Source organism: Camelus bactrianus, chromosome 7 (genome assembly GCF_048773025.1).
Source record: "Camelus bactrianus isolate YW-2024 breed Bactrian camel chromosome 7, ASM4877302v1, whole genome shotgun sequence".
Classification (NCBI taxonomy): Eukaryota; Metazoa; Chordata; class Mammalia; order Artiodactyla; family Camelidae; genus Camelus; species Camelus bactrianus.
This window is the reverse complement of record NC_133545.1, coordinates 71,395,793-71,624,701: the sequence shown is the minus strand read 5'-3', so window position 1 is coordinate 71,624,701 and position 228,909 is coordinate 71,395,793. Positions and strand designations below refer to the sequence as shown.

The 228,909-nt window shown below is 34.9% G+C and overlaps 1 protein-coding gene and 1 long non-coding RNA gene across 4 annotated transcripts; one reads left to right on the top strand and one right to left on the bottom strand.

The window, feature by feature from the left end:
- Positions 1 to 59,344: 59,344 nt before the first annotated feature.
- SEMA3C (semaphorin 3C) lies at positions 59,345 to 214,094 on the bottom strand. 3 transcript variants are annotated; one of them, XM_045510456.2, is made up of 19 exons: positions 213,776 to 214,094; positions 211,609 to 211,749; positions 137,715 to 137,875; positions 136,322 to 136,384; positions 128,337 to 128,456; positions 122,032 to 122,122; positions 117,937 to 118,056; positions 116,372 to 116,514; positions 115,055 to 115,169; positions 113,108 to 113,177; positions 111,906 to 112,050; positions 103,986 to 104,208; positions 84,195 to 84,283; positions 81,291 to 81,332; positions 77,959 to 78,116; positions 69,628 to 69,695; positions 67,370 to 67,500; positions 60,456 to 60,541; positions 59,345 to 59,938 (listed from the first exon to the last, which is right to left on the bottom strand). In XM_045510456.2, exons 2-19 carry the CDS (start codon positions 211,709 to 211,711, stop codon positions 59,935 to 59,937), a joined length of 1,932 nt encoding a protein of 643 aa, XP_045366412.1. In that variant the 5' UTR covers positions 211,712 to 211,749; positions 213,776 to 214,094; the 3' UTR covers positions 59,345 to 59,934. The 3 variants fall into 3 exon arrangements, with proteins under 3 accessions (XP_045366412.1, XP_045366411.1, XP_010944935.1); XM_045510455.2 differs by having other exon boundaries at positions 59,345 to 60,541; XM_010946633.3 differs by lacking the exons at positions 59,345 to 59,938; positions 60,456 to 60,541 and adding an exon at positions 60,895 to 63,706 and having other exon boundaries at positions 213,776 to 214,091.
- LOC123614507 (uncharacterized) lies at positions 134,976 to 198,848 on the top strand. Its single transcript, XR_006721908.2, has 3 exons — positions 134,976 to 135,223; positions 195,519 to 195,584; positions 197,904 to 198,848. It is a non-coding gene; the product is annotated as an uncharacterized LOC123614507 (long non-coding RNA).
- Positions 214,095 to 228,909: the final 14,815 nt, after the last annotated feature.

Here is a 228,909-nt window from a genome sequence, read left to right as displayed (position 1 = left end):
AGACTTTTTAATATGAAAAATGGGTTTGGATGGGGGGGGCACCCACACAAGCACAGAGGTGGGAGTGGAACACTTTAAGGAATGCATTAAATGTGTGACTTGTTTGCCCTAGAGAAAGTGTAATTGTACACGTGGATGATTTTATATGCTTTATAAAACCTGCACCATGTTGTAAAGAGGCACATTCATTCTAGCTATGTTTAATCACCACAAAGCTACAGTTGTTCGAAACTTAAGTTTGAAAATCTATACCATCTATAAAGGGGTTAACATAAATTAGATAATCTATAGCATCTTAAAATGGGTTAAAGCATATTGTTGCTGACAAGTGCATGAAGAAAGAGAACAATCTATACAGCTCTGAGTTCTCAGAAAAAAAGAAGTAAAGGGGGGGTCATTTCAGGAAAAAAAAATGTAGCTATAGGCAAATTGGTAATCCCCCAAAATTAGCTCTTGTGAAGGTGCTGGATATCTGTGTTTGGATTCTTACAATTGTAATAATCTGTCAATTGTAAACCATTATCAATGTCTGAGCTACAAAATAACCTTTCTAGCTGGAGTTTGTTTCAGGGGTGCTCCAGTTGTCAGCTCACGTTTTCTGGATGAAGTTCAATATATTAGCTACACTGTGGCTGCTCTCTCTTCACCTGCCTCTTCTGGCATCTACCACTCTAATAATCACTCTACTCAAATCATCACTGTCCATTACATTTTGGTGCCTATATAAACAGAATTACCTATGATTTCTTTTTCTGTGTTATTTGCAGAGAGTTGAGCTAATGAACTACAAATGAGTTAATGTTTAATATTTGTATCAAATACATAAAGGCATATTCTGCTTTTTCCTTTCATGGCTTAAAGGCGGTTGCATTATCAAATTTTTGTGAAAATAAAGATCTCCTTTATTAGAAAAAGGATTTTGGTTTACATTTTTAATTTTTGAATGTGTCTGACATCAATGTTGTTTGATATTGCTACCATAACTATATATTACTGCTTGTATCCATGCATGAGTTACTGTCCCTATTCTTATTTCCTTTCCCTGGCTGTTCCCAGCTGTCAGTAAGCTTCTGCGTACACATTGCAGAAATGCTCCATTCTACACACTCATGAAGGGGAACTGTGACATACCTAGGACCAACATAAATGTTTTAAAGTCTAGTTTCTTTAATTGTCTGAAATCTGAGTCAGCAAGCTTCAGCATCACCTGCAAACTTGTTAAAAATGCAGAAACTCAGGTTCTATCCCAGAACTACTGAACAAGAATCTGTAGTTTAATAGGAATCTCAAGTGATTTACATACACAAGAAAATTGGAAAAGCCCAGATTTAAGTCATAGTTTTCAGTACCTGTGTAACAGTTTTATTTGATCTGTTGCTGGTATTAGTTTGATTTATAAACAGAACGACCTAAGAGAGTAAAGCTACATAAGCATCCTGAGATGAAAGCCCCACACTTGGAAATTTGCTAGAAATGTTCCACGAAGTTTTCTCACTTGCCCTGTTGAGCTCGCACATGTTACTATCAGATGGTAATTCAGCTAATCTAAATGCCAGGGTAAAGAGTGAAGTGGTACTAACTTGATACTCTCCAAATTTTGTGGAATGTATTATTTGATCTGCTTGAGAACATTCATGACAATCATATTTACTGCATGTAAAGTAGGAGAGGCTGAGACACAATCTTGCCATAAATCCCACCCCGAGCATAGCATCCAACATTCAGGAGGAAACACAAAACCCGGATCTTGTCCCTGAGGAGTAAAGAGTTTGAACCCCATACTTGGGACTCAAACTTTTAAGATCTGCACCTGAGAGATGAGCCCCCAAAACATCTACCTTTGAAAGTCAATGGGTCTTGCTTGCATTTATGAGACCCACAAGGGTATACAGCAAACTAACAAATCTTAAAGGGCTGACATGCTCAGACTTACCTGCCCCAGGGCTGGATATAGAAACAGCAGAACAAGAAGCACCCAGACTGTATATAAAGGAGGCTCATTTTCAATCTTAAAATGTCAGACTGAGAGGCAGGCATCTATTTAACATCATACTGGAGCCTGCTGGGATACTTTGTAGGGACAGAGGCTGGTGAGCACCATCTTCACACCTACCACCAAAATGTCAAAAAATAACAAGTGTTGGTGAGAACATGGAGAAAAGGGAAACCTTGTGCACTGTTGTTGAAATGTAAATTGATGCAACCACTATGGGAAACAGAAAATTCCTCAAAAAATTAGAAATAAAAATATCATATGATCTAGCAACTCTGCTTCTGGGTATTTATCTGATGAAACCAAAAACACTAATTTGAGAAGATATATGCACTCCCCATGGTATGCAGCATTACTGAAAACAGCCAAGATCTGGAAACATCCTAAGTGTTCATCAATGAATGAATGGATAAACACATTGCAGTATATACATATGCGTGTGTGTGCACACACAGTGGAATATTATTCAGCCATAAAAAAACTTGCCATTTGTGACATGGATGGACCTTGAGGGAATTATGCTAAGTTGAATAAGCTGGAGAAAGACAAATATCATATGATCTTACTTGTATGTGGAATCTAAAAGAAAAAAAATCTCATAAATATAGAAAACAGATTAGTGGTTGCCAGAGGCAAGGTGTAGGGGCAGGTGAAATTGGTAAGGGGAGTCAAATGATACAAACTTCCAGTTATAAATAAGTGCTGGGCCATGTATTGTACAACACGATGACTCTAGTTAATAACAGTGTATTGTATATTTGAAAGCTGATAATAGCAAATCTTAAGTCTTTATCACAAAAAAAAATTGTAACTACAGTGAGAGTTGTTAACTAAACTTATTGTGGTGATCATTTCCCAGTACATAAAAATACTAAATCATTATACTGTACTCCTGAAACTAAGGTAATGTTACACAGTCATCCCTCGATATCTGCAGGAGATTGCTTCAGGACCCCCCCCTCCCCCGCCAGATACCAAAATCCAGGGATTCTCAAGTCCCTTATGTAAAATGGCATAGTACAGTTGGTCTTCCATGCCCACAATCCACAACCACAGATTTAACCAACCACAGACTGAATTCCAAGTTTGGTTGAATCTGTGGTTGAAGAACCTGTGGATATAGGGAGATGACTCTGTGTTAATTATACTTCACTTTAAAATAAAAAAAGAATACTGAGCTCTGCTAATAAGAGAAACAACAAGAATACATGAAACTAAGTGTGGAAGGAAGTAGCTAGTATGACTCATTAGATATAAAGTAGAGCCTTGATGAAAATAGGAAGGGATGGAAATACCAAGTATACATGAGTCTACAATGTGTAAGACATTACATTTATAGAAGGCACAGAGGTATCCCATTTGTCCTGTCAGTATCACACAGAAAAAATAAATCAACCAATAAATAAAAAGCATGATGCCCATCAAGTCACAGGGTGTCTACAACTGTGGCAATACTTACTCCTGGGTTTCTCCAATAAAATAAGGGTAGATACTGACACCAAGCACCATCTGTATTTTGGACTCCCTTGCTCCTGAATCATGTACCTCAGGATTCAGGTGTAGTAAATCTTCCAGTTTGCCATCTGTCCTAAGTTTGTAAACCTATCCCATCTCTCTCTCCTAACTTCTCATTGTGTATTTTAAATTGATTAAAAATTATAGTATTCCATCATCTAAAGTTCTCTGAGATTTTGGATTCTAAGACCTCTGGGATAGTGCCTGCAAGTGTACTTGGAGGATACTATTTCATCAAGGTGGTTTCCTACACAATTATACAATTCTTATATTGGGATCAAAAACAAATTTCTGTGTCCATTGACAGATAACTGGATAGAGAAGCTATGGTATATTTGTAAGTGGAATATTATTCAACCATAAAAAAGAATAAAATAATGTCATTTAGAGCAACATGGATGGACCTGGAGATTGTCATTCTAGGTGAAGTAAGCCAGAAAGAGAAAAACACCATATGATACCACTTTTGTGTGGAATCTAAAACAAACAAAAAAAAGACAAAGGAACTCATTTACAAAACAGAAATAGACTCACAGACATAGAAGACAAACATGGTTACCAGGGGGGAAGGGAATGGGAAGGGATAAATTGGGAATTCAAGATTTGCAGATACAAACTAATATATATAAAATAAATAAACAAGTTCATGCTATACAGCACAGGGAACTATATTTAATATCTTGTAGTAACTTATGGTGAAAAAAATATGAAAATGAATATATGTATGTTCATATATGACTGAAGCATTATGCTGTACATCAGCAATTGACACAACACTGTAAACTGACTATACTTCAATAAATATATATATATACACCCCCAAAAAACTAAATTTCTGTTTATTTAGAGTAATTCAGCATGCAAAATATGAAGAAAATATTCAACAGGCTTGCTAAATCAATGACAAATTACAAGTAATACAAGCAGTATAAGCCCCAGATGGCAAATGTTTCCTTTAGCAACTTTCTGATAGTAGTTGCCTGAATTCATTTGGCTGATAAAGACATAAACTGGTTGAGAAAGATATATAGATGGTCCAAGATCTGTGTTGACCAAAGAACATGAACAGTTAGGAAGGTCTATCAATGGGAAATGTTAGGAGAGAAAATTCCTGGATCTCTAGAGGAAAGAAGAGTCCCTAAAGTTAAATATGAAATGAGCAAGTTGACATCTGAGTTTAACTGACATCATTAAGTGGAGTAAACATTTATGGTCAAGTAGTTTAATTCACTGTCACATTGTAGAAATATTTACAAACAAAAATTCTTAAAGTTCAGTGTACATGGATAGTAGGGTTCACTTTTAAACTTAAAGCTCCATGTTTGACTCAGTTTAATATACAACCTGAATAAGATACTTATCACTGATGAAAATGAGTTTTAGGTACTAAAACAGGAATTAGCAGGCTTTTCCTGTGGAGGACCAGATAGAAAGTACTTGGCTCTGTCACTGTAGTACAAACGCAGTCATAGACAATACCCAACAAACGCATGTGACTGTGTTCCAAGAAAAGTTTACTTACAAAAACAAGAGGGTGGACTAGAACTGGCCCACATGCCATAGTTTGTTGATCCCTCTACCAGAAGGTGCTTAAATTTTGCAGATTGGAGTATCATGGGTAATCATTTTGAGTGGCTTGGTAAACCTGAAAGTTTCCTTTATTTAACATTGTAATTATACTAACCTATCACAGATATGTAAAGTATATGTCACCCAGAATAGAGGCTACACAAAATAGATATTCTTCAGCTGACTGAACAGCTTTCTTACACCAACAATGGAACTCTTGACTTTAGGGATTAGAGGCCCATGTTACCATCTGAATGGAGCAGCTCTGCTTGATACTGAATAATTAAATAAGAGGTATTACCATATCTTGAACTGGTGGGGCTCTCAATTCTAGTTCAAAATTCATGTGTTCTCTTCTCAGATGTTCTTTATACTTGCTGGACAATAAAATTTTGATTTGCTTTTCTTTCTATGGGTAGACATTTGCAAACTCAGGTTTTGAATATATCAAAAAATCTTTCTTCAATTAGGTATTTTATTATTACCTTTGTAACAATTGTTTATTTCTACTGTGAATAAACCCAAAATTACTCTATCTCCTTTCTCTAAATGTGATGGATAGAAATTTGTTTCTGGTTCCTAGGTTTGAATTCCAGGTCCACCACTTACTATGTGACTTTGGGAAAAATAATTAGCTCCTCTGTGTCTTAGTTTCCTCATCTGTAAAATGAAGATACTGATACCTCCATAATGGAGTGGCTTTGAGGATTAAACAAGTTAATGCATGTAAAGTGCTTTTACATAGTAAATGAAACAGAGCAAGCACTCAAATGTTAATTAAGATTGATTTGATTGTCTAGTTACTCATAGTCCCCCTCTGTCAAGTAAAATTAGTAGCCCTGTAAAAATTACTTAAGTTTATCATTACTACATTGTATTGTTATATCCTGGATTTTAATTTACCTTACTTACAAGCTAATAAGTTAGCCTAAAATGTATGTACATGGGTATTGGCAGAAGACAGAGGATATTCTTGAGACAAAGATGACAGACTTTGTTACAGCACAGTTAAAGGCATGAGTATCACCCTATTGGATGTCAGTTCCCCTTAAAATCTCCCAGAATAGATGCAACAAGGTCAACTTCAATGCTGTACACTTAGCGAGTTGTATCACAGCTGAGGATGACTGAGTTTCAGGAATTCACCACCTTGAGAGCAAGCAGTAACCCAGGCCTCTTTTTGTTTCTTTCAGTTGTACGCCAGGCTGTGCAGTGTGTGATACGTTAATTTTTCTTTACTCTTTTTAGCTATATAATTAAAAGTTCAGTAAACTAGTATGAACAACACTAAATTGATTTCTTCTGGGAAAGCTTCTCAGAGCTGTTAGTGTGCTATAAATCTCTAACAGGAGACATTACTGTTTAGTGTTTCCTGAAGTTTTATGACCATAGATTCCCTTTACTTAAGAATAATTAAGAACGCAAAGAGCATTTTCCAAAGTACTGTTGACTATTGCTATTTTTCTTACCTCTCAAATATCTATTTCTTGGTCTTTTAAAAAAATTACCATAAGACAACCATACACTTAATCTGTGCATGTATATAAAGTGCCAGGGCAGAAACAGGTACATATAGAGTGCTCAATATTTCAAATAGTTGTCTTTCTTATTCTATGACTTTCATTGACATGCTAACCTTAATCATCTGATCACAGTAGTAACTGCATCATTTTATTAACTTTTGTACCATGGGACTCATTCCTAAGTGAATGCCAAATACTCCTTTTTTAAGTAAATGCCACATATTCCTTTAATTCTCTGTTGTGACTTTCTGAAATTTCTCTCTTACTCTTATATGTGAGATATCTCAGTATGTTTTGTTATATGGCAAAGGGACTTTGCAGAGGTAATTAAGATTATAGATCTTAAAATAGGGAAGTTATCCTGGATTATCCAAGTGAGTACAAACTAATTATATGGGCCCTTAAAGGCAGAGAATTTTCTCTGTCTGGAGGCAAAAATAATGTAGGAGGAGATATCAAAGAGAAGAAGGCAAGTGCATTAACTTCCAGGTTTGGTAAATGAGGTGAGGATTTAGACTGGTTTCTCTAAGACTGATCTCTCATTACAAAAATGTGCCATGAATTGCCAAGAACAATCTATGTTACACAGTATTTCTTGAACACATATCTGAAGGCCAACTTGCAAGACTAGTGTTATGGAGAATAGGCTCTGGAAAACTGTCATCCAGACAAATTATAATCCATATATGTGAAGGAAAAAAAGTGCACTAGTTGAAGAACAATAGACCAGCAGACAGGAGCTCCAAATTAAGTCCTAAATGCCAATAACTTTCTCAGTAGACAACATTTGCTTCATGTGTAAACTGAAGGAAATGAGCTAAACTTTGTGCTTTTTATCTTGAAAACTAGACTTTTTTTAAGGTGCCTAAGCTAGTCATTGAATCTTAAGAGAAAAAAACAAAAGAAAGGGAGAATAAATGCCTACAAAATCAAATCCAAAACAATTAACACAATGGCAGTAAGAGTATACATACCAATAATTGCCTTAAATGTAAATGGATTAAAGGCTCAAATCAAAAGATATGGAGTGCTGAATGAATACCAAAACAAGGTCCATTTATATGCTGACTAAAAGAGACATTTCACATCTAAAGACACATACAAACTGAAAGTGAGAATAAGGAAAAACGTATTCCATGCAAATGAAAATCAAAAGAAAGCCAGGGTAGCAATACAAAATAGATTTTAAAATAAGAGACAAAGAAGGACACTATCTAATGATCAAGGGATCAATCCAAGAAGAAGATTTAACAATTGCAAATACATATGCATCCAATATAGGAGAACCTAAATACTTAAAAGCTAATATTAATGGACACAAAGGAAAAAACTGACAGTGACACAATGCTAGTAGGGGACTCTAATACCCCTCTTACATCAAGGGGTAGATCATCCAGACAGAAAATAAATAAGGAAACACAAGACTTAAAAGACATATTAGACCAGATGGCCTTAACTGATATATGCAGAACATTTCATCCCAAAGTAGTAGAGTACACATTCTTTTCAAGTGCACATTGAATATTCTCCAGATCACATGCTAGGCCACAAAATAAGCCTTGGTAATTTAAGAAAGTTGAAATCATATCAAACATCTTTTCTGATCTCAGTGCTATGAGACTAGAAATCAATTACAAGAAGAAAAAAAAAAACTACAAAAAACACAAACATGTGGAGGCTAAACAATATGCTAGTAAACAATCAATGGATCACCAATCAAAAAGGGAATCAAAAAATACCTATGGACAAATGAAAAGGAAAAAACTGTGATCCAAAACCTACGGGACCCAGCAAAAGCTGTCCTAAGAAGGAAGTTTATAGCAATACAAGCTTACCACATGAAACAAGAACAATCTCAAATAAACAACCTAACCTTACACCTAAAGGAACTAGAAAAAGAAAAACAGAATTCAAACTTAGTAGAAGGAAAGAAAACATAAAAATCAGAGCAGGAAAAAAAAATGGAACATAAACTTTAAAAACAATGAAACAGATCAATGAAAGTAAAAGCTGTTTCTTTGAAAATAAATAAAATTGATGAACCTTTAGTCATACTCATCAAGAAAAAAAGGGAAATGGCCCAAATCAATAAAATCAGAAATGAAAAAGTAGTTACACAACCAACATTACAGAAATACAAAAGATCATAAGAGACTACTATAAACAAGTAAATGCCAATAGAATGGACTATCTAGAAGAAACAGACAAATTCTTAGAAAGGTACAATCTCCCAAGACTGACTCAAGAAGAAATAGAATACATGAACATATCAATTACCAATAACAAAATTTAAGCAGTAATTTAAAAATTCCCAACAAACCAGATTCCAGGACCAGATGGCTTCACAGATGAATTCTACCAAACATTTAGAGAATAATTAACACCTATCCTTCTCAAACTATGCCAAAAAATTGTAGAGGGAAGAACACTTCCAAACTCATTCTATGAGGCTAGCTTCACCCTGATACCAAAACAAGGCAAAGATATCTAAAAAAAAAAAAAAAAAGAAAGAAAGAAAATTACAGGCCAATAAAGTTGATGAACATTAATGTAAAAATCCTCAACAAAATATTAGCAAACTGAATCCAACAATACATTAAAACGTATCATACACCATGATCAAGTAGTATTTATCCCAGGTATGCAAAAATTTTCAATATCTGCAAATCAATCCATGTGATAGACCACATTAACAAACTGAAGAATAAAAACCATATGATCATCTCAATAGATGCAGAAAAAGCTTTTGATAAAAATCAACATCCATTAACAATAAAAACTCACCACAGAGTGGGCATAGGGGAAACATACCTCAACAGAATAAAGAACGTATATGACAAACACTCAACTTAACATCATATTCAATAGTGAAAAGTTGAAAGTATTTGTAGCCACATTTGGATCAGTCTCCTAAGGCAAAAGAAACAAAAGCAAAAATAAACAAATGTATCAAATTAAACTGAAATGCTTTTGCACAACAAAGGAAACCATCAGCAAAGAAAAAAGACAACTTACTAAATGGGAGAAAATATTTGTAAATGATATGACTGATAAGAGGTTAACATCCAAAATATGTAAACAGCTCATACAACTCAGTAGCAAAACAAAATAATAATAATAAAAATTAAAAATGGGCAGAAGACCTGAACAGACATTTTTCCTCTACGATTAGGAACAAGACAGGGATGCCCATTCTCGCCCACATTTATTCAACACAGTACTGGAAGTTCTAACCATAGCAATCATACAAGAAAAAGAAATCAGATTGGAAAAGAATAAATAAAATTTTCACTGTTTGCAGATGACATCATACTACAAATAAAAAATCCTAAAGATGCAATCAGAAAACTACTAGAGGTTATCAATGAATTTGGTAAAGTTGCTGGAATACAAAATTAGTACACAGAAATCTGTCACATTTCTATACACTAACTACAAACTATCAGAAAGAGAAATTAGGGAAACAAGCTCACTAACCGTTGCATCAAAAAGAATAAAATACCTAGGAATAAACCTACCTATGGAGATTAAAGACCTGTACTCAGAAAACTGTAAGACACTGATCAAAGAAACTGAAGACGACACTAACAGACAGAAAGATATACCATGTTCTTGGATTGGAAAACTTAATATGTTACAATGCCTAAACTACACAAGGCAATATATAGATTCAATGCAATCCCTGTCAAAATGCCCATTACATTTTCCACGGAACTAGAGTAAATAATTTTAAAATTTGTATGGAAACACAGAAGATCCCAAATAGCCAAAACAATCTTGAGAAAGAAGAATAGAGCTGAAAGAATCATATTCTCTTATTTTAGGCTATACTACAAAACTACAGTAATCAAAACAGCATGGTATTGGCACAAAATCAGACACACAGCGCCCGGGCTTATGGTCAATAAATTCACAGATATATAGTCAATTAATCTACGACAGAGGAGGCAAGAATATACAATGAACAAAAGTCAGTCTATTCAATAAGTGGTGCTGGGAAAATGGCACAGCTACATGTAAAAGAAAGAAATTAGAACATTCTCAATTGCCATATACAAAAATAATCTCAAAACGGATTTAAGTACTAAGTGTAAAAGTGGATACCAAAAAACTGAAACACAGAGGAAACATAGGCAGAACACTCTTTGATGTAAATCGTATAACAATATTTTTGTATCTATCTCCTAAAGCAAAGGAAATAAAAGCAAAAATAAACAAATGGGACTTTGTTAAATTGAAAAGCTTCTGTACAGCAAAGGAAACCATCATCAAAACGAAAAGACAACCAACTGAATAGGAGAAATTATTTGCAAATGATACCACTGATAAGTGGTTAGTACCCAAAATATATAAACAGCTCATACAACCCAATATCAAGAAAACAAACAACCCAACTGAGAAGTTGGCAGAAGCCCTCAATAGACATTTTTTCAAAGGGAAAATGCAGATGGTCAATGGGCACATGAAAAAATGCACATCACTAATCATCAGGGAAAGGCAAATCAAATCCACAATAAGCTCTCACCACACACCTGTCAGAATCACTATCATCAAAAAGAGCACAAATAACAAATGTTGGCAAGCATGTGAAGAAAATGGAACTCTCATACACTGTTAGTGGGAATGTAAATTGGTGAATTCACTATGATAAACCGTATAAAGGTTTCTCAAAAAACTAAAAATAGAATTATCATGGAGGACACAGCAAGTCTACTCTTGGGTATATATTCGAAAAAAAAAATCTAATTCAAAGTTACATGCACCCCAATGTTCGTAACAGTATAATTTACAACTGACAAGATATGGAAGGAATCCAAGTATCCATGTACAGATGAATAGATAAAGATGTGGAAAACAAATAAACAAACAAACAAATAAATAAAATGGAATACTACTCAGCCATAGGAAGAATGGAAATTTGCCATTTACAACAACATGAATGAACTTGGAAGGTATTATGCTGAGTGAAATAAGTCAGAGAAAGACAAATACATGTATCACTTGTATGTGGAATCTAAAAAATACAACGAACTAGTGAATACTACAAAACAAACAGACTTACAGATATAGAGAACAAAGTAGTGGTAATCAGAGGGGTTAGAGATGGCACAGGGGCAATAATGGGGTAGGGGATTTAGAGGTACAAACTATTATGTATAAAATAAGCTGTAAGGATATACTGTGCAACACAGGGAAACAGCCAGTATTTTATAATAACTATAAATGGAATATAACCTTTAAAAGTTGTAAATCACTATATCGTACATTTGTAACTTACACTATTTTGTACAACTATATTTCAATAAAAAGTTATAATTAAGAATTTAAAAAAAATTATTCAAAGCATTTTAATATTTTAAATATCTGATGAGATTTGATTATTTTGAAATTTGTCCACTAACAAGAGACAATATATTCACATATTTAAGCCTTTTTTCAGTCTACAACTGATTCAAATACTCCTCAAAGACCACATGGCTACCTTAAATGCCCTGGAAAGACATACTGGTTGGCTAAATGGTTCATGGGTTAGTTTGGTGCTTCTCAAAGTTTAAAGGACATTGAATCACCTGAGGATCCTGTAGGATGCAGATTCTGATTCTGTAAGTCTATGATGGAGCCTCTGAGTCTGCATTTCTCACAAGCTCCCAGGGAATCTTGAAGCTCCTGTAGCACAGATGTGATCTTAATTCATTTTCTATAACTGCCTGCCTTTGAGAGATTGATCAACTGAACATTTCTGTTGCCTTGTTTATTCACTGGCATAGAGCATAGATAACAATACCATCTCTAACAGCCTCACAGAGCTCCTGTGAAGATGAAATGAAATTTTATGTAATGATTCAGTAAAAGGTTAAAATATTTTATTCAGGTAAGTTAATTATATAGTTTCAATGGTTCTCTCAGTGGGTACTTTTCATCCTCTCTCCCATTATATGTGTGACATATGTTAACCACCTTTTAAAACATCATTTGTTGATTTTCTGCATAATTCTGGTCTTCTAATAGCTCACTGATCCATAGGAGTGATCTGAGTAAAGGTGGGGAAAAGTTAGCTATGGGAATAGAGGGAGAGTATCAAAATAAATTTTTTTAACCATAGCGATTTTTTTTTACCATTATTAAGTCAAGATGTATTACAGTGCCATAAAATTTTATAGCTGAAAGAGATTTTAACTTCATTTTGTAGAAGAGTAAATGGAGATTCAGATAAAGTAAAAATAAAATATAAGGAGAGAGATCTTATGTGTCTTGTGTCACATAAGCATTTAGTAGTTGAGAACTAGGTTATACAAAAATTCAAGTTGACAGAACACTTACTAATTTTTGATACATGAAATAATCTGCACATGAAAGTATTTTAGAAGTATAAGGTAAACATAAAAGACTTAGAAGAAATTTCAGACATAGATTGGATAACCTACTGCAGAGTATGACTCCTTAGTTTTCACATGTCGTTTGCGAAAATACCACTAGGTGGCAGATGAAATTCAATGTTTAATATAGTGGACTTGAAGAGGGGGAAAATGGACAGGGGAATATTTCCTTATTCAAAGAATGAGCTTCTGACTTTGACATGTTTATTTATTAATATAATTCCTAACACTAATATACAGAGATATACTTAACATGAAACACTTTCTATACATTAGTTTAACACTGAACCAATGGCATGGCTATACAGACAAAGGTATAGTAGAATGTGTATAAAAAGAGGCTTGGGTCCTAGTCATAGTTTGACACTAAATAGAGGAATTGTACAGAGAAAATTATCTTACTTCTCCAAATCTCAGTTTCTTACCCATAAATTGTAAGTAATAAAGTGCTACCTGAATTAGAATTACCTGAAATGCAGCAATAAATTTAAATGAATTTGAGGTTGTATGGAAGGAAAATTGCTTTGTAAACTATTTAAAGCCCTACCCAAGTGTTGATTATTGTTATTATTCTCAAGTCTTTCCCCCTTCTCCCAGTTAGATGGTGGGGCTGAGGACCTCAAGTCACGCAGGTTCCCCTTAATCAATCCCACTCTGGTCATTACCCTCCATGTCCTCAAGTTTCAGTGGCTGTGTCATTTGGCTCCCAGACTCCTCTGGATATTTGCAAGGTTCTCTCTTCTAAGTAAAACATCCCACTGATTCTATTACTGTGTATAACAAGGACTCTTGGTCTCTCTTTGAGTTAAAACCTTTACTTAGCTCTCATAAGAGAAAAATAAGAAACTTCTTCAAAGTCACACTGCTGGAGTCATTTGATTTTCAAATCTATGGAACAGAAGCCAGATAGTATCATACCTGTCCCCTTACACATCTTTTTCTAGAAGCCTTTCTGTAGAGGTTTTGCTTCCCTCCTGGTATTGTCTGAACTCCAGTAATTCAGACTCAGCAATACCCCCAACTCCCTACATCCCCAAGAAGAGCAGATTCACATTTGCAAACCATATTCCAGCAAGAAAGCTTAGTTTAAGATTCAAATTGATTCCCACAGTCTGAGGGTACATGGACTATGACCGAAAGCTCTAACTATAGCAGGCAATTCATGAAGACAATGGTGCCATCCCATATATGAGAGGGGGTGTTTCTTGTCAGATTTGTAGCTGGTTAGCACAGAAGGTTGCAGAATATTCTCCAACGAAGGTTGTGGTCAAGTCTTTAGGGTGACCCAGGTGCAGTAATCAGAAGGTAAAGTAAGCATTCCATGCAGGAACAGGTGAAGTCTTTGAACAGTCTGTAAAACATCTAATAAACTCTAAACTCCAAATAATGAAACATTTATCTGAAAGGCACAGGAAAAGTGTGTTTTATCATGAAAACTTCTCCTCTGTCCTTTTTGTTAATAATTTTCCACAGTAACACGAACTCCTCAGCTGTTAATATTACTACCAAGATAGGCTTGTCCTCACTTGTGAAGGAGGTGAAGCTGGTTCACTGTGGTTTCTCTCTGAGAACGTGCTTCTCCCAGTTTCCAGTAGTGTCCCTACATTCAAGTTTTTCCTTTTCCTACCCAACAGATTCTGCCTCCCAAACCTGCATTTACATGGAATGATAAATACCTGGTAAGTTCAGATTGAATTAAATACTCCTTCCAAAGCTTTTCACATCTCAAAGGAATCAGAACAGGATGAAGCAGGAAGAATATCTGAGATTTTAACTGGTTTCTAAGGCCCCTAAAAATCTACCCCCACGTAAGACTGAGGACTCCTAGCATCTTTTACTGGGCTAAACACATTACATTTCTCTCTGTTTTTGTTATCAAATGGAGACAAATGACTAGACAGAGTTGCAACAAACTGGAAAGCTATGTTTGGAATGATTTGACTTGAAACAGGCTACATGAGGACGTATGTAAAATTGACCTTAAGTTGCTCCAGGAGCACATCACAAAGATATGAGTGGGCGGTCTCCAGAACAAAAGCAACTAGTGTACAACTGAAGGCCAATGTGACTTTCAAGGGGGCCATGAATTAAGATATTCCATATAGAGAAAACCTACAGTGCTTTTAACTGAAAGCCCCTAAGTTGAAAGTGTCAAGAACAGGTCATCCAAAATACAAGTGCTGATATATTATTAAACAGCTTTTCACTTGAGCAACTCCAGAATGAATGGCAGTAGAATTATTTACATAGACTGAGCAACATGTAAGAGGGAAGGCAGTAAATATACAGGAATTTTTATGAACAACTTGGTCTATTACAATGCTAATATCAAGCTCAAGTTAGGAAAATACTCTGGCATATTTGTGAGTATCTACAGTAGAGTCTAAAGCAGTGGAGAATAACTTCTGATAAGTTGCCAATCTTGGCTTACTGTGCTCACATCCCTTAAAGGTGATGGATGGAGATGGAGGGACAGTTTTCATCCTACCATGTCTTGCTTAAAGTTAACCAATATAATGTGGCAGAAGTGATGTCGCATGGCTGCCGAGGATAAGTCCTACAAGGTGGTGCAACTCCAGCCTGGCTTTGTCTCTCTATTCAAACATATCCTTGTGGAGCACTAGGCTACCAGGTAATAAAGGCTGGCTACTCTGAAACCACAATGCTGGAGAGACCAGATGAAGAAAACATATCTGAGTCAGAGAAATGCCTATGAAGCCCTAGTGCTTCCAGTTTGGAGCTGTGCGAGCTTTCTTAGCCTATGCCAACATGAGAGTGAGGAAAGCTTTAAGAACTCCAGCCTCAAACACCACCTAACTATAACAATAGAGACCTCAATCAATCAACCTAGGCTGCTATAACAAAATACCATGAATCAGGTGGCTAAACAAAGAAATTTATTTTCTTGCCATCTGGAGGCTAGAAGTCTGAGATTAGGCTGTCAGCACTGTTGGGTTCTGAGGAGAGCTTTCTTTCCTGTTTATAGATGGCTACCTTTCCCCAGTGTCTTCACTTGGTGGTGGGGAAAGAGAGGAAGCTCCTTGGTGCCTCTTTTTATAAGGGCACTAATCTCATTATGAGACCCCCACCCTCATGACCTCTTCTGGCCCTAATTACCTCTCAAAGGCCCCATCTCCAATTACTACTACATTAGTGGTTAAGGCTCCAACATACGAATTTTGAGGGGACACAAACATTTAGTCCATGACAGAGATCCTACTCTAAAATGCCTATATGAGACTGGCTAACCCATAACCATAATAACAAATGATGGTCATTGTTTTATGCCCCTAAATTAGGGTTAATTTGACATTGGATAATAGAAAACCAGAACACTTATGACTGTTATTAACCTTTCAGGCTTCTGAAAGCTTCATAGTTATTTCTGAAAAAAACAAAAACAAAAACAAAAACAAAAACAAAAACAATTTCCTGTACTGTCCTTCCCCATTTCTCTCACCCCAGTAAAAGGTAGCTATTCCTTCTTTATGCTCTCCAGAATCCTTTACTTCAGTTTAACATGGCATTTATTACAAATGAGTATAATTGTCTGTCTCCTATTAGTCTCTGAAGGCGGGCAATAAAGTTATTTTTAAAAAGGATTGTCGAAAGGATAAACATTTAAAACCCATATGGTAACACTGAGAAGTACACTCATGGGAAAAGAGGAAATTAGGGACAGCACCGGATGTGGAAGGAGCAACATATGACTCCTAAAGAAAACAACATCAGTGTTACCCTCCATCTTGAACCCCTCAGTAACTGTGTGTGCGTGTATGTGTGTGTATATGTGTGTGTCCGTCCCTTACAAGTCTGGGTGAATTTTAAGGAGGCACACACAGACTTAAAGGAGAACATCACCAGAGGTAGCATGCTTGTTTTTGATATAATTATATACAAATGATTACATGGAGCCACAGATGGTGATTAACACTGCAAACATTAAACAGAAGAAGGATCCAAATGTACTCAGTTAATTAAAGCATATTTATTGAACATCTGCTAGTGCCTGAACTATCTTATTTGCTATGGGAAAAATGAGAGAATTATAAGGAAGCCTTCAAGGGAGTAATTATCTAATTAGTGAGATAAGATGTAAACACAAAAGAAATTTAATAATAGAGGAGATAAATGGCTTATTTGAGCAAATTTATATCTAATAAAACCCAGCAGGAAGCAGCCCAGGTAAATAAGTGACCAGTCCTTTGTTTAAAAATATTTTTCAAAGCTGGGCATTTAAGATTTAGGAACATGAGCTATACCAAGCTGAAACACAGAAGCAATGATTTATACTTACACATTTTATTAATACTACAATTATAAAAATTAAGAACTTTCTATTGAATTGTCTAATTAAGAAAAACTGAAGTGGTCACCTCTGGGATCTAATAACAAGATATCTACTGGTTGATTTTCCCCTAACTTCATATGTAAAGGATGCTTATAGATATCTCCCTAGTGTTTTAAGGCCTCAACAGTTTTAAACTTTTTCTTGTGACCCAAGGAAAAACACTGAATCAAATTTGATTCAGTTCATCATGCAATATATAAACATTTCTCGCTATTCTTCTCCCTGAAATTTGTAACTCCAATTCCAAACAATTATTACTTATTTTTAATAGGCTCTGAGGCTCCACTTGATAATTTTTCTCAACAAAAATTGCACTGTTTTTAGTTTCATACATAATGAGAAGTTAATATAAAAGCAAAATCAGAAAAAAAAATACACTGGATGCATACTGGAGAGATTAGAGAAAACAGAAATGTGTTTGACTAGTTACCCTTCTCTAACCTATCCTTTTCCTTTATTCTGTATATTAGTGAATGAGTCCATCACTTCCTCCATTGTAAAGATCAACTTAAGTAGTTTTCAATTTCATGGGAATACAAGTAAGTAAATAGGAAATTGTAGTACCAGTGTAAACTTATAATCAGGTCAGGACAGAAGGCTATGGAACAATCAGACTGAGAGAAATGGATAAAAAAAAAAAAGGGATCAGAAAACACACTGTTATGAAATCAAAACAGAGTCTAAGTAGAGTTAACATCATGTGAAAAGATTTACAAAGAAGGGAGAGTCACCTGCCAGAGCAAAACCAATTTTCACATGGTTACAAATTAGGGACTGCCAAAGTAGGGTTGAGATGAACAGGAAAGAATGTGTAAAGCAAGCTAAGGAGTAGTGGATGTACTCAGGGCAAGGTGGAGACATTGAGGGTTTTGCTAAGAGAATGACATGACCAGATAGTATTTCCAGATCATTCTGGTTACTATGTAGAGAATCGATTAAAGGGTGTTATAGCAAACTCAGTGACAGATACTAGTGATCTGAACCAAGGTAGTTCAAGTTTGAAATGAGTGAGGAAAGTACTCAAGAAGTATTAAGGTGATCGAATTAGCAGGATCTGTAGACTAATTTGTGGGATATAAGAGGACTTTATCTAGATGGATGGGCAACACAATGGGTGGATGAGACGATCTCTGACAGAGGCAGCACACAAGTAGGCATGGTTTTGGTGGGGTAAAGTGGTGTGCTCCGCCTTAGAAGTGATGAGTTTTTCAGGTGCGTATAGCATATGTAGGTAGCACTCAAGAGATGGAGCCAGACAGAGCTCTAGTTAAAGCGACAGAAGTGAGTGAATTTATCCAGAGGACGTGCATCAAGTAAAAAGACAAGCCTAAGCAAAATCCCGAGAAGCACTAACTTTAAAGGACTGGCCAGGAGAGGAAGCCTTTCCAAAGAAACCTAACAGGAATGCTGGGAATAGGAAGCGGAGAACCACCATGGAAGCCAAGAAAAGAGCATGCTTTAGGAAGCATGGGCAACTAGCAGCCCCCATCCTTAAGATGGACCTTCGAGGAGAGCAGGGGCAGAATGGTGGTGGTGGAAACCAAATTGCCCAAGAGTCTCTGAAGTATTAGGAAGTGTAAGGAAGGTATATGAACTTTTACAAGAGTTCAAGCTGAGAAAAAGAGGTCACCAACTGAATCTCCTCATATACGTTAAAATACTGAATGAAAGTAGCAAGAATATTGTGATACGTATAAAACTACCTAGTTGTTCCTCTTTTACTGCAGCCTGAGTGAGCACATCATCTTCTCTGCAAGCAGGTTGTCTTGATGAGTTTTAGAAAGCCTGTAATTCAACACAGCCCTAAGGTACAGGCGCATGCTCCTGTGTGTGTCCTTCTCATGTCCACTCAATGAAGGCTGCAGTTCCTAAACCCTTTGCCTTTCTCCTTCTAGCCACAATCAAAGATTAGATCCTACAGTGACGGGTAGGGCAGTGTGTAAGAGAGATCACTTAGCTTGAGTACTTAAATAACTCTGGAGAATTAGAATAAGCAAGTTTTCTTAACTGTATGCCAAAGAAGATGACAAAATAAATGGGAAGTGCTGCAAGAGGACTATAACTTTAATATGCACCATATGCAAATAGTGGTAATTTCTGGTCAGAGCTGTAATCTTCATGCTAATAGCAAGCATTTCCAAATGCTGAAAGTGTGATAAATACTGCTGTCATGTCTGTTACAAATTTATATTTATTATTACCAAGCAACTCCAGCCTACAATCGAATTTTCCCTGTGACCTAACTGTCCCTTTCCTGTATACGTAATTGACTCAGCTTGGCTTCTCAGAGTCTCTTGGGTACCCTTTGGCTCTCTGCTCACACACAGTCCCTCACACATAGCACAGTGCACATCGCATTGTCAGGCACACCCACCTGGACACTTTCCCCTCCTGACTTACATGTTTTACTGCCAATCTCTTCATCATCTTCTTAAGTCACTACTCCCCAGTGGTCTTGCATCTGGCCCAAGAACTTGGAGAATTGGGAGTCAGGCCCAGAATTCCTGGATATCTTTTACTGCCAATTGGGATTAACATTTGGGCTAGAACAACCATGCTTTTATTTTCTACGAACTGAGGTCAGTGGACTACACGTGTCCAGCATGACAGCTGACCAAGTCTTAAATCCCCAAGTAAAGGCTAAAACTCCTTTAGTACACAGCCAGAATTCAGAATTCATAATTTTTAGCCCTCATTCTATTGCATGAGGACACTCCCTTTTTCTTCCTTATTCTAACTACTAGACAATGGTGTTAATAATACTTAATATAACTTAAAGAACTTTATCTTGTCAGAGGATTAAAAAAATCCAAGGTAAAATAATTTTAAAGCAATGTAGAAGATTTCTAACTTGGTAAAGCTTATTTTACTTTGGAAGTTAACTTCTGAATTGTCAGGAGCATCATCAAAAATATGACCTTGGAAATACTGTTCCCAAAGAATGCTGATGGTATTTACTCAAAGAGAAAAAAAAAAGGAACAGGCTGTAAGAGTAACTGAGCAGAGCTGAATGGAGTATACAAAATTAAACACGTTGTTTTATTGTAGAATTCTTCAGCTGTTAGTAAATATTAGTGCAGCACAAATACTAAAGAAGACAGGAATGCAGTGCATAGCATTTCTTGCTGGAACTGCTTGAGGTAGGGGTGGGCAACAGTGTTCCACGGAGCACGATGAGGAAAAGATGCTCCTGTCAGGGCATCACTACTGACAGGCGCACACAGGTCATGCATATGCATGAGCTACTGATTCACCCATGGTTTTGAAACTGCTTTAGCTGCAAGATTGGGGAGGACCATCACCTGAACTGCTCTCTGGTGCTCTTGTGGACTCTTGTAGAATAGAAAAACTAAGTATAGTTGCCCCTTGAACAAGACAGGTTTGAACTGTGTGGGCCTGTTTACATACAAATTTTTTTTAAATAAACACATACTACACTACTACACAATCCAAGGTTGGTTGGTTGAATACACGGATGTGGAACTGCAGATATGGAGGGCCAACTGTAAAGTTATACACGTATTTTTGACTGTGAAGGAAATTGGTGCTTCTAACTGACACACTGTTCAAGGGTTAACTGCAGTTGACTGACTGCATTAGGTCATGGGTACCAAAGGCATCAATCAGCTAATCATGCTAGTCTCAATTTCTACTTGAAGTTTCTATCCAGATTGAAAGTAGAGCAAAGTTAATCATCTCCTTGGTCCCACCTAACACTTTACCAAGTTTTCTCTCATGAGTCCCTATAAATAGGAAATGTGAAGAAGCTATGTCTAAGTAGGTATAGTAGCCTTTAAAAAATAAAAAGCTGGTATTCCTCACCTAGTGACCAGATTTTCTGTATGTATGTCCACAAGCATCAAGGAATGTTGAAAGTACAAAATGAGGTAACGGTAAACGATCTCCTTTCAGTAACAAAGCTGAGTATGATTCGTCTCATGGAGTCACCGAAGATGAAGAGATTCTACTGTCATTCTTGTGGTAAGGGGCTGAGTGGTGGGGAAGAGCAACTGAGGGAAGAATCTGCCCTTCCTTGCTTCCAGGGCTGTACTGTATCCTGAGACAGAATATCAGGGTCTCTCATCTGTATGTAAAAGGTTTTGAATTCTTAGAAAGAAGGGTATCGCACTAGCCTAACGTTCAAAAGATAACTTTAAGAGTGATCTTCTAATCTCATATACTTGAAGAAGAGCATTATCTTGGGACCTGTGGGTACCACTACATCAGGATCTGGTGTCCTGATACTAAGGAGTTGTCCCACTCTGTGCTTTGGGGTTATTTAACAGTGTGCCTCAAAACAGCATCTACCGTGACAGACTGACAAGGGCACCAATAGTTTCTTAAAGCCCAGCAGGCAAAGGGTCCAATTTTCTCTTTCCAAATTTAGAGCACATAATATTAAAAAGATGAGAAATGAAAGCTCTCAGACTCAACAATCACCAAGGGTGGTTTTATTATCCAGACAATTCATGGAAGTAAAATGTGAGTACTAACAGTTATAGTAATATACTAAATAGTAATTTATTTTGACAGAATTTGTATATAATTCATGTAATAAGTATCTACTTATTATGTAAGTAGTAACATATTATTATTATGTAATATGTAACATATTATATACAATTTACTATATTCATTATATGAAATATTTATGATAAAACATTAGATAAAATGTAAATTAGGAGTAATACCACCAAGGTGATGACATAAGTCCTTTCTGACTTTGTTGCGATAGAAAGAACTAGCAACTATGCATGTATAAGACACCACTGAGAGAATCCTAGTACACAAGGCTGAGGCTGAAACACCATCCTGCACCACAGATACCAACACAGACCACATCAGAAGGGTAAGAGGAATGGTTACACACTGACCACATTGCCCCTTCCCTAGGCTGGTACAGCACCGTGCCAAGAGATCTCCCCTGAGCCTACACTACCTCCAGCTGGAAAAGAGAACCTAGGGTGGACATTAGCTCCCTGAGCATTGTGGGACATTTCTTGGGAGCTCCCACTCCAGTTTTGTCCCATAAGAACTGTAGGGGAATCTACCTGAAGGAACCGTGTTATAGTCCCAACTAGTAGCTTTGCTCATATGTGGAGCCAAGACAGTGGTGCAGTCTGACCAGGGAACTCAGCAGGGTGAATGCTGCCTGATTCATGTCCTCAAATAAAGAACTATGCCAAACCTGGAGCCTTAACTGTCCCTGCCCAAGCAGGGGAGCTGAGCCTTAGCCCAACCCACTGCTGAGTACAGCTCCCAGCCCCTCTTGACCAGAAAGCGTAACTGGAAACACCTGGAAGCTATATAGCCCAGCAGTGCTTGAGCACAGTCTGGCAGGCAGAGCAAAGCTAGTGCACTGTTCAGCCAGGGAATTTGAGGAGTGGGTTGGCTTGAGTCAAAACACAAAGAGCCTTGCTGAACTTGAAGCTGGTTCCTCCACTCTGTCCAGGCAAGGAAATTAATTCATAGCCCCATTCATTGCTAAATAGTGAACTAAAAGAACACACAGACAACTAAACAAAATTAGGAAAACAATGGATGACCAAAATAAGAAGTATAACAAAAAGAAACCATTAAGAAAAACCAGAAATTCTAAAGCTGAAAAATACTAAGACTGAACTGAAGATTCAATAGAGAGCTTCAAAAGGAGACTCAACCATAGAGAAGAAAAAATTAGTAATCTCAAAGACAGGACATTTGATATCACCCAGTCAGGAAAGCAAAAGGTAAAAAGAATGAAGAAAGACTACAGGACTTATGGAACACAATCAAAAGGAAAACTATCTGCACTGTGGGAATTCCAGAAGTGAAAGAAAGGAAATAAAGTGTTATTTAAAGCAATAATAACTGAAAGCTTCCCAAACTTGGGAAGAGAAGTGGTCAGCCAGATCCATCAAGTCCAAAGGACTCCAAATAGGTTGAACCTAGATAGAGCTACACTGAGACACATTTTAATTAAATTGTCAAAATTACAAAAAGAATTTTTAAAGCGGCAAAAGAGAAAAGTTACATACAAGGGAACCACCAATAAAACATTCAGCAGATTTCTCCACCAAAGCTTTTCAAGCCAGCAGAGAATAAGACAACATATTCAAAATATTGGGGAGAAAAACTGTCAACTAAGAATTCCATCCCCAGCAAAGCTGTCCTTCACAAAGGATGGTGAGATGAAGACTTTCCCTAACAAACAAAAGTTAATGGAGATCATCACTACACCTGACTTAGAAGAAATGCTAAAGATTCTCTAAGTGGAAGTAAAAGAAGGCTTAATAACACCATAAAAACATAAGAATATAGCATAAAAATTATCGGTAATAGTAAATATACAGTCAAATTTAGATTCTGCAATATGGTATTGGTGGTACATAAAGCATCAGATGTTCTGTATTTTGATTAGAAGATTTAATACATTTTTATTTTAAGTAATTGTTGATAGGTTAGGACTTACTATTGCCATTTTTTCATTGTTTTCTTTCTGTAGATAAAATGTTTTTGTTTTTTATTCTGCTGTCTTTGTGTTTTGATGTCTTTTGGTATCAATATTCTTTGACTTCTTTATCATGTTCTTTTATATAATTACTACAGGTTTTTCGTTTTTGGTTACTATGAGGCTTACACAAAGTATCTTAAAATTATAATGCCCTATTTTAAACTCATAAACACCTAACATCAATGACATTCCTAACCTTTCTAATTTCACTTCCCTCCCCGTCACAATTTGTTATTAATGTTACAGTTTACATAGTTATTATATTGTGCAACCACTAACAGATTATTGTAATTTTTTTTTACTGTGTTTTTTAACTTAAAAAAGAATAGGGGTGTAAGCATGTAAATCTAGGTTTCTTTTACTTTTCAAATGACTACTTAAACCTGCTCTGTGAAAAGTCCTATTTGGGAACAGTAGTGATAAAGAAGTCAAACTGTCTGAAATTGAATCCTGGGCCTGCCACCTCCCATTTTGCGACCCTGAGCATGTTAATTAGCCTCTTCGTGCCTCAGTAATTTCTTTCTAAAACAAGGATATAACAGTACCATCCTCCTACAGTTGTTTCAAGGATTAATTGAGTTATTACACATAATGCACAGAATGTGCCTGACATGCAGTAAGTGTGATGGAAGATTCTGTTACTATAATGATGGTGATGGTGACGATGATGATGCTGGCAAAGGGGATGATGGATACATTATGGAGAACAGAGACGAAAACTTCTCTTATCTCTGGCAGGAGGAGGAAGGAGATGGGGAGAAGAAGGACAAGTAAGTATTTAATTATAATTTTAAAACAAAACGAAATGAGTACTGCAGTGGAAATATAAGTAGGGTGACCATCTGTCCAGCACTGTTCCAATCTAGCCCTGTTCTAGCATAATCATCCCACACTGCACCTTCAGAACTGACCTATGGACACTGTGAATAAAAGCAACCTGACCTGAGAGGCCAGGGATGGACTTAAGGCCTCAAGGAGGAAAAGACTCCGGAGCTGACGCATACAAGGAATGGTTAGCAAAGGAGAGCCGTTTCTCTGTTCCTTGCCAAGCTCCCCTGAAAGGGAACTGGGCAAGAGAGAGCTAAGTTTTCCTTCAGTTTTCAGCAGAGCAGAAAGCAGAAAAACTCTAAATGTAACTGTATTTGTTTCCTCTTGCTGCTGTAGCAAATTACCACTTAATTAGTGGCTTAAAGCAATAAAAATTTACTCTCTTGCAGTTCCAGAGGTCAGAAGTCTAAAATGGGTCCACAGGACTGCGTGTCATCTGGAGGCTCTAGGGAAGACTGTTGCTTTGCCTTTTTCAGCTTCTAGAGGCCACCTACATTCCTTGCCCTGTGGCCCCTTCCTCCATCTTCAAAACCTGCAGTCTCACCTCTTCCCTGACTTTAGCTTCCATCCTTAACATTTTCTACAAATGTTATGATCCTCCTGCCTCTCTTTTAGAAGGATTCATGTAATTACACTGGACTCAGTTGGATAATCCAGGATCCTCCCCTACATTTTAAGATCCTTAACGTTATCACATCTGCAACCATGTAAAACAATGTACTCCCTGGTTTCAAGGATTAAAACGTAGACATCTCTGGGGACCCATTATTCGGCCTTCACAGCGGCTCACTGTGTTCACTGCTTTGGTGTCAAGAGCGTAGTGCCTGGAGCCAACTACACCCTATTAAACATGAAAGGTTCAGTATTTTAACAATCTCAAGCACATGGCTGCCAGCTAACTACAGCTGCCAAAACCAGAATTAGGAATTCATTTATTAAGAAAACAGGGTTCCAAAGTACAATACGACTTTTAGGTATATGTATAAATCAGGAGCCTACCAATGTAGGAAATCTTTATTATCTGAGAATAACTGACAATGGAAAAGGCATTTGAAGTGAAATCCCTTTAAAATAGGGAGAAAAGTCCATAGTAAATAATGATAAACAATGTTGACTGGATGTTTTTCTGACAAATAAAATTGAAAATTCTAAAAATATTAATGTTTAACAAAACTTAGATCACATTTCAATTGTGTTCTAATTTGTTGAGCAAAGAGTAAAGTAAGTTGACTCTTTTGGTATCATACTTTCCCCCCAAAAGTTATGACTGCCTTTATATGTGGCCTTTATGGAATGAGCTTAAAGAGGTATTTCTGTAAGTGCATTTGAGGGCAGATCAAATTTCTAAAGTACCTCACAGTGATTCACTTCTGAATTATCTGTGATCACCCTCATAAATATCCTCCTTCATTTGTAACAATTTTTATTCTATCAGATTTTCATTTCTTTACAGCATTTTATTATAGTATTTTTCCACTATTATTTTCATCAATTGCATTAGATTTTATACTCTCAATAACACTGGTAATTTTACTTCATAGTCCTATTAACAGAAGAGGGATATCTGAGCAGGGACTAACTGAATCAAAAATTCTAAATGAACTTTTCATCACATGACTTTTTCTTCCCTGTGCAGTATTTTTTACTACAGAGAACTAAAATAATGAATACCCAGGTAATTAATTCAGCCTTTTCCTTAAACACAGTTGTAATAATTTGAAGGGAAAAACTAGAACTAAAATTACATTAAGCATGCCTTAAAATTTTGTTCTTTATTTTATTATTATGTTAACTACATTCAATAGAGAGATGACTAATTTCTAATGATTTGTTTTCTTACATAAAACCTCCATGAGGGCAGTAATTATGTCTCTATTGTTCACTATTATGTCCCTAACACTAAGATATTATCTAAAACAGAAAAGACATTCATTCAGTTTGGGGAAGAAAGAACACTGTAAAAAAATTTTAAAGGTGAATACATTGAGAGAGCATTCACTAAACCACAATATTTGCCATAGAAAATTTGTTACATCCATAGCAACAGAGTTCCTTGTAGAAAGAATATTTGATTAAAATATTTTATTACCAATACTTGATGTAAAAAAGCATGATATTTCACTCCTTCTCCTTTTACTATGAGAACATTGTTGGTCATAATTCAAAATCAGTATTTCCCATAATGTTTACACTAAACATAGTATTATCCAAGACTGGCATTTAGAAAACAAGGAAATTATTTTGTCAAAAAAAACTGGAAATAAAGAGCATACTGTAATCCTCCTCTTAGAATTTTAAAGACTCTAGTAAGCCCTGCTATAAAACAAAACATTTTTTACAACATTTGCTATATTTATTTGATAAGGAAGAAGACTCTGTCTCTCTCAAATACTAACAGGAACACAATGAGTACATTTAGAACTTTTTTTGGAAGTCTTTCTTTCTTTTTCTCTTCTTTCCACCCCATCTCTCCTCTACTACTTTGAGTTTTAAGAATTTGGCAAGTATAGAATAAAATTAAAAAAAAAAAATAGGTAAGTAGGTGAAGAAAGGAGGAGAAAAGTTGAAAGAGTAGAAATATTCAACAAAGGTAGACCAGATGGGTAAAGAGGAGGCTACGTTCTGGAGCCATGGGTGCCTGGAGAGAAAAGACTTGGAGGTAAAACTGCTGGCAGAAGACACTGATAATCATCACCTACAGGAAGACTTTCAAGTTAGGAAGCTCTCCCAGTGCCTAATGACACGGTCACAAATGTTCATGGTTGTTTGCAGAGAACAATTAGGGAGGAATTGACAGTTTGGTATCTCCTTTCTCAGAGAGTCCCTGAGATTCTGATGCAAATGGTTCTTTACCTCCCTAGAGTTCTGCAATTCAGGGAGTCAAGAGAGAGAGTCATCAAGATTTTCTGACTGGACTTGCACTTGTATAACTACAGCACCCACTTAAATGAGTCTTTAAAATTTTTTTTACATTACAAAATTATATGTTTGTATGTAGACGGGTGTGCACAAAACATACAATGAATATGTTTGGTTGAAAGCAAATTAAAACAAATACTTTGTTCTGTACCATATATAAAGGGAACAATATCTTTGGAGCCCCCCATATGCCTGTCTGATCACAACTCTCTCCATCTTCTTAAAAGCTACTAGGATCTTGAAGTTTCTGTTTATTATTCACTTCTATTTATTTAACACACATGTATGCATTCTTTAACTGCACAGTTTAGTTTTTTGTATTTTTGAAATGATGAATGGCTTCAAACTGCATGTGTTCTTCTATGACTTGCCTTTGTTGTTGCTATTAAACACTGTTAGATTTACCCATGTTGACATGTATAGCTCTTATTCCTTTGTTTTCTGAATTTTAACCCACTGCATGACCACATCATAATTTATGTAGTCACTCTCCATTGATGGACATTTTGACCATTTCCCTTGTTTTGGCAATACTGCCATGAACATACACATCTTGAGCATACACTTAGGAGGTGGAGCGATTGGTACAGGCATATTCACATTTTGAACTTCGCTATATGTGAAACTGTTTTTCAAGGTGAGTGTAGCACCTTGTATTCTATCAGCATTCTATAAAACTATAGCTTATTCACATACTCCAGAACACATGGTACTGCGAAATTTGAGGCCAGTTTGCAGCAGAGCAGCAAAGTTTACTCCATGATCAGCTGCTGGATGAGGAGCTTGCAGAATTTTGAGTTCACTTTCTAAGAACATCTCTGTGTTCTTGTTTCCTGGTGAGTCATCATGAGTTCAGACCCAGTCCCTGTGGTATGATGTCCTCTTTAATGGAAATAATGCCTGAGAAAATAAGTATTTACCTAAAATCTGTATCCTTGAAGCTGAAAGATGGTTATGACTCTATCCTATGCCAGCTGGGAGACTAGCAAGGCCCCCGCTGTGGGAGGGGGAATCACGTCTGACTGTGAAATGCCCATGACCAAACCAATGGTGGACGTGGACTAATCTGACCTTACAGTCCTGTCTTTCTGGCTGGTATCTGGAAGCAGAACTAGTTTCCTACGTATTGAGTAAGATCCTTCATTCCTGGACAACTCAGTGTGGGATTGGGACGGGAATGCGGGGGGACATCTTAAGAAATAGAGGACCTTCTGCTGTAAAAGAAAACTTTAAAACTCAAAAACTAACTGGAAAATGTAAGTGTGATTTTACTTACATTCAAGCAAGTTAAAAAGGTGATGCTAAATTCACATTACTTAGTGATGTAAAACCCCTCCTCTTACGTCCTATTTCATACTAAAACCAATTTAAACTTCTCTGAAAAGCTGCACCCTAACCCAGCCTACTTATAACAAGCAAGCCTTATTTCTTACAACCCCCTCCAAAATTTCACCTTGTCTTGTCAGTCTGGTCTTCTCAGAGCCTTATGAATATGCCAGTTTCACTGTCAGTATTTTCCTTTCTCTGGAATGATCTCTCCTCACTTCTTTCTCAGTGTAAGTAGCATGAGGTTACATTTAAGACTGTACCTTGAATCACAATAGGTGTAAGTCACCAACAACCTTGCTTACAGAAACCCCAGTATTCGTAAGGACTTCCCTTTTCTAGAAATGTCCAATATCTGCTGCTTGCAGTGAATTATGAAATATGTGTCCTGGTCTTACCCTTCAGACTCCAAGGGAGAATCATCTCAAACAAAGCTCCTAGAGGTCAAACTCTATTTTTGAAAGCCCTCTCTTCCATCAGGGGACCATGGCCCATGTGGCACCACCAGGGATGGACTGCTGTTCCTTCCAGTGGTGCAATTGGACATAAAATATCACTGCTAACTTTATGGGAAATCCTAGGTACTCTGCAAGTCTGTGGCTCACCTAAACATCAATGCCTTCTTCCTGAGTCCAAGCTCCTGATGAAAACTTCTGCCAGTGGCCCTCATCCATTCCTTGCCTCTTTCTTGTAAAAAGGATGGTCTATCCATTACTAAGGGCCTCTTTCCGAAAGAAACCAAAAAAAAAACCAAAAAACAAACAAACAAAAAAAACTGGCATAAGGAAGGAAGTAAGTAAGCGAGTAAATAAAGTATTGACTAATACACGTGGGATGTCTAAGCATGGCGTAGGCTTCATAATTTTCATCATTCCATCTTCCAGATCACTTCTGTATCACCTAGTTTGCTGTTTATTCCTTCTAGTATTTTTGGTTTCAGTTACTATATTCTTCAGTTCTGATTTTTATGTTTTCTAGTTCCTTGTTAAAATTCTCACTGTGTTCATCTATTCTTTTCCCTAATTAAATTAGCATTTTTATTATTAATGCTTCAAACCCTTTATCTGGTAAATTGCTTATTTCTGTTTCATTGTTTATTCAGAGGTTTTCTGTTGCTCTTTCAATTGAAACAAATTCTTCTTTCTTCTCATATTGCTTAACTTTCTCTGTCTCTATGCAATCAGGTGGAAGTCAAACATTGAGGTCCTGAAGTAGCATCCTTGTGAAGGAGCCTCTCTACCCAGTCTGCGCATGCCCGGTGGCTTTGGTGGGAGAGCTGGACCTGACATGAACACACATCATGTCTTTCCTCAAGGTGTGCTGGTAGCTGTCACCTTGGCAGGAGATGAAGGGGCTAGAGCCAGAGCCAGGCATGAACTGGGACTTCTCTGCTTACTAGCTGTCACCACCCTATAGGGGGTAGGGATGGGTCCCAAGTTCCTAGAACAGAAACCCTAGGGACAGGTCCATGCTGCTCTGTTCGCTTTAAGTGCTTGAGCTTCCCCCTCTGAGCACCAGCATCCTTGCCCCAGAGGGGAGCAGTGCTGGCACAAAAGGGGCTAGCAGTGGGCACTCGGTGTGGGTTGGGGCGAGGGCTGTGGTAGCATGGCTGGGATCAGAGACAGGGACTGCTCCCAACGCACGGCCTTTGGAAGCACAACAATGGCTGTCCCTGCCTTGCTCAGACGCTGCTCTGGGTCTTGAACCTCCTGTATCCCTTACAGCTGGGCTCTCTCGTTGGCCTCAGCTGTCCTTGCCTTGGTGTGGAGACACGACACAGGGCAGTGGGGCCAGTGCAGATGCTCAGCGTGGGTTGGGGCATGGGCTGTGTTTGTCGGGCCCCAGACAGAGACCGGGACTATTTCTGATGTGCTGCCTGCGTAAGCACCATACAGCTGCCCTTGCCCCACTCAGACACCATTTGGGTCTAAGCCACCTGTATGTCTCAGCCCAGCCCTCACCCCAGTGTGGAGCTGTGTCATGAAGCCAGCAGAGCTAGAGCAGTCATTTGGCTCGGGCTGTGGCACGCGCTGGGGCAGTCACAGGAAACCTTTTGGTCCACTCCTTTGGAATACAGGCTTTTCTCTAGAAACCGGCTGAAAAGCCTCTGGCCCAGCTCCTCTGGGACCAACTTATCACCATAGAACTGGCTGGTATCAGCCTGTGAGCTGCTTGACTTGAGCTGTTTGAACTCTAAGCTGTTTAAACTGTGTGAAAATTATTCTTTATCAGAGAAAACCCTCTGAGAAATGGGATCCTAGTTATCTAAATATTTTGAGGACGTCTCCCCCCTACAGGAACTCCACAAAATTTTACATCTAAAAACCACAGTCCTTTCTTAGGTACATTTCTGACTAAACGAACTGATCTGACCAAAGGCAATTTAGAGTACCAATGGCCACTATGGGAAACCTGAAATCCCCACACTTCATTTCCTCAAAACCAAATTAGACTACATTAGCTAAAAAATTTCCAGAACTGAATGGTAAGCTTATTTCGATTAGGATTTTGAGGCTGTCAAACTTTATGGGGTGTCTAAAATTGTCTCTCTGCAAAACAAGATTTTAAGATTAAGTGACGCAAACACGTATTTAAAGTAAGAACATGGCTCCCACAGCCTCAGGCTCTTCCTTGTTTCTTTCCCTCTGGCTCCATTTTTTTCCCTCTCCCTTGGCTTCCTGTGGTCAGACTTCACCTCTGGTACCATTTTCCTCCTTCCCTTCTATGCTGCTTCTGCCTCCTCTATATGCTCAATTCCCCCACACTAATTCTTTTGACAAACTTCCCCTTTTATCCAAAACTCTCTCCACTCCCTTTTCCTCTGAACTTGTCAGAAGCTGTTTCTTTAACATCAAGCCTTCTGAAGAGCCAGAGACTAAACCCTTAATTTCTTATATTCTCCAAAACTGAACTGTGAGCCATCGTCAAAGATTTTCCCAAATTAACAAAAGGCATTCACTGATTTGCTGAGGAATTTAACATAATCATTCAAACTTAACCTGGTTCCTCTGACTTATATGGGCAAGTCTTATGCCTATGGGTGAAGGCCAGGCCAGCATTGTATGGAAACTGCTAATTAGGAAAACCATGGAAGGGTTCTATAGTTACAGCCAGGAGACCAGCTCACTAACTAATTTGTCTGATCAGACTCTGGTAATCGCTAGGCAACTTCATCAAGCAATTCCCAAGGAACTTTCTAAGTCTATTGACTGGAACAAAATTCAGACTTGTACACAAAAATCTGATGACCCTGTTCATGACAACTACAGCTGATTTCAGACTGTTTTTAAAGAAAACTCTTTTCCTTGAGGTATTGATTCCACTAGGTAGCTTTTAATTCTATGTTTATAATTGGGCTAAACTGGGACCTTTCACTTCTAGTAAAAAAGACCAGGATGGAATGAGAAATATGTCCCATTCCAGATTTAGTCAGTCTAGCCAAAAAGCTTTCTTACACTCTAAATGAATCACCTAGAAGGAAGACTATCAAAATTCTTAATCTTCAGTTCTAGCAAATGAAAGCTCCTAAATAAAACTAAAACCTTCCCAGTTATTATTGCAGGGTCAAGACACTGAAAAAGAGATTTTTACAAATTTAAGTGCTCTGGGTGCCTAGAGCCCTCTAACCAGCCTTTCCAATGTTCTCCCCATTCTCAAGGATGGAGCTTCAAGGAACTAGAGAGGCTCTTCCCAGTTCTCTCTCTTAACTGGCTTGGAGAAATTTCTCTCTAGACTGGTGATGAATCTCCTCTAATCCTAATAGATACCAGAGCAACACTCTCAGTTCTCAACCTTAACATTATAAAACAGCCCCTGTAGGAGTAGTACTAAAACAGTTCCAATAGTGGAGATCTCTAATGAAGCTCAGGAAGTTCCTGTCTCTGAACCTATTCTCTCTTGTTTAGGTCTTTTGAGAGACACATGTCCTTTTCTCCTTAGTTCCTCCACCTCTAACCATTTATCAGGCTGAAACCTCTTAGAGAAGTAACATGCCAGAATTTCTCCCAAAAGGAGGAAATAATTCTAGAATCTGACAGTAGTCATCAATGTAACCAACAAGGTGAATTACATGATCCTTTGACATCTTTTATTTGCTCTGTCTCTGATGGTATTAGATTTGATTCTGGAAACACGGATCATTTTTCCCTAGAGAATCAGCTACCACCCTCCTCATGGCGAAAATCTCCAACTGATATCGGCAAAATTCACAAGGCACCTCCCATCAAGATTCAAATAGGTCCCTCAAAACCACTTCCCAGAATTAATCAATACCCTATAAATAAAGAAGCCCTTCAATGCATAGAGCTCATAATAAAAGATAAGGCTCAAGGTCCTCCTTGTGCGAGTCCCTTAATTTTACCAGTGAGAAAATCTAAGTGCCAAGGATGGAGGTTTGTAAAGGACCTCTGAACAATAAACAACATTGTTATCACTCAACACCCTGTTGTTTCTAACCCTCATTTGTTACCAACATCCATTCCCACTGGAAGCAAATTCTTTCCTTTAATTGATTTATATAATTCTTTAGTATTCTAGTTGGTAAAGCTAGCCAATATCAGAAGAAAAACAATTCACTAGGACCATAATGCCTCAGGGTTATACTTAGAGTCCTTATTTCTGATAAAGGCTGATGTGGATGATATAATGTTCTCTAGAGAGCCTACTTTGCTTCAATATGTGGATGATTTGCTTCTTTGCTCTCTTCAAGCCTTCTCAAAGGAAGACAGTATCCATCTGCTTAAGGTTTTAGCCTTAAAGGGTCATAAAGTCACCAAAGAAAAACTGCAGTTTGCCCAAACCCAGTTCTATGTTTAGAGCAGCTGATATCAGAACAAGGGCTACACCTAGATCCAAATAGACTTCATGGTGTCTTAAACCTTCCAAACCCAAAACTAAGCTGAGAAGTTTACTCAGGCTACTTGTTACTGCCAAAATTGGATTCTAAACTCCTTTCTCATGGCCAGATCTTTGTATGTTTTACTAAACGTTAATACCCAGACCCAATTTTACAAAAAAGAACTGTACAACATAGCTTTCAAAGTCTTGAAGAGTTTGATAAACCCACCTGCCCTTAGGGATCTCAATTAGCAGATCCCTTTTACCTTTCTGTATATGAAAAGGAAAGGGATTCTTGGAGAACTCGCCCCAAAACATTGGACCATCATCAACCTATAGGGTATTATAACCAGCAACTGGACCCTGTGACATAAAGCTACACCTCTTGCATTATGGCCAGTGCCCTTTTGGTTAAGACCACTGAGAAAATCATTGTGGTATACCCTTTAACCAGATGTGTACCTCATACAGTAGTTGCTCTTCTGAATTCTCAGTCATGCTCAACATTTCTCTCTCAGCTGCCTCACTACCTGTGAAGTCCTTTTGTTAACTGTTTCTCATGTAACTCATATTATGATAACCTTAACCCTGCTACTCTTCTCCCCTCTGTCACCAATGAAGTCCCTTGTGATTGCTTAATGCTGACAGATCACCTCCTGACTCCTTGTGATGATCTACAGGGTAGATCACCTTTGGGTAACGCTGACTCCTCATGGTTCATTGATGGTTCTTAAAAAGTGACAATGGCAAATACTGTGCTAGGATTGGAAATTCAACAACTGTCAGTTTGATAAAAAAGAGAAAGCTCTGGTTTGGCCAAGTAACAACTCAGTCCTACCAGAGACTATTCCCACTCCTCCCCAGCATACATGCGCTAAACCATTGGTCTACCGACAAAATAATAGCCTTTAGGAATCAATATTGGTGGGGAATTATTAACAAGACTGCAAAAAGTACCTACCTCATTCGTCCCACTTGTCCAAAGCACAATCTTGGGATGCTTGTTTGAATTCCCCTCATACATTTTAAACTGCCAAATGGATCATTCAAGTTCCAGCAAACAAGTTTCATACAACTTCCACCTCATGGATAAAAATGTTTTAATCATGGTCTGTATGTTCTAACACTGGACTGAAGCCTTCCTGTGCAGACACGTTACTGTCTCTTCTGTGGCTAAAGTCCTTTTGGCAAAGACTATCTTTACCTGGGGAATTCCCCTTGAACTTCACAGTGATGGAGGAATCCATTTTACTGGCCAGATATTTTGACAAATCTGCACTATCTGGGAACACTTTCACTGTGCTTCTCATCCTCAGACTCTGATTTAGCCGAACACACTAATAACTTTACTAAGACTCCAACTGGCAAAATCTGTAGAGGCCCTCCAAAACCCCTGGTCAAAAGCATTGCCCTTGGCCTTTCTAAATCTTAGATCTATGCCTTTTGGAACTTATAAACTCCTACCCTTGAGATGGTCACACAATGCCCAATGCACTTAGTTCCTGCTGCTTCTGATCCACAACTGATAAAAGGAGAGATACTCCAATATTGCAAAGTCTTAATTACTTTCTAAAAATAGTCATGTTTTGGTAGCACAATCTTTTCACTGTGGGCTCTGGGGAGACAAAAACCTTAAGCATTGCATTTTGCAACCTGGAGATTTTGTCTATTGGAAAAGACACCTCCAGAAGAACGCTCTTCAAGCTTGCTTGAGAGGTTCCTATCAGGTACTGCTAACCAATCCTTGTGTCACCAAGGTCCAACGGATAGGCTCTTGGATTCATGTAACGCACTTAAAGAAACTGCTGAATCCCGAGTGGAACTGCATATCATCTAGTGACCTGAAATTAAAGATTTCCCAGAGTTGAAGCAGACAGCATCAGATGAGACAGCTTTCCCAAGATAGCCAGACCATGACTGTTGGAATTATGTCACCAAATCTTTGATGATGACATAATGCTTCAGATGATCTCCAATGTTTATGATCTTGATAACACATGGACTATAGATAAAAGCACCTGAGAGGTATCCCTCCTACCCCTCTTTGTTATTTGCATGTGACCTTAACAGGTTTCTAATATGTGCATTTCCCCTCACACTTGAGATGCTTACACCCAAGAAAGCTCCTTCTTGGCAATGAAGGACAAAAAGCTACTGAAACTAAAAAACCTGACTCTTGATAAGCAATGCTTTCAGAGAAAGATTTTGATCAAAAGGAGAAAATGTAAAATATTCAAAACAAAAACCTCAATTAAACAGAGTTGGAAGATCAATAATGGGGAGTCCTCACATCCTGCAATGATACTAGAGCCCAAAAGGAAAAAAACAGACTCCTTTTCCAGCAAAAACTCAGCCAATGGAACTCCATGGACTCTACTTACTAAAGCCCTCCCTACTTGCTTTTTCCTCTGTAAAAGTGTTCTCCTTCCCTTGCTGTGCAGGGAAATTGGACAGGGCTCACCGTGGTTGCAGATCCCAAACTGCAATTCTCTGCTTATACCAAATAAACCCATCTTTGCTGGAGAAACATTTGGCATTCTATTTATTTCAGATCAATAAGATACACTTCACAAAAGATGAAAGGATTAAACTGTCAGAAAGGTTTAAGAAAAAGGCCATTTACTGGGAGACAGATCAGTCATCTGAGCCCTACGTCTATCATAGCACATGCAATGTTCAACTTTTGCTCCTAACTTTATATCACCTTCTTGTTTACTTTTAATTTGCTATTTGGTTAAGTTTCCTATTTTGAGGCTGTTTTAAATTCATCCTTTCATTTACTCAATACAATTTTATTGAAAACATTATGTATAGACTCTGTGCTATATGTAGGAATGAAAAATTTACATTAAATATACAAATAATACCTTTTAATATTCTAGTCCACTGGGAATTTCAGAAAATTAAGGAGGCCATAATAAAGTGTCATAAGGGAGATTCTAAGGTACCTTAGAAAATGTTATCTCAAGCTTGAATGATCAGTTAAGTTTTCTTGGAAGGAATCATATCAGACTTGGATGAGTGAGTGATGGTGAGGTGACCATCTGTCAGAGACCAGTGTTCCAAGTATAGAGACTAACACGTGTTCTGCCGACAGGAGGAGAGAGAAAACACGCTGGGTTCAAACGAACATCCTAAACATTAGTGTGGCCACAGCACAGAGGAATGGGGGAGGGTATAGTAGGTAGATGAAGCGGGAGCTTATGCACAGTCTTGCAAGCCATTTTTAAAAGTTTGGACCTGATCAGATTTGCAGTTTAGAAAGATGACACTGACTACAATGCAGAGAATGGACTGGAAAGAGATAAGTCTAAGAGCAAGAAAATCAGTAGTGTAGTCTGTTTAATAATCCAAGGGATAGTGAGTTGATTTTTCAATTGAATGTAAAATTTCCAAAGATGGGAGGAACTCATATCTAAGCTGCTCTGGCAGCTGGCCCACACTCTTTGGCTCTGTGTACTCAGCTACTGGGATAACAGGGAAAAGCAGGGAAGCAGTGTCAGCAGAAAAGGGCAACAGGAACAACCACAGGTTAGTCTGTGCTGAACATGCGGCCAGCGGTTGACCTACAGAGCAAGTGTGTGTTACCTACAACAGTGTCTGTCCATCCTGCTGCTCATTAGAACCACCAGAGAATCTTTCAGATGCTGATGCTGAGGCAGAGATTCTGACTTAACTGATCTTTTTCGGGGTCTTGAAAACATCCTCAAGTGGGATGAGTAGGCAGGACTGAGATCCAAGGAGAACCAATGAGTCTACTCAGAAATTCAGACCCATCGATCTCAGCTTTGTTAATTTATGTCCATTGTCTAAGGTGGTTGTTCTCAAACTTTAGTAGGCATCAGAATTCCATGGGTAACTGTCAGAATTCTGATGGGCCCCTTTCTAAGTTTCTGATTCAGTAGGTCTGGGTGGTACCTGAGAATCTGCATTTATAAAGAGTGCTAAGGTGCTGTGGCCGGTGGTCCTGAAACCAGACTTCCAGAACCATCAGTCTAAGGCAATCATTGTGGAAATGAGAAGTTTAAAGAACAACTTTTTCTTTTTTCTTTTTTTTTGCTGGAGGAACTAACTTTAGATATGTGGAGTCTTTTTAGTTTTACACCTTGTGTACTGCCCAAACACCAAAATGGAAACACAGATGAGGCAACTATGGTGTGCTTTTATTTTATTACAGATAGGAGAAGTAAACATAGAGCCTCGAAGAATTTCCTCAAAATATGGGAAATCATTCATTGGTAATTCTTCTGCTTTTTAAAACTTTTATTATGATTCCAAAACAGACGAAAACCTTTGTTTTTAGAATGAGGCATACATAATGAGAGACTACAATCTGATGATGCACTATTGCTAATGATTGAGCAAAAGGTTGGTCATGATTCTTCTGTCTGAAACGAGTCTGCAACTCATGACAAAACCAGTGTTTGGGGCTGGTCACCTATCTCCTAACTCAGAGTCAGAATCAAGAGCATTTTACTCTGCTCATGCTAATTCATTATTCTTTACGTAGCATTACTGTTCTTCCGGTTCCCTGGTTAGTTTACAGAAGCCTTCAACCAGCAAAATATTACCAAGGAAAATCTGATTTTATAGTCAAGCCTTGTGTGTTTCTCAAATATATGCAAATCACTTCAAAGTTCTGGTTAAAAGTAAAATCTACTTTTTCTTTAACTGCATAGTTTAATCACATCAAATTTAACTTAGGTTAAGGAACTTATAATTTTTTTATATAGAATAATTTTCCTCATTTAAAAAATGACTTCTACAACATCAAAATTCATAATAATAATCTTTCTGTTTAGCAGTTAACATTTCTTATGCCAACTGGTGAAGAGTCTATGGAGAGCAAGGAATTTTCATACTGAATAATTTACAAAAATTACATGCTTTAAAATAAGTTTGGCAGGTTTTATACAAACTATACATTTTATTTCACCAGCATTATTTTAACAGTAACAAAGTGAAATCTACTCAAAGGCCAAAAACATACTAACCACCACAGAGTTATTTCTAAAAGTGTTACCAGTATCAAACCATCAGAACTACAAATATAAAAATAAAATGAACAAAATAAAACAAAACAACACAATTTTGAAATTAAGGAATTAGCTAACTTCCCCAAAATTAGGGGAAAAAATCTGGCTAAACAAATGGATCCTGAACTGAGCCCTGAAGGGGAACAGACTTGGCTTTATTGGACCTTGACCCTTAGCCATGGCTCCGCCCATTCCTTGTCATTAACTCAGAACACCTGACCAGACTGGAATACTCCAGAAGTTGTTAAATTAGCTTTGGGAGCATCTTAAAAATTGACAGGAAAAAACAACAAATCAACATTTTTAATTTACTTATCATTCCAGATTAAGTCACCAAACAACACAAGAACTTTCAATCAATTTTGGGTGGCTGCTGGATTTTTATCTTTACCCAAATTTTTCCCTGATATATCCTTCTCAATAAGATGATCCCTGCCCACACCAAAATTTCATTACAAAAGAAATTATGTGGTTTCTGCCATCTTACAGTTGCCACTTCTGTGTCCTTAAGAATTATTAATTTATCCAGAGAAATTTCAGAATTTCAGGGCACATTAAAATTATACACAAAGCAAATTGAAGCCTCTGTAAGCCCACAGAAAGACTTACTGTTTATTATTCAAATCATGTAAAGACTATAAAAAAAAATCGTAATTTGTGTCAGAAATAATTTGTGAAGTAACTTATCACCATTCAAGAAACATTTACTAAATACCAAGGCAAGACAATGGTGCTAATGCTTCTCAACACAGGTTTAGTTTCTCTTCAAGTGTCTAGATTGTTTATCATCACTTATAAGCTAAGAAGACACATTTCAACTCAAAACAATAAAAAACAAGTAATTGCGCCAGCCATTAGTAGATTAATATAGATTTTATTTTTACAACAAAGGATATTTGACTAAAATTAGACATTGAGATAAAATGGAATGTTTGGGAATGCTGACTTTTGGATGTTTTAAGTGTCTTTTTCATTTGGAAGTAAAATCTAATTCAATTATCTTTTAAGACTGTCCAAGAATATGATTATCATAAATATCATTTGAATATTGAGTAAAAAAACCCCCAAATTTGTGAGAAATGGATCAAAGTGTGAGCAAAATATTTATAGAGCACGCCTCTCTTTCCCCTTTGTTTTGCACCAACAAGGGTGATAAAGTTGAAATATTTGCCAATAGCCAATGCAGTAAATAACATAGTCAAGCAGGAGGCCCAAGGAAAACCATATAACATTATTTATGGTTCTTGCAAGTGGCTGTGTCTATAGGTTGATAAATATACAATTTAATTAAAGTACTTCAGAACAGGAAAAGAAATTGAAGAGAATCTATTTCCACAATCTCAACTATCCATGAAGAAACTGAAGCCCAGATCTTATATTAGGACTCTTTCTAGGTTTCCTTTTATCATATTTGACTGGAGTATAGACAGCATATCTGGTGATACGTTCTAGTGTAGTCTAGTATAAACTAGGGAAAAACTGCTTGGTGGTTCTCAACATTCTGGGCTGCTGGTGTGTTTGCTGAACATGCCCCCAAGCTCAGAGCCAATTCAATTAAGTCTAAATGGAACCCAGGTGTCTGCAATTTCAACAGTGATTATGATGAAACCATCCTTAGCTGGTCAGTCCTTCTGAGAAATACAGAACCTAGGATGCAAGTTTTAAAAGGGGGATACTATGCTGAGTGCACACTTTACCAAGTAAGTCACATCTTTTTCATTAAAATATAACTGTTTACCCCTTCCTTTGCAACTATAACAAAAAGGAAATGTTAAACAAGAAACTGGGGAGACCAATTCCCCACAAAATCACAATCCCCTGGGATACTTGTAAGACTACAGATTCACGGGGCCTTTTCCAGGACAATCTTATTTGTGGGGAGACGTGTGGTGGGACCCAGGAACCTGTAGTTTTCAGACTCACTACTGGTGACTATGTTAACCAAACCCAATTTGAAAACTCCCGTCATACCTGTTCCATCAAAATCCGCTTCAGAGGCTCTCAATTTTGGTTTGTAGAAACAACTGAAGGAGCCAGTAAAAAACGCTTACCTCCGAGCTTCCGAACCGGTAGGTCTAGGGAAGGTCCAGGAATGTGGCGACGCTGATGGCGCTTTGAAAACCGCCGGGCTGGATTACGCCGTGCAAACTGAGGCAGAGGACTCCCGGGAAAACGCCCAGAGGCTGCAGCCGTCTCCGCTGAAACCCGCGCGCGCGCTTCTGCTGCCGGAAGTGCAACAAAATGGCCTCCGCGCCGCTTCCGGCCTCCAGACCTCTGGCAGGTGCTTCTGATCAGCGGAACCTAAACTGGAACCTCCTGGTAGCGATTTTGGCAGAGGTCATGCCTAGGCCTCTGGCTGTTACACGAGGTGGGTGCAGCGCTGGGCGAGGGGTGGAGGGAACTAGAAGCCAGACGCTGGGAGAGGGAAGTCGTGCTCGACTGCCCACACAAAAGGTAGCACAAATGAGCACACTTGTTAAGTTTTCATAGTAGCTGTCCCAAACTATAGAAGTCGGTTAACCCCTGATAATATTCAAAACATAACACAAATTGTCCTCATGTTTCACATAAGGAATGTAGTGAATGCTGTAACATGCTACCCAGACCCCACTCCAGGACTGGCGCACTTAGTTCCTCGCTGCTATTGGGGGTTCCTGGGATCATTGCCGGCTCAGGGGTCCTCACTCTCATGTCTCTTCTTGAGTTGCAGCGTTTGATGGGAGTCACCTGGTCTCAGGCCCCGCCCCCTTCCGAAGCAGCCGGCATCCGGTGACTGGACGTCTGGGGTCCCCTGCCCAACTCTGAAAGAACTTGTAAGCTTTAGAGCTCCGTGCAGGTTGCTAAAGACTTTATGGTGGGGGGGGGACCATCTTCTCTATCTGCCCAATGTTGTTTCCTTCTCTTCCCTAGTCCCTCAAGAGCATGACCCCCAAATCTTCCAGCACTCAAATCTCCATCTCAGAGGATCATATAGCAGGTTCTAATAACAAAAACAAAAAGAAATTAGATATAAATTATTAAAAAGAGAAATGCTGCTATCGGGGAAAAAAAAACCTACAGAAAATGAATAAATCAAAAACTCATTAAAATCCCGTAAAGGAATCAATAAAAGAGCAATACACACAAATCTATTAAATGATAGTAATTTTATTAATTTAATATTGGATGAAGAATAGATAATGAAGTTATGAAATAGAAGAGCCTAAAACATGTTCATGCATATACGAGGATTTAATTTGTGATAAAAGTATCAATGTTTATATATGGGGAAAGAATGAACTAATCTACAACAGTGTTGAAATGAGTGACTAACCATTTGCAAAACAGGAAGTTGGATTTATAAATCACACCGTACACTGAAATAAGGTTAACTCTTAACTTGTTATTTAAGCCTTCGATCCTCGTCCTTCCTTTCACCTCCGTGACTTCATTCCGTTCATTTTCCTCATCATTTTGTGTATGTTCTGTTTCTCCCACTCTGTTCCATCAACAGTGAAACATACATAAGTCTTTCATATCTTAAACAAACAACCAATAACAACAAAAGAAAAACTCTCTCCATCCAACCTGCTTCTTGGAATGACCACCACATTCCTTCCTTCTAGACTGAAAGCACTGTGGCTGTTACTGTCTGTGCCCCCCACCCCTACTTTTACAGCCGCCTTCACATCCCAGGTCTCACGCCGCTGGGTCTCTAGAAAGAGTCTGTGACCAGAGAATTTTGGACAAAAGGGGGTGAGGGGACATTCTCCTAGGAGATGCCCTAGTCAGGAGGTGAAGAAGACGAATGAAGCAGAGGGAGAAGGGGACCTACACTGTCTTCCTACGCAGGCCTCAGCTGAGTCTGTGGCGAGCACCGAATCCTTCCAGTTGAAACAAAGGGCCCGGGCCCTCACATCCCACAGCGGACAGACACCGGCCTGCGCCGCTTGTGCCCGGCGGTGCCCTGAACTGAGGACAAGTGACCGAGGGGAGGGCGGCCCTTAGCTGAGGACTGGAGTCACTGGCCCCACAGAGGGCATCCGGGTGGAGCCCACAATTTCGGCCACATCTCTGCCTGAGGGGCTCAACCCACTTGCTTCCTGGTAATTTCTCCCCGTCAGGGAAAAGCGTAGCCAGGGTTCTGTTTGGCCTGGTTTCCTGTGAGAGAAGGGTCGGCGGGAGGAACCACAGCCCCTGCTGCTGCACCTGATCCTAAAGCTACCACCGATACTCACCATCCCCTCCGCGACCACTCATCCGAGATTCCTCTCCCTCAGCCGACACCCCTGCTGGTGCGGGCAGTCGGCCTGGTCGGGTGGCCCGCGCGCTCCTTCCTGAAGCGGCGGAGCCCCTGGTCACTGGGCCATTTCCGGCCGCGGCTGCTTTTCTGTAACCATTAGAAGCGGGCGCCGGGTGCCGACGGACTCCCCGCGGGCCAAACTCGGGCCAAACACTATTGTCCCTCCCCGCGCTGGGCCGCGGCTGTCCCGCCTCCTCCTGAGGATGGGCTCAGTCCTCGCGGCTGGGCTGGTGGCTGCTTTCCGGCCCTGCTGGGCTCTTGGCGCGAGGATCCTGGAACACCGGGCGGCAGCGGGAAGGAGGCTGAATCTCTGTGGTGCTGTTACCGGGAACCAGAGTCTCCAGAATTGTATGTGTGAAACAAAGTTTACAGATAAAATTGATGGCATAGAAATGTCAGAGAGAACGTGATTAACTGTGCCTGAGAAGTTTATAAGTCCCTCAGAGAATCTGGGATCTGAATTGTGTTTCACGGGAGACTCAACAGCCTCCCTCGAGATGTGTCCTTGTATGAGTTGGTGGTGGAGTCGGGAGGACTGGGGCAAGAGGGATGTCCCTTTTCGTTGAGCATTTCTCATAATGAAGCTTACACGTAAGTGATGGGCTTTCATTTATACTCGGATCTCTTAATTTTAAAAAAAATTTATACAACAATTCAGAACTTCAAATCCAAATATTAGAATCAATCATATAATAGAATTTGTTGTTCTGTCAGCACCACTGAGGAGCTCTCATGTGTAAAGTGCCAGCTTTCTTTGCTGGTGGAAGATACACAGAGGAACAGCAAGTTCTTTAGAGCACAGGCAATCTGGTAAAAAGGCAACCAGAGATAGGAGGTGCAAAAACAATAAGGTAACACTGACACTAACACAACAAATAATAACAGAAGAAATAATAATAATAAAATAACAATAAATTACATGACAAAATAGGAATGGTCTAATTTATATTTTTGTAGTGTTTAATCACTTATACAGCATGTTTTCCCACATTAATTTCATATAATGCCCACAAATACTCTCTTGATTTTGATAACAGTATTTCTATTTTTTCAACAAAGCAAAATAGGCACAGAGAGGTAAGAAATGTACAGGGAATAAATGAAAGAAACAATTGAGAGTCAGGGCTGAAAAGGAAAATAGTCTGTAAAAGATGGGTTGGGCTTACAGCCACTGAGAAGAGCCTGGGAAATGCATGTGGGTTAATGGAATGGAAAAGATTAGAAAAAGGAAAATGCAGAGCATGCCAGTGAGCAGAGCAGCCTGGCTAGAACATGCATGTGGAAGAAAAATAGTCATATATAAGCATGTGAAACCTACAATATCAACAATTAGAAAAAAAATAGTTCAACCACAGAAAAATGATTAAATAAATGTTTATATTTATGATGAAATTCTAAGAAGTATTAAAAAAAAATGATTTAAGTGAATATGTAAAGTCATAATAATGATGAAAATAATTGGCTTTTAGATAACAACTTCTTAATAATTAATAAATGCATATGATGCAAAATCCAGAAATTGCAAAATGGTTTAAAGTGAAAAGTAATCCTCTGTCCTGTCTCCATTGCACTTCCCACTTAGAGATAAACGTGATTATAGACCATGTGTTCACGTCTCTAGATAATCTATGTATATACAAGCATATACACATGTACCAAACACATGTGTCCATCCTATCTACAGATTTGAATAATTAGTTCTTAACCTTGTTTTCAAAAATTTAGCATAATATGTTGGAAATGGTTTCATTGTTTACACAGAGCTACTGTTATATAGATCACTAAAATTTATTAATGGACAATTTGGTTGTTTTCAATCTTTTGTTATAAAAACAATGCTGTAATGGGTTAGATACAATTTAAAATTTGGTAGATAAATTAGAATTTATATATTGTATTTCTGTTTTTGAGTGAGGGTAAACATCTTTTCATATTTAAAAGCCATTTGTATTTCCTTTTTTGGTGAATGACTTGTTAATATCCTTTGCTTAATTAGGTCATTGATTTTTTCCCTATTAATTTTAGAAGCTCTTTTAATTATTTTTATAATCATCTGTTACAATTTTTGTTTTACAATTTTATCTTAAATGTTTTTATTTATGAAGTTTGTGCCCTGTAGTTACGTTTTATTTTTGTGTAATTAAGTTGATCAATCTTTCTTCTAATCTCATGTTGTAAGTTACTTCGTATATTCCTCTAGTACTTTTTTCATATCCTACATTTCCATCTTTTTAGCATTTTAAAAATAATAAAGGCAGTAGGGAGGGATCCTCTTTAGTTATCTTAATATCATTTATTGAAAAATCTATACCTTCCCCAATTATACAAATGCCTTCATCATATAGTAAATGGACATAATTTTAAATATTTCAGTGATCTCTCTTGTGTTCACTAATCTCCATGAATACTCCTTGTTTGTCACTACCTCACTCACTTTAACAACACTTAACCATTTAATAATTCTCACTCTCACTCCTTATCACTCCCACTCACTATAACACTGTAACTCTATGTATGAATCATCTCATTGGCTGACTACTCCATATTATGTTTATTTTTCAAAAATTTTTTAGGATACATAGAATGACTTAATAGCAAAAGTTAATGGAACAATTTACTGTCTCCACTGCTGCAACTAGTTCAAAAGGTACAAGTGATATTTATTTTCTTGTTCCTCTATGACCAGTTTTATACTTTCCTCACCATCAGCCAAAATTTCACTCTAAATGGCTTCCTTAAGTGTTGGAAGCTCTCATTTGCTTCAGTATTGCCAGTGGGTTTACTTCAACTGCATTAGACTCCTCACTTGTCATGAAAACACCAAGAGATGCTCCAGGGAACCACTGTTCTAGACATACTCCTATCTTCCCACATTGTGTTGCAGCAGCTGCTCCTTACGGTATTCAGGATCGTATCTAGTGATGATAGCTCCTTTCTGTGCCTACTTTCTACCCAAAAAGAAAAAAAAAAGATAATAGAAAAATTCATAGAGAAAAATATAAAAAGATGAAAACAAATATATGTATGTATATGCATGACTGGGACATTGTGCTATACAGCAGAAATTGACACATTGTAATTGACTGTACTCCAATTTAAAAAAACGACGTGAAAGATGAGCTCTGTGGTTATTAGAGGGAGGTGTGGAGGAGGAGAATTGAATGAGGATGGTCAAAGTTACAGACTTGTAGTTATAAGATAAATAAGTTATGGAGATGTAATGTACAACATGATTACTATTATACACTGCTGTATTATATATGTAAAAGTTGTAGTGAATTCTAAGCGTTCTCATCACAAGAAAAAAAAACAGCGTTTTTTCTTTTTTTGTGTGTCTATATGAGATGATGAATGTTAAGTAAACTTATTCTGGCAATCATTCACAATACCTGTAGGTCAAATCATTATGCTGTACACAAACATATACAGTGATATACATCAATTAAATCTTAATAAAACTAGAAAAAAGTGAATTAATAAAAATATAAACCTTAAACATGCTTTTAAATGAAATTATTTAAGAAACAAAGTTAATGTATATCGAGTTAATTAACATAATAATAACATGTAATGAATCATAAAGAGCCAATTTTTCCAGGTCAATTTTGATTTTCAGTCAAGCTACACAGATCTCCCTAGGGACAAGGATGTTCCACGCACGGCTACGTGCTTTGGAGCATGAGGGCCAGATAAGAGAACAAGCACGGTGAGAGAAAGTCTGTCCGTAATTTACCCGGCTGTACTTGCGCACGCACGCGCGCACACATGCTCTCTCAACAGTTTCCTCCTGATCTTAACACTAGTGCAGTTGTAGAGTACAAACTGCGTCATCCAATTTGCCACTCTGATACTTCACTATCCTGTGACTCACATTAGTCAGCAGTGAGGACTGTTTAACAAAACTAGTCAACTCACTCCCTCCTCGAGTCTTCCCAGCCATTCCAACAGCCAGCTTGGTGCTCTGTGCCCCGCCCCCGCCTCTACTCTCTTCCCTCAGCCTCAGCTCGGTCCTTGCCACCGGACCTTCTGTTAGTCAAACTTGCACTCCACCTGCCACGTTTCCCGATCTATGTCTTACTGTAAATGTTTTCTGTTGCTCTTTCACAGGTCTTTGCCTTGTCCTGGGTTACTTTCACTTCCTTATAGACTCCATTATGGTTAATGACTTATGACTTATTTCTGTAATTCTAGCATGGCATTTCCCACATTCACTTTGTGTGGCTATCACACAAAATTCGGAACATATAGGACTGAAGATTAGGTGAATAAACGTCTATGATTAAGATGAACTTACTTCTTTTGTACATTTGCACTCCAGCTGTTGCTGGAGTGTGTGTGTATGCGTAGTGGAAATGAAGATTAAGTGAAAGTTTTGAAACAACTTCTCAATTGCGTAGGGAAGTTACATCTCTAAAATCTTAAAATGCCTAAATTAACTACCAGGATTTGCTCATCTTACTAGGAAATGGGGCATTCAAATTCCAGTCCTATTCAAGGTACATAGATAAATCTGAATTTTAGACGTCTTAGAAGTGTTTCCTCTCCTCTAAATGAATAGTAAGCAACCATTTGATCAACTAGACCCATTTTCTAGATCAAAGCCGCTGATCTAAAAGATCCAGAGAAAAAAAATCAGTCTTTAAATGATCAGATAGCTTAGCTCTGTACTAGGTACTGGGAGGAATTCAGAATAGTTTAAGGTCTTTGTTTCTGTGTATAAACATAAAAGGTAAAATTAAATATATAACAATCAAGCCCCAAATGTCATAGGTAGGACATTTTTCAGACAAATATTATAAACAATAAACACTCCCAGATGACATTTGAGAGAAATCAGAATCCATTTGAGCAATTATTCAGTAGACCTTTTTTTGTTTTGTTTCAGAAAGCTATTCTTATTGGTACTACAATTATTTTTGTCTTTTTTTTTAATGCAGGTCCCAGGGATTGAACCCAGGACCTCGTGCATGCTAAGCCTGCCCTCTACCACTGAGCTATACCCTCCCCCTTATTGGTAAAACTTAGGGCTAGAACTGGGAAATATTTTTTAAAAGAGAGATTTGGCAAACAAAAGCAGTGCGAGAGCAGGAGTATGTGTAGGGGAAAGCAAGAAAAAGAAGCAGAAGCAAAAGGCAGAAAAGTGGATATAAACCTGAGAGAGAGAATGTCACCAGTAGGTGCCATTCTGCTGAGGTGCACCCACGCCGCAGAAGCCCGGAAGCCCTCTGGGTGGGAGAGGACATGGGGTCTTGAAGGGAAAACATGGTCATGTGAATGAATTACTTACCTTAGTTCCATTTTTCTTGTCTATAAAGGAACAGATTGACCCTGATGATCACCAAGATTCCTTTTTCCTTTAAAATACAGAAATTCTATGAAAGGTCACACTCTAAGCCAGGTGGCAGCTGGGCAATTCGAGTATGTGTTTACATTCCAAACATATTCTGAAAGCACCCTGTAGAGTTTGAACAGACCCCTGCATTTGTCCACCAAAAATTCTTAAATATGAGCTGCTCTTTGGACTTTGTAAAAGTGTTCCTTTCTTCTTTTGTAAGAGACATATGTCTGAAAAAGCCATCTGGGAAATATTCACCTCAAATTTCTTGCAGGGTGGAAGCACTGTTGCTTGCTGACTGCCTAGAATGAATACAAATCTGCCCAGTGGTCACTAACTGCCATCAGAACCCTAAATCACTTTCGGCTTGGAGGAGATGTGGTTGGGATGGGTCCCATTCAATTACTCTGTTTCAGTTGAACTCCAGAGTGAATCAGGGCTTAAGCCAATTCTTAATAAATGCACCAGATTTTCACATCTGGAAGGAAGCTGATCCAAAACAAATTATATGAACTATATAGTATATAGCTCTGGTGTGGTCATCTGATTCCTGAGCAGTGACCATGCTCTGGGTGAGAAGGACGAACTTTTAACCCAACAAATGACAATTTAGCAAACAACAGCTGTGCAGACCTTTCAATAGTAGACCTATAAAAATTCACATAAAATAAATACTGTGATTACAGTAGTATTAGCACTTCAAAAATGATTTTTTTTTTTTAGTCTACAGAAAATAAGAAAGTTTGCAGCAATCACACAATTCAGCTCTTCTCTAGGAGATAAACCATGCCTTAGAAAAGCAGACAAGATTAATGTCTTTCCTTCTGCTCAACTGGCTATTTGATTTTATCTTGAGTTCTGTTTTGAATCTTTTCTAAGGCAAGGAAGAACCTTTCTTGGATGGTTTTGTTAAAAACGTAGCTTAGACTGTTTTATGACTAATTAAAATGGGACTGAAAACTGCATTATGGTGTCTCAAATTAATGCACCCCTATTTGGACTCCCAGGGCTTGTCTTGGCAGGTTTTCCCCTAATGCTGTAGCCCTAGGCATTTTCAGGTGGTTATTGATTGAATCCACAGATTCAGTTACAGCAGATGACAATATGTGGTCTGTCTCTTAATTACTTAACACAGCCTCTGTGGGTCATTGTCATGCACATTAAAACGGGATGCAAATTTAGCTGGAATGAGCTTGGTTGAGGCAGTTTTTATAAAAGCTGCTCTACCCAAATGGGAAGTATCTCAAATTCAGTTAGGCAAATTGTTTCCATGAAAATGATGCATTATCCTACAAGCCATTTGGATGCTGTTATCTGTTATGTATAAAATGACCAAATGAAAAAATTAAATTGATGACTAAACTGTAAATGTCTGTATATTGGGGTCTGGATGCGCAGGGTAGTATTTTGCCTCACAGCGAGCTCCTTTTTAAACTAGGATAAATTGGGGGAACTGATGATGTCCAATCATTAAGCAAAGCTCAGTGAGTTTTTATTAAGGAGTCTCTTATTGTCCTAAGCATCTGAGGTACATCTGCATGCTAGATATGGACATGAAGTTATCTACAAGGCAAGAAATCAACTTAACTGCATCACCTGTCAGCTTTCTCTAGTTTGAGTACTTTATTGTTCTATGAAATAAATTCACTGGTTATTTTTATTCATTCTTGGTTGGAGCAGATTTGGCTGTTTGGTCCAAAAACATTGCAGGGAAGAAGCCAATAGGTGTATTTTTTTGCTGTCATCACTTCATGCTAGTTGGATGTACATGCGTTTCCATTAGGTCCTTAGCCTATCAATGTGTCTTGTGTTTTTGAATGACAGAGATCCCGAGCCCAGAATCAGAATGTCACTCTGTCACTCAATATCTATCACTATCATTTCACTAAATGTCACTCAATATCCTATCCTTTTCTAATATTTTTACATGAAAAAAGTGCTACTGAAACTACAAAAACAGATCCAGATTATCAAAGGTTAATTACTTTCAGAATGTGTTATAATTGCTTGTATAGTCTTATTAATCTAGCACTTAGAAAGTATAATACACTCCATTATCAAAGTTACATTTCATATTGATTCTGTGTTACTTGAGAGAAGTAAAAAAGGAGGGGTATGTCTCCTAGGAGAACAAGGTAATTACTCTCACTAACCCAGTTTGTTAGTAAGAATGAAGGAAAATACCGTAGGCTCTCGTTTTTGGCCAGGAAGTTATCCACAATAAAGATACAGCCAGCATGACTTTTCAGGCCTTGGCTATTGAGTCAAAGACAAGTTTTGAAATGTCTAGTCTATTGCTAAATTCCATCAGCTATGCTTTCTTTTCCACTTCTTCATCAATTTCATGCATTCTGAGATCACAAGACTATAGCATTTCTTTAAAAATAAAGGAACTTGAACGATTCTCTTGTGGCATATGCAAACCACAGCTCCTGTGTCAGTTGAACTACACCGTTGAGTGGCTTCATCTTCAATGGCAGTGACGGACAAGTTCCTCTCCACTGACCCCACTGCCATCTGTCATCCTGGATTCCACCTATAGAGCATTATATGAGCTACACTGAACAGGTTTCACCCTGGTCAAGGTCACCGCCCAGCCAATCAGAACTGATGGGGTCACTGCAAATACCCAAATTACTTCCAAATGGAGGTGCTGACAGACACTGTTAATGAGGACTGTTTTTTCAGACTTGTTGATGACCTTTGACAACATCGCTCTTCCAGACTGCAAAGATTAGTCTAGTCTTTCTCCCTCTGACATTTAAGTGGTATCCGATACTTAAATGCACATTTCAAGGTAATCTGAACACAGCGTCCAAAGATAAATATGCACAAGTGACAAAACTGAGAGCATCATTAGCCATTCGTTAGCTAAGAAAATATTTTAGTCACTTATCTCAAGAGAGATCTAAGCCTGCACCCCAGGATAACTGCTATTGAAGAAGTGGATGTTAGAGACACAAATCTAGATACTTTTAAGTATTGTGCAATGATGATAGGAGAGCAAATAATCCTACCCCTAAATAATGTCAGGCAACTACTTTTCCACTTGTCTCCTGTGCTGATCAGTAATTGCAGACTATGAGAGAGAACAGATCATTCTAAGTGACACTTCATCATTCTGCAATAATGATGTCTGCCTGTGCCAGTGCTTGGATGTTGTGACAAAACAACCAGGCATCTTATCAAGTAGACTCTTTAGTCATAGCCTTGCCCTCGACATTAGATGACATTAGATAACATTCCCAGTTATCCTCTGTGATAAATCAGCCAAATCTCAACATTCTCAAGAAGCCACTTAAAATGATGAGGTATTAAATTATGTGTGTATGTGTGAGTGTGTGGGTAGGGAACCCATATACAGGTAGATCATTGACAAGTATGCAGTTCAATCACACATCCAGCTTAGAAAAGTTTAATATATAATTTTGTTTCATTCTTTAATTTTAAAATTATTCTACCCAGAAGCTTTCTATTTATATATCATATTTTCAGGTGTGAATGTCTGTAAGTTATACTTAAACACCACTTTGTTTAATACTTCTTCACAGTCACTTGATTCTTTGTTTTGCCTCTGGACTTGAATTATGTGAAGAAAAATCCCTGTCTGACTCAATTCCTTAGCTCCTAGTGCAGGCTCCACTGGCTCTCTGTGGCCTCAACTAGGTTTAACCTCTGTTCATAAGCAAACACTACCTACCTGTTGCCTTCCCCAGGATTCTGTCCTTCATCTTTCTTCCAACTCTGGAAATGGGCAAATGCTACACATCAGGGGTTTTTGTTTTTCTGTTTTCTCTTCTGGAAACCTAGTTAAAACTCTGACCAGTGCATCACTGATTTTAATCCTATCCTAATACAGGTTAAGTCTTGGTGAGAATAACTGTACTTTTTTCTCCTTTGTTTTACAAATAAGCATACAGAAAATCATATTAATGTAATGAGTTATTGCTATGAAAAGTAAACAAAGTTAAGTTTCTTGGAGAAGTGTCCTCTATATATTGCTACAAAAGAGACAGGCAACTGTATGCAAAGATCAATTTTATATTTTTGGAGTTAGCCTCAGCCTTCCCAATTGAAGATTGTTTCTGTTTGCAAAGAAAAGAAACAAGTTTCTTTGTGAAGGATGGGAGAAAAGGAGAAAGAAATTGTCTCTTCTCTTCCTCTAAAATCTACCTTCCTCTTCTCAACTATGACTTACAGTAAAACAGAGCCTTACCTCTCAAAGTGTGATCTGCAGGCCAGCAGCTCGGGCACCTCCTAGGAGCTCAATGGAAATGCAGACCTTCCAGATCAATCCCAGACCTGCTGAATGCACAAGCTACCTCTTAACGAGGTTCAGGTAATTCACATACACATTAAAGTTTGAGAAGCACTGAAATTGAGGAGATAGAGGCATGGGAGTGGTCGGGGAAAGAAGGGGCTTGGAGGAGGGTAAGATGAAGTTGGGTGAGGCAACCAGCAAATCCACTCAGTCGTCAGGCCATAGTACACCAGCTCCTCTATAAAGAATAGGCATGACAGAGGACAGACTTGGGCTTTTTAATGACATTTTGTTTGGATGACTTTTCTATCCCCCACACCTGTGGTCCGTTGTTCCCCTCCTAGCACCTGTTAAAAAAAGACAGTGATGCTGACAAGATAATTCTCAACTGCTGCTGAGAAAATTGGAGAAGTTGTCACTGTGACCCTGAGGGTTAAGCTCTTCATTTTTTCCCCAAGTAGAAAACATGGATGAAGGAAAGCATATTATTTCATTCTGGCCTAATGTTTTATACTCTGGCCATGTGTAACAGAGCAAAGCCAAATGAGACTGACTGAAAAAAGCTGGTCTAGTTCGAAAGTACAGTTGAACAGCAGCCAGGCAATACACTGGAATCCCAGAAACTCAAACTCTTACTTATTTGATGCTGACAGCCAGAAAGAATCATTTTCTGGTCTCGCGTGCACTCTTTGGCACTATATAACCATGTCTCTAGGTCACTTCTGTATATGGAAAAAGCAATGCATTGAGAAATAGAAGACCTGGCTTAGTAACACAATGTGTGACCTCTTTATGAGTCTCAGTTTTATCATCTGTAAAATGGTTGTGTGTGACAGATCTTGGGACCACCCTGGTCTTCCCATCTGTCCTTACACTTCCCACCCCAGGGCATTCTGATCTGGAAGAGCCATTTCCTTAAGAACATTTGTTCTCTGGCTCCAGCTGTTTCAGTGTGCCCCAAGGGTTCCTCTTGCCTCAGAGTTTTTGGATTCTTAAGTTCTATGTTGGTTAAATTTGTCAGAAAGATTTTCTCAACTAAATTGTGCATAAATATTGTGCGTATTTCTACACATGGGCGTTATTTTAACCTAGTCTTAATCATTGATGTTTCTTCTGATAAAAATGATGTCCTCAAACATCATTAATTTCTAATAATAGTGAATTTCTTAATATTTTATGCTTTAGTTTCATCATCTGTATGAAGGTAAATAACAGTAGTACGCAGTTTCTGGGTTTGAAGATAAGAATTAAACAAAATAATGCATGTAAGTGAAACTAGCTGGCAATAGCGAGCATCCCATTGATGTTAGCTACGTTGTCATTAGTAGCAGTAGTAGCAGCAGTAGTATTTCTCTTTTACAAAATTCTAAATAAAGCACAAGGGAGGCAATATTCTAATCCATTCAACAATTATTCAATTAAGTCAGATCTAAACATCATGGACCTTCTTAGTCTTGACACATGTATGCGATAAAAACCTAGTCTCAGTGTGGCCACTGAGTTATTGAGAAAAGATTAGTGCTTACTATTCTTCCACTATTTTGACCTTACTGACCCCCTAATGGTATCTTCTCACTTCAGATTCCTTTGAGAAGCAGCCAGGGCATCCATCCAGCAAGGTAAATGTTTGCCTCTCATTTCTCCCTTCTTAAATATATTCTTCTAAAAAACAAAGAGAAAACCATGTTTATTATTTTTATTTTATTCATTATTATTATTTATTTTAACTATTATTTACTCCATTTTCTTGCACACACATCTAACTTTATTTTTGCTCTTGCATAACTTCAACTCTCAAGAATCAATCACTGGGTTCCTTTTTGCATATCCGTTATGTTTCTCACCTCTAAACCTCCAGGAGTATTATTCTTCCTCCATGTTAATCTATGTGAATTCTATTTTCTATAGTCCATTCAGATATCCTTCTGCAGCACAGGACCTTCTCTGATGACTATACTTAAGTCTCCACTCTTACTCCATGGGTGGCACAGGCCAAAAAGTAAATGTGGTTTTCAATCCTAGGCCAGCAACTTGCTGACTGTGGAAGCTCTGAGCTTATTTTTCCCTCTGTAAAATTCACATAAACGATGCCTACTGAATCAGTACTGCTGTGGGGATTAGATGAACTACTGAATAAAAAGGACTTCTGTAGCTAATAGAACACTAATAAACAAAGTAGACATTTTAGTCATGGTCTCTTGTTGTCTTTGTAATAGAAATGATTTGATTGTTGTTGAAGTGTCACCTTTTATTAACAAGCATTTTACACTTTTCTTGGATTTCCCTTTTAGAATTGGGATGGGGTTATTCATTTCTCACATGGTATATTTTTAACGGTCTGATGATACATTTTAGTGGGTGTTCTAGTTACTGTAATGAAAAGTCTATGGATTTTCAAAACAGTAACTGTTCATGTTCTGAAATCTGTATTACACTATATCATATTGATTCCCTATTCATTAGATATTAGAGTTTAAAAGGATTTACTATATAAGATCAAAAAGTGAAGGCTCTATGTTTGTTAACCACCTATTAAATGATCAGCAATGTCCTAGATTCTAGGAATAAAAAAGGATTGAAATAAAAAGCTCATACTATAGCTAGCAAGAGATAAAAATAAGAGATTAAATATTAATAAAGAAAGTGAATGCTACAACATGGATGGACAAGCCACGTGGAACAGCAAAGAGGGATAAACCAACCTGGGAAAATAGAAGAAAGCCTCACAGAGCTGTGATTTTTTTTTTTTTCCTAAATAAAGTGTTTCAAGGAAGCCTGCAAAAAGGTTTTCATGATTTCTTCTGACGAATTAAAAAGAAGAAAAACAAGTTCTAACAATCTCAGAACATGTTAAGAAGTTCCTTTACTGTTCTCTGGCTGCAAATATTTTTTTTCTTGATCCAACCTAGTGGTTTTGGTGGTGAGAGTGGTAGGGTTGGTGCAGGGTAATGCTCTTTAAGGAGAGGTAAAGAAATGAATCAGTCTCTTATTCCTTCTTTCCCTTCCTCAAATTCATCTTCCATAAATATTTTATCCACAAATATCCAAAGTTTCTGTTCCTGAGAAGGCATCTGGATTTACCTTCATTTTCAAAGCCTCAATGCCAGCTTCTGACGAAGCCATCTCAAAGGAGCTAGTCCAGAGACCATCTTTCTAGCAACACTTCGTTTCCCTTTGTACATGGCAGAGGATAGCAGTCATCTAGGGTGGAGAGGTGTCTACTGTGAAAAGCTGTAATAGTTGCAGAATCATTGCTTCAATGCTGACCCCAGTGTCTCAATAAAAGATTTGAGTTCCTATAGAAACTGCACTGTATTTTCACCCTTCTGAAGAAGTAGCTTTTACCACACACTCCATTCTCTAACTGTCCTGATTCAGTTAGGCAGCTTGTTTCTAAATACAGGATGCAACTGCATCACTTGTCCAGTAAATAAAACCAGGATTAAGTAACAGGGTTATTAAGGCAGCTGGTCTTTACAAATAGGTGGTCTCTTAATCATGTCGCATTGTATCTTCAGTAAAGTTATTCATTATGGACTCTCATCCCTAAAACCTGTTTGCATTCTCAGTTATTTACAGCCACTGGCCATGTGACATCAACCTTTCTCAAAGTATCCACAGAACATTGTCAATAATGGCTCTTGGATTTTCATCCTTGACTGTTTTAGTTCTCCGTATTGAAACCTAAGCCACTTCCTTTTCTGGACACTACTGGATGAATCAGTCCCTTGTTCTGACAGTTTCTGCCTATTCTAGCTCCGGGACCACCACTGGGGCGCTCTACATCCTCCTCTTGACCTCTTCTGATGTCCCTTTTTCCCTCCTGGGGCACATCACCCCAACAGTTCTTCCCTAGCCTTAGAGGGTGAGTACTCTCTTATATCACCCGTTCCTTCTATTTCAAAAGAATACTCCAGGAGGGACTATTACCAGTTGTTTAAGCCTCTGCTGAGTGGAAGGCAATCCTTGAATCTACCAGAGTTAAGTGCTTTTTAAAAAAAGTGTCTCTGACTCCTAGTTGGTCTCTTTGTTGGCATTCTTGCCCTCCAAAGTCCTCTGAAATACAACCAGAAATATTTTGTACTGTGTGTCAGTCACTCATGTGACATCATTGCCTCCATGACCTGATATTTGTATCTCTTAGATGCACACCTAAATGTCTCACCATGGTCATCAGGACGCCTGTTATCTGGTTTCCCCACCTTCTGGATACAGTCTCGTACTTGTCTCCTCTTCTTTCTTTTAGATCCAGCCACTCGGCTTTAACTTTCTTTTCCTCAAATCTGCCAGGAATGTTTCACCCAACAGCTTTTACTGGCTTACCCCTCTGCCTGAAGGGCTCTTTTCCCCTGATCTTGGCATGAGTATTTTTACCTTTCTTTAATTTCCTTCATAACACTTAGCCTAAATTTTACATAATTTGTCTGTTTGATTTTTCTTTTCTCTCCAAAAAGCAAACTTCATGGCAGCAGGGATGTTGCTTTGTTACCTGCTGTACCCCCAGTGCCTATAACACTGCCAGGCACATAGTAAGTGCTCAATCAGTATTTGGTGAAAGAATTAATACACGGCTTTTTCGTAGCAAAGGTACTATGTGCCTAGCACACAGTTTACCTTCTGTACCAATATGAACTCAGACATGATTTACCATGCCTGGGGGGGTTGCCAGGGGAGAGCTGACAGGAGGCTATAGAATGGGAATATACCAAGGAGACTTATGATAAAGGTCAAGTACATGACACTGGAGGTGAGAGCTAACATCCAGGATGAGTAAGTCTAAGCTCCAGGGGAGCCAGCTTCTCCCAGTAACTCAAGGTTACCAGGCGAATGGAGAAGGAATTCAATTTGAGGAGCAAATGAGTCAAGAGCCTGCTCTTGATTTGGGAAAATAAAAGTTTAGGGTCAAAACATAAAGATCCACAAGATGCATAACATGAAATGACCATCAGACTGTCTGCTGGCCAGTGGCAGGAGGAGATACAATTTAAAATTTCTGACTGTTAAAAATAGAGCTTGCTCTTTATTGTTGAAAAATATGATGGTGGGTACCAAATTCCATGTTTTTATTCGATTGCTATTATTTTAGAAAGTAATATAACTTTTATCTAAAAATGTCAAAATTCGTATCATATTCGAAATTATATCCTTTCAACTACTTAAACTTAGAATAAAAAATTTAGATGTTAATGTAGGAATGTGTTTGGGGCTACAGAGCTTTTCAAAATTCTCTTAGTCGGAGTGCTTGAGTGCCAAAGGGTGAAATCTACTAGTCAAGACCATTGGAAATATTTACTGAGTAATCCTCGCTTGTCAGTGGCCACAGCAGCGAAGGGCAAATCGAGGGGGAAAGATGCTGAGTACATAGAGCTGTGAGTCCTGTATCTCCACCTCACTTGGTTTGTGTCTTGAGACACAAAATCTTGGAAGCTTGTACTACAAGCTCCTGGAAGGACACAGAACAAACACACACTTCCCAGTGGTTTTAGGTGTGAATGGCCCTCAGCTTATCTCCCAGAATGGTGCAAAAATAGCAGAAAAATTCCAATTTCTCTTAGTGTGTCTGGATGTAGTGGGAGGCTCACCTGCTCTGAAAGGACTTTGCATCAGCAGTAAGGGACAACTCAGAGGACACCTATGAACTGATGGCAAAAATTAAACAGAAAAATGTTGCTACCATGGATACCAGTATAGATGAGTGACATCAAATATCAGTTGAAATATTTACATACAATCTGAGGTAAAAGAAGGACAAATGGTCAAATACTTGAAACGGGTTTGCTTTCCTCATGGAAAAACAATAGCATATACTTATTGAGCATTTACTATGTGTTAGACACTGTAAGAATTCTGTATGCATTAACTCATTTAATTCTCACAACTACTACATATGAAGATATTATTATAATTCCAATTTTAGAGAAAGCAACAATTTATCTAGAGACATACTACCCCCAGGCTTTATCATTTTTAAGTGAAGTTGAAATTGAGATTCATTTTGAACTGATAGAAAAATTGAATATAGCTGGTTTGTGGATCTCTGTGAGCATAACCCATGGATACAACACACATACATCTGTGTATGTAAAAACATCACTGGGGATCCACTGAGTGCCCCAGGCAGATGTGGCTTGGAGAATACCTCCTCAGTTTTTTTTTTGTTTCCCATGGTTGCTTTTCCTCTTCATAAGTCAAGCTGACTCTCAACATCAAACCACAGCTTACAAGTGTGAGTTCACATCAACTCAAAAGATATTTTGAAGGTCCAAGTTCTCTGTTTAATGAGCCATGATGCAGCAGGGGAGGGAAGATGATTTTCAACCATCCCTTCTCTACCCCGACCCACACAAGCGAGTAAAAGGAAAAAAGATAAAACAAGAGGTTATAACTTCTTTTTCCAACATAGAATTATAGAATAACATTTTGAAAAGACCTAAGAGCAGGGATTTCCTTTCGTCTCAATCCTATGTGTATTGAAAAATATCCAGAGAAACAGTAAGAATGACTTTGATTTTTATAATAATTCCATCATATACCCATTTGGCCATGCAGAAATCATTACGTTTTTCATCTCATAAAATGTTTGGATGACATTTTTAATATAACTAAATCAGAGGAACAAAACACTTAAGGAATAGAATTCACCCTGCTTTTGTACTTGGGGGTTGAGAGGTAACCTTACATAGAATAAACAGTTTTAATGTGTTTGTTATAATGTCATTCTTTACTAGCACTTTATATAAGTAACACTCAAGCATAGCAACATAATAGCCCTGAGAAATACACAATCCAAACTGTGTGGAAAGTATTATTTTATGAGGTGAACAGACAAATACATTAGTCAGTAGAGTGAAAGTGGTGTTTTCTTATCTTGGAGCTAGTTCTAGGAATTCTCAATACCTGTGCACAATGAAAGTAACATTGTTATAAAACCATAACAATTGAAATATATACCAGAGTCCCCTTAGGAAAAACAATTCATTGACAATGAAGTTCACAGAATGGCACACACACAGAATTTGCTGCAACTGGTTTTGATTTTGCAGAGGGGCTTGAATTCCTGTACAAAGCTGGTTGGATAAGAGGATGGTGGGATAAACTCTGAAGAAAAAAATAAAATCATTTTCCACAATAGTCTTCCACAGCTCTGTCACAATGCCTAAAATCCAAAGAAATTCTCAATGCTGCTGGTTAAGTAATCATTTTACCTAGTCTGCTTACTTCCTTTCTAGACTGAAGTTTTCAGTGGGCTTCACTGTGCTGCGAAACAAAGCTGCGATGTTTCTCTTGACTTTAGCTAGAAAAAGATATAGGAAACCGTTATTCTTTTCTCAAATTTTGTTTCACTTAAGTGGGGGCATAAAGCATCAGAAATGCATTCAAATTATAAGAAGTACATTTAAATTATTTTAAACTAAGGTTAAGTTGAAATACAAGCAATGGAGATACCAAGAAATAATGAAGCAAATAGGGAGTGATGCAGAATCATCAGGTTGGAAGATTTGTTGAGATTACTTTTAATTTTTGTTGTTTCTTTCCCTGTGACTTCCTTCCCCTCACTATTATAACCACTCGTTTCCCTCGGTAAGGTGTTAACCGATCCACTGACTGCAGGCTCCCCAGCCCAGACCATTGGCATTAAACCTGACAAAGCACACAACTAAAAGACTCCTTCCTGTTCTAGCAATCTGTCATTTCCTAAATAAAGAAAATATTAAGACGTTTATTAAATACTTATTATATGCTATGTTCTGTCCTAACACTCTACCGGGATGCACTAGGGCAGAGAACTAAGGCAGAGAGAGATGTGATACCTTTCCCATGATAAGACAGTAAGCTTGGATTCAAATCCTGGCAGTCTGGCTCCAAAGCCCAAGCATTTAGACTCTTTTTTTTCTCCCTGTAGAAACACGGCAAATACAGACAGGAAAGGATGTGTGATGCCTCTTAAAGAGAAAACAAATATGAATATGCTTGTTGTGTATAAAATGTCATGTAAATACACACAGAAACTGACAACATTGAATGCTTCTGGGGTAGGACTTGGGGAAAGGAGAGAGAGAGTGCTGCAATGACAGTTTTCCATGTATATCCTACTGGAAGTTTTGAATTTGGAAATATCCACATAGATTCCTTTCACACAAAAGACTAAATAAATAAAACTTAGGGGAAAAAACATTTTGAGTCCACAGAGTCTATCATGTTAGTAAGCAACTATAGACTCGACATTAAAAAGGAAAGTTAAAGACATCCTTGGGGAATTCAACATGTTTTATTTTGCCAGGCACATGGTTTCTTCACTGTCCAGTTAAATATTACTGTGCTAACTACATTTTCTTACACAGGGTGAACATTCACTGTAATGACAGTTTCATCATGCTAAAATCTATACACAAACCTACACTCTGAAAAAAAAGTGCATTTCTAGGAAATTTTATGTACAATACAAATGAAAAACATATCAAGTCACTGAATTGTCAAACTACACAAAATAAAACCAACCAATCAACCACCAACATTCAGTGTATGTTAACAATATTTTTGAGAAAGTTTTCTTTACATTTGGCAGTTTTGTTCAAGAAGGATTTCTATAATTTTAAAAGGAAAATAATAAAAGTATATACAGTCTAATAATGTTCAAAGTAGAAGTTATTAAATAGCACAAATAATGTTACAAAACTAAACACCCTTATTGTCTATCAGTTTGGGTTTACATGAAGCAAGGGGACCTGTATAGTTTACCCTATCCTCTGAGTCTAAAACAATTTTACTTGCAACTCTGTTCATAGAATAGATTGGCCATAAACACAGAAGATGGTTTTGGCTTTATACACATTTCTGTTGGTGCATGTGGAGGAGAAATATTTGTATAACAAACTGCTTTAGAGACTGCTTTAGATTCTTACACATTTAGAACAATAGCTTTTACTTAATAGCGTTTTGTGAAAAAACATTATTTGTCGTGTGTGGTAACTGCTATTTTTGCCCCATTGAGGCCTCCTCTTTTAATATCGTAATTTACCTCCACTTAAATAATAAATCATATTCTTAGATTCTGATCAATGATTACATTCATTTTGATAATGATTTTAGTCCCTGAAGCTTTATACTTAGTGCTTAAAAAGGTAATATATCTACCTTGATGACCTTCTTTATGAGCTGTTAACTACAAATAAAACTTTTGTACTGGGTTTTAATTAGGTATATGATATAATTTCTGTTTGCCCCTGGAAATACGAAAATGTATTTAAAAGTAAATAAGATGAAAAAGCAAAAGTTGTGTTTTTAAAAGAAATATTTCATATTTCTCCCATCTAATTGTTATTTGGAGTAAAAAATTCTATATTAAGTTATTCTAATAAAATGATCCAAACATACAATTAGAAGATAGTTATTTTATTTGTCAAAAACTTACCACATTTGTATTTATATACCAGTGAACATAACGCACCAACATTCTTTTAAAAGAAAGTATGTCTATTTTTGTTCAGATCAGAATCATTTTCATTTCTCCACAAAATGAGATCTCTCCAGCACACACAAAAGAGCATAAAATGTGAATTGGTGACTTAAAATCAGTGTGATATCTGAGGCTGGTAAACAAGCAAGTAAACAAAAGTTAGTTAATCACTGAAATTAATTACTGAAGTTAAAAACTAGTCACTTTTCAATAAACCTCTGTTAAGAAAACTGCATTTTGTACTTTGTTTTTTCTTTTTTTTCATTTTGATAGTTTTTAGCCCTCATATACAAGTTTGATATTTAAACTTTTTTCTTATATTGTTTAACTTGCCATACAGACTAGAAAATTAAAATAAACACATTAATTAATTAAACTGTGTAAGATTATATTCTCTGAGTCTAGAATAACTTACATAACTTCCAAAAAAAAAAAAAGTGCTTTTGTTTGGAAGATGATAACATAAGAATATAAACTTAAATGCTTCACTGTTGTAACTCCAATCAAAGATATTAATGCTGAGGGTTCCTTTTATCTTCCTAAAACAAGGGAACAGAGATCAATGACAGATACCAGGAACTGACAATTTTTACAATCTTAAAAGTAACCAATTATATATTTCACTGGAAGCATATAAACGCCATGTTATCTTTTTATGAATCACTCATGTCTTATACAATTTTTAGATTCCCTCTTTTTTTTTTCTTTTTTCTATTCTACATTTCTTTTGACAGCTACTCTGTCACATGCATTTATACAACTTTTACTACGTAAAAATTGTGAAGTTGTCATTCGTTTTTATATACAAATAACTGATAATTAGAAATCTAAATCCTTAAAGCAAGGAAGGAAGATTACGGGTTATGGCCCTCGTTCAATTAAGGGATGTAAGAATTCTACTTTTAAAGCTGTCATATTGATTTTGAAGAAAAGGTAAATAAAGATATAAATAAAATCTAGGTTAAGTTAAATATTTATATGCACCATGAGGACCATGACATGTCTAGTGCTAGTCAGTATCATACACAAAAATCCATGCTCATTTCAGTTCATGTAACATTCACTTTAGGAGTTAGCAACCACCTTTCTCAGGAACTTCCCGTGAGTAAAGCACAAGATTCTCTGCTCAAAATTTGATCACTGAAGATGGACCATTTACCGTTGGAAGCATAAGCCCCATGTAAGAAAAGATTATGACTCTGGCAGCTGATTCCTCCTATTTCTACTTTTCCGGCTATTGATAAGAGCCTTTAGCTTGCCGTAGTCCCCTCTCATCTTTTGGGATTCTTCTCCCTGTTGATGTTGCTGCCGAGTGTCTTTGCAGTACTGATTAATCATCTGCATTTCTGAGTGGCTGAATGCTCCCATGATGTCCTTCGGGTGGAAGGGTAAAGCCCTCACAGAGCTTGCCCAGGTCCATGGAGACCATTTGTCTGTCACAACAGCCACCATTTCGGAATCTAAAACTTTAAAGTTGATCTTGGCTATGGTCTGCTTGAAGCTGTTTTCTGTTGCAATACAGTGATACAGTCCTTGGTCAGAATCCTGGACAGAGCGGATAAGGAGTCCTTGCGAAGTGGCTATGATTCGTTCGTTCAACTTGACCTAAAAGAGAGACATCAAAGTTCCGAAAATCCAACTCTGTATCTTCTAAAAAGAAATGATCAACAATACAGATATTGTTGACTTTCACAAATTTTGCAAAAGCACTGAGTACTAATTAGCTTCCTTCTTGGTGGACACAAATTTTGGTAAGTTCCGTTGCCTTTTTTAGCACAGGAGATCTAGTCTCAAGGGCAGTGAATCTACTAAAGAGAAGATGAAGTTGCACACTGCCCAAAATGGCTTAAAGTGCATTCCCCTTTGGACAGAAGTAGTTTCTCCACAAGTAAGTCCAGAGTTTGGTTGCTTTTGGAATGTAAATCACAGTCAACATATATAAATGAAATTCACAGATAGTTTAAAATATCTATTTCATCTTGTAGTTCTTGCCTTTTATTGTAACAAAATGATTTACTTTTAAGTAAAAAACATGAAGCCACAATTAAAGGGTTGAATTTTACCTTTTTTTAAATGAATGAATGAATGAATATTCTCCTAAGTAAAAATCATATAAGCAGACGCAGAGTTTTGAACATTATCACGGGCTTTTTCCAATTATTTCATACAAAGAATGATTAAAAATAAGCTGCAACTACTGTATTGTAAGCACTCTAAGTGGTTTTACTTTCCAAGGAAAAGTAGTAAGAAGCTATCAGCTTAGTATTTAATTACTTTACAGGCTTACACTGGAAAAGAGATCATTTGCTGGATATAAGCTAAATGCTTGAAATCCATTTCTTTATAATTCCAGCTATAGTATTGTCAATGAACACATAAAAACCTAAGTGGTAAGGAGTTCCTTCACATGTATACACTCAGGAATGCTCATTCATTGAAGAAGAAAGAAATTTGACCCAAAGCAAAATAAAGGAATGCATGTGAACCTTTTTTCTAAATAATAAATTTCTATGCAAATACATATTTTATTAGCGAAATCCAAATCAAAGGTAGGTTGTTTTAGATAAAAAATAACCCACATGCAGAAGCACAAAAAGGTGAAATATAGTATTGAAATACAAACAATAGAACAGAACTAGAAAAAAGAGATTAGGAGGAAGGACTAAACTACATTAAAAATTTTTTTAATGTTAATTTAATTTTTAATGTTTAAATGTGCCTCTGAAATAGTTTAAATAATGTAGAAATGCATTCATAAATAAAAGAAAAGAAAGCCTTTTCTATTTGTGCAAAATTGGAAAACATTTGGAGGCCAATTTGACATATCTATTAACATGGATATAATATTCGGTGCAGAAATTTTATTTCTAGGAATTTGTATAGAAGATATACTCTTACAAGTATGCAGATATTCATTTCCATGATGTTTTTGAAAAGAAAAAAAAAAAAACAAAACAAGATATGACCTAACCAGTATATAGCTTTAAAAGGTATAGTCACATAGTGGGATACTATGCAGCCAAGAAAAATAAGGTAGCTCCACAGGTACTGATACTGAAATGTATGTGGGGTGTGTGTGTATGAGAGAGAGAGAGAGAGAAGGAGACAGGGAAAGAGAGAGACAGAAAGAAACAAAGAAAGAGGAATATAGGAAAATTCTGGAAGCGATTTGGAGAAATATATTTCTTAGCTGCCTTTGTATTCTGAGAATTGAGAATAAGAATCATAGAGGCAAGGAGGGCTTTTAGTTTTCACTTCATGCTATTCAGTATAAACTATTTGTATTTTTCTCTGTAAGTTTTTAACATCTGTCTTGCTTTTATTAAGAAAGTTCAATATTTACAAATCATTAATAGGAAAAATAAGTGTATGTTTGCCTGAACTACTAAGGAAGAATTAAGACAAATTTAATTAAACATTAATAGTTCATTCAACTAACATGAGAATGAATAGAATTGTGCTCTGTTTAAATTCTGGATAGGATAGATTTTCATGATTATATTAGAGTTAATTTTTTCATAATATTCAATTCTGGGATTATTCTATTTTGAGGTTGAAGGAAAAATCAAGATATTAATATTTGAGTCCCCACATTTCTGAACCTTCTGAAATAGAACATTAGAAATATAAAAGGGATGAAATTCATGATACATTTCTTTTAAAATTTCACTTGTTAATTTCTGTGACGTATTCAATCCTGTATATATTAATTTTAATTTTAAGTAATAGAAATTATATTCACTTATTATACATTATTCTATGAAACTTTCCATTGAATAAAATAAAAACATTTTATCTGTGTTAAGTAATCCCCTATTTAAGTTTTGGATTTCCAATTTATATACATATATACATACATACATACAGTTTCTCAGGTAGGATGGTTCATGTCCATATGTCATGATCTAACCTAAGAACTCCATTTCTGTATGATAATCATCATCAGACATTATGACATCTATACCAGATTACTTTGCAAGGCAATTATTATCATACTCCATATTCATTCAAAATTGTTAAAAATTAATTACACTGCTTACATTTCAAGACTTACCTGACAACAGCTTTGTTAGCAAAAAAATAGGTCTCAGTATTTCTTTATTAATGAACAAATTAAAAAAAAATTTAGTACCATAGAATTCTGGGGCAAGAAGGGGCCCGAAGTCCATCTAACTCATCTTTCTTCCAGATAGTTAAGTCTTATTTTATGCAAGTGCTCATCCGCCTATGGTTTAATATTCTAGTGGCAGGGGACACAAAATTTCCTAAACAGCTATAACACCTTTGGATAGGCAGGTCTGAGAGTTGGAAAGTATTTTCTCATAAAGAGTCAACATCTATTTCAGTAACTCTGATATAATGTCTGTGTTCTATAGTTAGGGACTGTATCCATTCTACATAGACCTTACTAACATAATATGTGTATGGAAACTGCCCACGACAGAATACACACAAATGCAGAAGCCCCACTTTTCCCTTCACTTCATCAAACTTTATGATGTACTGTTAATATCACTGCATTTTAGGCTACTTTCAGGCTTTATATATACATATATATTTTTCTTCTCATCCTCTTATTTGTCAGGACGTGACATCAATTTTATGGAACTTATTATTTATAGTATCTCACTCTATGCTGTTTTACAATGTTTCCCTTTTAAAGGAGCTCTGTACAATCAGTGAAAGGTTAATATAAGTGTCCTTTTATTTGAAAATCTAGGTATTTTTTCACTAATCACTAAATAAAGGCAATTGTTCCATAAATAATGATTCTACATGTTACCTGACAAAACCTCACGAGTTACGAATAACAAAGCAATGGGAACAGATTACCACATAGCAGAAAAATGCTCTTTACCATAAAGGTTATAGTTAGTGTAATTTCTTGCTGAGGAAAACTGAATTTTTTTTTAAAGCCCCTTTTATCAACAGCACAAAGGTGCTGTTGTGTGAGAACTTGGCTTCTGGATTTGCCCACATCTTGTTTCTTTTACAAATGCTGTTTCACATCAATACCCCCATTTGAGTGCCTAAGCACCAGTTTTAATCACTGTGTTATAGAGGTGAGCAGGCAGAGAGAATTTCTAATTAATCCATCAACTCTATGGACAAAGGATTTTAAAGAAGGTGGCACTTGTCATCCCAAAGACACTAAAGGATGTTCATGTCTGTCCTTTTTTGTTTGATCTGAACCTCACGGAGGGACGGTGATTTAATGCTCTTTCCAAAGCTCCGATTGATTGATTGCTGCTGTGCTGTGTTACTCACCTCTTTCCTCCTGTCTTTGTCTTTCTGTAACAACCACTTGATAGATGCCTGTGGAGACTTGGGGGCACACTCAAGGAAAGTGGTGTTATTTTTTACTCCATACTGAACAATTTCAGCTGCATTTCTATATGCTGAAGAGCAAAAATGAAAGGAGAGAGAACGAGAGCAAAACAATGGGATTTGGAGCATATTCTCCTATATAAATGGGGCAACCCCAAAGGCAGTCTTAATCATTTAATAAGCAGATTATTACATTGTTTACCTGGTTTCTTTAATCTAAAGAGAAGGAGAGAAAGATACAGGGGAATCAATGTCTGTTCAAGAATTAACACTATACCAAAGAATGCACTTAATATTACCTTAAACATTTAATTATTACAACACCCTTGTGAATTAGATTTTCTCAGCTTTTCATAGCTGAGCAAATTAAGGATGTGAATTATGAAGAAATATATCTTAAAGAGTTAGTAAGTGCCAAGAAATACTGAAGCCAGGTTCATCTCACTCCCAAACTTCATACTCAATATGGTATAGATGAAATTCGGAAACACTGGGAAAAGGCAGAAAGCAAGGTTTGGTTGCAGTGAGATGTAATGGCTGAGAAACAGTTTGAAATCAGAGATACCCAATGTAAAATCCTGACTTGACCACTACTGGCTGCATAAATTGAGACAAGTTATTTAATCTCTCTGTGTCTCAGTTTTACATGGTTCTAGAACTATATTTTCAGACATTCTTTACCAAAATTCTTAAATTAGAAAGAGTATTTAGTATAATAATGTGGTAGCTCAGACATGGACAGAATCCTCATTCATAAAGTGGGAATAGTTAACAGACCCTACTTTGGTACAATTTCTTGAGCATTAAGTGAGATAATCCATAAAAAACCCTTAGCTCAAGTTCTGACACAAAATCAACATCAGTGTTTGTTCGTCATTGCCTCTGCTGCCAATTCTCTTACCACTATGACTACTACTATTATTAATAGAAACTGATACACAGATTTATAAAATACTCAGTAAACAGAGAAATAGTAATGTGGATTTATTCCCTCAATTAGATGTATGGAAACATTAAGCAAAATGTGTCTTAATTTTCTTATTGTCATTAGCGTAGTTAATAACAAGACTGTCATTCTTTAAAAAAAATTGCCTCGATTCACAAAGATTAGCAATAAGAGTCTCTGTGTTAACTGTTAACAACAGCTCCTGTGTAGCACCTTGGTGAGCCAGGAGGGAGGTCTGTCAAGAGGTACCTCTGTTGGTAGGGTGGAGATGGGGGGAGAGTATCTGTGGGAAAAGTGTAATAACCTAGTATCTCCATGTAAGGATGGGAAGAAAGGAATTAGATTAATTGTAAAACACAAGGCAGGACTGCCAAAAGTATATAGAATGGTTGTAAATTGTGAAACCAAGGCACTATAGTACACCCATGTACAGAGCAGGATTATTTACAATAGCCAAAAGCTGGAAAGAGTGCAAGTGTTCATCCATGGATGAATGGATAAGCAAAATGCAATACATACATACAATGAATGGACTATGTTTCAGAGCCAAACAGGAAAAAAAATCCTGACACATTACAACATGAACGAACCCTGAAGAAGACATTAGTCTAAGTGAAAGAAGTCAGTTACAAAAGGACAAATACTGTATGATTCCACTTACATACGGTATCTAGAGTAGTGAGACTCATAGAGACAGAAAGTAAAACAGTGGTTACCAGAAGCTGGGGAAGGGAGGATAGGAAGTTAGCGTTTAATGGGTATGGAGTTTAACTTGGGATGATGAAAAAGTTCTGGCGATGGATGGTGGGGCTGGCTGCACAACACTGTGAATGTACTTAATACTACAGAACTGTACATCTTAAAATGTCAAAATAGTAAATTCTGTTATGTAATTTATCACAGTAAAAAACAAACAAGATGTTACTTTTTCTTCAGTGGGAAACAACAAGTACATTTTTTGTCTTCAGAAAGAAAATAACAGCTAAGAAAATCTATAATTACTATCTGTGTCAAAGACTTACCTACTAACATTCCCAAGATATCTGTTACCCGACTTTTGTTTCTCAAAACTCTTGGTACACATACAAATAACATTTAAGTTTTATTTATAATATATGAATACCACTAATTTTTATAGTGAATTTTCCTTTAAAATTACATACTTTAATCTTCTATGAGGTTTCCCTTACTGAAATATGCTATAGAGCGCTGCTACTCTTTACCAAGTTTGACCATTGCTCACTTTCCATACCTTTTAGATTAAATCCTCTGCATTGAGTCAGTGGATTTCCATGTCTCACATCTTGTCTTCGGCTCCTCCTATAAATGGGCAGAAATATATAAAAGTGACTTAGAATCACTGCCAATTATACCGCATTTAAAAGACCACATTTTAAATTTTGCAGTCTTTTGACTGCCTAAGCTTTCATAAAGAAAAGAGATCTGATTATCTGACATTTCTTGTTCAATGCTTCAAAGATAGTGTGGGTACTTAACTTTGTTTTCAATCCAAATTCATTCAGACTTTCCCCATCTACCACTTGTGATAGATAAACCTCCTATTAAGGATTGCACTTCCTGGGTAAATGTTAAATTCCAAATTAATAGTGCAAATTTTTAGTTTAGATGATAACCCCCAAAGTATAAACTCACTAGCACCTCCCTCCTTATAATTTTTTTCTTAAATAAATACACTTTTCTTACAAAAGTCAACACTTTTTTATTCCTTTCCAGCTATATTAAAAAGTTTCCAGGACAAGTGATAGAGACAATGTGGATATTTAATATAAAGGTAAGCAAAATTGTTCATTTACTAGAATAAGCATTTTCCTTCAAGTTTTTATTTTGAAAATTTTCAAGACTAAAAAAGTGGATATATGAGTACAATGATCTTATATCTAGAATAATAAATTGTTGTATTTTGCCATATTTATTTTTATCTTATATGCAAGTATATGTCATGTATATGTTTTGTATGCATACACGTGAAAATCTTTAGAAAAGCTGCAGACATAATGTTTTACCCTTAAGTGTATGTATCTTCTAAGAATAAGTAATTTCTCTATAAAACAACGTCATTATCTTACTAAAGATATACATTTATTTAATAATATTATATAATACGTATTTTCTATTAAAATTTCACGACTTGTTCCCAGAATATTCCTTGTGAATTTTTCTAGTTTATTCAGAATCTAATCAAGGTTCACTCAGTGCATTTAGTTGTTACATATTACCAACTTAAACATTTCAAAATTTTAGTTACATTCTTTGTAAGTTGGTCATCACTAAATAAAAGTTTAAAATTATTTGCAAACCATTAAATTTCTTGGATCTTAGATTTACTTACATATTAGCTTTAATTGTACTGCATAGTGCAACAAATCAAAATAGAGAAACTGAAAATCTATTAGCAGTGAATTGTAGATATGAACATTGTTTTGAGAGAGAAGGAAGGGAACATTCTTTACAAATGAGAGTACAGGAATAAACTGTTTATTATCAATGCTAAAAGTATATATAGATGAGCATACCACTTAACTGGGTTAGTTAAGTCTCAATATTTTTACCTTTAATGATAAAATACTCAGTAGGAACAAGAGAAATATTAAAATCACACTGGGATTATAAAATTTACAAAATTTTTTTTTCCTTTTATTAATACAGAGGAAGGACTTAAGCTCACTACTTCTTAGTTACAGCTGCTACTTCACAGTTTCCAAGGTGGGTTCTTAGTGACTGCAGTTAAGTAGGAAATGGAAAACTAAGCTCACAGTCACTGACAGTGAAAAAAATCATTGTAAGGTTACAGTAAATAGTTAATAGTTTATATAATCAATGGATTATACACATCTATTTATGAAAATATAGGTACAAATTTTGTGCTGTTTAAGTATTATTTTTCCCCCAAAGTCACATGATCTTTATTCAATTGTATATTTCTTTCCAACCACACACACAAACTAGTGGAAGTCACTCTTGTCTCAGAAATTATGATTAATACTGTACTTTAGAATAGCTCCTATGTCAGGTTTTCACTGCATTGTGTTTTGTATATTTTGAAGTCACAGCATTATTTACTATCAGCCAACTTGTGAGTATATATTATATGAAAAGTGTGTGACAGTTCTTAAGGCTGAACTTGTCATTTTCAGCCATCTAGACAAGCAATATTAATCACAATGTTTAAATTTACTGTCCTGTGATCAGCACTATGTTATTGTTTACTCAAGTACAGGAATCCTCAAACTGGGCAATCTGAATTTGTAGTATCACATAGCTTCCAGACATTCAAATACAGGAAAATATTGTTATAGCTTAAATGATAAAGAACAACAAGGCAGCCACCTGAGCTTTCTGTATGTGTAGATTCCCTTTGAGGCATTCATACAGCATCCTGAAAGCACGCTGGTAGGCAGGGTCATGTTATAGTGCATGTAGGACTCACGATTTGGCTCAAGCTGCTCATGTTTCCTCCGTTATAGTCTATTCTTTGCATAAACAATAAAATCACTTTCTTCTTGTGTAAAAAGCAGGTATTTACTTGAAGGCCGTACTGATTATCTTGTCTTAAAGAAAGTTTTCAACTACATGTCTGAATCCAGAATAAATAACATTTGAGATTAAACTGCAATATTTGATACAAATGCACAAATATTTGATACTTGAGGATGAAGAGAAAAAATGCTTTTCTTGTTCACTATGAACAAACGTCTTTCTGTTTTCCTTTTTACAAATGTCTTCTAAAACAGAGAAACTGCTGAGCCAATGATACTTTGCAACCTTGTTATGTCAAAGTATAGCCTTCACTGATTTCCAAGTGTAACTGTACTTCTCTGTTTCCATACAAAGGACATATTTCTGGTTTTCATTCCTATGTATTCCTCTATATGATCTTTGTGTTCCAGTTAGATAGTACAACTGAAATATAACCAGGTAAGTTAACAGTATTAAAGAAAATGAAAAATAATTCAAATGATCATTTTCACTATTACTATTTAATCTCTAAAGAAAATAAATACTACCTCATACCTGTTAGAATGGATATATATTTATGGTGTTTTCTGGCTCTCTGTGATAGAATTAAGACATTGTCAGAGATTTCAAGATAGCTCTTTAAATCATTATTATTTTCTTTTTCAGCCTATGATACATATTTTTTCTTGTTTGCACTTTTAAAAAAAATTGTGGTATTATTGACATATAACACATTAGTTTCAGGTGTACAATTTGATATTTGTATATATTGCAATATGATCACCATTATAAGTCTAGGTAACATTTGTTACATAGTTACAAAAGTTTTTCTTTCCTTGTGGTAAGGAGTTTAAAGATTTACTCTCCTAGCAACTTTCAAATATGCAATACAGTATTATTAAGCAGTAACTATGCTGTACCTTACACATCCATGACCTAATTATTTTATACCTGAAGGTTTGCACATTTTGACCTACTTTTGCCCATTTCTCCCACTACCACGCCCCTACCTGTGGCAACCACAAATTTGTTTTCTGTATCTCTGAGCTTGTTTTTTTAAATTTAAATTCCACATATAAGTCAGATTACACAGTATCTGTCTTTCTCTGTCTGATTTATTTTAGTTAGCATAATGCCCTCCAACCATGTTGTCACAAATGGCAAGGTTCCATCTTTTTACGGCTGAAGAGTATTCCATCGTATTTAGGTGGTACATATATCTATATATACACCAAATGTTTATCCAATCATCCACTGATGGACGCTTGACTTGTTTCTACATACTTGTTATTGAAAATAATGCTGCAATGAGCATGGGGGATTACATATGTTTTTGAATTAGGATTTTTATTTTCTCTGGATAAATACCCAGAAGTAGAATTGCTGGATTGTAATGGTAGTTCTATTTTTAATTTTTTAAGGAACGTTCATACTGTTTTCCATAGTGGCTGCACCAATTTACATTGACATCAACAGTGCACAATGGTTCCTTTTTCTTCACATCCTTGATTAACACTTGTTATTTTTTGACTTTTTGATAACAGCCATTCTAATAGGTGTGAGATGAGACCTCATTGTGGATTCGATTTGCATTTCCCTAATGATTAGTGATGTTGAGTATCTTTTCATTAGCCTCTTGGTCATCTGCGTGACTCTTTGGAAAATTTCTATTCAGATCTTCTTATTATTTTTCAATCAAATTATTTACATTTTTGTTATTGAGTTGTATAAGTTCTGTATACATTTTGGATAATAACCCCTTGTTGGATATATGTCTTACAAATATTTTCTCCCATTCAGAAGGTTGCCTTTTCATCTTGTTGACAGATTCCTTTGCTGTGCAGAAGCTTTTTAGTTTGATGTAGTCCCACTTGTTTATTTTTGCTATTGTTTGTTTTTGCTCTTGAAGTCAGACCTGAAAACTCGTCATCAAATCTCATCAAGGAGATTACTGCCTATGTTTTCTTTCAGGAGTTTTATGGTTTTAGGTCTTACATTCATGTCTTCAAACCATGTTGACTAAATTTTTGTGTATGGTGTAAGACAGTAGTCTAGTTATACTTCTTTTGCATGTGGCTGTCCAGTTTTTCCAATATCATTTATTGAAGAGACTATCCTTTTCACATTGTATAGTCTTGGCTCCTTTGTCATAAGTTAATTGACTATATATATATTTGTGTGTGTGTGTATGTGTGTGTAAATATGGGTTTATTTCTGGGTTCTCTGTTTTGTTTCATTGATCTATGTGCCTGTTTTTATGCCAATACCATACTGTTTTGATTACTATAGCTTCATAGTACAGCTGAAAATCAGGGCCCATAGTACAGCTGAAAATCAGATGCCACCAGCTTTTTTCTTCTTTCTCAAGATTTCTTTGGATATTCAGGGTCTTTGTGGTTCCACACAAATTTTAGGATTGTTTGTTCTATTTCTACGAAAAATTCTATCGGAATTTTGATAGGGATTACTTTGAATCTGTAGATTGCTTTGGGTAGTATGAACATTTTAACAATATTAATTGTTATAATCCATGAGCATCAAATATCTTTGCATTTCTTTGTGTCTTCTTTAATTTATTTAATCCATGTTCTGTAGTTTTCAGAGTACTGTTTTTTTACCTCTTTGGTTAAATTTATTCCTAGGTATTTTATTCTTTTTGATGCAAATTGAATTGTTTTCTTAATTTCTCTTTCTGCTAGTTTGTTATTAGTGTACAGAAATACAACAGATTTTTGTATATTGATTTTGTACCATGCAACTTGACTCAATTCATTTATTAGTTCTAGCAGAAAACCCATGACACAAGGCACAATATGTACCATTAAATAATTTCAAGAAAGTGTCAGTTGTTTGTTTATTACAAGCATATGAGTAAAATCATGATCTATGGTATTAGGATGACAACATGGAATCTATGTTTAAGTATATATTTTAGAAAGGATAAGTGGGGCTGTAATAGGTGGGAGAATATGAGAGTAAAGGAGTTAACTCATATTTCAGCAGAAACTTCTATAATGTAAAATATATCTTAGGTATGCAATGATAGCCTATATATAGCATGGACTGTTACTTGAGAATTAGTTCTTGTTTGTTAAATAAAAATGCTTGTTCACCAAAGTCAATGTCTGAAACTTTTTCAGGGAAGGAGTACTAATCTCCAATTTCTTCATGTCATAGAGGAGGCTGGTATGCTTATAAGACTATGGTAAGATTCACTCTGTGGTCCCTACATCACTTTCTTTCTTAGCAAATGTAGTATTTCAGCTACTTTCAGCACTAAGTCTGTTTAATAGATTGAAGATTGTAGTCCAGGTGTTAGAGATGCCAATTTTTAGAACTGCTTACCAAGAAAAAATTATTGCCTTACCAACATTTATGTTAGTAATTGAAAAAAATTATTAAAGAATAGTCAGTTTACAATGCTGTATCAATTTCTGGTGTACAACATAATGTTTTAGTCATACATATACATACATATATTCCTTCTCATAGTATTTTTCATTATAGATTACTGCAAGATATTGAATATAGGTCCCTGTGCTATACAGTAGAAACTTGTTGTTTATCGGTTTTATATATAGTAGTTAGTATCTGCAAATCTCAAACTCCCAATTTATCCTTTCCCACTCCTTTCCCCACTGGTAACCATAAGTTTGTTTTCTATGTCTGTGAGTCTGTCTCTGTTTTATAAATAAGTTCATTTGTGTCCCTTTTTTTATATTCTACATATAAGTGATATCATATGGTATTTTTATTTCTCTTTCTGGCTTACTTAACTTAGAATGATAATCTGTAGGTCCATGTTGCTGCAAATGACATTATTTCATTCTTTTTTATGGCTGGGTAGTATTCCATTGTACAAATACAGAGTTACAGTAATAATTTTAAAAAATCACTGCTATCATAACTGTGAGTGCAAAACAAATATGGTCAAAAATACCACAAGTGGCCACAAAAATCATTTTTTATTTGTGGTTATTTGCAATTAGCTTTCCTCATACTTTGTGTCCAAGTTCAGAACTCTAGCCCAGGGCAGACGGAAGATCTCAGGAAAATGAGGTCCAGAAATTCCATGTAGAAATAAAAACAGGCCACAGACCTCCTGACTAAACCTTAAAATAACATGGTGGAACATGAGTCTTTGACACAGGTATTAGAGACTCCTGGTTTAAAGAGTGGGATTGTCTTCGTGCCTCAGGCATTTAAATACAAAAGACTTTGAAACTATCCAGCTCAAGTCACTTCTCCCTACTCCAGATTCATATTTCTAACTGCCTACTCAACACCTCCTCTTGAATATTCTACAGGCACTATAAATGTCATCTTTCTCCCAACAAATCTGCCCCTTCCACAGTCTTCTCTTTCTCAGGAAATGATATGTACGTATTTCTAAAGCTCTGTTGTGAAAACTTGGCTTATTTATGAGTCCTCTATTTCTCTAACATCCCTACATGTAATCTGTCAGCAGGTTCTGTGAGCCCTATCCAGAATCACACCACTTTTTGCTACCTCCACCTCTATCATCCCTTTGTAAGCCACCATTTTATCACACCTGGGTCATTAGTTAGTAGCCTGTCTTGAGGCTTCAATCTCCTCTCCCCCATCCTCTTCCTATTCCAGGGCTGTGATCCTAGCCAAACCCAACCAGATGATATTTTTAAATCAAAAGTCAAATGATATCCCTCGTGTGCTCAAAAATCTTGAGCGGTTTTTTCATTTTACTCTAAATAAAAGCCTGTCAGTGATTTACTAAGTTGTCTGTCATCTGACACTGATCTCATTTCTTCCCACTCTTTCTTTTTCTCATTCCAGTATAGCTCCATTAGTGATGGTATTGTTTCTTGAACAATCCTGATACACTCCAGCTTAGGGATTCCTGGTCCCTCACTCTGGAATTCTATTCTCCCAAATAATGCCATGGTGCCATTCCTCATCACATTCAAGCCCTTGTTCAAATATCACACCTTCAGTAAGGCTTCCCATGACCACACATTTAACATTGCAATATCCAGCTTCCACATCCCCTTTCTCTCCTCTCTGCCCATTTGAAAGTCCTAGGTCTTATCATTATTTGATATACTAGAGGGTTTCTTTAATTGTTTATTGTCTAAATTCTCCCTATAGAACTTATTATTCCTCAAGGCAGGGATTTTTGCCTTTTTGTTGTTATTTTTCACGTTATATGCCTGGTTCTACAACACTGCCTGGCAAATAATTGTCTCATGATACAAATTTGTATTAAAGGCCTGTATCTATAATGAGGAGTAAAGGAGCTATAAAACACCATCACCCGAGGGATTTTATTTGAAAGATCATTGGTGCTCAAAGCTGGTTCTATTTTCTCTCTCCTGATGACCCTATTTTATAGGTTTTGGCCTTGTCATCCACCATGACCCATATTGAACTTTGACTGAAAATGGCTGTGACCTTGGCTGACCCTAAATTCTGTGTATTCTTTGCTCTACAATTTCACTAGTGTTGGTTCCTTCCAACTTGGTGCAAGTTGGTTCAGAGTTTCCTGCCTAAGTCTTTACTTGGATAAAAGGCATTGTGCCTGAGGCTGCCTTACTCTCTTAATCTAACCAGCAATCGTGCACTCACCATTCTAAGGGGTAAAGTATGGCCATCAAGGTTTTGAAAGCATTCAGGGCAGCCATTCTGGAGCAATGCTCTTTTTGTCTGAACTAGGACAAGCATTTGATTACAGAGGAATCAGGTTGCATAGGAAAACCCTAGGAAAGTAAGATTTAAGGATATACTGAAGCATATAAAACAAAAAAAGATTTTAAAAAAAGGTAATATAAAAATGTTAAATGCTGCTTGAAATATGTGAGGACTTGCAGGAGGAGGATTGTGCTTCAGAGGAAATTTAAAAGGAGAAAGGAATTTTTCCAAAATACTGCATTCTAATACATCCGTGAGAATGCCAAGTTATATAGTACGAGCATTTTCTTTATTCAAAGACTATACATAGTGCTAAACTTGGCCATTACTTTTACTATCATTTTAAAAGAATACCGCAATAGAACTGATTCTAATGCTGTGGAACACTGTTCAATTCTCTAGTGATATCAACTGTGATTTTCAGCAAATATTTAGTACTCACCGCTTTCCGGTTGGGTAGAACCTAGAGCAAGAATGGCCATCCCAGGCACAGTAAGGGTCCCTTGCCAGGCAGCAGTCAGCACAGGCTGTACCGTAGATGTGGCAGCGATGCAGAGACACTTGGGAAAGTCCTTCATTAGAGCTCACATACAACTGTTGCTATTAGAAGAATGATGATTTATTTCAGATGTGGAAGTTAAAAGAGGACTGTCAGAAGGAAAACATTATAATATATGCCCACAAACCCATGGATTCATTTTGAAATAGACTAAAAAAGAGAAGCAAAGAGAAGAGTATAAAGCCAAAATAAATAGAATTTTCCTAAGTTAATATGGCTATAACATTACCACTTTCCTGTTTAAAAAAAAAAAATCTCAGAGCACCATGTAGAATGGTAATGTGTTTTAGACAGTGGGTTTCATTGTTCTCTCAGATCTGAGCTAATATATTACAGATTTAAATTATGATGTTTGCTTGTTTTCTTTGAATGCTGTCTCTTGGCAAAGTATAGGTAGCTTTTTCATTCTTCAAATCTGGCCACTCATCACCTTGTAAATTTGAAAAAGTCAAGTCTGAAATATAGGGCATTTTTAAGTTTAGAAAAAATAGGTAGTAAATATTAGACAAAATTTAAAATTTTTTCATATGCCTTTGACAGTGACACATTACTCATTAGAGCAATTTTTAAATTATTTAGAGGAATATAAGTATATATTTAGACATGTTTTAAACTTTCTGTATTATCCAGAGATCTTCAGCAGCCTAAGTCATAACAAAGAATTCATCCTCCCTCATTTGTATGGGGTCAAGAGCTCATTATGATACTGCTCCAATTCCTTTATCTGTGCATGAAACAGTTCTCAGGAGTTGAAAGGGTAAGTTTCTAATCCACACTCTTTATTTTGCAAAGGACTGATATTATACAATTCAAGTTAGCATAGAATTTTAAGCTGGAACTAGAATACGTGCATACATACACACATGTGTGTGTGTGGATGTATATGTGTGTGTGTGTATATTTATATTTAATAGATTTAAAATGAAATCAATGGAGGTACCATTGGTTTAGTCAGGTTCTGAAGACAGGTTTCTGAGATTCAAATCCTAGCCACCACAAATTTGCTGGTAACTTTTCTGAAACTCAGCTTCCTCTTTGGTAAGATTGAGATAACATAGCACTTACTCTATAAAGTTTTTGTAAGAACTAATTATAAGGGCTAACTCCAAGTAAAATGCTTAGAATAGTTTCTGGCACCTAACCCCGCAATGAATATTATGTAATAGTAATAGTAGTAAACTAACAATTAATAAACTATGAATTTATGTATTTTCAATTCTAATTAATCATTTGACTCATACCTCACTCTATTATGTCTAATGTAAAATTTTTCATTCAGATCAATAAATCTTTTAGAAAACAGGCTGAAAATGAATAGTCCTCATTTGAGACATTCAGACAACTGCAGGTTTGACATTTCTCTAGAAATACTTGAAATAAATGTTTGAGTATATTAATACAAAATATGGTAAATGCATCAGCTTCATTAAAATATTTCAAGGAAATGTGTTTATTTTAGGAAAGGATATAGGTAATTCCATTCTAGAAATTATCTTTTTCACTAATCTATTTTCTGCTATATGGAATGCAAAAATAAATCAGAGAATAAAAGAGCATAAAATGGACAATACAATTTTTAGTTTGAGCATTAGGGAGGTATTAAATTCATGATATTTAAATCCATATAAAATATCTTTGGCAATTTTTAGTTCTTTCATATTGAAAAAGTATTCAATATGCAGTTGTGCAAGTGAATTCTCCCCAAACTAATTACCCAGCCCTGAATCTAACTGATTTAATGAAACATTTTATATGATCTATAATATAAGATGTTCAAACAAATTTAATACTCAGTTTTCCTGTGTATGTATATGTTGCACATGGCAATTTAATGGAATGGGTTGTGAATTATAAGTTCTCAAGTTGAATTACAAGGTGAAACCTATAAATGTATACTGGACTACTATGTAACACAAATGGCTTTGTGTCCATTTTGAATTTTGCTCTGATACTTTCTCTTGCCATTAAACTACTGTAAACAAAGGGATTCCCTACTGACTTCAAAGACAATTCTAACTTGGGATTAGCTCCCTAGGACATTGGGGAAAATGACAAATGGCTTCTTGTTACTTTGGAAAATGTTTGTTATGCACCATACAAACATTTTTACAGATGAATTTCTTAGCTCCCTTGTATTCTATTTATTTTTCTTCATAAAATTTAGTCAAGTGAAAAGAGTACAACCCTGACTGTGGAATACTTCTTCATCTGCGACAGACCAAATATGGTGAAGAACACTAAAGTTACATCATCAGTTGTGCTAACACATAAAATCTTTATTCCATATTCCAAGAAAAATAACTCTTAGGTTCTTACAAACAGCACTTTCCAAAGACCTACTTTATTTTAGGCAATTTATATAAATTAACTCATTTGTGAAGAAAGTATTACCTTGCAGAGACAGAAACTTAAGTCAGTGAAGTTAAATTATTTATAATTTACGGTCAAGTTGGGGTTTAAGTGCATGTCAGTCCCATTCTGAAGCTTACTCCAGTTTTGACTACACTGCTCTGTCCCATAGAACTTTTGTTTTAGAGATACACTTTTAGGGTCTGGAAAGGTGCATGTTTTGCACATGCAGAGACTGGAACTGGGCTTTTCCTTTCCGTGATCATTGTGTATTTGCATGTACAGGCACACATCAGAAGATCAGATATTGCTGATAATCATAGTAAAACATTTCTTCCTCAAATCCTGAACCCTGATATGGCTTAGATTTGAGACATTCAGATTTTTAAAATGACGTGTAAACCCTAAAAAAAAAAAAGTAGTACTTTCTTAGAAATAACTGTAAAAGAATGCATTGCACATTTCAGACAGCAGCAGGAAATCAAAAGAGGATTGATTACTCATTCCAAGTCCCTGAGAATGTTTGTGATGTTACAGTAGCCCAAACATTATGCTAAATTTTTCCTTCAGAAAGATTATTTTTATTTTGGTTGGCTTCACACACTGTAATATTTGAGAATAGAGGATATACAAAATGTTGGAATATCTTACTGCATTTATAGGTATGTATATATTCTGCCTGGATGAACTTCTGTACAAAATAAAATCTATTCTGTACTCCACTAATGCTAGTAAATTCTGTATCAAAATTAAATGTGTGGTACACTATGAATAGTATTAATTATTTTGCTAATACTCAAATTAGTTTTTCAGAAAATACAAAATACATTTTTAACTGCAAGGAAAATTAAAATGGGGTTGTTTACCTTTTTCGATGAAATTTTCATTGTTGTTATAGGAGCACGATTCTAAAAAAAATTAGAAAAACATTGTTAGTTGCTCAAATTATCCTTAAAAAGGAGTGTACATTCAAAGACTCATTTCTGTTAAAATTCAAGAAATCATCATTTCTCTCATATGCATATATATTTTCAAAGTTTAACAATAATTGTCTATAAAGTAATTTCCTTTGTTTGGAATAAAGATGGATTTGTTACACAAATATATGCCTGAACTAAAAAACATGGCAATTATAACACAGCTATCAATACAGTCATTAGAAAAAAAATGAAAATTTGAGAAAATTGAAAAAAGTATGTCTTGGAATATTGAATACAATGAATAACTCAGGATTGTTTCTGGGTACTGGGTGGGGGGCTGTGGAATGGTACCCTATCTTATTCCTTCACAACATAAGCACTCTGAAAAGAAGTATTAGCCTGAACCATATTTATTAATTCTCATTGTCGCAAACAAAGAAATATTGTTAGCTAAGGTCCTCTTTTAATAAATGTGAATTAGTGAAAGAACCTAAGAGTTTTCCAAAATAGTCATCCTTTTTGAAAACACTCTGTTCTTAACTTTACTTCTTAAACATTATTAGTTCCTTTCAAAGTATAAAAATTAAGACTCGTGATACCCTGATGAAGATCTGTGAAGTTTAATTTAAATAACTCAAGTGGGAACACACTCTCAAAATCAATTGTGCCCATAATTATTTTGCTTTCTGGAGTTGTGCTCCTACAAACATTTAAAAGAGAAAATGGTGATACCTCTAAACACTGAATTGCAACAAATTATGACATTCGTTTAGAAATACACACATAATACAAAACAAGTAGTGCATCTTATATCTAATAGTTGTACCTCCAATTCAAGTTAAGTTTAGGGAAGCTGGATGTATTTTCAGAAGATATTCTGAACAGAGGATTAAAAAGGACATTATAGTTTTGCACTCTGTAAAAACAAAGTGCCTGGTTTTTAAAAGTTACACTCAGTTTTCTGCAGTGTATCAGTGTGACACTTAACTAAGGAATTTTTTTTAATTTAAATGTATTATTTCTTCAAGTGCTCATCACAGTATATTATACACACCCAATTATTTTTACCTCACCTCAAAAAATGTGACACAAACACCATGCTGAAGACAGTAACTGTGTTTGGTAACTGTGTCTCTCAATTTAGCCACATCAATCACATGCATACGCTTCCGGAAGAAAGCTCAAACGTTTTTAGTCTGGCTCTTGGGTTGATGTCCCCCACGTGCATTTTGACTGACTCTATTTTTCCACTGAGAGTTTATTCTTCCTGATGATAGCGCCAGCATAACTCATAAAACAGACCATAAGTAGTTAGCACATGATCAGAATGACTCACATTTTTTAAGATCTTTCTATAGAATATATGTTTGGGTTTGTGTCAGACTCACTCAATTAACATTTCCTGATTATCAAAAAAAGATATTTCAGAATTAAAAATGAAGTGCTGCAATACGGTCTTTTAGCTATCTTTAAGAGAACTAATGAATAAGGTACTTTATTCTGGCCATCCAAGTTGTCCCTATTGAATTGAATAAGAAAAAAAAATATATAGGAATTTTGGTTAATCTAGTGAAACAATCAATTTCCTTACAAAGCAAGGCATAGAAAAGGCACTTGAATGCACATGGTTAATATTTTATAAGCACAATTTTAATGCACTAATCACAAAGAACTTTATGCCTTAGATTGGCATCAGAAATTGTAAATTTAATAACATATTGGTAAATTTGCCAGAGATCCTCAGATTTTGGATTTGATTTGATTTAAAATATTTCTTCACATTTAAAGTGTATTAGCATAATCTAACAGCATTGCATCTTGATCACTTATCTGCTTGTAAATTCAACATTTTTGGTGACTGAGGGAATGCATATTAATAAGTCAATACATTCTGAACCCACTCAACAAAGCAGCCTTCTGGACTAGCAATAGTCTGGACTAGCAATAGTCTGCTCCCAGAGGCTCTGAAGTGCTCCTTTTAGTATAGATCTTTTGGTGTCCGTGGCCATTGTTTCTTAACTGGTTTAGTTGGAAAGAGAAGTTTGCAGTAGGATTGATTCCATGCCATAGTTTCTTTGCAATCCTCTGGCTGTGCTTTATGCATCTTGCCAAACGCAGGTAAGAGGGACCACTTGAACTACAATGACCTGCACCTTAAGGAGAGAAGGGTTTGCACAGCCTCTCCAGCCTCTCTCTTCACACATGAAGAATAGGCATTCTGCCCTGAGCAGGTAAGATCTTACAGTACTGAATTTCCCTTTGTGTGCCTTTTTTTGTCATTGTATTTTGTTTTTCTTTTTATCCCAAATTCAAGGACAAAGAGAATAATACAATGCAATCTCAAGTTCAGAGAGAACATGAAGTTTTAAGTTTTAAGAGACAATATTTGTTTTATCTAACTAGAGTGACATTTGAATTGAAAGCAATAAAACAAGAGAAAACAAAGCCGTTTTTCTTGAAATTCCTGGCTAAAAAAATATGAGAAAGTTTATCTAACAATCAATTATGTGGAAGCATTTGGGTTTCAGTGGCTTGTGAAGCAAATGATAAAAGCCCTTTCATGGCAAATCTTCTAGACCTTGACCACAAGAACTCATTTTTTAAAAATAATGATGACCAAAATTCTTCAAGTTGTGGTGATAGCTAAAAGATAACTTAAAATGTAAAAAAATACTTCAGAAAAATATTTTTTTCTATATTTCTCATTTTATCTGGTGTTTCCTACCCTCAAAAATTTATAACATTCATTTATTTGATCTCTTATCAAATATTTTTTCCTCCCAAGTGGCTGTAAGATTAAAGCATTCCATTCATCATACATGTTGAGACTAATAGAAGAGATGTTCAAACCTTAAAAACTTCCAACTCCTCCAGAATGAGTTCACCACTGGCAGAGCTGTTAGTAGGAAGAACAACCACCTTCTGCACAGTACCCCGATCTGAATCAGACAAAGAAACAATGAGATGTACTAAAGAAACACGTTTAGACATATGACTACCGGCTTAGAATTTAGAATACTGTTTATGTAATTACTTAGTCATCAAAAAAGAAGTTCTACATATTGAGCTATTACCATTTGCAATATGTCGAATTCAATCCAAATCTCATATGTTTAAATTGAGGTTATGCATAATTCAAAAAGTATTAATAGGAACATCTATTTTGCACATATTTTGTATCATCATAATTATGAGAGAAAAAAAATATGTCCAAAAGACTTATGAAGTCAAAAGTTCTGTTTCTGAACCAAATGTGTATTCTTGAAACATAACTTTAAGTTTGGTCCTTAAGAATATTACTTACTCCTCCAAACCAACATTATAAAGTGACACTTCCATATTTTTGTTAACATTGACAAATAATGATTTAATTATCTGAGAAAAAATTACCATGAGTGAATTTTTATAACAGTACTATAAATCACTAGTACTAGAAATTGACATTTAATCTGCAGTTGTGAGGGTGTTTAGACATAAGATGCTTCACTCACAATTCAAAATAATTTCCAAAGCAGAAACATCACTGTGGTTTTATCTCAGATGTGGACACCTAGTCACAGAATAACTGTATGGTTTTCATAATTATCTTTACCAGCTGGGAATGTTTCTTTGGATAGTTTTAAAATATAGGAAAAATTTTGAATTTTGAATAAACTTTAGCGAATAAAGATTGTACTCATATTTCTCAATTAGAGATTGCCAAAAAAACCCCCAGATGTCCAAAAAGATGTAACACATATGCAAAATGTATATGTCAATGTTTTTAATTACTAAAGTGTCATATGTCATTTAAGAAGCATTTTCTAAACATAATTATGGCAGTCTACCAATCACTTAAATTTTAGATTTAAAAGAAACTAGCTGAGATTTAGCCATGTGGGGTTAAGGCAAATTTGTGGGTGATGTGAGAAAGTAAAAATATATTTCCTCACAAAAATATGTTTCTATGAAAATAACTGATGAGCTGCTTCATGACTCTCAAGTCACTACTCTTTTAAAGTATGACTTTAAAGCATGTAACTGTGAATTTATAATCTGGACAGGTGCCTATCATCAACAGATACTGAAACAGCTTTTAATTCTGTTGAGAAATGTCACTAAGAAGAGATAACCTGAACTGAGTTGTACAGGGCTTCACATCTAGGAATCATTTAGTGATGATTACAATACCAGAAATCTCAAATCACATCTCAAAGTGGCCACAGGCAAGCATTACTCTGACATAAAGGATCCCACTTCTTGTTTACAATTTCTATTTATGAACTTAACTGGAAGACTCAAATAATCCTTAATAAAAAAATAATCTCTACTTTAAAATTTTACCAACTAAAAAACTAAAACTTACTAAATAATAATGATTATTCAGAAGAACAAGAGTTAGAGATTTTGCCAGAACAATCCTTAACTCTTGTAAGGATACAAAGTTTAAGCACCCTATCTTAGAAGTTTCAAACTATACTCTGTAATTTAAAATTCATTCTTTAAGCTATATTCAAAAATAAATAAAAATCCTAAAGCTTTTCTGGCTCTAGGTGTAATAAAAAGCTTGGAAATTTCTCTGTTTCACTTATCAGCTTCCTTAGAATCAGCCCTATACCAATCTGTACTATTTTTTTGGAAGACAATACAGGTACAAATTGGAAGTGAAATAAACATCCAGCAATATGGTGCTGAGAGAGGTCACAAATGAAAATGGATAAATGCAATTGAAGGTGTTCCCCAGTTTCTATTAACAATTCATCACAAAGAGCAGTGTAAACTTCTATGGGAATAGAATATACCAAAAAACCTAAAATTAAAGTCTTGAAATTATAATAGCTAGGGCAGGATTTGTGTGGGACTGTGTGGCAGAGGGGTGTTTGGGGGTGTGTGTATGTGTGTCTGGGTGGGTGGGTGACTGACAGATGAGGGTGTAGAACTGTCCTTGTTTTAGGTTATGTTATCATAAAGATCTTATTCTTTTTTTTTTTTTTAAGTTACAACAGAGTTTTATGGTTCCCTGCTGAAGCTTGCAAAGATCACCGGCATTCTATAAGACAGCGGTGACCTCTTTCTTGAGTAGAGACTGAGCAGAAACTATGTCTAACCATAGTCCCAAGTAGAACTGCATGAAAGGGAATCTTGATTACAGGAGTTCCCAAAGAGAAAACCATCAGCCCTGAAAATAATTAATTAAATATTCTCAAATAAGAGAACTGACTACTCTTTTACCCAGTGTTTAACTATGAGAACAATATTTTACATAAATTATCATTTCTTCTGAAAGAACTTACAACAAACATACTTTATTCATGCCATTTATAAAACATTATACAAACAACAGTGATAAAAATGGGCTAATAAAAAGATAATGCAAAACTTGCTTTTGACTCATTTGCAATAAAAGGTAGAACACCACTTTTATTTACTGCTTGTCTTCCTATTTTAATTATTTTTGTTTTTGCTGGTAATGAGTAGATACCCCTTTTAAGACCATTAAAAAGTAAAAATAAAATTTTCTACCAAGTAAATGTCAATGTATTTGAAATTATTACAAAAATATAAGTAAATTTAAGTAGTGGTAATGTTTCTACCTCAAAATCAAGCTTAAATAAAATTGGAATGCAAGATTTCCATAGAGAAATAAATATTTATAGGATGCCTGCTCTGTGTCTATGATAATATATTATTTCAAGAAAATATCCATTTAAATTCCTTTACTTTTTTACACTGAAGACTTGAATTGGTACTTTATGAGGTGGTAGTTCTACAGAGTTCATTTATTACACTGGTTCAATTTTCATCAGTGCGTCATAAATGAACATATTTGTTCTCAATAGAATTCTACATATTGGAGCCTGTATATACAAAAATCAGAATACTCATTCAAATTTTTGGATTCAAATATGAATGGAATAGTTTTAAATCCTTGTAAGAACATTACTATTAACAATTATTAATTTAGATTTTATGAGACCTTGAACTCATATAATTTGGAGTGGCCTTTAAGTAAAATAGAACAAAAATGCGAAACAGAGTTGTTTGGGTCTTTCCAAAACAACTACAAATGAGGAACTCTAAAGTTTATGCTAAGTCCATCTCTGATAACTACCCTAGTTTTCTAAAAAAAAAAAATAAAGTTTCTATAAAACTGGACAATGATACATTCTTTAAAGAATCTCTAATTATCCAATAAATCTCAACTACAATATCTTATCACTACAATTCTATCATCCAAGATCAGTCTTTCACAGTCAGTAAAAGGTTGGAAATTTCCTTCTTTAGTTGAATGTAAATAGCTCTACTTCCCTGTTTCTTTTATTCGTTTGCCTTTCTACTATAGCTACCAAGAACAATAGTCAATCTCTTTTTCACAACTCTCCAAGTACATCTGTATACCCTCAATACTCTCAAGTCTACACATGAGCACTTCTTTCAGGTATTGTCTCATTCTAACTCAAAACCAGATCTTTTTACCTGCCTTTCTCTGGACACCCTGCAGTTTGGCATTACCCTATTTAAAATGCGTTCATCATCATACATGCCTATGCAGTTGTTTTACCAGTATGTGGACCTCGTTGAGACAGGACTATTTAAAAGACACAACAGTAGTTCTAGTAGCCAATCAACAACTTCAGTGATTGGTCAGAATCTCTAGTACTTGGAGCCTCAGAAATAAATATCCCAATTGCAGTGTACACCCTTTACGTGGCTCCACTCTAGATGTCTTTGTATTTCTGCTCCTGTTAAAAACTGTGTGACTCCCACAATCTCCAGTTCAGATTCTAAAGAGACAGATTTAATTTGGTCCAACTTAGTCATGATACAGGCACACTGTAAATCAATAGTTGGTGGTCAGATCAGTTGTCAAGTGCTTATGTGTCATTTCAATAAGTTCTGGTACCAGGAAAGAGCCAATATATATGAAACCATCTAAGGCTGCTCCCTAAACAGGCCCACATTAATGGGATGATTTCTCCCAAAATGCAGTAATGGCAGACACCTTCGGTTTCTTTTCAAAACCTAGTTACCAGACCTCAGTTCCATATATAGAAAATACTGCTGAGGTATCCTTGGGCTATCTCATTCACTACTAATAAGTAAGTAGACTTGGACTGTCTTCCAGCCATTTCCAGTCATTGATTCAACAAGAAATTATTGAGTTCCTTCTGTATATCAGGTACTATAACCAGTATGAATGCAAAGATAAATGGGCATGGCACCTAAGAGTTCACAGTCTAGAATTTATGGTTCTCTGAACAGTGTGTTCCCATTAAAATGTTAGTCACTGAAAGATACGCATTCTAGAATGTCCATAAAATTCCCACTTACTTATGTCTACATAAAGCCATCTCTGAACCCTTTAGTTTGAAGATAATAATATAGCTATCAAATGTCTTCCTTCTGGGGGTAGTGAGAATGGCATCCCTTGAATGCACTCAACATAAATTATTTTTATTGTTCTGCAGAACTGGGATATAGCTTTTATTTCCTCAAGAAAAGCACCGTACCTACAAAACAGTTACAGTGAAGCAGAGTATCTTCCTTTTTTTCCCTTAAGCCTCAGTTCACTTATGTGTAAACGTGAATAATAATTATAGCTTTTGTAATGGATATTTGTTACTGTGGTCTACCCAGAATCACTTCCCCTTTTTCGGTAATAACACCCTAAGACATCTTTTGGAGACAACACCTCTCTCATTCTCAGTCTACATGGTTAAGGAATGGAGCATCTCTCCTTCAGCCCCAGGGAGATGCCATGACTTAGGCCCATGCAATTAAAACATCCTTTTACCCCTGTGATTCACGCAGGAGAGGGCACAGAAACGAGCCAGGGCCTAGCCCTCTCTGGGAATTATATAGGTGGGAGCTTCTTTCTCTCTGAGATCAGGACTATTAAAGACTTGTAAATCTGGAAGTGCTGAGGCCATCCACACGCAGAGACTCCATTTAAGACTAAACACGAAAGAGGAAAGCAGAGCTGAAAGATGGTGAGATAAATTCCTGACATTACTTTAGCACAAATTCAGCTACATCTGAGGCTGCCTCTTACATTTCTCAGTTGAACACACAGACAAAATTATTTTTTAACTTGTTTGCATAAGGTCTTTGATCACTTCCTGTTGAAAGAGTTCAGACTAATAAAAACTAAATGAATAATAGATGGAAATTGCTTAGTATAATGTCTGGTACATAATATACTCTCAGTAAGTGGAAATTATTTTTTATTTGTAGCTTCACTACTTGCTAAACTTTTGACATTATTAGAGTCACCATTCTTTTCTTGAACCTTAGTTTTCTTATCTATGAAATATACATAATAGGCATGCTTTGAATACATTAAAGCATTGTGACGTGAATCAAAATTATAACAAAATGTTTCAAATATTGTGAAAAATAAGTATATATATATGATTTGTACATAAGTATATGCATATGAAAAAGTATATTTATATTTTAAGAGCATATATATATATATATATATATATGTATATGTATAGACACACATGAAATTATAAAAATACCCAATCTCCAAACATTAAAATAATATTAAACCAACAACTAGAATGAGTATAAAGATATAGGTGTTTTCATGTGCTTTTGGTAGAAGTGCATTCTGGAAAATCTTTCTTGAGAGCAATATGGCAGTTGGCCATCTGTAGTAACTGATACCAGAATATCCTTCTTGCATAAACAAATATAAAGCAGGATGAACTACAAGAGATAATTCTTTCTAGGTAATGGATAACAGACAGCACAATACTAAAATAAGGAAAATTTCACAAGGTAATCTTCATGATTCCCCCTTTTCTGCCTGGGAACAATTTCTGAGCAGAGGTGCAGAGAGCAGGTGCAGAGTGGTCCCACTGAGATGAGAAGGCAGGTATGAGAATTTGGGGCAGCAGAAGCAAATTAATTCTGTGGCATGCAGTGTCAGAGAGAGAGAACTGTCCAGAAAAGGAGTTCCAAAAGTCCATGTGGAAATCCCTTGTGGGTCTGTGGCTGATTCTTGGGCTATATATTTGCAGGATGAGACTACCCAAGGTTTAATACAGTATAGCTGCTATCTGAGAGTATGGAAGAGACAAATTATGGATGCAGCGGCTCTGGAGAAGAGCAATGTTGGGTTAAATTGGAGTTCTGGCCCTACCAGAGTAGACAGATAGCATTAACACCTTGTTAAAACTCCTGACATCCAGTAGACACAAAAAGGCTGAACCTGTAAGAGTAAGTGCTACTTTCTAGAGTTAAGACCTAGAAGACCTAGACTTTAGGCCTGCCCTAACACAACTTGTAGCCCAGATCGAACACAACATACAAGGGAGAGAGTTTGGAGTTTGAATCCTGCTAAATTAGAGTGACTTACCTTGAGCACAAAAATTATAACAGAGAGTAAAGCAAGTCTAAACAAATTCAAGGTGATCAGCTAATAACTGACCACTTGAACCTAAAGCTAACACATTATCTACAATGTCCAGTATCAACAACAAAAATTATTATACATGGAGAGGAGAGAGAGAGAGAGAATGAATGAATGAATGAGTAATCACTTTTTCAAAAGAAAAAGAAGTTAAAATTATCCAGATGTTGAATTTAGCAAGCAACAGCCTTAAAACTGCTACTCTTATAAACATGTTAAAAATATTAAGAAGAAATTCAGAAAAAAAAAGAAGATAGGGTCCCAATGAATGAATAGATAAGGCAAAACTCAACAAAAATAAAAACTATAAAAGGCCAAACAGATATTTTAGAACTAAACTACAATAACTGAAATAAAATATCAATTCTACAGACTTAACAGCAGGCTGGGGGTGAAAGAAGAAAGTCAAAAAATTTAAAAGCCAGAACAACAGAAATTGCAAGTTGTAAGAACATTGAGAAAAAGTAATTGAAGAAAATGAAGAGAGTCTTTTGGGCATGTGTAACATTATCAAATGATCTAATATATGCATAATTAGAGTTCTGAAAGGAGAATAATGACAGATTGGGGAATAAAAAATGTGTGAAGAAACAATGGCTGAAAATTTTCTAAATTTAACAAAAAAAATTGTAAATAGAAACATAGATCTAAAAATTCAGTGAGGCCCTAGGTAATAGACATAAAAAGAGCTACACATAGGCACATTATATTTAAATTGCTGAAAACAAAAATTATAGAAAGAAAACTTTGAAAGTAGATAGAGAAAAAAGATATTATGTCATGAGAACAAGGAATATAATTATTGCTGACTTTTTATTTGAAACAATGGAGCCACAAGATAGTGGAATGACTCTTTTTCAATTACTGAAAGAAAAAAAAAGTTAACCTAGAATTTTATATCCAGTGAAAATATTATTTAAAAATTAAGATGAAATCAATCATTTTTAGATAAATAAAAGCTGGGGAATTTTGTTGCTTGCAGATCCCCTACATTTGAAGAAATGCTAAAGGATGTCTTTTAGTCTGAAGGGAAATAATACAAAATAGAAACACAGACTTACACGAAGAATAAAGATAATCAGATATGACCTCTTTCCAGCTGGGCTGACTGGTTTGAAGATATGTTTTGAAACTTCTGCAGTCATTTGTAAACATGAGAAAAGTTGACATAAGGACACTGCTGATCCCTGCTCCTGGCTAAGGAGGACAGAGCCAAAAACTCCAAAGAAAGAAGCTGAGGCCCTAGTCAAACCACATATAAAACCATTCTACAATTGTGTTTTCTAGTTTTGTGAACCAATAAATCTGTAATAAAATATGAACAATAATATTTCTGAGAATCTTAAATGACAGTAAAATAAAATATTTCTCTTTCCCCTAAAAAAAGCCAAGCAGAGCTATTTGTGATATCCTGCAGAGTGAAAAAACTAATTAGTATTTATAATATAATCCCTCTATATGAGTAGAGGATTATAATCTATTTATCACACAGGCTCATTATCTTTTTTCTGCAACTCTAAATTTCGAAGGTTTTTTTTTTTTAATTGCTGGGTGGTAAAATCTGTCCTGACTTGAACTAATTTGGTCACAAAAGCTGACCTGCACTTAATTTTATGCTGTTCATGGTCTTTATTTATTACACTTGGTTTGAGGACTTCTATGTTTTACTGTGGAAATAGTACTGTGTATTTCATAGGGTGTGATCCACGGTTCTGTGAGCCATTTTACGTAATATATATGCACATGTTACCTTTTCCTACTCAAATACTTCTGAATGCTGAAATACATTTGGTTTCAAATTAGTTACTATAAAATAGGATTGCTTTTTTTTCTATCTATTTTCTTGATTAAAAATAAATATTTAACTCAAGCAATAAAAAAATAATAATTTAAGAGATATAATTAAGTAAAGCTACAGATTGAAATCATGTTCTGGGTATTACTTAAATGATACAGTAGAATGTAAATATTCAAAAGTAGACCTATTAAAGCTACTCTCCTAATTCAGGACGCTGTTAATGAGTCTGCCTAACAACAGTGACACTGGAAGGAATACAACCAGTTAGTACTATTTCACCATATGCTGAACGCTGAGTACCTGTGTAACTGTGCCCTATGATGGTTCTCTTTTTGCAGTTAGCTCTCAGGACTAGATAAGCACTGTTCATTAACAGCCCAGTTAACGGCAGTTCCTATACCGCTACTGAAAAAAAAATCAGCTACTTCCCCAAACCTGCAACAGTGTCCTCTATTTCTATTTTATCCATCCTGGTTTTGTACTTGAAAATGGTGTAAGCTTGAGCAAACCTGCCTCCTGGAAACCTTTTTATTTCTCTATAAAATGTGCATATAGTACTTACATATGTGATGAGGCTGTTCAAGACCAAAGGCAAAAGCCAAAGTGAACCTTCCTTGTAAATTCTACAGAGGGTATAATTTTACTCTCAGTGGTCTGGAATTGTCCTTCCTTATTCTCACGCTTTTCCTGTTACATAAATTACTTACTATTCTTCTATACCAGTGCTTTACTTTTATTTACAATTTCCAAACAAAAGAAATGTCTCATATATTACAGGTAGAGTCATCTATTTTCTGTCATCAAAATTTTTTTTCCTCTATGCTTTTCCCAGTACAGTGTACTCATCTACCAAAATTTAAGTAATACTGTAAAATAATTATGCACATATTATTCACTGCCTGTTTCCTCTCACAAGAATATGAACTTTATGAAAGAAGAGACATTTAGTTTGCTGCTTATTTCTAGAGTTGAATAGATTCAGGATTTGTAACAGAAATTCAAAAATATTTGTGAACAAACATACTTATATATTATTTATGCATAGAGAAGTATGATTGATTTCAATAAATATATATCTACTATATAAGTACATGCATATTTTTACTTGTTGAATGCTTACTAATTTCTAGGGAGTACACTCAGAGTTTTACATACATCATCTCATTTAATCTTTAAAATACATCCATAAAGTAGGTACAATTAAGAAAACTAGGCTTAGAGATGTTACATAATTTGCTCCAGGTCATAAAACTGGTAGACGATAGGGAGGAGAATTTAAACGTAGTTCTTTTGAAGTTAAAGCATGTTCCCTAATTCTTAGCCTAGAATTCATCAAGAATAACTTATTATAACTATTCTGACAAGTTATTCTGTATTTAACAAGGTTTTGGAGAAATTCCAACCAAAATTAGAATTGGTCATTATGAGGAAAATCTCTGGGAATTTAATTTCCCATTTCACATTGCCCTATGTAGATCTAGGACTTTACAGGTAAACACACACATGCTTGTATCTATTACTGCTACGGAAGTTTTAGAGTTACATATCTAGATAAGTTAATTGAGAGGCAGACTTTGGAACAAAATTTTAAGGCCAACAATTTAACTAAACTGGCAATTATATAAAGAGTGACTATATTATAAGCTTTGCTTTAGTAAAGGTTTACCCAAAAAATTAGAAAACAGCAAAATGTGCATTTAAAAATATAACAATTATTTATTCAACTAAAATGTCTGTCCTCATGAAAAATATCTAATATAGCTAATGTATCAAAATGTGTTTAATAAGTTTACAATATACATTTGTTATGGTTCTAGAACTACTTTTCTCTGCAAGGATTTTTTACAAAATTTTATTTTAGTATTAGACCAAGTGATAATCCATCAATATATGGATAATTATAGTTATTTCCTGGTGATATAGCTAAAGAATACTCAAATAGGGTCTCAGGAATTACTAAATTTAACATTTAAGAATTTTGTAAATTACTATAGTGTACATATCACATTTCAGTATATTTTATCAAATTCTATCATGAATATTTTATTTACATTTGAATTTAAAACAAATGGACTTACTTCATATAATGTCGGCATACATTCTATGTAAGGTTTTACTGGTCCTGCACAGGATGCAACAACTGAATTTCCAAAGGTGCAAAACTGGGGATAACTCTTTCTATTTAATCCTTTATTGTTTGGGGAAAGAATTACTCATCTAAGATAAATGAATATTATGGTCATTAATTAACTTATTTTCCTGCACCATTTTTAGCATAAGAAAGGCTGTTGTGCCCTGATTCTCAAAGTTTAAACCCCATACAGAAGAAGGCCTGGAACATCTACCTGTTCTGGGGTGCTCAGGTAAAGAAAGGAGCTTTTCCCTCTTCATTTAGTCATCTCTCAATCCACCATGGACTTGCCCATGTTAACCCCTTGTTGCTTCCTCCTGTTCATATCCAGGTCTTTCCACTGGAATGGTTATTCTCTTCTCAGCCTTTATGAGTCTTTAAGGAGAAAGGCTAATGAGGAAAGCAGCTTTATTATTACAGCAAGGGAGCTCAGACGTAACTGTGCCACATCTGATGATCTTGACCACTGCTTCTTTCCCGCCTGTTATTCTCTTTTCTCGAGGTCCCCATTATTTCCTCTTAATCTCCTGTCACTTTGACGATCCCTTTTTTCCCACTTTCTTGGTAAATACTCTTTATTTTCCTACCCTTAAATGAGCTCCTCAGAGTTAAATCCTTATCTGCAGAGTTCTAGACTGAGCTCAAGGATTGTCATGGATTCAGCCAACACCCACACTGCTGACGAGTCCTGTATCTACATCTCTGGCACAGCCCTCTCTGCTGAAGTGAGCTACAGTAACACCCTCTTTGACTTATCCATCTGGATGGTCCACAAAATCTTTAACTCTGTGTGAGACAGACCTGGGGATGGAATTTGACTACTGTTCCTAGCTTCACAACCATAAACAAGCCATTTAATATTGAAAAGCCTCAGTTTGCACAACTGTAAAATAGGGATAACGATTCTATCTCATTGGGTTGCTGTGAAGTTTTAATGGGATAATGTATTGCAGGTGATAAATTCAGTTTTTAATGCAAAACAGGCCACAGGAAAGGACCTTTGTGTCATTCAAAAGTAATTAATTACTCTCCAAATCTGCTTGTTCATTCTATATTCCCCTGATCAGTGAATGGTACTCCTTTTCACCCTTTTGCCAAGCTATAAACCTACAAAACATTGTAGACACTTTTTTCATCTGCCTACCTTTCCTAAATCAATTTGTTATCTTCAGGTCCTTTCCTCCTAAATGTCTCTTGAACCTCATAATCCCTCTCAACTTCTGACTTTTTTTTTTTAACATTTTTTATTGATTTATAATCATTTTACAATGTTGCGTCAAATTCCAGGGTTCAGCACAATTTTTCAGTCATACATGGACATATACACACTCATTGTCACATTTTTTTCTCTGTGAGCTACCATAACATTTTGTGTATATTTTCCTGTGCTATACAGTATAATCTTGTTTATCTATTCTACAATTTTGAAATCCCAGTGATGGAGGTGTTAGCTATCTTGATCGTGGTGGTGGTTTCATAGATGTATACGTCTATCAAAATTCATCAAGCTGTACACCTGAAATATGTGCAGTTTACTGTACATGAACTATACCACAAGAAAGGTGTTTTCAAAAAAAGTCAGAGGGATTTCAAAACTTCTGACCACCACAATCAAGATAGCTAACACTTCCATCACTCCCTAAGATCAACCTCTGGCTTTTAATATCTGTTTTAATTTAGGCTTATCACTTCTTGCCTATAAAAAAGACAAAAAGTCTCCTTCTTTTCTCTGTCTGTAATATATCCTCCACATCAGTAGTGATCTATTTAAATGTATATGGGCAGTGACCAACCGACTCTAACGTGAACCTAATAAGTCACACCCTTGCATAACTTCTCTCCCTGAGTGCAGCTGGAATGGGTGATAGGCTACTAGCCCATAGAATAATGCTAATTGATGGTATGTCAATCCCATGATTATGCTCCATTATATAAGACCCTGTATTAGTAGATGGAATGAGGAATGTTTTGAATGGCCAGTGAAGACATCCACGTGGTAGGGAACTGCAGTGGCCTCATTCCTGCATCAGTAAGGAACTTAATTTTTCCAAAAATCACGTGAGTTGGAAGAGACTTTGAACTCCAGAAAGGAATGCAGCCTGGCTTACCCTTTGACTGCAGCTTTCTAAGACCCTCAGCAGAGAGACCAGGTTCTGGGGATCAGGATGTAATCTCTGGGGGACTATTATTCTCCTTACCACATTAGTGGAAGAGAAAAATAAGCATCCAGCTAAGTAAAACATGTATGACTCTAATACCACAGATTCACTCCAGAAAACCCAGTTTCAAATCTTCTTGGTCCAATTTACACTACACTTCATATTCTAAAATGAAACATTTCTTTCCATTTTTAACAACTTGTACTCTTCTCAATTCAACACAATTTCTTAAAAAAAAAAAAACAAAACTGGCTTTCCACAATGACCAACCCCACAATGACACCTAGCTATAGACCTCCTTTGGGTAGTAGCATAGAGAAGGTCAGGCCTGGCTAAATAGTAGGCTGTGAAATTTTCTCCTAGGGGCAAAGGCTGCCAAGTCTGCTTCAGGAAAACTTGGCAGCACATGCAGAACAAGAGCATAGTGTGGTTATTTCCTCTTAAGACACAGACAAAAGACTTCATAAGTTAATGTCTTTAGGCTAGAAAATTTTCTTATATTCATGTAACAGTAAGGGGTTAAATGAAGGCAAAATACAGGGATGATGTTGGACTGCAGTTGTTTTATATCAGTGATTAAACAGTAAAAGAGCCAGTGACACAGAGGAAATCATTGCCATTTCTCCTGCTGAGAGGCACTATCTTCTTGCATGATATTCTGAAGTCTTCCATATATATATATATATCTGTTGAATATGCAAAATCTATTTTAAGTAAATAGAAGCATGCAAACTAGATTTATATGTTTTGCTGAATGCGTAAGACAGATTTAAGCTCCATTTTAAAACAAGTTTTAAAATGCACAAAGATTTAGTGATACATCACAAAGTAAGATGAAATACTATTAATTTCTGCATCTTCTCCTCTCCCCTCAAAATATTACTGCCTTCACCACTAAATATATGGCAACTGACATAAAAATATGTCAGATTCACAGGTCATTCACACGTAAATCCAGTCATTTCCAGGTCTTCTCTGTCACCTTGTAAGATGTATCTTGTTCACATGTAAGACTTGGTGACATGTGTGGATGGCAGAAGTGAGTGGTGTCACTCTAACAAAGCAACACTGATGCTCGTGTTGGATGTCAACACGTAAGCGTATCTTCTTGACAAATGTGGCTGAAACATTTAATGCAGAGTAAAATGAGAAAATATAAATGAAATTACCTTAATTTCATAAAAGGAAAATAATATAAAGTGGTGATGGTAGATGAGGTAATAACATGAAGAGGATAAATGCTCAGGATGTGAAATCAGACAGCAAGAAGTTATATTCTGGTTGTATCATATACTCAATATCTATGTGATCTTTACTTATCTGAGCTTCTGTCCCAACACAGTGGAGGATAAGTGTAACTCATTCACTCATTCATTCCAATAATATCTACTGCCTGACAACTTTGAGTGATGTACTATTCTAGGTACCGAGGATATACCAATGAATAAATAAGACAAATATCCTTGCTTCCTATGGAGTCTACATTCTCACAATTCTTCATAGGGTTGGATGAGAGTCAGTAACTCATCTGGCAAAAGATAAACACCATAAATAACTAACTATAATTAGCATCATTATAATAGTAATTAAATATTTCAGAAACTTGAGAAAGTATTCTTATTTGTATAATAAGTAGCATTCTAAATAAATAAATGGGTAACTCAGGCAAACTAACAACACTGAAATTTATTTAATGATTATGTGAGATTTTATGCTATCTTTAAAAGAATGTATCTCTGAAGAGTAGCTTAAAGGAAAATTATTCTGCTTTTTGAAATAATTTTCCAGCAATTATCCATATATTTATTTTTAATAAACTATATTTTTAAGGTAAAATTTAAATGAGAACATTTGTTTTTGGATTTGCAACTACTGTATGGGTGCTCACATTTTCTTCTTTTCACGTATCTCTGTTGCTTTTCTTCTACGTGATCAAGCAGTCATCACACTGTGATTTATCATCTTTCTCCTGTCAATTCAGCCATCATTCTACTCTGTTCTATTAGTATTTCCTGCTGTGAAAATCCCTGTAGAATCCTTGGTAAACTCTCAGAAGTTTCCAGATTCTGCTTTGGAAAGCAGTGAACCACAATGTTATTAAAAACCAGTGACTTATAAAGAATTTTTGTTCCTTACTCCTAAGGAAAGGGAAAATCTAGACATTATCCTCAGAGTGACGTTCACACACAGCTTCCAGCTGACAGCAGTCTTTTCTGAAGTCAAATGCACTGCTCCAGCTATCAAATTACACATCAAGTATTTTAGGGAGTTCTTTAAGACTCAAAACGCCTAGCTCTGCAGTTCATTAAGTGTGCTATTCCAAGAGCTGTGACTGCTAGAACTGGTTAGTTACTATGAAGGCAGTTATCCTGTAACACTGAAGGCAAACACATTAAGGCTTTAGTCACATATGTGGCACATACTTCAAAACTCCTCACTTTCAAAGAACTTACTGGATCCAGCATTCCAACTTAGTACTCATCCACTTAAACGGAAGCTAATAAGAAGCATGAAACAGTACATACTACATAAGAATTTTGGCACAGCACTGCATGTATCGACCTTACTTTAAAAAATCATATTGGCATACTGCCCTCTGCAAGCCTGGTCTATAAGCTAACAGTGTTGTTTTACATTTTTTAACGATTGAAAAAAAAATAACAAGAAGAATATTGCATAAGCAGTGAAAATTTGGGACACCCCAAACATCTAACATCTATTCACAGGAATACTCTCACTCTTTCATTAGAAAGCATATGCCATTCTGATTCATATTTAGTGCTAAAAATATAAATTTGATAAAATGTGTCTGAACTTGACCCAGACACTTAAATGCTTTCATAACTCCAGAGGCAAAAGGAAAACAGGCAAAAATTTCTTCATTGTGCATTACAGTCCGCTTTGGACTAATAGCCTGGATGTAAGCAGTAGGTGGCAAAGTTAAAATAGAAATGTTAATCCTATGAGAACCCTTGCCTGCTGTTTTATAGACCTTCTTAAAGATTAAAAAAAAAAAAAGAAAAGAAAAGAATAAGGAGCATAAAAAAACCCCACCGACCTAATACTAAAAACTAAAACTAAAAAAACCCCAAATGCTACAAAATATCAACAAATACTACCAAATTTTAAAAAGCACTGATTTTAAAATACATTTTTTTCCAACCTGTGTTTCCTTTTTAAGGGGTGTAGTAGCAAGAATGAGTGGTAAAAATCAATTAAGTAAACTGGGTTTCTAGTCTAAGTTTTAATACAATAGCAAGACTTTTTTTTACTCAAGATTCAAGAAGGTGTATTTACATGAAGCAACATTATAAATTCCTGTATTATAGCTCCATGTTAGAAAACAGCTTCTTTAAGAAATCTTAACTTTTCCAAAATTGTATATTAAACAAAAGAGGAGTCAGCAAACTTTTTCTGTAAAAGGCTGAACAGTAAATATTTTGGGTGCTGTAGGCTAAGCAGTCTCTGTGCCAATCACCTCACTCTACCACTGCAGCACAGAAGCAGCCACAGACAAAATGTAAATGAGTGGATGTGGCTTTGTTCTAATAAAACTTTATTTGTGGACACTGAAATCTAAAAATCTTATATAATTTTCACTGCTTATGCAATATTCTTCTTGTTATTTTTTTTTTCAATCGTTAAAAAATGTAAAACAACACTCTTAGCTTATAGACCAGGCTTGCAGAGGGCAGTCAGCTAGATTTGGTTCATGTTGTGGTCTGCTGATCTCTAGACTAGATATTGAGGGAATGCAAACTAAGAAATAAAAGATGAGAGGACAAAGCTTACTTCTCTTCCTTATATTTATTTACTTAAATATGTACGTATGCATGTACATATGTATGTATGTATTGATTGATTGATTTTGGCAGCTAGTAGCTAGTAATGAGGCAGTCCCGGAAGGTGGAAGGCTAGATTACCAGGCTCTCAAACTCAGCCAGAGTAGTACACTGTAATGGACTAACTGTAACAGTTACCAGACATTGAGCCCCACACAACTACTGTGGAGATTCTGTGAACTAGAAATCATTAATAATGTTCAAAGTAGATACAGTTACAAGATATCCTATTTGCATTTCAATGACCTGTCACTTAAGTTGTTCTTACCCAACTTTTTGACAACTACTGTCTTCATCGAATTCCCTTGAATTTTCTAGGAAGGTCCAGAGAAAAGGGAAACCATGAAAGAAGCTTGCCTTATTGTGGTAATAACTGGAGAATCACTATTTACTTGTAACAACTAAGGGGCTGTTTGGTACTTGGGGATTTGGCAACACCCAAGATATATCCTTCCTAAGATATTTAGATACAAAAATCTAAGAAATCTTGGGAATAGTGACCTGTGATTCTCCCAAGTTCTATTTCAGAAAAGGCTGTTTTATTCACTTTTAGCAGCAAACAAGCACATAGAACTCTCTTTTGAAGAAATTTCACCAGAAATCTAAGAACTACTTGGGCAGAAAAAAACTTATACCAATATACTGTTTGTTAGAGTTTCTGGTAAACTGAAATCACTTTAAAAAAAATTACAGTGTGGTTTGATATAACTACGAGGATAAGGTTTAATGGTTAAGTGAGTTACCATCTCTTCACAAAGATGCTGTTGGTAGAGGCATTGTCATACAATGCTCTTTCCTATTTAGAATACAGTCTTCAAGAGATGTATGTAGCTTTGTAAGCAATCATTAGTGAAGCTTCCCACTCCAATTAAAAACATATGCCTAAATATTGTTTTTGAAAATGATACAAGTGTTTAAATACCAACATTAAAAGTCTATGTAAAGGTGACAGATACTTACGTCTTAAGAAAAGCCAAATAATTTATGCAAAAGCATATTTCCTACTATCTTCTATCTAAATAAACACCGCTGAACAGCTTATAGAGACTTGAAAATTCCAGCCATGAAACCCACATATTGCATGTAGGCATTCATGAAAAAACAACCTGAATGTGACATCAGAGTGCAACTTTAAGAAACAAAAACACTAACTGGAAAAGATATCTGCACCTCCATGTTCACTGCAGCATTATTCACAATCACCAAGATTGGAAACAACCTAAGTGTCCACTGAAAGATGAATTATAAAGAAGCTGTGGTTTTAAAATACAATAGAATATTACTCTGCCATAAAAAGAATGAAATCTTACCATTTGTGACAACATGGATGGACTGTGATGGCATTAAGTGAAATACGTCACACACATAAAGACAAATATTGTATGATCTCACTCATATGTGGAAAAAAAAGCAAAATGAAAAATCACATTCATTACTAGAGGGAGGAGGTGAGGAGAGGGAGAATGAAATAAAGGCATTCAAAAGGTACAAACTTCCACTTATAAGATAATTATTAGGGATGTAATATACACCCCTATAGTTATGGGATGTACTATAGTTATGAAAGTACTATATATATGAAAGTTGTTAAGAGAGTAAATCCTAGCAGTTCTCATTATAAGAATTTTTTTCTTTCTTTTTATTGTATCTGTATGAGACGATGGATGCTAATTTAACTTATTGCAATAATCATTTCACAATATATGTAAGTCAAACCATTATGTTGTAGACTTCAAACTTATGCAGTGATATATGTCAATGGTATCTCAATAAAACTGGAAAAAAAGAGTCTCCAATTAAGACAGGTTTCAAAAGGAAAAAAGAAAAAACAGCCATTTTTTTTCCTGAGTAACATGAGTCATAAAGGAGAGGTATGACTCTAAATGACCTCTTTACTTCAGGAAAATTTTTTTTTTCAAATGCAAACTCCATGTTGGATGACCTCACTCAGGCTAAAAGCAACTCTGTCATTTATATGGAGGCATCATCTTTAGAGAACACAGCTTATATGTAAATGAAGATTAGCTCTTGCCATCAGTTATGAATTCATTTCATTATATACTCAGCAATGGATATGGTTATGATTTTCAATTCATCTTGACAAATATTTATTGAGCTCACCAGGAACTGGTATGTCTAGAGAAAAATTACATATTAAGGAGAAATAGAACCTTGAGAAGAATGTGTGGTAATGAATACAAATATGGAAGGCTGGATTATGCAATGGTTAAAGAGACAGAAGTGAATAAACTGAGTTTGAAACATGATATTTGAAATGTTAACAGGTCATACAACTTGTGTTATCTATCAATAAGTACAAATGCAAATATTGAGCTCAGGAAATGGCAAAGACTAGAGATACACATTTGGGATTTGTTTGCACAGAATAATTAAAACCAAATGAATAGTGGGGAGGGTATAGCTCAGCGGCAGAGCATGTGCTTAGCACGCACAAGGTCCTGGGTTCAATCCATTAAGTAAACCTAATTACTTCCCCACAAGCGGATTAAAAAAAAAAAAAAAAGAATGAATCAATGAGATGGCCAAAGAATATGTAAAAGTGAGAGGACCAGGGACAGAACCTCAGGGAATACTCACACTCACGGGCAGGAGGAAGACAGGCTAATGAAGGAAACTGAGAAGGAACTGCTAGGAATAGAGGAAAACTGTGACTTGTGGCTGAAGCAACAGGTAAGGAGTGATTCTACAATGTCAAATGATGCAAACAGGATATGGAGGCATAGCAATGGTTAAAGGTTATTGGATTTTCTTAATATGAGAACACTAAAGATGTTGGAAAAATCAGCAGTATAGTAGAGGTGGCAGTAGATGAAGGTGTAGGTACAGTAGGTCAAGCTAGCATAAGGTTTCTAAACCAGGATTCAGTGGAGGATGACATGGAAGAATAAAGTGAATAAGAATATAATGCATAAAGAAAGGTCCTGGAGATGGCAGGAAAGCATAGATGTCTCCATGTACTTAAAGAAAGGTCACAGATTTGTTTCAGTTGAGAGAACACTCATGCTTAAAATTTCCAATCTCTTCTTTCATTTCATTATTATCTTATTTCACTATAATGTGTGCCAGGAACTGCTCAAGGTGCTTTACATATATTCACCCATTTGTTCCTCACAACCACCCTGTAAAGCAATTTATTTTAACTCCATTTTACAGATGTAGAAACTGAGGCACAGAGACATTAAATACCTCAGGGTCAGACATAAGTAAGTAAACACTGGAATTCTTCCGATTCCCTTACCTACTATGCTCTTTGACTACACTTTAAGTGTAGTTTGAATTCAAATACTTACCCGTTCCAAGAAACAGGACATGGTATCTACCGTCAGCAGCATTCACTCGATCCACAGCTATTTTTGTGTACTTATAGTCAGTGCCTATACGAACAATCAAAGGCCTTCTGTGGACTGGGTAGATGGAATTGTACATGAGAGGGTGGTTCCGAATAAAAGTGACAACGTCATCCGGGAACTCCTTGGTGGTTCGCATATTGGGTGTAAATGCTCCTCCTGGGCACTAAAAAATATTTTAAAAAGAACTAAGTTAATGAAATAGTTACTTTGTTTTAATAATAATCAAAAGGCCTCTATTTTTCAAAAAAATTAGAAGCTCAAGTTATTAGTGTATTTGTTACACATTGAGAAGAAAACAGCATGACTACATACAGTGCTATCCGTAGAAAATGAATATGCAAGGTGTATAATTTGATCATCTGAATAGGCTAAGTCCACTTATCCTTATTTGTTTTCAGAGAGGAGCTGGCACAATTTTGGATATGATATAACTTTTCACCTTTCTCATTCATCACTTTTCTATTACTTATCATGTGCCAGGTACAGTGTTGCTAGGAAAAAAAAAAATCTTGTGGATATAATCTAAGGCTGCTACTTACTAAAATAAATTAGATTATCATTATCAACTTCGATCAGAGTTTTATTCTATCTGATCCCCCCTCCCAAAAGAGTGATCTCTGAAGTTGGGGAGTTTGGATTGGATGTGGCAAACTAGACCTGATACTTTGTCTCTGGAAAACATTCCAGTGATTTCCACTGCTCTTAGAATAAAATCCCAACCGCTTAGCATGCCCATAAGCCCCTACATGTCTGGCCTGCGTCAGCATCCACCACTCCCAGAGCGGTTCTTGCTCTTCCTGAGCCTCAAGCGTGCTCCTTCTCCAGGACCTTGGCACTTGCTGTTCTCTGTCTGGATCACTCTTCTCCAGACAACTCCATGGTTTTCTCTGTTACCTCATTCAGTTCTCAGTTCAAAAGTTACTTCCTTAGGTGATGACACATATAAAAATAGCTCCCTATCGTCATCTCCACTCTATCTCCTTTTAGCCTGCTTTATTTTTCTTCACAGCTCTATTTACCTGTGTATTTGTTTATGAGTTGCTTTTATCTTTACTGTCTGTTTTTCCTTCTAGAATGTAAGGTGTGTATTAATCTTAACTGGGTATATTTTGTTCATTGTCTCACCCTCAGACCTATAACAAAGCTGACAATTTAATAATAAATATTCAACAAAGAGTAGATGAATGAGTGAATTACTCTATTATACCTAGAATCCAATTTTGGTGCAGGGTCTTTATGAAACAGGTGCCTCAATTCTGGTGAGCAGAGGAAACATTCAGAGCATCAAGTTTAAAAGGGCAGAAAGAAAGCAATAATGAGATCTGAAAAATGACTGCTAGACAGTTTCAGCGGTTCTGGAAGGGAGCATGACAAGGGCTTCTGAGGAGAAGAGTCTATTTACAGGTCGCTTGAGGCCAAACTCAAGGGTAAGCTGGGAAGTGCTGAAGCTTGGAACTTAAACTCACCCACTAATAGGATCTGAGTATTAAGTTATACGTGCAACGTATAATCTTTCAACACATACAAACATGATCTGTCTAACCCCATTAAACACTGTCAGTATCTCTACTTTCAGAAACAAAAATACTTGGTCATTTTTTAAAATCAAAAGCACTGCTGTTCTAGTTTTCATTTATCCTCTTTAGAGAGGTACAAAGTGAAAAGAAAGCAGCACAACAAGCATCCCGATCAATAGCAATGGGCTCAATAGCAATGGGTACAGCAGCTGGGGTAAACAGTAAGACGTGATGGGGACAGTAACAAATGGGAAATCATGTCTTATTCAAAAGCAGCAATGAATACTTATTTCTACCTGATCCCTCCTATGCAGTAATACAAGCCTAGTGTGGCCAGACTTAAACAGAAGATAGAAATGTGGAATTTTGTATGAAATCTACCAACATTTTAATGTTGAGCCAATGAAAAAAAGAAAAGCAACTTTGGAGACCAAACAAAACATGGCAAACTCTTGGTGAAATCCATACAACAGCTGTCCTACAAAGTTAGTGCCTCTGGGTTAGTATTGCCTGGCAGTTCCACATTTGCAAATAAGTCTCAGCAAATTGCTAATGTGCTCTCACTCATTTCAACTATATCATCCTGAAGGCACTTTTTAGGCTAACTTTGACCAGTTAACATTACTAAGACTTTTTATAGGACCAGTAAATATAGTTCTCTTTTTGTAGAAACGCTTAAGGAGCAATTAAATGACTTCACTAAAGAGAGATAATGGAACAAGTAATAAAACTAAGCTTCTCATTCGTTAACCCATTAACTAGACTTTCATCTGGGGCTCATATATGCTTTTCTTTTAGGAAAAAGTATTATAGTTAAATATACGTGTTTATAAATTGCCTACAATAAAAGACCAGATGAGGACAAAGAATTCCATTTGAGGGTATTCTAAATTGATGGATGTAGTCCATACTTCTGAAAAGTGTAGTATTATAGCTGTTTTCTACCCTCATTTCTCACACAAAGTGGAAAAAGGAAAATACATTGCTCATTGAATGAAAACATGGAAAGAACAAACGCATGGGCAATTTAAATAGTTCCAGCCCATCATAAAACACCACTAATTATGGTTTGCTAAACTGAGATGTCTCCTTAAATATTTGCAAGCATTCTCATTTGTAAGTTTCAGAAAGATCCAAAGTTAGCATATATTTCTAGTGAACTTATATAATTTGTAGTTAGCAATTATTTGCATGTGTGATAAGCTTATTAAATTACAAGTGTCTAGTTTCTGGATTTTACTTAATGGTAATTGAAATTTATATATTATGTTTCAGTTGCTCAAAACTTTCATTATTAAGTAGGTAACCCAAACAAATCAACTCAAATCAATTATTTTATATTCATTCAAATGTTCCCCATTTGAGACTTTTGTTATATTCACAATGAACTTCTTACTTAGAAACAACTGCCTCTTAGTGTAAGTTCATTTTCAAAATTATAGAATTCTTTCTGACAATGATTAATTTTTCCATTGATTCACAGCATAAACCTTGTAGATAAAGCATAGAATGAGTGACAACAATGGTGACAAGAACAAAATTTTATTACCCTTTGCAGACTCTCTATCTAGACCTGTGAGTTTGCTCAGTGTTAACACTGCCAAGTATAAATAAGATGTGATCAACGTATCCCTCACTTTGTGATATATGAAAGCATGTGTATTGAAACTTCAAGATAATATACCACTCACATGCTACCATAAAATAAAGCCTTTGCCCTTTAATCGGGTTGTTGTCTCATTCTTTAGAAGGATAATTCTGCTCTACAACAGTCATTAAGTAATTTTGGTTAAACTTCTCCTTTAAATGTTTGTTTTTCTCCAGTTCTAGCTGTTTATCAAGTAGCGATAAACACTTCTTTTTTGAGTAAAGACATTTTTAGTGCTTTGATTACTAAAGTGTTAAGTGAAATGCTAGGAACAATAAGAATGTCCTCTTAAGTAAGTATCAGTGATTATTGCCCTTCCCTGATTTCTTTCCTATCCTCATGTATTCTTGAGTATCTGCTCCTAATCCACCCATCCACTTATACTAGGATGTTTTCAGTATTAGTATATTCACATATTAATGCACATGTCCATTCTTTGGGCAGTTTTTACTCAAAATGCATTTAATGTGCCCAGTAGAGCCATGAGAATAAGAAGATACCACTGTCTGCTAGGTACAAGTGTTCTAGCAAGGGACATGGACATACTCCAAGCAAAAAACTATTGAGACATATAATGACAATTTAAGATAAATATAAAATAAATAACAGAGTTTGGTTCACGATCAATTGCCATATACATTTAAGAGCCAATCTTTTAAAATGAATCTAGAATAGTAGAGAACTTAAGGCTGCCAGAATTAGTGAAGAGGTTTAGAGACTAAAAAATAGAGTTTGGAGTGCTTAGGGAACTGCAATTCCAGGGGCAATCCTGAATCACAGAGCACAAAGTGAAGGAAAGAGGTAGAAAGTGAGGCTAAAGACAGGTAACAGAAAGTTAACGCGAAACTAGTCACCGAAGGAGTGACTGGACTGTTCAAAAGGAGCTTGACCTAACAATTGAAAGATGAGTGGTATATGGATAAATAAATGGACATAAATGATATTCCAGAATCAGGGCTGGTTTCTAGCACTGGTCTTTGAAATTTGTGTTCTGAGAGAAACTGATTTTATGTTTCAACGCTTGGTAACCTAAGCCAAAGAATTTATTTAAAGCCCAAAGAATTACACAGTTGAAGACTTGTACTTACGCACCAGCTGGCCCTCATCTTCCTTGCATTTATCCTCCGCTACTTAAAAGAGCCCTTTGTTCCAGTACTACTAGCTCACGCAGAGCTTCTAGGACTCACTTATTAATTTCTATCTTTGCCTTACAATGTATGTTACAATCTTAGCCTGAAACATGCCTCCTCACTTATCCAAATTATCCACATCAGTTACCCTTCTGGGCCAGCTAATAATCTCATATTTTTATATGCCTTTCCAAACAAGGCTCTTCTACAACAATCTCTTTTTTCTCTAGACTTCAATAATATTTATGGTCTGCTTTATTCACATGTGTTGAATTATGTGAAACAGTATGTAATTAATTTTTCATGTATATATGCCTCATGTGTTCAATTTTATTATAAACGTTGCTAACTGAATGCTTCTAAATATCTAAGAGGAATAGAAATGCTTCTAATGTCAGGGCAACCAAAAGATGCATGCAATCAACATAAGTGCCAGCAAAGATTTTTTCTTTTTCTACTAACTATGTGGATCATGAATTTTCTGTGTTCTTTTGTTGTACCCAGTCCCAGACATGTTCAAAGCATGGTGATTGAAACAGATGGTTCTGGTCCACCTATAAACAGATGTTGAAACTAAACACTTTTGTGAGGTTCTGCTTTAACAGGATAGTATAAGCAAACACAATCTTCTACAGAAGCTTTATACAACTTGCAATAGAATAATGTAATATGTTAGCTCAGCCACAGAGAGAATCTGCAGTTTTTGGCTGCCCTTTGCAACATACCAAAGGGGTCTTGTTTCTTCTACAAACTTGTATTACTGATGGAAAAACATTGTGACACAATTGGCAGGCTTCTTCCTACTGACATGGGCTTGCTAGGTGGGGCAGTTTGCTAATACAGCTATCAACTCTGCTTTAAAAGAAGCACCTATAGAAAACATTAGAATGAGGGTATAGGATTTCTGCCAATGTCATTTCTTTAAGAATCCAGTCACATATTTATGAGGTTAACCTGGCAACTGGACTACTGTGCAGGGAAATAAAGTATGGCAATTACTGTTGATCCTACATTGGGAAGACTTCAGAGGCAAAATTCTTAACCCTAGAGCAAAAGGAATGCTTTGGGTCACTTGGTTGTAGGTCTTCTGGCTACATTAGTAGGATATTAAACCCTAGAAGCCCAGAGAAGAGACAGATAGATACTGGCTACTCTGAGTCAGAGAGCTGACTTCATAGTGCTTTGCTCAGTGAAGGGTGGAGGGACCAAATCTTCAGGGAGGTGTGCTTTTCCAGGAGTAGTTCCAGAGGTTATTCCTCCACCCAGCCACTTTTATTCCCTCATCTGACAATTCTTTTTTTTTTTAATTTAAAGAAGTTGTTCTGGTCTCAGCACCAGATGTAAGAAACCACATTATAGAAACATGTCTCAATTACTGACTGCTCACTCCCTTTTTTCACAGAGTCTTCTCCAGATGTGTGTCACTAAGCCCTGGCTTATTGCACACTGCTTTGGAACAGTAAAAAATTCTTATTTTTAGGAACTCAGAAATAGTGAAAAAATGGGACTGTTAGCAGAATTTTCTAATATAGTATTAGTTTATTTTGTTCTACTAAAACGGGTTTATCTATTTCCACATTTTACGTAGGATAATTGTTATTCGACATGAGTGGGTTTCTCATTGATTCTCACAGCCCTTTTGGGTTGCCATTTGGTTAAAGAGCCTTAGGAGGCACGGTGGGACCAGGGAGGGCACTTTTCTCTAGGTGGAAAAAAAGAAAACAAAACAAAACCCTGATCTGTAATATCTGCCAATTTCCATGATGTAAGTACTCCCACCCTGGCTGATTTCAAATTGCTACTGTGATGTCCTTAATTGAGAGGAGGTGCACAGAATCTGTTCTTGCCAGATAGGTACAAGCTGGCTCCAGCACACACAGAGCACACACTCAGGGCTCCGAGGCCTTGAACCCAGATTGGTGTGGCTCTCTTCTATCTATATCTGAGGGGGGTTTTCTTACAGTTTTGTTTAGGGGGAGATGAAATTTTACTGAGTTTACAAGCCAATTGCTCCTTTACTAAACCCATGTATATTTTGTTCAAAAGAATAACTGCTGAAAGTACATGCAATCACAATCACCTCTTAATTTTCTGATCTAAGATGAAGAAATGACTTGGTCAAATTCAAAGACCAAGTAGTCCTCAAAAATACGACTTATCTTTGGGAGACATCATAAGTGAATCATCTGGAAATACATGAACTACACTGAATGAAATAATGAGAGTCTCGACTTACAAGGGAATTTGAAAGTTGCTCAGCTTCCTCTGTGTTTTGCTTTCTCTTATGTAATCCCTGCTTTGTATCCAACACACCCCAACTTGAGGTGCCCTAAGAAGGATGTATCTGTTGATTTCTTTTCCTTGTGTGATACCAAATAATCAAATGTTTCTGCTCCCTTCTGTTGAGCTATAAGCATCAAAGAAGGATCATTTGAAAGGAGATTGTGAATTCTATGGTAAGACTTTGTTGCCAGCCATGATTAACTATGGCTTTTTAAAACAATTCTTTCATGGGTAAGTAGCAATTCTGATCATCTTTCCAAAGTTAATTAAAAGTTAATTATTCTAATAAAAATACACATCAATGATTAATCTTTGAGCTTCCTAGCCAGGGAACCAAATCTGAGCCCTTTTAATTTTGGATAAACATATTCTTTATAGGCTTATCACACTATTTTTCTGATTTTTTAAAAAAACTGGCAGCAGTATAATTTAAGATGATGATAAAACAAAGAAGTAAATAATACATTGCAAATAAACTCTAATAACACAAAAATAAAGTGAGTCAACAATCAGTAAAACTTATGTGGGATGAATGTTTGAAAACGTATTTGCAAAGGGAATTTTATATTCAAATAAAAAGGAAAAGCATTTTATTTAAGTAAGTATCATTTTAATAGCTATCCTTCGATTTTTTTTCTATAAAATCATTCTTCTTTACTTACATCCACCCCATTTTATAAATATAATCTTATTTTATGAAATGCATGGATATAAGAAAATCAATTGTGTAACATCTCTCAAAGGTGTGCTGTACGACATTTTACAGAGACATAAAATAATCAGTGTTCTAGAATGCAATGCATCTTTATTATGGGCCAAATGAAAGACAAATACTAGGACTGTGATCACTGTAGTCCTAGAAAAACTTAGTTCCAATTTGCCAGTGCACTGTATGTAACTTCAGCTATAAAAGTTAGTGTTCAGTGTACTCCTATATAGCACAATGTTGCATGACATAGTCATATTTGTATGCCTCAAAACTTTAAAATATTTTATTTGATTTAAAACATCACTTTCATTGTAATTATTTGCTCACACATGCCATTTTATCTCTTTGAGAAATCAGTAGTACTTAGGAAAAAACTGCAGAGAGTGTTATATAACATATATAACATACCTATAAAATCCAAAATCTAAGAATCTGTGAGCTGAAAAACTGTAACGAGTATACCAGTAGGTGTATGGTTGTTTGTATACAATAAACATCAACATGATACTCATTTCTTAGTAAATTATATTTTTTAAAAAAGTAAAATAACAAAAAAGTTTCCTGGATACTTACAGTTCCAGGGCGAGGATACGGAATTCTACCCTGGTAAGAAATCAGCTGATGATTGGGCCCTTCTTTGTGGGCAAAAGGTCCATTAAACACAGTCTGTATATCAGACAAATGATACACACACACTGCTGATCCTTTAAAAACTGAGCTATAAAAGAAAACAAAAATGTTAATTTTCTTATTTTTTAATTTAAATATAATTTTTAAAAAATGTCAAAATTTGTGATTAAAAGATGTAATTCATCATGGAAAATTTGAATGTTACGGTACACTGTGTAAAACTGAAAATTTCTATTGTTTTGAAATATACCATTGACATAAAAAGCAGTAAAATATTTAGTTCAGCCATGGAGGTAGTAGACAATAAGTCATAGAAAAGTTCTCAATGTTTCCAAAATAAAGGAAAAACCAAAGAAATTTCTAACTAGTTTATCTAAGCAACAAAAAAAGAATTGATGATTTACTAAAACATATGAATTTATATTTTAAATCACTGTCAATACAACTTATCATCATTTAACTCACTGAAATAAATCTCACTAATAAGAGAACACTGTATCTCTTTATCTTAAGATAATTTTAATGTGACGATGTTCTTACAATGTTGTCCTAAACAGCAGTTAGAGAAGTTGTTGTAAACTTTCCCTGTTAGTCACAGAAAAGACAATAGGGTCCAAAAGAGATTCATTAAAATATCTTTAGTTAATAAAATTTGTTCGAATCCTTACTGAAAAACATTTCCATTGTCACTAGGCAGGACTGATTATTAAAGCTATTTTCAGATATATGAAATACTGTCATATGGAACATGAAAACTGGTTCAGTGTGTTGCTAACTTCTAAACAGTCATTACTCAGGTTGCGCCTGAGGTAAAAATTATTTTAATAGAAATGCCAAGTGTTATTTGCATCATGAGTCTTCAAATTATTTCCTTAAAACAATATAACTTATAGACATTATTCCTGCATTGTAATTTATGTTTTCTTTTCTTTGAGAAAAATAGCATATAATCATTTTAAAACTATTTTGAAAGTGTTAGTTCAGCTTAAATATATTTTGGTAATAAGGCAAAAGTAATAAAATGAGAAGGTTACATCCTAAGTATTACGTAAAATTAAAGAGTTAAAAGAATGTTTTTATAATAATTACTATTACTCAATAAAATTTATTGTTTAACTCATATAGTGCAATTGTTTAATAATTACCTTGATGTTGTAAAAATGCCATACACTAGTGTTGTCCTTGGGTTATCAGTTTCCAGCAGAAACACATCCTCTATAAAAGGGAAATATTCTTTTAAAGTTCCAAATATTTAAAAAATTTACCCTAAGAAAATAATTTCAATTATGAAAAGTATTATTCGGACAGATATTCCTGCAGCATCACTACAATTTGAAAACAACTAAATGATAGGCACATGGTACAGTAAATTAAATAAAATGTTATAAAAACACTAAAAGGAATTATGAAGATTATAACCTCATGGAAACCATGCTAATGAAACAATGCTAAGTAGAAAAGACACAATGGTATATAACATGAATAGAATCATGTAAACCTTAAAACTATACATCACAATACAATATTACCAGTGAGTGCTTCGGGTTAACAGAGCTACAGGAACTTTCCTGTTTCTTCTTTTTTCCTGAATTTTCTAAATATTCTTTAGTGATAATATACTACTTTTTTAACTTAAGAAGTATTACAAATCTTAATTTGTTTTTAAGCTAGGGCTAGAATTTGGAACATGGAAGACAACTTTTTCACAATGACTTTTCTTCTTTATATAAAATAAGAATTTTTTGGCTTACAGTCAAAATTACTAGTGATATTTTTATTTAATCAATAATTTCCTTAAAAACAAGAATTTTAAAATACATTAAGGCAAAGGCAAAAGTAAAGATTGTAAAGTACAGTAGTACATAACAACCTGGAATTAGTAGATTTCTGATAGGAAATCCCAATTAATAACTAATTGTTATGATTACAAGAAAGGTCTGGATTTAGCAATCTTTTTGCAAATAAGATTCCTGCTGACCAACACAAAGAAAGATGTATTTTTTTTATTCACAATAAACTTAGGATCTCTTAAGCAATAAATTAACAACCATTAGTCTTTCCATATGTGAATAAAGGCTGGTACTGTCTAGCTCTCCCTAAAAACAGGAAAGACAAACATTCTAAGTTACTGAAACATAAACATACTTGCAAAGAATTTGGGGGGAAATAATGATTGACTAGGATATAACATGAAATCATACTTAGAACTTCTTTTCTAGAAAAGCTGAAACAGAAGCTTCTGTTTCTATGATCAACATAACTGCTTTTGAGGAGACCAACAGTTTATTTCAGTTTTTATAATGGCTAGAAGCAGTGAATTTTTCCATATTATAATACCTTCTTATTGCTTACCTCATAACCTGCCTCAATATCTGAGAATAACCAGCATTTTATATTTTAATGGACTGAATCAAAATAAAAGTCATTTCTAATGGCACTTAGTACACAAGATACTATGATGTGTACCAAGTTATTCTGATTAAAAAGAGACCTGCTTCTTGGTAGAAAGGAATCAGATTGTCAGTTCTTATTTGACCTGGAAAGTATAACCTCCCTCCTCATGTCACACATGCTGAGAATATTTAGTCTCAGGGTCACCAAGATCTAAAATTGGAGCACAAGTTTAATTTATACTCTGACACTTTTCCATCTAACCTCTATTTCATCCATTAACTGCAGTAAAAATGCAAAAACAAACTGACTTTAAATTAGAATATCAGAATTTAAATATATATGAAATACACATCCATTTTAGGAAAGCACAAACATATCATTACTTATATATAAATTATTTAAGTACTTCTGTCTTTCGCTCTCTGTCACACACACACGTATATACACAAAACACACTGATTCATGCATCATGGTGAATTCAAAGAACTAAATGTTTCAGTGGTGCACTCAGGGGCAAAACAGATTTAAAAAATACTTCAGGAAATTTATGAACAGTATCCAAATCATCAATTCAAATTAGCACATTATTTATGCTGAAAGCACTCATGGAAAATACGTCCTTTTTTGAGAGTTTATTAAAATACATAAACTTTACAAACTCTATTTCAAAAACATTTTTCCATCTCACATTTATGTACCTAATTCATCAAAGTGTGTTTCTGGGCCATCTTCATCAGTCACTGAGCACACCAGCCTTGCTTTTAAGAAGGTAGTCCACTTGTTGACAAGGCTACGTAGTCCACCAGTGTCATTCTGAAACCATTTTGTAAACACATTTCAGATTGCTTAAATAAATGTTGAAGTGTATAAAAATTCTAACTTAGATTCTTATTACTTGGAGATTCGTTATAATCTGAAGGATGGAAATGTTAACCACATTTGCAAATCAATAAGGAGGAACAGCTAAGATCTACAGTATTTTAAAAAATAGCTTTAGTATACTGCTATTCTCCTATTGCATGGCATCAATTGAAAATGTATCGAAAATGAATATAATAAAAACAAGCCCAAAGCTTTCCAAATTTATGAAAATATGAGTAAGTTATTATGGAGAAAATACGTAATTTAATTTGCCGTTTCTTCATAACTCATTGCCACAATAGTTCCATTTGCTCTCCTTCATATTCTCTGCATTGTCATTTAATCCTTAGTATTTCTAATCAGATGCTGTATATACATCTGGTCAGGGCAGGGAAAATGGTATTTGAATCATTCACAAGTTATCTCTACTGATGATATCTTTTTCTGCACACCCTGAAGCCGTTCACCTCATCCTCTGGCTTTACTGCCTTGTTCCAGATGACTGAAAAGCAGATGATCTCCATAATCAATGGAATATTTTGATATTTAAAAATAGACTATTTTAAAAACTAAATGTTCTGAGAAATACTTTAGCATAAAAGATGGTAATCATAAATTAGTCAAGACAAGCCTGTGAAACTCTTATTTCAGAAGATATCATGAGTTTTATTGAGTTGCTATGTATACTTACTGTTGATGCACAATAACATTTTGACTGCTATTTGTAATTAGAACTGTACTTTACTAAAAACCATTTACCTTTCACTGTAGACAGTTTCTCAGTAATTGTCTTTTACTGATGTTTTGCTGTATTTTATTCACAAGAATCGTTCTGTTTCTTTCTATAATATACAATTTAGCTATTTGTTTTTAATACTAATGCACTGAATGGAAAAGCAAAAATTAATCAAAACTATTTACTTGTATAAATCCATAACCAAAATACTTCCTTGAATTAAATTTTTTTGCTGAAATAGTGTTTATCTCATATGACTGATATGAATAAATATTACATTAAAATGCTTCCTTTCAATATTTTATTAATTTGTAACAGTAGATGATAAAAGTAGGAAGATAAACTATGGGAAAAAGAAAACATGTTAATATAATTTGAATTTCTTAGTCTTTCTTCAGATTAGAAGATTAATACTTACAGGACATATTCTAGCAATCATGGAATGAATATGTTTTGTGCTTCTGCTATTGTCAGTCAGTTTTTCTTTGAAGAAGAAGTACACCTTAGCATCATTTGGATCAGTGCCATCTGGGATGACATGTGCATCCACAAACATGGGTTCTGGAATAAAACACAAAGACTATATATATGTGTGTGTACCTACACTCATGATGAAAATCCATCTACTCTCCATCCAGGTAGACCACAGGCACATGCCTTCTCCATCTTTGGTACAGAGGAACAATTCAATATTCATAGGCAAGAAGTCTAAAAGCAGTAATTGTTCTCACTCAATATACCACATCTGGAATGTCAAATGCCACAAAGTATAGCTATAATATAATAGCTTAAACCATTTTTCCCGTCTGCAGAACATTCTGGAAATACAGTAAATGCAAAGCTTCTTTGTACACTGATGAGTTTTAAACAATTGAAAAGCTTTTCTACCAGTTATTTCCCATGGGATCTGATGGTCGTTTTATAGAAAAAAAGTCTGTTTCTAAAAGAGTGGTTTTCAATCTACTGCATATAAACTCAAAATCACTGAAGCAGATTAAGGAGTCAGGAGTCCAAGATTCGAAAAACACATTTTTCTTAAAATACAGCATATGAAATGAAGGGGAAACTTCTCAGGGGAAAAAAAATGCAGTCATCTGAAGACATAGAAAGATTCCTTATTTCAAGAACAAAACAACTTTCAAATGCTCTATTTCTAGATGTACTGGAGGAATAATTTGAAGAAATAAATGGACAATCAATGCTTTCTTACTCTGGTCTATCAGTGAAATAAGATGCTTAAGTGTGGTGATTCATGCTTAACTGCACAATGTTAAGTGAATTGCCAAATTTAAGGTCGGCTAGAAATTTTCCCCAGGGTGAAATGACAAAGATCTTAGTGGTTTCTTTCTCCTCTAAACAACAGCAACTGATTGGAACTGCACATTGAAGTCAAATGAGCACTTTTCATAATGTGAATTCCATGTGACTTTCAAAATTGGAAACAGTTGAACACTGATCACCATAAAATTGTCACACCTATGATTTCTATTAAGTATTAGTCAAGTTATGAAAAATTAATATATGCCAGTTTTACAATGTCATAATTTAAGTATAAAACAAATAGAAGTTCCTAAATATACTCTATTCATTATATCTAACTGTCATAAATTTAGGAAAATATTAGACTTGGCATTAGCAAAATATACAAGTAGACCAAATGAATGAATAACATTTAATTGTAATGTGTTACAACTAAACAACTGTACATCCTGTGTACAGGGATGTATGTTGCATATTACTGTAATTTTTATTTATTCGTATATCTATGAATATAATGATTGTTATAATGATTGTTAATAAAGAGTTAGAATATGAACTTTGGATCATTTCAATTATTTATCATAAACATTGTAAATCACAGAGTACAGAATTATTATACCATAGCATGCTATTTTAACTTTTAAACCATTTTAATGTAATTTTAATTATGGAATTAAACAAATTAGTTTAAAGTGTCATTATCAAAAAATGCGTAAACCATACCACTTAGCCATTTGGAATTGTGTTGATCAGTTCTGACCGCATTCCTCTTAGTTAAACTTCGAAAAATAGCTGCATCTGTCCCCATAAAATCTATATACATTCCAGAGAAAAGCTCCTCATCTATGAAAAACAAAATATCACCAAATAAAAGAAAATTCTAAAAGTTTTAAAGGTTATTTTTAAAATTAAGTATTTTTAGAGATTAGCATACTAAGTGAAGTAAATCAGAGAAGGACAAATGTTTTATATTACTTACATGTGGAATCTAAAAAATAATACAAATAAGCTTATTTACAAAACAGAAACAGACTCACAGACACAGAATACAAACTTATGGTTACCAAAGGGGAAAAGGAGGAAGAATAGATTAGGAGTATAGGATTAACAAATACACACCACTATACATAAAATAAAGAAAGATTTACTGTATACCACAGGGAACTATATTCAGTATCTTATAATGCCTACCCCATAGAAAAGAATCTAAAAAAGAATATATATATTTGTATAACTGAATCACTTTGCTGTATACCTGAAACTAATACAATATTGTAGATCAACTGTAGTTCAATTAGAAAAAATGGAGGAGAATCTGATTATTAGATCACTACATATATTACAGAATGTTTATAGTTGTTAACTGATTTCCATTGTCCACTGAATAAGAAAACTGGGTAAAGTTTAATCTGGTCTCATTATTGCCTGTATGATGACAAAAGAAACTTTTTTCTATATAGAAATAAAAATTCCTCTGCCTGTACTTAATTATACTAAATATCCATGTTTATAGAGTGTATATCGGAAATGGCACGAATGATATAGGTAAAAAAATAACAAAATAGCTTAATTAATTGCTACTTTTTAAATAAATAAAAGATAAAGTTAGAATCAGAGAACCTGATTTCTAATTTTGGTAGGAATTAACAAGCTGGGAATTAGGGCTAAGTCACTTAGCACCCTGAATCTCAATTGTCTAAGGGAACTAGATTGTGATCAAAGGTTCTCAACACATATCAAAAACTCTATGATTTTACTAACTGGATTGAAAATAATAGTTGTTGTTGTTGTTATTATTATTATTTCATGAAATGGAGGCCACATCCAATTGTCAAAATATTATTAATGATAAAATGACTTCATCTATTAAAGGTATACGTTTTGATCTTTAGCACCCAATGGTTTCTGTAAGGTAAACAAAGTAATACTTTTTAACTGCAACACAGAACATGTTACCATTATGTTAATAATATAAGATGATGAGAATAAACCATATATGGCTTAACATATTAACCCATAAAAATAAAACTGAAAGACAAGAAAGAAATTTTAAAATTAATTTAAATGATCATTATTAATGACAAAAATCAGATATTTCAATCTACATATGCAAAACATTAGACATTTTGCTTATCTGTTAAGATCGACAATACTTTTTATTCCAATAAGGAGAGTAATCATTGAATTGGTACATATGATCCTTGAATATAAAATAGTAGTTAAATATCTATTTAAAAAGTAATAAAATGTATCAGGTTTGGCTCATTGAACCACCATGCAACTGTGTTCTCTGACTGATGTTCTAGAATTCCTCCCTTGGCTACCTTCAGGTTGTGGCCATTTTGGTAGGACTGGAATATTCTGAAGCACGCTAAGCTCCCTGTATAGTAATAAACAAAACCAGCTGGCCTAGGATAGAATGGAGAATGGAATGTTTTTAATATATGCTCACCCGGTCACAAACTGCACCCCTAACAGTTAGCAAGCAAGTAGGTATTTCAGGCATTGTGTCGCCCAGTTCTGCTTCCTACTAGGTTCTGAAGTCCATGGGAATAGATTATAAGGATGTAACAAAAACAAAAATGAAAGCATTTTGAGCAAATTAGCTTTTTTACACTTTTGTGAAGTATCTACACAAGTATCTTGTAGATAAATACAAAAGTATTCTGTAGGTTGTTAGATTGAGATCTCTGTAATGAATTATTTCAGCTTTGTTATACCAAATTATGCCCAAAAGAGTGGGTTATAAATTCCTGCTATTCAATAGATTGATTTGCACAGCTGTCAATTATCATATCTGTTTCTAGGAAAGAAACAACCACCAAAAAACAAACAAACAAACAAACCACTCAGAGCATGTTTTACAGTGAAGAGGGATGATTCTAATCCTACTGCCTACCTCCTTATTAGTTATGTCTTAAACATTACTAAAGGGTTAGGTGGCCAATTGGTTTCATTTCCTGTCTTAAATTCTCAGCAATTTTAACAGTAAGTTAAGAATAATAAAGTTTCTACTTTATTTTGTGTAAGAAATATTTAATTAATGTCACTTTGGGAATAATTTTGTTTGAGAGTAGAATTATTTTTTTCCAGAATTTCATTGTAGGGTTTATGCAACGATAAACTTGCACCTTTTAAATTTTAATCAAAAACTATTTTGCTTTTCAATTGTACTTCCACTAACCAAAAAATAAACAAACAAACAAATAAAAAAAACAAACAAAAACCTTTAGGTTCTTTAAGAGATATCATTTGACTTTGTTGTGCTACAGCAATGACTAAAAATAGTAAAATAATACTAAACTTGTGGGTTGGGTTAGATGGCACAACTATATTATGAAATTTGAAATTCTTCTAATGCTCAGTGTTTCTTGGCACTTTAACAGAGAGAAATATTTTAACCAGTCTGTGTTATGCAGTGCATTGCACAACTGAACAGAAATGATAAAGCACCAAATGGCAAAGTGAGATGACTACACACAGGTACTGTGCATTATGGGAGGCAATATTGGAGATAACTTTAGAGGGATAATCAACACAACAAAATAAAATAAGCGCAAGCTTATAATGTTTCCTGCTTTTTTTTAGTTTCAGGTTTTAAGCAATCTGTTTAATGATTTTCTTTGATAGTAAAAATTATAATGTTAATCAAAATATTAAAAGGTAGTATAAGAACATGAGTCTAGGAATTGAAGTCTCAGGTCCTTGAAAAATGAAGGCCAATAACCACTTTCATTTTGTAAATGAATCCAGTTCTCTAAGGGCAGAATAATTACATGAGTTATCATTTAACAGGAAAACTTATGATGCTTTGTTCTAACCCTTTTTTGTTCTAAACAGTATTTGATGAGATAAAACTCAGTATTAGTGTCAACACTAATTTTGAATATTTAAGTTTATTTTTATAGCATTTAACTTGAAATAAGTAAGAACTTTATATATTTAAGTAGTAGTATATATATCATACAGTTTCTAAAGGTGAATAAAATTTCCTTCCTAGTGAATAAAAGATTTTCTGAAACACTGCTTCTATTAAATAATATTTAGAAACTTATCTGAAAATACCCTAAATCAGATTTAATTGGATATCTTGAAATTTCAAACCTTTCTAATTTTATGCCCTAATGATATACTTTCATCTCCTCTCTGAACAATTTGAATGACTGCAGGGAAATAATTTACTGGGTAATTTCCAAGCTCACATTTTCGGTCAATGCTGAATGTACTTGTCTTAATTTACTTTCCAGATATGAGAAAGAAAGATGGGTTCCCTCTTTAAATGAATCAAAGCAAAGTGCTTTGAACACAACAATTATTTTTCCACCTGTTCTATTGTCAAATGATGTAATTTTATCCCTGGAAATACAAAGAGAAACAGAGGGGAAAGCATCTACTGCATAATCAACATACTAAAATCCAAGATCTGTCCCACAGTCAACTAATGTTAAGTCTGACATATTCTAGAAGGGTCTTAATTAGCTAGAAGAAACACCGAAATTTACTTTAATATACATTGACGTATGTATGCATATACAATGCTGATTAATATGTGTATACATATTTACTCTTTGAATGGTTGACTTGCTCTAGGGTTGACAAGAATGACATTAGATGAAAAAACACAGGCTATCATTTAATCATGAATATTCTTGGAAATTAAAATTTCCATTCTCAGCTCACAACTTTCTTCTTACCATTTTACTCGTCTACTATCATCCATGCAACTATCCAAAATGGGCATACGATGTCATGAAATTTATTTTCTTTAATTTCCTTTTTACTTTATATTTCCCCCTCCCTCTTTTATTTTCCACTTACTGATCATAACAGACACTGTGTTCACATTGGGGTTGAAAGAGCAGCGTCCTTTTCCAGATTCGCACTTGGAGTCAATCATGAAAACTTGGTCCTTTATGATAGATAAAATTGAAAATGTAGTAACAATAAATTACTTTATCTTAGATAACCAACTATTCTTTAGTATAACAAAGCATCATCATAAATAATATGCTTTCTACTCAGTTCTGATGCCTTTCAAATTTACTATATTAAGACTTTATTGGCCTATATGAAGAACCATCTGTAAATTTCAACCTAACCTTAGCAAGTCAAGTTCTTATCCTACTACACTCTCCGTAGAGCTGATCGAACAAGTTCTCCTCAAATCAACATCAATAAAAAAACACTTGGAAATCAAAGATCATTTTAAACGGGAACTAGATATGTTGGACACTGGCTAAAAGACTGAAATTATCCACAGGGAAACAATGTGTGTAAAGATTGTAATACTTCCAAAATAATCAAGCCATTTTTAAATATAAAATTTTGTTACCACTTATTTTGCTTTATAAAGCACTATACTAGATTCAACACAATAATTTATAATTCAGATTAAAATGCTTCATTTACTCATTCATTTATTTAACAAAAATTTATTGGGTATCTACTATGAACCAGACACTGACAAAACATTGGGGATACAGCAAACAAAATAGACAATAATCCTTACCTTTAATTTATAATCTAATAATAGAGAATATAAATATAGAATATAAAGAGATTAAATATATAAAATATTGAGTATGTTAGATGATACTCAGCACTTAGAGAAAAATAAAGCATGAATGGGACTAGGGAAGCCAGGGATTGGGGGGCAGTGAGATCAAACTGAAATATAATGGTCAGCAGACTCACTGAGAGGGAGCATTTGGCATATTTATCTTTTTTGGATATAAAATTTGTAACAGCTACTATCAAAATTCAAAGAAATAATTATCACATATGTATACTGCATTAGATGATGGAGGACCTTAAATACCAAACTAAGGCTTTTCAAAATTAACCTAAGCGAAATGCAGGCTCAATATTCTTCAGTATGGAATAAAACGATCAAAACATTGTTTTAAGAAGATTGAGCCTTATCTTGTGCTTTAAAAAAATTGAGAATGGTGGTTATAAAGGCAGGCGCTGGATTCAAGAAAACAGATTTGTTTTCTACTGTATTAGTCCAGGAGTCAGGTATAATCTGACATGCCAGGATCTCAGTGGTTAGGGGAAGAGCAGTGAAGATGCAAGAGAACTTGCAAAGTGAAAATCAGCAGATCTTGGCAATTACAAATTGGATATAGTTCAGGAAGATTAAGAAAACAAGGTTGATTCTGAAGTTTTGATTCTTTAAAGAAAACAAAACTAGTTCATTTTTGTTATACTGAGTTTGATGTATCAACAAGAAATCCCATAGGTAATAAGAAATCATAGAGCTTAAAAAGAATCACAGTCTTCTAGCCTAGAAAGGGCCTACAAAATGATGCTCTTCAATGAATTAATTCTAAAGATGAGGGAAATATGACTTGCCCAAGATCATATGTAGCTAAATAATAACAAAAGCAAAATTAAAATTTGGTCTCCTGACTCCTAACTACATCTGCTTTCCAAAAGGTCATCATTTATATAATGCCTAATAATGGTAAGCTTGCAGGAAAACAATATAATTTAGTAAGCCTGGTTGTGTAGCCAGAGATGTACACAGATTTGATTAAAAACACAACAGCTGGCACTGCAGGGATCGAGGAGACTGCTTAGGCAACACCTGCTCTCTACTGACCTGCCTCTCGGTTGCCCAGCATTCTTGTGCTCACTCAGTTGCAGTCTGCATCTTGTCATCACCAGGAAGGGATGTGGTCCAGAAGAATAATCACTAACTGAAACACCCTGCAAGAATTCCTCAAACTCACCTCTTAAGAACTCTCTTTAAATTTTACAATTCATCAGCCTTCTCTCATCTTGAGTTTCTTTAATAACCAATTTAGATTTCATGCTTTTTAATTTTAATTTTTGCAAAATTATTAATTTCCTTGAATCTGTAATTTTTCATTGCACTCACAGCCTGTAAAGACATGTCTATCTATATTCTCTGCACTTGCCTCTAAACTTCTAAGCGTTCTGCCAAAGCTGATCCAAGAAGGCATATACAACATAGTATAGATTTGTGTTCACTAACTTAAAATAAACCCGCTATACTGCTCAGCAACCTTTCAAAGATATTCTGTAAACTGATCCTTCCATTAATCATTTCAAACCATTGCTACTATTGTCAAATTTCTTAACTTATTCTCGGCTCATATGATTGACAACCATGTTACTGAGAAAGTGAAGCCCTTAAATGAGACATCTTCAATTTCTCATTACCAAACATATAAACAAATATATACACACACATATATATCCACTAATACATGAAAGGAAGTATTTCTCTTCCTCTGAGGCCAATCCTTCCACCAATGTTTTAGATCTTATCCAGTCTTCTTAGGCAACATATACTTTCCATTATCCCTTGTCTTTCTTTGATCTTATTAACTGACTTCTTCACAACATCATTTAAATAACCCCTTTAGCTCTTATACAATACTCTCCTTGAGAATCACTTTTCTTATAGAACTACATACACTCATCACCATTTCCTGACTTCTCACTTTCTGCTCAATCCATTTCAATTGGGCATCCAAACTCAATTGTTCTATTGAAACCCTTTTTGACAAAGACCCCTAATGACAATAGTGTACTTCATTTTTATCTTTTTTTTTTATTTTTAAACATTTTTATTTGTCTAGAAAACATATCCACACTATAATTTTTTTTTCATTTTTATCTTTTTTAGATCTTGCCTTACTTGGATTCTCAATGGTATTTGAGGTTGTTGTCCACTTATATCTTTCTAAAATGACTTATTTTTATTCCCAGAATCAATACACTCTTATTTTTTTCCCTCCTTCTTTTGTTGTTTCTTTTAGTCTTGTTCGAAGGTCCCTTTTTCTCCAACTAGCCATTAAAGTTACAAGTCTCAGTCATAGTCACTCTTCCCTCTATAGAATTTATAGAACACTATATTCTCTCTGCATGATTAAACCTACACTTTGCTTGAGCTTTAGTCACTCTTATGAAGCAATTACTCAAACATTTATATAGGCAACTTTATATTTAATTGCCTACTTGATATTTCTCCTTGCATCTTTCAACAGTATTTCAGAGTCAACAGAACCAAATTCAGGCTCACAATTTTAACCTCAAACATGATTCTCTTCACTGTTTCTCATCTCAGTTTACGGCAACTTTATAATCAAAGAAGCCAGCAAACAAACAAAAAATGAATAACAAGAGCTATATCAATGTAACATAAAACACAAGTGACAACACAATTCTGTTCATGACATCTTCTGCTTAAGATTGTTCCAGCAGTTCTCTTTGACACAGGAGAAAGACCAGTATCTTAAAGATACCTTGCAATTTCTGACATGATTTTGTTTCTGCCATTATTCTTATTAAATAAATAAATACATATTTATATATGAATCAATAAAAGAAAAAATAGTACCAGAAAGAGAGTACGAGTATGTGGTGAAAAATCAAGAAAGAAGGCATAGCAAAATGTCTCATGGTTATAGATGTCAATAAAAGCAATGAAAACTAGAAGGCATGACCAACATGTTACAGATTGGTCTAGGAGAAAGAATGCTGATTAGGGGAGACAATTTGATCACTGCAAATCTTTGTCATTAGGAAAGAGTTTTACATAATGGGTAAAAATTAAATTCAGAGTAGAAAGATTTAATAAAAGACACGCAAAACATGATTACAAAGCTGAAAATCCTAGTCTGAGAAGTTCTGTGATAAAGTGAAAGAGAGAGAAAAGACAAAAGTTGAAAAAAGTCACAGATCTAAGATAATTATTTTTAAGAAAAGGAAGCATAATATTATTTTTAAAGAAAAAAATGGAAAGGGAATGAAGATGTAAAACAGAGTGATGAAGGTTAAAGATCAACGAACTTTATTGATAAGGAAAATGCACAGCTATTCTTCTGGCAAGAGAAAAGCTACTAAAAGATGTATAAACAAAAGTTTGGTGACTAATTTGCTTCAAAAAGCACAGGGAATAATTTGGATGCCTGTGAGATTCGTGGTCATTAGCGGATAGAAGAGAATAATCGTGGTTTGGAATCTATGTAGCAAGGACTGTAGGTTTTTTGGATGTGCCCCACTGAAATGCTCTAGGAAAGCTCTGAATCAGTCTCACAAAGTAATGGAAGAGCCATTAGGTCTAATGAAACTGCAGTGTTCCAAATGTGAAGTAGGTTTATAAAACATTCCCTAAGAACCAATGAATCACTATTAGATAGACAGATAAAAGATGGTTGATAGTGTTTCAGAAATAAAACTGGAAAATTAATTATGAGTGTGCCACTTTAACCTGGTTCACTTTCAAATCAGTTTCAAATACACGAAAAATGCCGTATGTTAGTACTAACACAGGGTGTTAGCAGTAAGTAGTTCCTCTGATCATTACAAAACACAATGTCACTGGTGAATAAGGAGACTTCCCTCAAAATGCAACTTTCTCCATCATGTGGGTCATTTATGCTAGGTGATCTTCTAAACTAAAGAAAATAAATACATTAGATGTTTGATAAAAGTGTGCATTCTATATTTATACTATTATTTAGATACTATAGATATATAAAAATTATGTGGTGAAACACTTTGATTTGACTATCAAGGAAAGCATATAAAGCTTAAAATTTCATAACCTTTTTCATACTTAAATAGGCTCTTAAGATATTATTTAAAGACATTAGTTAATAGAAATGTTTTCCCTTTGAAACATATCTTTTGAAGTGAGACTAAAGTAGTTCATATTTAGTAAAGTGATTAAAACTAATTCCATGCTGGTTTTTCAAAGATTAATTTTTTGGACCAACTTTCCAGTTAAGCCTTGAAGTGCATAGTGGGTAATTTGTACACGGAAAAATTCTTTTATTTAAAATCTGTGCTCTGAAAACTGCTATGCTATTGTTGGCTGTACAGTGACAGCACAGCTTTCATTGAGTGCCTGACAGACTGCGGACGTCTGGGGCAGTAGTTTATTTAATCAATTGATCACAGGCATGTGGTTCTAATGACAAGCTCTATGCAGCCAACTGTCCTCTTCCAAGAAGCATAGCTCTACTTTAAAAATTTTTAATACTTCGTATCATCTTGAAACATTTGTGAATGCCTCAATTGGGGGTTAAATTATAATTAGTCATTCATTTTTAAATGGCTTTTCATTCACTGAAATATATACATGTATAAATTACATGGCTGAAAAAATTATTAATAAAGGAATATAGAGAGAATCATTGTTCAATTATATTAGTACTAAAGTAGATTAACCCTTGTTAAAGAAAAAATAAACTTAATAAGGTGTATCAGTGGCAATATTTAACCCTTTTTACAATTCTAATCTCTAAAATTAAATTAAAATATTATTTAAGAACTGGACTTTGTAGATTTAAGTTGCATAATGAAACCAAAGCAAGTTAATTGGAAAGAATTCAGTTTTAAAATACTTACATTAAGTAAAGCAACATGTTTGATTAAAAGAATAACGAAACTCTTTTGGTCTAAATGCATAGTTTCTTTAGTCCATAACTGTGAACCGAGTTAAACACCAGGCTTAAATATCACAGGTGATGTTCACCCAGCCTTCTATTTGTTCATTAGCTATATATTTTGTCTTTAGCAAATGCTTTTGTTCACAGAACCCCAAATCATTTTAATCAAAGTAAGAATAAGAATACGGCCTAGTGTAGACCAATGTTGGTCTAAAACGAAGTCTGATTTATTAATTATATACAGTTCTTTCCAGCAAAGGCACTTGCCGTCCTGCTTTACACAACTCTTACAGCTGTGTAGCTCATACAATTTAGCCAAATTTGAAAGATAAATAAGAAAGATAAATAAGAATTAGGAAAATAGATTTGAGAAAGTGAGTTTATACTACAATCTTTCTATAATTTGGAGCAAATGTTATCAATTGCGTTCTAAGTAATTATGAAATTACACCATTTTTTTTCCTTTATCTTCTGCAGCTTTTCCATTCAGACATATATTTTATATATACATATATGCAAAAGGCTACACTTAAGTAACTTGGCAGACAGGAGACATATGTAATATATTTTGTGGTGAAAGGACTTGAAACTTTTTTATGGCTATTAATGATATTTCCAAGTTTTTAGTCTAAAATACAGTTTGCAGAAACCTTTGACACTAACATCAAACAAAGAATGAAAAATTGTTACACTTACCTCTGATCTCCTCCCTCTGTTCAAATAAGTACAGACTGGGCTGAAAGCACCACTCCCACAAACATACAAATGAGTGCGGTTGAAAGCCTGAATTACACGGACGAAGTTCCCACAGCCATGCTAAAAGAATAGATAAATAAACAGTTAGTAACCCAATGACTTTTATTGCTGTTTCTAAGTATTACTGTAATACTTTGTTATACATTTTTCTTTCTGCTCTAACTTTTTAATTATTGTTAGGAGATAATAAGAGAACAACATAGTTTATTCCATTGGTTTATTTCAGGAGGAAGGTAGTCTAACTTAAATCAATGAGAAAAGTGATATGTCCCTTTCATATTTCAGTATTTTATGTATTATGTAAGTTCCTATGTTCTGAAACTTTATGAACTTTACCTGAGAAAGTTCAGAAATTGAAAAGTACACCAAATTGTTCCCTCAAATTTTCCTTAAAACATTACATACACACATGTTCTATAAACATGTTTTGAATGAAACTGTGATTATACAGGTTCTACATTATCATTACTACACAGTGGCAAACACTACTGGCTTTCATAATTGGTAAATAAAGCAAACTTTAAACAAAATGTTAGTATTGATGCTTTCTGTGAAAAATAACAGAATCATGATCTCTCTGCCCTTGATCCCCTAAAATATCTTCTTTTCTTCTAAAACTACTTTCTCACCTGCTCCTAGTCCAACCACTGGAAAGGTTGTCATTTATTAATTCAAGGAAATAAAAAATAATTACGGTAATTACTAGTTGATTATGACGACCTTGCAGAAATAGATAAACATGGTTAGCACTAAATGCAGTTAGCACCAAATCTCTGTGACTGAATTAGTCACTGCATGTTCTACATTTGCGAGGCCCCCTATCCTTTACTGACTACAAATTAATCAAGCCTGAGATTGAAGACTGATTCCTTCACAAAGTAATTTTTCTAGCAAAGAACATTATTAAAAATAATGTTATAAATTAGAGGCTAAATTTTTTAAAAAGAAAGATGTCAAAATGTAACAGTGGATTTCTCATGGGTCAGACAATATATATTTTTTCTCTTCTAGGTATCATGTATTTTACTAATTTTTTAATAATGCACATTTACTATTTATATTATTAGAAAAGTGAAAAAGAAAAAACTTGGCTAAAACAGAAATTTAGTTTAAAGTCAACATTATTTTATATTTTTTCATCATTTTCTCCTTACTTGCCAGTAAATATATGCTTATTTTCATATGTAGTAATTTCATAGTTTCTATTATGAATTTTTATTATCAAATAATCAATCAACTCTGCTGTCAAAGAAATTAATCCTTACAGACCAGATTATATAATTCATTTTTATTTTAAGACATTAAGAATTTTTATTATAGCATTACTGTATCTTGACACCTGTTTGTAGAGGTACCTGGAAATTGACTACATAACTGCAGATGAAATGTGTTTCTCTGAACAAAAAGCACAGATGAAGTGTGATGTGTACATAGTATATCTATGTTAAGAGTATCTGTGAGCAATGAGAGTTGTCTTTATTATTTTTTTTGCATTCAAGTTTGGCCATACTGGGATTCTGTATTTAATATTTTCCCATAGAACATGAATTCAATCCAATTCTATTAATTAATAATAGGCTATGTCTGTTTCATCTTGAGTTTTGTAGACAGTTTACCATCATGAATTATTGGTATTAGTAAAATGAAAGAAGTCACTAATATGTCTTTTTCATTTCAAATACAGATTATACTTGTTTTATGTATATGTTTAAATCTACATACATTATATATATGCTTACTGTGGCTAATATTTTTGAAAATGTATTATGTGTTAAACATTAGTATAATGATTTTATATATTTAACCTCTTTTACTTCTCAGGAAGTTTGATTTGTTACCTTTATAGACACACATTTATTGACCAAAGTACATGCTACTTAGGGACTTTATACTCAATCCAGTTTTTCAACTTGAACCCTTTTAGAAAAATAAAAAAATTAGATCTTATTTAGCTGACTTGCCTGAGGTCATGTAGCTTGAAACAGGTAAAGTAGATTTTCAAACACAGATGTGTCTAACATTGAATCTTGTACTTTTAACCACTTTAATAATTTGTCATTGGGCGAGGAATCCATAGTTATCACAGGGAAGCTTTTATAACAGTTATCAGTATTTACAGAGCTCTTAATCCTTTAGTTAGTTGTTTTTAATCCTCACAGCAATGTTCCAATTAAAGTATTAGTCCCATTTTAGCGATGAGGAAATTGAGTCCCAAAGAGGTTAAATGAAATGTTCTAGGTTTAGTAAGCAGCACAGCTGGGGCCTGAATCATGGCTACCCTCCAGCACATTATCTGATGATGCTTAGCGTGCCCCTTCAAGCCTCCTCACAGAGAAAAATACAAAAGGAAAGACTAATCAATTGATTTAATTATTTAAAATAATTTTCTAAGTCCTTTCCACTTCCATTGTGCTGTCTTAGTTTCTGTTCACGTTATTTCTGACCTAGACCATTGCAACCGTGCAATTCCAACCATCAAATATTTATTTACTGAACTCATTCTGTGCAAGCACGTATATGGTGCTAACAACACTGAAATGAAAAGATTCAACTCCTGTTGTCAGAGAAAGGAGAGCATAATGCATCAGACTGTAGTAGATGCTATAATAGGGTTGTTTTTCAAAATGTGCTACAGAAGGAAAGACAAGAAAGTGAGTAATGGTGCTAGGGTGTAAAGGTTTGAGAGAGGGTGCCATTTGAGCGGGAACTCACAGAATAAGCTAGAGATTTTGACAGGAAAAAGCATACGAGACATTCCAATAGAAAACAGTGCATGAACAAAAAACTGAAGGCACGACAGTGCAGGATTTACTTGCAGGAATAGTGCCTTCAGGGGATAAATGATTACTGTGTGATGAAACCAGAGAGGCAATTAGAATTGGACTATCGACATGCCATAGTCTTCAGATGGGTGGTAAAGAGTGATTTTTAGTATACAAATCTCAGAGCCAAATGACCTGGTTCAAACGCTGGCTTTATCTTTGACTAGGTGTTTGAAATTGAGACATTTACTTAGTCTCTCTGTGCTTCATTCTTTTTATCTGTAAATGATGATGATAATATTTGCTGTAAGTAGTAAACTACTAAAGCACTCAGAATAATGACTGACACATAATAAATATACACAATGTTAGATCTTAGATTCTTCCATATGTATTTTCAAGTCCAACTGTCAGTATAGAAAATTCCCTATGAACAGGGAATTTGTCTTGCATAGAGCTTAGTTCAGGTCCTGTTCATAGTAGACACCCTTTGAAAAGTTTGGGGAATGAGACTTTCGTGAAATTCAGTTCCCTGATGCTTTCTTTTTATTATTTAATTCTCTTTCAAAACTATTTCAAGGTATAATGCTAAATAAAAATTCAGGCTGCTAACATTATGTAGAATATAATACCATTTTATTTATTTACATATATATGTCATATAATAAAATGCTAGAAGAATATACCCCAAATTTTTAATTTATTAAGTTTGAGTAGTATAATTTATTTTATTTACTTAACAGTGTGTGCTTACCATGTGCTATGTACTATTCTAAGCTCTTTGCAAATACTAATTCATTAATCTTCTTACCATCCCAATAAGGTAGGTATTATGCATATGTCTATTATACAGCAAAGAAAAATGAGGCACAGAGAGGTTAAGTCTTCAGGGTCAGAGAGCTAATAAGAGATTGTTCTCTGTTGCTTTCTACATGCTTTTCTAGGCCTTCAAATGTTTCTGTATTGAACAGGTGTCAGTTAAATAATTTATAAATAGATGTTTTCAAAAATATATCCTGGAGCTCAGGTGAATAGGGCTTTAAAAATATTGACTCTTTGTGGTCCATACTATACAATGGGGGAAAAAAACTCTTATTTTTTTCTTCTTGGCCTATACTTCTTGGGCTGGGGAATAAATCAAGGTATTTTGATAAATGTATTCCTAAAGAAAATATACTTTCAAGTAATTTAGGATCTCCTGGTCACAGAAATAGGGAAACTGATATTCTACAATTAATAAATCAAGTTTGACATTGTGTATATGTAATGTATATATGTCTAAATATATGTAACCCTGCTTAATTTTTCAATGATCTCGTACAGTATTTACTTAGCACATTCATTATGCCCTATCTCAATGAATATGTTTGACAGCATGTGCTATTGTTTAAGCTCAGTTTATTTACAGTATGAATAAAATATTAACATTTAGAAATAAATGGAGCATGTAGGAATGTGAATAAATAGGAGCAGAGAGGGAAATGGGAAGTAGGTTATACTCTGTTTAGCTGAGGTAGAAAATAAGCTATATTTCTACCATGATAAGTTATTTTCTTTATAAACATTAGTTTATTATAGTATTATGATATATATTACCTGGGATCAAAATTTAAATTTATTGAATTATTTTCTAGTAACTGAGTGCTATTTTTACAACTTTAATTAAAATTTAATATAAGTAAAAAAATCTAAAGGAATAAGAGATGTTTGATTCAGTGTTTTCTTTTTGTTCAATTGTTATAGAAGTATGGAATTTGTCACTAGTTCTATGCTTTGCTTAGTAGATGATTAATACAATATATAAAAAGCAAAAAAAATTAATTTAACCAAAATGTACTTCTAAAAATGGTGCATAATAAATTTACTATAAATTTTATTAATCTCAAGGCATTAATAAATTCATTATCCAGTGTGTCCTACCCTCAACCTGTGATAACCACCTGCTGCTTCCATGTCTATTTTTCCAGATCTTAATTAAATTTTATGAAGTGCCTAGGTACGTATCTGGGCACTGGAGATAATGACACTGCATGGCATTTCTCATCACTAAAAATGCACTGAAATAAGATCTAGAGTGTTTCAGGTGCACACACAGGGAGGGACAGCTAACCCAGTCCTGGGTGGCAACAGAAGACTCTCCAGAGAATTGTCATCTGCACTGTCACTTGAAAGGATGAGTAGATGATTCCCAGCCTAAAAAGATGGGAAGATAATCAAACAAGAAGAGAATTATATGAAGCTCATATCAAAGGCTGAAAGAGCAAAAGGGTAAAACTTATTTCAATTTCAGCATCAGTGAAATAAAATAAGGGGAAAAGTTAACGTAAGATCTACAATAGTTGCCACCAAATCTATCAAGCCTTTCCTAAATATTCCAGCTGTATTTTTTCTTTGTCTTTTGTGTGTATCCTCACCATTTATCATATTGTCCCTAGAGAGGTAGCATGTTTTATCAGCTAAAAACACAAGATCTAGAACCATATGTGCCTGAGTTAGACAGTGGCCTCCCATTTGCTAGCAGTGCAGCTTAGGGTAAGTTCCTCACTTTGTTAGTGACTCGGTTTCTTTATCTTAAAAATGTGATAATGACAATATTGTCCATCTTGTAGCATTGTCATGAAGATGAAAATAAAACACTTAGAACAACACCTGGCCCACTCCAGTATATTGTAAAGACTCTTAAAGGTAGGAACTCCGTCTTATTCACCCCTGGTTTCTTCACAATAACCAATCAATTTTTGCAAATTAAAATATTCAATCCCTGCACTTAAAAAAGTAAATATTAAGTAATTAGATGATACTTATTCCAAAGAGTTACGACATTCTTAAATATTTGGTTTCACTGAGAATTGTAATGAAAATATTGTCCTGCAGAACTTCTATTTAGCATCATTTTTCTACCTGATTAAAAGACACTTATTTGTAAGTACTTCACATGGATGAAATAAGGTAAATTTGTCAACAATCTCTTCTCTTGCATAGACAGAACATATAATTAAAAGAGTTGATTTGGTTATTATTTCCCAGGATCCAACAACGTCGGCTGTACTACAACAGAACCCTCCACCAGTTACCTCTGTTATGTATACTAATTGGCTCTATGTCAGAATATAAAGATATCCATGAATGATATTACAGCATGACAAAGCTATGTGAAAACATGAGCATATATTGAAGATTCCATCTAATGACCTTTAATTGTAAGAAAGCAAATAACAGAGAATTTCTACTTTGCCAAAGGGAGAAAGAAATCAAATGACTTGGCTAAGATTCTTCAGAAAATCAACAGCAATTTTTGGAAAGAGAATACGCAAAGGTATCTAAATCCTGTGTATTCTGCCTGGGGCAGTTTGTATGAATGGGAAATAAAAAAGTTTTGAACAATTAAAACCAGTAATTATAGCCATGGGATATTATTGTGGCAAAAGGCAAGACATGATCACATATACATCAATGGGAAAAAATCCCTACATTAGAGAATGAAAGAAAACAGTTTAATTCATGCATAATTATTGAAATAATAGCTTCAGAGGACCAAAGGAAAGCATCGTTTCCACAACATTATACTTCACTCTGCTATCAGTTCCCTAGAAGGCAATTGTAATGTACTCTTTTTAATGTTTCCTCCATGTTTTTCTGGGTTTTTTCCCTTCCTGATTGTGGTCCAGCAGATCCTGTGGGTAGCAAATATGATCCTGTGAGCTCCTTCTGCCCGCTTTAAAATTTCTCTTATAAGGTGAATTATGAAACTAAAACAGTGAAACCCTAAGTTGAGTCACTCTTGGTGAGCACTCTTGCCAGAACACCCTCCAGTGAAACCCAGAAATCCTACACTCAGAGTCTTTTCTGGCCCTGCCTTAAGCCAGGCTTTTTTTAGAATGTTGTACCTGGACTGTTAAGAGTCAATAAAAATAAAAGTTTCATATCCACACTTCCTCCTTCCACAAGGACTAGTCTTTTCCTTGCTTGAACCAACTTGATGAACCTGTGAAACACTCACGACCAAGGCTCAGTTCACAGCCTTCATCCCTGAAATCAGCATGTCTTACCTCTATGCTTATACTGGTAAGTGTTTAGTCAACATTTTTGACACTAAATCCATGCCATGATTTGTTATGACATTAGACTTCATTGTATTTATATGTGTGTATTTACTGGTTTTTCTACCCAATTATCGTATTTCAGTCTCATACCTGTATTATATGCATTTCCATGCTCATTTGATTAATATTGACTCCTCTCACAAGGTAATGAAGTTGATGAGAGCCAGAACTGCGTCTATTTTGGCACAAATTATGTTGCTAACAATTAACACTGTACCAGACACATAATAGGTGTGTAATCAATATTTGTTAAATGAATAATTGAAAGAATGAATGAAGAAACTTCTTTACCAAATTATTTGTGTAAGAGTGGGTGATTTTGATACTTTGTTTCACTATGTTATTTGAGACTAGAGGCTGAAATGAAATATATGCTTCATTATAAACACTGAATGACCTGTGCACATTAAAGATGTTTTATGCATTTTTTATAATATTCAAGAATAATTTAATGTGTCAATTTCAGCAAATCATTTGTAGAAATCAATACAGATTTATTTCTTGACTCAATATGGAATCTTACCTAAAGGAATACATTTTGTAAAAGTGTTGCACACTAAACACTTATTGATATTTATATCTGCCTTGATTTTTGTTTCTGTGGTTATTTTTAATTAACAAAGATACCAGTCACTCTTGGTGATTTATGCCTCTGGAATGTGCTGGCTAACCACTAACCTTTTGCCGAGAGTCTTTCTTTGGAAAAGCCCACAAGGTATCTGGGAGCTACTCCAGACACTTGAATTATCATTATTTCAGCAGCCTGCTGAGAATTCTGCAGGTTGGATCCACTTCGAACAGGGGTTATTACTGAGATCCATCATGAAAAGTGGCAGGATGTAATAAATGGAAGCAAAGCAGGAAATTTTTACACAGTCAGGAATTTTTAAGTTACAGTGTTTAAGAGTTCCAATCACTTTGCATTTACATTTTTTACCATGTGTCCAACAGAGGATTTAAAACACCAACACCCTTTGTCTCACTGTTGGCTGCACTCAAAGTACATGGATTCAAAGACCAAATATTTAAGTTTTAGGTTTTTTTTTTTTTAAACACTCACTGTGGGATCTTTGCCAGCCATTTTGCACTCTTCGACTTTGACTGCAGATGCCGGCCAGAAAACCTGCTCAGAAAGGAAAACAAAGGTTGCATAATCTCACTTGTATATATGACAGCTCAATGCTCTTAATTTATTTTATGCTAACTGATTTCTTTAAGTTATTTCAATGTTTATATTTCAAAATTCTTTCTTCTTTCATTTGATGAATTCAAGTTAATAAAGATTTTATTACTTTATTCTAACAATTATGTTTTTGTTTACTCCATGAATTTTTCCTTTAATAAGCCCTTCTATAATATGTGCCCATTTACTAATGGTACAATTTTAAAATAAGGAAATTATTAATGTGCACAATATAATGTGTATTTCCCTCTTTCTGATTTATAGTACACTTTTCCCAACTGCTTATATGACAATGTATTTATATTTATACTGCTATTTCAGATTTTTTTGTAAATCACACAGCTGGGCTGGTAGATTTACTTCAAACTAGGTACTTCATCAGTGAAAATAACTTGGATAAAAGCCAAGAGATTCCCTCTCTGACATCCGGTGCTAGCATTTTTTAAGTCACTGCAGTCTTGGGTCAGGTCTTGTGGTGATTTTTTTTTTTAATTGTCAACCTGTAGCCCATTTTTAAAATAATAAATTCAGAAGACTCCTTACTGTAATAAATTTATAATTCACTTACTCTTATTTCTTCACTCCAATGAAGCCCAATTTGTTTCCTTGTTGTAAAATAGAATGATAAATACAGCTGACACTTGAATATCTCGGGGGTTAGGGACACCGAAACTCTGCACAATCAAAATTCCATGTATAATTTATAGTTGGACCTCAGTATCCATGGTTCCTCCATATTTCAGTTCCGCATCCAAAGATTCAACCAACTGTGGATTGTGTAGTACTGTAGTATTTACTACTGAAAAAGTCTGAATGTAAGTGGACCTCTGAAGTTCAAACCTACAGCTGTTCAAGGGTCAACTGTATTGGCCACACTTGTTCAAAGAACAGTGAATGTAATAATTGTATTCTTTTCAAGACCTTCTTGGATTACAAACATGACAGGGTGGGCTGTCCTTTCAATCTGACCATTTTTTTGTACTATTCTCTGTGCTTCTCTTTTTCCTTTCTACAAATGTATGCACAGGAAGCGTTTTCTCACTTAGCTTCAGGTTTTAGATGGTTAAAAACAAGAAACTTGACATGGAGAACTGAACTGACTATATTTTAAGTCCAGGAAATAAGTGCTAATTTTAAACTATTTATTGACATGTGGTCTGTATTTTCTATTGTTTTAATGAAATACGTATTTTATTCATTGTATTTGAAATTTTTGAGTAAAAAGGCACCCAAGAGGTCAACGTTGCCCTCATGAAAATGATAAACTTACACTCAAAGGTTCTTGACTTATGTTGTTAATATTCAAGGAAAGAATGTGATCTTTGCTGCCCACATATATCCGGTCCTGATCTTCATCCATTAATAATATCCTGTAGTCTAATGGATGGTGGGATAGGCTGAAGTATTCAGAAGTCTTGGTTTCTCGAAGTTCTGAAATAATGAACAGCACAAGTGAAAACTGAGTATCTTGAATTATTATATTAATGCAAGTTATATTATAGAAATACTTATCAAAAAAGTCAAGATATATTTTCCTCCTACAATAAATCAATTTAAAAATAGTTATGCTAGTGGAGAGCTAGTGTCTCTATGCTGAATTAAAACACAAATCAATAAATGCAATGTTAAAGCTTATAGTAGTACTATTTGATTACAAAATTATTCACATTTTGCAAAGATCTAAACTCAGTTTTTTTTTCTGGCTGTCATCAGCTCAAAACTAGTTAAAATAAATCAAACAGATAAATATACTGAGTAGACTGAACAAACAACAAAAGCAATGACAGTGTGACTATCTTCCTAGTCTGTCTTAGTGTTTTATTGTTGGATTCAATACAGTCATAAATTTAGGGTTATAATATTTAACCCTAAAATATTTACCTGACTTCCTCAACATAACTCTAGCTAGTTTAATATATTTTTCTCTAAATTACTTGAAAACAAACATACTGTTTTCTATTACACATCATTTAGAAGGCAATGCCATTTAAATTACAATATGCCTGTGTATATAAAAAGAAAAATATGAAATATGAATTTTAGATGTTCTGAATATTTAGATTTTCAATGATCACTGACTCATGTTCATTTAAATTCTTTTGCATTGAACATGTGCCTGTATAGCTGAATTTTCAAGATAATAAATGTATCATTTATTATCTTAAAATTCTGATAGGGCTGTGGTTTAACTTAAATCAATAATAAATGCTCCAAGATAATAAAAAAAATCAATAATCATTATGGCAGATTTAAGCTTCTTTCCAGTCAAAAATGCTCCTGTGCACAATTTAAGACTTCTCCATTCAAATGGTTCACAATTTCTTTGTTCTTTTGATTATGACCTTAAGAGAGTGACAAATTCTATGAAAGAGTCTGCTTTCAGGGATTACTCTTTCAATAATAAACTATTTCTAAATTTTTAGTCATTGAATCACAAAGACATTTGTAGAAATTCTGATAGGGCTGTGGTTTAACTTAAACCAAAATTGAAAATTATAAGAATTCTTATAGGCAACCATGAACCATAGTCTGTGAGCCCCATGTGTGAAGACAGAAAAATAACAGACTTAACCTGCTTTCTGGGTACACCAGTTCAGAATGTCTGTCACCATACCCTTCAAGTGGTGTTAAATCTAGCCAATAATCTGAAAATACTGTGAGAGTAGCATAGTGATTATGAAACCAGACTGTGACACCGAACTTCTGCGACATTGAACAAGTTACTTCACCGCTCGGTGCCTTAATTTCTTCACCTGTAAAAAGCAACAATAATTCTATCTTCTACTGAGAGTCCCTAAGGAAATCAATTGAATTAATACATGAAAATATTTGGAATGAGTGACAGAAAAAGTATTCAATCAATTCTAATAATTATGACTATTAGTATTATCAAGTTTGAATCATTAATTATAGACAAGCCATTAAATTAGAAAAATATAGATGAATATTTTCCTTTTTTCTTTTTTTTTAAATTTAAGGAGCTAGATTCCTACAATTACTAACATATGATCTTAAATCATAGTGTCTGATATTCTGCCCACAAGATTTTTTATGTGGAAGAAACCATTAACAAGTTAGAAAAGTATTTCCAAAGAATCTTGAGAAGTAAATCATGAGAGGAGACAAGAACAAAAGACATTGAAATATTGTTTAATAACAGACTAGATGACAGATCTTTGGAAATGAAGGATTTGAGATGTCGAGCACTGTGCAGCATGCTAACCTAGTTACTGAGCCTCACTAGGTATCATATACAGACAGGTGATGCAGTTGGCAGCCATGGTGCCACTGGCCCAGAAACTAGAACAGCTTCCTTCATGAGGAGAGCAAAAATGGGTACAGGAATGTTGTTTAGGATAACTTTTCAGCCCCTGCCAGACCAGAGGTCACTGCTGAAACAGGGAAAAAAAAACCCAAGAGCTTAGAACATGAGAGAGAATGTAAAATGCAACAAATGTCACTTAAAGGTTGGAGAAAACACAGGCCTCCTTGATTTTGCCTAAAATACAGAGTTTTATACAGCTTGCTTTTCATCCTATGAAGGAGATTCAGGGTTGCATATTTTTTCTGTAAAACATTGATTATAGGGTATAGGTTGCATGCAGAATAGATGTTCAACAAATACCTCTGGAATAAATAACTCTCCAGTGAAATACACAGACTAAAGAAGCAGAATGTGACTGAGTTCAGAGTATTTGGAGTCCAACCACTGGAGTTTGAATTCTGGTTCTGCTATTTCATTTCTATATGTACTCGGCAAGTGACTTTATCCCTCTGTACTCCAGTGTCTTCATTTGTAAAGTCAGGACAATAATAGTTCCTACAACACAAGGGTGTTGTGAGGCTTAATTAATATACGTCAAAGCTTAAAAAAGCATCTGTCCTACAGTGATGTGGGTTACATGGGTTACCTACTATTACGACTTGGGATAGGACATCAAGCTTCAGCCAGCAAAGTAAGAACGATTCTTTACACAGGAGAAAATATGGAGACTAGATTGTCTGATTTATACTTATTAACATATATAATACTTCTTTTTCACATGTGGCATCTATTCAGGTTATTTGAGTACAATAGTAAAATAATAGATCATTTTTAAGAAAAATAACTTGAGTGTGAAGGGTAATTTTGGAGTATGTGAGACTAGAAAACTAAGAGATGCTGTTCCAGATATGATTTGATAAAGATTTAATATCCTAAAAATAGAAAGGAAGAGTTGGTATGAGGGACATCTAAAGGATTTGGAATGAATTTATGTCAAGTTGGTTTTGCGGCAAAAGGAAACGGTAATCATCTTGTAACGTTGTAAACTAAGAAGAGGGATAAATGGGAGATTTGAAAGGGAAATTTCTTTGGTAAAGAGATTACTTAAGTGTTGATAGATTAAATTCAAATCAAAGCAGAAATGTTTCACAAACATGTAAAATCGGATAACTAATTTGCCATTAGAAATATCATGTCTTCAGGGAGAGAGTTCCAATTCTTCTCATGAATTATGTGACACTCTGAGAGTAGATAGCTCTGAGGAAGTTCTAAGTAGAAGATTTGAGGAAGAGAAAATCTAAAGTGAAAAGCAAAGCACAGAGATGCACTGATTGTAAGATTCAGAAAGAGTAGCTCTGAAATTGAAACTCAAGATGAGTCATGATGTGCAGACAACAGTGCAATATTGTGGAGAGAGTACAGAATTGGAGTCAGACAGTTCTGAGTTGAAATCCCAGTTTCATCACTTACTAAATCTGTTATTTTAAGAAAGCTACCTCATTTCTCCCAGGTTTTTATTTTCTGATCTATAAATTGGTCATATTAATACTAACTCAAAGGATTTTCCACCAGCACACAGTAGAGGATAAATGTGCTCCTTTCAGCAGACTTCATTTACCCTTTGTCTAACAGATATTTTCTTTTTCTTTCTTGCTGGCAGAGCTGGTCTGTGCTAATCATAGTGGTCCCATCTCCCTAGTCAGTGAGTGACTAAAATGTGGCCATGTGACTAATTTTGGTCAGTGAGATTTAAAGGGAAGCCTTCTGCAAATTTACTAGAAGAGGTTTCTTGTGTCTTAAAAATTGGCACAAAAAAGAGGTGATTTCTTTTTCTACTCTGGTCTTCGGTATGTGAGCATATGATACTTTCAGCGGTTGCTGCTACCAAAAAGATTGCTCTCTGAGAATGGCAAGCAGAAATCCGGGGGAAAAAAAAAACAGTCCTCTGAGAAATCATTTAGTATCTGAACTAACCGTGGAACTGCTCTATTACTGGACTACTTCTGTTATATATGATTTAAAAAAAAAAGCGTTTTTTAGGCAGCTTGAATTGAGGTTTTCATTTCCTTTTGTTGAAATCCTTACTGATACATCTTTCTAGTGTTCATAGCCCCTAACTACCACTTTCTCACCCTTTCTACCATGGTTTGTTTAGTTTGGATTTTTTTCCCCAAAATGTTTTTTGGTTTTTTTTTTCTTTTGCCTTTTCTTCCTAATATACACTGAAACAAAACCAAAATTGTGATCTGAGCTGGGAAAACAGCCTCAACTAAATTTCACTTGCAAGTAACAAAGATTGGCAGTTCTCCTCTTTACCTGTTTCATTATAAAATAATTTCTTGCATTAATTCAAATACCAGAGGGAGAAATAACTGCATTAACTTAAGACCTTTCTGGTCCAAAGATTTTATCTCTTTTTCTGGGCCATAAAGCTATCTTAAAATTTAATTACCTATAGCTCATTGACAGTTGACAGCTGTTAACCAAGGAAGATTTACTTTAGAAGTGCCTCTGTTAAAAGCTTAGAAGCTGAGGCTATTTTTTTTTAAGTACTATTTAAATTGCTGTTAGTTATCCATAATTGAACTTTAGGGCTTGGGAAAAACAAACAAACAAAAAAACCCAAAATGAACTTCTTACTTATTTTTTAGAATAAGAGATGAGTTCAAAGAATACAGGACATTTACCTATAAAAAGAATGACTGAAGGATCCATCATTTCCGTTTGATGTAAATCCAACTTAAGTCAATGAATGATTCAATCATTTGGCTACAGTTAGAGAAAATGACTGACAATGATTTAGCGACAGTGGGAGAAGGAGCTCACAGTTACTGGCCTCTCAGCTAAACAAGTCAAAGAGTGGCACTGTCCTCCATTTCCTTATATCTTAATAAGTATGTCATCCTTTTTATAGCATTGGCGGTACAGCTAGTTGAGCTGTATCTCAGGACATGCTCAACTTATTGAGAAGAAACTGGCTAGGACTACGTGGTATTAGAAAAGGCAGTGGCCCCACAAAGGGCAGTGTGGGTCTCTAAGTCTCTAAATCCCTGGGAAAATCTCCTGGGAAACAGTTAAAAAAAGACTACTGCATGCTTCTATCTTGAAATCTATATTTTTATAGAGTTCTATGGTGGAAAACTACTGTAACACCCTCCATGCTTATGTTCCCTGAGGGAAAATTTGTAGCACAATATGCTTACCTGAAATTCATGTACTGACATGGACTCTTCTTTGTATGGAAACTATTGAGAGCCTTGAGAATTTAAGCCTGAGAGAACATTAAGTTCCCCCAAAATATAAACCCTAGCAATATAAGCTTCTGGGGCCACTTGAATACAGTCAACATATTGCTGTCACAATTACAACATGGTTCAATATACAGAATATATTCTGTGTATAAATAACACTCTAATCCAAACCACATTAAGAATAAACCTTTTTCTCTGTTAATAATCTTAACATTTCTGAGGTGACTAAGTCAGTAAGAACTTTTTCATGTGCTCAGAAATGTGATCTTGGTGGAGAAAGGTGGAAGGTCCAGGGTTCTGTTTCATGAATAATACATATATGTTAAACCAAGTAGGGGAACTCATTTGCTCAGAATACTTCATTATCTTTGGACTTTTATAAATTTCAAAAAAAGACAAAAGATTACTTGATTGAAAATCAATTCCCAGGGGTTTCTTTTTATTTGAAGCATATGCAATGGTTGCTTATTAATTAAATTTAAAGTTCATGATGTGCTATAATTTATATATTCAATACACATTTATTGAGCTCTTATCACAGCAGGCTAGACAGTTGCTCACATCAGAGGACACAAATATGAACATACCAGGCCACCATGACAATTCCAAATCTTGCTTTACATTCTGTCACTCTGCTTGGCTAAGCCCACCGTGACAGTTTCCTCACCATAAGCCTCAGCTCTTCCTCTGGCAGAATGTATACCTACAGATTTTAAAGTACATCCTTAGCATATCTTTTACTTGGAGATACTGCTACTGACAGGATAATTTCCTCTTCTGAATGTCTTATCTCAGAAGAATTTTAAATAGATTGGGTTTAAATGACCCATTCTCTCCTTGAGGCTCACTATCTTGAAACTAAGTTAGAAGCTGAACTTCACCTGTCCCTTTAGGACAAACAAGCAGATAAAGATAAGAGAAGTGAAACTAGCCTGCTGACTCTACAGCTCCTAATTCCTAAGGCAAAGTGAGACCAGAAGGAATGTACTAAAAACCACATTTACTTAAAAATAATAGTCCCAAAAAGCTACCACTTGTGGGTTTAACAGAGTAACTGCTCTAGGTGCTTTAAGAACTAATTTAATTTGCATTTAAAATCTTTGTGTTAGGCCTTAATACTCTTCCTGTTCCATAAAATTGAGTTAATTTGAGCAATGTAACCAAGGTCACAGAGTAATGAGTAGAAGAGGCTATAGCCAGGATTCAAAGCAAGGTGGGTTCCTTAATCTGTGAACTCAATTGGAGACCCTCTTGCTTTTCAAATAAGACACAACTTAAACACTTATTTATTGGGCTTTTACCATGTTCTTGACCTACACATGAGTTTGTGCAGTGTAAAATGTAGTATAAGAAATGCCTCGGTCCCTCAAATTTTTTTGCGAATTTGAAGAGCAAGGGGGCGAGGTAGGATGAGGAGAGGAGAACGCATTCCAAACAATTTGAGAATAATCAAATTCTCAGTGATGCTGCACTTACTAAACCATCATAGCAAGTCCAAGAAAGGCTACGTGAAAGTGAAAGCTGAGAGTCACACGTAGCTTCATGTAAGAGGTAAAAGGTTCCATTTTTCTGCGTTTTTTTGTTTTTGTTTTGTTTTTTGATGGATGGGCATGATTGACTAAGGGGAAGCAAACTGCCAAATGTGTGAAACAAGGAATGAGAGGAAAAGTTCTATTCAGTGAGCCTGGCCAGGGAAGGGCAATAGTGTACTCCCAGGCACAGTGTCAGAGGGAAAATTAACCAGTGTACAAGAGCCTTTAAGGATTATTCCCATCCTCATTTGCCCCAAACAGCCCAGTTTTTAGCTGTTTTACCAGTGGAATTATTAATAGTGCCCCCTTTGCACTCTCAAAAGATTCATTGTTTGGATGTTAAATTATAATGATCATTCTATTTTTAAGGTCTCTCCTTGTCTTCAATGGTTTTCCATTACTTTTAGAACAAAATCAACAATTTTTACCACGGCCTTGAGGCCTGCCATGATCTGACTCACTATTACCTCACTAGAAAATCTCAGTGATTATTATTTGCCTATTTTGTTTGTGTTCTCTCCCTTCTGGCCTTCTTTTCACATCTTCAAACTTGTCTTTCTCCTTTCTGCCTCAGGGCCTTTGTACATGTTATTTCTCCTGCTGACAGGATTCTTCCTGCCTTTTTCTAACTCCCACTCATAACTCAAGTGTAATTTCAATATAACTTAAATTGGACCGCTTCATAAAGGCTTCCTTGATCCTCTAGATTATGTCAGCTCTCAGGTTTCTTGATATTTGCTCCATTTCCTTTTGTGTTTTCTCTTCTCTTAAAGAATGTCTGGAAGATCATTTGAAATGGTTTACAATGCCATGGACTGGGTGATGGGAGACTATACTGCATGACTTGCTAAGAACTACTCTTGTCTTCTCTAATTGTGTAGTTGAAGCGCCCTCTGAATATGGGACAAAATTCTTAGTTCATTCACATTTTACCCTTTTTTCTGTTGTATTGAGTTTTATAATTTTAATCTTAGTGAACTAAAAATTATGAGCATGAACCAATGAAATGAAAAAAAAATGCTATCAAGTTTTTTTAGATTAGGCTTTTCATGATAATAATTTATTACTATTCAGAGGTAAGGTGTATTGTGGAAAAGTCCCAGTTTTGGAATGAGCCAACTGGGGATGGAGTCCTAGCTTCACCATTTGTTGATATAGGGCTTGGTTTGCCCCCCTTCACCCAATGACCCCCTTCTACCTCCCCTACCTTAAATCTTACATCTATAAAATGAAAGAAAGAATGAGATTCTTTATTAACCAGAATGATCTCTAACGTTCCCTGCAGCAGTGAAAATGTCCATGAAAATAATTCCTTTTTCACTGTTTACAAGTATTATTTACTGATATACAAAGCTAATGTAATCCTTCATATTACTATAAATCTGATAAGAAGAAAGGGTCTCTAAAAATCGATCTCAGAAATATGTAATATACAGTAATACAACTGTACTTTTTCTGGGAAAAGAAGCTAAAGCAAAAACCAAGGCTTTCTTCCCCCTACTTAAAGCATATTCCATTTGTGTTGTGTGATTCAATCAACTGGAGAATTATAAATTCTGACCTCCATTCCTCTAAGTTTACTTGGGAGACATAAAAATGGACTTCAAAGATGCCAGGTGCCAATCTTTGGCTCCGCGTGTAGCAAGTGATGGCTGTACTCTATCTCATAAGATGAAGAATATACAATTAGGGGACAGCTAAGAAGTCTTGAGAGTCTTTGAACTAGAAGGAAGTAATTTCTGGAAAGTAGAACCAAACTGAACCTATTGCTAAGCTGTAGAGGACAGCATGGATGAGCTGAGCTGTCAATTATCATTGACATTCCTACTGTCAGGAAGGCCTCAGCTTCAGAGTATCCACTTAAGATGTAAACAAGGGAGATAAACTTGTAGAGGAGGAAACACTTCATCTGACACCTCCTTTCTAGAGCTCTTGACATTTCTGGAAAAACTGCTTTGGGGCGAGTTATTCAAAAGCAGTGGGTTCAAGGTAAGAATAGTTGGTCCAAGATGGTTAGCAAAACAAAAGTAGAAACACAACAACAGAAAGGGGGAAAAAAAAAAAGAAAGGGGATACAATAACAACTAGAGAATGGTGTTAATTAGTGTACCTCTACTAAATATAATATTGTGTTTTCATTACAATCGTTTACATAGAGATTTGAAGATATGGAAAACATTTTCTCATGCTAAATTTTGAAAGCAGGCTATATTCAATAGAAAGAGAACTGCCAAAAATTATTCACAGAAAATAAGATTAGAAGGAGGTATTTTTAAATGTTAATACTAAAAGTCCTTGGGTGGGGTGAGACAGAAATTTAAAGAAAGGGAGACAACCCCTCAGACTCACACATTTGCAGTGGGGAGGGGTGGCGAGATGACACAGTGCATCATGCCAGCAGAATCCCAGGGCATAGAGAAAACAACAGACCCCACCCCTCCACTCCAATACCCAAAGTGGCCACACAGAAACCATCACACAGAAGGATTCTTTCAGTAGCATTTAACATTTGTCTATCATAACATTTATACTATTTATTGGTTTTCCATGCTTTCAATAAAACTTTCTTTGGATACACTGCAGCCCCACAGTGGGAACTTCTACTTAGCACACTTGGTTAGAGCAACAGTAGTAGGAGATTCCATGTGCTGAGTGAGGTCTCTTGTCTGCCCCATCTCACCCTCACAGAGTTCTCTGACCCTCACGCCACAGTTCCCTATGACATAAAGCTTGTATTTTAAATAATATAGCAGGCTATTTACAAAATTAAAATATACTTTGAGATATATATTTATTCAATCATTCAACAAATAGTATATGAGCCAGGGGCCAGTTAAAAGACTAAACTTCTTGGTCTTTACCCTCAAAATGGATAGTCAACGACGGAGGTATACAAACAATTGCAGTATAAGAAGATGACTCAGGAAACTAAGGGAGCATCGAGGAAGGAAGATTAGGTCTTCCTGGAAATAACAGGGAAATCTCAAACAGAAGAAAATGCTTTACCTTATTTCTTCATTCAACAAGTATTAGTTGAGCCAATCTATTAAATTAATAACCATACTAATAAGGGCACAAAATATGGTAAAGACAGGATAAGTGATTAAGGCAAGGGCAGCTGCTTGACATCAGGGATCAGAAAGTTTCTGTCCATGTCATATAAGTTGTGACCTGAAGGATAAATATGAGTTAATAAAGAGAAAAGTATTTTCCAAAGAGAAGCAATAGCTGATGTAGAAACAATGAGGTGGTAGATTCAAAGATGTTTAGAAGTTTTTAGAGTTGATGAAAAAGAGAACTTGGGTGAGCTTTTCCAAGTAGAAGCAAGGAATCAACCAACATGCAAAAATGTAAATTTTCTGAATGCCACACAAGCAACATGTAAAGATGCAAATTCTTTGTATATCAAACGAAAGTGAATTTCTTTTAACGTTGCTTGAGGTGCCAATGAAAAAATTCGAGTTACTGCATAACATGGTCACTTACAAGTGTTACAAAGATAATTCTATTGAAGAGTTCTTGAGAGTGAGATTATTTTATGATACAATATATTAAGTGAATAAAGTAGAACAAAATATTTTGTGTAACTAAATTAAAAGATGACTGCACAGAAATACATATGCATAGACAGAAGTCTTGGAAAAAATTTAGCTTGTTAACATTCTTCTTCATGATGTGTTCAGTTGGAAATAGGAGCCCGATAATACTGACAGCTCAATTCAACATTCTGACAGTCTAAAGAATTGCAACTATTCTGTAATCAAGAATCTGGCAGTGCAAACTTTCTCTACAGGCCATTATGATTTAAGTGTATTCTCATTCTGGAATCTGGTTGCACTGCATCTAACAAAATGTTGAACTACACAAGGAAAAAAATACCAATTATCACTAACTGGAAAACAGCTTTATACTGCCAAAATTTTTTGATCTCTAGATTCTTACAAAATGATGGAAGACCACCCACAAATTTCCGTAAGACAGACTATTTGGAATTTAACAACCCAGCTCCCCTCACCAACCAAAATTCTTGAACTCTGTTTTCATCTCATGCATTCTTAAATCCATTTTCATTTGCACTGAGGAAAAAAAATACAATAAACTGTATACCATAAACTCTCAAATACGAAGAACCAGCCTTTATGAACAAAGAAATAATACAGAGATGTTTTCCTAAAGAGACAGCTATTTTATCTAAACATTATTTAATTCAACATGACGCATTGTTTAGCCAAGTTACTACATTTGGCTTCAAAACAAAGAAACAAGTTTGGGGAAATGTAGAGGACAGTGGAGGCATGTTCATTTCACTTTAAACACATTCCTCAGTTATTCAATGCAGAAGTCCCCTTTTCTCTTTTTTTCTTGTATCTTTCTCCCCTGACACTGTCTAAAATACAAGGTCAGTGACTCTGCAGAGGAGATTTAAACAGTCCTTGGGAGTGTGCCTCTACATAGTAATAGAGCTACCCTTTGATTCTTTTCAAGAGAAGAACAAAGGATCCGACCACATTTCCTGCAGCTTTGAAAAGCCCAAGACTCATCATATATACAATAGCTTTTCAATGTATATGCAAGACATTTCTTTTTACTTCATCCTAGATTGGGAAACTATTTGTTTCCAAATTTCATGTGATGCTATTTTGAGATGGAGTGGATGCAGCCTCATTCAATCTTTCAAAATAGATGCGTGTTGCACTTTTCTGCTTTTGCTCTGGAACATAATATTTATCTTTCCTGCAGGCACTTCAAGGAGAACAGCAGAATATGGACTCAAAGCTTATTTATTTTACAAAATGCTGTTGCTTCCATGAAGTAAGCATTAGCCAAGGCTGTCTCTTTAATTTTCAGGGTACAAGTAAAATCTACGGTGAAAATAAAGCACATTTAAAGAGGAAATGACAAGCTATTAAAAACTAAAAATTTGACCTGAGTATTAACAGCTTATGTTTTTTTTCTTTTTTCCTAACCTAATGCATTTTTCTCAAATAAAGTCTGGTGTTTAAAGACGGATCTATACTCAAATCTTGGCAATGCATCTGACTAGCCATATGGCTTTAGGCAAGTAACAAATTATTAGTGCCTAGGTGTCCCCACCTGAATCATGGAAATAATAATACCTATCTCAGGGGATGACTGTGCTAACTGAAAGAGAAAATAGGTGTGAAGCCCCTGGAGCACAGTAGCTAACACTCATAGATGTTAGTCTCCATGCCAACATGAGAGTTTCAGTTTTAAACAGGGTATTTGTGCACAGTCATAGCTTTAGGGCATTACTCTGCAGTGGTTTTCTGAGCCAGTCTTGCTGAATTAACATCTAATTTGTATTGAAGGGCAATCTGTGTACCAATAAAAATGTTACAATGTTTCCAAATTCTAGCAAAAATAATTCTTAAATTTCAACACAAAAGCAAATGATTTTTTTTAAAAATAGAATTTTCCTTAATCTTTATCCAGTCTGCTTCTCTTAAATCACCACTCATACTACCTACTACCTACTGAGAACACACAAAGCTATGAATTTACTAAGTATGGTTTACACTGTTTCACTTAATCTTCACAATAACCCTATTAACTTGTCCTACTGTTTTCTGAATTAAATATATGGAAAAAACTGTGGATGAATCTTCAGCAACTTCCCAAAGTTTTGAATGTAAGTTTGTATGACCTCAAGTCCATGCTCTCCAGCAATTCAGAGGGGATGAGAATATTTTGAGGGAGAACTTGGTCTTCTTCACTTTTCCCTGAGTATAGCAGTGGTTTCCAAATTTTAATACACGTAAGAGATACGTGAATTGCTTACTAAAAATAAAAATTCATAGGAATAAAAACAGTTCCTTCTAGAAACACTTATTCAGACGGTCTTCTCAAATCTATCTGTTGAACACACCCCAGAGCTGCTGCCAAGATTAATCAGATCTTCCAAAGGTTACTTCCTTCTTCTGACTCAGATCTCAACTGACACCTAATCTAGAGGGATATCCCTTCCCACCTTATCTAAAGAAGCCCCTCCCATACTACTCTATGAATTAGCTCTATTTTATTATCTTCAAGGCCTTAAAATTATTTCTGGCCTTGAGGATCAAATTTGTTTTAAATATTATGCTGCTGGGGGTAGAATTAATATAAATGTGTGACTAGAATAATAGTTTTTGGAGTCTATACATTTATGTGCTAATTTTTGACAATAACTTATATTTGAAACCACCCAACAAATAATTCAAGATCCTCCAAAAGATGAACTTATTTTTCTTCACAAGGCTTTGTGAAAATCAGAGGTAATTATGCTTTTGCCCAATTCTCCTCTTTTCACAAAGAATTTGGAAAGAGTCTCAAAAATGTGACATGGAAACAGGTGAGAAGGGTTGAAGCCCTATACACAGCTATAATACCTATGCAGAAAAGCTTTCTCCCCAGTTTTTGGTACAGAAAATCCCTAACTTATGTACAAATACGATCTAAAACTTCATGAGCAAGCTAATTATTTGAGGTTCAAAATTAATTTTTCCTTAAATTTATGAATGTAACTGAAAAGTATGAGGTAACAAGATTTTTTAAAAGATGTTACAAGCAGCTCTATTGCCAGGAGCATAAAGATAAGGGAGGAAATACCAGGTGTTGGGCTGAGGAGATAAGCAAGGGTTAGGTTACGAGGTGTTTTGCTTAGTATACTTGTAGGCAGGGAATTTTCTCTTTAGGTGGGACATTTATAACATGAGTGCATGCCAAATATTTCTTCCCTTAATACATCTGGGGGGAAAAAGATAGCCTTCTTTAGATAAGTCTAAAATAACTCCTTAGTCCCATCCTTTTCACAGTTTTTGATGTTTATATTTTTGAAAGGATTTCTATTCTTCTAATCCTCTGTTAAGTATATTTAGAAAACCTAGGCAAAATATTCCAAGCCCAAAATTTTCTTCAAACTGAGCATTCTTTTCCATCAACCTTTCTTTACTTCTTTTAATAAAATATTTCTTTCTTACATATAATCTACTCTGTCTTTGTATTGTATAGAAGGCAGTCATTTCTATTCCATGTTTTCATTTTTCAATCTATGATGGGTCTATTCATGACAATTTTGTTGTAGAATCTAGGTCAAGGAATTCTTTTTCTCTCTCTTGAAATTGAACACAGCGTTTACTTGAGGAGATGATAAGATCACTCATAAAGCCACTTCAGCACCCTTCCCCTTATCATGTTTCACATCAACACATGTTTCTTAACGCAAGAGATTTTACTGCCTTTTTAATCCAGCTTTTGAGTATCATACAAACACCATTTTGCAGCTAAGTTTCTAAATTTAGCTTTAAGTATGCCTACCTATTCTACTCTAAGTGGATAATTGCTTAATCTTCTACAGTTACTATTCTGCATGAAAAATAACACAAGAATATATACTTAGCTTTCATTTTATATCATTTATAAACAGCTTTCCCACCTAGAATTTCAAACCAGAGGGGAAGTAACAAGACTAAGTTTTAGTAATAGTGACAGTTAGAGAACTTTGATGCTTTTGCTGAGTAGATACATAAACAGAAAAATTACCATTGCTGACATAATACTTTTCTCTGATTTTAAAGCCTTAATTTATTTTTTAAACTGATAGACTCCATGTTACTTTTATCACGGTCATATGCATAATGATACATTTTCTTAAACAGGGGGTGCTACTGCAGGTAGTAGATAATAATGTACCTTTTCATAATAATTTTGCACAGAAAGAAGAAAATAAACACCATAGGTGAGAGTACAGAATAACAGATACTTTCAATCTCAGCTGATGAACAAAGTCCCTAGAGGATGATGTAGGATACTTTATTTATGGCCTTGGGATAGGTAAAAGTTTCTCAAATAGGAAAGAAACAGTATAAGCCATAAAGAAAAGAATGATGAATTGAAATACATCAAATTTGGTATTTCCATTTATACAAGAGCCTCAGTAAGTATGTGAAAAAGCAAGCCAAATAATGGGAGAAGATTTGTAAACTCATACATATAATCTATAAAGGGCTGATATCCAAAATGTATAAAGAATTCATAGAAGTCAATAAGAAAAATATAAACTAGAATAAAATAGGTATTGTTTTGTATCCTGCAAGATTTCCACATTACCAATAAACATTTGAAAAAGTATTCAAACTTATTAGTAATCCAGATAATACAAACTAAAACTACAGTGAGACACCACAATATAGCCACCAGGTCCACTAAAACTTTTGTTTTAATAAAAGTAAATAATAAAGATGGCCATCTCCATCTTTTCCATCCAAAATTAAGGGCAACAAAAGCAAAAATAAACAAGTAAGGCTACATGAAACTAAAAAGCCTCCATATAGCAAAGGAAACTCTATCAACAAAATGAAAAGGCAACCAACTGAATAGGAGAAAGTAGTTGCAAATCATGTATCTGGTAAGTAGTTAATATCCAAAATGTATAATGAACTCATACAACTCAATAGGAAAAAAAAAAAAAAAAGCAAACAATCCAATTAATTAATGGACAGAAGAATCGAACAGACATTTTCCAAAGAAGACATACAGATGACCAACAACAGATATATGAAAAAATGCTCAACATCACTAATCATCAGGGAAATGCAAATCAAAAGCACAATGAGAGATGACTTTACATCTATTAGAATGGCTATTATCAAAAAGACAAGAAATAACAAGTTTTGGTGAGGTGTGGAGAAGAGGGAACCCTTGTGCACTGCTGATGAGAATGTACATTGGTCCAGCCACTATGGAAAACACTATGGAGATTACTTAAAAAATTAAAAGTAGAACTACCATATATTCCAGAAATTCCATTTCTGGGTATTTATCTGAATAAAATGAAAACATTAACTAAAAAAAAATAATATAAGCACTCCCAAGTTCATTGCAGGATTACTTACAATAGCCAAGAAGTTGAAATAATCTAAGTGTCCACTGGCAAATAAATGGATAAAGAAAATGTGTTTACATACAATAGAATATTATTCAGCCCTTAAAAAAGTATGAAGTCTTGCCATTTGCAACACCATGGAAAACTTGGAGGGCATTACGCTAAGTGAAATAAGTCAAAGAAAGACAAATACTGCATGATCCCATCTACCTGAGGAATCTAAAAATAAACAAACAGGCAAGCTCATGGATACAGAGAACAGATTGATAGTTAGCAGAGGTGGAGTTGGGGGGTTGGGCAAAATGGCTAAAAGGGGTCAAAAGGTACAAACTCTCAGGTATAAAATTAATAAGTCATGGGGATATAAAATACAGCACTGCAACTGTAGCTAATATTACTGTATTGCATATTTGAAAGTTGTTAAGAGAATAAATCTTAAAATTCCTTATCACAAGAAAAAAATTTGGCAACTATGTATGGTGGTAGATGTTAACTAGACTTATTGTGGTGGTCATTTTTGAATATATGCAAGTATTAAATCATTACATCATATACCTGAAACTAATATAATGTTTGTCAATTGCACTTCAGAAAAAATTAATAAAATAAAATAAAATAAAGTATGATCACTTCCAAGTTTACCAAGGATATAGAACAACTTTGTATACTGGTAGAAAAAATATAAATTTGTATAACTACTTTGGAAAATAATTTGGCTTTACCTGTTCAATTTGAACATACGTATCTACATGACCCAGTAATTCAATTCTTAGGTATGCACCGAAAGATAGGCACAAAAATATTCATAGACATTTCATTCATGATAACTTCAAACTGGAAATGACACAAATGTCTATGAACAGGAGAATGAATAAACACATTACGGTATTTTCCTACAATGGGTAATATTTAGGAATAAAAAAAGAATAAACTAATTCTACTCATAACCATGTCAGTGAATCTCAAACAAAATATTAACAAAATAAATCAGATGAAAGAAAAAATATACTATATAATTCCATTTACATAGAGTTCAAAATCAGGCAAAATTCATCTATGGTGTTAGAAATCAGGACAGTAGTTACATTTAGGACTAGGGAGAGGATAGTCGTTGAGATGGACAGAAGGAAACCACATATATTTTTCAACCTAGGTGGTAGTTACATGAGTCTATGCTAATTCATGTGATTAGTTATTTATAATGAATGTTGTAATTTTTCTGTATACATCATTTGTTGAAAATTGTATTTTTAAAAAGGATATTTAAAACTATACATGAACAGTTTCTGAATCAGGGTGGGTTAGTTTCCTTATTTCTGTAACAAATTACTCCAAGCTTTGTGGTTTAAAACAAAAAGTTTATTCTCTCACAGATTTGGAGGCCAGAAGTCCAAAATCAGCATTACTGGGCTGAAGTTGAGGTGTTGGCAGGACCATGCTCCCTCTGGATACTCCAGGAGAGAATCTGTTCTTTACTTCTTTCAGTCTCTGGGGCTGCTGACATTCCTTTGCTAGAAACCATCTTACCATCCCTGCCTCTGTAGTCACGTTGCCTTCTCTTCTGCATCATATCTCTCTTACAAGCAAATGTGTGTTTGTATTTAGGGCTCACTTGGATAATCCCGGATAATCTCCAGATCTCAAGAGTTCAAATTTATTCATATCCATGAAGTCAAGTTTGTCATATAAGGTAGCATACTTAGGTTTGAGGGATTAGGATGTGGACATCTTCTGGGGAGCCATTACCCAGCCTACCATACCTAGTGCCACTGACAGTAATCACTGCGTTCAGAGGGGAGGAAAATAACTGAGGACCAGAATCAGCTGAAATCTCTCATGCAGCAGAAGGGGAAAAACTGCATTTTTATGGATAATGGTATTAGAACAGGTAGAGAATAACAGGCAGTCACAGTCCAAAATGGCTGCAAAAGATGCCAAGTAACAGAGAAACACAAAGTGCAATATAGACCATTACTAATAAAAAGAAATAAAAATTTGCCTGAAATGTGGTACATTTTTATGAAAAGAAAGAATATCAATTTTAGCTGTATTTGCACATCACGAATTATACCAGTGAAAATATGAATTTTAATGATAAAATTGAAAGATGAATATCATTAATGATTTTTGTTTGCTTTGGTTTGTTTTTCACACTTCTGAAACCCTTTGCCTTCTTTAAATGCCTGTGCTCATTACTGCTATGCAGAGTTCCTCAGGTTGCTAATGCAAACACACTGACAAACTGTTGCTAGAGATAAAGCATTTCGTCATCACCCTGGCCCTACAACAAGACTCAGACGCAGTTTGTTGGAAGCAGAAGAACCCCTTCCTGACAGTCCTTGGTTGGGTCTCTGAAAGCAGTCCCTGTGGAAAATCAGTATCCTCTCATATGTCTGCTCCTCACATAATTGATCACTTCAATCCCTGACCTTACTGATGTCATTGGTTTGAATCCATGTCTACCCCTCTGGAACAACAGCTGGTGTCATTTGTTATTCAAATTTCTTCAAAAGAAAAGGAGATTCTTTTCTGACATCCTTTCAAAGAAAAGAAGGTAATTTCATTGGCATAATCTCCACAATGAAAACTAAGGTTATTATGCAATTTAAAAATTATTTTACTGACTAATATAGTATGATTACAAATTAGGTACCTCAATGATCCTAAAAAATAGGTTATGTATTTCAAGTGAGGTTATTAATAAAAATATTCTTTTAATTCTGGAAAATCATATGCTCTCCCCCAAAATGCTGTCAAAGACAAAGACAGAAAGCCTTTCCAAGGGTTCCCATCTGTCCTTTGCTTGAGATGACCTTCAGAGTAGACTCCACAGGAACGTGCACAAGCTTATGAATATACATGCAGAGGGGAGACTTACTGCTCCTTTACCTAATTATGCTTTGGACCAATTTTCCCAGGCTATCCACTGGGCAGTGTGGGGATGGCTAGTAAAGGAACAGCACGGGTACTTCCCACCTATCACTTAGACAGGTCATAGCCTTAAGCTAGAGCCAAGTTCTGGGGATGCACAGCTGGGGCAGAAATGAACCTCTTAGTTGTTGGATCCTGGGTGAAACCAATGTCTTGGGTAGGGCTGAGTCAGTCAATCTGGGAAAGGGTCACCTGGGGTTTTTCAGTATTTTAATATCAGCCTAGGTATACTGATGCTTGTCAGCTGAACATCAGCCCTGTATCCATTGTATTCATCGGTAGCCATCTGTGCTCCTTTATATTTTTATGGAGAGGATGTTTACCCACAACTTAAACTCAGTTGAATTATGGTTAATGTATAACCTACTGTTCTCCTAAAATAGCATCTGCCTGAAAGACCAAGACTAACTTCCATACACGTTTTCTACCAATAACATTATTTTCCATTTCTGCATTTTATTACTCTAGCGGTTTGAAATTTTTGGAATGCAGACCCATTGATAATAACAACTTTGTTTCCATGTTTATATATAAGACAAGATACAACCAGATTCTTTGAAAACAGATTTTTGAGAGTATTTGGGACAACCATCCACTCCACTGTCCAATATGTTATTGCAAAGGGCATGTACAACTCTTGGATTTCCCTGGTCACTTCTGTTTCTTTACACTGGAATTATAATAGACAAGAAATATAATAATCTTATATCTATAGTAACAGTTTTCTAAGCCCTTTACATGATTATGAATCAGCTTATTTAATCTTCACAAGAGCCATGTAAGAAAAGAAACTATCATTTATCAACTAAAAAGGGACATCTTTTAGTGTGAAAAGGGGAGCTAGTAATAATTACTTTAGGACAACTTAAATAAGTGGGAACTTCCCCTGGCAAACTGAGATGGATGGTTACCATACATATGAGAATTATCTTTATCCTCATACAGTTGAGGATACCGGGCACTGATGTTTCAATAATGTGTCCACATTCACAGCATTTACTAAGTGGCAGAATCAGGCCTGGCTCCCTGGGCAGTCTGCCTCCAGAGTCCTTGATCTTAATCACAAGCCTTGGAGGATTGTAGTAGAATCAACATGATGCAAACTCAAGGGAACTGATAAGAGATAAAAGGAGATTATAATGTTAACAGTTTACCTTCTTTGAAATACTCAATTGTAACACCATTTTAAGCTGGGGAGATAACTTTGTTTGTGTTTAAACTTCACTTCACCATGAAGCTCTTTGTAAAAAGAGTTTTCTTTTTCTCATTCATGTTATGTTTTAACTAGAGTTGGCATGTATTTAGCAGTCTCATTATCATGTATTTATATAAAAGATAAGCCTTTATGAATTTAGTTCTTGCTTCTATAAAAAGAGTTTGTGTGTGGGGAGATATCTGGATTAAATGTATTCGGATAACAGTTTTGTAATAGTCTTTCATAAATTAGAAAATGAATTTTTAATTAACTACTGCTGCCAATTTTTTTAGAGTTTTAAGATAACAATTATTTCTTAAAAGGCTCTCCATGAATATGCGAGTAATTCAGTTTCAAAAAGGTGTCAGGATAACAATACATTTGCTAGGTGATTTAAACTTAAAAAATGATCCCTTTGAGGCTGCATTTTAGGATAGTTGCTGTTTTTTTTTTTTCCATTCTCTCCTATGTTTAGCAGATAGAGCATGTCAAACAAATAAACAAAAAGAACAAGAATATGAATCATCGTGAACTAACAAAATGAAACAAGACATTAGGAAAAGGAGGGACAAGTTGGCACTGCAGTGCTGCCCTACATGAATAATGGTGCCACCCCGACCAGAGATTTTCAAAGGACACTCAATCCTGCACTGATTGGGAAAAGTAGGTCAGAAGAGGAATTTATGCCGATAAAAACTGTGTACTTTAATCTCAGAGTTTAAGGATTGAATAAACAAAGGAGCATTGTGGATATAAATTCTTCTCTGGAAAAAAATGTTATAAACATTATCTTATTATCTTACTATCCCCTGAAGAAGCTGAAAAGAAAATACACCTGATTCTTTACCTGGACCTATGGCCTCTAGTGGAAAGACCAAGGAGACCTTCCCAGACCCCAGCTATACCACCAAGTATGGCAGAAGTTCAAGGTGTTATCAACCCAAATAGTCACCTGATTTGCCTCCCTTATGCATTGGAATGAAAATTACAGCCGCCGGGATTGAGTTTGAAACAAAAATCAACATTAGCTCCATCCTCCCCATCCTCCCCTCTTCCTCCCTCTTCTTCATTCTAACAACCACATGCCACTGGGTAATGGGATCAGGAGGAATAGTTACTGAGCCCTAACCTCACAGATTTCATCATCAATGTGTGTTAAAGAAGAAAGTCTCTCTTCACCTCCACTAGCCTTTCATTACATTGAATCTTGAATTTAATCCATTTTAATTTCTTTTTGTCTTCTTATACATGTATATGTGTTCCTTAAATTCAAGTTGAATTCCTGACTTCCAAGAAGATATAAATACCTCAAATAATACACGCTTTGTCAAGAGTGATGTGGAATGCTTTACTGAAGAGAATTTAACTTTTCAAGAATGTGCTCATGTTCCATATATTTCTTAAACCCAACAAATCACTCAACAAAATAATAATTTCACAAATATTCAGCAGGTAAAAAGAAAGGAAAGGAAAAGTCAAGAAAAGACCGAAAAAGAAAAACAAAACAATGTCTAAATTGTACCACTGATTGCTAAATCAGCCAGGACATCTCAGAATTGCTTATCATCGCTTCTCGGCCTTTTGGCTAAGATCAAGTGCAGAATTGCTTATCACTAGATAAAATACCTAGTTAAGATGTATTAATTTTTGGCTTAAGGTGTATTAAAATTTTTTAAAATTGGTAGTCATAATTTGATATGAAGAGTTCTTTCTCCCTCTAAGAATACATAATAAAATATTAAAATCATATACTTATGAGTATTTAAATGTATCAAAAATTTATTTTCTAGATAGCATGGTCAGCTCCTTTCTTTCTCTAGACTTCTGACCACTAGACAGTAATATTGAAGGAAATATTTTGATCAGATCACTTAGCTTAGAGTCAGTTAAGAATATTTTAAAGAAACTAAAGATTCTCTGCTACCTAAACAAACTATTTTTATCAGCTTAAATATTATTACCAGCTAAACATTTACCAGTGTCTTAGTTGTATGACATGTTTGTTAATATCTTGTTATTAATTGTGGTATTTCTAAATATGAGCAGGGATAATCTGTGTTCACAAAGTTGGAAACTAAGTTAAAGAGCCTGATAATTTTTTCTTCTTCCCTTAAAACTTCCACAATGTTCAGACATTGGACCCTGACATGGAGAATTTTGTGGTGTTACCTAAGATACAGCTTTAAATTCATCTCATTTTTTAAAGCATCTAAAGGACTCAACCAAACTTACAACATTGACATATTGTAACTACCATTAGGCATCTGTGGCCCTAGATGATGTAGACTCCTAAATCTATTCGAATGTGAGAAAGGCTTTCAGAAGAGTTTTACTAGAATATATATCCTGGACCCACTGCAAACCACTGAATTACAATTTCTTTCTATGGACCTCCAAAGTTTATATTATGAAAGAACAAAGATATTTGCCTGTAGGGCTCCCATCTGGCTTAATTGATGATTTGACACTAAATCCCAGAGGAAAATTTTTAGTTATGCAGATGTCCAGATATCTTCCAAACTGAAAAAACTCTGTGAATGCTGTACAGCAAACTAGGATACTGCTCTTAAGATACTTCAAGATTAGTGTCTTTGTTGTAAATTCATAAAACTACAAAACTTTGGAGGAGGAATTTCAGTTCCTCTTTTTACAGAAAAGGAAACCATTAAAGTAAATCATACATCAGGGATTGGTGTTTACAAGTTACACATGCTCAATAGAAACAAGAAGCTTGAGTTACATCAGGTTGAGCCATCCAAGTTCATGAACCCGCTAGGTGTAGATCAGAGACCACCCTTTTTACATTCTCTCACACAACCCTGAAAAGTTTAATTAGACCAAATGCATTTTAGCCCAGACTAGGTCCAGCTTTACACAGAGCAAAAATGAATTAGAAGTAACACTCCACTCCTCTTTTCCATTTATTTTAGGAGTCTTAGATTAGGGAGGAAACAAATTTTTCCACTCCAACTTGAATTTTAATATTACCAGGCCCTAGATGTGTAGAACTGAACGGTACTGAAAGAGAAAGAAGTTTGAGTCCTTTTGCCACAACACTCAGACTTTTTAAGAATGTTTGATTTTTCAGGCTTTTTTTTTTTTCTTTCACTTTTCATCATTTGAAAATTTCAGCACTTGAAACTTTTGTCTAAAATTCCCTCCTAAAATAGGCATTCATCACGCTTTAGTTCTTAGGCCAAAAATCCAAGAGAAATAAAGCTGAAAACTCAAGGTAATTCCTTATTTTCTTTTTGTATGTGAAAAGAAGTGTGTTTATTTTATCTATATAGATGAGGCATTGTAATAGTTTATCCTAGTTATATGTTTAGATATACATATTTAGGTAACATTTTTTTCCTTAAAGTTTTATGGGTCCATAAATTACTTCCTTTGCTTTTTATAACAAGTGTATTGCTAAGTTTGGGATGCCTGTCTTAGACTTTTTGGTTATTCTGGAAAGCCACCCAACACACTCTCTAGAAGGGATAACTGATCTTCTGCTCTATCATTTCCTAGTTCGTCCTAAAGATAGATATCAAGCCTCAGGTGGCTCTAGTAAGCTCACAAATTCTTAGAAGAGCCTCACTGAGTCAGAGTAGAACTAAGTCCTCTCAATCATGGCTATAGGAATGCATGAACTGAACTCTAAATGTTGAAAACAAAAGTATAATTTTTGGTGTGTGTGTTTTCTATGTTAACAATTGTTCAGGGCCACATTTTGAAAATCAGCACCATTCCATCGCCACAGTTTGTTGACAGCCTCCATTTGGGTGTCTCTTATGTCCATCGGATGGTAAGCTCCTCTCTGAGACAAGGCATGAGGCTTTATTTGGTGATAACTCAGCTCCCAGCTCAGTGGCTGGCCCAGAAAACGTTTCTGAAACGACTAAAATTTAGAAATCTCCAAATCTCCAACACCTTTCACATATGTTTTGGTTTAGGAGTCCCTTTGTAAGTCTGCCAAACATTATTTTTTAAATAATCGGTTTTCAAGAATGTCTCATCTATTGGGCTATAAACTTAAATTTAAACTTGGGAAATAATATTTTAATGAAGAGTTAAAAATATAAAAGACTATTTATATAAAAACCATTTAGCTTTTATTCAAATAAGTCTTAATTCCACTGAAAGAATCCTTGTGGTTAAATGCATGCCTAATAAATGCTTACAGACTAGTGTTTTTATCCCACTCACCATTCAACAATACTATTATTTCCCATGAGAAATTAATTATTGTCTAGTTCTTACCAAACCATTGCTAAGGTCCAGCAGCTTAAGTCTATAGTCATCGAAGTAACTTTTTGAAAAAAGATTACAAATCTTCCATGATGGTCAACTATTTTCTGGGTTCTTCGTTAAGAAGATATGAATACTATTATTGCTTCCCCAAGATACTTCACCATCTCTATCGTAGCTACTTTTCAGAGTAGAGCACCATGATATTTCTGCTAACATGAAGCTCTGGACATACAAAGGTCCAATTAAGTCTCTTGAAACACTGCTACAATGCGACAGAGAAAACAGACCTCACATGGTAAAATTTACATATAGCCTGAGCTCTGTCCACCAACCTGAGTGTTACAGAGGAATTATCCTGTTTCCACTTGATAATATTAAAATCTCAATCAGGGAAAGAGATCTAATTTTAATTGGCAGAAACCCAGAGTGGAAGTTTGAGATCCAAAACTGCAGAGGTCAAGGGCCCACAGCCATTATTCTTCCAGCAGTGGCAGAGACAGAACTGGAAAGCACATTCAATCAAAGTGGGTGGACAGTGAGTAGAAGGCCACCCACACAAACCTTTGTTTGCTTGCTTGGTTCTTTCCATAGAATACCATGAAGACAGGTGCTGTGGGGCTTGAAAAATTCTGTTTGGGGAGACCTACTGCTTGCTGAGTGCTTTTTCTTCTGTAGGTACCTTCCAAGCATAGTTTTGCAGTTCTTTAATTGATGTTTGTTTATTTAGTGTCAGTAATGTTAACATAGCTTTATGTGTAACTTTAAATCGAAGGCACATGGTATGAAATAATATGGATTTTCACTTAATTAACAATAAGCTTTATCCAGTTGACCAAACACGAGAAAATGAGAGCACACCAATGTGAGCATTCCTTTGCCATTTTATTTCCTGACAATAGCACTACAGAACAGATTTTGAGTACAGGGCACATGAAAAAGAAAGTTATTTTCTTCTACATTCAGTAAAACTTTGATTGTAAAATCTATTCATCTATCCATTATTTCTAATCCACAGGAATGTCTATCCTCAAAAAGAAAAAAACACTATATATTATAAAGTATTTTCAAAGAGCATTGCTTCCAGATCAGTGAGTTCTGAAAACTTGTAAATATATTAGAAATAATTTAGTCATTTGTAATAATGTAATATGCAATTAAATTTATCACTGAGTAGTATGATGTCACATACTTACCTGCAATGGTTTTTAATACTATGGGTCTGCTTTGAATATCCATAAAATACCCAAATTGTATAAGTTACTTCATTTTATGCCTATATCACATTTTACAAGAAGTATCTGTGGCAATATATCAAGTGAAATATATACCAAACCATAATCCAGCTTTATTCATGCAAATTAAATAGCTATAAATGACTTAAGGTTTAAAATGTAACTTTTATTGACATAGCAATATCAATTATTTCAAAGAATAGTTTTGAATGCATATTATTTGCCAACCACTAGGTTCTGAGAATACAATGTTGAATTAAACACCATATTTTTCACCTCATGGAGCTTTTATTTAATGTTTAATTTAATGTTGTGAGTTACTAATCTTCAATTATCCAGTGATTAGAGAAAATATCAAGAAAGATTAGATATACTGTAAGAGATTAAAACAAACAAACAAAAATCCCACCAACACCTTAAAGTTTACAATACAGTTGACCCTTGAACAACATGGGTTCGAACTTTGTGGGTCCACTTACACTTGGATTTTTTCAATAGTACGTTCTATAGTACTACACGATCCACTGCTGGTTGAATCTGTGAATATGGAGGAATTGCACACACAGAGGCTGAGTATAAATTTTATGTGGATTTTCAACTGTGTGGAGGGTCAGCACTCCTAAACTTTGCGTGGGTCAAGGGTCAGCTGTATACATTCTCAGACTATAACACTTAACGTCTCTAGTCATATCATCCATGATGCCTCCAAACCTATCTTCCACTCTGGCCTACTGGTCTAATTAATCTGCCACAAACATTCTAATCATTCGATCTCCGTGTCTCAGATTTTGTTGTCTTTTATTTGGAATATTCTTCCCCCAATTCATCTTTCTATCTTAAGGATATAAAGCAAACATCCAGATTTTCTTCATCTCCCTCTTTTCAATGTTTATACTGTTTTTACTTTCCTTGATCTGTAAGAAGATAATTCCTTACATTATATTTCCCAACTATAAATGTATTAAGAGGAGGCACTATATTTTGCTTCTCTTTTTACCATCTGTAGTGCCTAATTCAGTGTTTTGCATATAGTAAGTATTGAATAAGTAACTGTTTAATAACATTTATCTAACAATTAGGATGCAATAATTTACATTATTATAGCAAGTTAAAGATTCCAAAGTGCTTTCTGATACTTCCTCAATTAATCTGCATAAAACTCTATGATGTAGATGATAGATTCAGTCTGTATATAAGCAGATTGCTTCTCAGGTAACTTAAGTAATTTGTCAAGATTTTATAACTACATAGAGATGCTCAGGCCTGAGATTAAAAGAAAGACTATCTACTGAGGAGTTAAGTTCAGTGTTTTTTCTATAACATTATGGTCAAAATCGAAAAATTAAAAGAAATGTATTTGCACAATGGAAACCACACTTTAAAATGTTCCCTTCTAACACGATTATTTTGACTTGCACTTATTTTTCACAGTTCTTTAAGAAGCGGTCCTGTCACCTGGCTAAAGCCTAGTGAATTCCATGACGATGGCTATATGCATGATTATAATCAACACTCCTGCAAGGTGTCAGGGTAGCTAGAAAAGGTGTTTGTTTTGACTGAAAACTGCGCATTCTGAAGAAACAAATATTAACTTGGTGTTGAAGGAGCTCATTCTTATAGTTTCTTACAATTCTATAGTAATTTTAAATAATCACCCATATGAAGCATTTAAAATATATGGAACATTATTTGCATTTACAGACACTGTATTTTTAATATAGGATTTCTATGGTAGAAAAATCAAACAAGAATATAATTCTCACAGAAACAAGTTCTTAAGACTATACAGCTTAAAAGCTGATGTATTTGCTAACTAGATGTGCTTAGAGAGAAAGCAGAGAGCAATGTGAGGCTGAAACTGTGGAAAAAATGAAACTTGTGAGCCAACAAAGATGAGCAGGTTTCAGATAAGTGGAAAAAAGTGAGAGAATTCCAGGGAAGAGGTCTCCTTGGAATGCCTGTTGGAGGAATCCCTATTTGGAAAGCATTTATTTGTTAACATATGAAATAAACAACAAATTACCAATTAACATGCTACTTTGGGAACTCATAATAGTAGTTTTGATTAATGGTTGTAGGGAATATTTTGAAATGAGCAAAATGTATCTTTTCAAGCAAAGAGAAAATATATTTATGTTGGTGTATACATGAGGGAAATTTTTTTATAGTGGGATGAATACCCTAATAAAAATGCCATTATTTCAGAGCATTACAGTGTGGAAATTACTAATAAATAATATTGTGAAGCTAATCCTGTTCTCACTTTTGTCTGCAGTGTTGAGTCCACTGACCTCCCTGTGTTTCCCTATCTCTGTCCCAGGCTCTTTGTGAAATAGTGTGAATTGTTAGTACAGGCAGGAAGCATGTGATAGTTCTGAAACCGCAGAGGAAAATGAGGGTGCAGAGTGGCATTATAATGCTGAGTGCATATTTATCATTTCTTTATATATATCCATGCATATATAAACACACACACGCTAACCTTCTCCCTAAAGAAGACGTCAGGAGAGGGAGGCACTCCATGCCTTTAGAGACTACGTATGTAATGCAAACGAGTCAGGCAGGCCAAGAGATATTACAGACTGAGGATTAACAGGAACTGAGTCTTGGTCTCAGTTTTAGGTTAACCGTAAAGCATGATGAGGGCAGTAGAGATAAGGAAGTGCATGCCCCATCTAAAGGGGGTGGCCATTTCTTAGCTACTATAGTCTCTGTACTGCCAGATTTTCTAATTTTTCAAGAGAAACAGTTTAGTTTTTATTATGAAATTTTGCAATTAAAAAAAGTAGACAACTAATCCATTTTCTTCAATACTACATAGATCAGCTCTACGTGTCTGTGGGTCAGTCTGACCTGTAGGCAGCAATCTGTGACTTCTAGAGTAGAGGACACTGCACTTCTCTCTTCCAGTTAAGACAAACAAAACAAGTGGCAGACTGAGGTAGCACCAGGAACAGCAAATACTTCTTCCCTCCCTAGAGCCCGTCCTTATGATTTAAAATAGGATATTGATTATTAATGCAGATATTCATTAGTCATAGATTTATAACCAGCTGATGACCATATACGTTCCTTTCTCAGGAAGCAAAGATTATTTATGAAATTTACATATGATGTCAAATGTGTTGCTGGAGTCGGGAGAGGAGTATTGTAGTCTGGAGAAACTCCACAAGTAGCAGACTCAGGAATCCAGAGCTGATGTGATTCTAAGGCTACTACTGTGGCTCTGCCAGGTGTCATAAAAGGAACTGGAACAACCAACCAACAACATTCTGAAAAACAATTTATTTGTAAATTGGGAATTACCTGTATTAAAAATGCGTAAGAAGCTTGTTACGTCAAAGCAAATGCTGTATTATAACACTAAAATAGATATTTAAAAGTAGGAAAGACATTTACTATTCCTAAAACCTAAGTTAAATGTATATTAAGAGCATAAAACGCCTTGTACATTTCAAATGGATAAATTAGGAGTAACTACAATTTTAACCACAACAAAGATAGTGGAAATTTTTCAAGAGTATTTTTATATAAAATCCTGGTATTATTACAACTCAGTGCAATTTTTACTAACTTGGATAAATGAACTAGAATGCCCCTCCACACACACACACAGATTTGGCAATCCTGTAAGTAATCACATATGATTTTAATGTCATAATTAACTGTAATTAGCTAGCAAAATGTTAATGAAAGTGCTCTTTAGCAGCAAAGAAAATCAGCATCTCATTACAAGACAAGCAGAGACTGCTTGATGTATAAACCTTCTTGTTCACAGATCAGTTCTTAAATGTTAAAAGCACAAATTTTCTGTGTTACTTTTAACATTTACAGCCTCATAAAACCCTCCACGGAAGAAGTAAAAATACGCAGTTTGTGATGTTTTTCTACATAGCCTCATTTCCATTTCTACATTCTTCACTTTCACCTTTCCAGACCCCACACCAGAGCCCTTCCATCAGGGTTGGATTCATATTTATTGATGTTCTCCATGCCAGGCACTGTGGTAGGAGGGAAGTGAATCAGAGGAGCTGTGAACTCCTCAAGTATGGTTTTGATTAATATGTTTTCCTCCTGTTGGTATTTTGAATCAGATAATTTATTGCTAGATGTATTATTTTCTTTCCCAAACCAGCTTCTCCTTTCCTGAAAGCTCTATTCACTTAATAGTATCTTTCCAGTTTCTGGGATTCAGGCCCCAGAATCATCCTTGACCCTTATTTCTTCATTCTTCAAACAAAAAAAGGGCCTCGTGTCCTATGGGTTCACGTCTGGGACTGCTTCATCATTTACTCCAACTTCAGGTCCCTCTTTTTCCTGGCTACTTCCTCTGACTTTACTCTTTTGTGACCAATTCTTCCTTTGACTTGTTACCAAAGCTTATTTTCTTATAAAACAGGTGCTAAAAGATGATCAAAAACTCTCAAGCTCATAAATTTTCAGTCTCTCTCTTTCTTGCAGAGTGAAAGCTCAGCCTAAAGTTCAATATTCAATGTGAAGTTCAATGTTCTCCAGTGTTTCTGAACTCTTTCTCCCATAGTAAGTTTCCTCTTATTGTGTGCTAAGCACTGTGCATTCCTTCTATGGAAACAGGCTCAGTAAGTGCCTTTTCCTACCTGGAATTACCTTGCTCCACTTGAGCAGCATGACAACACCCTACTAGTATGTCCAAAATCCATCTGAAAAGCTCCTTTCTTCCATGTCTTTTCTGATGACACTAATCAAAATTGTCATCTTCCTCTTCCTGAGTCTGAAGCACCTTGTAGATGCTTCCATTAAAGTGCTCTGCAGAGTTTATATTGTATTAGTTCTTCCCCCATTACATTGTAAACTACCTGAGACCAAGGACCATTATTAATTTTTAAAGAAAGTCATTATTTACGCTTTTCAGTCAACACATCCATTTATTAAATAGATTTTCTCCCTTTTAATTGAATCAAAGCCAGATTTTTCTTCTCTTAGGTTTAAATTAGGAAATCAAAACTTAGATATGCTTAAAGACTTAATCAGGGTTTCCTGATCATTAGTTGTAAAGCTAGCCTTCCTTGACAGGCAGCCTCCTGTGCTACCCACAATGCCACAACAATAAACACTAACACTGCCACAGGACGTACCATGTGTCAGGACCATTTCAATTATTTTTATATGTGTTACCTAATTCTCATAACAACTCTATTGAAATCCCTGTACTACAAATACATAAGCTGAAGCATAGAAATGTTTAATCTCTGTCTGAGATCACATAGCTAATATAACATGGAGGCAGAATTAAACACGGGAGTTTGGTACCAAAGCTCAAATTCTTAATGTTCTCTACAGGACTTGTATTTTAAAAGAGCACAGCAGAAAAAATCACTTCAAAGAATGTCTCTCTAATGGTCAAGTTTAGACACTTGTGCACACTGGGTGGGAAGGAGAAAGACCTCCCCTGGAGCCCTTCAAATCACATCACAGATACCACACCTCCTTGCTTTATATTAATAGGTTGCCTTGGAGGAATATGTGTATTTTTGTCTGAGTGAGTTCAGACTTTAATACTGGCCACCTTTAATTTATGTTCTTCTATAAAAGTCAACATGAGTTTCTGGCTGTAAATTTGTCATTCCTTACTAATGAACTAAATTGTGTTTTCTGTCAGTGTTCCATTTAAATTGATGTGACCTCATTCATTAGCACATAATGTATTTATAGCTGTAAGAAATGTACAAGGGTTTCAAAAACGTCTCCCCACTCAAAAAGCCAAGTAGGGGAATGGGTTGAAGAGTTGGTAAATTTGTTTGGGAAAAGAAAGAAAATTTTGAAGATGATCTTATTTCACTTAACATTTAATAAAAAAATCATTTCCCTAACATGTCACTTTTATCCTGTTACTTCCTCATTTGCAGACTTTTAATTTTCTTCATTAACTGCATGATCAGTTTCACAGTCCTGCCTTGTATGTAAAACTTCTTACAGAGCTACTTCAAACATATTCCTCTAAACATAACTCCCAGGTAGACATCTTATGTTCGTTTATTAATTCACTTATTCTATGCATATTTGCTGAGCGACCATTATGCTTCAGGCACTATTCCAGTGCTGAAGAGTGCTAAAGTGGTGGACAGAGCAAAGTCCCTGCTCACACGGTGCTTATATCTTAGTAAATGAAATGAGTAAATAAGAGAGGTAATCTTAGTGTTTGATATATACCCATAAAGTAACAATTAAAAAAAAATTTGGTCTCAAGACCCCTTCACACCCTTAAAAATTATTTTGTACCTCAAAGAACTTGTTTTGGGGTCTATGTTTACTGGTATTTATCATAATAGAAATTAAAATTTTAAAAGAGTTTAAATATGTATTAATATATTAAAAATAACCATAACACCCATTACATATTATTATAAGTAATATGATTTTATGAAAATGACTATATTTTCAAACCAAGAGATTACTGAGAAGAGTGGCAGTGTTTTAGATATTTTTCAGTTCTCTCTAATGTCCGGCTTAATAGAAGAGAAGAGATTTTCGTATCTGTTCCTGCATTCAGTCTGTTGCAATATCACCTGTCACATGGCTTCTAGAAAACGCCACTATACAGTCATGAAAGAATGAGAGTCAAAAAAGAAAACTACATCTTAGTACTGCAATGAAACTACTTTCGACCTTGGGGGTCCTCTGGAAAGGATCACGGGGGCCTTCTGGAATCCCCAGGCCATACTTTGAGAACCTCTATTATGAGGGAAGGAAACAAAGGACAAGGGATAGAGTAGTGCTTTTAAACAGGAGTCAGGAAATACCATTCTGAGGAAGTGAAAGTCGAGCAGAGGTTTGAAGATTGAGAAGGACCCAAAACAACTGTAGGCAGAGAAAACAAGAAGTACGAAGGACCCAGAGTATGGAAGAGCTCCAAAAATTTGAGAACCTGAAAGGAGGCCACTGTGGTGAGAATGTGGTGAGCAGGGGAAAGGGTAGTATGAACTGTGGTTGCAGAGCAAAGCGGAGCCAGACTGAGCAGGGCAAAGGTCATAAGCCAGTGGCCTATAGTTCTGATGTAGACATCTGTCTTGCAGATGTATTTCGTCTGCACAGCATTTTTTTTTAAACTATTCTCTTTGAGCCAAATGTTTTTAAATGGGGATTTCACATTTTAAAAAATCTGGATTTCTGGATGCTCTTAAAAAGTCCAGAACACCAGGCAAAAGTAGAGCTGAGTAGTACTGAGTATTGCATCTGAGGGAGCCAGAGTCTCCACCACTCCTTATGGCTTCTTCAAAGGTGAAGCCCTCTCCACGGCTATTCATCCTGGTCTGATTCACTTATCAAAGTCACCTTTCACATCCCTCACACATGTTGTATGTGTGAGACCTCTAAGCAGGGATTCACTGGCTTTTATAGCATTTGGTTTTTGATTCTAAGTTAAATGGAAAATCTTTCAATTGTGGTGTGCAGGAGAACCACTCTCATTTATGTTTTTAAAGAGAATCAGTTATTGTGCGGAAAACAGATTGCAAAGGGCAAGAGCAGAAGCTCCAGTTGATATGTTCACCAGGCTCCACCCCCTCCAGCTCTTAAGTGCATCATGAACTTGGTCTTCCGTGCTGCCTTTCCCAACAGGAATGCCCTTTTTTCCACCCACACCTTACCTTACCCTTTCTTCCTCCAAGATTCATCTCAAAGCCTCTTCTTTAGAGTGGAGATGTAGTGGGAGGTATCTTCAGACCACAATCACCACCTGAGGCTCTTGTTTACACTAAGAATTTATAATCTACGGTTTTAGAGCTTTTCACAGTAAGAGTCATCTCATCAATTAGACTGTAAATTCCTCGAAGGCCTGAACTTCTCTCTCTACTGCTTCTACCACCTACAACTGACTGCTTCTACCAACCCCGACAAGTAAATCACAATTAGCAGTGGTGTTAAAGCAATTATACTTCCTTAGGTGCCTTCCTCAAGTTGTCTAGGGTTTCAGCATCTCTTGCTTAGTGACTGATTGATCAGAACAGGTAAATCTTTGAGAAATGACCAGAATTATATCTACATTATAGTCAAATGCTTTTACAGCACAGGTATCACCTTGTTCTATGTATTAATTAAAATTCCATGGGCAAGTTACTTAACTTCTCTTTCAGTTTCTTCATCTGTAAAATGAAGTTATAATAAACAGCACTTCCCTCATGGGCTGTTGTGAAGATTAGATGAGATAATGAATACACAGTGCTCAATTCCTGGTAACTACCATCAGCAACATGGCTTTTATATGTCTGTCTTCACAGACAAGAGAAACTGTGCTATTAGTGAATTGGGAAAAAAATTTGTGACATTTTTATAAAATCTTCCCCACTAAAAGGCATATGAAAGCATACTGCTTTTGTGATATTAATTTTTTAGTAATAAAAATATTTTCCACATTCTCAGGATATATATTACTTGAAAACACCTTTCTGGGGAGAAATTTATGAGTAATCAATTCATATGTTAATTATTTATCCAATGATCTATTTTTCAGTATCTTTGAATTTTAGATTTTCTGACATTCTGTTTTCCGTATCAAACTCCATAATCTTTATAGGTACTACTATGCTACACAGTTAGGTTCAGCATTTTAAGGAAATATATAAGGCAGCCTACAGAAAAGTGAAATGATTAAGAACAGGGACTCTGGAACTAGATGGCTTGGCTTGGGCCCTGGATCTAATAGTGGTTTTGTGTCAGAACCTCTCTGTGTCTCATTCACCATCTATAAATTAGAGCTAATTAATAATAATATCTAATTTATAGGGTTGTTTTAAAGATTAAATGAGTTTTGGTGGTAATTTATAATGTATGCTCCTAAATCTAAAAAAAATCATTAAATTATTTAGCAAAAGGAATTTACATATAATTGATACTACTTTTTAATAATTATAAATATTTCTCAAAATTATTTTGATTGTTGACTAGCTCTTTCTACAATATAAATGAAAGCTACACTGATAATATTTAAATTGGACCACAATGAAAACTGAAATTTTTCAATTTCCTTATCAATTTGATTTGTCACATGAAAAATACTTATTCTTAAGCAGCGTGAAAACACTTGTCAGTAAAATGAAAATGTTGCTGGTCTCAAAAAGCTCCCATTTCTTTGCTCTTTCCATCACTGTATTGCTTCCAGGAGTTCCCGTGGAATTGCTTTCAGGGTCACGTCAAACTGGACCCAAGAGACTGCAATAATTACATCCCAGTGGTGTTGACATTCAGCTTTGTCCCACAAGCTGCTGAGGACAGGCAGGGTACCATCTGTCATGTTAGATGGCCACTAGCTAGCTGTAAGTGGTGTAGATTACTTTTCTGACATACTACAGTTTGCCTCTGAGCCAACCTTGTGAAGTCTTAAGCAATTACAATTATCTTGGAAAAAGATCATGACAAGATTATGAGTATATATTGATACATATATAGTTACAGAATTTAAAGCATAAGATCACAGGAAACATGTATAAGTCACTCAATTATAAACTTTCCCTACTGTGGCTACCATATATTTTTAACAAGTGTCCTAATTCATTATGCATTCCCAGTTATGACATTTGTTAGTCATGCCCTACTGAATTTTCAAATTTGAAATGATTTGCCTCATTCTCCTCCAACTGCCAAGCTCTTTGTAACCTGAAGTTCTGTAACTTTGGCAGAAATAGTTTCCTTTATACTAAACTATTATTTTAAAAATTCCTTTAAAGATTAATCAAGTGTGATTTAAATTACCATATACTCCAAACCTAATCTTATCTCAATGTTTTCATGTCATGTGGTGATAATAGCCACTGTTTCAAATAATATTTTTACTACATTTCTCTTTAAATATACTTACTAGTTGACAAATGGAAACTAAAGAAAATACATTCACATTGTTGTTTTTCCTCTGTTTTTAAATTAAATTCCATCTTTACACAGTTTTAGTGATTACATAATTTAAATGTATTTTCCCATCTAGGCCTTTGTTCTGCATTGCTAAGAAATTAATTGTAACAAAGTACATTGTATCTTAAAAATTTTCTCTGAATTAACTCTTTTGCAAATTTTGAAATGTAAGATATAATTTATGATGTGTGAGACTGGATATAGTATAGTTGGAAGAAATATGACTGAAAGAAGGTAAAAGTTCTCTCAATAGATCTTATCTAATGAATTCCCACTAAGGGTGGAGTTATTTCTTTTAATCTAAATCATGCTTTTGGTTAGCATTTTTATAATGACAAGTTTAAAATTTATATTCTTCATTCAAATTTAATAACTTTTTATGATTAGAGCCTCTTCCATTAATGTGCATTTTATTTTCACAATGGAATTTATTTAGTCAGTTTCAAGTTCTATAGAATAAAAAATATAATTTCACAAAAATTAACATTGGGATAATTTAGGAAGTTTTATGCTGTAAGCTATAAAATACAAAGTAACTGATCATACAGAGGGGTGAAAACGGAATTAAGAGTGGTGTTCACAGGGAAAATCCCCTATGATACCATAGTGATGGTGACATGTCCTTATATATTTATTCCAAACCCATAGAGTGTGCAATACCAAGACTGAATCCTAATGTAAATGATGGAATTTGGGGATAATATTGTGTCAGTGTAGGTTCATCAACTGTAATAAATGTACCCCTCTGGAGGGGGAATACTGATAATGCGGACTCTGTGCATGTGTAGGGACAGGAAGTATATAGGAAATCTCTATACCTTACTCTCAGATTTGCTGTGAATCTAAAACTGCTTATACAAAAATGGTGCTTAGGTTCTTAGCTTGGACATTAGGGGTATTTAGGGCTGCCATTAACTAGATAAGGAAAAGGGAAAGAAGTTTAAGAGACGATGTCTAGAGTTAGACACCTTGAATTTGAAGGTGCCTATGGGATATGGATTTTCACACTGCTGTCTAGGAAATAGTTCTACATAAGAACACTGGATTCAGCTGGAGATACACCTGGGAAGGACCACAGCACAAAGATGGTGATTGGCAGTCTTGCTGTGGGATGAGATTGTCCAGAGTGTGGAGTGTTGCTCTAGGGACACTGGTATTTGTGGAGTAGGTACAAAAGGAGGAATATGAAAAGATTTAAAAAAAAAAAGTTGCCTTAGAAGCAGAAAATGACTTGAAAGAATAGTGTCACTAAGGAAAATAATTATTTTTAAGGAGAAAGGTGGTCCATAGCCTCAAATGTTATAAAGAGATCAGATCAGATAAAGAATGAAAAGAATCCTAGTGTAGCAGTGAAGAGGCAGGTGACTCTTCAGTGAGGAAATGGGAGAAGAATTCTAATTGCAGAGGCCTGAAGACTAATGAGGAAGAGACGTTGTGCAAACAGCAAATACAAAAATGCATCTAAAGAGTTTGGTATTGAACAGAAGACAGGTAGGTGCTGCTGGAAAACTGGACCAAGAAAGGAATTTTTTTAATGATGGGAGACATCTGAGTATGTATTAATGCAAATGGTTGTTTAAACAGGATTTGTTAAAGATACAAGAAAGGGACAATAAGTAACAGAATAACGTCCCTTCACAGACAAAGGGTGTAGAATTTCAGAACACAGGAAATCAAATAGCCATAGGAGGAGGGACATTTGGTCCTTTTCAGTAACGGGAGCAAGAGGCAGAGAGATATAGGTACAGTCTTGACTGCAGGCACCTCACTGGGCTCTCAAGATGCTGCAGAAGGAAGGGGAGGCAAAGGAGCACAGATTTCAAACACATATAACATTTTGTGAAGCCCCCCTTCAGGCCTTGCATTAAATTATTCATGGAAGTTATGTATATCTGTGTACACACACACACACACACAGGCAATTGGAGCTAGAAAAGAATTTATCTGTCTGTCTGTCTATCTGTTTTTTTGTGCTAAAGCCACACCAGCATGGAAAAAGAGTAACAGGTGGCAACTACAAAGAGGCTGGCTGGTATTTAAAATGAACTTGGACAGATAACCAAACCTAATTCAAGGTGACCTTGAGCCAGGAGGCTTATAAGGCTTCTTTCTCCCCTTTACAGGAAATCCAGTTCTCTTCTTTCTTACAGCAGTCTCTGCCCTAATGAGGTCTGCACCAACCCCCCTTCAACACATTTTGACTTTATCCTTCCTACTCTCTCACTCTGCTTCAGCCACAGTGGCCTGCTTCATAGAATATTCCAGGAATGCTCCCTTACACCTTTGGGCCTTTGATCTGGCTCTTTCCTCTGTCTGCGATGGTCTTCCCATAGACAGTCCCTTGGTTATCCCTCATCTCCTCCAAGTGTTTGCTCAAATCTAACAGTCTGAAAGAGGCCTGCCCTGCAGCCTGCCCTCCATCCCTGGAGAACATCATTTTCCTTTCCATAGTACTTATCACAGTCTAAGATATTGACCACTTACTTATTTATCATGTTTTGTGTTTTTTATCTCTCCTTCCGTAAGAACACAAGGTCCACTACAGAAGGGGTATCTGTTCTGTTTACTAGTATGTTCTTAGTGCCTATAAGAGTATCTTACACATAATAGTGCCAAATAATATGTATTTGTTAAATGAATGAATGGATTGGAATGACGTCCTGGAGATGTACTACGTTTAAAAATTATGATGATTGCTTATCTTAGAAATACATGTTATATACTTTACAGAAATCTTTCAAAAGATCTATATCCTTTACTGTACTGAAATATTCACTCTTACCTCCATTTATAAACAATAATATTATCCAACTACAGATCATACTAAAGTAAGAAATAAATCATCACGTCTTTTAGGGAAGGCCCTTGCATTGTAAATATTCAATAATAATCATTCTTACAGAATTGTAACATGATAGACAACTAAAGTTAATTTGATTGCTAGGATGGTTTTTTTATAACATATGAATTTTGTATGAAAAACTTTCATGCCTAGCTATTATTTTTATAGCCTGGGGATGGACACAAACACACACACACACACACACACACTCAGAGAGTCTCAAGTTTATTGATTATTTAACCCAAGAACTCTGAAAGATTGGCACGATTATTCTTCCAAAGGAAAATCAAATACTGTTCTACCTATAGTTTTTCTTTAGCTAATCTTGTATTATTTTTATATTCAAAACAACCTGTAAGATGTGCTTTATGATGAAATCATTTTTCTAACAGTCACACAGCAGCACCAGCTTCCCAAAAAATAGAATGATAACTTCCTTTGAGTGCACTCTGAGTTTTACATATTGCTTACAAGAAATAATGGACAGGTTTTGGCATCATTGGAGGAGTTTTGCATGTGTAATTGATTAGGAAACAATGCTACAATTGCTACATTCTTCCAGAACTTATCTTTTGCAGTATGGAAAAATCAAACCTCTCCTACACATGGTATTTATCTTAGTAATCATGGAAACAATTATCTGCATCTACAATTGGCTTCACAGCAGCAGCAGCGGTAACAGCAGCAAATGAGTTTAAATAAAGTTAGACAACTGGATTCATTTTGTTCCTTGTGGAGATAACCATGAGTAGGGCTAGAAACCTCTAATTAGCCAGTGCACTAACATTAAGACAGTGTGAGGGGAAAACGTCAAGCCACATAAAATTTGTACTGACAAAGAAAGCCTACTGAAAATCATAAAAGACTGAAAAGGTTTGTCCATAAGTGAATACAAATATTGCTTATTGAGAGAAAAATCATGAAATAAATGATTCATGTGATTCTGTTGATTTAATATAATAATAAATATTTTGGAAAGCATTATATTTAAGTAAACATAAATATAGTAGCAAGGGGAAAAATTATAGCATATAGAAACCTTTGGGCACATAGGAAGTGACTATTTTTTAAAATGTTGTAATAATATTTTAAATTTACTGTGATCATATGAAAAAGAACGACAATCACAGCTCATTTTAGTCATTATAACTGACCATATAGACTACCTCACTTGGTACCCAAAATGCTATGATTCAATACTGCATGGCTTAGACCACTAAAATGCTCACCCCTACCCCTCAATCTCAAATAATCTCAATACATGAAATGAGATGTGTTAGTCATGTCTGAACACAGTCCTCATTTCCTTAGGGGGATTTCCTTGGCCTGAAATGCAATATACCTTCTGGTATTTTAATTTTCTCAGTGGCTAGACTGTAGCAAGAACTTTGAATCACCGTATCGCATTGAGTACAACCTCAAAATACATTCTGGAATTTTTAGGAAATGCATTTTTTTCCTGGTATTTTACATTGTCAACTATGCCTCATATAATTTACATATTTGCTGAAATGGAATCTATGAAAAAACCCATTTAATAGAGCTCCTGACTCATAGTGGGTATTTATTGAACACTTGGTGATTTGTTAAGCCCTGATGTCAATGAAACATTTCATCTCTAACCATGCACATTAGAAGCCAGATTAGTACTGGCTTCCCCCTTGAGAAGCCAAGATTACCTCATGTCTCACTTCAAACAATTTATTTTTCTTGTATGCATGGCTGGGTTCAAGAGTTCTTTCCTTGTTTTAATTGGATATATTCTTTGTTCCTTTTTTTGGGTATAAGTTCTATAGAACAGTAAAGACATCCAATAGAACTCTCTTAAGAGTTCTGTGGAAAACTTCTGTACATAAAGGTTTAATTTGGACAGTTTCCACATAAAAATGGATATGCACATATGAACATTTTAAAAAGGAAAAGGTCCTGAAGAGAAGGCTCCTATCAATAAGTGAAATTCACATAAACACGTTTATAAAAAAGAAGGAAGGGTGGTAAACACACCTGAAATAAAAGAATAAGGACTCCATGGCATGACATTCCATGACACCAGACACTGAGAAAATAAGTTCTCTTCCATCAGGTGAATGGATTTACATGACTTCTTTCATGTTTCACTATTATAATACTCCGTATTTTCCTCTCAGGTATTTGCTAATATGCCACAACCTACGCTAGGTACTTCTTTTTATATTTTGCAATCAATATAAAAGGGACAAATTAACAAATGGTAATTCTAACAAATCAACAGCCTCTTTCTAAAATTAAAGGGGGCCTGGAAAAGTAGTTCTTACCTAAGTACATTGCAGCATACATGGAATTCAGCTTCTGTTCCAAATCTCAGAGGCCAGAAGCACACACCTTAACAGGCCCCCTTGCTCCAAATTACAGAGTAGAATTAGGCCAAGGAAGGTCTATGTTTTGGACTTTGCCTGATCTAGGATAGTTTCAAACTGAATCAGAGGTAACTCACTTGAAATATTAAATAAAAGTAATTCTATAATCCAGTGGCATAACCTTCTAAGGGAAAAATTTGGTTTTACCCTTATTACATGAACTTCTGAAAACAGGCCACTTATTTCACCAATTCTGTTTCTGCATCCTCAGACATAAGGTCACTACCCTCTCTTTGGAATGACATTCTGTGTTTTTGTACTATGACTCATGCATGCTTCTTGCTGCTCCTCCCACCCTGGACACAAATAAAGGCTCACAATTTTCCCTGAGACATGCTTCAGAAGCAGCTTTGCAGTGATTCACTGCTCTGTAGTCCCTCACAGTATCAAAGCACATCTTTAAATCATGAGGAAAAGACCCAAGATGTCAACAAAATTACCTCATACCATCATAACCTATAATTTGCAAGAATCATCACTCATCTTTCATTTTCACTTGGTGGTCATTATTTCCTACAAGAAATGTTTCTAGAGTCCACACTAAGGGTGAGCTACTGTGGTACATACAAGAACTATATACCCTAATCTCTAAAGTCAGTGTCATTGGCCACTTTGTGAGCAGAAATGTCATTTCAGTAAAAAAACAACATTTGCTATGTTAACTTAGCATTCTTCATTTGACTTTTATTAGTTTTAAAATTTAATTGTAATTTAGTAAGCTTTTTTTTCTTTTATAGCCATAAAAAGTTGCAAGCAAAAGAAATGTATTCCTAAATTCTATATATGGGCATATATAAGTAAAATTTCATATAGTCAAAAAACTTGTTTCTCTTAAAAGGTATGAAATATTTTAGATATAAGGATCCATCTGAATTTCTACATTTTACAGGTAGGAAAATCAAGACTGGTCCAAGATCATAAGGCTGTTAGTAAAAGAATCAAGGTAGATTTTTTGTCTCTACCATAGGTGACTTTTAACTACATAAGTAGCACCTATTTAATTGCTGCAAAAATTTGAGGCCCCATTAACTAACTTTTCAAACATGAGAAACACTGTAAGAATATTTGATTTTTAAAAATATAACTAGGCTACAATATGGTAAAGAAATGAATAAAACCTGTGTTTTTACAGGCTTTTGTGTGAACAATTCTACAGTGAAGATGAGCAGCAAATATTTTCCAGCAGTCTAAACAGAAAGGCCAGGCAGAAAGAAACTTCAGCCTTGGAGGGAAAGTGTTGATGAGAGAATATTAAGCTGTCCATTCCCATAAAATAGCGGCATTGTTTTCATGAAAGTTGGTGCAAGGTAACCAAGATGTAAACTGTAGCCAAATGTTCAACAGAAATATTGAAGTGACTATGTTTCTTTGTAGCAGAATTTCTTTATGTGTTTATTACTGCTTTGATGTACACCATAAATTTCTGTATAAAGGTCACAAGATTGTGTTGAAACATCACAATCTAGGTTGTAATAACATGTTGACTGTACAGAAAAACTATGTAATGATCTAGAGAATAATAAACATTAAGGCCAGTGTATGAATTAAAAAAACATAGCTTTAGTGCCCTTAAAAAAAGCCTTCTAAGGAAATCTTTGGTTCCCATGAGGTAGTGTAAGTAAAATATTTTACTGTTGAGTTGAAGTCATTCTTTTATGAAATCATTTTAGTCGCAAGCTTTCATAAGATTACAGTATTGTGATAACATTTCTCTTTAGAATGAAACAAGGAAGACGATTTTTTTTTATTATATTTGTTAATTTGTTTAGCGTTTTACAACTCAGGATTTTCCCATATATATTGCTTCTGAAGCCGACTATTACCTAATCTTTGTTTTCAGATATTTGGAACATGGCTTTTTCCCCATTTCACCCCTAGATCGATTGTGTAAAGAATATTTTTTGCCTTTTAAAAAAAGCTATACATTGGTGAATTCATATAAAATTACAATAGTTTAAAGTAAAAAATTAACAGTTCTTTGATAATGAGTTTTAAATAAAGGAGACAATTCAAAGTGATTTTTACACCCATGTAAATTTATTACATTTAAAATCTGTTTTCAATTCTCTATTCTAACCCAGGTAGCTATGAACTCTGGCCCACACTCCTGCCCATCCCTCTCCCCTGCCAAAAAAATACTGCATTTATATATGTGCACGCCTTGCTGCCCCAGTGATTCTGCCTATGCAGTCCTTTAATCTAACTGTCTTGTCACTGCCTACTGAGCCATTAGTTTATACAAACCTGCTGCGCTAAGCATCTATTACAACAAACCTGCTGGTGACATATTGATTTTTTAGTTTCAGTTGTTCTCCTTTGAGACTTTAGAGCAGCTGTGTTTTTTATAAGATTCCACTGAGTCCAGAGTATTATTCATTCAAACTAATTCAAATAGAGGGATAGTTAATCAGCAAATTAATTAATTATAGCTTTACATATAGTCTTTTTTTTTTTTATTTTGTGAGTTTATTCTGTTTCTAATATCTGGTAAAGTGGTTCTCAGTTTACATTTGTGCAATAAACCTATACTGTATATTTCCAGGTAACAAATACTGACCGATTTTTTTCTCTCATTACAACATTGCCCACTAAGACCTTTAAAAGTGTACATACATGTGCAAAATCAATAACAGATAATGTTAATTCAACTATGGCATACATTGTCAGTCTTTCAGTGCTTAGTTAACACACAGTTACTAGATAGTTAAAATAGTCCATGAAAAGCTTTCTATTTTAATGTAGCTATGTAATTTTATAGAGCAGATTCAAAATTTAATATGTGATATATCAAGGAAATTTGTATCTTCTCACCTGAAATATTTATTTAAAATATTTATTTTAATAAACTTTAAATGGATAGTTATTAAATATCTAAACAGACTGAGCTTACCAATTCTTAGCTAGTATCCAAAACAATTATTTCAATTTGATATAGCAGAAATAGACAGAATAAAGAAATAAAAGTTAATGAATAGAAAATTGTGACCCACTGAAATTTTATAACAGTTTTTGAATAACTCTATCTATGTCCAGGAAATATATTGAATTCAGAATAAAATAGAAAGATTAAATCAATGATTCAACTCTCTAAACCAAGATTAAATGGATGAATCAAATCAGCAAATCAAAGCACTGGTAGTATGTCTAACAAATTATAGTATTAAAAAATACAGTAGCCTCGAGGCAAAGGTTAAAGACCATTACCTTCAACCTGTCAAACCAGTTACCGAGATGCTGGTTACAGGTTTCACATTTCTTAGAGTTAATTGTAACAAAGATTTGAAAGCACTGCCTATCCTAGTTTTAATAAACAGTAATTGAGACTGGATAACTACCTGCAATTTCATATCATGTAAAATAGTCTTGAGACTCCAAATATATTCATCTATCTAAAGCAATATTCAAATATTTACCATAGTCTTGTACACAAACTTTATACATGTTGATTTTTTTATGTTACCTTAGATATCCCAAAGAGTATAATTTTGATTTTGGTTTATCATTAGTAAGTGGTCTGTATAAAGAATGTAGTTTGGAAGACAGAAATACATATTAATACTATTTACCAAAAGAATTATCTTTACATATTTTAAAGATTAATGAATTTATATATTGTAAAATAAAATATTTTAGAAAGATATCTACTGGCATTTCCCACCCCCTTAAACCACTTAAAGGCAGAGATGATTCCTGAGATGGCCTAGAGGAAGCTTAAAATGAAAGAACTTTATAACTGATGAGAGATTCTTGACATGAACACTGAGTTTACAATACTGATGTACTGAAGAGACATCTGAAAGGAAGGAGGTATACACTGGATATCTACTTATATTGTTTTTAACAAAGGATGAAGAAGATCTTGTACCATTCTTTAAGTGCCTGAATTTTTGTTTATGCCACTACTTGTGTTCCATGTCTCAAAGTACAAGGATCTTTTAATTGATTTTTAATATTTTAATTATTTTAAATATTTAAATTATTTAAAATATTTATAACCACAATTATTAAAGGAATTTATTAAGCCCAATTAAGGAGATAAAGTATGCTCTACTTTGTCTTATAGTTTAAAGCTAAAATATATTTTGATTTGATCTTCTTTTTGAAATATATTTTGAATTTTATATTACAAATACAAATATCTTATTTTTTATTTAATTTCCCAATAACCCTGTTTGAGAAAGATTAGTTATTAGTATTTTCATTTCGATATGAGAAAAGGAAAGACTGGTTTAAAAGAATAAGACATAGTAAAATTAAAACTAGAATTTAGGTCTCGGTATTTCTAATCTTATATATTCTGTGTTACATATAATCACTTTTCTATGTTATAAATAAATCTATAAATAATTACTTATCATTCATGATTTCTTTTTAGTATAGAAAGTGTCATTTTCCTCTTTCTTGTGTTACCACACATCCTTGTGATAGACTTCAGAAACCTGTTACATTAGTTCAAAATTATAATTTAGTTTAACCTTTAAAATATATTCTTCTCAAAAGAGGTATTGTTATAAATTATGCCTTATCAGTTAAAATATATATTATCTTAGATAACATAAATACCAATAAAAGTAATTGCATACATTTCTAAGTAGAGTACAATGTTTTGAAGGCTGAGTCATGGGTATCTTAATCATAAATATGATGACAGAAGTGAGGACATATATATTGTAAAAAGAAAAAAGGATTCTTTATAGTGTTCTCCTAAATAATCTGGAATAATATAAATATTTTTCCATTTATGACAATTTTAACAACACAATCACAAACAGCTAATTCAGTGAGGTCAAATTATACCCTGGCACCTTTAAGCAAAATTAGAAGCCATATTACTCATTTTTCAAATGTTTGCTTTCCGTATATGTTATCTATTGTTCTCATAATTGGAAAAACTAAAATGTACAGAAGTCAATCAGATTACACGTGTGTTAGGGGAAACAATTTGTTTTTAGAAGTCCAACATATTGAAGGCACTTATGTTGTGTCTAAAAAGTCTGTTGTTTTTGACAATCTGGGTACTTGTCCAATTTAATTTATTCCATTTTCAATACATAATAATGTGTGTTACTGTCACTTCTGGATAAAATTTCACTATGGCTCAATTAAAGGCAAGGAAAAAGGAAAGTTTATTTTTATTTCTGGTCTTCTTAGTGGTTAGAGCAAATGCTTCCTGAAGGAAGTTGAGGGTCTTCCAAGATTTCAAAGGTATCTCTCCCTTTATCTGCAGCACCCTTTACAACATAGACCATAATGGTCTATAAAGATTAATGACAAGCTTAAGCGTGTATAAAGGAAAATGAAAGTAAATTCAGAAAACTTAAAATCTTGAAAGGGCACTTGGTAAAGTAAACTCTGGTAACCACTTCTAAACAACCAAACCTAAAGACTCAAAAATGACCAAAGTTGCTTTTCACTTGAGGTTTGGCTCAGTTATTTTACTACATATACTTTCTACTTTTAAATAAAATCTGTTGGTCTGAAGGCTGAAATATACATGTTCAGTAGTGACTGAACTTTCCCCAATCAGTCTGGCATATAATGAACTACACAGTTCATGGAGTTCCAAAAATACCAAAGAAAAACCAAGAGCTCAGTGTCAGAGAAATACCTCTACAGAGAAAGTTTAGATTCTGGCAAGGTTTTAGACAAATACTGTCATAGGCCATATGATATTACTAGTATATTACCACTTTCTCCAAAACCCAAAACAACAGTCAAATGACCTGTGCATCAAATGTATGAATTGTCTAGGTACAATACTATTACTTTTGACTCTGCAGTATTGGATTTCAGTGGGTTTCTTTGGGAAGCATATGCACATGTAATCTGTGTATTACCTGAGGCCTCCCTGCCCTTAGCAGATTTAGTGAATCTTGCTTCAGAGTCCATATTTCTGGGCTTGGTACAACTAAAATTCCCCCAGGAATTCCCTGTCTAACTCTCCTGTGCTTTTATCTCTGCTTTGCTTGTTGGTTCAGAGAAGTCTACGTGCATTTGCATCATGTGAGATGGGGTCTGGAGTTTCCACCTTTCTGCTGGTTTCCACTGAAATTTTGGACACATTCAGCATTGTGTGATGCTTAGTGAGTTTTAAAATGGCCTATGAGGTAAGAGAGGTCTCATCAGTCACCGAAACCCCTCTGCCATCTTTCCCCTACATCCCTTCTTGACTCCAGATCCCTGGTAGATGCTCCTCTTCACCATGTACAACCTGTTGCAGCGTGAGTCTCCCTCCCTCTCCTCTCCTCCCAGGATACCTCTACTGTTTCTGTAGTAGTAATAGCCCATAGGAGCAGCTTATCTTCTCCAGCCCCACTTAAATTCTGATAAATGGACTTTATCTATCGCATTATACACACACAAAAATCTTCAGTTAATTTGAGATGTAGAGGGAGGAATACGAATGAGGCAACGAGAACAAAAAGGCAAAGAAAAACAAGAAGACATAAATATGTTTCCTCTTCATGCTTTTCCCCCTTGTTTTAAATAAATACATGAGAGATGAATTGATAAAACTATTTTCAAGGAAGAAATATCAAATTTCTTTAGAGAACAAACAAAATATGCAAACTATTTTCTTGAGTCCTGGGAAAAAATGTCCTATCTTTTCTGCTGAATATAATAGTCAAAATTAAACTAGAAGTTACAAAACTACGAGGACTAGTAATTTTACCCTCTTATCTAAAATACATTCTCCAGATAATTGAACTATTATACTTTCCCTAAATGAAGATTATTTTTCCCATACTAACTAGAAAATGGTATTACTATAACATTTATTCAAATGTAAAGAGCATTAGAAATTGTGGAATTCAAACAAGAATAGTCAACTAGGAAAATTTATTTATTTTTTCCCTCTGGTTCTTCTAAAAGTAACTACCATATGCTTAGGATAATAACCTCACCAAAAGTCTGAAACAGTAATTATCTTAAAAACCTGTACATTCTTCCATTTATTTCTCTGTTAGTTATGGGCTGCTTCATTTAGAAACACAGCTTTGCAATTGCTCTTTGCATAATGGTATTATCTTAGGATCACATATAAAATCACTGGCTTGTGTAGCTAGTCTCTTTACAGGAGGCAATAAACTATTGCTTTACAAATCGACTAAGATCACTTTGACATTTAATTTATTTTGCAGTTTTCTGTAATTTTTCATAGTAAAATCTGAATACATATCAATGTTTTTATAGGACACAGTACAGATTACTGAAGTGTATTTACAGAGAGATCATTCTTCACTTTAATGGTTAATGTCTTTTTTTTTTTTTAATTCTACTACCAAGGTAATTTATATTCTGCGTTTATATAGATTCTTTTTGGGCAGTATATGCACAATACTTCAAAGATAGTAATGATATTTTCTTATTTTTATATGAGCCTCTACTTATTACAGACATAACCATGATTAAGTTCAGTGTGTACATTGCCTAAAAAGGAGACAGAAGTAGGTCCTAGTCATTATAGGAAAATAATACACAAAAAAACTTTCAAATGAAATGGAAAAGAAGAGCACAACAGCATTCTTTACCTAATAGACACTACAGAGACACCAGTATTTTTTTGAGTTGAGGAATATGTCACTAAATCATTTTTCACAAATACAGACTCCTCACAAACATGTTACCTAACATGTATTAATTTTTGTTTTATTTGGGTGGGGGGTAATAAGGTTTTTTGTTTGTTTTTTTAATGGAGGTACTGGGGATTGAACCCAGGACCTCGTGCACTCGCTCTACCACTGAGCTATACCCTGCCCTCTAACATGTATTTTTTAAAAAGACATTTCTAATGATTCAGGTGTAAGTACTTTGCTCTCTATCTGCTCAAGTTCCTAACTAAACTCTCATTCTGAATAACTCCACTGTTAAAGTCTGGAATGTGTGGTTGTATTATGATCTCCCCCCCCCCCATTTTTTAATTGCTCTAACAAGAAAAGATTACATTTCTTGCGATATTATTCTGAAGGAATATTTTGACATTGACTATCGAGTATTTTCCCATTCTTCAGAAAAGTATGGAAGCTAGACATGGTGCTGCATTAGACAGCCTGAAATTGTCCTTAAATCTTTGAAACCTCTTGTCCCTAAATTCTTCCATCAGACAATGTGGTAGAGGCAGAAAATGTGACACTTATTTTTAAATCATAATCACCCTCTTTCACTAGTTTATTTATACTGGTTTCCTTTTCTAGCCTTCCCTTTCTCCTATTGTTATACGTTGAGCTCCAACCAACTGCCTTGCCATGGCAACTTGCCTCATCATTTGGACCACCTATCAGCTAGGTTAGTTTCTCCAATCCCATTTCACCCGAATCAGTATAATCAATGTTGTTTAAATCCATCACATGATGTCTTAGACTCAAACAACAAGCCGTGAAATTGATGTCTATACCACTGCTCTATCAGATTCACTTTCTACCATCCTTCTTGGCTGTATATTCTTAAACTATCTTCCTTTTTCAGGTAAAATTCACATTTTACAGCCCCTCTTTCATTTTATCCTTATCTCTTAAGCCTTTAACACTAATCATTAACAGTATCATCTGTTGTATAGTTATTATTCTCTTCATCTCCTTAATGGAATTGTTAATTCCTGGAAAGCAAGAAGCCAGTCATTTACTGATATTCTTCTACTCAACATGGGAGATAATGCCTTAAATGTGGTAGGTTCTCAATCAGAATACTTTAAATGAGGAAATATCTTGAAAGGCTAAGGGAGGTGTCAGATTTATATGTAACATTGTGAACTTTGTTAGTTGTTATCCTGTGTTGATGTAGACTCTAGCTCTGAGAGTACGTGAATAACTTAGGGAATTATACTAAAGATAGTTCCAAAGTGTATCAAATAATTTCTGAAAACAAAAGAAAGACCACCCTCTCAAAAATTAACTTATACTGCCTTCAGCCACTATGAAACAGTCAAACATTTTCAAAATGTAAACAAATCCTTAAAAGTTACAGGAATTTTAATGCTGTATGGTAGCTGAGAGGTAACAGAAGACATTTCTCTACTTTGATACTACTGCTATAATTCACTTGAGTTTCAACCTTTGTCACACATGAATGCTGAGAAAACTAACCCTACCTCCCAGAGATAACCCATTTATGTCACTGTTACGAAATAAACATCCAGTTTATAGTACAACGAGATAATTCTTCCCTTGGTAGACAGTACAAAATACTTCAGACTAATTTCTGAATATTGTGAATCACAATTTTAATTATGGTAATAGCATAAGACAGTGTATTAGAACCTACTTTTTTTTTTAAATTTAATGTGGTGGCTTCTTTTCGTAAGAAATACTAAAAAAATCCCACAGTGAATTAGATTTGCATATGTGTAGTTTAAAGAAAAACTCCTTGTCCCTTCCTAATAAAGTGGGATATAAATTGTTTTCATGTGTTATACTGTTATTTTGCATTGTCATTTCAGTATAATTATAATTAAACTTACTTTTTTTTCAGATTTTTTTCTCACAATGATTATGGGAATTTTATAGAAACGTAGAGTTCATTGGGGCATGTTTCTAACAATTTTTTTTTTTTATAAAATCAACATATTTCCCTAAAGAGCATGTTTCCAAACTAGGGGCATTTCAACCTTCTCTTATACTGGCTAATTAGCACTTAATGGGTTTTGGAGGCAGATGACTATAAATACTTCCATTTGTTTTCTCTTTTTAGATGCTAACCGCAAAAAGTAGTTTTTTGGTTTTTTTTTAAACTAATTTTCACTTGTTTTCCAAAAACTCTCCCAATTTACATGTATCAGTTTATCTTTCAGGATTATGTCTTTTGAAAGTCTGAATGGATGCACTCTTATCCTCTCTCTTATCATCCTTCACACTGCATTTCCAATTTCTTCATATACCCCCTTAGCAGACAGGTAGAGAACAGACTAATGATGATGTGGGAATGCTATGTACAAGTGGCAAGTCTACCCAAGTTCCAGTTATTTTGCCTACTGGCCGAGACACTTAATCTCTTTGGACCTCAACTGCTATATAAAAGGGCCAAATTAAGTGATATCTAATTTATCTTTCAGCAATAAAATTCTGATTCTAAATATAGTAAAGTGATGCAATTTCTTTCTGGCCACTAGGATGCCACTTAGCATTTTTACTACAATTATACCGTTAGAAATAAGACTGCAGCATAAGATATGTCTCAATGACTAATGGCAGCCAAGTCAACCACTTTGACCTGATTTCTTCCAAACACACACAGTGATTTATCCAAACACACACACACACACACACACACACTCTCTCTCCATAAATCTACATTCTCTTTGAAAGTGCCATTTATTTTAGTTAAAACTTTTCCTAAACTAGTTTTTACTAATGGTGCTTAATCTCCATGTGGCTTAAAGTAACAAACCAAGGAGTCTGTGTGTGGTGAGCATGTGGTCACGAACAAGAGGCAAACTGAATTTAAGGAGCAGAAAGCAATGGAAAGTGGAAGCCAGCCGACTAATTCTGTTTTTCCAGCTGTTTTACTAGAAAAAAATTCTAATAAAACAGATAGTATTTCTTTATAGCCTCATTAGTTTTCCCTATGTAAACTGACAATGCAGGGCAGTGTTCCCTGCATCCAATGTTGAGATAGAGTAATTTTAATTTTAAAAAATGTATTTCTTGACTATGCTCAACAAAGTGACAAACTTTCATAAAGGTGTTAAATAAAATCTGCAGAAATTAATATCCTTGATAAATAAAACAAGTCCAAATTCCTAATATTCACATCAAACTACACATTAGCACAGAACATTTAAAAAATTGCAGAGATTAAGTTTAAACATAAAAGGGTCTCAGTAATACATGCAATCTATTAATTATTTAGGTCTAGAAACAATGAGGGATATTAAAAAGCACAGAGGAGAAATCCTAAAAAAATCTGTTAAACATACAAACAATTATATCACTTTCTAAAATATTTCTATGATCTGGAAAAATAAAGGGACAATTGAATTTAGGGTTGTCTAAGACAACATTTATCTTACAAAAATCAATTATGTCCACTGCTCTCATTTAAGTTTTCTTATACAATTTACTCTTAACATTGACTGATCTTTAGGAAAATAATAGTATATAAATAAAATTTGTAGGCCCTTCTTAATTACTTTTCATGATATTTTCTAAAATATTATGAAATAAAAAGAAAATACAGAGAATACAGTAATATGAATGTAAGATTTGTGTTTAATTTTTCATGTTGACTGTACTCAATATTCCCACACTACTTTTAGCGTAATCACACTATTATAATTCATTTTGCAATATGATTTTTAAATTGCTTTTATTTTTTATTTGCTTGAATAGTAGATCACTGTCTTTAAAACAGCCCTACAACTACAAACACTGGATTATTAATTTATAAAAATGATGTAGTTGTGGAGAACTTGAAAATGCTTCCAACTTCAATAAAATCAGGATCTTAACTTGATTACTCTGGATACCTACTGATGTAATCATTTTGGTTAATTCAAGGTAATAGTAAAAATTCTTGTTGTCGCCCTTTATTTCTACTCCAACTATGGGGGTTCTTCTTCCTTTCATTATCTTCAGATGTTATCATTTAACTAGGCCTCAGTGATATACCTACTATCAAGAACAGGTTACTTTTTCTAAAAGGATCTGTGAAGAAAAAAAAAAAAAAGGAAAGATAGAAAAGAAAACCAAAAAAGGTCATCTTAGCAGCCACCTGGACCAACCCAATAGTGAGCTGGAACCTCGGCTGGACTAGCACACTAGTAGCTTTAAAAGTCGCACGGGATCTCTTATGGCCCTCCCTCAACCCTGGTGGTTGTTCCTTCAGAAGTGGCTGTCCCACTGTTGTCTGCTGAGCTCTATTCTAGTCTTGCCATCTTGCAACCCAGCTAGCCTACATCTTGGCTTCTCTTCCTTTTGTGACAAGTTTTTTCTTTTTTTAATTCAGTTTCTTCTTGAATTAACCTTCCAATAAAGGAAACCTGATGAGCCTCTGTGTGGCAGGGTGGCAGGGCTTGTAGAGCACCACCTTCCGACAGGGCCGAGAGAGGCACGGAGGCACAGAGACCCCTAAGTTTGCGTGGCCTGGCTAACCACTGGCCTGCACACTCGAAAAGAAGTAATTCTATTCACTTCTACTCTCTCTAATTTCCCTCTTAATAGTTATTAGAAAAAGAAAGGCTTAAAATAAAGTAGGGCTAGACAAAATTATTCATTTTTGTTTCCTGTGTTGTGCGAATATGTATGGGGTTGTAGGGCATTGAACAGAAATATTAAATTTAGGAATTTCCATCAAAACATATAAAACAACAAAAAAAAAATCCATTAAAAATCAACTTTCTTTTCTTTTGTTCCTTGAGGAATAAGTAGATCTCCAGAGGGAAGTACTGGCTACTTTTAGGGGTTGGGGACTATAGGAGATAGTGGTAAAATGACTGCTTAGGTAAGCTTTAGACCACAGTCTTCAGACTCGCCGACATGCCCAGGTCAGTTCTGGCCTCCCTTCATGAACACCAGGGAAGAAAACTGAAGGATAAGTGAAAAGGACAGGGGATATAAATGACAGAACACACAGACAGAAAAGAGTACTCAGAGGTGAAGGAGAAGGAGGAATGAGAATCAGGAAAATCAAAGAGCAGAAAGATGACTAGCTGAGGGAAAATGCTGGGAAATAGTTTGAAGCTATTAATTGACAGCAATATTTGATACTGAGGAAAACAAAGAATTGAAAGGAAATTCAGGCTAAGAAGTTTAGGAAGAAGGTTGTTGCATTTACAGTTTAAAGATTAAAGCTATGACACTACTTTAACTATAAACTTTTAAATTCAGATTTTTTTTGGTTTGTTATGCAGAACCTTTATTAATTGATAGTATAGTTAGGCAGTTCAGAAATTATGTTGGAATAAATACATAACAAAATTTTCTAAACTCTTTATGAACTTGGAAACTGTATTTTTTCTTTGTAGTTACAGCCTGACATGCCTTGCTAAAAAGTCCTGCTGTCATAAAGAATAACAAGAGAGTATTTAGATGTAGTTTATGTTGACTATTTCCAGAAGATTTACTTTTTCTAAATAATTTCCCAGAGTAAAAGATAAAAAATAAATAAACCCAAATACTAAATGTCAAATAATTCTTATTAATGATGAGTAACATTGAGCTCTACATATAAGAATAATAGAAACAAAGATAAAGACGTGTCATAATAATTAATAAAACAAGAATTACAGTACAAATTAGGACACATAGGCTCCAGGCAATGCTTTTTGTCTGCAAAATTTAGCAAAATGTGGGCAGAACCAAATCATACCAATCTTGTAGCTCAGACAGAGGACTTGGGGATCAGATTTCATAATAACTTTGCATTGAGTATCAAGATACTTATGTAGGATATTTCTTTCCTTAAATAAATCTGCATGAAGCTACGAAATCTGACACTACATCTTCACTGAAATGATTAAGTAGAAAGCTCTGTTACCATTTTAGATGCAGAATAATAGCCCACATTATCACATCATTATCCACAGCCTACCCATAACTTCTCTGAGATTAAAAAAGCCACCTAGAACTGCTGATCAGAGTAATGGCTTGATAAATTCTCTCCCAAAATCTGTCAACACAGCCCAGATTATTTTATAGGAGATTTGTACCTTCATGCAAACCTCAGAACATGCACCTATACATATATATTCATGAAAAAGAAACGCTGCTGTTGATTCCCTTTGAAAGAAATAATTAGATTTAGTGTGCTCCTAATATGCCCTACACTCTCAACTTGGTTTTTTTTTTTATAACAAATGAATATTTTCATAAACAGAGACAAAAGTAAATGTATTATTTTGTTTGTTATATCGTGAGAATGATATATATTATATGTACTTGAGGAAGATACGATATAAATATTATTTTATAATTTTTATTCCTTTTTTTCTCTAACTATATTTTCCTCAAAAGAAAGAATTCTAGTTTTCTCTTTTATGCCCCAATACCAACAGGAAGACAGCATTCTTACAAGCCATATTACTTTATCTAGAAATTATCTGTCATCATGCCCCGACTCAAGAACAAGAGTAGAAAACTCCATGTTGGTGAGGTTCAGACAGATAACATGAGTGAGTAAAGGAAAGAAGACTTGAAGGGACAACCCGACTCAGCCCCCATCAGTCCTTCCCAGATCCTCTGACTACTCTACAAGAAAAAAGAAAAATACACATTGTAAACTAAAATCTCCTGACTATTAAATGTTAAAATGTTAGCATCTTACTCATTGTTAAATATTATGTGAGCCAAGAACAACCTTTTCTAGACCAGTGACGCACAAGTTTCCCACGTGTAGAATAATGGTTCTTAACATAACTAGACAATATATTTCTTAAGGGGATGAAGTATATCATCTTTTTATTCTCTTGCTTTATACAAAATAATAATATTTGGCATTTAGTAGATTTTTACTGTTGTTATGTCTTGCTAAGTGTTTTACATATGTTACCTTGTTTAATATACACAATGATATTATCAGTAGTGAGTTATCAGGTAGGAACTAATTTATCCTCATTTTATAGCCTAGTAAATGAAGTTTAAAGAAGTTGATGGAATTACCATGAGTTACATGGCTCATAAGTGGTAGAGCAAGATTTCAAACCCAGGCAATCTGCTTCCAGACCTGACCTAGGCTTCTCATTTCCCTTAGCTCACAGAAGTTGTGCAAAACAGAATAATTTCTGTTTCAGTTTAAACAAGGAGAAGATAAGTTAGGAGGGCCCATTCACTACTGTCCTGTAAACTGCCCATTCAATATAAGTAAATAAAGTCCCTCTATAAAACAAAATGAATTTATAAAATACAGTTCTTTCATGACTAGTTTATTGTACTACACTATAAATACTCCATCACCTTTTCCCTCTTTACTACTGAGATAACACAGAGACAAGAATGAAGCATGGAAAGTGTGTAATATGTGCTTTGGTGTGTGTTCCTTAGAATAGAAGTGTTGTATATATTGCTCAAGTGGCTTAAAAATAAATTGGGAAATTTTGCACTATAACACCTCATTTTGTACATGGCACTAAACAGTTCTGGCGTAACTGAGTGGGGGAAATGAGTCATAGTTTTGCCTGTTGAAGAGGGTGGTACAAGGAATTACCACACTTCATTCTGGTGGATGAACTCCAGAAATGAATCAGGAACCTGAATGTTATAAGCTAGTCAAGCAATTTTTCCATTTGTCAAGTTAGAATTAAATGATAATTTGGGTTTTATCAACAATATTCCAAAACAAATAAATGATAAGTGAAATACTCCAGAAAAGTAAAAACTACCTTTGACTACACGACCCCACAATTTACTAATGTGGCTATTTTAGTATTTTACAGTAGTTTCCACTCAGCAAAGCAATTTTTTGGTACCACTTATTGAAGTATAGTTGTGAAACTTGCATTTTTACACACATGAATTTGAATTCTTACAATCTACTAAGCCAGATATTGGTATTTCACTTGTGGAAACATTTTAAGCATTTATTTTTTACTTGTCAGTTCATTTACTTTGCTATGCTTATGTACTCTGCAAGACTTGCCACTGAGCCCTAAATAAAAGGAACACATTAAATCTAATCCTTTTTTTTAAAGGCAAGATACATATCTTTCCATTAAAGATCAATCAATATAGTTATAGAAGGAAGCTTGGAAACAATATCTGAGCTTGATGTGACTAGAATCCTAAAGATCCACACTGTCCTAGAATATTATTTGCTGTTTCATTTAATAATATAGTTGCCTAATTTTTTCTTTCCTAAATTGCATCCAATGAGCGAAACACGTTTTTCTGAATTCGTCCATTTCAGATATATTGTGCATTTTAAGTTGTTAAACTTACACCTTACACAAAAAGAGTTTTTTCCTATTTCCTCTTTAATGAAAGACATCATGTTGATAAACAAACATAAACTATAAAGCTCCGGACAAAAGCCAAGTAAAACTTTTAATTTATGTTGTTTTAATATGAACAGGTAAACACGACATTACCTTTTATAGCCAATACTGACATTTCCAAAGGCCCAAATTTCTTACTTAGTGTTTTGTTTATTATTGACCTGCCCATAATATCGCTTAGTTTATTTCTACCTCATAATCCATACACACAGTTTTTTCTCCAGAAACTCAATTATAAGTATGCAGGTACGTTCCATAAACTAATGAAAGCTTTCTCATAGCTTTCTTGCCTTCATGACAATAGTAGGATCATAGTACAAAGGGATAGAGATCTAAACCAAAATAATTTGCCAAGAAGAAGGTTAAAAGCATATTAAGAAAGGTCTCTCTGAATTATTGGCAACTTATAATCCTGGAACAAAGAGCTGGACGGGGTTTGATTCACTATTTTTGTGTTTTCTGACCTACTTCTGCTCTCCTCCAGTTCTCTAAACCTGTTAATGCAGATACAATTCATTCAAACTTTTACTTTCAGGAATTTACTAAGTATCTACTATGTATCACACATCATTAGAGAGACTGGAAAAAATGGTATACAAAAAAGGATCAGAACCTGCCCCCGTTGCCATAGGTGGCATATTTTTTTTCTGAGTGAGAAGAAACCCTCCCTATCTTCCACTCCCACTCTCCCTACCACCACTACCACTAGAGAAGGCCTCTTTGCCTTAGAGTGTCTGGGCTCCGCATTTAGACATAAAGGACATATAAATAAAACTATCTGTGAGAGATTGCATATTGCACAAACCTTTACTGAATCCTCTTAGCACTAGGCTCCATGCTAGACCTAATGACATAACCTAAATCAAGACCTGGCTTACGTTGTCAAGAATCTCACTGAGAAGTCACTACATTTCAAAATATAAAGGAAATGAAAAACAGAACATAATTTTCCAGGTCACAACTTTGACATGACTTTCACATTTCACACAGAAGTAAGTGAAGGGTATTTGTTCACTCTTAATGGGTGGTCAACACTCAAGCTGCACTATGGTTACACTAATGATTTCTCTGGCATCGAAAATCTCCACTGTTGAGTAAAGTGGCTATATTTTACTGTTTAGTAAAGATTCTATCCTGTAAACCATTAGACCGACAGGCTGAAGAGAATTCATTTTCATTGTTAAAAGAGTTCCTTCATGATTTTACGCCCTCTAACAGAAACTGAACTTTAAGGATTTGGAAACAGTGGTTCCTAAACATGACTGCAGATTGGAATCACCTGGAGTAGTTTAAAAACAATAGTGGCTACATGTCATCCCTAGAGATACTGACTTAATTGCTCTGGGTGTGGCTGTGGCATCAGGATTTGAAAGCTCCCAGGAGACTCTAATGTGTAGCCAACATGGAGAATCACTGTTATAAGGTGTTGGGTTTAGCTTTATTAGTCATTCTAAACACTTAGAGTTATGAATTTTTCCTGGTCTAATTTCTTCTGTCTTGTAGTCTTATGATGAGACAGCAAACTGCTGATGAGAAGGAACGCCCAAAGAAAGGAACTTCTGACCTCTGGTATGGAATTTATTTTTGTGCATAAAAGAAGATATTTCTGAAGACGAAGTTATTATGAACCTCTAATGTTTAAGACAGGGTGCTTCATGTCTTTGTTCTATCCCTCAACTATGGCCAACACTGTGTGTGTGTGTGTGTGTGTGTGTGTGTGTGTGTAAGAGAGAGAGACAGAAAGACAGACAGAGAAATCAAATTAGAGAACAAGAGAGATCTGGAAATTGAGAAATGGAGAAGACTCTGAAAATAGTCTTCCACCCCTGTCGCCACTACAGACAGCTTAGGATTTTAAGTGCACTGGGCATTTGGAGACAATTTGGCAGACTGGGGCCAAACTGTGTCAATGTATCATTCATAATGACTCTGCATAGTTACAGACACTGCTAAGGATTTGGAGGTGAATAACAAAACAAACTCTAGCAAAAGTGCTTGGTCTCAGAGGCTTGGAGAACCTTGGTTAAGTGCAATAACCTCTTCCTTGGCATTCCAATTTAACTCCCTCTCAGTCCAGTTTATAACCATGATAAAACCGTGATCCCTGTTTGCAGAATGATTAATGCCCACAATGGGTTTAAAGCCAATTTTCTAAGCTAATTCAAGATAATATTTTTATTTCAAAACTGGCCTCTTCTATGAGTTGTTTGTGCCTCTTTTATGGCACACATTAGGGTGTGCCTAGTGTAATATTTATGTAGTTGGCTTATCCTGCTGACTGAAACAGGTGGTCACTGAGGACAGGATTCATGCCATACTTCTCTTTGTACCTATGATGCAGCACACCACATTGTACAAGGTAGGCTCTCTAAAATATTTGCCATTTTTTTGAGTCTTTTAAGAAAATCGAACAATGTAGTTTATGGAATCTCTCCAAAGTAGGATGAATGAGTAGGTAGTAAAGGAGTGAGAGACAGATGGACACAACATTCTTTATAAAAGCCTGAAAGCTTTTTCTTATATTGACCCATAATTTGCCAACAATCAATTCTAATGAGATTTTCCAGCTTCCACTTTACTGTGAGCATAATGTGTGCTGTTGGAACTTAATATAGATACTTACATACCTTGAAAAATGTCCATGCTATTAATGGACTGCAGCAAATTTATCTTTGGTTATTAAAATTCTAGTATTTTTTTTTTACCCAGGAGCAATTTTAGAAAAGGTTTTAAAATTCTGCCTTAGTATCAAATATTTATTGTAAAATTTGTAAACCAAAATGGTTATTGCTTTAACCGCAATTTCATCTCAGTGTATATGGCACTAAATTTCATTTGCAAAGCACAAATAAACGATGCATCTTAATTTTAGGCAACCTTTAACTCAGTTCCTGCTACATATTCCATCAGCATGTGGGCTCTGAGGCTTTCACCATTATGTGAGTAAGTCCAGGCTAAGCTTAATAATCTTTTTCTTAATTCAATTAAAAAAGAAAAAACCTAAGAAGGAATGTGAGGAAAACACACGCAAGGTGATAAACTGCTAGATAAATATATTTTATACTTTAAATTTCTAATGTAATATCTGAAAAGCCTGTAAATAACTGTAAGTATAGAAAAGTATCAAGTACATATCAAAAAGTAGAAATATATGAGATGAAATAAACCAGTGCAGATTATTATAAAATATTCCATAAAGACAAACTGTTGAAAATAGGTACCTTATAAAAGGGACATAGATTTACAGACATAATAAAAAGAGAGATAGTCATTTCCCTTCACCTGAAATCAGAATATCTTATTATTCTGTAGCAAATCGATACGTGCAGCTTTTTGCTTCAGTAAAATAGAGCCTACTGTGTAGTAGGTAGCATGTCAGTCTCATAGAGCTTACTGAATGTCCTTTTCCTCCTGTAATAGAAAATTGCTTACACCACTGCAATTAACTCAATAACCAGTGTATGACTAGCATAAAGATCTACATTTGATGTCAGAATAAAAAATACACTTCCTAGAACATATACGTTATCAGTTCCCCCTGAAAAAATATGCATAATTAGATTTTCACACAAAGGTTTTAAAACCCCAGTAATATCAGCAGGTTTTGAGTACTAATTGAAGGTGGAAATGATGCAATTACGTTGAACAGTGGCAGGAAGCATGGCTTTTAAGAGAATCAGCTTAAAGAAAAAAATCCCAGTTGCATGTGCATTAAAGCTCTAAGCTAAAGATCTCTCTGTGCCAGCTAAACCCCTACCCAGCTCCGTAAAGTAACTTTCTGAAGACATGCCAAGCCCTTTGCTTGAAAATAACATCTTAATTGGTTTCTTCTAATAAAATTCAAAATGCTCTTTTGGTGATGATAATACACTCATTGTTTTATTCCAGCTCAATGTTCTCTCTTGGAATGTTCTGAGTATTACTGTTCAGAGAAAAGAAAAAAATACACAAGTCTGAATTTATGGAGAGACAATTTGGCTGGATGGACGAACAAAAGTTGAAAGCTTTTGATGCCAGAAAGACTGCTTCAAAAAGTAATGATTCTATTCAAACCTAGATTTGTAGATAATAGCAATGAGATTCCAACCTCTTCCTATTGTCTGTATCATTGTTATATAATAACATTAAGGTGTGAATACAGAACTGGGTTGATAATGTTTAGAGAATGATTAAGGTTCTTATTGACAACTGACACAAAATAAATTATTCAATAAGTCTTTTCAAATCAAGAGATAATTTAAGTCATGAGGTCTTATTTTTGCTTGAATTATGACAAGTAGTATATATTTAAGAGGTTGGAAAATTATAAAAAGAGCTTCAAGATATTCATATTATTGTATCTTCTGCATGCCTGGTCATCATCTTAAGGTTCTTTATTAAAAGATTTTCAACCCAGTCTATTGAACTATTTGTATACATACAGACATGACTCTAATTCCATAATGAAATTCAATGAAAACATTATTTTATACAAGTCTATTTTATAATCACTTTACTATTATTCACTTCTTCATTAAAAAGAGGTCCCTATGTTAAGTTCTGTGGAACTGTAACAATCTCTACCATTTAAAAGAAACTAAGGCCATGTATACCACTTCTACCTGACCCAACTAAGCAAGGAAAGGAATACTAGGAAGTTCTACTCCCCTTACTCTGCTTCTAATTTTGTTAGTGCTGTCTTAAAATCTTCAGACCCTTGTGTTCATTATAAAATCTCTGTAATGGATGAAATCCCAGCTTGGTGCATTTCACCCAGTTTGTACAAAGTTATGTCCATTTACAAAAGAAAAAAGGGATTTTTCTAATCTAAATTTTGTTAAGATTTTAGAAAAGAGACGCTCATAATGAAAGATTATGTTTTATCTGCTATAATTGGAACTCTGTTAACTCCTTGGTAATTAATGCTAACTATAGTAACACTAGCAACAACTTAGGTTGCAAGACTCCACTGGCTATAAAAGAAGGAAATGTAGTGAACAAATCTGGGTATTTATTTTACAGCATCTTTACATATTATTTTTCCCATTCATTCTCTTTAAGTTCTTATTCTCTGTGGTAAGGATGGATTATCACGTTCTGGCAGGTTGTTGCTTGGCAAGTCATTTTGTTCTCATTATTACTAGCCATCAGTAATGGGAGAGAGGCAAGGCTCAAAGACATAAGCCATCAGAGATTTTTGTCCTGGCCCTCAGCTCACTCACACTATTACTATATAACTAAGTGTTAAAGTAACATTTAAAGTACTAAGGTGTTTGCCAAACTAATTATCTAATTGTTATATGATCATAAACATGCGGTAGTTACAACTTTAAAGAAAGAGAACATACAGACACATTGCAAATGATACCAGGAATACAACGGCTTCTTTGGTGACTTTTCAGCTTTTCTTATAGGCGTGTACAAGAGAACACGCACTTAGGAAAGACCAAAATGGTACTGAAATAGAATTGATCTTTTCCCATAGAGTATGTATATATATGTATGTGTGTTTAAAGACTGTGCATTTATCTTTACTCAGATATACATCCCCTCTCCATAATTCATTTATCTTTAGAAAGTGAAAGTCTATACCAAAATATTGGAAGTTTTCCATGAAAAAAATTAACAACTGTTTTTTTAAGCACTATTACTCCTACAGACACTCAAGGTTTTCTTTTTTCAGAATCAGCAGTCCGACCCTCTTCTTAGAGAAACAGCAATTATCTTCTGCAAACTTAAATTGCTTGGACTCCTTTGTCCTGTCAATTCCATATAGGCTGAATTCTTGACCTTCGCCATTACATTATATATAAGATTAAACATAAGCAATCTTATACTCAAAGTTCGGTAACTGCTTATTTTTTTTATAAGAAAATCGTTTCAGTGAAGTAGTAATTTAGGAATTAATTAGGTATAATATTTAATACTTTTAGTATCAAGAATCTTAAATACTAGAAAGTGTTAAAGTTGAGAAAGGCAAGAATATGAGGTACATTCACTGACATCTCTTCAAACCATATTTTAAGATTATTTTAATGATTGTTTCCTACTAAGATAATACACAAATGAGCAGAGTAGAATATTCTGTTCTAGGGATTGACAAAGGGGAAATTGGAATCCTGACGGACAGGACACAGCAAAGCAAGTGAAATGCTTGACTGCAAGAGCAGTAACTTGGCAGAAGGCAAGACAAGGAAAGTATGTTCATTCACTTACATCAATTAGAAACAAAAACATGACTTTTTGTACTTATGTATTGCCTCCATCTTTTCAAGGAGAATTTAGAGGTATTTCTAATACGGTGTTAAATATATTTGAAGCCTGACATACAATAATCCACAAATGATTGCAAAAAATCAGTAGTTAATTAGAAACTTAAGATCTGTTAAAGCTACAGTGTTATGCATACTTTGGGGGAAGCAAATAGCATGAGACAAATTTGCTAATCTTCCTATTAATGGCCTGGCATTTCTGCAGATTTTGTAACATGCATTTGCAGAGTGTCTCTGATCCTCCACACAATTCATTTTCCTCTCCTAATACCATTTCCCTCTTCTAGTCTTATCTCTGCTACCTTCAAGCTCTAGGTCCTTAGTCAAGACATTAAGCCCCTCATGGCCTCCACGGCTACCTATTTCGTAGGCATTCTGTAAATAAATGAGATAATGTGGAAATTCTCTGACAAGTATACGGCACCCTGCAGAAGTAACATACTACGAAAGAGGGCTCAAAGGCAGTTAATTTTCACTCGATGAGGACAGAGGGTTGAATGATTGTTTCTGAGCCTGCACCTTGGAAACGTAGAATCTACTTGCCATCTTTTACAGCTCAGCACATTGTTTCAGGGCGAGTGCTGCCCTAAAATAGCACATGGCTCAGCTCTCAGCTCTGCCTTTTATGTGCCCTTCTTGCCAACTCATACTCTGCTTAGAAAATGTCTAGCCTTTCTGTCCCTTGCTTTTAAATTTGTTTTCATTAACAACAGAGGTTCTCAGTAACACATAAATGAAAATGCAGAAGGCAAAAGAGTACTGGAATTTGCCCAAAGCTTGAGGCTCTCTCTCTCAATACTTTTATTTTCTGACAGTAATGGAACTAAAACCGAAAAGATTGTTTTTTTTACACCTCATTATACAAAGATATTTGGGAAGTGGAAAAATTGAGGGTATCTCAATGCTATGGTGAATTGATGCTGCAATGGTATCCATAAGAAAAGAACGCTTAATTTCTTTTTTCTTTAGAAGAAGGTACAGGCTACATAGAACTTATGGAGACCACCCTGATAAATTTGCATAGTGAGTTGAGGAGAGTGAATAGTAAGTTTTTCTATAGTTATCCTTTTTCTGAGCTCACATTTGTTTCCACAAAAGGAGACCTCACCTACATCAACAAAATAAACGTGTTCCAAAGCAATAATTCCCTCTTCCTCACCTTGACAAATCTGACACTGAAGAGGGAAATAGGAATAGTGTAGAGAATGAGTTTGATTTCCTTTATTTTTTGGAAGGCTTGCTGTTCTAAGTGAAAAGCAAAAATCCGCTGTGACACCTTTGACATGATAAAGTGAGTTATAGCATGCCTTCCTCAGAAAATGTTCTTTTATTTGTGACTTTTGTGGACCTAAAACTTACTCTAGCAGCATCTCCAGAAATGGCTTGGACTCTGGACTCTGATGACTTGTGTTTTAATCCTGTCCCTTTCTATCCCTGTGACCTCAGGAAAGTTATTTTCTTTGTATCTCCATTTTGTGAGGATAAAAATAGTGCCTAATTCACGATGTTGTTGGAGAATTAAATGAGATAACATGAAACATTCAGAATAGTGCCTGGTACAAAGGCAATATTAATGTTAGTGATTATAATAATGAATACAAATAAATTACCAAATATTTTAGAAACATAGAAGACAAAACAGTGGCATACATTTATGAAGAATGGAAACATGCATATATTTAGTTCTAGGTATATTTTTCTAAATCAAAACTGCAAAGAAAGTCTAGGTAACATATACTTTTTAATCCACGTATGTGAACAACATATCCACATAGTTGATCAACATGTGAATGGATTTAAAATAATCATCATTTGAGCCATCTTCATTTGATGGACAATTCAATCATAAATATTCACACATATCTATGGATAATTATGGAATATGACACAGTTTCTTCATGGAATTGCTTTGGCTGGACGACTGATTAAACGGCACATAAGCTCAGTCTCCTAATTTCAGATCACTGAAGCATCCCTTCTTTGTTCCTAATTGCAGGAACCTTGTACCATTAGGAATGGCTTAATATCACAACATCATCTTTTGGCAACAGAATTAAGTTTATCAGATTCTGAGAAAACTCACCTAGAAAAAGAATTACTTGACAGGAAAATATGGGTTCCAAACAGTTTTCTAAAAATCATTTAAAAAGAGATCCATAGCATATCACTGTAATACAATTCTGTCCTAATATTTCTCAAGAGGCATTCTTTGCAATACTTAAAACTTCTTTCCTCCAATTCAAGGCTATGAGAGATTATGTTTTATTTTGACTACTGAAGTCCTATGTCAATATAGGGCAAAAAAAAAAAAAAATATATATATATATATGGCAATTCCTCCTAAAATACATCTCCCATTGTATTTTATAACAGTTTTAACTTGCTCTTTACATCACAAATTTAGTGCTACTCTACTTTAATCTCTTTATGGTTTAGGTAATGTCCAACTCACTCTTACATTTATCAATCCTTTCTTGAGTTCAGTGACTCTCACAGAGGAAGAATGCAAAGAACTTCTTATTCACCCAGCATCCCTGCTGAGTTTGGTTTTATTAAAACATGTAGGTGTTATTTAAGATGTTTAACTGACATCTAACTGAGACGACTGGAAGAGAAATTAAAAGAAACTGCAGTAGCACAAGTTTTTCCAAGAACTAAATATTTCAGAAGATTCAATACAACCAGAGTGAGCATTCTCCAAGATTAATGGTGAAATTAAGAACAATCGGTTTATTTTTATCTCTTGGGCAACCATTAGACAAACTGTTTTCAACAAATGTGCCTTGCAATATTAATGATAGCAGAGTTCATAAAGAGGCAATTTATTATTTTGAGTTTATTGTCCAATAACAATTCATCACCTTTTGGATTTAGCTTACTAGTTCACAGGGGTCCTTTCATTTATTGTTTAATTAACTAAGCTTCCTGTCAAATGGGGCAGATATTAAAAGATGTTTTGTAAAATTCCATCATCTTTCATTTATATGCTGTCAATGACCTGGAGACTTTGAAAACTTTATTAATAAAAATTTAGTTCTGAAAGATGGCAAAAAGAATCACAAAGTAAATAGCTGAATGAACTTATAATCTTATACAAGCCTGGTCTCTACACTTAATACACTTGTTTTCAAATACAACTCACACTGACATTTTTATGTTTTTAAACCACTGTCATGCACATGTAAATGTAAATATAAAAGTCAACCTTGGGCTGGAAAATTGGCCATCATTAGTTATGTGTCCAAACAGTAGAAACCTTTATGTATTTTTAATCTTTTAAATGTAATTTTTCTTTTGAGTTTTAGGCAATTAGTCACAGGCTTAAATGGGGTGTGGAACAGTTTACTAGTAGGAAGTTTTTAATGATCTAGTGAACATAAGCAAAGAATTACTAGCAGTCACAAATAATTGACTTTCTGCCATGCATTTAACTATAAATGCATTTTTTTTGAACTTTCATAGCTTTATCAAGCACTTTAAAATATTTCCATGAGTACCTTGATAACTCATAAGAATTTTGAGCCAAAAGAAAACCTGAAGTAGAGCCAGAGAGCTGCCTATTCAGTAAAATGATGTTCAGGCTTTTTGAAGCTTACAGGATATTGAGTGCACCTTAGTTTTATCATACTTCTTTATGCAGGATATTATCTTTCTAGATCTAAAAACATATAAGCAAAAATGATAATCTAGTATTCATCAGGATTACCTAAAAAAATAAGGTCTTATAACTTAGAGGTTTGTAGTAAAGAGACAAAACATCCACATGACTAAATTATTGCTTCTTTGATAACAGAGGGGGTACAAGTGTATAATTTTGGGTAAATTAACTTATGAATTGAAGTTGATATTCAATGTTAAACATAAACAAACAAGAAAGTTTACTATTTCAGTAACTAAGTAACATATATCCTCATTAGCTCATATAAGAGTAACCAATCCAGTAATTAAATCTCAATTAAAATATTGGACTTAAGGTCTACTAGTTTCTGCACACACAGTGTATTCCAAAGAGCAAACATTCCTGAATCAATTTCAATTTAGTCATCAAAGGTATGGAAAAACTCTAATACAATATTTAACAGCTACTGCTTTAGGTGGGTGGGGGGGTGTGTTTGTGTGTGTGTGTATGTATGTGTGTGTGTTTATATATACCTATATATAAAACCTATATAAAAATACAGGTTTTATATATAAATGTAAATATATAAAACTATATTTCTTATTTACATGGATATATTTATACTTGTAGTTGATTTATTAACATATTTCTATTGATACATTTACACAGATATATTTTATATCATGGTGCATGAATGAATCAGAAGTAATCCCATATCCTCCTCCCCTTCCCAAGATTTTATGGTAATCTTAAATGCCCCAAGAATGACAAACTGTTGTCTATAATATGAAGCCACACACTAAGCCATTGCAATCATAAGTGAACAAGTAGGCTGGGTTCTTACTAATCTTAAGCTCATCATGAAAAATCGGACTTTAGAAAAATAGAATCTTAAGAAATAATGCATTTGGGGCAATACTTTTAAATTCTAGACATATCTAGATATGCTTGACATGCTAGCATACACAGATGTCAATGATATTAAGAATTAAGACAACATCCCTGATGGGTTACCAATCAAGGAACTATGGAAGCCTGAGTATATACGAGGCATCTTTCCTTCAATATTGGAAAACTAGGCTTTTGATCAAAATGTACATAAACCTCTCTGGCAGAAAATGTCTAAAATTAATAGAGGTGAAATGTCTACTAGGGAAGGAAATGGAATAATTAGATGGAAGCCTTAGAATTAATTTTGAAGGAGTAATATAAAAGTTAAATTCCCAGACCACATTGAATCTTCAGTGTATAATGTGAAGAAAGCTTAGAAGTAAGATAGAAAATATTTGATCATCAGCTATGTACCAGGGGATGGGTCTAAAGCCATCTATGGGGGCAGGGTATAGCTCAGTGGTAGAGTACATGACTAACATGCAGGAGGTCCTGGGTTCAATCCCCGGTATCTAAATTTAAATGAATAAATAAATAAACCTAATCATCTCCCCCCTTTAAAAAACCCCCACAAACAAAATAAATAAATAAAGCCATCTGTGTACAAAGTGACACAGATTTCTCTCTCATACTGTTTGTATTCCAGTGCTATGAGGATGAAATTAACATCTACTACATTCTACCTGGTATCTATCATTTAAAAAAAATTAACCAAAATTCACTGAAGGGTGGTTGTAGTGTACCAAGGTTTTATTGGTTGGGGAGATGTAGTGGTAAGGGATATCAAAATTATGTTAATCCAACATTTATTGAGCAACAATAATAAATAGCAGCCTCTATGCTAAGTGGAGTGGAATTAATTACAGTACAAATGAAGATCATACTTCTGCCCTAAAGGAATATACAAACAATAACTCTAATACAAACCTTCATGTATTACAATAGAATGCACACTATATACGACACACTTTACAAACTTAATTTAATTTTCAAAACAGTTCTATGAAATATGTGTTCATCCCATTTTACAGATGATAAAATTCTGAATTAGGACAATTAAATAACTATCCCAATGGAGCATACCCAGAAAGTAGCAAACAACTATTATTTAAAACCAGTTCTGTATGACTCCAAAACCTATGAATTTTAAAGAACTGTTGGTTCAGTAATTCTTTTCTTCCCTTTGCCTATGTCCTCCACATAAAATGTTCTTAAAAGCATTACAGGTAATTATTATAGACAACTAACTCAAAGGACGTGATATTTATAAAACAAAACTAAGCTTAAATATCATACAATGTTAAGGTAAAAATGAGTCTTAGAGAAAATATAGTTCAGTATTTTTTTATGTAGTTGTGGGAACTACTGAGGACCTGACAAAGTTTCATAGTTAATTGGTGAAGAATCAGGGATTGAAAACCCTGACATTTTGATTTCGATGTAAATACTTTCTCACTATACCACACTGCCAATCTAATGTTCATACATTTATGTATATCAAAAATATATCTGTTTAAATGTATTTCCTAATACTTCAATAAAAAGTTCCTAGAGGCCATTGGAATCATGACATTTTCCCCACTAAATTATAACTAAATTTTGCTTCATTCTACCAAAAAGATAAAAGTGTTATAGTCATTATATTTCTGTCAGTATTTGAAAGAACCAGAAGACAGAAAATCAGGAGGGATACAGAAAAACATAACAAACCATCAACTGATTGAATCTAATTGGCACTAACAGAACACTCTGCGTGACAAAGGCAGAATATATAGTACTTTCTATATAGACTATATTCTACATCATAAAATGATTTAAATAAGTCTTAAAGAATTAGAAGCATATGATGTATGTTCTTTGTGAACAGGAAACTAAAACAGTGATCTATAAGTTTTATATAATATGATAAATATATAATATGACATATAAATGTATGTATAAAATACCTAAATATTTGTAAATTACACAAAATATTTCTAAGTAACCCATGGGTAAAAGGAAAATAATGGTAGTAATTAGAAGACATTCGAACTGACTGAAAGTCAAAACATATTTTAGCAAAATATATAAGGCATTGCTAAAGCAGTGTTTCAAGGAAAAGTTGTAACATAACTGTTTATATTAGAAAAAATTTCTCAAATCAGTTGACCTATGTTTCCATGCTACAAAGTTCCAAAAAGAAGAGCAAATTAAACACAAAGCAAGAAGAAATAAGATAACTGAATTTTAGAGCAAAAACCAAGGATATATTGAACAGAAATACAATAGAAAAAAAAAAAAAGACACCAAAAGCTGATTATACAAAGAGATCAGTAAAATGGAAAAATTGATCACTATACAGATCAATCCAAAAGTAGACATAATTATCAATGTCAGAAGTGAAATAAAAAACATTACTATAGATCCTACATAGTGAGGATAATAAAGTAATATTACAGGCAACTTTATGCCAATAAATTGAACATCTTAGATTCACAGTCTAAAATGCTAGTGGAGAAAATAATTTGATTTTAGGAATCTACCTTAGGGAGTGACTTCAGGATGGTAGTATAGGAAGGTCCTAAACTCACCTCCTCTCATGGGCATACCAAATCTTCAGCTACATAAAGAACAATTCTCTGAAAAATTTGGGAACTAGCTGACCAGCTCCTCCACAACAAAGGATAGAAGAGTAGGACAGACAGAACTATGGTCTTGCCAAAACACCCACCCCTGGCACAGCAACCCCAAATTGGGAGGGATCTAACAAATATGGAGCTTCTCTTTGGTGATGTATCCTGGCACTGAGATCTGCTGCCTTGCAAAAACCAGCAGGTGTGCACATGGGGAGAAAAGGGAACACTTGTGCACTGTTACTGGGGATGTAAATTGGTGTAGCAACTATAGAAAACAGTAGGGAGATTCCTCAAAAAACTGAATATAGAACTATCATATAATTCAGTAACTCCATTTCTAGGTATTTATCCAAAGAGAATGAAAACAGTAACTTAAAAAGATATAGGCACCCCAAGTTCACTGCAGCATTATTTACAATAGGCAAGGTATGGAAGTAACCTAAGCAGCCACCAATGGATGAATGGATAAAGAAGATGTGGTATACATATACAATGGAGTATTATTCATCCACAAAAAAGAATGAAATCTTGCTATTTGCAACTACATGGATGGACCCTGAGGGTATTATGCTAAGTGAAATATGTCAGAGAGAAAACAGCAAATACTGTATGATCTCACTGACTGTGGCATCTTTAGAAAAAGGTTCAAGCATTAGATTCCAAGAGCAGACTGGTGGTTCCAAAGGCAGGGGGTAAGGTATGGGCAAAATTGGTGAAGGGGTCAAAATATATAAACTCCCAGGTATATAATAAATATGTCATGGGGATATAATGGACAGCATGGTGACTGCAATTAATAATAGTTTATTTGAAAGTTGATAAGAAAATAAATCTTAAAAGTTCTCATCACAAGAAAAAAATTTTTTAAAACTATATGGTGACATACAGTAATGACTTAATTGTGGTGATCATTTTGCAGTTTATACAAATATCGAATCATTATGTTGTACACCTAAAACTAATACAATGTTATATGTCAATTATATCTCAATAAAAATATAAAAAAAGAGAAAAGAATCTATCTCATTTTTAAATAGAAATAATATTTAATCCATTTAAATCAGTTATCACATTTCACATCTATTCAAATATAGATAATATTTTCATTTTTCTAAAGCTCAGAACCTTTTCTTAAAATTACATGCAACTGATATCTTTTGTCAAATTATAGAGTATTCCTGATTTTGTAGAAGACTACATGTTAAAATTTCTCCTTGATCAAGGCAGAATCTTTTCAAGAATGTTTTCCCTTGTACATTAGCAAGGAAAACAAGTTTTGTCTATTTTCATATACATATAGTCTTTCCTTTCTTTATGATCCTTACTGATTTTAAAGATTTTTCTAGAAAAAAATATGACAAGAATGTTATAAATGTGAATAGCTGTCAAACTATTGGCTTTTTTTCAAGAAAAAATCGACTTAAACAAAATGAATCTGCATGAACTTTATATTCATTTTAAAAGCTATTTGGCTTAAAATAAGAATTATAAAATGATAAAATTTAATAATAGGAGTCATAATTCTTTTAGTATGCAAGGTCTATCTAGCACAATTGTAACTCATTAATAACACCTGAACTACATTCGCCCATAGGACTGATAACCATCTGGTTAACCTTGCACTAGATCAATAAAGAAGGCAAATCTGTAAAGGACTGTTTCCCAAATGTTATCACTCCATCATTCCACCATAACATGAAGGGATGGAAGTTGGATGGGAGAAGAGAGCTCTTATTTCACACACCTTTAAGTTGACTATGGTTCTTAACTGGACAGTAAGACAAGACTGAGAGAATTCTAACGTGTCACCCAGAAAGAGACAGATAGAGGACCAAGTTATAGAGAAGGAGAAGATTTCAAGACAAAATAGCCAGGAGGCAAGGCAATTATGAGAAGATGTAAAGATGCAATAATTTCTGTCTGATGTAACTTGAAATTATTTGGAATTCCTCAAAAGCATCTTCCAACTACTGATTTTTGGCTGATAAATAGTGATAGAAATTTTAAATATGAAATAAATGAAAGAAACCATATATCTATATGTAGTTACATTAATATATATTTATATATATGTCAACCTTGTACAAAGTTCTATATTTTGACATTAAGACTAAACTATTTTGGAAGAAATTTAGTAACTTATGAAGTACGATACTCAGGCAAGTCATAAGATCAGTGAGACACTTTAGGTAATAAGTAACGTGGAACAGGATCTCAAGAGGGTATACTGTCAACCTCATAAAAATGACTATAAATTAATGATTACAATTTATACATTTTAACAATTACTTTTGCTCAAGGTACTTTTTCTGTGATACTTTGTCTATTATATAGTTTATTTTTGGAGCTTTTTTGTATTAATTTAGAAACTGTGGCATTTCATTAATTTTATTCTCCTTGTTGATATCTCTTTAAAACAGTATCCAAATTAAGTGAATTCTATCTCTCTATTTTCTAGTAAGACTCTCGGGAAAAATAAAATAGGAATTATAAGACTTTCAGATCAATAGCTTATCTTATACTGTATTCTACATATGTTATAAATTAAGGTAAGTACTTTCCTGTAAGAATCTGTTCTGAGTTTAAGAGCATTTAAAATTTTAGGTTGCAATATTTTAAAAATCCTATCATAATTTCTAGTCACTTTGTACATAGCAATCATTGTCCTATGTGGTATTGAAGTTTGGTTTATAAAGACTGTATTACTTAATTTCCTCTGTAAAAGATAAACTGTAATTGTCTTTTTAAAAATAGACGATGAATTATCTCTAGTAACACACTTGTTTTTAATATTTACATATTTTGGGTTAAATTTCAGTTAAAAAAAAAAACATTTGGTTAGTTTTGATGTAATAGAGAGAGCAGGTTTAGATATCTAATGTATGAGACCATACCATCTTCCTACACACTCAGAGAAATACAGAAAATAGGGGGTAAGTTATACTGCTCCTTAATGCCTTTCTTTTTATTTGATTAGATAATTCGTAGTTTTCAACTTGGGAGAAGAGGTGTAAGTAGACTGCTAGATGTGTCAGTAATTTTTTTTTTTAAGATGCTTCAAAGAGTCTGTTTTTATTTTCTTCACAACTTAACTGGATAGCCATGGGTTTTAAGGGAATGACTGCCTTAGAAACTAAGGTAACAATTAGAGGCTCACACACTCTAAGTTCTACATAAGGTTCCTTCAGTGCTTAGGATGACCTTGGGGAAAGCACCTGATGATTTAAGAAAGAAAGAAAAAAAAAAGAGCAATTTGACTGATAAGTGTCAGTCATACCGCTATTTGAAATTCAAGATAACAGAGTTTCAAAGTCACCCTGCTACATAAGGCCTGAGAGTATACTGCTTCTCAAATGAATGAAAATATGCCCAATGCCATTGAAGTTTATACAGAGACAGAGCTGAAAGAAGTAATAAATGTATATAAATGACCACAATTGGCAGGATGATCCTCCTGATTCATTTCTTATTCTATCCATTCAATTTGCATAGGTTATTTGACTGACCAAAATCATCCATCTGCAAGTCGTTTGAACTATATACATTAAAGCTTATGCATACATTTGGCAAATCATTTCCTCAGAGGACCTTACACCTTCTATGTTTGTGAAAATGTGAAATCACACTCATTTCCCTAAGCTTCTTAAGATAACATCTGTATACAACAGCAATCAAAAGCATATTTCCAACTATTCTTTCAGGTCCTTTTCAGTTAATTAGGAGACTTTGCCAGCCTCAGGAACCCCTTGTGGAAATAGAAGAAACACCATTGGAACAACATATGAAGAGACCAGTTTTGAGGCTAAGGCCCAAAATATACCAGAAAAAAATGTTCAGTAATAAAACCTGCATAGCTCTTTCTGCTGATGAAGATTAGCACATAGAGGTTGTTCCTCAACAAAACCAAGGAACTATTAAGATCAAAGATCTTAGGCTTTGGGTTCTTCACCATGCATGCACAGGCAAACACAGAAGAAACTTAAAAAGGGGCAGAATATATTTCAAACATTTTCATAAAGAAATGCAATAGACAGCTTTTGTCTATTAACCAATAATTGAAAATAGCTATGTCGTCCAAAAAGCAGTTCAGTAGATATTTTTTTTAAAGCTAACCAATACTCAATAATATTTTACTGTCTTTATTAATTTTTGAATCTGAATAAGAAAAAACAGGCTTCAAATAACATTTTCCTCAGAGTGTTTATCAACTTTCTTACCGTCAAATGTTAAATAAACTCTTGCTTGGGGCTGAGGCGATCCTTTTACACAGATAGAACAAATAAATACTCCAACCAATACCCAAATTGCCTGGAATGCCATTTCTTCAGATCTGCAAGTTAATATCCAAGGGAAAATACCTTTAAAAGGAAGATAACACATTTATTATATTTCATTTCACATTTTAGGAGCACAACCTCTCCTCCCCACAAAACCAGCAATCTTAACAGAACACCCTATTCACAAAAGACATATCTGAACTTTTATAGCCACACAAACAGTAGGAGGTGCTGTGACTTTGTTTCTTAGATGTGAAATTTGGGTTTGATTTCATTTGTGTCTGGAAGTCTTTATTAAAAGTGAAATTATTTCATCTCAGCAAAATAATGCTAATATTAAAGCAGTACAAAGCAGCCAGGAAAAAATTACTGATTCCCAAAGGAAAATTCAATATTTAAACGTGATCTTCTCTCTAAAAATCATATCACACTGAAAAGACTTGAGAATGGTGCCAATAGGTATTAGCAGATGAAAACTTCTCTTTCTACCATAAATACAGTAGCAGTAGGAAAATCCCACATGAACATTCACCTCCACATACTTATTAGCTCTTTTGGAGTAAACGTCTCTGAAATGGTATTTCTACACATAAACCTACTAGTGCTCAATCCTCCATCACTTAAATCACTCAAATTAGTCATCTGCCAACTTATACAGATGACCATGCAGCTGTTAAATGATGCAGATGAGGTAACCATGAACTTGTGCCAAATTCAAATCATTGACTTAGTGGTGAGCAATCCAGTGAGTGAACCAATGCATATTTAAAATAAATCAACTACAAGGGGGGCTGTCAAAATTTCAAAAGATAAATCAGGGAGACAGGTATTACTGTTTGAAACTATAGCTGAAGAATTGAGACATGCTATTAACCAATGTCTGAATAACAAAGAAGATCAGGTAATGTGTACTGCATATCTATAGGAGTTCAGTGGCACAATATGCAGAATAAACTCAGGACCATAAATGAAACCCCATCATTTTGAGTCTCATATAGTTATAGAATAAGATGACATAACAGACTTTAATCTAGAAATTAATTTTTACAGGTTACAACAAAACTAATCTTCTGTATTATGTGGCTTTTAAAATTAAAATCTTATCACTAATTTTTTTCAATAAAGAAATGCCATTAAATTTTGAAAAGTAATACAGAAGCAATACAGAAGCTTTAGCAATACAGAAGCAAAGGAACAATTAACCTGAACAAGTCATTGTAAACAAAAAGTATAAGTTGATTTCCTAGGTGGAACATATGTTCTAAGAGTTAGAAACAAAATTGTATGCCTCTTTTACCACACAGATGGAGGAAACCCTAGCCATATTTGTGTTGGTAATTTTCAAAAGAAACAGTTTCTTCCTGCTTCTACAACCTCTTCACCCTGTCATCCTTAAATTAACTTAGAAGAAAAGTGATTTTATAGGGTGACTTTCCCTTAGTAATTTGCTCCCTGGTTTTGTTGACTTTATAGTTAACCACACCCCACCTCCTTCCAGAAAAGGTATAAATATGCCTAACCTTTGTCTCTGTATAAAGCAGGCTGATAATAATTACACATTTTTACATACTGCTATTATCAATATCTTATCTAATGTGTCTCCACGAAAGAGACATATGCCACAAATTGCAAAGAATAATAGGGGAGATTAAATGACAGGTCAAATGGAGCGAATACACGGAGCAATGTGATTTCTAGCCTACTACAGATGAGAAGTGACTGAAAGCCAAGTGTCTTACACATGCCTCCGCCCCTCATATTTTATAACTTCTTCCCTTTAACTCACTTAAGATACGTTGCTTGCTGTTTTCACTGTACTGATTGAAAACTCGTAACATGTTAGAAAAGGACTCTTTTATAAAATCCTCTCGAGTAATTTTCCCTTAGAAAATTGAAATACTCAACTTCAAACTCTCCGCAGGTGTCATAACCTAAAGAAACAACTCCAGCCGGGCTCTCAGCAAGGGAAACACTTCCATGACAAACTGCATGCGCTCTTAAGAAAATGTCCAGACTTAAGCACACCGATGTGTGAAAAGTCAATACACAGACCCAAAAGTTTTATTTTGCTAAATTTGTAAGGCTGAAAACAACGAATCCAGCTTACCACGGTGGAAAGAGATCGGCACGGAAAAGCAGTCAATTCGCTACGGGATTGGATCCGCGTGTGTCTGTTGTCCTTTTCCCAGAAGACCGTAATTTCTAGGGCGCCCCAGCGGTGAAATTCTTTCTTCCTGGTCCTCTGAGTTTCTTTGTAAAGGAATCTTCAGCGTTTCAGCGGCGCGGCACCCAGAGCCCTTCTCCGCGTCGCTCAATCAAGCACTTGGGAGTGAATGGAAAGTGGCCGGCCCGGGGGGCGAGCGCTCGGGTGTCCGATTACAGCGACGCGGCGCGCGGCTCCGGCTGCCCCGGCGCACCGCCCAGCCGGCTCGCATCACCCGCCCAGCGTACTCGGCCGCATCTCCACAGGCCGCGAGGCCCCACCCAGAGCGCGCCCGCGAGAGGGTGGCAGGGAGCCGCCAGGGCGGGGCCGACCCCAGGACACGCTGCCCTCGAGATGCAGGAATGCACTGCAGCAGGCTAGAGGACCAGCTGAACAACTCTGCTCCTTTCGCAGTCCACCGTGGAGTGAGCAACTCAGAGTGCGCTCCAGGTTTTTGTTTGTTACCGGCTGCTCTCGGAAGGCATTCAGTCTTAAGCTTGGCCTTAAATATCAAAGTGCAAAGCAGTTTTGTTTTTGTTTTTTTTTTCCCACATAAGGATCATTGCATCCTTTTAAGGCAAAGAGATGCGTTTTTAAAAGGACATACATGAATCTTGTCCTTTTCCTGTAGCAAGTTTTCTAAAACCGATCGAGATAAAGCAAGAGTCTCGTCAAAGAAGTTTATCCTTTTCATGGGTATTGTTTCCTACTGTGTTACCTTAGTGTCCCAAACGGAGGTTTACAAACTAGACGTCAGGGGTATATTTCTAGCACTACTTTCAAGGTATACTTGTTAAACTCTGGAACTGACTTCGATGTTTAAGTGAAAAGTATTTCTCCAGACCACAATGAACTAGCTATCTGCACTTGAGGAGAAATGAGCTTCCACCCCTAAAAAATATGAGCAGGTATTTGCTTAAAAATTACTGTGGGCTAAAGCCCAGCAGATGTCACTATACAGAGGGAACATGGAGTATAATTTCTCCACCTTGTTCCTTATAATTTTCTTTACGAAGTAAAGAGGATCACTAAATTGTTATAAACTATCATAGAAAACATTTCTGAAAGTGCAAAATCTTTGATGGAGTGGGACAGCTGAAATAAATCTCAGGTAGGGGGAAGAGAAAAAGTGATTAAGACACATCTTTTATGTATTTAAGCACCACCTCTCATATCCAGTCGACACAGCCATGTCTCTAACTCTGTATAGCTGAGATATGAAGGGATCACGTCAAATTAAGAAAGCAAATTTAAGAGTTCAAAAATTATATTCCAAGGCCAATACTATCTTCAAGTATGTCTATGTTTATGAAAGAAATTTCCAATTCAATGGATGTGTTAGTTTTAAAAATCCAACACGAACTATTTTTTTGTGATGATAGTGCAATAAAAATGTAAGCATCTCCTTGACATGTTTGTAATAATGAATTTAACCCACAAACATTTGACAGTATTAAAAATCAGATACAAACATGAATAAGCACTATGCATGGTTTTCTCTGAAATGCTTCTGAAACTGATTAAGGCCCAAAATTATACTGACCAATACCTTCCTACTTATGACTGAGCCAGCATTTTAAATTAAGGAGAGAGAAGAATAGTCATTAGAAAAAAGACTCTGTGAGTACTAACAAATTGTGTAATTCTTAGTTTTGAAATGTGCAGTCATTAGACACTGATTAATCTGCAAATTCATGTAAAGTAGAATATATTTATACATTTATTTTTTAGCTTCAGGGAACCAAGATAAAGAAATGCAAGGTGAAATACATGTCAAATGGTGTTCACAGGGGAGTTCACTACCGAACTCAATTTATAAAAGCCCAAAGAATTATCTCAATCTCTCACATACTCAAAAGGCTTTAGAGACTATGACAAATAGCTTAGATTTAATCAAGTCTATGAAACTTGTGCTGTGATTCCTTCTAACTTGCCTGAATAAATTTCTTTTCAATGTATTTAATTGGATGGTATTTAACCTAGTACTGAGACATTTAATGGTATTTGATTAGTACCCATTTACCATTGGCCACGCCTCAAAATGAGTCATGAAATTATTGATAGGCATTACCCAAAGCAAATTCAAGCACAAGGGTACAATTACTACTCATGCTTGACTTAAACTTGGGACATACAGTGAAATTTTAAGAATGGCAATAGGTGACCTTGTAAGATTAATCTCTGACCCTCTTTTTCCAAACTGCTTAGGAGCTTAAAACACCTTGACAGGATTTATGTAAGAAATATTGCTGGCCAGTGCCACTTTTCTAGGATGCAGTCTTTGTCCTTACAGGTAGAAAACAACATAAGCTAAATGAGTAAGCTAGTTTGGGAAAGGTGGACACTACATGGATGTACAGCAGCGACACAATTAAATTTAGAGGCTACTAATTACAAAATTTTTCCCTCATCAAAATGTATTGGGGAAAAAAATCCAAGTTAAAATACTTAGAATCTCTCTCATTGAGATGCTACAGAAATGCAGCAATACCTTGTGCACTGAAGTTCCTCTCTAGAGGTACAGTGACCTTATTTTTAAAATTTTTATATTTTTGGTGGTCCTGAAAAGTCATTTAACTTAAACTCTTGGACTGATTTTGAGTGATGTACTCATCTTTACTTTTTAGAGTTGTGCAGCTATGAATTCTCTTATTTCCAAAAAAAATTTTACAGTAGAAACTTGTTATTTATTTTATATATAGTAGTTAGTATATGCAAATCTCAAACTCCCAATTTATCTGTTTCCACCCCCCTTTCCCTCGGGTAACCATAAATTTGTTTTCTATGTCTGTGAGTCTGTCTCTGCTTTGTAAATAAGTTCGTTTGTGACTTCTTTTTAGATTCCACATATAAGTGGTATCATATGGTATTTTTCTTTCTCTTTCTGGCTTTCTGCACTTAGTATGATGATCTCCAAATTTAAAGAAAATAGATTATTTTCAGATTTTCCCCATCATGCAGATAAGCTGTATGAATAAACTTTACCTAGAGAATCTCAATCCTACAGGGATTGAAAGCTGTCCTCTTATTAGTTATAACTATATTTGTCACAAAAGATAGATCATATATATTCCAGTCATTTTGTATACTATATGAACAGCATTCTTTAATAAAGTTGCTATTTTACATATGAGAACACTGAAAGTTTGCCCAAAGTCACATGGATAGTAAATATTGGACTAGAAACAGAAACTCAGGCATGACTGACTCATCCTCTTACGTTTTTCATTATGAACCTGAGCAACTGTTACACTTGTTCCTTCTCTTTTTCCCTTTACTCTCCTCTATCCTATCTTCCTCCTTTTCTCAACTTCTAGATGACAACCTTTTAAATTTACTGAACTAAATCTTTAGGAAGTCTGTACTTAAAACGGTTATTTACTTTATTTACATCAGCCTTTGGGTTACCTTAGTTGGTCTGAGACCAAGCCAGTCAAACAGGTCTGGTCTAGAAATCTGTGTAAAATTGCTATTTGCACAGTTGATAGGCTTCAGTATTTCCTCCATTAAAATCATTCCTTATTTTTCAATATGATGAATGTATCTCTACTTTAACTCTTAACCCATTGCTAATCGACATCCCTGACCCTTGATCTTCTCTGTTGATATGTATTAGACCTTAGGTTTCTCAAATTCTATAGTCCTTGGCTTTAAACAAAATAAACTGGTAACAGTGGTTTGCTCTGCAGAGAGAAACTGGCCAGAAAGAGAATGTTCATTGCCGCTTTTTGCCTTTGTAATTTTAAACCAGGTGAATGAATAAGCACTTACAAAATTTGAAATTTAATTCTTTACTTTAAATACCTTTAAACTTCTCAAACACAATAAAGTGCTGCATTTCCCAACTCAACCAATATAGGAGTATGCCCCCTTTACTGTCTATATATTACCGTATTTCAAATGTAAAAGTAGAATATTAAGGAATTTCAGTATTGAGTATGTTAGTGATTTTTTTTTTTTTTTGCATGTGCATGTGGCAAAGTTGTAAAAGAATGTTGTGACCACTCACACTTTCATCACAGGGGTAAAATGTCAACTCTATTTGTCTTGTTCTTATTGGAATATTTCATGGGAAACCTCATGAGGAGAGTAGTATGTGTCTTTGAGATAAGCTATAAACAAAGGGAGTTGCAAAGTAAGTGATAGTTGTTTGATAAATAGTATTTGTTAATTGAATATATGCGCACATCCCCACAGTCATACTTCTAAGAAAGGCAAACTGCTTTAATGAATCTATCGTATCTAAAGCTTTCTCTTTACCTGACAGTACAAAACCCTTTCCCATATCTGTTCTCACAGGAGAGCTAGAAGAGGCCTATGAAAGTGCCTCTGACTGTCAGATGTGCGTAATGAGGCTCAAAAATAATAACCAGCTGGAGCAATGAATTTAGGGTTGTTAGTTACGGCTAATTGACTCCCATCTACAGTCCTTCAGCATGGTCAAAGGCTGTTTCACGTAATCATCAGATTTTACTATTTTTTTCTATTCTTTGAGGACTTAAGTGGTTGATTAGAAAGTAGAATATTAAATTGTATAAACAACAACTTTCACATCCCAGCAGAGGCATTCTCATAATGAATATCATATGACAGAGTTTTCTTATCTACCAGTGATTTCTTGGAGATAGAGAAGGCTCTGTAATAACTTTAAAAAGCATCAACTACCTATTCTACTTATTTATTTTCAGTCATGATACTTAATGGTTTGAAATTTCAAGTGACATTTACTAACTTTAAAGGAGGATATTCAATTTTCATTTTTTTAAACAAATGTGAATTAAGATATGCAGATTTTGGGGGTACATTTCAGTGAAATATTTTTCCTTTGATGGATTGTGTCCTTTGCAATGGGCTCACTGAATTTTAGGCGAGAACTGTACCTTAAGGGAAGTCTGATTTAAAAGAGCATGTGTTATTTAATAGACATTTTATAAGAGTAGTATTTCTATTAATCTCCATTAGAAAGTGTAAGTATTTACATTATGCAGAAAAGAAAGCCTATGCCAAGATTTGAGTCACCTTCCCCTACCTGGGCCCTGACCCTAGGCACTGGATTCAGATCTGCCCATGCCAGAGTCCACACACTTCCCACTTCCTACCACCATTGGCGCACTGGTCCGGTCCAGTCCAGTAAGTAGGAGAAGGGAGTGGAGACCTTTACCTTTCCTCCTAGGCTATTTAGGTCTTGAAGAAGGTTTTCTGGTTTTGTTGGATACTTAACATTTTATCTCACAGATTAGAATTATAAATACAGACGTCTTATCACCATGAAATTATAGACAGTTCAGAGCAAAATCACTGTCTAGTTCTCCTTTCTATCTTTTAGAATAGCCAAAACAGAGATTATTAATAACAAACACAATTATAAGACAAAAATTCATGCAAATTCTTTTACCATCCATCCAAGCACATGTACAGTTATATAAATTGGTTCTCTTCATTGATGTCATTTGTTACTTATGTAAATACAGTAAAATGCCAATCCAGAAACAAGTTTCTACATTGGATTCAAGCCTAAGTAATGTGAGGTTCATTGATAATCAGGGAAGGCCACAACTGATTTTAAAATTACAAGTCATAGTTACTTGTTATGACAATTGTCACCAGGATTACTGCACAGTCTTATTCATTTACTGAAGATGAAGTTATAGCTTATTTTCATGGCTCAGACATTCCCTTTCACTCACTGGTCCAGGTTAACCCCTCATTTTCTCTCACCCATTCCTGCCCCTGGCACTTTAAGCTTCATTTGTATCAAATGCCTCACCTTATAGTTCTTGACCTCACACTTCTGTGATTTTGCACATGCCATTTCCTCTGTTTTCCCTCATTTCATCCACTTGGCGAATTATTTCTCATTCACTGAGACCTACCTCAAATAAATCCTCTCTGTAGAACATTCCTCTTCTATAATCCTGGGCAAAATTAGCCAAGTATTGGATGTTATAATAAAGTGGTAACTATATCAATTTTGATGTCAAATAGATTTTGATTTAAATTTTTGAAATCTAACTTACTATTTTGAGTACTGATTGATTTCCAGGGTTTTTTTTAGTTTGTAAAATGAGAATTATAACAACTACCATTAGGCTGATGGTTAATTAGATCCTATAATGTATGTTAACACCTTCTCTCTCATTATTGCATTATCATAAATTTGTTTATTCCTTTGCTGTATACCTAATGTTATAATGATGTGAAAATGTTCTCCATTAATTTCCAACTGCTACATGACAGGACATAGGAATCTTAGCCATTTTGTAGCCAGCAGCAAAGCCAAGTCTTGGCATGGAGTGACTGCTGGAAAATGATTGCTCACTTAACTAAACCAAACTCTTCTTTCAGTGATGTTTTGTTGACCTGAAAAAGCCTAAATAAAGTATTATATTGTGACTGATAGTGTTGCATTTCAACACATGCAGCTTCTATAGGCTTCTTAAGTAACTACTTTCCAAGGTTCACAACTTTACTCCCAAAGGTAATTATGTTTGTATTTTTCCCTTAAGGCCATATTTGAATTTGAGTTTGTAAAAACTGTGGGAACATCTGAACTGGCTTGATTCTTGAAAATCAACTGCTATAGTAACAGGTGGTATGAATTAATTCAAAGTTTTGAGTTTTAAAATTAAAATTCAGAAAATATGTTTTGGGCTCTCTGTTTAAATTTTAAAACAAGGTTCTCTAAAACTCTTATCACATTAAACAAAAAATAAGATAATGATTAAAAAGAAACTAGTAGCAATAATTCTTGGCATAGAAAGGGAAAAATTATCTATTTCTAGCAATTAAATAATTTTGTTTCTTCTCATGTTTCACTCTAGAGCTGTTTCATTCTAGCTTTCTTCTGCCAAGGTCTTAATGTAAAGCAACAAGAACATAATCTTTTAAGAATTAAATTTTCTACTAATTTTATTTTCATATTCTGTGAATTTCCAGCTCAGTTTCTTTCTTTAATTTAAGGTATGTATATCATTTAAAATAATCTCATATATTGAAAAACTAAAGTTATCTCATGCTTTAATAATAGAATGATTTTTCAAAACTTGCTTTACCAAAGAATTCTTCAAATTATCCAAAAGATTTCTTTAGTTAGCAAGTTCTGTCAATGCATTCATATTAAAAAATATATATACATCAATTTTCAGAAAATGTCTATGATTTCAATGAAGAGTTATAAAAAAAATCACCAATAATACTAATCATTCACTTTTAAAATTCTATGATGGGAAGACTAACATGAAACTTCTGTAATTATAAGCATATTACTTCAGGAACATATGGTATATTATTTGTATTTATCTACAGCAAATCCATATCAATTAGGAAAAAAGAATTTGTATTTCATAATAAAAGAAAATACAAAAATTTTACAAAAGTAAACTTTATTGAGAGACACTGAACTCTAGCCATAGAATTAATTGCTAGTGTTGGGTATTTTTCTCACTAATCCCTTAGAAAGCATAAAGGTGCTCCTGTAACCCCAAAAATTCACCACATGGGTAAGATTTTATCTAGAAAGAAGACTTCTCTTTTCAAAATGAACTATTTCTCTATTTGGCTTTAAAAATCCCACCCCTGCTATCCCCGTACAAGTCCATATATTTTGAAGAAAGGTCCTATTAAAAGTTTTAGGAATATTCTGACCCTGGGTCTACAAAATTTAAGAACAGTAAAAGCTACTGTAACTCTATTACAACATAGGTATACTGAAGGCATGATCTCAATTTTGACAATACAAATTAGAATTGTGCATCCATTTATTGATGTTGTCATTTGTTTATGTATGTATGTATAAATCCATTGGAAAGGTTTCTAAAGTTCAATAATCTTTGATATTAGGAAATATTTAATTATTTGACTTCCATTTAAATCTCTTGAGTGCACGTAAGCTGCTTGATCACAATATACTGTGTCTCCATGGGATTTATGTTATTTATATATGTCACCATTTTACATATATACATAGATAAATATATATACACATACCCTGGGGTATGATTGGTTATTTGACACATTTATACAAAATATGCACGTTTGATTCTTTTAGTCTTTCATTTTCATTTAAGGGTTTCTGACTCCATAGTCATCTGCTGTTTTTATTCTTTTTTGCATTTCCTCCCTTTCAGACTTTTTTTTTAAACTTTAGGATTATTATTTGAATGAAGCTAAAATATGATGAGAGTACCCACCAAATGAAACACAAGAATTTACCTTTAATAAATAAAGTGGTCTTTGGCAAAATTTTAAACAATGACTAGTTAAACAATGCGCTGGTCAATACTCAGTGAAGCTTTGCATGCACTATGATTTAAGCTTCTCAGATTTTGAAGGGCAAACAAATCTCCTTTACTTTTAAAAAAAGTTTAACATTTTCCTCATATTTACACTTGGAAAAAAATCTCTTCACTGCTAAGTTTCACCGTTTAAAAGATCTAAAATCACAGATTTACTTATAACATTTAATTTAAGTATAAATCTACTTTCTTCAGACATCACAACCTGGTAACTGAATCAAGTCACATACATGATCCATATTTTCTGAACTTGTCAACTTTTACTATAGTTTAACCCACAGAAGGTCCTCTATTAGCCTAATAGCATTTCTCAAAATGTTTTTTAAATGCTCTTACTAATAAATATGGTCTGCTACCCTCATACTTACTGTCTCTTTTCTCTACTGTCTGCTCCTCACCCTCACTGCTTAATCAAAACCCCCATGCCTGCTGTTGAACTATAGATGCCTTTAAGGAAACAAAGTTTAGTTTTGAACAATGCCAAAGAGGGTTAGGGATGGAGGGAAATGCTCCATTTCCCATTTATAATACTTTCTAACACAGCAATATATTAGTTCACTTGGCTTCCTACTGTCCTAAGGAATTTTTCAAGGAATAACTCTATCAGCATTTACAGCTTGTATATTTAACATATCTTACCTCCGACCCTTCACCCAAGATTTAAAAACAAGGAAAACTAGGTTAAAAAAATTATCTGAATGAAACACAGGGAAGACAGAATGCTGTACTCAGAATCTCCATCTCACTTTTAAGTCATTCTCATCTAGCCCTGCTACGTTCTTTAGGATGTCCTCTCTCTATGCAGGTTGTGGCTACACTGTCCTGACTACAGTTTCTATAGCTTTCTGAATTATGTCAGCATCACTCGAGAGGAACTCTGGGTTGAACTGTGTCCCTCACAAAGGTGTGTCGAAGTCTTAACCTGCTGCACCTAAGAATGTGACTTTACTTGGAAATAGGGTCCCTGCAGAGATAATCAAGTTAGAAGGAGGTCATTGGGCCTTTAATCCAATATGACTGGTGTCTCTAACAGAAGAAGAACATATGAATATGATGACAGAGATTGGAGTTATGCTCCCATAAACCAAGAGGCTACCACAAGTACCAGAAGCTGGAAGACAAGGAAGGATTCTCCCACAGAACGGAGGAAGCATGGCAGTATCAATACCTTGATTTTGGACTTCTAACCTCAGAAATGTGAGAGTATACATTTCTGTTGTTTTAAGCCACACAGTTTGTGGCACTTCATTACAGCAGCCCTAGGAACTTAATTTTCTGTTCCCTGTACTGTGCTATCTTTCTTCCTCTGAATCATACTACTTCTTATAAATCAACATCTTGTGAGGGCTTGGACAAGGTCTCTATTGTCCCTGAGCTTCAGATTCCTGACCTGTCCAATGTTATCAATGATGATCCCCTCTGGTAATTGTGTAGCTTATGCCAAATAAAATAATTTGAAATATCTAACATGTATTAGGAGTCATTGATTATCTCCCTGCTTCACTAATTTCAAACATTTTCTAATTATATGGGTAATGTAAAAGTCTCAATTTCATATTTATTAATGAAAATATTTCATGTCTTAAAATATTTAACTAAAAAAAGAAGGCATATTTATAAAAAATAGCATTGTGACTGTATTAGAGTCAGAGACAGAATGAGCTCATGTTTAGCTTAGTATATGAATGTATATGGAAACAGAAACAGTTACAGATATGTATGGGTGATGGTTACTTTTATGTGTCAGCTTGGCTTGGACACTGTTCAGATATTTGGTCAAACATTTTTCTGGATGTTTCTGTGAGAATGTTTTTGGAAAAGACTAATATTTAAATCAGTGGACTTGAGTAAAGTGGATTGCTCTCCGTAATGTGGGTGGCTCTCATCCAGTCAGTTGAAAGCCTGACTACAACAAAAGGATTGTCATCCCTTGAGGAAGAAGGAATTTTGTAGCAGATGACCTGTGGACGTGAACTGCAACACTGGTTCTTCTCTGTGTCTCCTACCTGCTGGGCCATCCTGCAGATTCTGTACTTGTCAGCCTATATAACCATGTGAGCCAATTCCTTAAAATAAATCTTTTTCTATATTGCACACATCTTATTGGTTCTATTTTTCTGGAGAACCCTAATATAGTATGTACATGTGGGTTAATATATATACATATATTACCCAGCTATATACATTGAGAAGTCCTAGAAGCAATGACATACAGTAACAACAGGCATATCCAATACCTAGATATTGGTTTCAAAATACTATTCTCCAATAAAAAGGACCAAGGCAGAAAAAGATAAAAGATGACCCCGGATCATATTGTAGCACCAAAAAGTAAGGAAATGTTTCAAAATGAAAGAATGGAGATACTTCAAAGAGACATGACTAACTTAAAAAAGAGTTCCCAAAGGCCAAAGCTGGAACAATTTGAGCAACAAAATAAATAACATTACACTGGGTTATAACCTAAAGTATAAAATAAGTATACATGAGTTCATACTGATACAAATAAATGGCTGAGTAAATAAATAATTGGCGAAGAAGAGACAAATGTTTCTTCCCAGAAGAACTCCAAATATGTGTAGATGCTCCTTCCTATAAGAGGTGAGTTGTAATTCCTGTCCCTATCCCCAGTTAAGGGTGGCCTAGACTTAATAATTAACTTCCAAAGAATAGAGCATCAAAAGGGAAAAATGACCATACCGTGAATAAACATGGAAAACACTACCTTAACCAAGTAATTAAGATTAACATCACAAATGGTGTAATCTGGATAGCATGTACTTCTGATGAGATGTGAAGAGAAGGGCATTGCACCTCTGTTGTATTCTTTCCAAAACCTATAACTATAGTCTAATCATCATTAAACAACAGACAAACCAAGATTAGAAACATTATGCAGAATACCTGGCCAGTACTCCTCAAGATTATCAAGGTCATAAGAACAAAGAGAGAGAGAGAAACTGCCACAGACCAGAGAAGCCTGGAGAGCCCTGACAACTACATGCCACGTACTACCTTGGATGCAATCTAGAATATAAAGAAGATGTTAATGAAAAACTTGGTGGAATCCAAATAAAGTCTAGAGTTCAATTAACAGTAATACACAGATGTCAGCCTCTTAGTTCTGATAAATACATCATGGTAATGTAAACTGTTAATAGGGGAAACTGAACAAGGCAATGTGAACTCTGTACTCTGTTTGCCACTTTTCTGTAAATCTAAAATTATTATGAAATAGGGAGTTTTTTTTTTTTTAAGTGGCACCAACTTTCAAAGTAAATAGTAGAGATGGACTTACAATTCTCTGGCCAATTCCTCTCTTCCTCTAGTCCTGCTCTCCACTTTTAAACATATATAAAGGTCTATGCTAATATTTCTTACTTAATTTTAGAGATGATCATTTGTGTTCATGGAATGATAGGTGTAAGTAGAGACCTCACACAATATCTAATTTACTTTCAATCTACTATCCTGTAACAGTGAGATTGCTATCACTTTCTGTTACTCTTTCAGTTTTATTTGTTATAAATTATATTCTTAAGCTTTTATTCCTTATCCTATCAATAATAGCCAGTACCGCTTGAATCCTCATCTTGTAAGATTTGTACATTACCATCCACAACCTTTCCTCCAGCTCTTCTCCAGCTTCCTCTCTTCAGTCACTTGAGCATTTTCTTATGCATTGCCAAGGTTGGTTACATTTTATTCTGCTCTGTAACAATAACTAACCTTCTGGTCTTTATCCATAGCCTAGTTTTAAAACTGAAGGGCAATGAGGTATTTTTTCATTCACACCCATCTAAATAGTACTTACCATGGAATCACTGTGATAACATTTTATTTTCTGCCTATTTTATTCATTCTTTCATTCTGTCTTTTATATCTTTGCAGGAGTTTAAGGTGACTTTTTTTTTTTAGCTTTTTATCATGTTTTATGTTCTTCAAAATTCTCAAAATAACAAACCTATGAAATCCCTTCTTTTTTTTCTCCTCATGAAATAACTCTCTCTCTAATCTTCTATTCTCCTTCTCCATTCTGGGTTGATTACTCTATAAAACATTCTGGCCCCTATCTATATGATTCTTGTGGATGGAATGCTTTAGTTTCTATATTCCATAAGTCCATCTTCATTTTTTTGGTGTTAGTTTGTTCAGTTATTCCTTTTTTCTGGAACTCACACTTTAGGAACTGCCTAAGAAGGACTATGGGGAAAGTAATATTGACAGCTTAATTGTGTGGCAATGACTTTATTCTGTCCACCATTCTCTCCATATGGTCCAGGATGAAGACTGATCAACTCTGAAGGCATGTACCACTTTCTTCCAGGATTCAATTTTGTTGTTAAGAAGTCTGATGCTAGTTTGAGTATTACTTCTTTGTAGTTTAAGCAGTTTGGCCCTTTAGGAACTCCTTTTTGTCCTTGCCATAGTGAAATTTTACAGTACTTTTCTAAATGTATACCTTTTTCAAATATTCTGCTAAGCATTCAGTTAGCCCTTTTAATCTGCAGACTTGTATCTACATCTCTCAGAAGTGATTATCTATTAACTGTTTAATCCCCTTCCTCGTATTTTTTCTTCATGCTTTCTGGAGATATTTATTAGTTTGATGTTCAATTCCCAGGATTGATCTTCCATGCCTTTTATCTTTTTTGTATCTTCTTCAGAAATTTCTTTGACTTTATATTTTAAACTTCTTAATGAATTGTTTTAGGGGCAACAAATTATTAATTGCTAACAGATCTTTTTTATTCTTTGATCACTTCTTGGTCACAGAATCCTTTTCTTATATTATGAAGCAGTATATTCTTCACAAAAGTCTAGTGGCTCTCTTACACTTTTTGGATATTCTATTCTCTTTTGTGAATTCTATTTCCTTAGGGTCATTTGTTTGTCTGTTTACTTTGGCTTTTTATATCTCATATTTGCCTGTGAACTTTATATGGATTCATGACTATGAATTTTTCTGAGAGTGAGGTATTTGCTGATTGCCAGACTCTTTAGGATAAGGTCAGAAAGTTGGATTGCTCCATATTTGAATCCCTAGATCAGAATACAGATGGTCTTACTATAGGGCAGTTTTTTCCACACGTGTAACATCCTTCAGAAAGTTAATTTTTGCTTTTTTTCTCTTGTTTTATGAGGGAGAGGTAACTGAGTTAGTTTATTTATTTTTATTTGGAGGAGGTACTGGGGACTGAAACCAAGACCCTGTGCATGCTAAGCATGCATTCTACCACTTGAGCTATTCCCTCTCCCATTAAAGGTTAATTTTTGATCTGAGTTAAAAAGCTGGCTGTCAAGTGTCCCATATTCAGTTATGAGAAATGGAGTAGGTCAACTATTCCATTTACCTATCATAAACTAATCTTTATCTTTTATGTTAACTGGCACTTCCAGTTCTGAACTGTCCTGTAGGTGTGCAGCATATGCTGACTCCTCAACACTGCTGCCTTCTCCTCACATTCTCTAGGCCACATATTTTTTTCCATCCTTCTGCAATAGTATCAGCTTTACCATCTGCTTTCTGTCTTCTAGAAATGTATCAGGAGCTCATGGATAGCCCCATTCTGCTCACCTTGTTGTTCCATATTATTTTAATGTAAAGTTAAGTGGGAAAGGATATAAATGCAAATGTTCTATCTACCATTTCGAACAAAGCTGCCCCTCTTCCAACACGCCTTCTCTTTGGAATTACTCATCCTCCATCTCACTTCAACATTCGTAAAAATTCTGTTTTGCACTGAGAAGACCTCCTCATTAAGAAGAACAGAATACCCATACAGTTGCTTTCAACAGGCCTTGCTTATTAGACATTGGCTGTTCTAAGTGTTTATTACACAGGAGAAACTAGACAATTCTAAAATGAAATACATTATATCACTGTATATAATGTGGTATAGAAAAGACTATCTTCTTTGATTTAACTCCTGACCCCAGTTCCTCCTCTACTGAATTAAAAAAAAATCTGAACTCTTTTAAATTGGTATTTTCAACTTTATGCATAAACCTTCTGTTAGAGATTTTTTTCTCACAATTTTAAATAATATTGCAATAGTGTAACTAAACAATATTTTTCAGCACTTTCAAGGCATTCTACAAAATGTTCGCAGAAATGATTTTGATCAATGAAAGGGAAAAATATCTTGGAATTTGTCCACGTAAGTCTTCCTATTCAAGTTCACATGTGAACCTCAATAGGGCTTCATTATATACTATGCCTTCTAATTTACTAAATTAATACATAATTAATAATTAAATAATGTATGTACTAAACACATTCATGTAAGATTTTTCATGCATTCTCTAGTGTTGAAGACTATGCAGGTCTCTACATCTCCTTATAAGGATATTTTCCTTTATCGCTGGACAGTATAATTATCTTCTCATGTGGAGTGGAGCCATGACTTCAATGACATTTTAATGGATTTTAAGTGGATCTTGACCCTGACCTTATCTTACTTGCATATGACTGTAAACCATTAGGCTTATGTCCTTTACTCAATTAAATTGTGTGAAGCAAAGCTAGTACATTCCTCACTTGCTATTTATTTCTTTTGTTATGTGATGAAACATTATTTGTAAATCACTTTTACTCATATGGTAAATTAGTGACAAAATTAGACAGTTATTTTCAATTATGGTACAAAAAGAATATTGGTGAGCCAATTTTGGATCAGTGCATTTGAGTGAAACATTCCATATGATGCCATTTTCAGTGCAGGAATGGCCTCTGTCTAATGT

What these genes read in the sequence shown, in the direction of transcription:
- SEMA3C (XM_010946633.3), bottom strand. Translation starts at nt 211,711, where the DNA reads ATGGCATTCCAGGCAATTTGGGTATTGGTTGGAGTATTTATTTGTTCT. An exon ending in CAATTCCAAATGGCTAAGTG is followed by an intron (nt 116,515 to 117,936) that starts GTATGGTTTACG and finishes GTTTTATTCCAG; the next exon opens with AACCCATGTTTGTGGATGCA. An exon ending in AACACACTTTGATGAATTAG is followed by an intron (nt 113,178 to 115,054) that starts GTACATAAATGT and finishes TCCCTTTTATAG; the next exon opens with AGGATGTGTTTCTGCTGGAA.